Here is a 288,358-nt window from a genome sequence, read left to right as displayed (position 1 = left end):
GAAAATAAAAAACTCCAAATCTACATGGCCTTGTGTGAAAAAGTGATTGCCCCCCTTGTTAAAAAATAACTTAAAGGTGGTTTTTTACACCTGAGTTCAATTTCTGTAGTCACCCCCAGGCCTGATTACTGCCACACCTGTTTCAATCAAGAAATCACTTAAATAGGAGTTATCTGACACCGAGAAGTAGACCAAAAGCACCTCAAAAGCTAGACATCATGCCAAGATCCAAAGAAATTCAGGAACAAATGAGAACAAAAGTACTGTAATTGAGATCTATCAGTCTGGTAAAGGTTATAAAGCCATTTCTAAAGCTTTGGGACTCCAGCAAACCACAGTGAGAGCCATTATCCACAAATGGCAAACACATGGAACAGTGATGAACCTTCCCAGGAGTGGCCGGCCGACCAAAATTACCCCAAGAGCGCAGAGAAAACTCATCCGAGAGGCCACAAAAGACCCCAGAACAACATCTAAAGAACTGCAGGCCTCACTTGCCTCAATTAAGGTCAGTGTTCATGACTCCACAATAAGAAAGAGACTGGGCAAAAACGGCCTGCATGGAAGATATCCAAGGCGCAAACCACTTTTAAGCAAAAAGCACATTAACCTCCTGAGCGGTATGCACGAGCTCAGCTCGTCCATTACCGCCGGAGGCTGCCGCTCAGGCCCTGCTGGGCCGATTTTCTTCAAATAAAAAGCAGCACACGCAGCCGGCACTTTGCCAGCCGCGTGTGCTGCCTGATCGCCGCCGCTCTGCGGCGATCCGCCGCGAGCAGCGGCGAAAGAGGGTCCCCCCAGCCGCCCGAGCCCTGCGCAGCCGGACCAATCAGTTCCGGCCAGCGCTAAGGGCTGGATCGGAGGCGGCTGACGTCAGGACGTCGGCTGACGTCCATGACGTCACTCCGCTCGTCGCCATGGCGACGAGGAAAGCCAAACAAGGAAGGCTGCTCATTGCGGCCTTCCTTGTTTATTCTGGGCGCCTCTAGTGGGCATTCATGCAGCCAACTTTCAGTTGGCTGCATGAAATAGTTTTTTTTTTTTTTTTTAAAAACCCTCCCGCAGCCTCCCTGGCGATCTCAATAGAATGCCGGGGAGGTTAAGGCTTGTCTCAATTTTGCTAAGAAAACATCTCAATGATTGCCAAGACTTTTGGGAAAATACCTTGTGGACCGATGAGACAAAAGTTGAACTTTTTGGAAGGTGCGTGTCCCGTTACATCTGGCGTAGAAGTAACACAGCATTTCAGCAGAAGAACATCATAACAACAGTAAAATATGGTGGTGGTAGTGTGATGGTCTGGGGTTGTTTTGCTGCTTCAGGACCTGGAAGGCATGCTGTGATAGATGGAACTATGAATTCTACTGTCTGCCAAAAAATCCTGAAGGAGAATGTCCGGCCATCTGTTCGTGAACTCAAGCTGAAGCGATCTTGGGTGCTGCAGCAGGACAATGACCCAAAACACACCAACAAATCCACCTCTGAATGGCTGAAGAAAAACAAAATGAAGACTTTGGAGAGGCCTAGTCAAAGTCCTGACCTGAATCCTATTGAGATGTTGTGGCATGACCTTAATAAGGCGGTTCATGCTAGAAAACCCTCAAATAAAGCTGAATTACAACAATTCTGCAAAGATGAGCGGGCCAAAATTCCTCCAGAGCGCTGTAAAAGACTTGTTGCAAGTTATCGCAAACGCTCGATTGCAGTTATTGCTGCTAAGGGTGGCCCAACCAGTTATTAGGTTCAGGGGGCAATTTCTTTTTCACACAGGGCCATGTAGGTTTTGAGGTTTTTTTCTCACTAAATAATAAAAACCATCATTTAAAACTGCATTTTGTGTTCAGTTATGTTATCTCTGACTAATAGTTAACAGTTTTTGATGAGCAGAAACATTTAAGTGTGACAAACATGCAAAAGAATAAGAAAACAGGAAGGGGGCAAATAGTTTTTCACACCACTGTATATATATATATATATATATATATATATATATATATATATATATATATATATATGCATTTTAAAAAATACATAAATAGTTAACTTAGGGACTCCACTTTTTAATATCTATGTCATGAGGGTATATTACTGTTATTTTTGCAAGTAAGGGCATGTAATTAGTGTGGAAGCAAAACTGGAAAAATGCACCTTTTATTTCCAAATAAAATACCGTGCCCATATATTGTACTAGGGACATATTTTATAATATCTGGGACAAATGGACAAATGAAATGTGTAGGTTTTAGCCACAGTTCAATGTTTTACTGTATAATGGCCTGAAACTGAGAAAAATTGAATTTTTCCCATCTTTTTCTTATTATTCCCATTAAAATGGCATTCGAATAAAATAATTCCTAGAAAAATGTACCACCCAAAGAAAGTCTAATTGGTAGCGAGAAAAACAAGCTATAGATCATTTTGTTGTGATAAGTTGTGATAAAGTTATTGGCGAATGAAAGGGAGGAATTCGGACAGGTGAAAATTGCTCGGGTCCATGAGTGGAAAACTCTTCAGTGGTTCACTAGTTAACTCTGCTGCGATCTGTGGAACTGATGAAAAGTTTTCAGTGAAAGTTACTTCTTATTAAGCTCAGCTTATATTGGCAAAGTTGAGTTCAAGGTCACTTTAAGTAGTATTAACTAAAATATATATACCACCATTTCTCCTATAAAACAGTAATGAAGTATGAGGTAGAGCGCTAGACATCTTAGTCATTCACACGCAGTCATACAGTGATGGGAATAGCTTATCTAATTCACAAATGAAAGCAAGCAGCTGCTCCTAGCAGTTCCAGTTAGGAAGTCATTAAATGCTACATGGATAGTTAACCAATTGAACACTTCCTGGCCGTAATGAATTGCTTCCTTATTTTGCTACATTATCCATTTAGATTAAATTTAATTAGAAATCTCTTATACTCCCAGAATGTGTACTGTTTATCACTCCCATCTAATGGCCTGCTAGCTGTATGTTATTAAGTTTCTTACACTACTGAAAGCAAGGATTTTGCAGTGCTTTTTACAACATTCTTCAGTTACACTAGATTATCATATTCCTGATACAATTTAGCATGACCAACATTGTGTAGATTACAGTAGAACTTTAATCTAGGCAAAAAAATATAGTAAATAAATCCAGATACTTGTACTTTGTTTGGTTGCACTAGACCTGAAGATGTGAAACTGTAAAAAAAAGGGGGATTGATGCGGCATTGAAAGACGGGCGTTGTCATGAAAAGGGGGGTGGGGTGGGGCAGTGTTATGGGTTAGGCACTACCAGGAAGGGAGTTGAGGGTTAAGAACCACCGGTCGAAGGGGGTTGAGGGTTAGGCACCGACAGAGGATGAGTTGAGGGTTATGCACCACCAGTGTGAGGATCCGCGTGGCTGCCTGCGCAGGCAGGCAGCCTTTTGACCACTGTTCAGGTCTGCATTCTGCAGGTCTCTGGAAGAGAGATCTTTTGTCAGTTGTGCAGCTTGCTGCTGAGGAATTTGCATACGTCTGTCATGCAGATTGCCTAGCCACATCCCTTGTGGGCTTGCTCTATAAAGAGCTATGTTTCCCACAGTAAGTTGCTGGTCATAAGAGTTAGTTCCTGTGTAACACTCGTCTGGAGTGTCAGCCTTGCTCTTTGTTTAAAGATTAGCCTAGAGTAATTCCTGGAACTGCACTAGGCAGTTTCCCTAGTGCAGTTAGGATTGCATTATTTGTATTGCCTGTTCTGTCTGTCTGTGGGGTGCTAACCAGAGCAGCGGTTGTTACTGTTAGGCCCCTCTGTTCTGTTGTTGCCTTACTTGGATCGCACTCGCTCCGACGGAAAGAGCAGTGGATTGTATCTCTTACGTATTCCTGTTTTCGTGTGTCTGTCTTGTCTGCTACGAACGCTTGCTGGAGGATCGGTGAGGTAACCGTTAAGCAAGCGCTCGCGTCCTCTGTTTTATGTTTGTCTGTCAGTGGTTAGTTAGGCGTGCTTGTCCCTGTTGTGCTTATCATGCGGGGTCCGCGCATAAACGCGTGCACTGTTGCGAATGAGTGCGGTGTTCGCGTTTAGTTAGCGTTTGTTATTTTCCTTATCTCCTCATTGTATGATTTGCTGTGCCTTTGCTACTCTCGTGCTCTGCCTTGCTGTAGCCTTGTGTCACCTCTGGCAATCGCCTCTCCCGCGATTGCGTTCCTACTTCATATCTGCTGTTGTGTGTGCACCGTTGCGGGTTGGCGACTAGTTTGGTGCACATACATACAATCTGTCCCTTTGCTCAATCTCTTTCAGGGCTATCTTGCCCTGCGTTTCTTCCCTTCATGCAATTCCTGTCTGGCGTGTGTGGCAGGGCAGAGGAGCTGTTCCTCTGCACTCCACAGCTTCCCCTGTCGACAGGAATTTCCCTCTACAGGTGCATTGCACCTTTTGCTGGGTTCCCGCAAATTATACGCTTGTGGAGGATTTCCGCAGTGTCAGCGCACGTCTTGTGCGCTGATCACGGAGAGAATTCCACAATCGTTACAACCAGAGGGAGAGTTGAGGGTCAGGCAGCACCAGAGTGAGAGTTGAGGGTCAGGCAGCACCAGAGGGAGAGTTAAGGGTCAGGCAGCACCAGGGGGCAGTTGAGGGTTAGACACTATCAAGGGGGTTAAGGGTTAGCCATCAGTAGAGTGAGGGTTAAAATGGTTAAGGGTTAGGCATCAGTAGAGGGAGGTTTAATTCTTTCCACTTGGAACCCTTTTTGTAAAGGCAACATTTTTTGCTTTTTTGTTATAGAAATGCGCTCTCCTTCTTGCTCTCTCTTCCATTGTAACATGCAACTTAATATAGTAATAAATTATGTTGTTTTTTTTTCTTAAAGAACACATAATGTATAATTATATACCTTTTCCGGACAGTTTGGTGTATTCTATTGCTCTGGAGCAGAGAAGTTGGTCATGGTTATTGAGCTGGCTAACAAGCTCAAGAATTAGGTCCTTGCAGTAGCTGATATGATCTTTTGGTTCATCTGAATGCAACTGGTTGAAAATGATGAAGCTATTCAGTACTGCCATCTCCAGCAACCAAAAAGAGGTCATCCTCCACCACTTCAGTGACTTTCTGGTGAAAGGGTAACTACTGGCATAATGATCAAAATCGGTCAACCGCTCCCATGTGTTTAGTTTATTTTGCCACTGCTGACTGCTTTCAACATTTTCACGCTCTCTACCTTTCCTTCTCCTCTGCTGTGTCACTGCAGTAGCAGGGTAGAATATTATGCGTTTATCTTTCCATGCCAGTCCTGACATTCCTGTTTCCCCTGGTGGAGTTCTGCAATAGAATACAGGTAGTCCCCAACTTACGAATGCCCGACATATGAATGACCCGCCGATACGAACGGCATGGATTCTGTGTTTCCATGAGAACAAGTCAGTTTTTTATTTTTTTTTATTTTATTGGACTTGCAGTTTTTGAGAATTTAAAAAAAATGTAAGAAGAAATGGCTTTTAAACTTGTATAAGCAGGTACAGAGGGCAGAGGTCACAGGGGGAAGCACAGGGGGACACAGAGGAGGTACAAGGGACAGAGATGGCACAAGGTTCTGATTTAAGAACAGATTCAGGTTAAGAACGAACCGACAGTCCATATCTCGTTCGTTAACCGGGGAGTACCTGTACCTCTTTGGTTGCCTTCAGAAATGTACTCGTGTCCCCGAATGCTTCCAGAGATGGGTGCAGCCGTACTGCGCATAAACGACCCTGGACTCAAGCGTGAATCCATCTCTGGAAGTATTCAGGGACACAAGTACTTCTAAAGGCTGCCAGAGGAGGGCCAAAGAGGTATTAGAGGTTGAGGAAGGTTGTATAACTTTACCAAGAGATGACGCTAGAACAATGGGACGGTCCAAGTAATGGGAAGGCTCTATGGTATCCGCAGCATTCTCTCTACATAGGTAAGTGTCTAACTTTTTTTGGGGCCCCACTTTAAAGTAAACCTGTAAGAAAAAAAGTGCCCCAAGTGTTCCTTACCTCCCAAGGGGGAAGCCTTTAGATCCTAATGAGGCTTCCCCTGTCCCCTCCAGCCTTGGGGATACAGCTCTGGCAGCCCCAGAAAATACGCAGGTGCAGTAGTGGCTTCAGCGTTCAACAACATTTACCAATCCTCACTACTGCGCGGTAGAGTGGTCCCGATCGGGCTCAGCTATTTCTGCAAGAGCCCGAGGGAAGCTTGTACTGCGCCGCGTAATTGGTAAATATTGACACTCTGTTCGGGGGCTGCCAGCGCTGGATCCCCGAGGCAGAAGAGGACAGGGGGATGCCTCATTAGCATCTAGAGGCTTACTCCTCGGGTTCCCAAGGGCACTTTTTTTCCCTTACAGGATTACTTTAAGCAATGTACCATAAGAATAATGGCCAACGAAAAGTCATAAAATCCAAAAAAATGTCAGTGTCTCAGTATGGACCAAATAAGGTAAAATGAGTTTTCTGTTGGCACTTGGCAGCAAGGAATAAGGCTATCTTTCATAATCGCAGTCTACTAGATATTCTAATCAATCCCCACTAGTGATGAGCACAAATTTCACACAATTACAATTTTACATCGCAATCCGCAATTACGATGCAAAACTGTCATGCGAAAATTTGGGAAAATTCGTCATTAATTTCTCATGTAAATGTTATCCATCTGTAATTTCACGTAATTACGTGAAATTTTTGCGTAATTAAGTGCAGACTTTGGCAGTTAATAGCAAAGCCCCCATACATGCATACATACATCATCACCAGAATTGTTACGTAGAAAATCATTTTTCAAAAAGACCTTGTAGTGTTTTTTTTTAAATTGTCATTTTTCTTTGCATATTTAAAATCAATTTTGTGGTGTCAATAGCATGTATGGGGTCTCTGCTATTCACTGCTATAGTCGGCACAAAAATGAATGTTTATACCAAATTAATTTAATTTACAAATTGTAATTAAAGAGACTCTGAAGTCTTCAAAAAATGAGGCGTTTTAAGCGATGTGGCGATTTAAGAGGGGCAATAATGTTAATGAGGTTTTTAAAGTAAAAACCTCATTTTTTGGAGACTTCAGATTCTCTTTAAAGTGTAACTGTCGGGCATAAAACCAAAAATCAATACTTTATTTTTATCTGGTAAACAAGTAATGAGGATGCTAACCAGGCAATCCAAAAGTTAAAATCACTGTTACTGTTCTTGTTGATAAATGATCATTCCCCAGTTTATCTGACTCTTACTTGGTACACACAACATTTGGTACACAAAAAGGAAGTTGCAGGGCATGCTGGGTTGTCATTTTTTGCTTCTGTACATTAGTTAATTATGATGGGAAATAAAGAAGTAAAAAAAGACAACCCAGCAGGGCCTGCAACTTCCTTTGTGCGGCAACGTACCAAATAAGAGTCAGGTAAACTGGGGAATGATCATTTATAAACAAGAAAAGTAATAGTGATTTTAACTTTTGGATTGCCTGGTTAGCATCCTTATTACTTGTTTACCAGATAAAAATAAAGAATTGATTTTTGATTTTATGCCCGACAGTTACACTTTAAGTATTAGCATAATTGCGAAAATTTACGTGAAAATTCGAATAACTGTAATGAGCTGATTATGATCATCACTAATCCCCACTCCATTCAGAGAGTTTTGCTAGAGTTCCCCTTTAATACAGGATTTCCTTGGGACTTGATCTGATCTTGGCTAAGAGCTTGATGCCGGCATAGTGGTCTCATAATATTCTAAAGAAGCATTATAGTAAGTGGGAGAAAGCTGATAAGCTATGAAATACATTCTTACTGCAGAGGCTTCCGTGACCCACAGCAGCTCACAGATCAAGTGTCAAATCCATTGAAACGATAGCTGTGAGAAGCACAAAAACACCACTTATTGCCGTGCTGAAATAAAGGCCTTGTGGATTTCAATTTATATCCACATTACATCGATCTTTGACAAAGGTGGCTGCCACATGCGCTAACATCTCCTGCTCTTCATGGCTAGAAAATGAAGCTTGACCTGTTACAAGAACAGAATAAAGCACAATCTCTGTCCTTGAGTCAGAAATAATCATATGTAAAATGGATATGTTCTTTTGCATTAACCGCAAGCTGGTCAGGCAATTTTCTGTTGGCGCATCAGAAGAGGAATGTGCTAACTGCTAAATCACTGAGTTCACCACTGGGGACGTCTCCATACATCAGCATACATACATCTATACAGTATAATGAGCTAGTTATCTTTAATTGCACCTCCAAGTTCTGAAACAGCCCACGTTTCAATCTGACGGGACTGAAATACAGTCAACACTCATTACAACTGTTTTACCAGAGGCCAGAAACCACCCGCCACAATTCTGTGTAATACTACCTCATACCTCTCAACTTTTTGAGGTGAGAAAGAGGGACACTTAAGCCATGCCCCTGCCACACCCCTGGTCATGCCCCCACCACACCCCTAGTCACGCATACTATAAAGATTTCATAAGAAAAATATGTTGTTTTATAATTCAAACCACACTGGTCTTTCGTATCCTGGTTCATTTTTCTTCATATTAACATTTGAAAATAAGAGTTATATCAATTTAAAAGATGAGAATAAAGTTTAGAGGCAATCAAACACCTTTTTCACTAGAGAATTTACATAGAAAGAGGGACAAAGTCCTGAAAGAGGGACAAATGAGGAGGACAGAGGGACAGGGCTCCTAAAGAGTGACTGTCCCTCCGAAAGAGGGACAGTTGGGAGCTATGCTACCTGAACATGCTGGTATACAGGGCCAGATTTCTGGGAAGGTCACAAATGCTCGGGCCTTGGGCGGCTACAGGCCAAGGGGCGTAACTGGACATGAAAGAGGGGTTGCTACATATGAAAGAGGAGGCTGCACATGAAAACGGAAGCTGATACCCAAGGAAGCAGAACAGGGGCTGCTGTACATGGATGTTACATGTAAAAGGGGGCTGCACATGGAGTGGGAGGGGCACTGGTGTACATGTAAGGGGAGCCACAACATACTTGGCCTGGGGGAGGAAAATGTATAAATCTGGCTTTGCTGGTAAAGCTTTATAATAATAGGTGAGTGGAACTCCCCTCTAGCTTTACATCTTGTAAATATGTTTGCTTATCTTGTAGAGAAAGAAGGTTAAGTTTAAGTCTATTATTTAATTTAGGGGGATAGCCAACTGACGTATCTGTATGTTTTTGGGATGTGGGAGAGAAAGAAAGTGCCCAACGGAAACCCATACAGAGAGAACATACAAACTCTGTGCAGATAGTGCCCTGGCTGGGATTCAAACCAGGTACCCAGCGCTGCAAGGCGAGAGTACTATCCACTAGGCCACCATGCTGCCCAACATGGCATAACGCCATAGTACTAGGACCTTTTGAAATTAAGCTAGTGGGTAGGGATGAGCGCAAGGATTTCATGGGCTTCCAAGTTTGACTTTGGAATTCCGCAATTTTGTCAGCCATACTATCTCAGAAAACAAAACACATATATTAGTAGATAAATACTTGCTCTACTTACATAGCATACAGTATGTATTGCACTGTCCACATTTAAATTTTAGTGATTTAAAAAAAAAGAGAAAATCCTTCTTAAGATTTTCCATTTACTCTGTCTGTGTATTCTTGCCCGCCCTCCTCCCAGTCCTCAGACACTCCCGCCCAGCTCTGCATTAGAAAGGGCATTTTCACTGTGTGACTGCAGAGCTGGTTTCAGCTTCTTAGCATGAGAAATATCAACCAATCAGAGAGGAACAGATGTGTGGGAGGGGAAAACAGCCTCTTTCCTTCCTGAAAGAGACTTCAGCCAATCAAGCTGCATTAGTTATGTCTGAGGGGAAAGTAAAGAAGAAAAAAAGAAAACCCAGCATGCCCTGCAACTTCCTTTGTGCGGCAGATGTACCAAATATGAGCCAGGGAAACTGGGGAATGATCTTTTATGGAGAAGTAAAGTAAGAGTGATTTTTTAATTTTTGGATAGCCTGGTTAGCACCCTTATTACTTGTTTACCAGATAAAAATAAAGACTTGATTTTAAATTCTATGCCTGACAGTTACGTTTTAAGTTGAAAGTCAAAATTCAGATTGATCTGAATTCCTTGTTTAAATTCCAAAAGTTACACGTAATTACATTTGTGTACTGTGTAAACAGTTTTCGTATAAACAGAAAAAAATGTCTATAGATCATACTCAAAGTACATTAATGAAAAAAAAATTATAAATGAAAATTCTAAAAAAGAATCAAAAATTCAAAGCAAAATAATAACCTGTTGTGAATATATTTCTGCAAATTTGCACTAACTATTTTTAACCTTATGGTTACTTTAGTGCGAAAATATATTCACAATAAATTAACGTTTCATGATTTTGCAATGCAGATTCATAATTAGTGAATTTTGGAATTTGTTCGAAAGGCCCTGCAAAATTGTAAGTTGATTCATAATTCGACAATTCCAACCATCCGTTCTGATGTGGTCGGGCAGAAGCATTCATTTAGCTATCCAAGGGCATGTTTAGATTAGACACAACTTTAGATACAGCTTTAAAGAGAATCTGTAACATCAAAGATTCCCCTGGGGGGTACTCACCTCGGGAGGGGGAAGCCTCAGGGTCCTAATGAGGCTTCCCACACCGTCCTCCATCCCTCGGGGGTCTCGCTGCAGCCCTCCGTACAGTGGCGATGTAAATATTTACCTTCCCGGCTCCTGCGCAGGCGCTCTGGCTGCTGTCGGCTCCGAAGTAGGCAGAAATACATGATCGCCGTCGGGTCTGCTCTACTGCACAGGCGCAAGTCTCCGGTGCCTGCGCAGTAGAGTGGACCCGACTGAGATCGGGTATTTCCGTCTACTTCGGAGCCGAATGCCGGCACAGCGCCCCCGCTGGAGCCTGGAAAGGTAAATATTGAACAAGCTGTCGGATCTGTAAGGCCGCTGTTCGGAGGGCTGCAGCAAGACCCTCGTGGGACAGAGGACGGCGTGGGAAGCCTCATTGGCATCTTGAGGCTTCCCCCTCCCGAGGTGAGTACCCCCCAAGGGAATTTTTTGAGGTTACAGTGTCTCTTTAAACTGTACCTGAAGAGACATGAGATAAACATATACACATATAGCCCTACTAAGAAATTATCATAAACCCCTTTTCTGTTTTCCAGTACAAGAGAAAAAAAAACGTGTGTTTTTATCTATGCAAAAGAGCTTCTTGTCAGCTTTTTAAATTCAGTCCATTTCTGAAAAGTAAATAGACGCTAAAAGTTTGATTTCTGTCAGGGAGAGAGGAGATACCAATGCTTTACTGCAGGAAGTTCAAAGGGACATTACTTCTGTACCTTTTTTTATGTATAGCTTGAAAGGCAGAATATGGATTATAAACTGCAACTGTGACAGTCTGATGTAATCTTAAAAATAAATCTATAAAAATAAAAATACAAGACTCTTTTGTATACTGTACTACTAATGTTCTTTTTATCATACATACTCCTCATAGAATTCATTATCTCATGCATTTATTTTCACTTCAGGTTCACTTTAAAGGACCTCTGTCGTGAAAATCTTAAAATTTAAATTATATGTAAACCAATACAAATAAGAAGTACGTTTCTTCCGAGTAAAATGAGCCATAAATTACTTTTCTCCTATGTTGCGGTCACTTACAGTAGGTAGTAGAAAACTGACAGAACTTACAGGTTTTGGACTTGCTCATCTCTTCATGGGGGTTCACAGGGATTTCTTTATTTTCAAAATGCACTTAGTGAATGGCAGTTGTTCTGCTCAACTGCCCACAAAGTGTACGGTGAGCACGGAGGCTGGCCAGCATCTTTGTATGAATCTTTATCAGGAAATGTCTTTATAGAAGATAAAGACCATGCTGAGAATCCCCTATGAGAAGATGGGCTAGTCCAAAATCTGTCGGTAATGTCAGATTTCTACTACTTACTGTAAGTGACAGCAACGTAGGAGAGAAGTAATTTATGGCTCATTTTACTTAGGAAGAAATGTACTTTGTATGTGATTTACATTTTAAAGATAATCTGTACTCTAAAATTCTTACAATAAAAAGCATACCATTCTATTCATTGTGTTCTCCTGGGCCCCTCTGTGCTGTTTCTGCCACTCCCTGCTGCAATCCTAGCTTGTAATTGCGAGTTTTAAGCAGTGTTTACAAACAAAAGACATGGCTTCTAACCAGAGTGTGATAGGCTGAGAGCAGCTAAGTCTGTGACTCACAGAGAGCCTGCAGGGGGCGTGGAGAGGGTGTGTATAACTTCTATCCTATCACAAGCAGAGCAGCACATTCCAGCTTCAGTGCCTGAGCCCGACAAAGCCGTCAGAGGAAAGAAGATTAGAGTATATAACAAAGATAATACAGCCACTGTGCAACTAGGAAAAGCAACTGCAGTAACACAGACCACATTAGAACAGGTATAGGAACTTATAGGATAGGAGAAATAAGAAGAAATAAGGCTGAAAATTTTGTTACAGAGTCTCTTTAAGATTTTCGCGTCAGTTCCTTTTTAAGTAATAGTTTCCTCCCTTTAGTTGAGTTTCTTGTCCTTGGATAACCAGTACTCAAGAATATATTATCTGTTTTTAACCACACCCTAATCCTGTATTATAAACATGTGGGCAAAGAATCTATGAAATATAATCCAGGGCTATTTATCAGCCGCAGGAGCTGTGATACTCAAGTAAAATGTCTATCTGAATTAGCGGTGAGGTACTGAACAGATTCTACCTTATGTCAAGAGTTATCATTTTCGGCAGAAATATTTTAGATGATGTACTTTCTTCCACATTCAGCAGCACGCAGATACACACGTAATACCCAGCATGCTCCCTGTATAAGGTAGATGCTGCATGAGAATGTACCTGACATTGTGTGGCTCTTGGTCTCCTCTGCTGTCTCCCCTGAGCGTTGTCACATGCAGCCACCAATTGGTGGCATGTATAACACATCACACATAGCTGAAGCAGGTTGATTTACAATGCATGGGCACCGGGGGAAGGAGGGGAGGGGCTTATTTCCACTTGAGGGGACAGTGGCCAGGGGTGTGTCACCTTTCGCTGGTCTTCGCTATATCACAAGCTGTTACTTCCATGCACCCAATCGACCATGTCAGCCCAAGATTTTCCAGCATGTTTGATCAAATACAATCAACCGATTTTGGCACAATGCTTGTTGTGGTACCGATTTTCATTCAATAAAATGATTTGTTGCATTATTAGTATGAAATTTTTTGCATGCAAACTGTTTTGGAAGCTAACATACTCCATTAGTGTAAATTGCAGCACCTGTTTTGGATGCATTTATACCTTTAAAGCAGGATTGTCACCATAAAAATCACCCACAAATATTAAGTGATAAAGATGCTAATCCTGAATTCAGAACTTTCAAGATTTTTTTTTTGCTGTTATGGTTTGGAGTTATCACATACCTTAGGAGCACTGGCCCTTTAATTGCCATTGCCAAACAGTTGCATGCTGGGGGGGAGGGGGTCTTTTTATATATAATATATTCCTCCTCTTCCCTTTATTTCCCCCTCCTTCTAATGACATAAGGCAGTGCACCTCCTAGTCGAGACCTCAGTGGGAGTGTCAGAAGACTCTGGAAAGAGGGCGGGTAACGAATACACAGTTAGCAAGAGGAGAAAAAAAGAGTGAGGGAGGAAATGATGTCAGGAGGTCAAAGGTAACCAAGTTGGAAACTGTCTAGAATAGGATTCTCTGCTTTTCCTTTATAAAATTCACAGGAATCATACCGTAAACAGTGTATTACATCTGTTATGAAAGTAGAACTAGTATGTATCTACTTATATATGTGTTTTTTATTTCTAGGTTAGCATGGGTGTCACTTGTTCTTTAAGAGGCTCTGCACGCCTTCTTGCTGGTAAGCCATTCAGAGGCAGCCTGGTTTTGGACGCGCTGTCATTTCTCCCTACTGTGTACAATAACATTATCGAATCAAATGATTGATCGAGCCGCAACATTGCTAGATGTATGGCCAGCTTAAAGAGGAACTCCAGTGAAAATAATGTAATAAAAAAGTGCTTCATTTTTACAATAATTACGTATAAATGATTTAGTCAGTGTTTGTCCATTGTAAAATATTTTAAATTCCTGATTTATATTCTGACATTTATCACATGGTGACATTTTTACTGCTGACAAGTGATGTGGCTGCTGTATGCTGTTTTGGCAGTTGGAAACAGCTGTAAACAGCTATTTCCCACAATGCAACAGGGTTCCCAGACAGGAAACTGCCAAGAGTACGTACTCAGAATTTCTTTGTGGGAGGGGTTTCACCCCAATATCAGCCATACAGGGCTGTTTGTGAAAAGGAATAGATTTCTCATGTAAAAGGGGGTCTCAGCTACTGATTGGGATAAAGTTCAATTCTTGATCAGAGTTTCTCTTTAACAGCACACAGATCTTGACACCAAACACTCCTGTCTTTGTTCATTCAGAGTCCTCCGTACAGTTCCGCTGCTGGCTTCTGAGTCACAGAATGGAACATTATTCGGAATGTGACAGAAGATTCTGAGCTGTCAGAGTAGCTGAAAAATGTGAATCTTATTTTTGCAAAGAAATCCTGAAAATAAATCAGCTGGAATGAAGTCAAAACGCACAAGTGAGTTGTGCATACAATTTAACACAACACGGCCATAAAAATCCAAACATAGGTATAGAAAGACATCAGATGTTATGGCTGTTTTTATAGTTATGACACAGGTGTGAATGCGTAACATGTATGCAATCAATTAAACTTACTACATTTCCAAGTGACATTCCATTAAATGGGTAGGCTGAATACGCCGCAGTTGTGAATATCGCTAAGGCGAGTGCTTCTTACGATATTCCAGTATTATAAAGGAATGCTTCGTTATTTCAAACTGATGGAACTATTATGCAGCATCAATATAGTCACCTTGATTGTAATATATTTTTGGAGAACTAACTGTTACTGATGAAGACTTCTGACCCAGCAGTCTATCAGAATTGGAGACAATTCTCTCCTTTGCTTCTTAAGGTGCGTACACACACCCTACAGCTGCCAACGACGGGTCCGTCAGACCCTCCCGCTGGGCGGAGTTTCAGGCGACAGTAGCGCGTGTGTACGCACTGTCGGCGTACTGATAAGGCTGTTTCTGAGCGATCCGCCCGGCGGATCGTTCAGAAACAGCCTTATCAGTCCGTCGACAGTGCGTACACACGCGCTACTGTCGCCTGAAAGTCCGCCCAGCGGGAGGGTCTGACGGACCCGTCTTTGGCGGCCGTAGTGCGTGGGTACGCACCTTCATTTAGCTGACTGCTTATTTTAGGCCTCTTTCACAGTGGGACGTTGCGTTTGATGCGACGTTAAAGTTGCACAACGTGCCCCTAACGCAGCGCATGTAGGTTATAAAATTGGACGTTATTTTGCACTGCGTAATGTGTCTCTTGGTGCGCCGTTTTCGTTGCATACTGATGGAACGAAAACGGTGCATGCGTTACATTTAAAAAAAACCCCAAAAAACATTACTGAGCATGTGCAACACACATAACGCAGCAAATGTATTGCTAAACGCACAGCATGCAGCACTTTGTAAATATTGCTACACGTTACACACAACGCAACATGTGCACTGCGAATGTTGCACAGACTTTGTATCACTGTGCGTTAGTCTGCGTTATAATTTTTTATAACGTGCGACTTTAACCTCCCACTGTGAAAGAGGCCTTAAATCCTTTTCAGTGATGGCTCTTCCTCTCCATCTCCTCTCCCTGTCGTTGTTTCCCAAGGCTCAGTTGTTGGACCTGTGCTCTTCTCCCTTTACTACAACTACTCCTTTGGCAAACTTCGGTGCTCTTTTGGCACACGATAACATTTACTTATCCCCCCCAATCTGTCTTAAAGAGACTCCGTAACAAAAATTGCATCCTGTTTTTTATCATCCTACAAGTTCCAAAAGCTATTCTAATGTGTTCTGGCTAACTGCAGCACGTTCTACTATCACCATCTCTGTAATAAATCAACTTATCTCTCTCTTGTCAGACTTGTCAGGCCTGTGTCTGGAAGGCTGCCAAGTTCTTCAGTGTTGTGGTTCTGCTATGAACTCCCCCATCCAGGCCCCTCTCTGCACACTGCCTGTGTGTTATTTAGATTAGTGCAGCTTCTCTCTGTTCTATTGTCTTTTACAAGCTGGATAAATCCTCCTCTGAGCTGGCTGGGCTTTCACATACTGAGGAATTACATACAGGCACAGCTGTCTGCACTCTGCAGGAAGAAATAGCCTGACACTTCAGTGGAAGATAGCTGCATGGGGAAATAAACACACAAATGATCTCTTGAGATTCAAAAGGATGGCTGTATACAGCCTGCTTGTGGATGGATGTATTTTCTATGTGTGGACATACTGTAAATCAATCTACTTCCTGTTTTGGTGGCCATTTTGTTTGTTTATAAACAAACTTTTTAAAACTGTTTTTAACCACTTTGAATGCGGCGAGGAGCGGCGAAATTGTGACAGAGGGTAATAGGAGATGTCCCCTAACGCACTGGTATGTTTACTTTTGTGCGATTTTAACAATACAGATTCTCTTTAAGGAGCCCATAGATTAGACAAAGACAAGACAAATAACATTTATATTGCGCTTTTCTCCTTGCGGACTCAAAGCGCCAGAGCAGAACAGCAGCCACTAGGGCGCGCTCTATTGGCAGTAGCAGTGTAAGGGAGACTTGCCAAAGGTCTCCTAGTGAATTAGTGCTGGCTTACTGAACAGGCAGAGCCGAGATTCGAACCCAGGTCTCCTGTGTCAGAGGCAGAGCCCTTAACCATTACACCATCAGCCAACTGATTAGCCGACTTGGTGGCTGATTGACCATCCGATTTGATAATTATAATAGAATCGATAGAATCGGATGAAAATCAGTGCTGCCAAGAGCATGCCTGATCCACGATGCGACCAATAGCATGCTGAAGTTGGTCACATATATTGATCGGACATGCTGGAAAAACTTGGGCTGACATGCTCGATTGGGTGAGCGGTAGTAACGGAGAACGATGAACAATAGTGAACGACAAAAACGTGACGGAAAACCCTGGCTGCTGTTTCCCCGTGCAGTTATACTTTATGGGTCACGCCCTAGTGTAAATATACCCCTGCCATGGGCGTAGCAATCACCCCTGCGACCCCTGCCATTGCAGGCCCCTCCACCTCTGTCCTCCCAACCACAAGTGCAGCCAATCAGCAAAGGAACTTCCCTATTCATTTACGAAAACTGTGTGCAGGAGCGTGTCTAATTATTTCCTGCTTCCAGAGGCTGCTTTCAAGCAGGACACTCTTTGCTGCCATTCGCCGGCTACCGATCCCATGGGGCTCGGGACAAAGGGGGCCCCATGCTATCATTTTTGCAGAGGGGCCCTATGAAGTCTAGTTACAACCCTGATCCCTGCATTAATATATGACCTCTCCACCATCCACTGAATTTCTCTTTCAGGTTCGCACCCCACATGGTTGCCACTTGCCAACCATGTGGAGCAAGAACCTAGAAGAGGAATCATGTGGGTGGTGGAGAGGTATTGGTGCAGGGGCACTGGGGGGAACATGCACACTAGGGGGGGCAGTGGACGGGTCGTTGGCGATGATCACACGTCCTTACCGCCGTACACCTGATCGAGCATGTTGGCCCGACATCTTGCAGCATGTCCGATCGATACATTCAACCAATTTATGCGCAAAATTAGTTGAATCATTGATTGAGCATGCTTTTGGTGGCAACGATTTTCATCTGATTTGACTTCTGTCTCTTTTCGTTTATGCTGACATTTATTTATTTATTTAAAGTGTACCAGAGACGAAGCACCCTCATGTATTTTACCATATAGATCAGTGGGAACATTAGAGAAAACACTTACCCTGCTTTCTGTTTCATTCTGCACTGCACAGCTTGTTTCTTATCAGACCTGATAAAATCCCCGACTGAGCATTCAGTCTGGCTTTGTCATAATGACTCAGCTATAATGATTCCTGAGCAGAGCCAGCAGGGGGCAGGCTTGGACTTGAAAATATATGAGAGAACACAGACTGAGCTATAAATATTACTGAGCAAAGCCAGACAGAATGCTCAGTCGGGGATTTTATCAGGGCTGATTAGAAGCAAGATGTGCAGTGCAGAATGAAACAGAGATCAGGGTAGGTGTTTTCTCTAATGTTCCCACTGTTATATATAGTAAAATACATGAGGGTGCTTCGTCTCTGGTTCCCTTTAAGTATTTATATAGTGCTGACATATTACACAGCGCTGTCCAGAGTATTATGTCTTGTCACTAACTGCCCCCTAGAGGGGCTCATAATCTAATCCCTACCATAGTCATATGTCTATGTATATATTGTGTAATGTATGTATCATAGTCTAGGGCCAATTTAGGGGGAAGCCAATAAACTTATCTGTATGTTTTTTGAGATGTGGGAGTAAACCATAGTGCCTGGAGGAAACCCACACAGACACAGGGAGAACATACAAACTCCTTGATGTTGACCTGGCTGGGATTGGAACCGGGGACCCAGCGCTGCAAGGCGAGAGCGCTAACCACTACGCCACCGTGCTGCCCATTGAACCCTCTATGTCAGAGCAGGTAAGGCATGGTGGATAGGTAAGCTAGCCGGCCCTAGATGGTACAGTTGCAACCCTCCAGTATACACTGCAGTGCCAATGCTTTCTTTTACTCACTCATCTTGATAATAATCTAATCGGATGGTCGATCGGCCACCAAGTTGCCTGATGTACGGCCACCATGAGTCTTTATAAATGAGCCTATAGAAGATTTGCCATACATTTACAACTAACTATTTCTTAAACTGTTTGTTCATCCATGTCACCCAAAACATAACAATAAAACTACAAAGTACAGGGCTCAATGCCTTATGAGGTATTCGGAGACCTGAATCCTGAACAAATGGTCCTTATGATCAGGGTCAATGACAAGCCCTATGGCTTTTCCTGGCCTAGGAGTCAAAAGGACAGAGGCCCACGCCTGCCAAGCAGACATTGACAAACGATAGGCGATATCATCATACTAACTATTTAGATAGAGGCTGCTGGAGCAGATTGGGAAGCAGAGATAAGAGTGGGCAGATACAGAACGTAACATAAGCTATGCTGCACCGCAGGTCAGATACAATTACAAAATAGAGCTCCTCGGCATGTGGCACTTCCCTGGGAGGTCCAGCCTTCTGGAGGCCGACTGTTCCCAAAGCATTGTTACACATGCAGCATACACTCAAGGCAATGCATCATTACATGCAGGGCCGGTTTAAGCAACAATGGGGCCCCAGGGCAAAATAAACCTGGGGGGCCCCCCCAACATATACCCCGGAACAAAAATCGGCATTAGGGGACCTTTTTTGCAGCTGTTATAACAGGGTGTGAAGTCCCAATCGGTCGGAGCTCCACATTCTGGCTATCCCAGCCTGCATGGGGGACAAGGGGTTAAAAAGTTTCAGGAGGGGGGACCCCACATAATTAAAAAAAAAAAAAAAAATCCCACACTCTAAATATAAAAAAAAAATTGGTAAAATAGAAAAAAATGCCAGGGCTCTTCATACAGCCATATTGCGGCTGTATAGCGATCCCTGGCCAAAGCGCTGCAGCTGCGTATAGACCCCCTGGAAACCCCGTCAGGAAATTTATTGTGCTTTTGTTTGATGCATGTAAATTTACACTACCGTTAGGTTTGCTACTAAAAGTGACATTTACCGCATTTAAAAGTATACTTTTTTCCTTCGAAACTTTAAAATCGATTTTCTCAAAAACTATAAGGTCTTTTTGAAAAATTGTTTTTCCCTCTTATTCCTAATGATCTCCTTAACGTATCCTGCAAATTTAGGGTTTCTAGCATTTAAGGTGGATTTGCTATTAACCTTTAAAGTCGGCAGGTTTTTAAATGTGTATTTTTTTTTTCCTTTGAAACTTTAAAATCGATTTTCTCAAAAACTATAAGGCCGATTGGAAATTTTTTTTTTCCTCTTGTAGCCACTGGGGGCCCCTACAAGCTCTGGGGCCCTGGGGCAGCTGCCTCCTTTGCCTTAATGGTAGCGCCGGCCCTGATTACATGTATGCACTACAATGCTTACATGTAAGGCAAATCATTTAAACTACACATTATGGTAGTGAGAGGCTCTTCAAAACACAGGTTTTCCTTTTATCAGTGTAAAGGTGGCCACTAATGTTCCAATTCCTAGCGAAAAATCGTTTGAGCGATCAGATAATTCTGATCGGACGAAAAATCGTTCACTACACCATCAACAAACCAATCTTTGCTTCCTCTCTATCACAACCAACAAGAAAATCCAAATTTTGGTTTGACAAAAATCGAATCGGATGACTATTTTTATAATCGTTTGTAATCGATTGTCCCCATCATTGGAGATTATTTACAACCAATACGGTCAAAATTTCTGATTGCTCAAATGATTTTTCACTAGAAATTGGATCGTTAGTGGCCACCTTAACAGTTTTATCTTCTGTTGCATTAAAGCTGAAAACTACAGCAGGGCATAAGAGATTTTAGCGCTATCGTGAGATACTGGTTGAAGTAAACCTCTAATATTAACCGCTTTTGGACCAGCAGTCTCCGGCCCCTTAAGAGACTTCTTGGACAGAAAATGGGGGCATGCCGACGTCATACCGCACAGATCCGTCTCTCTTGCCGCCGCGCCACTCTCTGCCACTGCAGCTCACTCGCTCTGCTGTCACTATGACAGCAGAGTTCTGTGATCCGGTCAGGAGACGATTTAATTGGCTCCTGACCCTGTGATCACTGTGAGCCAATTGCAGTGATCCCAGTCTCAGGAGCCAATGAAATCAGCTCCTGACCACCTCACGGAGCTCTGCTGTCACACTGACAGCAGAGCGAGTGAGCTGCAGTGGTGGAGAGTGGCGCAATTGGTGGTAGTGACAGGAGCGTGCAGTGCGGAAATTGAAATCTACGGGGCGTAGATTTAAATTCCAAGGCGGCAGGGATAACAGGTCCCAAACAGGGCAAAGATTTCAATTAGCAAAAAGCAAAATTTAGATACGTACCTCGGTAGAGGTAGTGATCCTCCACAGACTTTCTACGTCCTCCTCGAGACCAATGACCCAGCGAATGTGCCCAGCGTTGGCACCCTCTAAAAGTTTGAGGCCGTGCGCCCCTCTGTGAAGCATGGCAGCACTGTGCAGCACGCCTAACATCAGTGCAGCCGCACCAAGTCGCTCGGGCCCCACAGGAAAAGCCTAGCCCAATCAGCGCCATACTACTGCGTAGGTGTGAGGCATCCTGCGCAGAGCGGCCATGCTCATTCACGGACAGGAGCGCAGCTTTGTACGCTCTTCGACAGCCCCGGCGCATAATCAGTGGAGATGAAAGTAACAGAGGAAGCCTCTGGATAAGTACCCATTTGATAAATCTGATTCTTTGTTGGTTGATCTGGTGGCAGATCGACCAACAAAGTACTCAGTAATAACTTATTGAACAGTACTCTATATAATGCTGGGCATACACGGCTAGTTTTTGAGCCATTAAGATGGCTCGATAGGTAATTTACGACATGTCCGATCTCCCTCCAGATCGTTTCGCCGCTCGAATCTGGATAGCAGTAAATGGAAAAAGCTAAGAAAAACGAGCGGAAGATAAGAGAATTGACTGCGGAATCGAGCGGCGAAACGATCGTGCGGGAGAATCGAGCGGCAAGATGAAGCCGTGTATGCCCAGCATTACTCATTAACACAGAAATAACCAGATTCAAAGTGTTCTTTCCTGATTATTCATACTTGTTTTACTAGAGTTTCGTTTTTTTTTCTTTTGAGTTAATATTTTTCTTTTTCATTTTACTCTGTGAAAACTTAGAGGAAATCTCCCTGGGGACACTGAACTAAATCTGTCAGTGCCTGCTGTTTACCCACTTGATAATTGCTGTGCAAATAGTGTCAAAACAGCTGTCCACCTCTAATTTCAAGGACAAGCAAGGAAACTGATAGTGAATTTGAGATAAGATTATGCCAAATCAGCAGTCTTTGTTCCCATGTAAAAACTCCAACAAAAGTATAAATAATGCACCATGGATCCTTTGTAAGTCATTTTCTTTATATTTGGTATTTGTTAAACCTTTCTTCTTAAAAATGTCGCGCGCGTGTTGCGGCGACAGGTCGCCCGTGAGTATGCGGCGTTGCGCGCGCGCGCACCCCGAACTGTCGCCCGTCGCTGATGTCGCCAGGCGATTGAAACTTTCAATCGCCTGGCAACAGTCGCCGCCGCAACTCCGCCGCAACTGTCGCTAGTCCGCGTGAGTACGCGGACTAGCGACAGCAACATAATAACAAATAGACGGCGCTTCCGGCGGGGGGAGGGACAACAGCGACAGCTTCCGCCGCATCAGTTGCCAGGTCCCTCCGCCGTGTGTATGCGGAAGGACCTGGCGACGAGCTGTCGCTGGCCTGTCGCGCACACGCTCCCGTGTGCAAGCGACAGGCAGTTTAGTTGCCCGTGAGTATGGGCCATAAGAGAATATTGGGAGCAACAACACCGTGAAGTCCAAAGAACACACAAGACAGGTCAGGGATCAAGTTATTAAGAAATATAAAGCAGGCTTAGGCTACAAAAAGATTTCCAAAGCCTTGAACATCCCACAGAGCACTGTTCAAGCGATCATTCAGAAATGGAAGGAGTATGGCACAACTGTAAACCTACCAAGACAAGGCCATCCATCTAAACTCACAGGCCGAACAAGGAGAGCGCTGATCAGAAATGCAGTCAAGAGGCCCATGGTGACTCTGGACGAGCTGCAGAGATCTACAGCTCAGGTGGGAGACTCTGTCCATAGGACAACTATTAGTCATGCACTGTACAAAGTTGGCCTTTATGGAAGAGTGGCAAGAAGAAAGGCATTGTTAACAGAAAGCATAAGAAGTCCTGTTTGCAGTTTGCCACAAGCCATGTGGGGGACACAGCAACCATGTGGAAGAAGGTGCTCTGGTCAGATGAGACCAAAATGGAACTTTTTGGCCAAAATGCAAAACGCTATGTGTGGCAGAAAACTAACACTGCACATCACTCTGAACACACCATCCCCACTGTCAAATATGGTGGTGGCAGCATCATGCTCGGGGGGTGCATCTCTTCAGCAGGGACAGGGAAGCTGGTCAGAGTTAATGGGAGGATGGATGGAGCCAAATACAGGGCAATCTTGGAAGAAAACCTCTTGGAGACTGCAAAAGACTTCCAGCAGGACAATGACCCTAAACATAAAGCCAGGGCAACAATGGAATGGTTTAAAACAAAACATATCTATGTGTTTGAATGGCCCAGTCAAAGTCCATATCTAAATCCAATCGAGAATCTGTGGCAAGATCTGAAAACTGCTGTTCGCAAACACTGTCCATCTAATCTGACTGAGCTGGAGCTGTTTTGCAAAGAAGAATGGGCAAGGATTTCAGTCTCTAGATGTGCAAAGCTGGTAGAGATATACCCTAAAAGACTGGCAGCTGTAATTGCAGCAAAAGGTCGTTCTACAAAGTATTGACTCAGGGGGCCGAATAATTACGCACACCCCACTTTGCAGTTATTGATTTGTAAAAAATGTTTGGAATGATGTATGATTTTCGATCCACTTCTCACATGTACACCACTTTGTATTGGTCTTTCATGTGGAATTCCAATAAAATTGATGCATGTTTGTGGCAGTAATGTGACAAAATGTGGAAAACTTCAAGGGGGCCGAATACTTTTGCAACCCACTGTATATCTTCCAACCCATGTTAACATCTGTAGTTGATTTGTTCACTGCATCAGCTGCAATCTACTATTGCCTTGTATGGTTAACTGTTCTATTGTTTGTAATAAAAAGGTATACCTTCTATTCTGCTGTACAGCCCCATGGAAGATGCAAGCGCTATATAAATCAATAATAATATTAATAAAATAATACCACTCTGGGGGTGACGCTGGCTCAAGAAAGTATAATTCAGCATGTCTACAAAATCATAGCTGGCTGTTAGCTGACCAGGAAAGGTCATTTCAATAACACTGTGTATACAAAAATATTTGTTGTCCATGCCATATGCAATATCATCTTTAATGAAGGGTTGAGTTAGCTTTTCAAATCTTACAATCACAAACTGTAGAATACAATTTTTTTTAGACTCAGATTTTCTCTTAACCACTCTGCGACGGCCTACCGTCAATTGCTGGACGCAGAGTGGCTCCTCCAGGACCCCCTAACGCCCATCGGAGTCAAGTCCTGGGGGCGGAGATTAGCAGGGAACGCGCGCGCATTGGCGATCGTTCCCTGCCAAGACACGGATCAACCTGCCAGCCCGCGATCACAAACGTGAGGGGGGGTAGGTCTTAGGGTTAGGCACCACTAGGGGGGACTTAGGATAAGGCACCACCAGGGGAGGGTTCTGTGTGAGAGTAGGGAGAAGTTAGGTCATAGTAATCACCGGGGGGTCTTAGGGTTAGGCACCCCCAGGGGGGTCTTAGTGTTAGGCACCACCAGGCGGGTTCTTAGGGTTAGGCACCACCAAGGGGGGTCTTAGGGTTAGGCACCGCCAGGCGGGTTCTTAGGGTTAGGCACCACCAAGGGCAGCAGCAATCAGATGCCACCAACAGAAAGCTCTGTTGGTGGCAAGAAAAGGAGGCAAGATTCATTTTTGTGCTAAATGTATGGCCCTGCAGTGAACTGTTAAAGCTGCAATGTGCTGAATTGTAAAAAAATGACCTGGTCACTAGGGGGTGTAAGCCTGTGGTCCTCAAGCAGTTAAAGATGTACCGCAGTGACATAGCAGCATGGCCGGCCTTTGACCTGAGCGACTGGAGCGGTCGCTCAGGGCGCGGGCTTCCAGGGGGGCGCATTCAACTGGCCCTGGCCGCATTTCTACCGCCTGGCTGCAGCTGCAGGCTCCAGGTCTGTCTGTGGCTGCTGCAAGTGGTAGCTCCGCCCCCTGGTGCTGCTGGGGGTGATGGGAGCTAAGACTCCAGGAACCTGCTGCTGTCTCTTGCCAAGTCTGTGTGAGCCGTGTGTGCCAGTAGCGCCGCCCCTTGCTCACAGGCGATGTCTGCGCTGCACACTAATCAGAGAGAGACCTGCTTGTCACTCCTGACTCCTGGCCATCTACTGTACCCAGCTACAAGCAGAAAAGTAAGGATCCCCAACTGCCTCTTGGTTGGGGAAGTGGGGGGGGGGCTATATACGCTGAAAGGTGATCTGCTCGTATACTATACACTATTTATCTGCCTAGCTATACACACTAAAAGGGGGATCTGTTTATATATACTAAAGGGGGAGATCTGCCTGTATGCACTAAAGGGATGGGAGGATCTGCCTATATACACCAAAAGGGATCTGCCTATATACACTAAAGGTGTGTGTGTGTGTGTGTGTGTGTGTGTGTGTGGGGGGGGGGGGGGGGGGGGGGGGTCTGCTTATACACACTAAAGGGGAGGAACCGCCTATATACACTAAAGGGGGATCTGCCTCTATATATATTAAAGGGGGGATCTGCCTCTATACACTAAAAGGGGATCTGTCTATATATACTAAAGGGGGGATCTGCCTATATACACTAAAATGGGGAATCTGCCTATATACACTAAAGGGGATCTTGCACATGGGCGCGAAGAGGATTAATTGGGGCAACAAATTCTGGTTACACTCAGGGCGCTGTGTAACTTAAGACCCTGCATAGTAGAATGTAATACACCACTCAGGAAACCCACTTCCACTGTAATGTTCCTGGTTTCAGTACCAGAAACACTTCCTATAGCTATACATTGCTTTATATTGAATGTAGCCCTGCCCTCCCAGCAATGTTTAGCCTAGGCAGTTTAGCGATGCAAAGGCCCCCCCCCCCCCTCCCTTCCCCAAGCATTCTTGGGAGACCAGGTATATTTTGTACTGGCTTTAGAACTCTCAGTAGCCAAATATTCCACTGAGATTGCCTGACAGGACTAAATATGGCGCCACCAGTGATACATTTCAGAATGTAAATCAGGGGGAGGAAAGATTTTACAATGGGCAAACACTGACTAAATAATCTATAAGGCCTCATTCACACCTAAAATCGCTAAAGTTTGGGGTTTTTGTGCGCTTTTTTAATCCCTCCCGGTGCTACACTGCGTGCTGTGGTTTCTGGTAAAACCGCTTTTCTAAGCGCTTTTCCAGAGCGGTTTTGTAATTTACTCCCTCATGCAAATCAGGAATAGAGATGGCCCTGCTTAGGAGAACTCATGGAGAAGCATGTGATCAGTTTGATCAGCTGATAGATTTGTAAGGTTCTGATTTGCTGGTCCTGATCATGTGTTAAACCAGGAAGTCATCACAGCAAATCAGGACCTTAAAAATCATCAAACTGATCACATGCTTCTCCATGAGTTCTCCTAATCAGGGCCATCCCTAGTCAGGAAGTAAACTCTTTGACCCAGAAAAGAATAATTACAATGGGCTTGATTAAGTGAACCGTGCTAAGTGTTAGTACGCCTGTGAAAAGCCCTATATCACGCCTAAAGTTAGTTTAGGCGTGATAAATTCACATCGCGCGCAAAGTCCTGCACGCAAAACCTTGCGCACATAGCGCAGTGCGCGCGAAATGGCACATCACGGTGCGACGAAAACAGAGCACCCGATGCGCCTATAAGGTCGAATTGGGTGCGACCTTAACGTCCGTTTCACGCACACTGCGCACACTGCGCTATGCGCACAAGGTTTTGCGTGCGAGACTTTGCGCGCGATGTGAATTTACTAAAAGGTGCTAACCCAGTTAGCACCCTAGTTATCAAGCCCAAAGTCTTTAGGCGTGCTAACTGGGTTAGCGCCGTGTACTGAATCAAGCCCAAAGTATTTATTCTCAAAAACGCGAACGTAATCGCTGCATAAAGTGATTTTGTGAGCGTTTAGCGCTCCTCCTATGCCTTCCATTATAGCAAAAACGCCTCAAAAATGGTACAGGCACCGCTTTGCTGAACGTGCAGCGCACAAACCGCGTTTATATGAACCTTTTCTCATAGAGATTTATTGCACCAGCGTTTTGTGGGCGATTTTAAAAATCGGCTGTGCTTGAAATAAGGCTTAAGTGTGAACGAGCCCTAAATGAATATTGTAGGAAAAAAAAAAAAGCAATCTTATTCATTACATTATTATCACTAAGGTTCCTCTTTAACCTCAAAGAAAGTAAACTCTTAAGTTCAACAGTTCTTCGCGACTGTAGACATAAAATAAATAGCGTTCTTTTTCATTGCCATACTGGGTCCTTGTGCCTTGATGGCACCTCTGAGACGTAGGCACAGTAATAATTAGGTGTGTAATTGGGTGTTTTATTTCATTTGTACTGCTCGCAAATTAGTGTTTACATAGATGCTACAAATAAATGGTTTTCAGTTTTTTTTTTCTTTTGTTTTTTTTAATTTTCTTTCTCAGTAACAACCTTGTTAATTGTTCTCTTTCCAAAGAGCCTCTGGAAAAAAAAGCTCAGGTATTTCCTAGAAGAAAAAGTTCCTGTTTAGCTTACTGCGACTGTCAACATCTGGACTACTGTACAGAGCCTGGGGGCAAACACTAGCAGAAGCCTGAGATGTGAACAGGATACATTTAATCTTTTTAATGGACTGATGCTCTGCCAAGATAAACGTCTTGGTATGTGTTTTCTCTGTAGGTGAAATCTCACAGTCAGGTGTCGGGAAATTCTCGCCCGTCAGGAAAAGCCCCACCGCCAGCATGCTGAGGACCCCATGAAATGTTCTCACCTGGTACAACACGCGTGTAATGGTGGCGGTGCATGCCTTCTTCTGAATAGCATATCTGCAAACAAAGAAACAGGCCATGAATCAAAGCTGTCAAGTAGGCCTCGTCTTGGTGGGACGTTAGCAATCATGCGTGGTTGCACCACAGAAGAGCCACCTCGGGTTTCTTTTCTTCTGGGACTCAGAGAACATTGGTGTTGAGAGAAAATCATGCCGACTCACTCCTGATTGATTGATCCTACCCTGTGCGGTAAATTGGAACGTCACAAAATGGCCTCCTAATGACTTGTAATGATGTATTGGAATGCGCTGGCATGGTAATCACCAGTTAGGCCTAATAATCCCTAAATGGCTTCTATAAGCCTAGAGTGCAATTATATCAAATGATCTGTGCACATTAGAATAGGTGAAAATAACCGCAAGCAATTGTTCATTTAAGAGAGCACAAAATTATGCATTTGGCTAATTAGCATAAAATAACAGAAAGCTGAAGATTAAGGCGGAAATTGAGTCTATTTAGAAGCCTGGTTTTTTTTTTTATTTTTTTTTTTTTGTGTGAATAGTTTCATTGGCAAAATAATTCTCTCTGTCAGTTTGGTGTGTGAGGTAAGCCATTATGATTTTTTAAGGGACAATAAAAATATCATTTAGACCTGTTTCAGAGTCAGAATCAGGTATGCATTTATCTATATCATTGTATATCCAAAGAAGAACTGTACATTTTTATATTGTGTTCTGGAGATTTTTTTTTATCACACTTGCTGAGCAATATCTTCCATTGTAATAAGGTGAAAGAAATGCCCAGACGCTTATATGTACCTGCAAGCTGCTTATTTCAGCTAATAGTCTATGAAATAAAAGTTTGCTTTTTACAACAGAAAGAATTTGCGATAATTCAGGTTGGAGTGAGCTTGAGATGTCTCCCAGGGCATCACTGCTGAATATATGCAAATTAACCATTGTTACCCTTAGAAGCTAAACACACCTCCAGAACCACTGGAATGCAATGATGTGTCAGCTTGTTAATTTGTACAGAGCCAGAATAATCCAACATGCATACAGACTGTTTCGGATTGTTTGATCCTCATCAGTGCATGGCATGGATTAATTTGGCTCTATGGAGTTGGGCTTGTAACACAGAGAGATACAGACTAACCAGCAAGCTCATGGTGAACCAGAACTCATTGGAGTGTGTAAGGGGCTACAATGGTCCTAAAAGCCCCCTTACTAAAATGCTAAGAAAAAACAAAGTTTGATTTCTTAAAACAGAAAGTATTTGCGATAATTCAGGTTGGAGTGAATTCTGAGATGTCTCCCATTGCATTACTGCTGAATATATGAAATAGACACTCATTATACAGTTGTTAAAGAGGAACTCCAGTGCAAACAATGTAATAAAAAAGTGCTTCATTTTTACAATAATTATGTATAAATGATTTAGTCAGTGTTTGCCCATTGGAAAAGCTTTCCTCTCCCTGATTTACAGTCTGACATTTACCACATGGTGACATTTTTACTGCTGGCAGGTGATGTCACTGGAAGTAGCCGCTGCTTGCTTTTTTGGCAGTTGGAAACAGCTGTAAACAGCTATTTCCCACAATGCACACAGGTTTACAGACAGGAAACTGCCAGGACCATGGTCCTCACCGTTTCCTGTGGGAGGGGTTTCACCACAATATCAGCCATACAGCACCCCCTGATGATGCGATTGAGAAAAGGAAAAGATTTCTCATGGGAAAGGGGGTATCAGCTACTGATTGGGATGAAGTTCAATTCTTGGCCACAGTTTCTCTTTAAGGTGGCCATAAATCAAGCGCTATACAGTGTTAAAGGTCACCTTCACTGTTTAAGGATGGGTTTTCCAGTCTGAAATATGAGCCTCTATCACCCTTCTTGAGAACCAACTGTCTTCTCTGTGAAAAGAAATAAATGTGTATCTCATTGTCATAAAATGCTTGTACACAGTGTAAGGCTTGGTTCCCACTTGGACCGGATGCCAAACGGCATGGTAAGAGCGTCCGCTCTGTTGCATGTCCCATACTCAAGTATCCCCTAATCTGCCGCTGCTCTATCTGTACTTCCACCACCTACTTTCTGCACAAGTCTATCTGAACTACTGTTGCTCACTCTCAGAATCAGAATCATCTTTATTGTCGCCAAGCACACCAATTGGTGAGCCCCGAATTGCTTGTGGTTCACATGGCAAATGGCAGTTCAGGAACATATAACATATAACACCCGGCAAACATATAACACTCTCTGCACTACCATCAGTCACAGTGGCATAATTATGAGGAAGCAGCCCCCCCCCCCAATCATGGAGGAGCCTGGTGGAGGAGCCAGTAGTCTTCCGTCCATCCTCCACCAAGGTCCCCGTGTCCTCCCTTTAACAGTCCCACGTGTTCTTCTGTACGTCACATGAAATCACGCGATGTGGTGAAAAACCTGTGACTGTGAGGAAGACTGAAGAGAATTAGTGACTGCAGTAGGAGCGCAAGTCTGTATAGGTGCATTTACTATTCAGAGGCTTTTCTTATAGACTCTTCTTGCAGACACCTTTCAGAGCTATTATGAGAGCAATGAATGACTTAGTTGTTATAAGATGGGATGTTTAGGCATTTGCTGTGGAAGACCTCGCTCACTAATCAGAACTCGGGCATCCCCTGGTCTGCCTAAACGGCACACCACTCTAGCATCACATAACATCAACATCTGAGAGAAGATGGATTGGAGAAGAACCTTTGCTCATTGTGGCGGCTACATCTCTATAACAACACATGTCAGCATCATTGCTTGTGAATGTGCTACTAGCAGACATTAGCCTTGTGATGAGTCATTATCACTGACAGATGCATAGGAACATATTCCGTCTATTATTCTCTGACATTCCTCAGCTACTTTCTAGAAGTGACAGAACCGATTGGTGTGCAATTCTGGGTAATGGTGGCAATTTATGATCTTTATGGAAAATCACCATTTTTTTTTAAATATTCAAAATATGGTGGAAAGAGATAAGAGTCTGCATCATGAGAGGCATCTAACTATCATGGACATCTAACGAAGACCACTTCTTAAATTAGAAGCAGATGATTGTCCAGACATGATGAGCACAAGATTGTTTAACATCATCATTTCTAAGCTTTCTAAGCTTAAAGAGGGTTGTAACATCCACCAATAAAAAATTGCCCAAAAATAGTGCTTCAAAAACATGTATGTTTTTCTAATGCTGGGTACACACAATGCATTTTTTCGGTTGATTTCTCGCTTGATTCTCTTATTTTTTCTTATCAATTTCCACAATTAAAAGTAATATTGGACATGACGGAAATTCTCAATCGAACGCATGTATCGAACGGAAAAACGTAACGTGTGTATCTACCATTAAACAGGTCCCTATACGTCCCCCAATTGTCTTTTTATCTAGTCAGTTTGCCTTTGCCTAACTGCAGGAACTGTGCAGTGCCGGAGGGATTGTGGGAAGTGTTTTCTTTTTTTTTTTTGCTACAGTAACAAGCTTATCTTAGCATGCAAATAACAGAAATCTTCCTATTTTGGATAAGATAAAGTCACTATGGCCAAAAGGTAATTAATGCCCCCTCACTTTGAAGAATTTGCCCAGTGATGTAAGCCTGTTGTCTAGGTGATGTTTGCTACAGTAGAGACAGTAAGCTGTGGCTGTAACGGTTCCACCAAAAGACAGAGCTCTCTTTGATCAAATCTGATCTGTTGGCTGCCTGATTCCCGATCGATTTCAGCATGAAAGCTCTTAGGTATTGGCCTCATGACGCCGCATCCACCCCACTTGCTATATGCTGATAATGCGGAAGCAGAAGATGGATGGGCCGCAGAGGTGGGCAACAGGGGACCGATAAAATGTATTTTGCTGCACAGAGTACACATTTACATTTGGAGGGAAACGCAGTCGGTGGGAGATATCACATGCCGCGTGGTGAAACCTAAGGCCAGGACCATCTAATGTGTGTACAAGAGGGAATATTTAGAGGGAAGGCTCTCCCATAGAGCCTTATTGGTCCTCCCTATGTTAACTTGTTCCACCGCTGTCCCTCCATTCAAATGACTGCTTGGAAAGGCTTTGGAAGCACTCGCGTATCTGTATTGTGAGTACTTCTGAAACCTGCCAGAGGAGGGCTGAATAATACATATTCAAACCTGCTGGTCCCCCTTCGGGGGGGGGGGGGGGGGTAGCGGTGGAATGTGGACACATAAGGAGGATTGGGAAGGCTCTGTGGGATCCAGAGTCTTTCCTCCAAATAGGTGAGTATCTAACTTTTCCTACAGCTCGCTTCAGGGTTGTTTAACTCATGCAAGTATGGGGATAAATAGGGGACCTTAGTACCAGATTTACTTTATAGGTGCCATTTCAGAATCACTTTAACTACTGCTTCAAACAAGTTTCACGATAAGATAGGATCTTAAAGGACCACTGTCGGGAAAATCTTAAAATTTAAAATATATGAAAACACATATAAATAAGAAGTACGTTTCTTCCAGAGTAAAATAAGCCCTAAATTACTTTTCTCCTATGTTGCTGTCACTCACAGTAGGTAGTAGACATCTGACAGAACAGACAGGTTTTGGGCTAGTTCATCTCTCCATAGGGGATTCTCAGCATGGCCTTCTTTATAAAGAGACTACCTGAAAACAATTTATATAAAGATGCTGGCCAGCTTCCCTGCTCTCCGGTACACTTTTTTGGTGGTTGGACAGAGCAACTGCCATTTACTAAGTGTTTATGAAAATAAAAACCTGAACCCCCCATGAGGATATGTGCTAGTCCAAAACCTGTCGGTTCTGTCAGATTTCTACCTACTGTAAGTGACAGCAACATAGGAGAAAAGTAATTTATGGCTCATTTTACTCTGAAAGAAAGGTACTTCTTATCCCTAAATGTTTACATATATTTTACATTTTAAGATTTTCACGATAGTGGTCCTTTAAAGAGAATCTGTAAGAAAAGAGTGCCCCTATGGGGTACTTACCTCGGAGGGGGAAGCCTCTGGATCCAAATGAGGCTTACACTGCCCTCCGCAGGAGCCTGCACCCAGCGCTGGCTCCCCAAAAACCCTCAGGCGTCAAGCTTGTTGGCGGAGGCATGCAGGCACAGTAGCACCTGCAGCACACGGGGATATTTACCTTTGTGATCAGGCGCAGTACCAGCTTCCCCCTCGGGTTCTGACGGAAATAGCTAAGCCCAAGATCATGTCCGCTCTACTGCGCAGGCGCAAGGAAGCTACTACTGCGCCTGCGCTGGTTTGTAAAGGTAAATATCATCTGCTACTTTCTGGGGGTCCCATTGCCGAATCCATGACGGCACAGGAGGAAGAGGGAAACCTCACTAGGATCCACAAGCATCCATCCCTCCACAAACTCCCCCTGAGGTACGTACCCTCCAGGGGAATTTTTTTTACATATTCTCTTTAACCTCCCTGGCATTATGATTATTTTCAGTCTAAAAGCCGTGACATTTTTTCACAAGCTTTTTACACCCTAAAAACAAGAAGAAAAACATACCTCAGAGAGATCTGCAGCAGCTCCTGCATATAACTCATTCACATAGCTCCCAACTGTCCCTCTTTTGGAGGGACAGTCCCTCTTTGGGAGCCTTGTCCCTCTTTCCTCCTCATTTGTCCCTCTTTCAGGACTTTGTCCTTCTTTCTATGTAAATATATTTATTTCTCTACTAAAAATGTGTTTGATTGACTCTAAACTTCATTACCATTCTTTAAATTGATATATTACTCATTTTAAAATGTTAATATGAAGTAAAATGCACGAGGATAGAAAGGACCAGTGTGGTTTGAATTATAAGGCTTCTTACACACTAAGACGTTGCGTTTTAGATGACGTTATGGTCGCAAAATGTGCCCCTAACACAACGCATGGTGGTGTTGAAGTTGGACGTCAGATTGAGCTGCGTTATGCAGCTCTCAAAGCAGCCGCTCCAGGTTAGTGATAGGAAGTCCGGATCTTTTTAAGGATTCAGATCATTTGAATCGGATCATTGAAAAGATCCGGATCTTTGAACTGATTTATTTGAATCATTTTACTAGGGAAGCAGCCTGGGTGAAATGACTAGCAGGACAGGACTTTCCCTGCACTGTACATTCTGTATGTTTCTGTTTCTTCCAGACAGGCATCCACTGTGAACCGAATCTTTAATTGTGATGAGCCAGATGATTCGACTCACAAAAAAGATCCGGATCAAATGAACGATTTGTTCATGATCCGGACAACACTAGAGTCCTACCACCAGTCTCTGCAGTGCAGTGAATATTAATTAGCCATGTGGCAGGCTGCGGAGGAGGAGGGGAGACCTCCTCCTCCAACATTACTGAGCATGTGCAAGCAGTCTAACGCTGCTTAGCCCAGTATAACGTAAAGCATACAGCACTTTGTTTAAACGTGCTGCGTTACTATGTAAGGCAACGTGGGCACTGTGAACAGCACAATTGATTTTACAGTGCTGTAAGTTAGGCTGCGTTACTGGCTGCTGTAACGTGGGACTTTAACGTCCCACTGTGAAACCAGCCTAAAACAACATATTTTCTTATGAAATCTTTATGGTATGCGTGACTAGGGGTGTGGCAGGGGCGTGGCTTAAGTGTCCCTCTTTCCCATCTCCAAAAGTTGGGACGTATGCATTCAGGCAAGGGATTACCACTCTGAGCTGCGGATTTTCATCCCGAGCCTGACTCGGGATTACTGCTAAGGAGGTTAAATTAAAGCATAATCTTATGCAGCTCTGCCATAGTGTATCTCTTCATAAAGTGTAACGTGTGAACAGCTTTAGGGTTCAATTCAAAAAGTATTTAAAAAAAGCCAAGAAAAAGTCTCCTTTCCCTGTATTTCTGCATAATACGATAAGGTATCAACTGAAAGCACAGAAACAGAAATGTTACGTGTGGTTGGCCTCACACTCCCCGGTAGGTGGGAAGGCCTGGCTGACAGCCCTTGTCACTCTTCTTTATTACAATGCTTCCTTGTCTAATCATCATCATTAGGGCAGCACCAAGCATTTCCACCTAAGGTTATTTGTAAAACACTACCCTATAATTACACGAAAGGCTAAAAAAAATACTATCAATCCACTGCGACCTGGAGGAAATAATGATTGATAGCGATAAGGGCATTTCCTCTGAGATAATAAGTGGTTGTAGAAGCTACAAGTCCTCTGGGATGCAGCTAACTTTTCCACTGATGGTCACTAATGATGTAAAAGTACAGACTACTGGAACACACAGGGAACAATACAAACAAAAGCACATAAAACAGCTTCCATTTCAAATGGAAATAAAAGGGCTGCAGAAACGTTTGAAGTCAGTTTAAATGGCTGGCAGGTCAAAACGGGGAGGTTAATTTTGGTCTACACAAGTACTGAATAATACAATGAAAATTGATATCAGTGTGTGTAATGTGAATGTCAATCCATCCTGATAGGTGGTAGGAAATATATATATATATATATATATATATATATATATATATATATATATATACTTATTCCACTAGAGGAGGGAGGAGGTTGATGGAGGAAGGTGATCTGCTCTACGCTGGGGAAGGAATTTCCTCTCTGCCTGCAAGAAGGAACTGCAGGAGCCAGCCACCAGGTAGATTTTGTGCAATGCAAAAAAACCTTTGCATTGCTAATTGATGCAAAATTACTATTACACACGCTCAAAATATGGTAGTGAAGCATACAGTTCACACAAAATACACTTCCCTGCACCTGGTCATTGGACCGCACAGCTAACGCGCCTATGTGAATGTATTACCTAGCCGACCACTAGGCTCAACGCGTTTCGTGAAGATAGAAACCTCACTTCCTCAGGAGATGTTCAGCTCTAGAGTATAAAGTATTGTATTGTTAGCAATAGGATTATATTGTCAGACGCAATAAAAATAAATCAATACATTCTGACTATATCAGCCTGCATGGGGATAAGATGTATTGAGAAATAGTCTAAAAACAAACAAAACTCACTTTGGTCCAAAATGGCACCACCCTTAGATGAGCAGTGTCTAATCAAAATGGTATAGCAGTGGATTCTTTTTTTAACTCATTCTGGACTCATTTCTGAAGGTGCTAACTGAACCAGGAGGTAAAACTGCTGGGTCTATACAAGGCAAGCAGGAAATGTAGGCAGCCGCTAGCAGCAGCAGTTTGGGTGATGCCACAGTGGGCCACTAAATTATCAGTAAGGAGGTTAAGGACGGTAAAGGTTAACCATGGGTGGGGGGAGGGGGTTAAGATTAGCTGTGGGTGGGGGGCAAATCATCCACAAGGCAACCCCACCAAATCTTACTAAAAAAAGGCCAGGTGATCATCAGTGGTGGGCCAAAACTGCTAACTGCCTAGAGCCCCATTTATTCTTAAAGGACCACTATCGCGAAAATTGTAAAATTTAAAATAAATGTGTACATGTACAAATAAGAAGTATGTTTCTTTCAGAGTAAAATAAGCCATCAATTACTTTTCTCCTATGTTGCTGTCACTTACAGTAAGTAGTAGAAATCTGACAGAACCGACAGGTTTTGGACTAGCCCATTTCTCCGTAGGGGATTCTCAGCATGCCCTGTATTCTTTATAAAGACATTTCCTGAAAAGGATTCATACAAAGATGTTGGCCATCCTCCCTGCTCACTGCTCATTGATTTGGCAGTTGGACAGAGCAACTGCCATTCATAAAATGCTGTTCAAAATAAATAAAACCCTGAGAATCCCCCATGAGGAGATGGACTAGTTCAAAACCTGTCAGTTCTGTCAGATTTCTACTACTTACTGTAAGTGACTGCAGCATAAGAGAAAAGTAATGTATGGCTCATTTTACTGTGGAAGAAATGTACTACATCTTATTTGTACATGTACACAATGGGCCTGATTCACAAAGCGGTGATAACTCAGTTATCACGCCTAAAAGACTTTAGGCGTGATAAGTTATCACCGCTTTGTGCTCTAACTCGCGCGAAGCAACCACGCGTATGTGCGCGCGCAAAGTCCCATAGGGCTTAATGGGAGCTTCGCGCTAAGTGCCGGGTGCTGCGCGCGCGCCTGCGCGCTTGCGCACGCAAAACTTTGCGCGCGGAAAATTCGCGCGAGTTTCTTCTTATCATGCCTAAACTGAGTTTAGGCGTGATAAAGGGGTTTTCACTCGCGTGCAAACACTTTGCACCGCTTTGTGAATCAGGCCCAATGTATTTTAAATTTTACAATTTTCAAGATAGTGGTCTTTTAATCCCTTTATGGTGGGAGATGGGTGGTTAAAGTTAGTTGTAGGTGGTAGGAGGGTTAAGGTTAGCTGTGGGGGTGGTGGTAAAGTTTAGGCATCGGTAGTGGGAGGGTTCAGTGTGAGAAGGACTTAGATTTAACTACTGTCGTTTTTTCTACTTTAATAGAATACTGGAAAATGTACATAGGTACATTTTTCTGGGCACCAAAATTCCCGGGCGCCCTCTTTTGATGTACACATTTACAACTGCCACTAACACTAGATGCCTATTCTAACATTAACCTTCCTATACCTACATCTAACACTAACCCTTCCTGCTCCTACATCCTCACTTACCGATGAAACATATCCGCTTGCCAATCATCTTACCGTCACGCCGCCATTTCCTGATCATAATATCATTGCACTGACATTCGCTGAGTTGCAACAAATCTATTGCCGAGTGCACAGAATCTACACACCCTGGTGCCATAGCTGCCATTAACATTGCAGGCTACGATCAGAGATGGATTAAGGTAATTAGGTAATGGACAAAGACAAACACTTATATCGCGCTTTTCTCCTGGCGGACTCAAAGCGCCAGAGCTGCAGCCATTAGGACGCGCTCTATAGGCAGTAGCAGTGTTAGGGAGACTTGCCTAAGGTCTCCTACTGAATAGGTGCTGGCTTACTGAACAGGCAGAGCCAAGATTCGAACCCCAGTCTCCTGTGTTAGAGGCAGAGCCCTTAGGCCACGTTCACATTACAAACGCGGATGGCCATGCGTGCGGAATGCAACGCATGTGAACGCACGCCATCCGCGTTTGTGTGTGTTGCGTGGCTGATCCCATCACTGAAAAGTGAATGGGACAGCCACACGGTTTTGCAAAAAATGCGTGCAGCATGCGTTCCCGGACGGCACAGGTCCGGATCACATGCAGTGTGAACATCAGACACTGCACTCTATGCACTGTCTGTTGTGCGTGTCAGTCTCCCGCACGCGTTTCCAAAACGCGGCTGGAAACACGTGCAGTGTGAACCATTACACTATCCAGCCGCCACTAGGCAAGGTTTGGGGCCCCTTTGTGGTCCTCTTGGTAAGCTGAAGTGGAGAGAGGTCAGAGGTGGGCCCCTTATCACCCCATTAGGCCCCAAGCACCTGCCTAGGTTGCCTGGTGGATCCTGCTTTGGCTATGATAGTGCTGAGGACGCAACCTGCGCCAGAAGTGAGCTCTCTGCACTGCTCTATAGGTCCTGACTGCATAAAACCCGCAAGCTCTTGCCTGATCATCAGCTTCAGCAGCTGTCGTTCACATGTAACGCTAGCGATAGCTGCAACTCCATCAGTCGCCTTGATTTTTACTGCAATTTCTCTAAAAGAAAGAGCTCTACTTCGAAAGGATATAATAGCGTGTCTTCTTTAGTTAATTGCCTTTTCTTTGCCATTATGATAGTAATATACCACTTCCTGCAGTGTAAACGTGCTTCGGAGGGTGTAATAACACAGTTTGCTTCCTCGCTGTTTTTACGCAGACGGAAGGTTTGTAAGCAATCAAGAAAAGTTGGGATACCTGTAGGAATTGTTTGCTTCAACTTTAAAGGCATAATTAACTTCTATTGCTGCTAAAAAAAAACACAAATAAATAAATGTAGTAAATGTAAGTTGTTAACTGATCGCTTTTTTTTCTGAATGAAAGGAGCAGTTACAGCTGCCCTAGCATTTTATGCACGCGATTTTCCACATGCATGATTCTGCGTTTGGGATTTTTTAAATTATTTTTTTTATTGTTTAAGGCTTCTTGCACACAGGGACGTTACAGGCGCACGTTAGTGCAGCGGCAGCCTGTAACTCTCCCCCAACGCACAGCAATGTAACACAAGTGGGCTGTTCACACTGCCCACGTTGCGTTACATTGTAACGCAGCAAAGTGCTGCATGCTGTGCGTTCTAAGCGGCTAAGCCGCGTTAGACTGTTTGCACATGCTCAGTCATGTTGGGGAGGAGGGGAGAGCGGCCGGGCACATGGCTAATTAATATTCACTGCACTCAGTGACGTGCAGTGTTTAGTTCCTGGAGCGGCCGCTCTGTGCGGCGATTGGCCGGGCGGGACCACGTGATGCCACATGCGTCCAAGAGTACGCATTACGGCATCACGGACGCCAGAGTGAGCTGCACAACGTGGCTCACTCCGACGTCCACACCAGAGAGCACCAGGCGTTGCGTTAGGGGCACGTTATGTGCCCTATAACGTCCCCTAAACGCAACGTCCTGGTGTGTAACTAGCCTTAGGCCTCGTTCACATTGCGTTCCGTTCGCGTGTCCATCCGCTTTGGGCGGTTTTGTGGCTTTTTTTTGCGATTTCTGGTGATTACCTGCACGCTGTTTTCTTTTTAACGTTTTTCTAATCGGTTTTGCCGAGCAATTGCGGTATTTCACTTCCTGACGTCAGAACTCTTTGAAACGGAAAATAATAAATACAATGTATTTATTCATAAAAACGATTTTTTTTGTGAGCGTTTTGCGTTTCTCCTATACCTTCCATTCCCCTCAAAAATGATCCACGCACCGCTTTACTGAACGGACAGCGCACGACCTGCACTAATATGAACCTTCTCATAGACATTAATTGCACAAGCGTTTGGGGGGCGATTTTAAAAATCACCTGCGGGTGAAAAAAAGGACGAAAACGCCTCCAGTGTGAATGAGCCCTTAGTACATGGTTTAGTATTTGTATGGGAAATTTAGCATTATGATATTTCCATAAACATGAATGGCGTTAATTTAGGGTTAAGTCCCACTAGAAGTGCTTGACGTTCGGTGAAAATCATCAAAGTACTGCATTAGTGGGACTCTATGGCGATGATTCCATAGCAGTGTTAGGATCGAGGAGTGATTGCAAAAGCGTTGCCTGCAGCAATTGTGCAGTTGTCCCGAAGCGATCACTATACAAGGCAATGGCGTCTTTTTTCTGAACTCTCTGGGAATCACGGAGAAGATTGTGGTGCTTCCGCGAATAGCTTTAATGAGCGCCTGGCCTAACATGAAAATCCATCTAATTTAAAAATTGCATGTGAATTTTCATGCAAAATGCAAATTTTTATGCAACTTTTCTGCATTTCTATTGACTTGCATTAAAAAAAACAAAACGCACATTCCGCATCAAACAAAGCAGTCTTAGGGGTTTTTCATTTTAAACGTAGAAAAACTCAAAATCACACAAGACTGTAAATACAATACAACGTCATTGCGATAGACTGGGACCACACTGCGATGTTATTTTTCAGCTAAAATGCGTGATTTAACCTGTGCATCGTCTATGGGAATCACACGTGGTGTGCAGTCTTAGGCTGCTTACACACCAAGACGTTACAGGCGCACGTTAGTGCGCCTGTAACGCTCCCCCAACGCACAGCAATGTAACACAAGTGGGCTGTTCACACAGCCCACGTTGCGTTACATGTAACGCTGCACGTTCTGTGCAAAGTGCAGCATGCTACGGCGTTGGAGCGGCTATAGCCGCGTTAGACTGTTTGCACATGCGCAGTGGGGGGCGGAGAGGAGGCGGGGAGAGCCAGCTACAGTAGCCGCGCACATGGCTACTTAATATTCACTGCACTGGCGGGCGCTGATTGGCCGGAGGGACCACGTGATGCGGAGTGTCTCGCTCCGCATCACGTGGTCCCGCTGGCCAATCAGCGCCACTCTGGGAAACATTATAGGACTCGAGCCGCCTAACGCGGCTCACTCTACCGTCGGCTCTTGCAGCACCATACGTTGTGTTAGGTGCACGTTATGCGACCTTAACGTGGCACCTAATGCAACGTCTTGGTGTGCAAGAAGCCTTATGCTGTAAGTGCTCCTTTTTTTAAACATACGAGAACAGCCAGAACATGCGAGAACAAACGCACGTCCTCTGGAGGATCCCTGGTCTGCCACGAACATGTTTTTGCAATTTTGCAAATTGTCTGCTATTTTAATCTGAACTCCCCGAAACTTAAGGTGCGTACACACATGTGACTAATAGTCGTTTGAAACGATCGTTCCCCGATACTTTCAAACGACGATCGTTTGAAAAAAAGTAGCCAACGACCATTAAGTCTAACGACGGACGAGCTAGATCGTTCAAAACGAATGATCTAGCTTGGTGGATTTTTCCCAACGACGATCGTTTGCAAAAGTAGTACATCGTTGGAAACGATCGTTCGTACTAGGCTTGACATGCGCATTTCACTATTTCTCCATGAAACTTTTCATTTTTATGCGCAGGCGCAATAGTTACTTTTACTTGATGTAACGTTCCTTCTAACGATCAGATCGTTACACACCTTTTAAAACTAACTTTACTTAGGTCGTTCTTTCATCAATTTAAAGTTCGTTCGTCGTTGACAACGAACGATCGTTGTCGCATGTGTGTACGTAGCATAAGGCTAATATTCTGTTTTTGGAAATGTAGAATTCTGTTGAGGCCAGGAGCACAGTAGGCAGTGTGGAAAACCATGCGGTTTTTAATTTTGGATGCATGTTTATAGGCATTTGAGATTGTGTTTCGCGTTCGCGTTTTTTCAATATCCACCCTTTATCTAAGTAAATTATATATTGCACCTCAAAAAATCTGGAGACAGAGCCTTCTGTCATGCTGCCCCAACTCTTGGGAACTCCCTGCCACACCCAGTAAAGACAGCTCCATCCCTGGAGCTATTCAAATCCAGACTGAAAAGCCACCTGTTTAGCCTGGCATTTCCTGACTTATAAAATTCTTCCTCTGTACCACGATGGTCTGAGCCATGCTTATGCGCTTTGAGTCCTTTGGGTGAAAAGCGCTCTACAAATGTTATTTGTTGTTGTTGATATATATATATATATATATATATATATATATATATATATATATATATATATATATATATATAAAGCACGTAAAAAGCGTCCTCTGCATCTCTATTTAGATACATTATGTGTGTTTGGAAAAATGCACATTGCAAAACACACACATACCGGTATATATGTTTTTTTTTCATGCGGCACATAAACTTTTATTATCGGCCAAAACGCTAGCAATTCTGCCTAGTTTGCCACTAGCCTCAAACTCTGGAGCTTTGCTACCTATTCTGATACTATATCAGGTCATTCACCAGAACTGCTTGAAGGTCAAAAAGAAAAAAAAAAAAAAAAAAGCTATAGAATGTTTTAAGGCACTGTTAGCCACTGTATATACTTGGAGGGAAACAGGTACTTTAGAGCCATAGTACACCAGCTGCAGCGTAACCAAACCTGGAGGACAGAATACGCTCCATAACTTTTGCCCTTTATTAAATGTACTGGCACAGAACAACTCACACACCTGGGGTATCGCTGCGCACAGCAGAAGCAGCTGAACATATTTTGAAATGTTTTGTTTATGTGTCATTATGTTTACTTAACCACTTGAGTACCAGCAGTCTCTGGCCCCAATCTCAGGACCAGAGACTGCTGGAACAAAAGTGGGGCTCACCGACGTCACCCCGCACAGACCCGTCGCTCTCACCATAGCGACAGCAGAGCGAGTGGGCTGCAGTGACTGAAGAGCTGCCCGATCGGCGGTATTGGTGGGTCTGAGCAGCATGGCAATTGAAATTTACACTCTGGCAGAGGTAACAGGTCTCCAAACGGGTGTAGATTTCCAATAGCCTGGTCCAGGAACACTTAAAGAGGAACTGTCGCAAAAATCTTAAAATTTAAAACACATACAAATAAGAAGTACGTTTCGTACTGAGTAAAATGAGCCATAAATTACTTTTCTCCTATGTTGTTGTCAGTTACTGTAGGTAGTAGAAATCTGACATTACCGACAGGTTTTGGTCTAGTCCAACTCTCAAATTCTTAGCATGGCCTTTTTTCTTTATAAAGACACTCTCTGAAAAAGATTTAAACAAAGATGCTGGCCAGCCTCCCTGCTCACTGCACACTTTTTTGGCAATTGGACGGAGTAGCTGCCATTCACTAATTACTTTTGAAAATAAAGAAAACCCTGAGAACCCCCCCACAAGAAGATGGGCTAGTTCAAAATCTGTCGGTTCTGTCAAATTTCTACTACGTACTGTAAGTGACAGCAACATAGGAGAAAAGTGATTTATGGCTCATTTTATTCTGGAAGAAACGTACTTCTTATTTGTATGTTTACATGCAGGGCCGGATTTGTACTCTTTACTGCCCTAGGCCACTGTCACTAGCCGCCCCCCTTCAGTATAGGTAGCCAAATTACCCCTCCCCTCTTCCCTTTAGTATAGGTAGCCTGATGACCCCCCAAGTATAGGTAGCCAGATGACTCCTCCCCCCTTTCCTCCAGTATAGGTAGCCAGATTAGCCCTCCCCCTTCCCTCTAGTATATGTAGCCAGATGACTCATCCCCACTTTCCCTACAGTATAGGTAGCCAGATAACTCCCTTAATCCCTCCTTTTCCCACCCCCACCTTTCAGTATAGGTAGCCAGCTCGCCTTCACACCGCAGCAGCCACCTGTGTCACTCATTTCCCCACTTCTCTCTAGTGCAGAAGCTTCCTCTTCCTCTCCGTCTCCAATGCTGCCCAAGTCCGTAGCTGCCCACCACAACGCCAACGTGCACAGAGAGCAAGATGGCCACTGCACAGGCAGCTAGCAGCAGAGTACCATGGTCAGGCGCTCGCCTGATCTCCCTGCATTGCAGCATTTGTAAGCTTGCAAATGCTGCACCACTTTAGCCTGCTGCTTTGGTGCCCTTCCTCCTGTGGTGCTCTAGGTAATGGCCTATGCGGCCTAGGCCTAAATCTGTCCGTTTACATGTATTTTAAAGTTTAAGATTTTCGCAACAGAGGTCCTTTAAACATAACGGGACAACGCCTGGGAGTGGAGCTGTGACGAGGGACAGGGGCTGGAGGAAGTCCCAGGTAAGTAGATCGTTTTTTTATTGAAATGTTTGATGTATCCTTTAACAAGAATTGCAAATATGGTTAGTGTACTTGATTTCTGTTCGAATTCTTTTAATGAGAGTAGCTTCCCTCTGGGTCAGCAGTGTTTGGAGAAAGGATTCCCCCAGCAGCAGCTGCATAGTGTGAAGTGACATCCTAGTGGGGAGGGCACGTCGCACAAACTTCCCCAAAAAACCTTTAAGTTCTGATTCAGAATGAGTCACGGGAGGGCTAGCAGTACCGGCTTCCCTTGATGGCTCTGGTAGGATTAGGCTCTTATTTCCAGGAAGTCCATATCCTTGCAGACAAATTGCCTCTCCTATAAGCACTAACAAATGACTCATCTGCAAAAGATTAAGTAGGGGGAGGGGTGCTTTACAGGAATAAGATTAATTTCAATTTATAGACGGGGTCTGGGGTGCAATAAATTCATTCACGTTCCTCTAACCAAAGCACATCAGCATCAAGCTGCCGGTGAACAAACAGATCCACAACTCAGCCTTGGCCATTGGAGACAATAGCATAGCAATAGGGGGTGCAGAGGTTGCAACCACACCAGGGCCCTTGGGCCAGAGGGGCCGCGAGGGACCCTCCTTCAACTGCAGTATTAGATCTTTATTGGTCCTGTGCTGGTAATAATCACTTGTACAGATGCTTTGATTATAAGTAATCATTAAAAAATGTTCCCCATCCCCTTTGTGCACCTCTGGCACTGTGGTTGTCAGATTTGGGGGCGACGTATCAATTGTCATGTATAGAAAGCTTGGGGGGGGGGGGGGGGCAATGTAAAACTTGTACTGGGGCCCACAGCTCCTTAGCTATGCACATGATTAGGAAATGAGCTGGCTGGTGTTTTTGTGACTACACTTGTTATGGGTGGGAGGATTATGATGGCCACACTTGTTTTAGGACTCTTGCAGAATGGGTTCCCAGGCTTTGGGGGTCACAAGGTTGACAAGGAAAAGGGTGAGAACATTTGGGGGGCTCCCATCAAAGTTTTGCTGGGAAATCCCATGATTTATAGTTATGCCACTGCCTACAGAATTTTTAGGCTCCGTCCGCACTGTTCACACTGCCGCATGTGAACACAATGCCTATAAAATTGTATGGGTAGATTCACATCTCAGCATTGTAACGGACGAAGTTATCCTATCTACATTGCGTTTCTGGAAGTCATGTGAAAATAGGTGCACAATTCAAAGCAATTGCTCATGGTGTGATAAAAAATGTGCGCATTTTAACGTGAAGGGAGTTATGCATACACACATTGTAATGCATGCATATCTCAAAGCATATAGTGTGGAATACGGATGTGGTCCTTTAACATAAATGGGCATGAATTGGACCACCTGTTTGCTGAGAGATTGGGCCTCTGGCCATTCTGGTGTTTGTTGCTATGGTTACCCCTCTGCAGCCCCCTCCTCCCTACCAAGAGCCAATGAGAGAGGCGAACTGTGTAGGGGGGATTCAGTTGGCTACAGGTGTGAAACTAATTAGAATGGAAAACAAAGAGGGGCACTAAACAGAAGGGGGGATCTGCAGGAGGAACACTAAGTTGGAGAAGGCAATTGGGGGGCAGATATTGTGCTAATTACAGGGAGAAGGCATTAATAACCAGAGGGGCACAGACACTCTTTCTGTGCCGCTGGGCGTGGCCGTGGCGGCAGCCCCAGGAACGCCTAACGCCAATTGGCGTAGAGTCCTGGGGCAGTGGTTTATGGGAGATTGTGCCCGTCGATATGCACGCATCCCCACTTGGATAACGGAGCTCTGCTCCGCCTTCAGTCTCCCTGCGCCGATTGCTGCTCGGAGACTGTTAGACAGCGAAACCAACGTCTTTTAACAGGATACAGCGCTGTGAACTACGGCAGCGCTGTACAGGGGACAGCCGTGTGACACAGCTGTCCCCCTGGGTGGCACAAAAGTGATCTGCTGTCATAGGCTGAAGCCTATGACAGCCGATCACACTGATTGGCTGGCTGTGGGAGGGAGGGAGGAGGGATTACAAAATAAATAAAAAAATAGGCAAAAATATTATCAAATAAATCAAACAAATATTTATAAAACAAACAAACAAACAGCCATCTAGGGAGCGATCAGACCCCACCAACAGAAAGCTCTGTTGGTGGGGAGAAAAAGGGGAGGGGGGATCACTTGTGTGCTGAGTTGTGCGGCCTTGCAGCGAGGCCTTGAAGCTACAGTGGCCCTTTTTGTGAAAAATGGCCTGGTCTTTAGGGGGGGGTTAAGTCCGTGGTCCTTAAGAGGTTAAAGTGGACCTGAACTCAGAACTCCTCCCTGATCTAAAAGATACATAACAGCATAATAACCTTTAAACAAAAAAACATGTATTTGTTACAGGTGATACAAATCCTAAAATAAATCTGCACAGTTTCTACTTCCTGATTCATGGAGGCGGTGAAGAGGCGCCCAATGAATATAAAAAGTTTTTAAAAACAATAAAGTGAATATAAAGTGAGGTGGCTCACCTCAAAGAAGACAACTTCGTATAAAGGTGGCCACACACAATAAAATAAAATGATCCGATTTTACGGCAATTCGATAAAAACGATCGGATCTCCCGAAAAAATCGAAAGCTTTTTTTTCATTCAACTGAAAAATCCGATTGGATTTCCCGTTTTCTTCGATTTTTATCGATCCGGAATGCCAGATATTTTTCTTCAATATTTCTAAAGATTGTATGGTGTGTGTTAGATTGTCAGTTTATTAATATACACATCCTAGCAATTTTGTCATAGTTTCCAATCATTTTTATCATAATTGGGGAAATATTTAACATACGTGTGTGGTACATTGGTCAGATTTTTTTAAATGTTACAATCAGTCAGAAAAATTGATTGCAATTCTTAAATTGAACAGATATTTAAAAAATTGTATGGTGTGTGGCCACCTTAAGAAGAACATTTATTAGTCTAAAGCACAGGTGTGTGTAAAGCCTGTGCTTTAGGCCTGGAACCCACTACAAAACGCTATCGCTAATCGCAATCGCTAGCGTTTTGTATGAGCGGTTTGCAAGCGATTTCATGAGCGGTTTCAGGAGCGATTTTAAAAAGTGTATTCTATTTGCCAGCGGTTGTGTAGCGATTAGCGTTTTAATTCTGATTGGTCCTTTCAATTAATTTTAATTTAGTTACAGTGTGCAGTAACTTCAAAACGCTAACAAAATCGCTCTGTGCTGGTTTTGATGAGCGATTATGCCAGCGTTTATATATTTTACATTGCAGAAACGCTAACGCTAAACGCCAAAAATTCTGCATGTCCTGTATTTTGCGATTTGGTAATCGCAATCGCTTCAGTGGAACTTGGCCCATTCATTAACATTAGCTGAGCGTTTAGGGAAATCGCTAGCGGTTTGAATCGCTCCCTAAACGCTCATAAAATCGCTCTAGTGGGTTCCAGCCCTAAGACTAATAAATGCTCTTCTTATACGAAGTTGCCGTCTTTGAGGTAAGCCACCTCAGTTTATATTCATTTTATTGTTTTTAAAAACATTTTATATTCATTGGGTGCCTCTTCACCTCCCCCTTGTCCTATACTCCCCCCTCCCCCTTGTCCTATACTCCCCCCTCCCCCTTGTCCTATACTCCCCCCTCCCCCTTGTCCTATACTCCCCCCTCCCCCTTGTCCTATACTCCCCCCTCCCCCTTGTCCTATACTCCCCCCTCCCCCTTGTCCTATACTCCCCCCTCCCCCTTGTCCTATACTCCCCCTCCCCCTTGTCCTATACTCCCCCCTCCCCCTTGTCCTATACTCCCCCCTCCCCCTTGTCCTATACTCCCCCCTCCCCCTTGTCCTATACTCCCCCCTCCCCCTTGTCCTATACTCCCCCTCCCCCTTGTCCTATACTCCCCACTCCCCCTTGTGGAGGGAGTTTCTCTACTCTCAACCCTGAGTGGTGTTTCACCACCCCACGGGTGAGTCTAATTGTAGTTTTTTCAAGATAGCGACCATTCCCAAGACCTTTGGTGTTCCCGTGTGGAGTCAGGGTTGTTCACTCCACCTGCCTGAAGTGGTCGGTTGCCCCTTGTGCAACCCTCCTTTGTGGAGGGTTGCACAAGGGTCTTTACGGTAAATTTTTTGCAACAGACTGCACTATTTGGGCTCCTGTTGTCTCTGTGCTTTTTCCTTTTAGTGTGTTATGGCCCATACTCACGGGCTACAATTGTGGCCACAACACACGGCGCGCGCGTTGCGGCGACAGGTCGCCCGTGAGTATGCGCCGTTGCACGGGCGCGCACCCTGAACTGTCGCTCGTCGCTCAATCGCCTGGCGACAGTTGCCGCCGCAACTCCGCCGCAACTGTCGCTAGTCCGCGTGAGTACGCGGACTAGCGACAGCAACCTCCATTGAGGAATACGGAGCTTCCGGCGGGGGGAGGAGGAACGTAGGTGACAGCTTCCGTCGCGCCGCTGGTCCCTCTTCCGCGTGTGTACGCGGAGGGACCTGGCGAGGAGCTGTCGCCGGCCTGTCGCCCACACGCTCACGTGTGCTGGCGACAGGCCCAAAAAGTTGCCCGTGAGTATGGGCCATTACACTTCATCTCCTGCCATCCTGATTCATGGAAGCAAACATATTGTTTACAGTCTGTGCTTTCAAATGGGCTTATCTGCCATAGACAGTCATGTGACACTGGGGGGGGGGGGGGGGATCAAATTACAACTGGTGATTAGATACAAATGAGGGGGAATTGGACATGCTAAACTCTTTAAATACATACAGTGTGCATTTCTTTTATGTTTTCCTTGTGTCCTGTGCAAGAAAGAGTTCAGGTCCACTTAAAGGCAGATGGGGAGAGCTCTCGGTCAGCAGTTAGCCAAACCGATCCATTGGGCTGAACACTGGCCAAGACTTTGAGGCGGGGGGGAGGGGAAATCAGGGGCTGCTGTACACACACTAGATTTTTGCCAGAAGCAGTTATTATCAGCTGCCTCAGCCGAGTTTCGTGTAGTGTGTGTACGAGGGTTAAAGAGACTCTGTAACAAAATTTTCAACCTTATTTCTTCTATCCTAAAAGTTCCTATACGTGTTCTAATGTGGTCTGTCTTACTGCAGCCTTTCCTAGTTGCACAGTGGCTGTATTATCTAATCTAATCTTCTTTCCTTTGCCGGCTTTGTCGGCTCAGGCAGGAATGTGCTGCTCTGCTGTGATAGGTAGAAGTTATACACACCCCCTCCACGCCCCCTCCAGGCTCTGTATGAGACACAGTCAGACTGAGCTTCTCTCAGCCTATCACATGCTGATTAGCAGCCATGTCTTTTGTTTGTAAACACTGCCTAAAACTGGCAATTACAAGCCAGGATTGCAGCAGGGAGTGGCAGAAACAGCAAAGAGGGCCCAGGAGACCATAATGAACAGAATGGTATGCTTTTAATTGTAAGAATTTTAGAGTACAGATTCTCTTTAAGATACCGGTTGCTAAGCAATCGGCCTGTTACTGGAGTATCTGCCCATTAGTGGAATCCATTTTTTTGTGTATATGAGCATGCAGAGGCGGATCATCCAATTCTATACAGTTACCTAGGGCCTGGAGAGAGTCTAGAGGCCCAGTAGATGCCCCATCATCCTATCCTATCCCACACTAAATCTTACTTCAAAAAAAGTCAGCTGATCATCAGTGGTGAGCAAAAACTGCTATCTTAGTGGACACAAATGATCATTTCTGAACTATCAAACAAAAAATGTACCTATCTGTATGTTTTTGGGATGTGAGAGGAAAACAACACAATCACAAATAGTGTCCTGGACCAAATTTGAACCAGAGACCCGGCACTGCAAGGCTAGAGTACTATCCACTACACCACCCTGCTGCCTATTGCAACATATGTGCCATAACCTTAAAGGGTGACCCCGCTTTCAGTAAGAAAAACAATCCTCTCCGCTAATTACATTACGAGTTTGTGAACAAAGTGTGTGACAAAGGACATAATTGCTGTGCTGTGGAGCTGACCACGCAGTGCACTGGAATGACTTCCTGGGAGGGTAACGAGAGAGGAGGGTGTGCAGAAAATGAGGATATCCTGCCAGACGCTCCTTCCTTGTGTAACAAATGGATCAGCGCACTAATCCCAGAGACACAGACATGGTGAAGACTTTGCTTCCTGACATGTGCAGACTTCTGCTTGATTTCTGAGTCAATGGCACAAACGGAGATGAGAAATCTGGAAAGAGCAGAGTACATCGCCGTTCACTGTTAGAGCCAGTGCACACCGAAAACTGCTTTAGTTTATAAAGCGGTTTTTCAGAGAGATTCTAGACATGTTTGGAGCGATTTTCTAAACATGCCTAGCGTTTTTTTGGAGCATTTTTGTGCAGCATTTTTTATTTTTTGTTACAGTAGGGCTGTAACTGAACAGCTACTGTAACAAAAACGCCTGGAAAACCGCTCTGAACTAGCGTTTTTCAGAGCGATTTTCCACTTTCCTATACTTAACATTGAGGCTGGCTGAATCGCCTCAGAAATCAGCAAAAATGCTGCAGGACCCGAGTTTGCGTTTGGGGAAAAAACGAACCGTTCTGGTGTGCACCATCCCATTGCAATACATTAGCCAAGCGGTTTTCAGCCCGCAATATTTTTTAAACACATTCAGAACCGCCCTTGGTGTGCACCAGCCCTTACGACGGTTTTCGGCAAAGCTTGTATGAATTTTTTTTCCCCTGTATTACAAAAAAATTTGAATATCTTACAAAAGTCCATTTATTTCAGTCATTCAATTAACCACCCTGGCGTTCTGATTAAATCGCCAGGGTGGCTGCGGGAGGGTTTTTTTTAAATAAAAAAAAAACTATTTCATGCAGCCAACTGTAAGTTGGCTGCATGAAAGCCCACTTTCATGCAGCCAGAAGTAACACGGCGGCCAGAAGTAACACGGAAGGCCGCAATAAGCGGCCTTCCGTGTTTCGCTTACCTCGTCGCCATGGCGACGAGCGGAGTGACGTCATGGACGTCAGCCAACGTCCTGACGTCAGCCGCCTCCGATCCAGCCCTTAGCGCTGGCCGGAACTGCTTGTTCCGGCTACGCTGGGCTCGGGCGGCTGGGGGGACCCTCTTTCGCCGCTGCACGCGGCGGATCGCCGCGCTGCAGCGGCGATCAGGCAGCACACGCGGCTGGCAAAGTGCCGGCTGCGTGTGCTGCTTTTTATTTCATTAAAATCGGCCCAGCAGGGCCTGAGCGGCAGCCTCTGGCGGTGTTGGACGAGCTGAGCTCGTCCAGACCGCTCAGCAGGTTAATAATTCAGTTTGTAATTTCAGGTGAAACTAATATATGAAATAGAAACCCTTTGCAGGTGTTTTGGATTAATTAGCCGATTAGAGTTGGACACTTAGAGCCGAGAATATTGGACATTTTCACAATCTTCTAATGGTCTGAGATTTGGGAGTTTTTATAAGCTGTAAGCCATAATCATCAACATTATAACAAATAAAGGGTTGAAATATCTCACTTTGCATGCAATGAGTCTATTTCATATATTAGTTTCACCTTTTCAGTTGAATTACTAAAATAAATGGATTTTTGCACGATATTGTAATTTTTTGAATTTCTCATGTATAGCTGCTGCTGACTTTAACAGGAACAGTAGCTTTGTTTAATTATAAATTTATTAGTGAAGCATTGGTATAGGTATTTCTGTCTTTTCAGTGAAACAGAAGTTTAGTCTTTAAGTCTGTACACACACTAGACAAAACTTGGCCGAGGCAGCCGCTAAAGACCGCCTCCGCTGAGAGCCTAGCGGTTGTACAGCAATCCTGACCATGGGCGTCCGCAGAAAATTTTCCAGGGGGGGGCAAAAAGTGGGGAGTTAAAAATTTGGGCTGGTGTTGTGTGGCGCGCGTAGCGCGCCAAAAAATGGAGCTACGTCATGCGCCGAAAAATGGGTGTGGTCATGAACCAGAATGTGGGTGTGGTCGTGGGTGGAGACAAGTTTACATGAACTAAGCAATGGTGGGACATTAGATTAGGACAGTGGTGGCGAACCTTTTGGAGGTCGAGTGTCCAAACTGCAAAGTCACTTTACTATCACAAAGTGCCAACAGCAATTTAAACTAAATACAAACGTTTTAACTCATACATGAACATTATGGAAAATTAAGTTGAAAATAAACTGTGAAGATAAACAATTTCATCCATCGTACTCCTGAAAAAAATTATTCATTTTTTTTAGAACCTCCCAGTTTCATTTTCTGTTTTAAAAAGCAGAAAAAGTAGGTTTATTGCTATTGTCTCATATGATGATGATTCAGCTTTTTCCATAGTCTCGCAGTTAGCAATCATGTGACCCCCAACAAGACAAATTCAGCAATCATGAGGCCCCCCCCATCAAGACAAATTCAGCAATCATGAGGCCCCCAACATGACCAACTCAGCAATCATGAGGCCCCCAACAAGACAAATTCAGCAATCATGAGGCCCCCAACAAGACAAATTCAGCAATCATGAGGCCCCCAACAAGACAAATTCAGCAATCTTGAGGCCCCCAACAAATCATGAGGCCCCCAACAAGACAAAGTCAATAACCATGAGGCCCGCAACAAGACAAATTCAGCAGTCATGAGGCACATAAATAGACAGCTTTTCACATAAATAGGCAGAATGCCCCCTTAATATGTAGACACCTCTCACCTGGCAGCAGTTCCCCAAAATACACTCAATCTGACAGCAGTGGTTCCCCAAAAATAGGTAGCCCCAGGTCTATAGGTGTCCCCAGAATAGGTGGCCAGCGGTATAGATGTCCCCAGAACTGGTAGCCAGGGGTAGAGATGTCCCCAGAACAGGTAGCCAGGGGTATATGTGCCCAGTATATGTAGGCAAGGGTATATGTCCCAGTATATGTAGGCAGGGGGTATATGTCCCAGTATATGTAGCCAGGGGGATATGTCCCAGTATATGTAGGCAGGGGTATATGTCCCAGTATATGTAGCCAGTGGTATATGTCCCAGTATATGTAGGCGGGGGTATATGTCCCAGTATATGTAGGCAGGGGTATATGTCCCAGTATATGTAGGCAAGGGGTATATGTCCCAGTATATGTAGGCAGGTGTATATGTCCCAGTATATGTAGGCAGGGGTATATGTCCCAGTATATGTAGGCAGGGGTATATGTCCCAGTATATGTAGGCAGGGGTATATGTCCCAGACAGTATATGTAGGCAGGGGTATATGTAGGCAGGGGTATATGTCCCAGACAGTATATGTAGGCAGGGGTATATGTCCCAGACAGTATATGTAGGCAGGGGTATATGTCCCAGACAGTATATGTAGGCAGGGGTATATGTCCCAGACAGTATATGTAGGCAGGGGTATATGTCCCAGTATATGTAGGCAGGGGTATATGTCCCAGTATATGTAGGCAGGGGTATATGTCCCAGACAGTATATGTAGGCAGGGGTATATGTCCCAGACAGTATATGTAGGCAGGGGTATATGTAGGCAGGGGTATATGTCCCAGTATATGTAGGCAGGGGTATATGTCCCAGACAGTATATGTAGGCAGGGGTATATGTCCCAGACAGTATATGTAGGCAGGGGTATATGTCCCAGACAGTATATGTAGGCAGGGGTATATGTCCTAGTATATGTAGGCAGGGGTATATGTCCCAGTATATGTAGGCAGGGGTATATGTCCCGGTATATGTAGCCAGGGGGATATGTCCCCAGAAAAAGTGGCCATGTGTGCAGGAGGAGGGGAGCAGCGGAGAGAAGAGGGAGAGCTATGGGCACTCACCTTAGGGGGCTCTCCCTCCCTCTCTCGCTCTCCCCTCCGGAGTCCGGAATGAAGTGTGCAGCGGCTGGCAGCGGTGGGCGGAACTTACCTCCTCTCGTTGCACGCGCCGGATGGATTAGCCGCTACTCTGGCCTGATCCAGACCAGAGTGCGGCACCAGAACTTCCGGCGCAGGAGCGAGAGGAGGTAAGTTCCGCCCACCGCTGCCAGCCGCTGCACACTTCATTCCGGAGGGGACAGCGAGGGAGAGAGAGACCCCTAAGGTGAGGGAAGGGGGGGGGGAGACGTCCGCCCTTCCCCACTGTGCCCATAGCGCTCTCTCTCTTCTCTGCGTGTTCCCCTCCTGCTGGCTGCACGGGCACGCGGCCAGGGGGGGGCAGCGGGCGGCCAGGCTCGGGCAGATGCCCGGTTTTGCCATATGTGCGGACGCCCATGATCCTGACCTTCCCTGATGCATTGGCAAGAAAGCCAGCTTGCTGCATCATCTGGGAAGAACACCCAGATGATGCACTAAGAATTTAAGACTAGTCTACAGATGATTTTTAGGTTTGGTGTAATGTTTTAGACCTCTTTTAAGACCTGGTCTAACATTCAGTAATCACGCAATTCACAAAGGCAAACAAGGAGTAACCACGCCCACTTTTTCTGACAGCGATTAGACAAGCTGATTTTTTGTCGGTAAAGTAATTGTGTGAAGTATTTTAGATGTGGAGATGGAACCTTTGAATTAATTATGCAGGAGTTTAATTGTATGCAGAGGAGAGCTCATCAGAGGAAAAGGATGTCAGTCATAGCTACTTGTTTGTGAATTGCATCTTATAATTTCCTCTGCTTTACCCACCTAATTACCAGATGTTTAGACCAGGTCTAAAAACAGGTCAAGTCAGGAAGGGAACTCTTTGACTCGGAAAAGAATAAATACAATGCATTTATTCTTAACAACGCGATCGCAATCGCCTTAATGCGCATTTTTGTACGCGTTCGCTGATTTTCCTATACCCTCCAATGAGGCGCCCCGAAAATGGATCACGCACCGCTTTCCTAGCCGCACCGCGCACGACCCGCGCTGATATGAACCTTCTCATAGACATTCATTGGCCACGTGGTCGGGGGCGTTTTGAAAAAGCGCAGGCGGGCGAAAAAAGCCAAAAACGCCTGCAGTGTGAACAAGGCCTTACTCAGGCTCTGCCAAATAAACCTCAGTGAGTTTGTGCAAGGTAGGGGATGTACCAAGCTTCCTCATAGGGAGAAAAAAATCCCAGGCAAAACAGCAGCTGCTGCTCTAGTTGTCCCCCCGCAGGTGAGTAAGCTGCTCTGCAGCACCGTCAGTAAGGGCTGGTTCACACTATGAGCGGATGCCGAATGGACATGGTAAATGCATCTGCTAGATGGATGCATTCCATCCGTTTTACATCCACTTGCAGCATTTTCACCGTCCGCTCCGCATCTGCTTCAATCACGTCCTGCATCGATCACATCCACATCGCTGCTCACCTGTCCCGCCACACTCGGTCTGTCTATATTCAGCCCAGAGATCGTCAGGAGCACGGGGCTCTCCATACACTGCATTAGGCCAATTCAACCTAGCAACAGGGAGAATTCATTGGTCCACCATGAGCCAATGAGAATCCTCCCTGTTGCTGAGGATTCCCATTGGTCTTTTGCAGCCCAGTGGAGCCTCTGACGGCCACTGGGCTGTGCACGGTACCCATCTGAACAGCGGCAATTGGCGATTTGGCACATGAGTATTACTTCACAGGTGAAGCTGATGTGGCAACTACCCTAGTGAGAATGGACACCGTCCATTCTCATAGGTTTTCATTACATACATTTTCCCATCCACTATGGAAAAAATGTGCAGAGTTCAGACTCTGCATTCCCCTTAGCGCAACGGGGCAAGCGGATCCTTTTTTTTAACAAGTGGAGAAGGATCCTATTTTTAACATTAGGATCTGCTTCCTGCGCTAAGCGGAGCTTAAAATAACGTCCCTAACGAGTACGTTTTTTAAGCAAGTGTGAACTGGCGCTAACTTGCCCTCTGCAGCTGTGGGTAATGTGACTCTCCTTTTTACTTATCATTTGCCACACCCTTGGACCTCTTACATATGTGAGGCTTCCGGCTCTTGAGGCGAGTACCCCATAGGGACACTGTTTTTTCCTAAATGTACACTTTAATCTGGGCTTATACTTTCAAAATTAAAATTTCAGTAACTACTCTTAGTTAAGTGTAAAGTGTACCTGTAAGGAATAAAAGTGCCCCTACAGGGTACTCCTCTCAGGAGGGGGAAGCCTCGGGATCCTAGAGAGACTTCCCTCATCCTTCTCCACCAGGAGGTTCCAGCGCTGGGACTCCCTCATTGCTAGGGAGGGTCGGGAAATGCTGATTTCCGATTCCGCTGATTTCTGTTTTCCGAGGAGCCTTTTTTTTTGGGGGGGGGGTCAATTTTTTGCATTTTCTGATTGGCCAAATAGTTCCGAGTTGACTCTGCATTCTCTCATTGGTTCAATGCTTCCGAGTTCTGTGATTGAGCTAAAATTACCAAGTTGCGGTAATGCGGTATTTCCACAGAAATCCCGGCTCCATTTTCCGCTTGGAAATGTGGAAGTTTCATTTCTGTGAATTCTGAAAAAGCATCCATACTCATCCCTGCCCATTGCAACACAGTTAAAGCATTGCTATCCAAGCATTAGCGCCCCCCCCCCCCCCTTGCCACAGTCCTTTTCATTGATACGTATAACCTGGAAATTATGACATCAGCTAACAGGACTCAGAAATGTAGTGACATCTAGGACCCCAGGACATCGTAGGTGACATTACACTCTCGATCTAGTCACAGGTGGGTTTTGGACATATTGCTTGTCCTGATCTACCCATAGTGGTTTATGTATCACCAACACATTATTTTCTTTACGCAACTTGAATAATTCTGCTTCCGTGTTTCCCTGAAAATAAGACAAATGGCCTCAATTCACTAAGATCATGCTGGAGATAATAAATCAAGAGAAAACTTACCTCCACACATCCATCTTGCCTTATTAAGGTGTAGAGATAAGTTTTCACTGTGAGAGAGGTTATCTTATCTCTTTAGTCCTTAAAGGGAACCTGAAGTCAGGAAAATTATTTAAAATAAACATATGACAAAGCTGCAAATGAATATTACACACTAACCTCACCGTCAGTTCCTCTCAGATGCTCACCAGTTTCTTCTGACAGTAATCCCTTCCAGTTCTGACAAGATTTTGTCAGAACTGAAATATACCAGTTGCTGTCAGTTATATATCAGCAGCTGTCAGGCCTAGTGCACACCGAGCGGTTTTTGGAGCGATCCGCCGGCCGCATCCGCCTGGAAAAACGCTTGGCTAATGTATTGCAATGGGATGGTGCACACCGGCGGTTTGAGGTTTTTGCCAAGCCGCAAACGTGCCTCCTGCTGCACGTCTGCGGTCTGCAGAAGCGTTTCGTCCTCAATGTAAAATATAGGAAAAACGCAAACCGCTCTGAAAAACGCTACTTCAGAGCGGTTTGCCAGGCGTTTTTGTTACAGAAGCTGTTCAGTAACAGATTTTACTGTAACAATATGTGTAATCTGCTACACAAAAATGCACCCAAACCGCTAGGTATGTTTAGAAAACCTCTCTAAACATACCTAGAATCGCTCTAAAATCAGCTCCCAAAACCGCTAGCATATTGCGGATCTGCTAGCGGTTTTGGTGTGCACTGGGCCTCAGTTACAACTGAAAGTGCAAGGTAATGTCCATGTTTCCCTATGGCTCAGTGGGCGATATTACAGTTTAATAGTGTGCTGACCAGGAAGCTGTTATGGGGTAATGGCCATTTTTAAAATGGAGGACAGAGAAATCCAATGGTCAAATGAAACGCAGGAGAGGAGAAAGAGATTGAGTAGTAGATGACACAGGAGTTAAGTATGACCTGTGTATGGTTATTTTGACTTTTTACTTTCAGTTCAGGTTCTCTTTAAGTAACCTCCTCTGTAGTTATTTTCACATGCAGTCAATTAACAGTCTGTCTTTAACTTTAGAATTCTGGAGTTATTTTAAGGATTGAAGAGTTAACTTTAGAGATCTCACCTTAACTTAAAGACAGAAGAGTTAACTTCAGGTTTGCCTGAGGTAAAATGTTTCCTGAATACTACATGCCTCGTCACCATGGTGATCACTCTAGAAACGTTATTAAAGACAGGCAATAAGCTTAGTGAATTGAGGCCATTGGCCTCGATTCACTAAGATCATCTTGAGATAATAAGGCAAGAGAAAACTTGCCACCACACAGTGAGAGAGTTATCGTATCTCTTCATTCCTTAAGTTACCTCCTCTGTAGCTAAGTTATCTCCTCTGTAGTTAAGTTACCTCCTCTGTAGTTATTTTCACACGCAGTTAAAACAGCCTGTCTTTAACTCTGGAGTTATTTTAAGGATTGAAGAGTTAACTTAAAGACAGAAGAGTTAACTTTAGGTTTGCCTGAGGTAAAATGTATTCTGAATACTACATGCCTTATTACCATGGTGATAATTCTAGAAACGTTATTAAAGACAGGAGATAAGCTTAGTAAATTGAGGCCATTGTCTTATATAATTTTTTGCACCAAGAGATGTCATGGGGCTTATTTTCAGGGAATGTCTTATATTTCTGTGAACACACAAGTTCCTGTGTGGTGTGTCCTCCTGCCTTCCTCACTGTGCTGCCTCTTCCTCTACTAGATCCACTTCTTGTGTGCCCCAGTGCCCCCCTTGTACTTTTAGAGACCTCCTGGTGTCCCCCTCTGTACCAGTGTCCTCCTCTATTCCATGTCTTCCTATGTCCTCTGCTGCATCTTCCGCTGTCCCCCATGTTCTCCTAGTGGCCCCCGTTATCCTCCTGCATCCTCTTCTTTTCCCCAGCTCCATGCTGCTGTGTCCCCTATGAGGTTTTAGCCTATGGGGAAGAAGTATGGCAGTCTGTGTTTCTGGGCTCCAGTAATAACACAAGTTGCCATACTTTTTCCCCTTACTGCCGCTAGGGCTTACTATCAGGGTAGGGCTTCTATTTTGAGCATGCTCAAAATTCTTGCTAGGGCTTACTTTGGGGGATGTCTTCATTTCGGGGAAAGAGGGTAGGTACTATAGTTTACAAATTGGACTCGATTACCAGTTTGTTTATATTATCTTTCCTTTTATTTTGTTCTTTTCTCTTGGTTTCATCTTGTTTTTTTTTTGTTTTAGGCAAAAAAAAAAAAATTATATATATATATATATATATATATATATATATATATATATATATATATATAGCTGAGATAAAAAGTTGAAAAAACTAAAACAAAACTTATTTCTGATATGACCTGATCACTGAGGTAATTACTGTGACAGCTGTGGAGTCTCACCTTCCCATTATGTAATCCATTGCCGCCAGCGTCCACTAGGTGGCCCCCTCTCACAGCGGCCTTACTACATTCAACAGCTACAGAAGTGTCAAGCTTGGCAGCAGACTGTGAGCCTCTCTAGGAACACGGCCTGTAGCTGCTCTCTGTGGCCCACACACACCCTCCGAAAAGAGGGGGGAAATGCAGAGGCCAAATTACATTTTGGATCTAAAGGGATAGGCTAGATCAGTTTTTCAGCATTTTTACAGCATGCATCTCATGAAATACGAAGTGTACCATATATAATGAATAACATCACCTCAGAAACCTCTTGAAACATGCATATTAGGAGAATTTTATAATTGTGCAAGAATGCCACCTTGTGATGTTCAATAAAGGAACCCTGAGATAAGTAAGGGCCAGTGCACAGCAAAAAGCGCCAGCGTAAAAGCAAACGCTCAGCGCTTTTTGAAGTGATTTTTACGGCAATTCTAAGCATGTGTCTAGCAATTTTCTAAGCATGCCTAGCGATTTTTGGATCGTTTTGTTGTAGCGTTTTTTACTTTTTGCTACAGTAGAGCTGGAACTAAACAGCTTCTGGAACAAAAATGCTCGGAAAATCGCTCTGATCTAGCGCTTTTCAGAGCGATTTTCCACTTTCCTATACTTAACATTGAGGCTGAATCGCCTGAGAAATCAGCAGAAATGCTGCAGGACCATCGTTTGCGTTTGGGGAAAAAAATCATCGCTCTGGTGTGATACATCCCATTCAAATACATTAGCCAAGCCATTAGCCAAGTGCTTTTTGAAGAGCAAGCGTTTTAAAAAGCACTCAGAAGCGCTCTTGGTGTGCACTAGTGTTGGGCGAACACCTGGATGTTCGGGTTCGGGAACGTTCGCCGAACATGGCCGCGATGTTCGGCATGTTCGGGCCGAACCCCGAACTCCCCGCTTTTGGGGGCCCTATGGGGTTGCAGGCATAAGGGGGGAGCATGCCCCGATCGTGGGGGGGGGGTCGGAAATTCCCCCCACCCCCTCCGCTAGCGCTCCCCCCTCTGCCCGCTTCCCCATACAAAAGTTTAAGGAAAGTAAAATAATACCGGTGGTAGTGGCTGGCAGTGGCACTGTGAAGTGAGTCAGGAGGAGGAGTCCGGAGAGTGACGCGTTGAGGGAGGCCGGGCAGCGGGCGGTTTAGCGGTAGTACCCTTGTGGTACTTCCGCCCTTTCTCTGACCTCACGTCCTCTGCATACGAGGGTACGCGTCACGCGTACCCTCGTATGCATCATCACGCAGAGGACGTGAGGTCAGAGAAAGGGCGGAAGTACCACAAGGGTACTACCGCTGAATCGCCCGCTGCCCGGCCTCCCTCAACGCGTCACTCTCCGGACTCCTCCTCCTGACTCACTTCACAGTGCCACTGCCAGCCACTACCACCGGTATTATTTTACTTTCCTTAAACTTTTGTATGGGGAAGCGGGCAGAGGGGGGAGCGCTAGCGGAGGGGGTGGGGGAATTTCCGCCCCCCCCCCCACGATCGGGGCATGCTCCCCCCTTATGCCTGTGACCCCATAGGGGGGCCCTGTTCGGCCAGGCATTGAGCCGTTCGGGCGAACCCGAACAGTTTGGCCGAACACCACCAGGTGTTCGGCCGAACTCGAACATCACCCGAACAGGGTGACGTTCTGCAGAACCCGAACAGTGGCGAACACTGTTCGCCCAACACTAGTGTGCACCAGCCCTAAGGCCTTGTTAATATGTAAAATCGTAATCGCAAGCGTTTTGCGATTTTGTGCTGCATTTTTTTCTTTTTCACTTGATTCGGTAGAACCTGTCTAGCGTAAAGCAAATACAATAAAATGACAGTGTACTGAAAATAATACAATTTCTTATTTTTACATTACTTTATAGATTATTTAGCTATCGTTTGCCCATTGCAAAATCTTTCCTTACCTTTTTGACATTCTGACAATTATTTTAGCTGGTGACATCTTTAGAGCTGTCAGGTGCAGCTCTGCGGAATGTTTGTATACTCAGTGTTCCAAAGCCAGTAAAAAAAAAACCAAAAGTGGTCTGCCAGAATGCTCTGGGATAATTTCAGCAAAAGAGGGTTTCTGGAAAATTTACCATAGCCTACTTTACAGTATGTCACTACAGTGGACCTGAACCCTTGACCAGGACAAAAGGAAAACAGAGAAAAGCACATTGTATGTATTTAGAGAGTTTAGCGTGTCTAATCCCTCTCATCTGTGACTAATCACAACTGTAATTTGATCTCTCAGCTGTGCCAGATGACTGCCTCAGCAGAGCAGCTAATTTGTAAACATGGGATGTTAACCCTATGTCTGCTCCCATTAAGAAGCAAGAAGCAGACACATTGTAGATTTATCGCAGGATTTGTATCAGCTGTAGCAAAGAAATGTTTTTTTCTGCAAAGGTTATTATGCTGCTGCTTATCTTTTAGAGCAGCCTTTTTTAACCTTGTTACCCTGGAGGAACCCTGGAAATAACTTTTGGATCCCAAGGTATCCCTGCATTTATTTTGCAGGAGGAATTGTTTTTAAAAGTAGGTAAGGCTGTTTATGTCACTACCCCCTATTACAGTGACCCTCATAATACTACAGAGTAACCAAGCAGCTCAGGGTGACCCAAACTACTAGGAATGTATAAGGGGATAAAAGGAACCATAAAGCCCTCCTACTAAAAAAAAAAGCAAAGCTTGGTGTTATTGCCTTCTTAAAACAGAAGGAAATCTGCAACAATTCAGCTATAGGTGAACTTTTGTGGTTACCCACAATGCACTACTACTGAATATGCAAATTATCTCTTTTCGCCCTTGGTAAGCCAGGCAAGCATCCAGAACCGCTGGTGTATAGCAAGCCTATAGCTTTAAATTTTACACAGCCATATCAAACCCCACATGTAGACAGCCTGTTTCGGACTTTTGGTCCTCATCAGTACATGACAGGGATTGATACTCTGTTGTACTGGTCCAAGCCCTATCTCATACAGCCTTATCAATCCCTGTCATGTACTGATGAGGACCAAAAGTCCAAAACAGGCTGTCTACATGTGGGGTCCCTGCCATGTACTGATGAGGACCAGAACCAAAAGTCTGAAACAGTCTGTCTACATGTGGGGTTGATGTGGCTATGAAAAATGTAAAGCTATAGGCTTGCTATACACCAGCGGTTCTGGATGCTTGCCTGGCTTGCCAAGGGCAAAAAGGGATAATTTGCATATTCAGTAGTAGTGCATTGTGGGTAACCACAAATGTTCACTAATAGCTGAATTATTGCAGATTTCCTCATAATACTGTCTCTTTATCCTAATGCTTTTTATTAATGTTCTCAGTACTCTGACCCCCAATTTAGTGCTTTTTCACAGTACCTCCTATAACAATGTGCCCTATTATACTTCCCCCACTATGGCGGAAAATACCTAGGAACCCCTGCAGAGTACTCAAGGAACCCTGGTTGAGAAAGCCTGTTTTAGAGCAGAGGAAGTTCTGAGTTCAGATTCGCTTTAAAGGGGTTCTCCGGTACCTAAAAAAAAAGCTAAAACTGACACTTACCTGAGGCTTCTATCGGCCCCTTGCAGCTGTCACGTCCCGCGCCGTCCTCCTCCGATGCGCCGTTCCCCGCCGCCGACACCGGGCTAATTATTCATCTAACTAGACAAATAGAACTGTGGCTACGCGGCCGTGCTCGCACCCACGCGCGTCAGCGGGCGCTTACTGTGCCGTACAAGAAAACTTTGTACTGCGCCTGCGCTGATGCGCGCATGGCCACAGCTGCACAGTCGCAGTTCTATTTGTCTAGTTAGATGAATAATTAGCCCGGTGTCGGCGGCGGGGAACGGCGCATCGGAGTAGGGCGGCTCGGGACATGACAGCTGCAGGGGGTCGATAGAAGCCCCAGGTGTCAGTTTTTGCTTTTTTTAGGTACAGGAGAACCCCTTTAACTTCATGGAGCTGCTTCAGTACACTGCTGTGCCTCCTCATACAGAGTATTATGTCAGGTCAGCCAGAAGCAGAGCCTGGCTTGTGCAGTAGAGAGTCCTATAGTATAACAGCACAGGGGCAGGGATGTATGGAGCAGCAGACAATGCAGAGGAGTCCCTGTGTGGCCAGCCCAGCACACACACAGGCAGCACTGGCCGGTGTAAGGAGAGAATAGCGCAGCCTCCCTCCCATCTGCCCCCCGCCTCCTCCTCCTCCTCCTCTCTCAGCCCTTTGAAGCGCTGCACGGCCGGCTGCCCCCGTGAGCCGGAAACCTATTGGGCGATAAGCAGCAGCAGGCTGACATTTCTCACTGAAGAGGGGAGAGAAGAGCGGAGGGGGGAAGGAGGAGGCAGCAGGCATTTTGGCGCGAAACAGCTCGTACCTCCCCAATAGGAGGGGTTAGTGAAGCGAGGGGGAGGGGGTGGGGTGAAGTTGGGTCTTCTCTCTGTCTTTCTTTCTGTGTGTGTTTTTTTTTTCAATCCACCTCCCTTTCTCCCGGGTGTGTCAGGTTTTTTTTTTTTAGTTAATAATATCCAACAGCTTCAAAGTGCATGCAGTGACAGTGTGCTGAGTGCAGGGAGTGACAGGCTGCTGGGAGAACTGCATGCATCAGCCAGAGGTAAGGCTGTGCACTGGGATCAGCATTATTATTACCATTGCATGCTATATATTACAACTCTGATCATCACAGCACTGCATGCCATATATGATCACAGCACTATATGCTATATATTACAGCTCTGATTATCACAGCACTGCATGCTATATATGATCACAGCACTGCATGCCATATATGATCACAGCACTATATGCTATATATTACAGCTCTGATTATCACAGCACTGCATGCCATATATGATCACAGCACTGCATGCCATATATGATCACAGCACTATATGCTATATATTACAGCTCTGATTATCACAGCACTGCATGCCATATATCATCACAGCACTGCATGCCATATATCATCACAGCACTGCATGCTATATATTACAGCAAATATTACCCTGCTCTAATCATCCCCATTGCAATGCTATATATTACTTGCTGCTCTGATCATCACAACACTGCATGCAATATACTACTTGTTATATATTACAGCTCTGATCATCCCAATTGCATGCTGTATCATCACAGCACTGCATGCAATATATTACTTGCTTCTCTGATCATCACATCACATCACTGCATGTTATACATTACAGCTCTGATCACACCACTGCAGGCAATATATTACTTGCTATATAATACTGCTCTGATCATCCCCATTGTATGTTATATATTACTTCTCCAATCATCCCCAGTGCATGCTATACTTGCTATATATTACTGCTGCTCATCCCCATTCCATGCTATATATTACTTGCTATATATTACTGCTGTTCATCTCCAGTCCATGCTATATATTACTGCTGGTGATCCCCAGGGCATGCTCTATATTACTGCTCTGACCATTACACCACTGCACGCTATATATCACTGCCCTGATCATGCACATTGCATGCTGTATTATATCACTGATAGCATCACATAAGTGCATGCTGTACACTACTGTTGTGGTCCTCCCCTTGGCATGCTATAGAACAGATCACTGCTGTGATTATCCGTAGTATCTGCTCTATATTGTTATGATTATCACACCCACTGGTTCTGTGTATTGCTTTGACCACCCATAGTGCATGCTGTAGTTTATGCATGTAGTTTGTTATCCTTCCCCAATGACATGCTTTGTATTGCTCTGATCATCACACCAGTGCATGCTCTATATTGCTGTCATCTTCATCCATGCATGATATATATATATATATTTTGCTATCGCCATCTCTGTTGTTGCATGCTGCTTCATTTGCAGTGTGTCTTCTGTCAGGGGCTCTCCTGCAAATTGCAGTTGTCTTACATCATGCACTGTCTGCACTGATTCCCCCTCTATAGGCTGAGTGCTTGTCTTGTCTCCGTGGAGATAAGTGATTTATGGGTTGCAGTAACCCACGGCAACCATTACTCACTGCTGTTAGTGCTCCAGACTGCTGGAGAGGTGAGATCTGTTTGCCGTAGGTGATTGCACTGTGCACATCATCATCAACGTTGTGTACACTAGCTGATAAAATCAGCCCCTATAGGAAGCAGTCAGAGCAGCTTATAGTTTATATACCTGCACAGCGATGGCATAAGAATGCTAATTTTATTTTCGTTAACCCTTTGAGTGGTTGGAGAGTGTTGCACCACCCCTTGTGGGTGAGAGACATTAGCTGTCAAATCAAGATGCCAGGTCCAGCAGCTGGTATGTGGTTGCCAGGGCTATGATGCTGTGTGTTGCACATTTCTATACAGTACAGTATAGGAAAATGCAGACATTTTGTGAGTGCATGCAAGGACAATACTCGGGGATGGCAAAAGTGATTAAAATAAGAAAGAAAAAAAAAATCAGGACTAAATAATGTGTTAGGGCTAAAATAATCAGATTGACTATATCTGGTACACAGACCTTTAGATACCACCCAGGAGCAGACTATGCTTTTTTTTTTTTTTTTTGCATCTATATTCATTGAGCAGGCATGGTACAGTGAGATCAGTCTATGTGGGTGTTGCTAGTGTTAGTGGTGCAGAGCCCAGTTCTAGCAAAAGAGACCCCTGTGTATCCTTCGCCTGCATCTCCTGCTAGAAGCTACCCTCTCAGAACTGCATGGACCGTTGGCACTCTCATCCTCTCTTATTGCTATTCATCTGTAATATCCTAGACAGGCAGGATCAGTGTCTTCTGTCTCGTAGTCCTGAACAGAGCATCTCTTTCTCTTCCAGATAGTAGGTGGCTGGATCTCCGGATAACCTGTCTCTGGTCGTTCATCAGCGTTTGGTAGCCAGGAGTATATCGGGAAGATGCCTGGGGTAGTGAGTAAAAACCCCGACCTGGAGTTTGACTCCCTGCAGCCGTGTTTTTACCCTGATGAGGACGACTTTTATCTGTGCGGGCCAGACTGTGCTCCACCAGGAGAAGACATCTGGAAGAAGTTTGAGCTGCTCCCCACTCCTCCTCTCTCCCCTAGTCGAGCTGGGCTACAGAGTGACCCACTGTCCCCTGGGCAAGGACCCCTGCTCGAGTATGGCTTACCTGGGGATGGGGATGCCTTGGACTGGGCATCGGAGTTCCTTTTGCTGCCCCCTGAAGCTGACTTGCTGGGGAGTTCTGGCTGGGGTTTGCCCCAGAGCAACGAGCTGGGATTGTCCCCTTGCAACCTCAAGTCCATCATCATCCAGGACTGCATGTGGAGTGGCTTTTCTGCCAGGGAGAAGCTGGAGAGGGCTGTCAACGAGAAGCTGGGCAAGACAGCTGAGATTGTAGAACCTGCAGCCCCCAGCCAGACTGGCACCACAGCTGCCAGCAACCTACTTGGGCAAGGAGAGGATTTAAACAACCCTGCCTCTCACTGTGTGGACCCCGCGGTGGTTTTCCCCTTCCCGGTCAACAAGGGAGAGAGCGTCCGAAACGTTCCAACTGCTACACCCATCAGTGCCATACCAACAGCCGTCGTACCATCTTCTGTGCCAGCCAGGAGCTGTGCCCAGCCGTGCTTAAACAGCGCCAGCTCTGGAGATGAGAGCCACAGCGAGTCTGGTAAGCAGGTCAACCTGGCAAAAATGTTTTGGGGCTTCTATACATATGAATTTTGGTACCACTTTGTAAGAACTGCCAGCCAAGACTAGATGGGGTATTTACAGTATATTAATTTCACACTTGTAAAGGTATTTCCAAAGATGTATTGGGATAAAAATATATATGTGTATGTTCTATTTTATTAAGCCAGTGGTTTTGGACCCAAGACACTGTGTGCAATGCACTGACATTACAGAGTATGTTAACACTATAAACTGAAAGATGCATATACAATAGTAGCATGCAGTAGCCCATGGCAACTACCGGTAAGCAGAAGTTTGCTTTCTGCCTCTGCACACTGTTGTTTATGAGAGGTTTGGAGTAAGACCTTGTCTGGTAAGAAGGTCACTGACAGCATTGGCCCCTTTCACCCTGGATACATGCACTTGGGTTTGTGGGTGTGTTGAGTATAAACAAAATGACTCACTTAATAACTTTCATTTACAATAGAAAAAAAAATCTCTTGATATCAAGTCATTACTTGTAGGCATTGCCTGACGCTGTGTTTTCTTTTCATCCTTCAAAAGAATAGTTGGGGGAATTGACAATCGAAGGTTTAGCGCGTTGCATTGTTTACGTCAATCACTTGTTGTTTCATCCTAATCTCCCTTTGTGTTGTTGGGTGATTAGTTGATGTAGTTTGCAGAAGAAGACTCAGTGCTAATCTCACAGCATCCATCTAATGTCTGGACTCTCCAGTCTTGGTGCTCTGTTTTTCTTTTTCTTTTTGTCTACCTTTTCCCCACCTAGGATGAGACTGGAATGGTAGAAAGGTAGATCTTGTTTGTTAAGAAGCCTGATGCACTCACCAGTGTATTGAAGGTTAGACAAAATATTTACTTGGGTCAAGGGCAGGCGGCACTCTTTGCAATATTCATTAGTTGTAACCGTAAGCCCCGGTCAGGGTAAAAAAAAAAAAGTTCTTTTTATGAGAATAGGAGCCATTGAAAGAGCTAACATGCTAACTCCAGCTCGAAAAAAGTCCTCTCTTTTGACCTCTCTGGTACAACAGGCAGAGTGCAGTGTTGGAGGCCACTCAATCAGCCACCTATTGAGGCGGGAGGCCAGCAGATGGCGGTGTTTTTTTGCTTTTTATTCTGAAAGGGCTCATTGAATTAAGAGAGACCTTTTTAGACAGCTGAAGCAGCAGACGTTTTTTTTTTTCTGTATATCTAAAAGGTAATCCTATCATGTTAGTTACTAGTAACAGATGCTTGGCAACTTAAAGAGCAGCGTCTCAGGCAGAATTACAGCACCGCGGTGCCAGCCGGCCCCTCCATCAGGGCGCGTTGCCCTTTATCCTACTGCCCTACTAATTAAGATACTGGCACTCCAGGCTTCCTGCTAGTTTTTTACTTTTTTTAAAAAAACTTTCCCCAGAGTTTTTTGAAACTTTTTATAAAACGATTGCCCTTCATTTTACCTTGTAATGGACTCACACTGGTTAGCCATTTTTACAAAGTAAATTTTAATAAAATTTCAAAATCTACTTTTTCGGCTATTCCTATATGTTTATGCTACACTTCTTCTGCCCCTTAGGACCACAACTGAGCCACTATCTCTATTATGGGTCTAAATAATTGACGGAAACCAGCATTACTTTTAGTTTACTCCTACTTAAAGTGAACCTGAACTCAGTACCTCCTTTCTGCTCTAAAAGATAAGCAACAGCTTAATAACCTTTAAAGAAAACATTTCTTTGTTACAGTTAATATCTAGTTAATATGCAGCAGGTCTACCTACTTCCTGCTTTTATGGAAGCAGACATATAGTTAACATCCTGTGTTTACAAATTAACTGCTCTGCCCAGGCTGCCAGCTGACACTGCTGAGAGATCAAATTACAGTTGCGATTAGTCACAGATGAGGGGGAAGTAAACAGGCTAAACTCTAAATGCATACAGGGTGCATTCCTCTGTTTTCCTTCTGTCTCGTGTATGAATTCAGGTCCACTTTTAAGTGCTTTTAATTTTATAATTATGCCTTGATCCATCATGCAATATACTTGCATTATTTATTTTACACCATTTGTAAGAGACAGACGCGCCACCCCCAGTGTGTACAGCATAAGCTGTCACACTGTACTTATACTGACTGTAAACAAGTCTGGGGTGATCCCTGCTTGAATCATGTGCTTTGAAGCTATTCCCATTTCCTTTACAGGGTTAAATTGACTCCCCAAACTCATTAGCATAGCTCTGTTGAAGTCCTGATAACATCTACAAGCATGGAGGAGGATGGGAGTACAATAAACTGCTCCTGGCTCATTTTTGGTATGTAAACATTGGAACTTTGGCAAATATGAGCATGTATTCTAGAACAAAAGCAAAAAAATAAAATAAAAAAATCAGTAATACAAGTTATTGATTAGTGCCTTGTTTTAATCCAGATTAAGGATCCATACATATAAGTTTATAAGTACATTGTTTGTATTGGGGCAAAATGAAAACATTTGCATCTCTATAAATATTAGAATCTGCTGACAAAGCGCTAAAAAAGTGTGACGATCAGAAGTATACATTCACCATCTTCCTTTTTGTATTGACATCACGGACACTGTTTTAGTGAGCAGTGACAATGACATTAGTAGCATTATATGTAACATTTTAGAATGCGTTCTCAGAAGGGCTGTTTGCACCAAATTGCAAACCCCTCCCACTTTGGGGAGTGGCCTTGACATCCTCCTATCCTAGCCATTTTGTATAGTAATACTGCTCCACCCACTCTGGTCAAGCCTGTCATGTAAACAAACAGAGATTATATCTAGATCTCTCTTTTTGTGTAGTTCGGATCACTGTTGGTGCAAGTAAATATAGTTGTACACACAGTACTGGCGTATCTCCTGCATTCTTATGGGTTAATTTTATTTAATAGATTTTTGTGTTCACTTTAAAGTCCAAAGGATCCTTAATAATGTGCATGTATAGTACATAGTATAGACTTTTTATTTAAAGACCCATAGTATTTTAATAGTATTCTGCCATTGGTCATCTGTCACCTCCAGTGCAGGTGACATTTGATGGCTACCAATCAGATTGCCAGGCATTGGCTATGGTGGGTGGCTGAATGCGTGGAAGATACCAGGCCCCCTCAGCATGGCACCCACAGCTGCCGTTTGTACGTAGTATATGTGGCACAGATTCATCAGAACCAGCATGAGGAAACCTGGAGCGATTGTACACAGTGACCCAACCTAATCCTTTATCTGAGCATCTGTCCCAGTTTTGCTCCACTTTTCCTAATTGCTGGTTTTGATAAATCTGTCCCTCTGCTGCTAAAAGTTTCCCTGAATTTCTATGGTTACACATGGGAAAATGTGTTTAATAAACGTAAAATGACAGCTTGCGAAACAGAGTGTGGAAGATGTTCTTGTCATCATTTTACCTTGCTTACCTCCACCAACGATGTAAGGTCCATGGCGCGGGGGCAGAGAGATTGATCAGAGCCAGTGCAAGGATTGGTCGCTCTCAGCAACTGTTCCACTTTTGCACCAGTTTTACCTGCATGGCGTCACTGTACCAGTCACCCTCTACTAAAGAAGGGACATTTTTGGTGCTGATTGTGGCTGTGGAAGCATTAAGGGTAGACTTGTTAGTTGCAGGGTCACTGTGAGTGGAACGTAGTTAGAAAAGGTGCCCCAATCTACAAATTTTCATGGAAATTGTGCTACTTCATCTCAACACACACACACACACACACACACACACACACACACACACACACACACACACACACACACACACACACACACACACACACACACACACACACACACACACACACGCTATAACATGATATTGACCTGTTATCACTTCAAGTGCCTCAACCTGTGTGTGGGAGGGGTTGCTTGTAGCTGTTCCATACATGTTTGGTCTTTGAAGTGGTCACAGACACGGTCCTTCCATTTTTACATGTAGAGTTGGCATTAGCGGGCCTTATTATGTTTGCGAGTTCCCTACTCATGCTAAGGATAGGTTTATGGGGAGGGGCTTCGATAACTCAACTGTTCCACTTCGAAGACAGGGAGGAACATCCACAGTACAACAAAAGAAAAGGAAAGCACCGATCAAGCATAACCATTTATTATCTAAAAGACACAAACAAGTTGCTTTTACATATGAAAACGGAAGAGACTGACAACCTAGAGTAGGCTCCAACCACGCATGTGACATCACGTTTGTAGGTTTTAGGATCCACCCCTTCTTCAGAGGCTCGTAGGAAGTGCTCAGAAAGTCCAATTATGTGAGACAAATCAAAAAAACTAGTTGGACCGTTCTTATAAAGTGGAATAGGACATGCACAGTGAAAATACAGTGGGACAATGGTAATCGGGGAACAATATTTATTTATTTTAAAGTAAATGCTTTCTTACCTTCCACCAATCATATTTCCTTATTTGCAGTGCACAGTCTTCATCACACAGCTGCTGTTGTGGAACTGCCAGGTGTTCTTCCGTTGTTTGGCCCCTCCCCTTTATGACGCACACCTGCCCCCCAACACACACAAACACAGCCACTCCCCAGCCTCACACTAGACCATCAGGCAATATTTACAACAAGAAAAATGTCTAAACTTCCATAACTTAGATTTAGTAAACTGAAAAGCAAAAGTATGAGGATAGGACAAAGGTGATTTTGGCTTCCTATATTATGTGGCCATTGATGCTTAGAGCAGCCTTTCAGTCCTTTCCACATATTTCCCTTGGAGCTCAGTGCACCTTTTTTCATTTTTGCAGCAAAGTCTATATTGCCAGAGGAACCCAATCCTTGAGGGGGGGGGGCTGCTTGTAGTACATTATTGTCTGAAAATCAGGGCCTCCAACGCAAAGGTGATGTGGCGACTTATTTGTTTTGCCACAAGCTGATTAATTGGTGGGGATGTGACATTGCTGGCCAAACGGCAATTTTCCCTCCTTACCAACCGCAAAAGTCAGCTTAAAACATGATGGGTTATCATTACCAGGTACAACCACTAAATGCCTGTGGCTATCTGTGGCCTTATCTCCCTTGTTTTACAAAACGGCCGGCTCACACAGGCACTTTCTGGTAAACAGACCGATTTCTGTTTGAACGGATTAATTTCTGTTCAGTTTCCACATATCCCTCCCAGACCCCCACCACCAAAGTAGATTTTTTTGTGGGCTAGAACGCTCCTTTTTTTCTTTTTTTTTTTTTTCTTTGTAGCTCGTATGTTTTAACGATCCATTTCTCATTGCCTCCTATGCAGTGCTTCAGCCTCCGTTTCCATTACGCTGGGCTCCGCTGTCCAGAAAAATCGCTGCCACACCAAACTTGCGGTCTGTTCAGTGGAGTGTGTGGACTTGATCAGTTTGAACGGACCAAAGTGAACAGATCTGTAGGTTAACATTGGAACCAATAGGATCTGTTCCGTTATGATCTGCGACCGGACAGTTTTTTTTTTAAGTGCCAGTGTGAACCGGGCCTTAATCGCATGCTCCACTGCTGTCTGTGGTAATCTTCTTCCAGTTTTGTCAATCATTGAACTTGGGTAAATCGCTCTGCTGTTGGTCCAATCCTCTCTGCTTTGCCATCTCTTCATAGATAAATAACCTTCAATATCCATCCTTTACTAACACTGACTATCATTTCAGCTCTAAATCATTTCTGTGTGAACCCTGTACTTTATTATGCCATAAGAAGTAGACTGTGTCTGTGCTTGTTTAGCAGCATGTACTATTAAGTATTTATAAAAGCAAAGGATGAATGGGTTTCATCTGGAATGGTGTAATTCTCAGTCACCCCAGCAGGTAACATTTTCAGGATTTCCTTTGGCAGGATGACTGGATATCCCCCAGTTTAGTGCCAAGCTCTAGGCTGTAAAGATAACTGTTTGCATGGAGTTTGTATGTTTTTCCTGTGTTGGCAGGTCTTCCCATATTCTGAAATCTTACTAGTAGGTTGACTGCCCTCTACTCAGACTTCAGTTTTTGTGTCTGCCTGTGGGTGTGTTACTAGTAGGGATATTAGGTGGGGAAAGGTGATAAGCTCATTGTTGTCTTTGGCTACAAATCTAAAAATGATCTCTAACAGTTTATGCCTGGTACACGCATGCAATTTTGATTGACCAATGACTGACCAATTTTACCACTTCCATGTAGTATAAGAACTTACCTACACAATGGGCTCGATTCACAAAGCGGTGATAACCCAGTTAACCCCCTTGGCGGTATGAAAAATACCGCCAGGGGGCAGCGCAGCAGTTTTTTTTTTTTTGGATTTTTTTTTTTTTTTTTTTAAATCATGTAGCGAGCCCAGGGCTCGCTACATGATAGCCGCTGCTCAGCGGCATCCCCCCAGCCCCGCCGATCGCCTCCGGCGATAGGCGATCAGGAAATCCCGTTCAAAGAACGGGATTTCCTGGAGGGCTTCCCCCGTCGCCATGGCGACGGGGCGGGATGACGTCACCGACGTCAGCGACGTCGGGACGTCATTGGGAGACCCGATCCACCCCTTGTCGCTGCCTGGCACTGATTGGCCAGGCAGCGCAGGGGTCTGGGGGGGGGGGTGCCGCGCGCCGCACCGGATAGCGGCGATCGGGCGCGCGGCGGCAGCGATCGGGGTGCTGGCGCAGCTAGCAAAGTGCTAGCTGCGTCCAGCAAAAAAAAAATTATGAAAATCGGCCCAGCAGGGCCTGAGCGGCACCCTCCGGCGGCTTACCCCGTGGAGGTTAAAGACTTTAGGCGTGATAACCATTTTTATCATGCCTAAACTCAGTTTAGGCATGATAAGTTTAGGCATGCTAAGTTTAGATAAGTTTAGATCGCACGCAAATTCCCGCACGCAAAGCAGCGCCATTAAACTCTATGCAAAGTGCACCAGACTTTGCTAGCGCAAAACTTTTGATCAGCTGTGCACTGCGGTGCTAGCCCAGTTGGTACTTAAACTTATCACACCTAAACTTATCACACCTAAACTTATCATGCCTAAACAGAGTTTAGGCGTGATAAAGGGCTTTTCACCACGGTGCTAACTGTTAGCACCGCTTTGTGAATCAGGCCCAATATGTTCATTGTATTAAAGATCTTCTATTATTATTATTTAGTATTTATATAGCGCCAACATCTTCCGCAGCGCTGTACAGAGAATATTTTCCTGTCATTTAACTGTCCCTCTCAGGGGCTCACAATCTAATCCAATCTATTATCCCTGATACTACATATAGGTGGTAAAAATTGGTTAGTCATTGGCCAGTCAAAATGGGATGTGTGTATTAGTGGGAAAATTGCCGTTTGGCCAGCAATGTCACATCCCCACCAATTAATTTCAGTGTTTTTGAGGGCCCAGATGTTACCTTTTTGTGTAAACGTTGACTTCTGCAGATGAAAGTCCTGTCTTGAAATAGGGATCACATGACCAGAAGCAAGTTTTAGATCTGGCGTGTGGGGCTGCTGATGCTTGCATGGCGTCACCCTGCAGTTTAGACTGCAGGGAGGAGTTACAGACTAAATGTCTCAGAGAAAATTGCAGTCTATATCACTGACAGTCTGTGGAACAGGAAGTGCCAGTTCCTGAGTTTCAAGGACTGTTTACACTGACAGAAACCAGTCTCTACACGTATCTAGGAAAATGCCTGGAGAGGGGCTTTAAAGAGAAACTCCGACCAAGAATTGAACTTTATCCCAATCAGTAGCTGATACCCACTTTTACATGAAAAATATAATGATTTTCACAAACAGACCATCAGGGGGCGCTGTATGACTGATTTTGTGCTGAAACCCCTCCCACAAGAGGCTCTGGTACCGTACGGTACTCTGGGCAAACTGCCACAATGTAACAATGACACACACAGGAAATGGCTGTTTACAGCTCTCTGTTAAAGCCAGAACAGCTACATAATCTGCCCACAGTAACAATGTCACCATGTAATACATGTCAGAATGTGAATCTGGGAGAGGAAAGATTTTACAATGAGCAAACTCTGACTAAATCATGTATACATAATTATTGTAAAAATTAAGCACCTTTTTATATTAAATTATTTTCACTGGAGTTCCTCTTTAAAGGCTACTTCCAGTGTAGAAGACAGAGCCTTACATTAAAGCCCCCTTCGGAGATGGGTGGGTTAATAGCTTACTTGTTCAGCTGTAATTTATTAAACATGTTATGCACTGCCCCCCCCCCCCCCCCCCTCAAAAAAGCCGGCATGGTATTTTTTTTTTCAAAAGCCTGATGAAGCTGTGGCCACCCCCACTTGCATTGCTGTGGCCTGTTTGTGACCGCTGAGCTGGGGGCAGAGCTTCAGAAGACGTTTGTCTTGCCAAGGGAGTGGATGGAGCTTCAACTGTCTAATGAATTACAGACGAGCATATAAGTAATTAAATACAAATAACATTTCTAAAGCTCTTTCCTTCCATAGGACTAAAAGCACGTAAACATGTCTCAGACCACCAATTGGTGGACTGCTAAATTGTGTGCAAAAGCCAGGCTAAACAGGTAGCTTTTCAATCTGGATTTGAATAACTCCAGGGTTGGGGCTGTCTTGACTGGGTGTGGTAGGGAGTTCCAAAGCGTAGGGGAAGCATGACAGAAAGCTCTGGCCCCAAAGATTTTGAGGTGCACTCTGAGACCTACAGATCCTACAGCATTAAGGCTGAGCCTAACATGACTGGCTCTGTCTTCTACGTTGGAAGCACTCTTTAATACTAGTCTGGAACTAAGGAATAGTTTATAAATTCCAGGAAAGTGTTTGGAATGCAGAAAATCTGAACACTTCAAACTGACACTTGATGCTCTGAAAGCCCTAGTCGGTTGGAACTCCATTAGCACCACTAAAAAGTCTGCACATGGATTTGGGCTTTTTTTTAACTGTGCTTTCAGTAATATTATAAAAAAAAAAAGTTACAGTTCTACTAAAGTAAATTCATAGATCTACATCCCCTCTTCAAAGGAAACCTGAGATCGGCAAATTAAAAGATTTTATACCAGGGCTGTGGAGGTAGAGCTGAGGAATCAGAGTCAAAGCAATTTTGGGTACCTGGAGTCGTTGGTTTCATAAACTGAGGAGTCGGAGTCGGATGATTTTTGTACCAAATCCACAGTCCTGGTAAGAATTAGACTTTGGAGTGGAGGAGTCTGAGCCATTTTGGGTACCTGGAGTGGGAGGTTTCATAAACTTAGGAGTCGGATGATTTTTGTGCTTACTCCACATTCCTGTTTTAAACTTAAACTTACCCAGGGCTTCCTCCAGCACCATGGGCACCAATGTGTCCCTCGCTGTCCTCCCGAGTGCCTCCGTTCGCCTGGTATCGGTCCTGGTAATTGGCTCAGCTGCACCAGTCGGGCTCCTCTGCACATGTGCGGAGGGTCCGCACATGCGCAGAAGAGCCAACAGGCATGACTGAGCCAGATTACGGGGACCGATACCACGTGAACTTAGGCACTCAGGAGCAAAGCAGGGGGGAAACTAAGCGACCCATAGCAGCAATGTAATGCTGCACGGGGCGTGTAACTGTAACACGGGACTCCGTCGGTTGACGGACCCCAAATTACTTCTCCCTCCAAGTTGTGACAACTCGCATTTGTGGCAACAGGGAGAGCCATCATTCGTCTTTCCCGGCGCCCAACTCGCCAGCGGCCGTACAATACATACGTCTCGGGAGGATGGCGAGGGACGCATGGGTGCTCATGGGGCTGGAGGAAGCCTGGGTAGGTATAAAATCTTGATGGGCTATTAGTAGGTGGGCATGTTTTCTGCTGACAGATTTAGGGAGTGTTTGACATTGACTTTGAGAAACTAGGCAGCTGGAAGGTTTTTTTTTTTTTTGTTTTTGTTTTTTTATTATTATTATTATTAGACTTTTTTTTTTCTCTTTTACAAACCATTTTATGCATAATAACTATATCAATTAATGCACATAAAACTATACCTAAAATTGGGCTGTAAAATCCAGATTAGACTGAAATCCTATCTCTGTCAGGGTTTTACTGTTGTCTGTGACCACTCACTTCCTGTGCCTGTGGTAGCTGGTAGATGACCGCTGTCACAGGTGAGATTTCCTCTTAAAGTGGATCCGAGACAAACTTTTACTCATTGCTTAATTGTGTTCCTTTCATATGGTTTATAGGGCATTCCTCAAGCCAAATACTTTTTTGTTTTGTTTTAATACTCTAATTCCCTATAAACTAAACAAGCCTCGCCCACAGCTCCTTTTGTGCCTTGGCACTGTAGCAAGGGCTTATGGGAGCTCAGTCTGGGCAGGAGGAGGAGAAGGTTATTAGCTAGTGATTTCGGAGGCAGAGGGGAGGAGGGAGGAGGAGAGGGGATTGAATTTACACACAGGCAAGCTAATAGCATCTCCAGCCCTCAGCCTGTGATAATGTGACAAACAGAACATGGCTGCCCTCATTGTATCACAGGAATAAATAATCATAAACTTTTGAAGCTGTTTGCAGCTAGATATGCTGTGTAACCTATCTAACCTTTAGATAAGATATATAGACAAGTTACTTGTTATAGTTAGTTTTAAAGAGTATTTCCAGTGTAAAAGACAGACCTGTCATGTTAGGCTCTGTCTTAATGCTGGTTATGGTGACTCAGGGTTATTTACTTACCTGAATTCATTAGAAAGGTGAAGCTCCGCCTCCCCTTCCCCCTCCTCTGCAAAGCTGTCACGAACAGTTTTATGAAGCTCTTTGGCCTCCTCCTCCGTTGCAGCAACCTGCCCCCAGCTCAGCAGCCACCAATTAGGCTGTGGCTATCAATCTGGAGGTCGGCCACGGCGACGCAGGTGGTCATGGACAGACCTTTTGTGGGGGGAAAAAAAGTACCATGGGCAACTTTTCTAAAAGGGGGAGGAGCCCTCACCTGTTAAGTGAATTACAGCAGATCAGATAAGTTAGTAACCCCCCGATCCTGCAGCATTATGACTTGACATGACAGGCTCTCTCTTTTTACACTGGAAATAGTCTTTAACATCTTATTGTGTCTGTGGAACAGAAAGTGAGCAGCCATCTTTCCTCCTGGACATAGATGGCACTAAAGTCCAGAGATTCGAACTTTAATAAGTTAAAAGATAGCTCCTTGCTATCCAAAACTATAAAACAAAAAATTAGTGTCCAAAAAGGTATAACGAGCTAGTACTTGCAAAAGAACCTTTTGCTGCAATTTACTATAAGTTTTGTGGCAAGCTTTATTAGCTCCTCCCACAACCTGGTGTTGCTAATTTTAATGTTGTAGCCCCTTTAAATAATTAGTAATCTAGATGCTTTTAGGGTCCAGTCTCCTTACAGTGTCCCCTGGTGGCTGAATCAATCCTCAAAGTCAACATTATACATGAAATGGATTCACTGCCGGTTTAAAACTGAACCTGACTGCCACTTTAGCCCATTCATACGCTGCGCTCCATAACCTGACCGCATGATAATTTTAGAAAAACTGCCATTCTTTCTGTGACAACAAGCTCACTTTGATGATGTTCCCAAGCCTCCAACTGCCATCCACCCGCACAGGGATTTAATCTTAGCTCCTGTGCGTCTCTTTCATGTTAGTGCCTTGACAGCTCCGAGGACGCACTTCCTCACAACAGCTGTCTTATTGGCTGAAGACCAAATGCCCAGCTTAGAGAGGGGCCTACAGATCTGACCAGCAGCACACTGTGCCTAGGAACAAACCCAGCAATTGTCTCTCAGAAGCAGATGATTTGTACAATTTTCGACATCTATAACCCCCCCCCCCCCCCCACACACACCCACCCCTCCTAAGTACAGCAAATCTCCAATTTAGGCTATTCACAAAGCCCCCTAAGAAACTACAATTTGTGCTACTGTGCTAAATCTAATCCACTTAGGGGAGGGCGTGATACATCCATGATACACATGGTTTTATTGTAGATATGCAAGTCTTCTTTTTGTCATCACAGAGCTAATATTTTACTAAAGTGGTTTTTGCTGACTTTTCTTACACCGAGCTACTCTTTAAGAAGGTTTCATTTACTTTTAGTCCAGAGCTTACTCTTGCCCAGTTCAGTTTTGGATGGATGCTGGAGGGATGAATTATTTGCTGGCTTTTTTAGAACTCAAAGACCCCCTCTCAACCTCCCCTGCAGTGGCCATTATGGAGTCAACCAATGGAGTCTGCAGCCTCCTGGTGCACTTTCCATACAGCAGGGCCAGACAGGCAGATGTAGAATTCAGAAGCCAGACAGGCTAAACTACGAACCAACAGCTACGTCTGAAGAGGAAGGGAAAATGGACCTTAGCATCCAGCAGAAAAATGGGGTTTAGGAAAAATTCTAGTTGAAAGGTTTTAGGTGTATGTACTGGCTAGTAAAATAACCAGTGAATTTGTTAATAATAATAATAATAATAATAATAATAATAATAAAATACTAAACGGGTATGATCTTTAGCAGTGGTCAACAAATAAAATTGACTAATGTGCAAATTCTGTTGTGCAAGGAACCAAATTTTGTAGGGGCAAAATTTTCTGGTAACAGCACCAGTTCCCAAATTCCATTAGCTCCTGCCACATTCTGGTTCTTGTCGCACCATCATTTGCATGTTAGTTGAATTTGTTTGATCATCACAAGTCCTTAAAAGCCTAGCAGTCTCTAGTTCCACAATGCAATACAGTTGTGTTGCATAAAAGCTAAGAAAAAAAAATTAAAAAATAGAAGGGTTGATCTTTAAATATTTTTCCTTTTTTGACTTCCCTTTGGGGGTTGTAAACTGCATAAGGAACAGCATTGCTTCTGTAGTTAGACCTTACATTGGAACAAAAGAGCGCAAAAATGTAAATGAAATAAATAAAAAATCAAGCTACAATGGGTCTGATGTAGTAAAGTCTTTACTGCATCAGGGCCAAAGTGTCTCTAGGGGAACTGATTTCCATGTTTTTCCTTTGATAGCAGCTTTGTTAACCTGTGATGACTGGAAAATGTGCTGTTGGATGTGGCCATTCAAGACAATAGTCAGAGATGAATGACTCAATTTTAATCAAGGAGATGTGTGTCTGAGGGAGCAGTCATTGCTCCACCCCCATAAACTATTACTACAAGCAGCCTTTTTTATATCACATAATTCCTCCCCGTCTTTTTCAGAACTGGCAAGCATGATAGTATTACTTTACAATAAATGTTTGACTTTTTTTTTGTTTTTTTCAATTTAAAATATCAGTGTTGACTGGTTTTTGAAAATGAGTGGGGATTTGTTTTATGTTCATTAGGTTTAGTACTAAAAAATAGATAAAACTTTTTTTTTTTTCCATCACAGCCCCACCTGTTATTTGATTGGAGGTTTGTTAAGCACATGACATTCTTGTTCTTCTACTGTGTAGTAGAGAGAGGAAAAATGTATAGTTAATTTATTTATTAGTTAACAAGTCAGGAGACCACAGCCCTGATTCAATACACTTTTGCCTAAGTTTTTGTTTTTTTTGCTCAAGGAATGTTGTCAATAAATCCTATGCAGCATCCAAAAACACCATTGCAAGAAACATAAAAAAATATTGAATCAGGGCCTATGTATGTATAGTGTTAGAGACCTGTTTACTACAACAGAAAAGCAAGACTTTTTTTTCGTGCTTACAAAATTTGCAAGTCGAACAAGCAGGTGGAGGTTTTTTTTTATATAGATATGTAATGTAAAAATATTTCTGATACAAAAATACATTGATATTGGTATATTAAACTCGTAGAAAATTGATACAAACATAAAAATCCATGAATATTACCTGTAAAAGCATGTTGTAAGTCTATGATAGTAGTAGCTGTTATAATTTACACATTATACTTTTTTTGTCTAGATGATGATGAAGAAGAAGAAGAGGAAGAGGAGGAAGAAGAAGAAGATGATGATGATGAAGACGAAGAAGAGGAAGAGATTGATGTTGTGACAGTGGAGAAAAGGCGAACCTCTTCTAACAGGGCAGTAACCTCCCCAACAATGTTGCGCTCCAAATCCATTAACCCTGCCTCTACTAAGAGCCCCTCTACTGAACTCATCCTTAAGCGATGTGCTCCAGTCCATCAACAACACAACTATGCCGCACCCTCGCCATATGTGGAGACAGAAGAGGTAGCTCCACCTCAGAAAAAGCAGAAAAGTGAAGCCCCTCGGCCTGTGAAGAATGTGGTACAACCAAAGTCTAAAAGCTCCAGCCCTCGTAACTACGACTCGGAAGACAGCGAGCGGAGGCGCAACCACAACATCCTAGAACGTCAGCGCCGCAACGACTTGAGGTCGAGCTTTCTTACTTTAAGAGACCATGTTCCCGAGCTTGTAAAAAATGATAAAGCCGCTAAAGTTGTTATCCTGAAAAAAGCCACTGAATACGTTCATTCCCTTCAGGATGAAGAAGAAAAATTATTAGAAGAAAAAGAAAAATTGCAGCTTAGACACGAAGAATTGATTAAAAAAATTGAAAACTCCCGGACTTGCTAAACCTTTTTTTATTTTGTTTTTTGTTTTCCCTCCAATTCTGAACTGTCACTGCCACTTTGCACAATTTTTGATTCTTTAAAGAGTATAAAAGAAAGATTAAGCATTTTTGACGTTACGAATGTTGGTTTAATTTCAAATCCAGTTCACTCTACAGTTGAAATGCTTTTGTATTAGATGTTTTTGTTGTTTTGAAACAACTGGATGGAATCTTTTGAGGAGTTGAGTAGACTGCCAAATGATTAACTGTGTCGTCTCTGTTTTTGGATCTATATTGTTTTGTTACTCTATACTTTGTAGATGTTTTCATGTTGTGAGTTTTTTTCTTTCTTTTGAGCTGCTGATTATCTTTTTTTTTTTTTTTTTTTTCTTTTTGTAATAACCTCAGTTATTTTTTTTTTATTTTAATTTTTTATGGTGCTCATTTTGTAACTGATGTTACTGTTCTGGGGTTAGCACTTGTACCTCTGGAGGAATTTCTGTATATACCATTAATACTCCTTTTTTTTTGCCTTTTTGTACAATTTACTTGGGCTATGCTTGATAGCTCTCACTACCAATATGCGACTGGAAGTTCGGACCTAAGTACTGTAACACCTCAATGTTTGAGGAGCATGTTTTTTGTATACAAATATATTGTTTAATCTCTTGTTATGTACTGGACTAATTCTTACACTGCCTGTATACTTTAGTATAACGCTTATACATAACTAAATTTGATACTTATATTTTCGTATGAAAATGAGTTGTGAAAGTTTTGAGTAGATATTACTTTATCACCTTTTGAACAAAGAACTTTTTTGTAAAGAAAGTTATTATATATGCCTTGTTTATTTCTTAGCCTGTTTTGTCTCTTTTTTCCTGTTTTATTGTATGTGTTCATGTTTGGCACATAGAACCAGAAGATTTTTTGGAGTTCTCTGTTGTGTTTATTTCGTTTTTTTTTTAATTTCTTTTTTTTATCATTCTTTTTCAACCATTGTACATTTTTAGTGCTTCATCTTCTAGCACTTTGAAATACCTCATGTTTATGAAAATAAATAGTGAAAAACTTTATAAAGTCTTTGTGTTCTAGATTTTGTTTTTATCTTTGGAAATGGAAATGATGAATTGTGTACTACAGAGAACGACGGGTTAGTCAGACCCTCCCGCTGGGCGGTCGTTCTCCCGACAGTAGTCTGTCTGCAGACTGATAAGGCTGTTTCTCCATGGCGTAGGGCCCGCGGTCGCAACGGTCGCCATGGCGACCAGGCCCAGCTCCTGAGGAGGCGGGGGAGGGGCCCGGGGGGCCCATGTCCGTTTGGAGGCACATGCGGCCCGTGCACGCTATTGGGAGGGGGAGCGCTGTAGGCAGAACTCACCTCCCTGCGTTCCAATCGCCGCTGATCTCCTCTCTGCATAGAAGCTGATACACACACTGCTTCCGGCAGTGTGTGTATCAGCATCTATACAGAGCGGGAGGAGATCAGCAGCGATTGGAACGCAGGGAGGTGAGTTCTGCCTACAGCGCTTCCGTGCACGCTCACTCTGCATCTGAGGGGGGGGGGGGGGCGGGGAGAGGAAGGGAGGGAGAGGTCGGGCTGCCCTCCCCGCGGCTGCGGCTCCCCCCTCCATTATGGGGGGGCACCTGCCTAATCTATCCTGGGGGGCAGCTACCTAACCTATCCTGGGGGGGGGCAGCTACCTACCTATCCTGGGGGGGGCAGCTACCTAACCTATCCTGGGGGGCAGCTACCTACTCTAACCTATCCTGGGGGGCAGCTACCTAATCTATCCTGGGTGGGAAGCTACCTAATCTATCCTGGGAGGCAGCTACCTAATCTATCCTGGGGGGCAGCTACCTAATCTATCCTGGGGGGCAGCTACCTAATCTATCCTGGGGGGCAGCTACCTAATCTATCCTGGGGGGCAGCTACCTAATCTATCCAGGGGGGAAGCTACCTAATCTATCCTGGGGGGAAGCTACCTAATCTAACCTATACTGGGGGCACCTACCTAATCTAACCTATACTGGGGGGCACCTACCTATCTAACCTATACTGGGGGGCAGCTACCTAATCTAACCTATACTGGGGGGCACCTACCTATCTAACCTATACTGGGGGCACTTACTTATCTAACCTGTATTGGGGGCACCTAGCTAGCCTATACAGATGGCAACTATACTGGCTACCTATATTAGAGGCACCTACCTCACTAACCTATACTGGGTGCACCTACCTATCTAACCTATGCTGGGGGCAACTATTCTGGCTACCTATATTAGAGGCACCCACCTAGCTAACCTGTACTGGGGGCACCTATCTATCTAACTTATACCGGCGGCGCCTGCCTATCTCACCTATACTGGGCGCAACTATACTGGCTACCTATGCTGGAGGCACCTACGTGGCTAACCTATACCGGAGGCAACTATACTGGCTTACCTATGCCTGGCTACCTATACTAGCTGGCTATAGGGATTCGGATATGGGTGTGCGTCGGGTGTTGCCTGGGGAGGGGGGGCTGTTGTTGCCGGGGGGCCCACATCCAGATTCCGCATCGGGGCCCAGAGGTTTGTAGCTACGCCACTGCTGTTTCTGAATGATCCGCTGAGCAGCAGAAGAGTCTGGAGGCCATGTGGAACTTCCAGGAAACCTGGAATACCATTTTTGTGTGACTACCTGGAATCTGTCATCTGTACCTCTTTAAGCTAGCCAGTGGAGCTCCACTTTATGGCTGCTGTAAATTTTGATCATGTGACCATGCAGAATCCCCATGGGCTCAATTCACTAAGCATTACCGACTTCACTGAACAGTTTGTTAGATGTCAATTCACTCTTAACGCAAGAAAAAGTAAAATTACTGACTAGTGCGGTAAATTACAGCCTTCTGCAGTAAATACCTTAATAAATGTAAATTCACAAAGATTAGAGCAAACAAGATGTTTGGTACTTCACCTCCAGCTTGGATGCTTAAAGGAATATTGTAGGAGGGTTGGGGGAAAATGAGTTGAACTTACCCAGGGCTTCTAATGGTCCCCCGCAGACATCCTGTCCCTACGCAGCCACTCACCGAAGCTCCGGCCCCGCCTCCAGTTCACTTCTGGAATTTCAGACTTTAAAGTCTGAAAACCTCTGCGCCTGCGTTGCCGTGTCCTAGCTGCCGCTGATGTCACCAGGAGCGTACTGCGCAGGCCCAGTATGGTCTGTGCCTGTGCAGTATGCTCCTGGTGACATCAGCAGGAGCGAGGACACGGCAATGCAGGCACAGTGGTTTTCAGACTTTAAAGTCTGAAATTCCAGAAGTGACCCGGAGGCGGGGCCGGAGCATCGGTGAGTGGCTGTGTGGGCACAGGATGTCTGCGGGGGACCATGAGAAGCCACGGGTAAGTTCAACTCATTTTCCCCCGACCCTCCCCCCCCCCCCTACAGTATCCCTTTAAAGTGTAGCTGAGATGCCAACAAAGAAACATTTTATACTTACCCGGAGCTTCCTCCAGCTCTATAAGCACCGAGTGCCTTTGTTCTTCAGCTATCAGTCTGGTAATCTTGCTCAGTCGCGGTCTTTAGCACATGCGTGGCCCTCTGCGCATGTGCAGAAGAGCCTAACTGGTGCGGTTTAGCCAGTTACTGGGACCGATAGCCAGAGAATGGAGGCACTCGGGGGGACGGCGAGGGACTCAGCGTTTAGGGCACTGGAGGTAGCCCCAGGTAAGTATGAAATCTTTCTTTATTCCCGTCTCCGGTTTACTTTAATATTCATGTATCAGGGAGTCAATCAGTCCACACCCTGATCCACCAAAGGTGTAAAGTGCACTGCAAAGGGCAAAGCTGACCCAGTCTCCACCTGGATTTCATTAATTATAACTTTCTTTATTTAAAGTACTATTGGATAAAATGCACAATGTTTCGGCCTAGGGTCTTTTTTTAAGGTGCACTTGAATTATGGGAATGGACAATCTGTCATACGGTAAACTGGACAGGCAAAGGAGACGGGCAATAGGAGGAGCCACCGCATCCTATTCCTCAGTCCATTGATGCCAATATACTGCCAGACGAGAAGGTAGAAAATGAAAAAAAAAAACAAGCAGGAGCAGAGCACATTCATTCCCCTGAATCCTATTAGGTGTGCACATCTATAGACTGATACAGAGGGCCCTCTTGCATTAGGCGCTGTGGATGCATTTTACGGTTGTAAGCTGTCACAAGCAGCTCTTGCAAATGAAGGCTCCTGTTTTATGCCCAGTTCACACTGGCAATCAAGTGCCAAATGCATCAGTGAAAACGGATCTGATTACCGGTCGATCAGATCCATTTTCACTCCGTTGCCGTTCAGCTGCTTCCATTTCCCCATATTCCCCAAGACCACCATCACCAAAGTGGATTTTGCTTTCTAGAACGGTCCGTTCTTCACTAGAGATGGCCCGAACCTCCGATTTTCGGTTTGTGAACTGTCGCAAAAGTTCGGTTCTTGCGAACTTTCGCGAACCGCAATAGACTTCAATGGGGAGGCAAACTTTGAAAACTAGAAACACTTATGCTGGCCAGAAAAATGATGGAAAAAAATGTTTCAAGGGGTCTAACACCTGGAGGGGGGCATGGCGGAGTGGCATAGACACCAAAAATCCAGTCGAAAAATTTGGATTTGACGCAAAGCAGCATTTTAAAGGCAGAAATCGCATTAAATGCTAAATTGCAGGCTTAAAGTGCTTTAAAACATCTTGCATGTGTATATGTTACGGCCAGAACCCGAAGTTTGGCCACTTCTAGTTCTGGCCGGCCACTTCGGGTTCTGGCCGGCCAATGTGCGAAGTGGCCGCTGCGCCGCGGCCAATGTTAGAAACGGATTGATTCCTGCGACATGAATGTATCTTCTGGCCGCAGCGCAGCGGGCAAACGTATAACCACTTAGTTAATTTGTTGCAATTAAGCCGGCGGCAATGTAACAATTCAAGCCGCCGGCTTTTTATCTGCCTCTCTCTCCTTCCCCCGCCTCTCTCTCTCCTCCCCCGCCTCTCTCGCTCTCCTATGGGCAGCCGGCGCCCCCCCCCCCGAGTCGTTCGCCGCGGCAGGGAGGCCTGCCGTTCTTGCAGAGCGGGTGCAGGCAGAAGCAATGTCTGCAGCCTCCCCGCTCTGCTGCCCCTGCTGCGACGAACGACTCTCGGGGACACGCGTGTCCCCCGCCGGCTGGCCATAAGAGGAGAGAGAGAGAGGCAGATAAAAAGCCGGCGGCTTGAATTGTTACATTGCCGCCGGCTTAATTGCAACAAATTAAGTGGTTATACGTTTGGCCGCTGCGCTGCGGCCAGAAGATACATTCATGTCGCAGGAATCAATCCGTTTCTAACATTGGCCGCGGCGCAGCGGCCACTTCGCACATTGGCCGGCCAGAACCCGAAGTGGCCGGCCAGAACTAGAAGTGGCCAAACTTCGGGTTCTGGCCGTAACATATACATCAATCGGAGTGTAATTTGAGTACTGCTTCACACTGACACACCAAACTCACTGTGTAACACACCGCAAACAACTGTTTGTGTAGTGACGGCTGTGCTGGACTGGTGCGCACCAAGGCGAGAGTGCAGGCTGTGGCGGTTTTCAAGCCCATATGGTCACCGGGCTGTGGTAGCTCAATGATAGAACAACAGTGACTGTCAGGTAGGTATATGCAGTGATGGGTATTACAATGTGCACCTGTCAGACAGGTACCGGATAGGCACAGTGACACTGCGTGCACTCACGTAGGTAGGTGGGTGCACTGTGAACAACAGGCAGTAGGTATATGCAGCACTGGGTATTACAATGTGCACCTGGCACACACAGGTAGTCACTGAATGTGCTGGGCCTGGCAGTGGCACACAGTAGGAATTCCCAAGCCTGTCTATGCAACACAAGTGTCAGTGGGACACACACACACACACAAAATAGATCACAAGAACAAGATTAGCTCTCAAAAGAGCTGTTGAGGGAGTGCTTTTTTAGCAATAAGAATCAACAAGGAGCAAGCTCAGAAGCCTACAAGAGCCTAACTAATCTTTCCCTATGAGAGTCTGCAGCAGCTTTCCCTTCTCTAATTAATGCAGGCACAGGAGTGAGCCCAATGCCTGACGCTGCCTGCCTTTTATAAGGGGGGGTGGAGCTCCAGGAGGGTGTGTAGCCTGATTGGCCACAATGTGCCTGCTGACTGTGATGTAGAGGGTCAAAGTTGACCCTCACGCACTATGGGGGCGAACCAAACTTCCGGAAAAGTTTGTGTTCGCAGGAACCGTTCGCCGGCGAACCGTTCGGGCCATCTCTAGTCTTCATTATTGTGAAGAAATGTTCCGTTTTCTCATGGCGCTTCAGCTTCCATTTCCGTTCTGCTGGGCTCATCGGTCCAGAAAAATTAGTCCAGAAGCTTACTTGCGGTCTGTTCAGCGGATCATGCAGAACGGATCTGTTCGAACGGACGAATGGTTAACATTGGATCTGTTAACTCCGTTACAATCTGCTCCCTTCCAATCTAGGAACAGACCATTTCTTAACACTAATGTGAGCCGGGCCTAAGACAGACCATCTGAAGCATTAGCACAACTCTAGCTAGAAGAGGGAGAACATTACTGTAGGAGACCACAGCATGCTGCCCTGACCTGCTCCACAGCTGGTTACACTTCTCCTTTTACAGAACAGGTCTCAGTGAATTGAAGCCATGTTTCTCAGTAATTACCGCATGTGTGAAAATCTTAGTGCATTCAGAAAAAAAATCTAAAATACTATATAGGGCTTGATTCACTAAGACAGATAGCATGTCTTATCAGAGTTAACACATCTTGTCAGAGTCAACACGCCTTATCAGAGTTAACATGCCTTAGCAGAGCAGCATAGCGAGCGCTATAAACTTATTCCTGCTAATTGGCAATGACGAGTGCTCCACTCATCCTGCCCTGAGCCCCTGCAGGTCCAATCACTTTAGTTTTCAAACATCTCTTTATTAAAAGAAGAGTCAAGTTAAACAAGCATGGAGTTGACCAACAATATTACAAGAGATAAATGTACTGAAACATAGGCGTCAATTCACCAGAGAGGATTTACTAAGAGAAAAAAGGTAGGTAGTTTATCTCATGAGGTATTTTAACACTCTGGAGTCAATTCACCAGTGTGAGAGGACAGAGAGAAAAGTGTTCGATAGCAGGGGATAATGGAGAGATATGCATGAGGAAAGTGTGAGAAAGCAGAGAGTTAGGTAATCGGTATTAATGATTTACATGTATATATAGGAAGAGGAAAGAAAGCCCTCATGATAAGCACCACTTGAAAAAATACAAAAAATACTTTATTTCACAATTTAGATGAAAATGGTAGATAACATTTATGAGATTCAACATGATTAAAATCAATTAAAAGACACGGCAAAAAACTATTCCCTGAACAGACCAATCATCAATGCATATAATGATAATGTATACGTCCAACATCTGAGCAATAATTCAAATGACACCTAATAACAATTGATTATCAACTTGCCAGTATGATGGGCATCTGTCACAGAGCCCACCAATACTTGAACCCGGGTTCAGTATAGTAGTGAAATAAGGGGGATATACCCCAAAGTGCAAATAACTAGTGCAAACAATATATAAATATATGTAGTGAAAAAACATTCCAAACAATACCTGTGGATACTGGAGCAGCCTAATTGCTAAGTGTAAACAAAGAGGAATGAAAAGTAGCAGTGCAAAAGGAGAGTATACTTATCCCCAGGTGAGTAGTAGTAATAAGGTCAGATGCTGGAGGCAGGGAAGAGTCGGTACCCCTCAAGACTGTCCCACATGTTCCGCGGGCGTCACCCCGCTTTGAAGGAGAGAGGACACCGCAGATTGTGCACGCCAGAACGGCGTTTAAATGCTGAAAGGAGGGTGTGCGTGCGCATAGACGCCCACTACGCGTCACCCGGAAGTGACGTCATTGTGGGCAGCGTGTATTAGAGGCAAACCAGGAGGAAGAGGAAGAGACCACGCTGGAGCGCAGCGGCGAATGAGAAAGCCGCAGATATTGGAGGCAGGCCAGAAGGAAGAGGAAGAGACCACGCTGGAGCGCAGCGGCGAATAGGAAGCCGCAGGTGAGTGGTACACAGCCCCAGAGAACAATAAGAAAGAGAAACTCCCACAGAAGACACCACCAAAGGACCAATAGACCAGAGTCCCAGGAGGAAATAGCGAAGAAAAGCCTGCAAAGATCCATGCATATCACTGGATAAGAGGAAATACAATAACATAAAAATTGAATGTACAACAATAATACAGTATAAGAAAAATTAAATAAACACTAAACAATATTGTAACAGCACTTATATGCATGGAAAAGCACTTTCCTTGTGTGTGAAAATATTCCCTAAAGGGACAGAGTCCATAATGTCCATATAATATATATAACCCAATAATAGAGTCACATATGATGTTCCATGTTAAAGGGGCATGCACGACGCTCAGCGACCGCAAACCGACTCACAACGGCCGCAGAATATGATCCAAATCCATGGTTTTCCGGAGTGCCAAATTTCAGTCCACCAAGAGTCCAAACCAAGTCCATCAACTGAAGGAAGTCCATTTTAAAAGGAGAATCCACATCATATAACATATTGGACATAACATTGGGTACACTCTGCATAAAAAGAAACATAATCACTATTAACAGAAATTATAAATGTACATGTGGTCATAGGCACCGCACAGGTACAGAAAAAACATATATACCAGAACTCATTAGCCCAAGAAGCCCGACCAGTCGATCTCCTCATTAATACCCAAAGGGGCCATACTACCCAGTTGATGGATCCATCTAGCCTCATGCTGCAGCAGATTTTTAACTAAATCCCCACCTCTCAAACCTAATTTGATCTGTTCAATGCCAATGATGCATAAACCCATGGGTGACCCCCCATGGGAGTGCAAAAAGTGGGACGCCACAGATGTAAGGGCCTGGCCATTCAATATATCACGTGCGGCCAACCTAATTTTGGACAGATGTTGTTGTATCCTGGTCTTCAGCATATTTTTAGTTTGTCCGACATATATCTTGTTACAAGGACATAATAATGCATAAACAATTCCCCTACTTTTGCAATTAACATAGCCACTTAATCTATATTCTTTGGTTCCTGTGACATTATGAATAAACTGCTGAGGTCGCATATACTGACAAATGTTACACTCTCCACATGGGTAGCTACCTCTAAGGGGGCCTCTACATCTTTTCTTCCCTTCAACAAAATGGCTCGAACACAGTTTGTCTTTCAGGCTTGGACACCTTTTCGCTGTGATGGAGGCCTGAGGTGTGATGAATCTAGCAATCGTGGTGTCTGAAAGCAAAGCTGGCCAAGATTTATTAAGAATTCGATATATGTCCCTCCATTGATTGTTATAAGTACTACTCAATCTTACCATTTGATCATTTGGTTTATATACTTGATGGAGGAGTTTAGATCTCTCAGTATTCTTGGCCCTCTGGTAGGCATGTGAAATGACTCTCCTAGGATAGCCCCTATTCTTAAAACGTTCGGTTAGTCCACGTGCCTGTGTAGAGAAATCATCCACATCAGAACAAATGCGGCGTAGGCGAAGAAACTGCCCAACTGGTATATTGTCGCGTAATGACTTAGTATGTGAACTCTGATAGTGCAATAAGGAGTTAACCGATGTCGGTTTACGGAAGAGATCCGTGCTGAGGTGACCATCTGTATCAATCTTAATTTTGATGTCCAAAAATTCAATGTCTGTAGATGAAACATGCCCGGTTAAGTGGATATTCATTTCATTGTGATTCAATGCATCAAGAAACTGGTGATATTGTTCTTGTGAGCCCCCCCATAACATAAATACATCGTCAATAAAACGATGCCAACCTATGATGTATGATTGGAATTCATCCATAGCCGGGCCAAAAACTATCTCCCGCTCCCAAAAACCTAAAAAAAGGTTAGCAATAGAGGGAGCGCACTTAGCGCCCATTGCTACCCCGCATACCTGTTTGTAGAAAGAGCCATTAAACAAAAAGTAATTATGGCCCAGTATAAATTCAGCAAGACCATCAAGAGACTTCAAAAGGTCCCCAGATTAAATTCTTTTTTGAATCAGTTTGCAAGGAAGTGGAAAAACTACCTATAATTCGCCACCAGGGACAGAATTTGAGTAAGGAGGAACAGCGAGCCATCAGAGATTTGTCCAACAATGATTCCTTTGTGATCAAGGAGGCGGACAAGGGAGGTAATGTCGTCTTATGGTCCAAGGAGATGTATCTGGAAGAAGCGTACAGGCTATTGAGGAATATTCACAACTATGTGACTTTACCTGGCAACCCCACAGACTACTATAAAGCTCTATTGGATGACATTCTGACAAGAGCTTGCAATGCAGGTACTATCTCTAAAAAAGAATTGGAATTTCTCACAGTTAAGCACCCAGTGATTCCAACTTTTTACCTATTGCCCAAAGTACACAAAAATGCCACCTGTCCGCCGGGCAGGCCCATAGTGGCAGGAATTGGGGGATTAACTGCCCCCATTTGTGAATTTATTGACTTCTTTCTGCAAAGACATGTTATCAGTCTTGATTCATACCTAAGGGATAGCTCCGACCTTTTGAAGTCTCTTGATGGTCTGACTGTTATGCCGGGCACCCTGTTGGTTTCCTTTGATGTTGAATCTTTATACACCAATATTTCACACAAATGGGCCTTACAGTCTATGGCCTATTTTCTTGGCATGGAAGGAAACCAGCAGGGTGAGCTAAAACGACTGCTCCTCTGCCTTGCTGAATTTATACTGGGCCATAATTACTTTTTGTTTAATGGCTCTTTCTACAAACAGGTATGCGGGGTAGCAATGGGCGCTAAGTGCGCTCCCTCTATTGCTAACCTTTTTTTAGGTTTTTGGGAGCGGGAGATAGTTTTTGGCCCGGCTATGGATGAATTCCAATCATACATCATAGGTTGGCATCGTTTTATTGACGATGTATTTATGTTATGGGGGGGCTCACAAGAACAATATCACCAGTTTCTTGATGCATTGAATCACAATGAAATGAATATCCACTTAACCGGGCATGTTTCATCTACAGACATTGAATTTTTGGACATCAAAATTAAGATTGATACAGATGGTCACCTCAGCACGGATCTCTTCCGTAAACCGACATCGGTTAACTCCTTATTGCACTATCAGAGTTCACATACTAAGTCATGACGCGACAATATACCAGTTGGGCAGTTTCTTCGCCTACGCCGCATTTGTTCTGATGTGGATGATTTCTCTACACAGGCACGTGGACTAACCGAACGTTTTAAGAATAGGGGCTATCCTAGGAGAGTCATTTCACATGCCTACCAGAGGGCCAAGAATACTGAGAGATCTAAACTCCTCCATCAAGTATATAAACCAAATGATCAAATGGTAAGATTGAGTAGTACTTATAACAATCAATGGAGGGACATATATCGAATTCTTAATAAATCTTGGCCAGCTTTGCTTTCAGACACCACGATTGCTAGATTCATCACACCTCAGGCCTCCATCACAGCGAAAAGGTGTCCAAGCCTGAAAGACAAACTGTGTTCGAGCCATTTTGTTGAAGGGAAGAAAAGATGTAGAGGCCCCCTTAGAGGTAGCTACCCATGTGGAGAGTGTAACATTTGTCAGTATATGCGACCTCAGCAGTTTATTCATAATGTCACAGGAACCAAAGAATATAGATTAAGTGGCTATGTTAATTGCAAAAGTAGGGGAATTGTTTATGCATTATTATGTCCTTGTAACAAGATATATGTCGGACAAACTAAAAATATGCTGAAGACCAGGATACAACAACATCTGTCCAAAATTAGGTTGGCCGCACGTGATATATTGAATGGCCAGGCCCTTACATCTGTGGCGTCCCACTTTTTGCACTCCCATGGGGGGTCACCCATGGGTTTATGCATCATTGGCATTGAACAGATCAAATTAGGTTTGAGAGGTGGGGATTTAGTTAAAAATCTGCTGCAGCATGAGGCTAGATGGATCCATCAACTGGGTAGTATGGCCCCTTTGGGTATTAATGAGGAGATCGACTGGTCGGGCTTCTTGGGCTAATGAGTTCTGGTATATATGTTTTTTCTGTACCTGTGCGGTGCCTATGACCACATGTACATTTATAATTTCTGTTAATAGTGATTATGTTTCTTTTTATGCAGAGTGTACCCAATGTTATGTCCAATATGTTATATGATGTGGATTCTCCTTTTAAAATGGACTTCCTTCAGTTGATGGACTTGGTTTGGACTCTTGGTGGACTGAAATTTGGCACTCCGGAAAACCATGGATTTGGATCATATTCTGCGGCCGTTGTGAGTCGGTTTGCGGTCGCTGAGCGTCGTGCATGCCCCTTTAACATGGAACATCATATGTGACTCTATTATTGGGTTATATATATTATATGGACATTATGGACTCTGTCCCTTTAGGGAATATTTTCACACACAAGGAAAGTGCTTTTCCATGCATATAAGTGCTGTTACAATATTGTTTAGTGTTTATTTAATTTTTCTTATACTGTATTATTGTTGTACATTCAATTTTTATGTTATTGTATTTCCTCTTATCCAGTGATATGCATGGATCTTTGCAGGCTTTTCTTCGCTATTTCCTCCTGGGACTCTGGTCTATTGGTCCTTTGGTGGTGTCTTCTGTGGGAGTTTCTCTTTCTTATTGTTCTCTGGGGCTGTGTACCACTCACCTGCGGCTTCCTATTCGCCGCTGCGCTCCAGCGTGGTCTCTTCCTCTTCCTTCTGGCCTGCCTCCAATATCTGCGGCTTTCTCATTCGCCGCTGCGCTCCAGCGTGGTCTCTTCCTCTTCCTCCTGGTTTGCCTCTAATACACGCTGCCCACAATGACGTCACTTCCGGGTGACGCGTAGTGGGCGTCTATGCGCACGCACACCCTCCTTTCAGCATTTAAACGCCGTTCTGGCGTGCACAATCTGCGGTGTCCTCTCTCCTTCAAAGCGGGGTGACGCCCGCGGAACATGTGGGACAGTCTTGAGGGGTACCGACTCTTCCCTGCCTCCAGCATCTGACCTTATTACTACTACTCACCTGGGGATAAGTATACTCTCCTTTTGCACTGCTACTTTTCATTCCTCTTTGTTTACACTTAGCAATTAGGCTGCTCCAGTATCCACAGGTATTGTTTGGAATGTTTTTTCACTACATATATTTATATATTGTTTGCACTAGTTATTTGCACTTTGGGGTATATCCCCCTTATTTCACTACTATACTGAACCCGGGTTCAAGTATTGGTGGGCTCTGTGACAGATGCCCATCATACTGGCAAGTTGATAATCAATTGTTATTAGGTGTCATTTGAATTATTGCTCAGATGTTGGACGTATACATTATCATTATATGCATTGATGATTGGTCTGTTCAGGGAATAGTTTTTTGCCGTGTCTTTTAATTGATTTTAATCATGTTGAATCTCATAAATGTTATCTACCATTTTCATCTAAATTGTGAAATAAAGTATTTTTTGTATTTTTTCAAGTGGTGCTTATCATGAGGGCTTTCTTTCCTCTTCCTATATATACATTTATATTTTGAGCCCTAGCACGCTTATTTCCATCATTTGCTGGTGTTGCGGATATTTCTCTTTCTATATTAATGATTTACATGGGATACTTTTCCTCTCTGTAAGCTTGAAAGTGAAGCATTGTGGGTAGGAGGCGGAGTTTTACCACTACCTGACCAGAGTATTCCCGCCTTTTACTGCCGGATCATATCATAAATCATATCACGAGTGAGTCTGAACTTCTTCACCACCTCTGTCTCAGTAAAATTATCAAGAACTGTTCTCTCACGAAAAATACGAGGGGCGATTAAACAGACCCTCCTCCTGCGCCTTCGTCTCCTCATAATAGAAGCAAGCTCTAAGGCCTAGTGCACACCAGATCGGTTCGGCTGTGTTTTGCGATCCGCTTGCGGCTGCGGATACGCTTGGGTAATGTATTTTAATGGGCTGGTGCACACCAGAGCGGGAGGCGTTTTGCAGAGACGCATACTCCTGGGCTGCTGCAGATTTTGGATTGCGGAGGCGTTTCTGCCTCAATGTTAAGTATTGGAAAAACGCAAACCGCTCTGAAAAACGGCACTTCAGAGCGGTTTGCCAGGCGGTTTTTGTTACAGTAGCTGTTCAGTAACAGCTTTGCTGTAACAATACATGAAATCTACTACACTAAAAACGCTTCACAAAACCGCAAAATGCTAGCTGAAACGCTACAGAAAAATAAGAAAAAGCGTTTCAAAATCTGCTAGCATTTTGCGGATCTGCTAGCGGTTTTTGGTGTGCACCAGGCCTAACAGAGTAGCTCAAAAGGCTCCATCTTCCACAGCAGCAGCTGCTGTGTGAAAACCACGATATCTCCAGGTTCATTCAGGGGATAAAGAGATGAAAAAATAACGAATGGCCACACCCACTTTCTTCCCTGGTGAATTGTGATTTGGAGAAAAACTAACTACTAACTATCACTTATTTATCTCATACTTATCTCACATTTATCTCTTGCATTTCTCTCTGTCGATATTTTCCCCTATACTTCTGGAGAATTGCTATTTGGAGATATCACAGGAGGTAAATTACCTCCCAAGAGATAAATAGGTTGGTAACCTCTGGGGAATTGACGCCATAGTGTGGTTGTCACAAAAGTGGCCAATCACTTCAGAGGACATTTTCTCCACTCTTTGGCCCAATAAGCTGCCTGTCACTTGACAGGAAACTTGACAGGCAGCCTATTGGGCCAATGAAAGTGCGGGGATAATGCCCTTTAACCACTTGCCGACCAGGGGATGTTTCACTGATCGGTGCTGCGTGGGCTCTACAGCCCGCAGCACCGATCAGCAGGGCGATCAGACTAACCCCCTTTTTTCCCCACTAGGGGGATGTCCTGCTGGGGGGGTCTGATCGCCGCCGGCCATTAGTGGGTAGCGGGGGGGGGGCTCCTCAAAGCCCCCCTCCGCAGCGTTTTGTGCCCTCCCTCCCGCCCCTTACCTCCCTCTCCCTTCCTGGGCTGCGCAGGACGGATATCCGTCCTGCGCATTGTGGGATAGGCTTCAGCCTATCATATGCCTGCGATCCCCGGCCAATCAGAGGCCGGGGATCGCCGATCTGACTTACGGCACTGCTGCGCAACAGCGCCGTATCATGTAAACAGCGGGGATTTCTTCCCCGCCTGTTTACATTTTGCCGGCGAGCCGCTATCGGCGGCTCTCCGGCTGTTCACGGTGACACCCTCCGTGAACTGACCGTTTCCATGGTAACCCGCAGACGACCAGTTTACGCCAATCGGCGTTAGCTGGTCGTCAAGAGGTTAAAGTGATTGGACCTGCAGGGGCTCAGGGCAGGACGAGTGGAGCTCTCATCATTGCCAATTAGCAGACATAAGTTCGTAGCGCTTGCTATGCTACTCTTATAAGGCACGCTAACTCGGATAAGGTGTGTTAACTCTGATAAGGCATGCAATTTGTCTTAGTGAATCAACCCCAGAATGTGATATTTTACCAATCTATTATTTTTTACCAAAGAGGTCTTAGTGAATTACCGTAAGCCCATTGTAAGACCTCTTTCACATGAGAAGCTGAACTGTGTGCTTGCCAGACCATTTGGCATCCCATCTGTTGGCCACTGAGACCCTTTCGGCTGCTGTGTAATATGGCATGTACCATATATGAAAAAAGCATGCAGCTAATCTTGTCACATCTGACAATCATGTCAGAAAGGCCTGATCTGCTACATGCTTGTTCAGGGTCTATGGCTAAAAGTACTAGAGACAGAGGATCAGCAGGATAGCCAGGCAACTGGGATTGAATAAAAGGAAATAAATATGGCAGCCTCCATATCCCTCTTACTTTTGGTGTCCTTTAACCTCTTTAGGACTGTAGGGTTACACCCCCCTAGTGACCAGGCTATTTTTTGCAATTTAGGCCACTGCAGCTTTAAGGCCTTGCTGCAGGGACGTACATCTCAGCACACAAGTGATTTCCCCCCCCCCCTTTTTTTTTTCTACCCACCAACAGAGCTTTCTGTTGGTGGGCTCTGATCCCTGCCACCCTGTTTGTTTGTTTGTTTTTTTCTATTTATTTGTCTCTTGTTTTTAAATAAATTTGATCTTTTTTTTTATTATTTTATTTCAGCCCCTCCTATCCCCCACCAGCCAATCACAGCGATCGGCTGTGATAGGCATCAGCCTATCACAGCCGATCTCTTCTGTGCCTACCAGGGAGACAGCTGTGTACGATGATGACACGTACCCTCGTACGCGTCATCGCGGTACTTCTGCGCACTCTTGACGCGACTTCAAATGTAAACAGGAAGTGCGTCAAGAGAGGGCGGAAGTACCAGATGGTACTAGCGCCCAAGAACTCCGGCTTCCCTCTTCCTGCCCTCCTCCTCCTCAGGTACTTTTGGGCACTTAAATTTAATTATAGGGTACCGGCAGAAGGGAGAGCTTAGCGGGGAGGGGTGGGGGGCATTTCCGACCAACCCCCCTAACCCCCCCCCCGCGCTCGGGGCATGCTCTCCCTTTATGCTGGGACTCTATAGGGGGCTTTGTTCGGCTGGACACGGCTGTGTTCGGCCGAACAAAGAAGGCCTGTTCGGGTTCGGGCAGCGTGCCCGAGCACCCTCCCGAACACCATGAGGTGTTCGGGGGGTGCCGAACCGAACCCGAACAGGCCAAAATCCGGGCGAACCCGAATAGTGGCGAACACTGTTCGCCCATCACTAGTGTTTGCCCATTGTAAAATCTTTCATCTCCCTGATTTACATTCTGAAATTTATCACTGGTGGTGGTGGCATCTTTAGTTCTACCCGGTGATCTGTACGGAATGTTCGTCACTGAGAGTTCTATGCACAGAGGGAGATACTGCAGTTGGAAAAAGATGTTATTTCCCACAATGCAACAAGGTTCACAGACAGCACTGTCTCGACCATGGTTATGACATCATACTGTGGGAGGGGTTTCACCTTAATATCACTCATAGAGACACCCCTGATGATTTATTTTATTAAGGGATATCACTTAGGGCTGGTTCACACGTGAGTCTGCCCCGCGTTTACCACCGACGTTTGGGACTCGGCGTTAAACGCTCCCATTCAAGTGAATGGGAGCGTTTGTACCAGGCTTTTACCGGCGTTTGTGCGAAGGCGGCGTTCCGATCCTGACTTTCCCTGGCATTCGAGGCTACCCTGTATGCTACATGTAGCGTCCTGGGGTGGGTAACTGACGTGGCTAATGTCCCCCTATGGGGAAGAAAAAAAACGCAGACCGCAACTGAACGCCGCTGGAAGATCGATCGCGCCGCCGCAATGCCGAGAAACATGACGCAGTAAAAAGCCGGGCAGACGCCCGTGTGAACCGGCCTTTACTGATTGGGATGAAGTTCAATGGTTGGTTGGGGCAGTATGGCAAAAAACTTTAAATTTTAAAATATGTGCAAACATATACAAATAAGAAATACATTTTTTTCCAGAGTAAAATGAGCCATAAATTACTTTTCACCTATGTTGCTGTCACTTACAGTAGGTAGTAGAAATCTGACAGAAGTGACAGGTTTTGGACTAGTCCATCTCTTCATGGGGGGATTCTCAGGGATTCATTTATTTTCAAAAGCACTTAGGGCCTGTTTCCACTACACGCAGATTCTGCATGCAGAAAACTGACTAAGGCCTGAAACACACCAGAGGAGTTTTTCTGAGCGTTTTGAGTTTTTAAATCTGCTGCTAATGTTATCCTATGTGTCTGTGCACACTGGAGTGAAGAGGTTTTGTAAAAAACCCCATAGCATTACATTGGGAAGAGGTTTTGAAACCTCTAAAAGCTCTTCCCAATGTAATGCTATGGGTTTTTTTTACAAAACCTCATTGCTCCAGTGTGCACAGACACATAGAATAACATTAGCAGCAGATTTAAAAACTCAAAACGCTCAGAAAAACTCCTCTGGTGTGTTTCAGGCCTAAGGCCTGAAACACACCAGAGGAGTTTTTCTGAGCGTTTTGAGTTTTTAAATCTGCTGCTAATGTTATCCTATGTGTCTGTGCACACTGGAGCAATGAGGTTTTGTAAAAAAAAAACCATAGCATTACATTGGGAAGAGGTTTTGAAACCTCTAAAAGCTCTTCCCAATGTAATGCTATGGGGTTTTTTACAAAACCTCATTGCTCCAGTGTGCACAGACACATAGGATAACCTTAGCAGCAGATTTAAAAACTCAAAACGCTCAGAAAAACTCCTCTGGTGTGTTTCAGGCCTTAAAAAGGATTTAAACAATGATGCTGGCCAGCTTCCCTGCTCCCTACACAGTTTTTTGGCAGTTGGACAGAGCAACTGCCATTCACTTAGGGCTCTTTCACATTAGAGCTTGCGTTGGAGAACGCTCAAAGCATGCGTTTTAATGCGTTTTGATATGCGTTGCACTGCAATGAGTGTGCGTTTTTAATCCGTTTTCAATGCGTTACAGCACATAGAAAAACGCAGGTAATTTTTTTTTCTTTTAGTTTTCAACTTTCTACATTGTTCCTCTGTTGCATTCTGGGACTGATTGCCTGCGTTACCGGATTAAAAACGCGCATAGTGTGCGTTTTACATTGACTAACATTGTAACGCATAAAGCTAGCGTCGGCCAAAAAACTGCGCCTGGGTGCAGTGTAACGCAACGCACAAAAAGGCTGCGTTATATGTGAAAGCTAAAATGAAAGTCTATGGACTTTCATTTCACCTTGGGTAACGCAAACTTTACCCTTCGCGTTGAAACGCAGAAAATCTGCCCTAATGTGATAGAGCCCTTAGGGAATATCTTTATAAAGAATAAAAGCCTTGCTGAGAATCCCCTATGAAGATATGGACTAGTCCAAAACCTGTCGCTTCTGTCAGATTTCTACTACCTACTGTAAGTGACAGCAACATAGGAGAAAAGTCATTTATGGCTCCATTTTACTCTGGAAAAACGTACTTTTTATTTGTTTATGTTTGCACATATTTAAAATTTTTCGCCATAGGCCCCTTTAAAGTTCCTCTTTGAATTCAGTACCTTGTCCTCCCTAGTGCCTTTTTCTGATTACACTGGTGTTATACCACTGTCTCAGGACTGCACTATCAGTAGAAATGGTCCTCAGAACACCAACTTATGTTCAGGAGGCGGAGTTCTCATGAGAAATGCTAAAGACAGACCGCTAGTGAAAAACACATTTCTCCAGCCATATCGCTGCTCCTGGGCCCTGCTCTGCATAGCAGTTCCCACCCTCTGCAAGTAATGGGATTGCTTCAGACAAACTGAACTAGACTGAACCACTGTGCAAGAAGATAATGCAATTTGATCGTGATTTACTGAGGCATTTCCAGAGATCTCCAAGGACCTCCTGTGGGAATATCATAAATGAGCCAGGAAGCTTGCTCTGAATGTAAACAGTCTGCTGTTGTGTGGTAAAATATTGCAGTCATTGCTTAGCAGATGCAAATAATAATGGCTTACATGCAAATTGTACTACGTATTATGTGAGGCATAGGCCTCAATTCACTAAGCATTACCGCATTCAGTAATGCAGAAAACAGCTGATTTTACCAATTGCCTTGCCAAATGCCAATTGTGAAAAGTAAAACTACCAACCTCAAGAAATTGCAATTCACAAAGATTAAAGCATTCGGTAAATCAAATAAAGGTATTTGGTATTTATCTCCAGCTCTGAACAGCCGATAACTCACACTGTCCATGCGGTAACATTTACAAATGTAGCAGACAGCCAATAAGGGAGAGCCAGGCAGTCAATAGGGAGAACCACATAGCCCAGCTTCTCACCCCATTTATTCCGATACTCTGGAGGGCGGGACTTCAGAACAGAAGAGCAGGTGAAATTGGAAAAGGCTTTTCTGCATCCTTTTAGATGTGCATATCTTTATACTGGTATACAGAAGAGCTCCCTCTAGTGGCTGCAGCACATCTAAAGGGATACCTGGGATACGCTTGACAGAAAATACCCAATTCATGCACACCACTTGTGGGAAGACTCAGAGCTTCATGCCTGACCTGCTCCACAGCTGGTGAGACCGAGCAGGGCTTAGTGAATTGAAGATGTTTTTTCAGTATATTACCTAATTTCTACCGTTTGCAGGATATCTTGGTGAATTTGGTTAAAAAAAAAAGTGTAAAATACCGAATGCAGTATTTTACCGATCTAATTTTTTTTTTTTTTTTATATAAAGACGAAGTTTATTGAAGTGCATGACAGAATGGATCATAAACATAGAAATGTCGTAAAACAAGCAAGTACATAATGATCACAGTAGTACAAGCAGCAGGCATAGAGGACTCGCCATAAAATAGAGTAAAGAGCAGTCAGCACATCATAAGGAGAAACTTTCAGAATATATTAAATAAAGGTCTAAAAGTAACACAAAACAAAACTTGAACTTCGTGTGTGGTCAAGCAAACCTGCAAGGCACCCCCCTGCCTCCGAGAATTTACCCAGGCAAAAACATGAAACCATTTACTAATGACCTCCATATGATAACCAATCTTCCCAAATTACATTGAAACGATCCAAATTTTCTGTACTCAAAAAGTAAACCCGGTCCAAACGATACGTAAGCAGGTCAATATCAGGAGTAGGTGTTTTCCATTTAAAAGCAATGGACCATTGATTGACCTGCCAATAGCAAATATCTATAGAAAACCCGGTATGGACCCTGGACAGAGTCATTAGATACATATAGGAGAGCCAGGGAGGGAAAAAGGTATATTTGAATGTTGCAGACCTCAAAAACCAGAAAAAGTAGAATAGCGGCCGCTGCTAGCAGCGGCCTTAAAAATTCAGGAATCCACCTGGAGTCCTGGACCCTGTTGGTGGTGGCGAAGAAGGCAGTCAAGTGGCCTGCAGGCAGAGGTGCTGTGTTGGGAGCGACTTAGTCTTGGGGCAGGCAGTCACACGGCGTGCAGGCAGAGATGCTGTGTGTGGGGACTGACTTAGTCTTTGGGCGGGCAGTAGCCCTCTGGGATCCATGCCTCATTCATTTTGATAAAGGTGAGGTACTGAACACTTTTGTGACTTAGGCGACTTCTCTTCTCAGTGACAATGCCTCCAGCTGCGCTGAAGGTCCTTTCTGACAGGACGCTTGAGGCAGGGCAAGACAGAAGTTGGATGGCAAATTGTGACAGCTCTGGCCACCGGTCAAGCCTGCGCACCCAGTAGTCCATTGCTGCTCATACTGTTGATGGTTCTTTCTCTACCATTGTTAAAGAAAGCGTATGGCCGGGGAGTCAGGGTTCAATTCCGGTTCGGAGTTGGAGTCTGAGAAACGGCTACCACCACACATCCAAGGAAGGCAGCAGGCATGGCATGCAAGTCCCGAGGCAGTAACAAAAAATAACAATACAGGAGGACTTTCGAGGCCCTGCTGTATATGATACTGATCGACTTTACTACCTTTAACAAGAATCTGTTATGGAGGGCAAGTCTGCCATCCATTCAAGTGAAAGGTATGCACTGACTGCCAGGTATAATACAATGTGCAGTCACAGATGCAGTGAAAGGTATGCAGTGGCTGGTAATACAATACAATGTGCAGCTGTCACACAGGTGAAGTTAACAGGTATGCTCAGAGTGGTATATTACACCGCGTGCGGTCACACAGGTACTGTGAACAATTATGCAATGACTGGTATTACAAATGTGCACCTGTCACACACACACAGGTGCCGAACAGGCACAGTGACACTGCGTGCGCTCACATAGGTGGGTGCACAGTGAACAACAGATAGGTATATGCAGGGATGGGTATTACAATGTGCACCTGTCACACACAGACAGGTACCGGACAGGCACAGTGACACTGCGTGCGCTCACGTAGGTAGGTGGGTGCACAGTGAACAACAGGTAGATATATGCAGTGATGGGTATTACAATGTGCACCTGTCAGACACAGACAGGTACCGGACAGGCACAGTGACACTGCGTGCGCTCACGTGGGTAGGTGGGTGCACTGACGTGAACAACAGGTAGTAGGTATATACAGTGATGGGTATTGCAATGTGCACCTGTCACACACAGACAGGTACCGGACAGGCACAGTGACACTGCGTGCGCTCACGTAGGTAGGTGGGTACACTGACTGAAGTGAACAACAGGTAGGTATATGCAGTGATGGGTATTATAATGTGCACCTGTCACACAGACAGGTACCGGACAGGCACAGTGACACTGCATGCGCTCATGTAGGTAGGTGGGTGCACAGTGAACAACAGGTAGGTATATGCAGTGATGGGTATTACAATGTGCACCTGTCACACACACAGGTAGTCACTGAATGTGCTGGGCCTGGCAGTGGCACACACAGTAGGAATTACCAAGGCTGTCTACTATGCAACACAAGTGTCATTGGGACACACACAAAAAAAAAAATAGATCACAAGAACAAGATTAGCTCTCAAAAGAGCTGTTGAGGGGTGCTTTTTTAGCAGTAAGAATCAGCAAGGAGCAAGCTAACAAGCCTACAAGAGCCTAACTAATATTTCCCTATGAGAGAGTCTGATGCAGCTGTCGCTTCTCTAATTAATGCAGGAACAGGAGTCAGTCCAATGCCTGCCGCTGCCTGCCTTTTATAAGGGGGGCTCCAGGAGGGTGTGTAGCCTGATTGGCTACAATGTGCCTGCTGACTGTGATGTAGAGGGTCAAAGTTGACCCTCATGATGCACTATGGGGGCGAACCGAACTTCTGGAAAAGTTTGCGTTCGCAATCGCAAACCACGGAAGGTCGCCGGGAACCGTTCGCCGGCGAACCGTTCGGGCCATCTCTACTAGTCACCACCGTAATAAGATCTAAATTATTTTACCGAACTGCCCTTAATGAATTGAGGCCATTGAGTCAGGATTCCTGCAGGCAATAGCAATGCACATGTGTGTACCTAGCTTTAGGGCTGGGACCGCCAGAAATCGCAATTTGCTCTCAATACCACTTTTTTATGAGAGCAATTTTGCCACTAAAAACTGTGAATTTTGGAGCAATATCAGGAAATACGATTTTAAGGTCCTGCATTCCCTGCATCAAATTGCTCTGAAAATGCTGCACACACTGCGGTTGCAATTTTGACAAGTCACAGTAGTGGAATCACGACCATAGGCGCTTAATTCCTCAAAAGTGCAAATCGTGTCCAAAAGTGCTCCAGTGGGCCTCAGGCCTTGGAGTTTGATGCTCTGTTATTTTTGTGCTCTACATGAGCAATAATAATTTTTGGATGAACCAGAACACTGCACAGAGCTATTAAGATTTGGAAAACGAATAATTTACTTGACAGCTGGTTCAGTATCCGGTCAGCTGATTCAGATAATCGGTCAATATCCTTCCAAATCCAATTATCCCTATGCAAAGTTCTGGTTCTACCCATGGTATTTTCAGTTGAAGGGTTAGAAAAAAAAATCTTAGAAGTTGAATTTCTCAGAGGTTGCGTTCCCACTGGGTTGCAGCGTCCGTTTCAGAAACGGATGCGGCACCTGTGCTGATGCAAATTTGCACCTGATCCACTGTAGCCATGCTATGCAAGGAAGAGAAGAAATTATACAAGTATGCCAGGCATTACAGATATTTAAACAATTTGTACATAGTGTTAATTATTAATTATTTCATAGAGGATTCAGAGTTCATCAAGTTTATGGCGGATGGGAAAAAGCTGTCTTTCAGTCATTTTGTGTGTGTGCGGATTGATCTAAAACGTTTACCTGATGGAAGGAGCTCAAACAAGGCATTTCCAGGGTGAGTGTTGTCCTTGATAATGTTTTTGGCCCTTCTCACGCTGCGAGTATTATACAAGAGTTCCAGTGATGGTAGTTCAGTGCCAATAATGGCTTCTGCTGTTTTAACAACTCGCTGCAGGGCTTCTCTAGTAGCCTTCGTGCAGCTGTTGTACCAGGCCGTCATGCAATTGGTCAGAACGCTTTCTATAGTGCATCTGTAGAAATTAACCAGCAGCTTCTGTGGGAGGTTAGCGCTCCTTAGTTTTCTCAAAAAGTAGAGGCATTGTTGTGATTTGCCAGTTAGAGCTAAAGCATTGTCAGCCCAGGACAGGTTCTCAGCAATGGTGACTCCCAAAAATTTTAAGCTGGAAACTCTCTCCACAGCCTCTGCATTGATCATTAGCGGTAGTTGAGTGGCCTTTTTGGTGGTCCTAAAGTCCAGAATAATTTCTTTGGTCTTCTTTGTATTTAACAACTAACTAACAATGTTCGTTTCGGGACAAGCCTTTCTTCATATTGCATAAGCCATATAGAAGAAGGGCTTGTCCCGAAACAGCAGTCTGTCCTGCTGCCATTATGCACTTTGAATAAAGAGCGTAATACTATTTGAGCTGTGCTGGTCCCATCCATCATCTTGATCTGCTGCTCCCCACGAGACACTGGGGTTTGGACCGTGGCATGTTCAGAACCATTGGCATTCCGGTGCTGCCTTCCATTTGTGTTCAGAAAACTGCATCAGGCAGCATTTTTGTTCCCACGCGTGCGATTCGATAGTAGCATATTGACTTCAATAGGATCTGAATTCCCATGCAGGGAAGCCCTGTGATTCCACTGTAGTGGAAACGGGCTCTTTTAGGTTGGGAACACACTTGTTTGTGCAGAAAGCCATGTGTTTTACGACTGCTCTCTGTTGTAGTTTTGGGTGGCTTTACAAGGTAACAGAGGCGGAGAGAGACAAACAGGGAGAGCAGTGGGCGTGAGGAATGCCTGATCCCCCCCCCCCCCCCCCCCATTTAAAACATTTAGGAGCACTAAGGTATCCTTTAACGCTACAACACTCCGATTTCTCAAATGCAGAAGTCTGTACAGTTTGAAGATAATAATAATAATAAGATCTGGATTTATGTTTCGTATAGAAGAGAGATGGTGGCTATAGCATCTGTGAGGCAGTGGTAACTTGGCCCCATTTTATTCCACCCCCCCCCCCCCTTCTTAACCTCAGTGGGCCACCCTGCATGAAAAGGTGCACTACTTGACAGGAATTAGAAGCAAACCTGTACCAAAAATAAACTTATGAGTTAAAGGAGTTATCAGGCAAAAAAAAATAAAAAATGAGTTCACTTACCTGGGGCTTCTACCAGCTCCATGCTGCCATCCTGTGCCCTCGTACTCACTCACTGCTGCTCTGGTCCTTCTCCGTCAGCTCGTTTAGTTTTTGCCGACCTCGGGGTCGGCAGGCCACATTGTGTACATTTTTACGCATTCCCGCTGGTGCAGGAACATTAACACATACATTTTTACACGTTAGTGGTTCAACGTACCAAAATGTACGCAATGCGGCCCCAAAACTAAACGAGCTGACGGAGGGGGACCAGAGAAGCAGTGAGTGATTACGAGGGCACAGGATGGCTGCATGGGGCTGGTAGAAGCCCCAGGTAAGTGAAACTCATTTATTTTTTGCCTGATAACTCCTTTAAGGAACTGTATATGTAGCACAGCTAAGAAACAGAACATTAGTAGCAAACATATTGTATTGTTTTCCAGTACAGGAAGAGTTTAAAAAAAAAAAAAACATCAGTTGTTATCTATGCAAAAGAGCTTCTCTGAGTTCTTCCACCCACTGGGTTGAATACAGTCCTGTTTTCTGAAGCATTTAAACAGCCAAGAAACAGTAAAAGACAACTTGAGTTCAGGTTTTACTGCAGGGAAGTTGAAAGGGTCATTATTCCTCCTTTTTTATAGCTTCAAAGACAGAGTGTGGTTTAAAACTGCAACCGTGACAGAATGATGCTATGTTATCAAAAAGCTATATAACTTAAAATAAAAATATGAGACTCTTTTCTTTGCTACTAATGTTCAATTCATTATACGTTTTATACATAACATTTGTTATGTTATAAGTTTTTTTTTCACTTCAGGTTTGCTTTAAGTGACTTATAATAAGCCTTTAGACCTTTTTCACTGTTCCTACAATAGAGTCTACAGTATATTAGGGGTGGCCTTCACTATCTTTTGTCACAATATTGTATGTATTGTCTGATGTGCTAGACAATCACTGAGCATGTAAGCAGTGATTTTCTAGATTGAGTCATCACTTAACCCATCTACCTACTAGAGAACAAGCATATGGAATGAGTCCTTGTGAAGTTGTGAGTCAGTGTTGTCGAAGGGGAATAATTCATCATTGGTAAATATAGCAAATATACAGTAGTATAGCTAGTGCAGGTGAGTTCAGTCTGCACAGGTCAGAGAGGGCAATCACATGATCACTGGTTGCTGCGTTACAAAATAGCTCACCTCTATTGGAAAGCAAATGAACCATGAACAGTAGTGCATCCCCTTATCCCCTTGAGTAGCTCAGAACTATAAAGAAGAAATTGTCTAGGAAACTAGCAAAACATAGGTGGTGTTCTCCAGGAGGGTAGCTGGGCAAACCAGGAAAAAAGGGCACAGGAGCCCTTACTAACAGAAAAATTGGTGCCGCCGAAGGCACCAATAATAAAACCCACATTCTGCGGCATGCGAGGGCAGTTTGGGCACACGGTAGCAGACACAGGGTCAGGGTGCAGAATTTTACCTTCTTTGCCGCAATTTGCAGCTTTTAGAAAAGCTGCAATATGCGACTATGATAACTTTTGGCACCCGGAGGCGCCTGATTAGTGGCTAGAGGGGGCAATTTTCGGCAGACAGGCTTGCAGAAAAAAAAAAATTGGCTCGTGGATAACAAAATTGTGGCATACAATGGGTTGGTTTTAGCAGGGGGATTTAGGGTTAGGCACCACCAGGGGGGGGCGAGGTCTTAGGGTTAGGCATCACGGAGGGGTCTTGGTTAGGTATCATCAGGGGGGGTCTTAGGGTTAGGTACCACCAGGGGGGTCTTAGGGTTAGGCATCACGGCGGGGGGGGTCTTAGGGTTAGGTACCCCCAGGGGGGTCTTAGGGTTAGGTACCACCAGGGGGGTCTTAGGGTTAGGCATCACGGCGGGGGGTCTTAGGGTTAGGTACCCCCAGGGGGGTCTTAGGGTTAGGCATCGGGGGGGGGGGGGCTTAGGGTTAGGTACCACCAGGGGGGGTCTTAGGTACCACCAGGGGGGTCTTAGGGTTAGGTTACACCAGGGGGATCTTAGGGTCAGGCATCACTGGAGGGGGGTCTTAGGGTTAGGCACCACCAGGAGGAGTCTTAGATTAGGCATCAGTAGAGGGTGGGTTCTGTGTGAGAGTAGGTTTAGGTTTAGCCATAGTAAAATATCAATAAATATTACCGATATTTTACTATAAAAATCCAATAGTAAAATATTGCTACCGCTAGCGATATTTGTATAGTTGCATTCCCCTGTGCCCTTTTTTCAGGCACCTTTATTTCATGTATGTGTAGCTGGGCCCCCGTTTCAAAATGTTGATGGGACCCTCAACCCAAGGCATACTTGCACAATGGCACCCTCCTCAATAAATATGAGTGAGCTGCAACACTCAGTACAGCTGCCCTGCAGAGTCTGCATTCATGATATTATTATTATTAATACCCATATTTCGCCAGTCCTCACACAACATGCACCCGCCTAACTTATCTCTGATCCTCAGTCTATGGGGACACAAAAAAGGCAAGTAAGGGACAAACGTCTGATCTGCATGCTCATTCTGAGTCAGTGATTCAAAAAGTATAGACACAGAGGACCTTGAGGCCTGGAAGTAGTGCTTGCAAATGCGCTTGCACTTTGTGTAGCGTTGGCACTTTTTGCACTTGCACTTTGTGTAGCTTTTTTTTTTACTATGGGATGCTCTAGGCTGCTAAAGCATCCCTATAGTAAATTCAGGTAAAAGAGGCAGAACTCACGAAAAAAAACACAATTATTATTATTGATTTATAAAGCGCCAACATACTCTGTGGCGCTGTACAAAGTAAGAAACAAACATGGGGAACATAATAATACAGACCATGGTATACACCAGTATACGAAATACAGAATTGGTACAAAATACCGAATTGGTAATTACAGTGCCAAAAGTAACATGTTGAATAAAATGTATAACAAATTCCAAGACACAAAAGAATGAGAGAGCCCTGCCCTTGCAGGCTTACAATTTAAAGGAATGGAGGGACGACAAGAGGTGGGGTAGTATACAACATGTATAGCTAGAGGTGTGCAACTTGGCCAGAGGTTAATTAGGGAATGGCCTAAGGTAGAGCGAATGCTTGTCGGAAGAAGTGAGTTTTGAGGGAGGGTTTAAAGGTATCAAAGGTTGGAGAGTGACAGATGTGTTGTGGAAGGGTAATCCAGAGGAGGGGTGAAGCTCATGAGAAATCTTGTATATGTGAATGCGAGGAGGTGATTCTAGAGGAGGACAAAAGAAGGTCATGTGCAGACCTGAGGTTGCGATTGGGTTGGTATCTGGAAACTATTGAAGAGATGTACAGGGAAAAACAAAAATTTGCTTTCTTAAAACAGAAAAAATGTGCGATAATTCAGGTTGGAGTGAGTTTGAGATGTCTCCCAGTGCATCACTGCTGAATGTATGCAAATTACCTGTACAGGGAAGAGAGATTGTGGGAGGCTTTGTAAGTTAGGGTTAAGAGTTTGAACTGGATCCTCTGGTTAATTGGTAGCCAATGAAGAGGGGCAGCAGAGGAAGAACGAGAAGAAAGTTGAAAGAGACAAGTAGCTGGGTTCAGTACAGATTAAAGCGGTTTGATGATGATTTGCTCAGCTGGCTGCACAGGCAGACAGCTGTTTGTCCATTCCTCTAGTCTGTGGGCTGCAGGTCTCTGGAACAGAGACCTGTCTTTTCATTGCAAGTTTCTGTTCTGTTCTCTTGCTGGGGAATTTGCATACATTCGTTATGCAAATCCCCTACCTGCCTTCTTTGATGACTGGCACTATAAGAGCTTTATGTTTCCCAGAATGCTTTGCTGGTCATTTTCCTTCCTTGCTCAGTTCCTGATGGACACTGCTGGAGTGTCAGCCATTGCTATCTAGTATAGTTAATTCCCGGGGGTTGCTTTAGGCTCCCCTTCTAGCCCAGTCAGGTTGTATTATCTGTATTGCCTGTTCTGTCTTGTCTTGCCTGTTTGCCATTGTCCTGTCCCTATGGTGGTTGACAGGAAATGGTTCTGATCTATGTTCTTGGAGTATAGCTGGTGCAGCGGTTGCTACCAGCTATCTCTTCTGTTCTGTTTCCTGGGATCGCGCTAGCTACTTTGTGCGAGTGCTGGGGATCCTTCTGTTCTGTCTTGTCGGTCGCGATTGCGCTGTCACCAACGGCGGTTGATAGCGAATCGTTCTGTCTTGCTGAGATCGCACTAGCCGCTAGCGTTAGCGGCTGTGGATCTTTCTGATCTATGTTCCTGCTTGGATCACACTTGCTCTGGCGGAAGAGCGGTGGATCCTTCCTGCCTAGTTCTTGTTTTTCGTGTGTCTGTCTTGTCCGCTGCGCTTGCTACAGGCTCGGTGTGGTAACCGTTAAGCAAGCGCTCGCGTCCCCTGTTTCATGTTTATCTGTTTATGGTTAGTTAGGCGTGCTTGTCTCTATTGTGCTTATCACGTGGAGATCGCGCATAACCGCGTGCACTGTTGCGAATGAGTGCGGTGTTCGCGGTTAGCTAGCGGTTGTTATTTTCCGTATCTCCTTATTGTATTTGCTGTGCCTTTGCTACCCTCGTGTTCTATTCTGTTCTGCCTTGTGTCACGTCTCGCGATCGCACCTCTCGCGATCGCGTTCCTATTTCGTATCTGCTGTTGTGTGTGCGCGGTCGCGGAGTGGCGACTGGATTGGCGCACACACATACAACCTATCCCTTTTGCTCAATCTCATTCGCAATCGCCTCTCTTGCGATTGCGTTCTGCGCTTCGTACAATTCCTGTCTGGCACTTGTGGAGGTGCAGAGGATTGGTTCCTCTGCACTCCCCAGCGCCATCTGCCGACAGGAATTTCCCTCTACAGGTGCGTAGCACCTTTTGCTGGGTTCCTGCAAATTATACGCTTGTGGAGGATCTCCGCCGTGTCAGCGCACGCGTTGTGCGCTGATCACGGGGAAAGTTCCACAATCGTGACAGAATGACCAGCCCAACCCAAAATCCCAGTGTAGACGGAATTTCCGATTTGTACGATTTTGTTGAATATGGCTCTTGTACCTTTAAGAGATTTAAAAAACTTGAACCTGAATCAGCAGACGAATTTTTGTCTGAGTGTACGAAACTGTTAGCGAACCCTGAATTCCAATGCACCCCAGTGTCTACCTGGGCCCCCTAAATGGTTTACATTCTGTTGGGGGGCGAAATGTCAATGTGGGGTTATGATGTGTTAAATCATACCACCCTGAGTCAAAGACCCCTGGAATTCTTGGCCTTTTTAATTCACAATTGGCTGAGATTACCTCAATTACCATACCCCCTTAATGAGTTGTTGTCAGCAGCTCAATCAGCTGTTCCATCTACTCTTTCATCCACAAAGCAGCCATCCAAAGCCTCTAACGCTGGGAATACACGTTTCGTTTTTGCCTTCGTTTTAGCCTTCGTTTCGTTCGGTAAACGAATCGAGTGTTGAAAACGTATGTGAAAATAGTCATAATCTCATTATAGTTTCGATTAATAGACCCCAAAAACGAACGACTAGTGATCGAACATGTTTGATATTATCTCTCTTTATCCATCTAATCGAGCCATTGGTAGGCTTGATGGCTGTTCAGATCGATTATATATTCGTTTATGTTAGTCCGTCCCTGTAAAAAGGGATTTTCGTTTCGTTTCTTTGCAGCCTTCGATCATTGGAAAAACGAAACCATCAGAATCGGAAAAAAAAACGAAACCGTGGGTGGTGATATTAACCGTATGTTCGATTATTTCGGGATCGAGAAGGACAAAAGGCACAATCGAAACGAAGGTTTAAACGAAGGCAAAAACGAATGGTGTATTCCCAGCATAAGTCTAAACGTAAAAGATCTAGGAAGGCTTCCCAGCGGAAAGATCCGTTGCCCCTAGCAACCACAAATAAAGAGGTTATTTCTGTCAAGTCTGAAATGGGCAAAACCATGCAGTATGATAATGATGTTTATAATGCATCTGCTGATCAGTTTCCAGGGTTTTTGCCCCAATCCAAAGCTTATGTGGATCCTGCTATAGGTAGGATCGCACACTACATTAAAGCAGTTAAAAAATCTGTTCTTGTTCCTGAACTCCACCCCTATGGAGATTATTTGGACACTGGCCTGTTTGAACCCCCATTTGCTTCCTGGGATATTGGGGCCTTGCTGGAAGAATTCGATTTTGATTGGAAAGCCTTTTGCGATTTTTACATCGCAAAAAGCGAAGATGTCTTGAATGCTTGTCTCGATTCTATGTACCTTCTGATTGATTCCGATGAATGTGACAAGGATGATGTGGATCTGGTGATCTATGTATGGCAAACGATTTTGGATGAGTTGCACACACACCAACCAATTGATTCCAATAAAGAGACATCGTTGTCGGATGATTGTTCCTGCCTTTCTGGGGTAAAGCATGAGAGTCTTGACTTTGTGCAATCTGAAATGAATGAGTGTGCCGCTGTGGTTGGTTCCTGTGCGAATCCCGAAGGATTCTCTCCTGACAGTGTGCAGTTTGAATCTGTGCGATCTGATGCCTGTTTCTCAGATGTTCCTGCAGATTGTGATCGGCATGAGTCTGCCGGTTTCCTCAAGGATGTGTGGGATCCTTTGTCAGTTAGAAACAGATCTTTGAGATCTTCCGTCTGTGACCCTGCTATGGGGAAAATTTCTCGACTATGCAGCGTCAAAAGTAAAATTTTTATGCCTAATAAAGTTTATCCTGTTGATGTCGCCATTTCTTCTGCAAATGAGTCTCTGTCTCACCCTGTTCACACCTGTGCAGGCCTGTTGCCTGATGACAGTTGCTCCAGTGTTTCTGTCCTAGATGCCTTGCAGTCTGCTCCGCAGATCGCGGAGGTTTGCGATATGGAAGCGTCAGTTTCGCAACCTAAAGCGATCTTGGATCCGCAAATTTTGCGTTCTGACTCCTCGGATTCGACATTGTTAGCCGAATCTAAGAGTGAGACAGCGCTTCGGTTTTGTGAATCTGATGCTGAAGCTTCTTTGCCTTGTCCAGAGAAGCTTTCTCTGAACCTGCCCTGTACCATGAATGAAGGCATGATGTCCACTTGCATTGACATTTGCGAGTCTGTTTCTGAAGAAAGTATTGACTCTCCACCCAGTACTCTGGATGAGTCAATATTGCCTTGTACAATATCTCGTGCCCTGCCCCTAGAGGCTCGTCTACAGTGCAGTTTCTAGGCTAAAATGCACCCAGGGCGAGGGTGTAAAAATTGCGCCCCCCCCCCCCCTAGGTTAGATAGGTAGGTGCCTCTCAGTATAGGTTAGATTAGGTAGGTGCCCCCTAGTATAGGCTAGATTAGACAGGTGCCCCCCAGAATAGGTTAGATTAGGTAGCTGCCCCCCAGTATAGGTTAGGTAGGTGCCCCCCAGTATAGGTTAGGTAGGTGCCCCCCAGTATAGGTTAGATAGGTAGCTGCCCCCCAGTATAGGTTAGATTAGGTAGCTGCCCCCCAGTGTAGGTTAGATAGGTAGCTGCCCCCCCAGTGTTGGTTATATTAGGTAGCTGCCCCCCAGTGTAGGTTAGATAGGTAGCTGCCCCCCAGTGTAGGTTAGATAGGTAGCTGCCCCCCAGCGTAGGTTAGATTAGGTAGGTGCCCCCCAGTGTAGGTTAGATAGGTAACTGCCCCCCAGCGTAGGTTAGATTAGGTAGCTGCCCCCAGTATAGGTTAGATAGGTAGCTGCCCCCCAGCGTAGGTTAGATTAGGTAGCTGCCCCCAGTATAGGTTAGATAGGTAGCTGCCCCCCAGTGTAGGTTAGATTAGGTAGGTGCCCCCCAGTGTAGGTTAGATAGGTAGGTGCCCCCCAGCGTAGGTTAGATTAGCAGCTGCCCCCCAGCGTAGGTTAGATTAGGTAGGTGCCCCCAGAATAGGTTAGATAGGTAGATGCCCCCAATAATGGAGGGGGGAGCCGCAGGGAGGGCAGCCCGACCTCTCTCTCCCTCTCCTCTCCCGGGCGCCCTCCGTGCTCCCCCCTTTAGATGCAGAGTTCGTGAGCAGCAGGGAAGCGCTGTTTACAACTCACCGGCTGCCTGGCTCCAAGCGCTGCTCTCTCGCCGCTGGTCTCCTCTCTCTGTATACATACTGATACACGCTGCTTCCGGCTACAGGAAGCAGCGTGTATCAGTACGTATACAGAGAGAGAGAGGAGACCAGCAGCGAGAGAGCAGCGCTTGGAGCCAGGCAGCCGGTGCGTTGTAAACAGCGCTTCCCTGCTGCTCACGAACTCTGCATCTGAGGGGGGAGCACGGAGGGCGCCCGGGAGAGGAGAGGGAGGGAGAGGTCGGGCTGCCCTCCCCGCGGCTCCGGCTCCCCCCTCCATTATAGCGCCCCCCTCCCAACAGCGCCCCGGGCGGCGGCACGCTCCGCACGGGGCAAGAAACGGGGCTGCTCGTCTAGGTATTGCTGCTATTTGTACCTGTCTTTCTGCAGTTTTGGAATTGCAAGCTAGTTTGACTACTACGCAGAGTTCTGGGTGCAGCGAGATTAAAGTTAGGGAGTCAGTGTGTGGTCCAGTGAATATTCCTGTACGTTCTACTCATGATGATGAAATTCAGTCTCAGTTTATGGTGGAACCTTCCCTGGGACATCTGCCCTGTTCTCAAAATAAAGTTCCAGTTTTGCCCTGTAACATGGATAGTACAGAATCCTTCTTAGACAACTTGAAAAATGATGTTCCTGAGGTCTTGTTTGATGATCTAAAGGTCTCCGAGTTCCTCCCAAAGGGTGCAGAACTTGTAGGAGATGTCTCCTGCCCCCCAGGTCCTTCTGAGGTGTTGCCCACTTCAGTAGGCATTGCTGCCTTGCTGACTACTTTTGCAGCTCTTGTGGAGCTTCATTCATGTGTAGTCAATGATGATATTACAGTTACAGAAAATTCTGAATTTGAGTCCGAGTCCTCTTTTGAAAGACCAGTACCTGTGATCTTTACTCGTGATGATTTTCTGCCCGGTACTGGTTTTGGTCTTGTCGTGTCGGACTCTGAGGTTGGCAGTTCCCCGACATGTCCTGAGGTTTCTCCTGTACTAGTGTACCCCGATGTGCTCTGTGACCCAGAAAGCCCAAGTGTGCCTCGGTTACCAGCGTACTCAGATGCTTCCTCAGTGCAGACATGTTCTGATATAGCCTGTCTGCTTGCATGCCCAGAAGTGGTCCCTGAAAGTCCTGATCTTGATGGGTGTCCTGCTAATTTTGAGTCTGGAATGATCATAGGTTCCATAGGGGTTCTTGGTGGTTCTCCATGTCAGCCTGGTGAGCGTTCTGGCTTCTTGGGATCTCTGCGGAGCTTCAAGGCGTTCTGGGAGATTCCGGGAAAGATTTTGCTTGGTGCCCTGAATACGATCAGCAATGGCTTTGGTGTTGTAAGGGACACTTCGAACAGGTATTGCGGCAGGTTTGGTATTCTTGGACGCTCCTTGGAAGGTGGTGGGTATTGTCTGGAGGGTGTCGATGGCTCCTTCTCTGGTGTCCACAGTCCTGATGGGTGTTATGCTGAGACTTGCAGTGCTGGTGGGCATGTTTCGGTGGCTTCTGCTTCTGATGAGGTCGGTTTCGGATGGACTGACTCTGGAATTGGGCCTTGTCGGGCTGTCCTGACCTTCATGAGTCTTCAGTTAGAGTTTTGTGATGTTACCAGTTTTGAGGGATGTCTGGAATCCATCCCTAGAAGGGGGGGTACTGTGATGATCCCCTCAGCTGGCTGCACAGGCAGACAGCTGTTTGTCCATTCCTCTAGTCTGTGGGCTGCAGGTCTCTGGAACAGAGACCTGTCTTTTCATTGCAAGTTTCTGTTCTGTTCTCTTGCTGGGGAATTTGCATACATTCGTTATGCAAATCCCCTACCTGCCTTCTTTGATGACTGGCACTATAAGAGCTTTATGTTTCCCAGAATGCTTTGCTGGTCATTTTCCTTCCTTGCTCAGTTCCTGATGGACACTGCTGGAGTGTCAGCCATTGCTATCTAGTATAGTTAATTCCCGGGGGTTGCTTTAGGCTCCCCTTCTAGCCCAGTCAGGTTGTATTATCTGTATTGCCTGTTCTGTCTTGTCTTGCCTGTTTGCCATTGTCCTGTCCCTATGGTGGTTGACACAGGAAATGGTTCTGATCTATGTTCTTGGAGTATAGCTGGTGCAGCGGTTGCTACCAGCTATCTCTTCTGTTCTGTTTCCTGGGATCGCGCTAGCTACTTTGTGCGAGCGCTGGGGATCCTTCTGTTCTGTCTTGTCGGTCGCGATTGCGCTGTCACCAACGGCGGTTGATAGCGAATCGTTCTGTCTTGCTGAGATCGCACTAGCCGCTAGCGTTAGCGGCTGTGGATCTTTCTGATCTATGTTCCTGCTTGGATCACACTTGCTCTGGCGGAAGAGCGGTGGATCCTTCCTGCCTAGTTCTTGTTTTTCGTGTGTCTGTCTTGTCCGCTGCGCTTGCTACAGGCTCGGTGTGGTAACCGTTAAGCAAGCGCTCGCGTCCCCTGTTTCATGTTTGTCTGTTTATGGTTAGTTAGGCGTGCTTGTCTCTATTGTGCTTATCACGTGGAGATCGCGCATAACCGCGTGCACTGTTGCGAATGAGTGCGGTGTTCGCGGTTAGCTAGCGGTTGTTATTTTCCGTATCTCCTTATTGTATTTGCTGTGCCTTTGCTACCCTCGTGTTCTATTCTGTTCTGCCTTGTGTCACGTCTCGCGATCGCACCTCTCGCGATCGCGTTCCTATTTCGTATCTGCTGTTGTGTGTGCGCGGTCGCGGAGTGGCGACTGGATTGGCGCACACACATACAACCTATCCCTTTTGCTCAATCTCATTCGCAATCGCCTCTCTTGCGATTGCGTTCTGCGCTTCGTACAATTCCTGTCTGGCACTTGTGGAGGTGCAGAGGATTGGTTCCTCTGCACTCCCCAGCGCCATCTGCCGACAGGAATTTCCCTCTACAGGTGCGTAGCACCTTTTGCTGGGTTCCTGCAAATTATACGCTTGTGGAGGATCTCCGCCGTGTCAGCGCACGCGTTGTGCGCTGATCATGGGGAAAGTTCCACAATCGTGACACGGTGCCAGTCGGTTAGTTTGTAGTCCACAAAGTATTATTATTATCATTATTATAATTATTATTTATATAGTGCCAACATCTTCCGTAGCGCTGTACATAGTACAAACAAATAATGGGGAACAAATATACACAAGAAATACAAGACACTGTATAGTAATGACATTGAATAGAATACATACAAATACATACATAGTTGATGTGTAGTTGGTACATGTGCATATGTTAAAATTACAGCAGTATGAGAAACACTAGGAGGAGGTCCCTGCCCTTGAGAGCTTACAATCTAGAGGGTAGTGGTGAGGAAACAAAAGGGAAGGAAACATAGGGGTTAGTGGGTGAGCCAGTGTGCCTTCAGTGCTGCCTATAGCAAATTATAGGCTTGTCTGAACAGGTGTGTTTTCAGCGTACGTTTGAAGGTTTCTAGACTCGTGGCATGACGAATCAGCTGAGGGAGAGCGTTTCAAAGAAAAGGGACAGCCCGTGAGAAGTCTTGGATGCGAGAGTGAGAGGAGGTGACTAAGCTGGAGGACAAAAGGCTCTCCTGTGAGGAACGGAGGGTCCGGGCGGGGAGGTATCTGGAGATTAAAGAGGAAATGTATGGAGGCGATAGCTTGTGTAGAGTAGAGCTTTGCATGCAAGCGTAAGAAGTTGCAGTTGTAGAAGTTGTAGTATGTTGCAGTAGTCCAGACAATATATAACAAGAGCATGTATAACATTTTAGTTGTGTCCTGAGTGATCAGACATTGGCTACAGTGAAACGGCAGGTATGAACATTAACTCTTTCCAGTCCATTGATACAACAGAGTAACCAAGCAAGTCAAGGTGACCCAAAACCACAAGTACCTTGTGGTTTTATCGCAAGTACCTTCTGTTTTAAGAAGGCAAATCACACTAAGCAGTCCATTGGTGAGATCACCAACATCCCCCACCAGTACTTACAAACACTGTCATCCGGCTGCCTGAGGCTGAACTGCCCTACAAGCTCATAGTTCCGCTGCCCATGGAAAAAGAGGCCCACAGGAAGTCTACAAGCATTTCTTTTCATTTAGATGTAATTACAACTTAGAGCCTGAAGGTGTCAGTGCTGCCAATTTTGCTTCCTCCACCCTGCTCCCCCCCCCCCCCCCCATCGAAATAATTATCAGAAATAAGGTAGTGAGCCAGCTGTACGCGGGATCTGGACTGGGGTGCAATGACAAAACATGCACTTTGTAAAGGCTGCAATTTATATAACGACATGAATTGCAAAGTTCAGCCATGTAAAACTTTATGCAACATAATGTTCCTCTTTAAACCGGGGTCCCCATACAAAGCTGCCATTATGTAACAAGAGATGTCAACTTGGCAACACTTGCAACATTTATAAAAGCCATAAAATTTTTCTAATATGTGGGGGGAACATGTGTCGGAGTATTGCTTTCATATGTTCCTGCTTGTATCCGTCATATGTTCTCAGTACAGTTAATTTATATAGCGTCTGCCTTTTCAGACTTCGCCATAGATCTCACTGTATATTGTATTTTTAATTGCCTTTTGCCACTTTTGAAAATACTAAACCTATTTACAAAGTCTACGTTTCGACCTGCTCATTATGAGTCATTTGCAGTGGGGGGCTTAGTGTCTAAGTCCAAGTTTGAGAAACATGTTCCAGAATAAAAGTAGCGTAAGTGAAATATAAAAGTTTTACCTCTAGAACAGGATTGCCTGTATATTGCACTGTCAACATAATTAAACCACAGAGCACTCTAAGCCTTCACATGCAAGCAAAGTAAAAAAAATCAGACTAAGTCCCGGGGCAGGTATAGGTCATAAGCTAGAGTCATATGATTAGGGTTGATCGGAACAGCCGTATTCTGATTATGTCGAAATGCGGTCAATGCGGTCAATAGTTCTGCCAATGCTAAAATTGGCTTCAAAGACACAAGAATTTTCAGCAAGCACGGCGTTAACACAGTGAAAATTGGCTTCAGGAACAAGAATTTTCAGCACACACGGCTTTAACACAATGGCTAGTAAAGTGAAAATTGGCTTCTGAAACAAGAATTGTTGGCCAACAATGACACCAACAAGATGGCCGCCAGTGAACCCCTGGTACCTGGATGCAATGTTTGAGTAGCAGAATGAGCAGTTTTCCATATGCATTGGCGGGTTCGGGGGACCAGGGCAGGGCATGCCCTGGACCCCTATTCATGTTAAAAAATGCTCGTTCTCCCACTTCAGTTTCTCCTCCAGGACTAGGGGATCCCTGGTGGCCATTTTGTTGACATCACTGTGGGCCAAAAAATCTTGCTTTAAATGCCAATTTTCACTTTCCTAGCCATTGTGTTAATGCTGTGTTTGCTGAAAATTCTTGTTTCCGAAGCCAATTTTCACATCGGCAGAACAGAACGCAGTACTCAAAACAGTCTAAATTCTGATTTTCATGATTTTACTCGGAACATCTGAATTCCAATGCAAATATCTGAACTTGGAACTGTTCCAATTCCGAGAGCTCATCCCTACGTATGATAGGAGTTCCCCTACCAGGATAACCCTTCCCCATGTTATGCAAGATTTGAAGGGGTTGACTCAAAAACTCTTGAACTATCCCCACCTTAACTCATTTGTTAACTCACAATTTATCTCTCCTTGGCCCTAATTCACTAAACTGCGATAAGATTGCCAAACACTGCCTGCCAGTACACGTGTTAACCAGAGTACCACAGCATTGTGCGTATTATCCTGGTAATGCACAACGCTAATAGGTTACCGGGTGGTGCTCAGCCGATATTAGTGCTGGTGAAATTGCTGTGTGCTGCCTGCACACGGTAAACTTACTGCAGTTTGGTGAATCAGGACCCTTATCTGTCTGTGTTCTTCTTTTTGCAAAGGTTGTAATATTTTTCAAAACATTTTTTACATAATTAATTTCAAATGAATGCTATTAAATGCATTAACAAAAACTGCATATATGGCTCGTCTGTTACAATGGAAACACTTTGAACAAGTAATTTGTGTCGGGAACAGTGACAAAGAATTTGGTATAGTATGGAAGGAGCCTGAAGGCCGGTACCCACTACGCAATTTTTCAGACAATTCCTTTGAGCGTCGAACGATTGTTTCGTTGATCTCATTACGTGGGTACTCCCGGGCTACCAAAAGGAAGGGAGGGGGTCTCTCTGGTCACCCCAACAGGGGGAGCTCTCTGGCTACTTAAAATGGCCACACACCTCACAATTGTTTTTTTACATTTCTTCTCAATTCAAGGAAAACTATAAATTTTTCTGATTGATTGTAACATTTTAAAAAGCTGACAATGTATTTCTTCACTTGTTAAATGTAAATATTTATTGATAACACGACATAAAAATGCATATAAAATGCAGGAACGCACATGGTTATTCTCAGGGAAGTTTCTAGGTCTTACAGCTCCCATGGTGAGGATGTATCAGTTGCACCCCCTCCATAGACTCGGGCACACTCTTGCACCCCAGTAGCCAGAAAGCCTCTGTTTAAGTAGCCAGAGAGGAAAAATTGGTCAATGATTGGCCAATAAAAATTGGATGTCTGTACACATCTTAAAGGAAACCAGAGATAAAGTAAATTAAAAGATTTATACATACCTGGGGCTTCCTCCAGCCCCATCCGCACGGCTCGCTCCCTAGCCGCTGTCCTCAGTCTTCTCCAGCTCCGGTACCGGGTCCCGTAACTTCAGCCAGTTGTGGCCAGTCTGTGCAAGTGCAGTACTATTCTCCGCTGGAGAGAGCATGCGCAGCGCTCAGACTGGCCGGGACTGGCGGCGTGTGAGCGATCCTTGTGGATGGGGCTGGAGGAAGCCCCAGGTATGTATAAATCTTTTAATTTAATTCATCTCTGGTACACTTTGAGGGCTTATTCACAACTAGGGCGTTTTTTGCGTTTTTTTGAGCACCAGCGATTTTTAAAAATGCCCTGAAATCGCTAGTGCAATGAATCCTTATGAGACAGTTCGTATCAGCGCATTTCATCCACTTTCCGCTCAGCAAAGCGCTGCGTGCAACATTTTCGGGGTGATTTTGCAACAATGGAAGGTATAGGAAAAGCGCAAAACGCTAACAAATCACTTTATCCGGCGCTTGCGTTCGCGCTTTTAAGAATAAATACATTGTATTTATTCTTTTCCCGGTCTAAGAGTTCACTTCAAGTGAAAAAAAAAATCGCTCTGCAAAAGCGCTTTGAAAATCACTTTACACAAAATGGCAACGTGCAAGTAAGCGCCGGGAGGGGGGAAAAATGCGCAAACATTTTAGATGTGAACAAAGCCTAAGTGATGGAATATCTATTAAGGGCCCGTTCAGATCACAATTGCGGATGGCCATGCGTGCGGAACGCAACGCGTACGAACGCACGCCATCCGCGTTTGTGTGCGTTGCGTGGCTGATCCCATCACTGAAAAGTGAATGGGACAGCAGCGCGTTTTTATAAAATCTGCGTGCAGCATACAATCCCGGACCACACTGGTCCGGAACGCATGCAGTGTGAACATCAGATAGTGCACTCTATGCACTGTCTGATGTCGTGCGTGTCGGCCTCCCGCACGCGTTTCCAAAACGCGACTGGAAACGCGTGCAGTGTGAACGGGCCCTTACTGTGCTTAGTTTGTATTCCTTTAACCCCTGATTTGTAATTACACCTAGGCTGTCACAGGCATGCTAAATCTCGGAACCAGGTAAATTAATGTTGTAGAGGTTAACTGTTTATTCTCTTGTAGGGATTTTTCAGCAGCAAAGTCCTTATGCAAAGCAGTTCATTTTTTCCCCCCTCTACGTTCCTATATGACAGATTCCTATATTCCCGTTTATGACAGATGCATATTAATATCCCCCCTACTGTGACTTCCTTTGTGTGTTCCCACTCTCCCAAACAGCGTGTCATAATCTCACGACTGAGCTCCTGAACGCCGCGCCGCCAAGGTCTGTTAACATTTAAACAGGAGCTAAATGTCAGAGATGTCGAGCGTAATTATCGGAGGGCTTTTTATGTGCCTGAAATACGATGTACATGAGCAGATTTGTTAGCGAAAACAATAAAAGGGGGTCTCTATTATATTTGAAAACGATTAAGCGCAACTTATTGCCTGGTAGTTTGATATGTCAATATCCGCACGTATCGGGTGTCCGGGTCTGGTGAGGCGTGAACGCATTTCCTTCACAAGTGAGGAAAACTAATAAAGCGTTTGAAGTTCTGCTTCACTCAGATGACGGAGATCGCTCTCACCCTATCTGCAGAAATTTGTTTTATATCTTTCCTAACCGCACTCTGTTCTCCCAGCTTTGTTCTGTGGATTGAATAACACGGGTCCTGCCCCGCCGTAATGCTATCGCTTTCATTGTCACCATAATGCAGGTTTTTTTTTTCTGCATCTCCCTCTTAAAGCTAATGGGAAGCTCCCTAAAAAAACAAATACTTACCTAAGGAGAGGAAAGGCTCTGTTCCCGTTCCTCTCACGGTTCCAGTGCTGGCTCCTCTATTTAAATCCCCCACCGCAGGAGTTCTACCGAAGATGGGTGGTTCTCTGCTGAGCATGTACGAGCATGCAAGAGAGTGCACTAGTGCAGGCGCAGTATGGAGCCACCCGTTTTCAGGAGCACTCGGGTTCCCAAAGTCTTCTGACACCTCTTGCGGAGGCAGAGAGCAGTATTCTACTGAATTCTGCTGTGGGGGGAGCCAGGGCTGGAACAGGGGGAGCATGAGGGGAATGGGAAGGCTTTATATGACCCAGAGCCTACCCTCTCCTTATGTATCTGTTTGTTTGGGGGGGAGGGGTTGGCTTCCCATTGAAAAAATAACAACAATGATCTTGTAGGCTTTATTAGACGGGACATGAAATTTAGGAAATCTGGTAATGGATGATTTGTGCGGCTTTTAGGCACTCAAAGCAGAAAATTGAGCGGGCAATAATTATAGCTGAAAATTAAACTTTACAGTTTATGAGCTATGACACTTTTTATCTTTTTAAAATTACATTATAGTTTTTGAGTTTTTTTAATTATTCATTATTAAAAGTTATCGCTTTGAAATGTATCATTTCGAATACTATACAGTTAGGAAGGGGGTTTTAGGGTTAGGCGTCAAGAAGGGGGGAGTTTTGGGGTTAGGCATCAGGAAGAGGGTTTTCACGGTTAGGCATCATGAAGTGTGGTTTTAGGGTAAGGCGTCAGGAAGTTGGTTTTAGGGTTAGGTGTCAGGAAGGGGGTTTTGGGGTTAGGCGTAAAGAAGGGGGGTTTTAGGGTTAGGCGTCAGGAAGGGAAATTTTAGGGTTAGGTGTCAGGAAGGGGGGTTTCAGGGTCAGGCATCAGGAAGGGGGGTTTTAGGGTTAGGTGTCAGGAAGGGGGTTTTGGGGTTAGGCATAAAGAAGGGGGGTTTTAGGGTTAGGCGTCAGGATGGGAGATTTTAGGGTTAGGTGTCAGGAAGGGAGGTTTCAGGGTCAGGCATCAGGAAGGGGGGTTTTAGGATTAGGCATCAGAAAGGAGGATTTTAGGGTTCTGTGTGAGAGTAGGGTTAGGTTAAGTGGTAGCAAAATATTGTTAATATATACCGATATTTTATTACGATAATTTACACTATTTACACTTTAAAAACGAAAACTATCGGTAGATATTAATGATAATTTTATTATCATAAAATGGGCGCCAATTTTTCCTCGCTTCCCTATCTTATGCACACTTATTAGAGCGTAAATGTATCTTTCCATACCTGCTTTGGGAGACAATTTGTTTACATCCAGCATCACCAATTCCTCCTCCTGCTAGGTGGCACTGTTGAGTAGAAAGCAGATGTACTCTCAATTAATTTCAAGGTACAGTAGATCTTTTTTAAAGAGACTCAGAGACGATTTAAAGTAATAGATTTATACATACCATGGGGCTTCCTCCAGCCCCATCCGCATGGATTGGTCCAACGCCGCAGTCCTCAGCCGTCTGTATTGCTGGTACCGGGTCTCGTAACTTCTGCCAGACGCGGACAGTTTTCCTCATGCGCAGTGACTCCCTCCGTCTCTCCAGCGCCTGCCTTACGCATGCGCCTGCGCAGTACAGAGGGACTTACAGCGAGGTAAGTATGTAATAACAATTTGCAGGTACATAATGTGTTTATTTTAAATTATTTTACTTGGTTCAGGTTCACTTTAAAAGTGGGACATAAATAAATAAATAATATTAATGGGGAACTTCAGCCTAAACAAACATACTGTCATCAAGTTACATTAGTTATTCTAATTAGAATAGATAGGTAATATAATCTCTTACCCACCCTGTTTTAAAAGAACAGGCAAATGTTTGTGATTTTATGGGGGCAGCCATCTCTTTGGTTGAAAGGAGGTGACAAGGAGCAGGAGACACAGTTCCAACTGTCCTGTGTCCTGATTACCCCTCCCAGCTGCACACGCTAGGCTTCAAATGTCAAATTCAAAATGTAAAAAAAAAAAAATTGCACAAAACAGCAGAACGAGAACAACATCAGAAATCCCATCATGCTTTGCACAGCATCAGGGGAAAAAAAGCCCGGGCAGTTTTCTTCTGTGCAGCTAAAAATGAGGCTTGTATAAGAGAAACAAAGTTTTGATGCTGTGAAACTGTTAAAGAAACACCAGGCCTTTTCAGTGCTGCTGAGTCGATTTTTAGTCCGGAGGTTCACTTTAACGTAGTTAAAGCCTTTTAGTTTTAGATCAGGCACCACCGGCTTGGATTTTGTTTAGCAGCAATGATTTCCACTGGTGCACACTCAGCATGAATAGGTGAGGGTAAGGTGTAATGTTTCGCCACGGCGCTAACAATAAGGTCTTGAATGTCACTAACACACAAGCTGTGAAGACTAGCTGCCAAGTTAACATTTCTTGTTGAAGTCTGGTAGGGAGCTCCCTCCCTCCACTGCTGGCAAGGAACAATGCCAGCCTGCAAGCACCATTGTCTCCGCTAAATACATGCCACATGTTGTTGACATGTTATATTGCGATCTCTTTCTGGAGGAGGTTACGAAAACGATATCACACAAACGTGCCAGTAGAGCGCGGCCCGAGATCTGATCTGCTGTTCTTCTGATAGGAAAGACATCAGTGGTGTGGCCCCTGCCAAGCTGTCCTCATTTATCACCACAGTCTGCCCACTATAGGTGCCCGTTAAAGCGGACCTGAACTCAGAACTTCTCCTCTGCTCTAAAAGATAAGCAACAGCATAATACACTTTAAAGAAAAACTTTTATTTGTTACAGCTGATACAAATCCTGCAATAATTCTGCAGTGTGTCTACATCCTGCTTTCATGGAAGCAGACATAGGGTTAGCATCCTGTGCTTTCAAATGAGCTTATCTGTCGTGGCAGTCAGCTGACACAGGGCACAGATCAAATTACAACTTGTGCTTAATCACAGATGAATGGGAATTGGACAGGCTAAACTCTCTAAATTTGTACAGGGTGCATTTCTCTCTGTTTTCCCCCTGCCCTGTGCAAGCGTTCTGGTCCACTTTAATGTTTTTATCGAACAATCGTATTTTCGAAAAGATCATTCGGATCAAAAATCGAAAGGAAAAATCGTATTCCATCGGTTTACAGCTTTAAAGAATCCAAGGTATTCCCATTAGCAAAACCAGTTACAGCTGTATCTATGAATAAATCTGCAGATGGAGCCGTTCTTTAGGAAACAATCAATACTGTGAACGTTCAGGAATATTTGGGCCCAGTAGCTTCTCTGTTTTCATACAATACAATCTGGATAATCAAAAACTGATCAAAAATATAATCATTCAGAAAAATAATTGTACTGTTAATAGGCACCTTTAAAATGCGATTATACTCCCAAAACTAAAATTTTCAGTAAGTACTCTTAACTTACATTAAACAACAATTGAAAGCATTTCCAAGTATTCCCTGTGTGTAAAATTGTTTAGTTTCAATGCAGAGACCAGTAAAATCTTGCCTATCTCTGGTCTTCGCCAAAGGCAATGTGCCTGTGTCTTCACTCTGCCCCCCTCCTTTCATGCTGAAGGGACTCAGCTGTTGCCAGGGCAATGTGTCTGTTCAGCAAAGAGAGGGGGAGAATGTTAAAAGCCACAATTGGCACCCGCTATTTGCATAGCGGGTGGTCCCGGCACCCAAATTACTGTGTATTGCCGCTAATCGTGAGTTTTAACATTGCCACCTAAGCTGACGAAAGGATGGCAGCAGACTGGTCTTTAGTGTTACGTGTGTGTGTGGGGGGAATCCATAGGGATTAAGGTTAGGCACCACGTGATGGGGGGCCGCTTAAGGTCAGGCACCACCTGGGTGGGAGGTTAGGCACCACCATTGTCTTAGGGTTAGTCATCGGTAGAGGAAGGGTTCCGTGTGGGAGTTGGGTTAGGTCATAATAAAATATCGGAATGAAGTAGCAATAATCTATTAGCATCTATATCCAGTGCCCTTTTTACCGGGTGCCTTTTTTACATAAACGCAAGATTCTTGCCTTTTCCGACGATTAGATATAAGCAAACTTCTACTGCTCTATGCAGTGAAAATAAAAAAAAGTACACACTGGGAATGCTTTCATATGTTCTTTTATATAACTAATAGTAGTTACTGAAATTTTAGTTTTGTGAGTTTAAGGATCACATAGACATTGGAAGGTATATACAATAGAAGGTAGACACGTAGGGTGGCACCAGATGTCCTGGCAGGCAGACCCGAGGGGGTAGCAGGGGTAGGAGCTGTGCCTCCGGATTGAGTAGCATGAAATGTGGCAAACAAGAGCAACAAGAAATCCGGGCACCAGCCAGCAGGAGTTGCTGTTCAAAAAACACCTTTAATTCATCCCCAAGATCCCCGACAGATTAGTGCAAAAGCCTGACAGCCGTTTCACAGATAAGACTGCTTCTTCAGAGGCAACAATAACGGTTATTGTTGCCTCTGAAGAAGCAGTCTGGTGCCCGGATTTCTTGTTGCTCTTGTTTGCCACAGACATTGGAAGGTGGTGGGACATGCACACATGCTTTGACTGCTTTCTGAGCATATCACACTGCTACATACACATGCAGTGCCACAGCTAAGGAGCCATGGGCCATGAGCATATACAGAGAGAGTTCCTTGGTTGCAGCCCATAAAATGAAAATGATAATACAAGACTCCAGAAAGGTTCTATGTACCCTCAGGCCACTTTCACACTGTGGCGTTGCATTGACCTGTTTTGCGGCAGGCCAACGCTACGACACAGATATTTTCAAGTGGCCGCCACACGTATTCACGTTGCGCATGTGTGGAAGTATTTTGTCAATACACTTCTGTGCAATTTATCTTTTCAGCCACAGGAAGTGAGAGCCTCTCTTCCTGCTTGGCCTGATGCTAGAACGGAGTTTACCGAGCTTTAATGCGGAAATCCAAGAGGCTGTTTTTGGCATTACACAGACAATTTATTACACAGACAATTATTTCAGGAGATTATTTTCTGCTTAGGTTTGCTTTAAAGAGTAAACGTCACCAAAAATGTTTGATCCCAATCAGTAGCTGATACCCCTTTCCCATGAGAAATCTTTACCTTTTCTCAAACGGATCATCAGGGAGATCTGTATGGCTTGTGGTGAAACCCCTCCCACGGTGTGGTGTCAGGACCATGGTGCTGACAGTTTCCTGTCTGTGAACCTCATTGCATTGTGGGAAATAGCTGTTTACAGCTGTTTCCGTTCCAAGGTTGTTTATTGAAAATAAATCACATGACAAACATTACTATAGCATACGTTCCCCACATGTGGGGAATTTCACATGATAGCTTATCATATGAATAAACAAAAACAGATGATCAGCAAATATTAGTATGTTTAAAATACAATACGATATAACGATCATCTATAGCTATATTTTTAAAGGGAGGTGGAGATTAGGGAATAGTGGGGGAAGAAGAGGGGAAGACAAGGAAAGATAAGGGAAGGGTATTCAGGGATAAAAGGATGCACCATGGGTGGATTTCCCACATCATGCCAATGGTGGCATCCAGTGGCAAAGATAGGGAAAAAATGGGGGGGGGGGGGAGAAAGGGCAGGGAATTAGGAAAAGGGGAGGGAATTGCAGCTGTTTCCAACTGCCAAAAAAAAGCAAGCAGCGTCTCCTTCCAGTGACATCACCTGCCAGCAGTAAAAAAATGTCACCATGTGATAAATGTCAGAATGTAAATCAGGGAGAGGAAAGCTTTTACAATGGGCAAACACTGACTAAATCATTTATTCATAATTACTGTAAAAATGGAATTATTTTCACTGGAGTTCCTCTTTAAGTTTTAAGCTTTAAATGCTGATTGCATTCATTACAGGGGGCTTACCTGTACAACATATACCTTTTGACCAGAAATGGGGGGGGGGGGGGGGGGAGGGAAGAAAAACCCAGCCGTCCTACTTAGACTTGCTCAGTGAGGGATCATGAGCTGCACTGCATCTAATCATACTGACTTTAATTAACATAAGAAGTGACGTGATGATAATCTCCCTTTCAAATGACTCAGCTGTGTGAGTCGGTGTCACAGCTCCGAGAATCCTGTGTGATGCTCCCACCTTCACACTTTCCTGCTCAGTCATGCATCAAAAAATAATCATTCTGTGAGGTTTGCTTTAATCTGTCACCCTGTGTTGGATGAACATGTTGTAATTAATACCAAGATGTGTCAGTTTGTAGATCATCAGGCTCTTGCGGCAATAAATATTTATAGGATGACAACTCTTTCTTTCTATGAACAGTCCTGACATTGCATAGAAAGGGGAGATGACATAGATCCTAAACTACAAAGTTTTATGTCAAGTGTATCTGAGGTCGTGGCATAATAATATTTAGGGCTTTAAAGAGGAACTGTAGCGAAAAGAGGGGAAAAAATAAATCAATACATTGCAAAGTGAGCTTCCACGTCATCATCTTTACTACTGGCAGACAAAAAAGAAAACAGACAACATCAACTGCCTTAATCTATAACCACACCCCCTAACAATGCGATAGGCTAAAAGGTTGATGTTTTGTTGTTGTTTCAAATATTTTTATTAAAGGCACCTCTGAGCACCAATGCTTAGGGGTACTACCTAATTATTTGGAGGACATTGCACTTTAGTGTTGCTCAGGAACACTCTTCATTAACATTCTTTGATGTACCCCCTGCTTTAATATTGCTTTGGGGCAGTGGCGTAACTATAAATTATGCCCCCCCCCCCAGCAAAACTTTTATGGGCCCTTCCATGTTCACACCCCTTCCCTTGTCTCACCTTGATGCCTTTCACAGCCTGGAGGCCCATCTTATAAGGGTCCTAAAACAATTGTGGCCATCATGATCTTCACACCCATACCAAGTGTGGCCACAAAAATCACCTGAAGTATAGCCCCCTGTATCGGAGGAAGGGAAAGTTAGTAGTTGGGACTCCAAAACAGCTCTGGGCCCCCAGGGATCATAGAGACCTCGTCCCTCTAGTTACACCCCTGTTTCGGGGGCACTCTGCATTGTTGTACTTTGGTGTTAGGGGGGTGTTCTGCATCAATGTTGGTTGGGGGCACTGCGCTTCGATGTTATTTAGTTGCATACGGCCTTTTTGTGGGGCTTTCTGATAAATTAAGTTATATTTGGGTCATCTTGCCTAATTATGTTATTTGGGAGGACTTTTACACTAATTATTTTTGAAGGAATAAACTGCTTAACTATGTTGTTTGGGGGGAATTCATTATGTTATTTGGGATGAACTTGGAGAAATCCCCCGGTCCCTGTGACCTCCATGGTGCTTTGGGGCTTTATATGAAACCTGGTAGTTCTAGGGACAGGGAATGAAGGGCAGCGACCAAAACTAGTTAAATTCAGTGTTTCCCCATCACCAGGTAACCAACAAGGGAATATTGACAAAAATGCAAACAAGGGGTTTGACGGTTAGAAACATAAAGCAAATTGTGCTGCCCCATGATATAATTACCTGGGGCTTCCTCCAGCCCCTTGCAGCCGACATGTTCCTCGCAGCATCTATTCTCCGCTCCCAGCCGCCAGCCCGGGGTCCTCAACAGTGCAGAGGCCAACCTCCTCTACTACGCCTGTACGAGTGCCGCTGTCAATCAAGTCCATGTTGTTCGCAGTGTACTGCACAGACACAGAACTACTGCGCAGTACAATGCGGACAACATGGACTTGGTTGACAGAGGCGCTTCACACAGGCGCAGTAAGGACGACCTCGAGGTTGGCCTCTGCACCAGCGGGGACCCCGGGCTGGCGGCTGCAAGGAACATGTCGGCTGCAAGGGGCTGGAGGAAGCCCCGGGTAAGTATATCATGTGGCGGCACATTTTACTTGTTTCCTTTAATGTTAGATCAGCATCACATTTGGTGGGAACTACTTTTAGCATCTTTTGCATGGTCAGATCCGAAGCTCTTCTAATTCCCTCCCCAACTCCTCCCTTCTGCTGAGTCTGCTCTCATGTATATGGAGACAGGGTAATTTCCAAGTAAGCACTGAAAATAGCGAGCAGCTGTCCTGTCTTTGCACTTAGAGAGCAGACAGCATGACTCATCAGAAGGTAGTGGAAGTGTAATAGGGCCTAGTGACGCTAGTCTACTTTAGGGGACCCAACTGGCTCACGGTGATCACAAGGTCAGGAGCCAATGAAATCGGCTCCTGACTGGATCACGGAGCTCTGCTGTCATCAGTGCGAGTGGGCTTCAGTGACGGGCGAGCGGCGCAAACAGTGGTGAGCCCCGTTTTGTACCATTCGTTTTCTGCCCCAGAAACTGCTGGTACTGAACTGGTTAAGGACTGGCTGGAAATCCAGTGACGGCACCCTTTGAGATGAACACATGACCTTAAACTCTCCGAGCATAAAGGGCCACTAGGAAGAAAGAGACCTGGGAAATATCTCATGAACCCCAGTCGTGTTGAAGCTTCATTAGCCCTGCAAAGAAGCGTTAACAATTAATTGCTACGGAGGTTACTTATCTAGCGAGTCCATCACCCTCTGAACACGCTGTGTGGTAGCGCCATCATTCTATACAGAGACAAGACATGGCTTGTCACTCTCATTTATGAATGAGTCTAAGCCATAGGACAATACTATCACAATCATTTCATGGTCTCTGGGGCCATTCTTCGCACACTACCAGCGATACTGTCAGTGTGTGACACCACAAGCCGCCACCCCCTTCTCCTCAGCGCTTTCAGACATTCCACCACAGCAGGGAAGGCTTTGAATAAGCAGGTAGGCATTGGGAGTTTTCTGGCAGACCCCTGGCAAATAAAAAGGAAGAAAAAAAAAGCATCTCATTCAATTTCCATAGCAGGGGTGCCTTAGAATTGCATTCAAATGACATTGCAAGAAAGCATTGAGCGTTCCTGGTGAGTGTGGCATTGCTGCATGTTAAATAGGAAGGTTAACACTCTTTTCATAGAGCTCGGCTACCCGGGGCGTCAGTATCACTGTTTTCATTTATAATGTAGCCAAAAGGGAAGTGGTTAGGCTGCCGTTAGTTTTTAGAGCTGAATTTATTAGCTTTTTTTCAAGGTGTAATTGATTTTTTTTTTTTTTGAAATGGCAAATTGCAGCAACAATAAGGCTAATGAGTGAATATAAACAATGAAAAGAAGACAAATGTGCTTGGAAGTTCAGCACAGCTTACTTTCTCCCCTCTTGGGATTTAGCTGCTGGGTGGGTCAGTTGGGTGTGACCATGTGACACATAAAGTAGGAAGAACAATAGATGCCAGACTAAATTTTCCAGCGTCCCTGCATTGCATGATATGACTACATGTGTGTCTAGGGGGGAGGGTTGAAGTTCACAGGAAGAAAGTGTGAAACTCTGGTAATAGGAAATTACACCGTATATCACACACCTGAAACAAGCATGCAGCTTATTTTGTACGATTTGTCATAGACATCTACATGCTTGTTCAGGGTCTATATGGCTTAAAGTATTGAAGGCATCGAACTAGCAGGCAGACAGCCTGGCAATGTGCATTATTTAAAAGGAAATAATTTCCAGCCTCCATATATCCCTCTCACCTGAGGTTCCCTTTAAGCCTGGGTCCCACTACAGGTGCTATGTGGCATATCACAAAGCACCTGCGATTCGCCAAATCGCAGAAGTGCCCCAATTTCAAAGTGATTTCTGGGGCGATCGCAATTTAGCTACTGAAGCTATTCATCCTTTCGCTCCAGGATCGCTGGAATCTCATGAGGATTTATTGGTGTAGTGCTTTGCCAGTCATCAGCGATCAGCATGCACTGCAAAAGCACTCTGAGAGAATCCTAGGCCTTAGAAATATCCAGCGCCTACTTTTCTTAAAGGACCACTATCACGAAAATCGTGAAATATAAAATACATGTAAACTAAAGATTAGTCACAGATGAGGGGGAATTAGACAGGTTAAACTCTCTAAATACATACAGGCTGCATTTCTCTACGTTTTCCTTCTGTCCTGTGCAAGAGTTCAGGTCCACTTTAAGCTCCAGACCAGCAAAATGTAGGACTCAACATCGTCTTCAAAGTTGAATCAATATTCTTTTATTAAAGCATCTTCAATGATACAATTGTACGAAAAATGAGCTGGTGTCCACAACGTTTCAAGAGGAGCCTCCTCTCTTTATCAAGCTAACCAGCTATTTTTAAGCTCCCTATATGCGCTAGATGAAACTTGGCCAGTAATTCACCTGATGGATTGCTTCAGCGGAGAGCATTGTTCTACACACTTACCCCGCCTGCTATGTGTCATCAACCAGCATAGCAGCAGAACACGTCACTAGCCTGCAGCCTAGCGATGCATCTGCACAGCCTCGGACCTCGGATCCCCTCCTGGCAACAGGCCTCCTATGCTGGGTAAACATGATTCAATTTCTCATCCAATCGACGGGTAATCTGAGGGGAAGCTGTATATGTCCAAACTGCTCCCGATCGATAAAAAGATTGATTTTCCGATGAAAACATTGCAAAATCTATCCCTTTATCGATCAGAAGCAGTATGGACATGTCAGAAATAATCATCCAATTCCAGTCAATCGGACAGGAAATTGAATGGTGTGCACCTAGCATTATGTGTGTGCAAAGCTTAATTGAAAGACAGAAAACTAGAGCAGAAATGGATAAAATCTTAAAACAATACAGTTAAGAAACAAAACGGAGACAAAACTACATCTGGGGAAATAACAGCAGCAAATACTTAGCAAGTTCATTAAAGAACAAAAGTGTGTCTAATTGCATTACTGCAGTAAGTAAGGACAATAGGGAGTTTAAAACTCTCCCTAAAGACTTTGTTATGCAGTTTACTAAATGATGTGGAATTTAGAAACCTGTAAACTCACAAAGTGAAAAGTTCTTGTCTATCCCTCACTGCACAGCCTTTAGGGCTGGCTCACACTGGGCGCTTTTTCAGCGCTTTGCTGATCGCGGTGATCAGCAAAGCGCTGCCACTAATATATACCTATGGATACATTCAAACTGCGGTGTTTGCGATTTCGATCAATCGCAAACTGCATGCAACATCTTTGGGGTGATTGAGCTGTGATTCTCGTTCTATTGACTGGAATCACAAGCGCAAATCGCGCTGAAATCACGATGAAAGATTTTACCACCGAATCGCGATTGCAGACCCGAATGCCCAGTGTGAACCCGGCCCTTAATTCTGAAGTGAACGGAACATTAGGAATGGCCATTATGCTCTTCAAATGTAAACCTGTAGCCCTAATGCTATCTCCGCTAGCGATGAGCGACCAAGAATGGCAAGTTCGATCTCCTTTCTCACTAATGTTGATGATGGACTCGTCCAAAAGCTCTCGGTTCTGTCAGATTTTAGCTATTTACTTTTACGCAATAGTGCTCCTTTAAAAGAAGAAATTCTTGGGACTGGATGATTTTCCTGCGGATTTCTACAACAATTTTATAGACATTCTAGCCTCTTATATTGTCCTTGTCCAACTGTTTACCATTGTTTACAATCATAATAACAATAATAACTAGCTGATGGCCCGGCGTTGCCTGGGTATGTATTTGGCTGGTGTTGGCACCGCCCACTTTTTCTAACCCTAACACACAATAAGGCCCAGTGCACACCAAAACCGCTAGCAGATCGTCAAAACGCTAGCGGTTTTGGGAGCAGAGAGCAGATATTTGGCCGGGTGCACACCAAGCGGATTTTGTATGCGATCCACCAGCCGCATCAGCCAGTGAAAACGCTTGGCTAGTGTATTTCAATGTGTGGTGCACACCGGCGGTTTGAGGTTTTTTAGCAAACCGCAAACGCGCAGCAGGAGGCGCGTTTGCGGCTTGGCAAAAACCTCAAACCGCCGGTGTGCACCATCCCATTGCAATACATTAGCCAAGCATTTTTCCAGGCGGATGCGGCCGGCGGATCGCTCCAAAAACCGCTCGGTGTGCACTGGGCCTTACTCAATGACCTAGTTTGTGAGCTTTGCAGTCTTTGGCATCAATAATTTCCATTGAAATGAAACAAATCGGATTGGCTGTGGCTCCACCCCCTTTTATGAATTTAAACCCGTCACCCAATGACCAACTGTACCAGGTTTGAGGCTGATGCCATTAACAGTGCAAGAATGGCAGCAATTAAATACTCCCCTTGAAAATCAATAGGTGAATTTTGATTGGCTTTTTTAGGCTCCACCCACTTTTCTGAATATGAATCCCAGTCACCCAGTGACCAACTGTGCAAAGTTTGAGAACCCTGCCATTAACAGTGTAAGAATGGCTGTAGATTACATTTTCCCAGTGAAATTTGTATTTGTCTCCGCCCACTTTTTGGTTATGGGAATCAAAAGTATCCTTTATTCCAGGTAATGTACTATGTGTGTGCCAAATTTCATTCAAATCCGTTCAGCCATTATTGTGTGATTGAGTAACAAACATCCAGACATCCGAACTTTCGCATTTATAGTATTAGTAAGATAATAATAGTTATCCATCCTCCATTTTGATAATGGCGATGACCCCGTAACAGCTTCCAGGTCAGCACACTGTTAAACTGTAACATCACCCACTTGAGCCATAGGGAAACATGTCATTACCTTGCACATCAGTTGTCCTTTCAGTTATAACGGACAGAAACTGATATATAACTGAAAGCAACTGATATATTTCAGTTCTCACAAAAACTTGTCAGAACTGGAAGGAATCGTGGTTAGAAGGAAATGGTGAGCTTCTAAGAGGAACTGACGGTGAGGTAAGTATGTACTTTTCATATACAGGTTCATCATGGGTTTATTTTTAATAAATTTCAGTTCACTTTAAAATACAGGTTAAGAGAGCTAGATGAGAAAAAACACCTGCTGTCTTTACTAAGACATCATTAGGCCGTCAGACGGGTTCAATGACCATTTATGGCAGCCTCCTTGTTGACATTTGACCTCTAGAAAGGTTATATGAAAATAATGATATTTCCGTATGTTATCCCCACTGGAATATTTAAAATAAATGGACTAACTGAACCCTAATCAGAATATCTAAAAGGGCCAGACAGTTTTCTCTTTTCTTTCTCTGACGCTATAACCTTTCAGTTACAGACCCTTGCATGAGCAAATTAGCACAACAATTAATACAAGGGAGTAAAATATGGATGTAAAGAGACCAAGATTGTGACAGTATGATGATATACTGTTAATGTTACACTCTCCAGATCTCTCCCTGTAGCCCATCAGTGACTGCGCAGAGGTGTCAATCTTCAAAATTAATTTCAGCAAATGTGAATCCTTTTATACATCAGACCGTAAACTATATAAAGCTGATTCAAAGCTGATGGTGATTTCCACCTGAAAATTCAAACAAATCATATTAAATACCCGGGCACTGAAAACTCAATGCAGTGGAAACCACATCTATGCCCTTAAAGAGATGAGATATATTGCTGTATTTATACTGACCCGGGGCTTCCTCCAGCCCCATAAGCATGGATGTGTCACTTGCCGTCCTCCTCAGCTCCTCCGTTCAGCCATAATCTCCCCCGGTAAGCGGCTCAGTGATGTCAGCGGTGGACCACCCCGGCTGACGTTACTCAGTCATACTGAGTCCAACTGAGCTACTTAGCGGGAGGAGGACGGCGAGGGACACATCCATGTTAATAGGGCTGGAGGAAGCCCCGGGTAAGTAAGAATACAGCAATTATCTCATCTCTGGGTGTACCTGAGATGAAAATAAAATAAAAAAAATCATATATACCCTCCTCCAGCCCCCTTCGGCCTGACTGCTCCCTCGGCGCCGTGCTCCGCCTCCTGTATCCTCCGTAAGGGCTCCTGTAACTTCAGCCAGCCTGCACATGTGCAATGGGGTCACACAGGCGCAGAACTCTCCTGGCCGCGGGAACGCAACAGGTTCAGGTATGAATTATTTTTTGTTTTTGTTTCATCTCAGGTACACTTTAAAGGGAACCTGAAGTGAGAGGTGTATGGTGACTGCTATATTTATGTCCTTTTAAACAATACCAGTAGCCTGGCAGATCTGCTGAAGTCTTTGGCTGCAGTAGTGTCTGAATTGCACACCTGAAACAAGCATACAGCTAGTCGGGTCAGCTCTAAACTGCATGCTTTGTTTGGAGTCTTTGGCTTAAAGGTATACTGTAGGGGGGTCGGGGGAAAATGAGTTGAAGTTACCCGGGGGTTCTAATGGTCCCCCGCAGGCATCCTGTGCCCGTGCAGCCACTCACCGATGCTCCGGCCCCGCCTCCGGTTCACTTCTGGAATTTCAGACTTTAAAGTCAGAAAACCACTGCGCCTGCGTTGCCGTGTCCTCACTTCCCCTGATGTCACCAGGAGCGCACGGCACAGGCACAGACCATACTGGGCTTGTGCTATACACTCTTGGTGCCATCAGCGGGAGTAAGGACATGGCAACGCAGGCGCAGTGGTTTTCTGACTTTAAAGTCTGAAATTCCAGAAGTAAACCAGAGGCGGGGCCGGAGCATTGGGGAGTGGCTGCGTGGCCACAGGATGTCTGTGGGGGACCATTAGAAGCCCAGGGTAACTTCAACTAATTTTCCTCCGACGCCCCTACAGTATCCCTTTAAAGTATTATAAATGGAGGACTGCCTGCCAGGCAACTGGTATTTTCTCTGATTACCGGAAACAAATATGTCAGTCTCTCTCACTTCAGGTTCCCTATAAAGTGGACCTGAAGTGAAAATAAACGAATGAGACAAACAATTGTTTTTATAGCCTAAAATAAAGGTACCCATACATCTAGCGATTTTGATCGGCCATGAGACAGATCGAATCTGAGATGTTGGCAGCCATAAACCAGGCCGATTCCCGATCAATTTTATCATGAAATCTTGCGGGTATCGACGCCGCCTCGCTGCACCCGGCTGCTGTCCCCCCTAATGTTTTATGTCCCCGCCTCCCCAGTGCCTGTTCAATTATACTTTACCTGTCGCAATGTCTGTGTCCTTATACTTCCACATTTTGAGCCCCCACGTGGTTTCTGGCGTTATAACAGGTGGGCTGCAATACACACGTGCCCCATGTGCTATATGGAAACACTAGTAGCCCCGAAGACAATGAGCAACGTTAGGAGGTTAAAGAGGAACTCCAGTGAAAATAATGCAGTAAAAAAAGTGCTTCCTTTTTTACCATAATTATGTATAAATGATTTAGTCAGTGTTTGCTCATTGTAAAATCTTTCCTCTCCCCGATTTACATTCTGACATGTATTACATGGTGACATTGTTACTGTGGGCAGGTTATGTAGCTGCTCCTAGCTGTTTTGGCTGTTAGAGACAGCTGTAAACAGCTAATTCCTGTCTGTGAACATTGTTACATTGTGGCAGTTTGCCCAGAGTACCACGGTCCCAGAGCTTCTTGTGGGAGGGGTTTCAGCACAAAATCAGTCATACAGCGCCCCCTGATGGTCGTTTTGTGAAAAGCATTATATTTCCCATGTAAAAGGGGGTATCAGCTACTGATTGGGATAAAGTTCAATTCTTGGTTGGAGTTTCTCTTTAAGGATTAGATAATCTACCCCACCGTGGGCTCAAGTCAATTGTTTTTTCCCCACTTCAGGAATGCTTTAAGTCCCGGGACTTCAATATGGGTCAAAACCAGGGCCGGATTTACCAAAAGGCACTTTAGGCACGTGCCTACAGGCGTCTGATGATGGAAAAGCGGCTCACTCCCCTCCCTGAGTGCCTCCCTCTCTGCTTCCCTATGCAGATTCCGAGCAGGGCATAAATGAGAGGTTACTTACCCTGCTCTCGGCATTCCACTGATGAGATCTCCCTTCAGTTGGGGGCACCTCTAGCTACTACAGCAAAAAACTGTAGAATTGTAAAATTTTAAATATGTGCAAACATATACAAATAAGAAGTACATTTTTTTCCAGAGTAAAATGAGCCCTAAATTACTTTTCTCCTATGTTGCTGTCACTTACAGTAGGCAGTAGAAATCTAACAGAAGTGACAGGTTTTGGACTAGTCCATCTCTTCATAGGGGATTCTCAGCAAGGCTTTTATTCTTTATAAAGATATTCCCTAAAAAGGATTTAAACATTGATGCTGGCCGGCTTCCCTGCTCGCTACACAGTTTTTTGGCAGTCGGACAGAGCAACTGCCATTCACTAAGTGCTTTTGAAAATAAATATATCCCTGAGAATCTCCTATAAACAGATGGACTAGTCCAAAACCTGTCGCTCCTGTCAGATTTCCACTACCTACTGTAAGTGACAGCAACATAGGAAAAAAGTAATTTATGGCTCATTTTACTCTGGAAAAAAGTACTTCTTATTTGTTTATGTTTGCACATATTTTACATTTTACAGTTTTTTGCTGCAGTGCCCCTTTAACCTATTTTGGTTCCTGGACGTAGAAACTACGTCCAGGAACCATGTGCGCCACCGCACGCCCCCGCGGCCGATCGTGCGCGTGCACGCGCGCTCCCGCCCCGCGGTTCGTTAGCCAGGCAATCAGTGAATCGGGCTGTGGAGCCCGATCACTGATTTCTCTCCCCCGCTGAAAAAGCGACAGCTTCTCTCGGAAGCTGCGCCTTTTCTGGCTGTTACCTCCCCCATGCGTCGCTCTAAGCGTGTGTTACGCTTAGAGTGACGTCATGTAAACAAACTCATGGCCGCCATCTTGTGGCCAAAAAGTAATACTACAACTAAAAGTAAAAAAAAATGAAAATCAACACACATTTACATTATAAACATATTGTTTACCTCCCACCCTCCCAAAACTACCCAAATAAAATGTTTAATATAAAAAAAAAAATAAAACATTACAATACAAAAAAAACATGTAAATATATTTACCTAAGGGTCTAAACTTTTTAAATATCAATGTAAAGATGAAATATTTCTATATTTTTATTATTTTAAACTTGTAAATTGTGATAGATGCAAAACGGAAAAAATGCACCTTTATTTCCAAATAAAATATTGTCGCCATACATTGTGATAGGGACATAATTTTAATGGTGTAATAACCGGGACATATGGGCAAATACAATACGTGAGTTTTAATTATGGAGGCATGTATTATTTTAAAACTATAATGGCTGAAAACTGAGAAATAACCAATTTTTTCCATTTTTTCCTTATTCTTCCTGTTAAAATGCATTTACAGTAAAGTGGCTCTTAGCAAAATGTACCCCCCCCAAAGAAAGCCTAATTGGAGGCGGAAAAAACAAGATATAGATCAGTTCATTGTGATAAGTAGTGATAAAGTTATAGGCTAATGAATGGGAGGTGAACATTGCTCAAGTGAAACCGACGGAACGCGAATGGGTTAATACTGAAGGTACCTCTTGCTACCTAATGTAGGGGCACCTGTAGCTGCCTATGATGGGCAAGGGAAATACAGTAAGGCAGAAATGAGTCTAGGTGCTTGATTCACAAAAGGGTGGTAACATAGTTACCACGCCTAAAAGCCCCTTAGCACGCGCAAAGTTTAGCAATGCCCGTAGCGGGCAAAACGTTGCACCGGGTGCGATGAAAATGTTGCATCGGGTGCGCCTAAAACGTCGCACCGGGTGCACCTGAAAACGTTGCACGGTGCGACGTTTCGGGCGCACCCGGTGCGAGGTTTTCTATGCACCCGGTGTGACGTTTCGCGCGCTACGGGCAGCGCTAAACTTTGCACGCTATCAATAAAAGCTTTAGGCCTCGTTTCCATCTATGCGCTTCTGTCCGCTTTTCAGCAACAATCTGTAACATTGATGTGCTGATAAAAAGCGGACAGAAGCGGATAGAAGCGCACTAAGGCCTCGTTCACATCAGGGCCGTTTCTGTGCGCTTTCCACAGCGCACTGCCCTGTGCGATCAGCAAGGTATTCATTTTTCCATGTAATTAAATGTAGCTGGTTCACATCTATGCGCTGCGCTGAGCAGCGTTACAGAAACGTAGTGTTGCATGCATTTCTGTGCGCTGAGCTGTAAAGCGCACAGCAATGCAAGTGAATGGGTCCGCTTTTTTAGCGCATAGAAGCGCGTACAAGCGCATAGAAGCGCATGCGTTTTTTACCCCTAATTGGAGAAAAAAATACATTTACATACAAAAACAAAGTTTTATTGACAACTGCTGCTGCTACAGTAAGCAAAACGTGCTTTAAAGAAGCGCAGCGCAACGCATAGAAACGCGGACTAAAGCGCGCACAAGCGCATGCGTTTTTTACCATGCGCTTTAACACGTTTTTCAGCGCAGCAGATGTGAACGAGGCCTAAGTGGAAACAAGGCCTTAGGCATGCTAACTGCTTAGCACCCTAGTTAGCTCCTGTGAGGTAAATCCGGGCCTGGTCAAGACAGAAGCTTCTAATTTCTAATCCACATTTGTACACTATTGTTAGTTCAAAAGTTGCCTGTCCAGCAAGGATAGCTGACTTTGTGACAGTGTTGTATTGAATGTATCCCCCCCAGTTTCCTCTATCCATCTTCTTTATCTGTGTGTATGTCTCTTGTGCTGTGTACATTGTTTCCTTATTGATTTCACAATATGCTGAACTCCAGCACTCGCTTGTCATTAAGTGGTTTTATGGCTCCCCTCTCTCTTATTATATCTGCTCTTAATCAACTACATTCAATTAACTAATTTGGTCTCCAATCAGTGATTAACATTCTGTGTCATGATGCAAGTGCAGCCTAAATGGAGTCATTCTGCTTATGCATAAAGCTATCAGGAGGGCTGGTGTCCAATACTTGGCTATTAGGGAATTAACAGTTTAAAAAGGGGATATGCATCTTGCCAAAATTGCGGTTTTGCTTCAGATTAGATGAAGTGATATTATTTTGTACTTCACTGTTTGTTCTCTGTGTGGCCTTGTTGCGTAAGAATGAGAATGTCCAGTTGGAAAAGAAAATGAAATCCTTTCTATGCGGTATCATGTATCCGATGATTGCATTGTGTACATTTCTTATCCAGCAACACTTGCTGCCCATTCAGCACCCTTTCAACAGATATCACTGGGAGGGAGGCGGTTCCCCAAGATGTAATGTGTGGAAGTGGAAATGTCAACTGGATAACATATAGAAAAAAAAATGTCTTACCTCTAATAAGAAAGGAGAAGCCCAAATAAAATGATACATTTTTAATAGAATCCAGACACTTAAATGATAACGCGTTTCACGGACTACAGTCCACTTCCTCAGATCAAATAATAAAAAGTGTCTTAATACCTGTTTGTAAAACTCTAGTGCCTCTAGATAGAGGCGATCCCTGCTTGCAAAATGCTAGTATTAAGACACTTTTTATTATTTGACCTGAGGAAGCGGACTGCGATCTGTGAAACGCGTTATCATTCACATGTCCTTTCCCTTTGACCTAATATTTGTTGTATATTACCCCTCCACATTTTATTTATCATGTTACTTTTATCACGGTCATTACCAATTCTGTATAATTTTTGTATTTTGTCACTAATTATGCATCTTGTATATTGGTGTACACTATTGTCTGTATTATTATGTACCCCATGCTTGTTTCTTACTTTGTACAGCGACACAGAATATGTTGGCGCTTTATAAATCAATAATAATAAAGTGTGTGGATTCTGTTAACATTTTTATTAGGGCTACCCCCTTATTAGAGGTAAGCTAATTTTGTATCCAGTCGACACTCCTACTTCCACACATCACATCTTGGGGTGCCTCCTCCCTCCCAGTAATATCCCACACCAGCCCCCTCAGCTCGGGGTGTTGGCCATGTATGTTGGTTCTTCAGAAAATTAATTAGCACTTGTGTAATTAGCACTGGGGTATGCCTTGTATCATTCCCCTCCTCCTCACAAAGCACTATAACCAGTGCCAGTGGGAACAGGAGCTATTTTGGAATGCTCTCCTAGCAAAAGAACCTGCGCACCTTAAACAGGTGCACAAAGGCCCCCCTCCTTGTTAGGTGGGGGGAATGGGGTACAGCAAAAGGTAAAGAGGCGCCCAGAATATATAAAACACTTTAAAATCAATAAAATGAAAAAAAATTGAGGTGGCTTACCTCATGGACGACAAAATCACTTTGGATAAGGAAGTTTTAATAATGCGTAATAATTGCTTAATAATGCTTAATAATTGCGTAATAATTTATTAAAACTTCCTTATCCAAAGTTATTGTGTCGTCTATGAGATAAGCCACCTCAAACTTTTTTCATTTTATTGATTTTAAAGTGTTTTATATATTCTGGGCGCCTCTTTACCTTTTGCTGATCGGCCATCTGATTCAATAATAATTATCAAATCAGATGAAAAGAAATGCCGCAAAGTGCACGCCCAATCGACGATGTGACCAGTTTCAGGCCGAAGGTGGTCGCATGTATCGATTGGATGTGCTGCAAGATGTCGGGCCGTCGTGGCCAATCAGGTGTGCGGCAGTAACGGCGCGTGATAGCGGAATGAACGATGAACACGTTGAAACCCCCGGCACTGCCCCCTAGTGTATAAATCCCCCCCCCCCCCCAAACTCCCCCCCATGTGTGCATTTATGTAGTACCTGTCCTGATGTTGCCCATCGTGCCAGTTTTATTTTTGGAATCCTTCTTTCTTCCGTTAGCGGTATACTTGCAGCCGGCGTAGTGCGTCTCTGACGTCACACGGGGGAAGAGCGGAGGATTCAGAAGACGGACAGACACAGCGCGGTGGGTGGCACAGGACAGGTAATTATAAATGCACACATGGGGGGGTATTTATAGGGGAGGCGGTGGGCGTGGCAGACTTGGACAATTCCCAAGAGGTTTCATGCTGAAATCGATCTGGAATTGGCCTGTGGTGGAATGGCAGCCGACAGATCTCTCTGTAATCAGAGTCTTTTACATGAACCATTACACACAGTGGCTGCAAATGTAATAATAAATGCACCCAACTGGAAATTTCTGCATGATTAATTTAATAAAACACTCACATAGGCTTTATTTAAATTTGACAATCTCCATTATATTCATATTAAGTTTAAAGGATACATGAGTAAAAAAATAATAAATGCTGATCTACTTTCCTGGGGCTTCCTCCAGCCCCTTGAAGTCTCTGTGTCCCTTGTTACAGCTCCACTGGCAGCCACTCTTCTGGGGTTCCCTCCGCAGCGGCCGCCAAAATCCGGCAAAGTAAGTAGATCAGCATTTACTATTTTATTATTTTTTGCGCATGTATCCTTTAAAGAGAATCTGTACTCTAATATTCTTACAATAAAAAGCATACCATTCTATTCATTATTTTCTCCTGTGCCCCTCTGTACTGTTTCTGCCACTCCCTGCTGCAATCCTGGCTTGTAATTAACAGTTTTAGGCAGTGTTTACAAACAAACTAACCAGCTTGTTATAGGCTCACATAAACAGAATGTGTGAGTCATACAGAGTGTGCAGGGGGCCTGCAGAGGGTGTGTATCGCTTCTATCCAATCACAAGCAGCCCTGCACATTCCACACATTCAAGCCTTAGCCCGACAGACACGACAGAGGAAAGGAGATAAGATTTATTACAGAGACAGTGCAATTAGGAAAGGCTGCAGTAAGCCAGAGCACATTAGAACAGGCATAGGAACTTATAGGATAGAAGAATTAATACTGAAAAAATTGTTACAGAGTCTCTTTAAGGAAATTATATAATATTAATGGAAAGACAGAAGACGGACAGTGAGGGACTCAACTTACTAGTGTAGATAGGTCAGGAGCTGAGAAATAGATTTGGGTGTCATCAGCAAAATTAATTGTCCCAGGCCATGAGTGTAAATGGAGAAGACGTCCAAGGATGGAACCTTGTGGTACACCAACAGATAGTGGGCATGGAGAGGATTGGAGTAGGAGACAGTAAAAGAAGGTCCAGACAGGTATGAGCAGATTCAGGAATGCTCAAGGCCCTTAATCCTCAGCAGAGAATGATCAACATTGTCAAAAATAGAGGAAAGATTGAGTACTAGTATAGAGACTTTGCCTTAGGATTTTGCAACCAGAATGTAATTTGTAACTTTAGTGAGGAATTCTATGGAATTCTGAAAGCAGAAGCCAGATTGTGTTTAGAGATCTCAAACATTGGCGAGTGTTGAACCTATTTTGGGAAGGAGTTCCAGACAAGGAAAGAGGTTCATGAGAAATCTTGCATATTAGCATGTTTGGGAAGAGAAGTACATTGGACACCTGGTTGTATTAGTTTTTGACCAGGTTTACACTGGGGCGTGGCATCACATACCCTGTAAAAAAAATCATATCGGCCTTTACACATGTGATGCAACACATGCAGTGAAGCACACAGTACATGAAAAGTATGCTTCACTGCAACTGTAAATGCGCACGTTGTTGTAATGCAGAGCATGCCGTGCGTTATTCCGACGGTTCGTGCCACACTGCACTGTTAATGCACCAATGTGAATGTACTTATACAATATAATTGCATCGTGTTAGTAATGCAATTATATTGTCCAACACAAGATGTCAGTGTGGATGTAGCCTTTGTGTCATCAGGGCTGGATATTTGAAAAGGCCACAAAGGTCCTGGCCTTGGTTGCTGGACATGGAAATGGGGTTATTGAATATGAAAGAGAAGCCTGCAAATGAAAACAAGAGTAGACAAATGGGGAGCAACATATGGAAGACAAGAGATGCCGCTCAAGCGAACTGTACTTGAAAGAGAGGGAGTTATAAGTGGCTTAGCCACAGGGGGTGCAGAGGTTGTGACCGCACCAGGGCCTTGAGCCAGAGGGTCCCTCCCTCAATGGCAGTATTAGCTCTTTACTGGTAATAATCACTTCTATAGATGCTTTAAATACTGGTAAATCCACCCTCTAACAATATGTAACTAAACAGTTAATACTAGAATTCCCTTCCACAGAATAGGCTGGTCCCAAGGGCAGTCATGGAGATCCTAAACTAATGATAACCCCTCCCCCCCCCCTCCCATCTCCTTTCCGCTTGACTTAGCAGGTCCTACTATCAGGCCAGACTAGATCTACTTGAACCTCTTCAAGTCTGAGATCTAGCTCTAGACCTCTGTAAACTCATTGACTATTTGGCACGGGCTGTAATCCTCGGCCCTACGCATCTATTAAGGCACTATGCACTCTCTACTAGTTGTGTTGATGTTATTAGTTTGGCATATTCCCACTTTACGTGGGTGATTGTTGTTTCTTTATAAATATATTATAATTAGAGCTTCAAGTACTAACTCAGTTGAAGGTGCTTATTCCACCTGATTTAGAACTGTTCTATAATACATTATTTCTGAGTTGCTCTACAGTAAATAGCTGTTTTGTTCTCCAATTCATTGTTTAACTAAAGAATTATTGAAAATGAATGATACTCATTACCTTTATTTTGGATTTGTAAACTGTGAAAAATTTCAATAAAAATCAATTGAAAAAAAAAAAATACTGGTAAATCATTACCAAACTGTTCCTCATCCCCTTGCAACTCTGACACTGTGGTTGTTCTTGGCAGGTTTTGGTGCACCGTATCAATTGTTATGTATAGAGTACTTGGGGGGAGGGAGGCAATGTAAGACTTGCACTGGGGCCCATTGTGCCTTAGCTACGCCACTGAAGGGTCTGCTGTACATAAAAGAGCTGGCTGCACATAGACTGTGAGGGGGCTGCTGTACATGGATGTTACACGTGAAGAGGGGGCTGCACATGGAATGGGAGGGACGGTTCAGTTACACATGGAGATAGAGCAACAAAAAAAGGTTGTCCTGGGGGCATAAAAAGTATAAATCTAGACTTGATCATCATGTACTACTCGATTGGCACCTTAAAGTGTAACTGTCGGGTATAAAATCAAAAGTCAATTATTTATTTTTATCTGGTAAACAAGTAATAAGGATGCTAATCAGGCAATCCAAAAGTTAACATCTCTATTACTTGTCTTGTTTATAAATGATCATTCCCCAGTTTACCTGACTCTTATTTGGTACGTTGCCGCAAAAATAGAGTTGCAGAGCATGCTGGGTTGTCCTTTTTTGCTTCTGTACATTAGTTAAGTCTGAGGGGAAATAAAGAAGCAAAAAAAGACAACCCAGCATGCCCTGCAACTTCCTTTGTGTGGCAACGTACCAAATAAGAGTCAGGTAAACTGGGGAATGATCATTTATAAACAAGAAAAGTAATAGAGATTTTATCTTTTGGATTGCCTGGTTAGCATCCTTATTACTTGTTTACCAGATAAAAATAAAGAGTTGATTTTTTATTTTATGCCCGACAGTTACACTTTAACATTAGGCCACTACAGTAAAGCGTATAAATAGGTACTGTAAACAATTTAGCATGCATATGAATATGAAACAGCAAACCATGAAAACAGATTATATTTTATTTAGAAGCTAATCAGAGCAACTGAAAACATTATGACTGAATGATGCAACCACTGCATAAAGAAATGTATTTTTCTGCTGTGCAGAAGATAATTACATTGACATATTCAGGTCAAGTACATATAAAAAGATATTTATATTGTTCAGGGATTTTGTGTCTATTTGTCCATTGGGTATCATACTGAGTTCATGCTTACCACTTCCTGCTAATAAACACGATAGTACCACTTAGAACAATACACCAGTCTTTGGTAAGTTTTCTAAAGGTTCCCATTAATGGTGCAATTTAATAAAGCAGCAGGGAAAGCCATACTATCGCAAGAAAATTAAAACACACATATATAAGTAGATAAATACTTGTTCTACTTACATAACATATGTTTATGTCCACATACGTTATACACGTTTTGATTTCAGTGAATTTTATATAGTAAAAAAGAGAAAATTGTTCCAGGAATTTCCATCTCTACTGCCTCTGATTGAAACCATCTTGATTTCATTTCTTCCCTTATTCTTTTTCTCTTCTGCTTGAAATAGTGTATTCATTGCCAGCCCTCCTCCCCACTGACTTCCGTAGAAAGTGCACTGTCATATCTAGCTTGCTTTGTAAACACATGTGAGCAAAACATAGATCGTATTTTAGCAGCTTCTGCAGAGGGGTGAGGTGTATTTCTCTTCTCAGCCTCATGTCACACTGAACTGCCCTCAGCCAATCAGTGAGGAGCAGGAATCTGGGAGTGGAGATAACAAGCTTCCCTCTCCACGGCAATGTACCAGAATAGAGCCAGGCTGACTCAGATAAGATACATTACAGCAGAAACATTAAAGATTGTATTGGAATGCTTGCAATGCAGGGTCAGGTTGTAGACTGCATAATAAACACAGAGCAGTGGGTAAATGAAATTTGATTTTATGGCTGACGATCCCGCTTTAATCATGCTATTGTATTTTTGATAAGATCATTCAGATCAACATTAAAGATTGTATTTAATGGATCCACAGCACAGCAAGAATCCAAACCATTCCTGATATCAAAGCGAGTTGCAATCATAATTAATATAAAAATCCCCCAGACCAATCGATTGACCGAGCGATAATGTGATCATCATTCAGGGTCCATTGGACTGACCAGCTTCTCAGTTTTTATACAATATGATCTGAATAATTTATCAGCATTTAACAGTGGTCATTTAAACTATAAAACAAAGCAGACATAATGACCCTTTGAACTTTCCTGCAGTAAAATTATCTCAAGCTGCCTTTCACTGTTTCTTTGCTGTTCAACCACTTAAGGCCCATACACATGTCGGATTTCCGCGAACGACAGGTCGTTTGAACGTCCCGTCGTTCGCCCGCTAAATCCGGCGTGTGTACAGGCTGTCGTTCGCTTGATAAGGGTGAGTTCAAACTCACCCTTATCAAGTGAACGACAGCCTGTACACACGCTGGATTTAGCGGGCGAACGACGGAACGACGGGACGTTCAAACGACCCGTCGTTCGCGGAAATCCGACGTGTGTATGGGCCTTTAATGGCAAGCTGACTTATAAAAACGTCCTGCTAGAGCTTCTTAATGGCTCCAGGGCATTTTTATTTAGACAGTGCTGCTGCCGCTGTGTACATGCAGGCATGCAAGCCCCCACGCATGCACATGCATTCCTGTGCACGTGCACATGAAAATAGTGGGGGAAAAAACACCCCCCAAAAATACACCTTTATTTCCAAATACTATATTGTCACCATACTTTGTACCAGGGACATAATTAAAATGTCGTGATAACCAGGACAAATAGGCAGATAAAATGTGTGGGTTTTATGCACAGTAGCAGTGCTTATATTAAAACTATAGGGGATGAAATTGGAGAAATAGTGTATTTTTTCATTTTTTTCCCTTGTTTTCCCCTTTAAAATGCATAGAAAATAAAGTAATTACTGAAAACAAATATCATCCCCAAAAAGCCCAATTGGTGGTGAAACAAACAAGATATAGATCATTTCATTGTGATTAGTAGTGATTAAGCTATTAGGAAAGGGATGAGCACTGAAAGGTGAAAACAGGACTGAATAGCTCAGAGAAGCTCTTTTGCATAGATAACAACTAAAGTTTTTTTTTAACTCCTCCTGTACTGGAAAACAATATGAGACTCTATTCTTTGCTACTAATGTTCTATTTCTAGCTGTCCTACACATACAATTCACTATCTCATAAGTTTATTTTCGCTTCAGGTTTGCTTTAAAGGGAACCTTAACTCTAAAAAGAAAAAAATGAGTTTTACTTACCTGGGGCATCTACCAGCCCCCTGCAGCCATCCTGTGCCCTCACAGTCACTCATTTTTTTACGCATTACACCCATAACGCTTAAAAATGTACTTCTTGATGTCTGCAATAGCTTGCTGCACCAGCAGGAATGCGTAAAAACGTACGCATGGCGGCCGTCCGACTCCCAGTCGGCAAAAACGAAACTAGCTGGCAGCGGGGGACCAGAGGAGCCATGAGTGACTGCGAGGGCACAGGATGGCTGCAGGGGCTGGTAGATGCACCAGGTAAGTAAAACTCATTATTTTTAGAGTTAAGGTTCCCTTTAACATATCCATCATATTAAATTAAATTACTCAGTCAATGATTTATATTTAATCAGCCTGTTATTATCTATTTTTAGAGCTATGTCTATCTAGCTGTCTATCTATCTATCTATCTATCTATCTATCTATCATCTATCTATTATCTATCTATCTGCCTGCCTTTCTGTCTATTTCGCTGTCTGCCTGTATTGGGCAGGGCCGTCCCTGTCACCAGGCAACTATAAAATTTGGCCTAGAGCGCCGTGGGTGGGCGTGGGCGCTCTCTCGCTGCGGTGTGTGTGTGTTTATTTTTTTTTTTCAATGTCAGGTCGGCGCTGGGCCGCTGTGACAGGCAGCTCAGTGCGTGCCGCCTACTGGTCCGTCCGCCCCTCTCCCTTCAAAGACGAGCAGGCGCACGCTAGTCAGCTTATGCGTGCGCTGCCGCCGCCTACTGGTCCGCCCCCTCTCCCTCTCCATGCAGAGCGAGCGGCCGCACGCTAGTTTGTTTATACATGCGGCGCCGCCCCAAACTCCGCCCCCCGCCTGTTAGTCGTGTGACTGAGATTGTGTGACGCACCAGGGACCAGTGCCACCGCCGGCTGCGCTACACACAGTATCTGCAGAGGCGACACCTCACAGTGAGTGCCCTCTGCTCTTTCATAATGTTTTATATGCCCCCCTGGCTGGCCCTGAGCCCCCCCAACCCCCCCCCCCCCCCGCCTATAACACTTGGCAGGCAGTGGCTCCTCTAGGCTGGATATAGAATAATACAGGCATAAAGCATCATGCCTGCTGTGTGGGTCTGGGCAGGACTCAGAGGGAGGGAGACTGTGACATACATGCTGCACACAGTCTGCAGAGGCAAGACCCTCATAGTGAGTGACGTGGCGTGCCCTCTTGATATTATCTGCCCCCTCCCCTGGCTGGCCCTGAGATTTCAGTAGGGGGGGGTGGGGTTGTGAGTTGGGCAGACTGTCACTAGGTGTAGGTGGGCAAGGCTGGGCAAGCTGTGCTGGGCAGGCACTGTGAGCAGATTTGTTAGGGACACTGGCCACATTACGATTATTTTATGGTGATAAAATCATTGCTGCGTTATGGTTATTTTATGGTGAAACATTGCTGCGTTATGATCATTCTATAGTGAAACATTGCTGCGTTATGATCATTCTATGGTGAAACATTGCTGCGTTATGGTTATTTTATGGTGAATCATTGCTGCGTTATGGTTATTTTAAAGGGAAGGTTCGCGCAGGATATAAAAAACAAACAGCACTTACCTGGGGCTTCTTCCAGCTCCTGGCAGTCGATCGGTGCCCTCACCGCAGCTCCTCTCCCTCCCGACGTCCAGCGGGTCGGCTTCTGTGCGCTCCACGGCGGGGGGTCACGTGGTGTACGTGACGTCATTGGGTCTCTACTGCCCAAGCACAGAACTACTACAACTACTGCACAGTAGAGACCAGATGACGTCACTTACACCACGTGACCCACGCCGTGGAGCGCACATGAAGCCGACCCGGAAGCCGACCTGGCGAGGTCGGGTTCTTCACCGCTGGACGCTGGGAGGGAGAGGAGCTGCGGTGAGGGCACCGATCGACTGGCAGGAGCTGGAAGAAGCTCCAGGTAAGTGCAGTTTGTTTTTTAATTCCTGCGCGGATCTTCCCTTTAAGTGAATCATTGCTGCGTTATGATTATTTTCTGGTGAAAGATTGCTGCATTATTTTTATCTTATGGTGAAACATTGTTGCGTTATGATTATTTTCATCAGGGGGCACCACACGGGTAGGGGGGGGGGGGGGCGCCACAGGTTTTCTCGCCTGGAGTGACAAAATGGCTAGAGACACCCCTGGTATTGGGTGTTCCTCTATGTCAGTCACGGGTTAATGTAGAGAATGGGTTGACACCAGGCGAGATCTTTGTTTTGCCAGGGATCACAGTGCAAGTGTGAGGTGCACAGTACAGTGTGAGGACTCTGAAGAGAGGCTGCTGGGCTGGAGGCATTTTAGCATAAAGATCACATGCTGCAGCCCGCGCTCTTATTGTTCACTTCCCTAGTCGCCATGGAAACAGGAGCAGCTGCTAGATTATAGGCCTTAGCTGGGTGTTTCACAGGCAGCGCGCTCTTCTTGTGTGTCCTGTTCATGGGATCTGCCAGCTAATCACCCTCCTGCTGCCACCGGTGTCACACCAGACTGTGCCCGATAATGTTTACTAACATTGCCCACATGGTTCTCTTTTTATCAAGCTTTGCCCAAAATATGTCAGGACAAGTGGATTGCCAGGCAGCGCGCCAACCTGTCGAAAAAATCTGGCACAAGGGAACACCACCATCCCTGTAGACTGTTTTTTTTTTTTCTTCTGTGGCATTTAGCTGCAGGGGTTATCATTATGCCCAGAGTAATCCTATTCAGAATATAAATGGCCATTGCCAGGTATTACATTTTACCCGACGAAGAGTGGCTGGTAATATGAATAGATAAATACATTAAAAAGAAAAACTTTCAAGTGATTCTAATTGCTTAAGCGCATTTGGAATATTATTTCTGCTATTACCCAATAACGTTGCTTAAATCTGCCTCAGTTCAATCAATTCTATGTCTAATTGGATAGCTGAACTGGCCCACAAAATAATAATTATTATCGTTTAATATTTACCAGTACACCCCAGATTCTCAAAATAATCACATACCACAACCGCCACCCAACACCACAATTACTACAGAGTTCTCACCACTCAAAGCCTGAACATGCCGCCGCCGCCGCCCAAAGCATGCGCGCACACACCCCAACAAGCACACTAAGCTGCCACCCACACTAAGCCACCGCCCACAACTGCACCGTCCACGCTAAGCTGCTGCCCACACTAAGCCACCGCCCACAACTGCACTGCCCACACTAAGCTGCTGCCCACACTCATGGTGGCCACTAACGATCTAATCTTTCCATTTCTATGTAATATAAGGGAACTGCCTGAATAATCCATTCAATATATTCATTCAGTTTACCCTTCTACTACATAGATTTGGTAAAATTGGATGAAAAACATTGAATCATTAGTGGCCACCATAACCCACTGCCCACACTAAGCTGCTGCCCACACTAAGCCACCACCCACAACTGCACCATCCACACTAAGTTGCCGCCCACACTAAGCCGCCACCAACACTAAGGGCTCGTTCACACCTAGCCAACGCAGATGGCTGTGCGATCGGAACGCAGCTCATCCGATCGCTCGCCATCTGCGCCGCTTTCCGCTGCGCCGCTGATCCCATCCATTGACAGTGATGGGATCAGCTCTGTGGTGCGGGCAAAATGCAGGCAGCAGTACGCAAGTGCTTCCTAGCGCATGGTACTGCTGCACAGCGCAGAAGATGTGAACGGTAGAAGGGCAGTCTATGCCCTTCTGCCGTTCCTGCGTTTCAGCACATCATACGCGCTTCCATATCCGCACGGAAGCGCGTATGATGTGAACAAGGCCTAAGCCACCGGCCACACTAAGCCACCATCCAAACTAAGCTGCTGCCCACACTAAACTGCTGCCCACACTAAGCCATCGCCCACAACTGCACCGCCCACACTAAGCTGCTGCCCACAGTAAGTTGCTGCCCACACTAAGCCGCAACCAACACTAAGCCACCGGCCACACTAAGCCACCATCCACACTAAGCTACCATCCACACTAAGCTGCTGTCCACACTAAGCCACCACCCACAACTGCACCGCCCACACTAAGCTGCTGCCCACACTAAGTTGCTGCCCACACTAAGCCGCAACCAACACTAAGCCACAGGCCACACGAAGCCACAATCCACACTAAGCTGCTGCCCACACTAAGCCACCGCCTACAACTTCACCGCCCACACTAAGCTGCTGCCCACACTAAGCCACCGCCTACAACTTCACCGCCCACACTAAGCTGCTGCCCACACTAAGTTGCTGCCCACACTAAGCCGCAACCAACACTAAGCCACCGTCCACACTAAGCCACCATCCACACTAAGCCACCGTCCACACTAAGCTGCTGTCCACACTAAGCCACCGTCCACACTAAACTGCTGCCCACACTAAACCGCTGCTCAGGGTCCATGCATACTTACAACCTTCAGTTAGTAGACATGATTACTGGCAGATTGGCTGTTGAATAAGCAGTTGCTTACTGTGCAGTTTCAAGAGGAACTATAGTGAAAATAACATAATGAATAAAATTGCTTATTTTGTTACAATATTAATTTATAGATTATTTAGTCCCTGTTTGACCACTGTAAAATATTTCCTCTCCCTGATTTACCTTCTTCACTGGTGGTGACATCTTTAGTTCTGCCAAATGGTCTGTACAGAATGTTTGTTACTGAGAGTTCTAAGCAGAGGGATTGACTACTTGCTTGGCAACGAGGTTCATAGACAGCAAACTGCCAGGACCAAGGTCATGACATCACACTGTGGGAGGGGTTTCACCACAATATCAACTATACATACCCTTCCCCCCACTCCCCCGATGATCTATGAGGGCCTGAGTCCACTAACGCAGTTTCAGCATCTGTAACATTGATGTGTTGCTGAAAAGCGGACACAACTGCGCACAACTGCTTTAGTGGGCTCAGGCCCTAAGAGAAAAGATAAAACAAATGTGGGAAATGGGTTATCAGCTACTGATTGGGATGAAGTTCAATCCTTGGTTAAAGTTCCTCTTTAAAGGGATACTGTAAGGGGGTCGGGGGAAAATGAGTTGAACTTACCTGGGGCTTCTAATGGTTCCCCGCAGACATCCTGTGCCCGCGCAGCCGCTCACCGATGCTCCGACCCCGCCTCCGGTTCACTTCTGGAATTTCAGACTTTAAAGTCTGAAAACCACTGCGCCTGCGTTGCCGTGTCCTCGCTCCCGCTAATGTCACCAGGAGCGTACTGCGCAGGCCCAGTATGGTCTGTGCCTGTGCAGTACGCTTGTGGTGACATCAGCGGGAAAGAGGACACGGCAACGCAGGCGTAGTGGTTTTCAGACTTTAAAGTCTGAAATTCCAGAAGTGAACCGGAGGCGGGGCCGGAGCATCGGTGAGTGGCTGCGCGGGCACAGGATGTCTGTGGGTGACCATTAGAAGCCCCGGATAAGTTCAACTCATTTTCCCCCGACCCCCCTACAGTATTCCTTTAACTGTCAACTGGCCTCAGTGTCTCCACGCTGTGCAAAATTACATCTGTCTTTTAATTATATAGATATAGCACTGACATCTCTCACCACATGTCTATTATTCGTTAGCTCCCAAATCCAATCGTCACTGAAATCAACATGGGAAATTCTGGTGCTTTGTTCTGATCTCTGGAGAGAAACTGCGGCAACTGAAAGCAGGCAGGTGACATTAGAAGGATTTTGCTGTATACAAATAAAAGAGGGGAGATGTGTTTTGCACTGGGGAGGGGACAGGCAAACTGGCTTCACAGGCAACATGGGATAGGCGCAAATCCTTCAATTTACAGGTTGACGGGGTCCTCCGATCCTTCTCACACTGTTCTGTGATTGCTGAATGGCATATCTGGGACTCCCAGCGGTGACGTTATTTGTCAGAAGTGGATACTCTGCTCTATATGTTAGCATTTTAAAAAAAAACCTTTCTGTATACACAGCATCAGCAGCCTATAGAAAAATATATTTTTTAAAATAGATGTCAACCAACAAGGTTTTTTTCTTTCTGGTGTCTGTTTAGCGGGTATTAGCCATGCTTCAGTTTGATTAAGTGGGATTGTCAGCTATATAATCAAATTCCATTAACCCACTGCCCTGTGTTTATTATGCGGCCTGCAACCTGACCCTGCATTGCAAGCCCTCAAATCTAAGCAGAAATATCTCTGCTGTAGTACATCTTATCTCAGTCAGCCTGGCTCTATTTGGTACATTGCTCACAAGAAGAAAGCTTGTCATCACCCCTCCCATATTCCTGCTCCTCACTGATTGGCTGAGGGCAGCTGCTGAAATACTATCTATGGTGTTCTCACATGTTTTCACAAGGCAAGCTAGCTATGGCAGGGCAGTTTCTAAGAGGAAAAAAAAAAGATTAAGGGGGGAAATGACTGGCTTCAGTCAGAGGGAATCAAAATGGAAAATGCCAGGAACAGTTTTATTTTTATTTTCTATATAAAGTTCACTAAAATCAAAATGTGAACAGTACAATGCATATGTTATATAAGTAGAACAAGTATTTATCTGCTTATATATGTGTTTTTTCCTGGGATAGTATGGCTGTCTTTGCTGCTTTAAACAGAATTGCAACATTGTTAGCTGGCAAAAGAAGCTTTTTTTTGTAGTTGGAGTAAGGACCATTATCCAGGGAACTCCCCGGGTATGCCAGAATTGTATTTGTTGATTTCAGCTCTGCATTGAATGCCATGATACCATCGCTGCTGCACAGCAATTAAGCAATCCAACTAAGGCTATGAAAACACACATCAGCCCTTGACAGTCAGCACAGGAGCACCCCAGAGCTTTGTGCTCTCCTCACTGCTTTACTCACTGTACACCAATGACTGCATCTCCACAGATTCATCTGTAAAGGGTCTGAAGTTTGCAGATGACATAACAGTACTTGGTCTCATACAAAATGAGCCTGATTACAGGCAGTAAGGGGGATAGCTTTCCTCCTGGTACAGCAGCAACAACTTGGATCTTTAAAAGGAACCTAAACTGAGAGGGATATGGATGTTTCCTTTTAAACAATGCCAGTCGCCTGGCAGTCCTGCTGATCTATTTGGCTGCAGTAGTGGCTGAATCACACACCTGAAACAAGCATGCAGCTAATCCAGTCTGTCTTCAGTCAGAGCACCTGACCTGCATGCTTGTTGAGGGGCTGTGGCTGAAAGTATTAGAGACACAGGATCAGCAGGAGAGTCAGGCAACTGGTATTATTTTAAAAGGAAAAATCCATATCCGTCTCAGTTTAGGTTCCCTTTAAGGCTGGGTTCACAAATGAAATAGCGTGAAAGGCTGCATTTTATGTCATGTTTTATGTTAATGTTGTGTGCTTTTATTTAGCGTTTTTACTGCATTTTTGATGTGTTTGCGATGAGATTTCCATGCGTTTTGAGTGCGTTTTAATGCATTTGCGGTTCGCATATACAAAACGCATATGTGTTTTGTATGGGTTTTCCATGGGTTTTTATATTTCCATTTATGCAAATCTTTTTGAAGACAACAGGATGTGAAAATACAGCAAAAAAGATTTTTTGGGGGGGGAAAAAACACATATAAAAACTCGTGAAAAATGCATACCATTGCATTCCCATTGACTTTCATTATGTGCGTTTTGGCAGAGTTCCTACATAATATGGAACAAAACCAGCGTTTTCGGAACACATACTGTAAATCGCAGATCTCTGCGTTTTTTTCTTGCGTCCCATAGACTAACATTGCTGCATAAAACGCAGCATTTTAGAAGAGAAAACTTAACCAAAAAATTTTACTTTATCCCAATCAGTAGCTGATACCCTCTTTCCCATGAGAAATCTATTCCTTTTCTCAATCGCATCATCAGAGGGGTCTCTATGGCTGATATTGTGGTGAAAGCCCTCCCACGGTGTGATGTCAGGATCATGGTACTGACATCACACTGTGGGAGCCTTGTTGCATTGTGGGAAATAGCACCTGTTTCAAACTGCCAAAAAAAGCAAGCAGCATCTCCTTCCACTGACAATACCTGCCAGCAGTAAAGACGTCGCCATGTGATAAATGTCAGAATGTAATTCAGGGAGAGGAAAGACTTTACAACGGCCAAACACTGACTAAATCATTTATACATGCTTATTGTAAAAAATTCAGCACTTTATTTCATTACGTTATTTTCACTGGAGTTCCTCTTTAACCACTTCACCACTGAGGGGTTTTACCCCCTGACCACCAGAGCAATTTTCACCTTTCAGCGCTCCTTCAATTCATTCGTCTATAACTTTATTATTACTTATCGCAATGAAATGAACTATATCTTGTTTTTTCCGCCACCAATTAGGCTTTCTTTAGGTGGGCCATATGCCAAGAATTATTTTATTCTAAATGTGTTTTAATGGGGAAAATAGGAAAAAATGTGGGAAAAAATTATTATTTTCAGTTTTCGGCCATTATAGTTTTTAAATAATGCATGCTACTGTAATTAAAACCCATGAAATTTATTTGCCCATTATTCCCGATTATAAAACCGTTTAAATTATGTCCCTATCACAATGTTTGGCCCCAATATTTTATTTGGAAATAAAGGTGCATTTTTTTCAGTTTTGCGTCCAACCCTAATTACAAGCCCGTAGTTTATAAAGTAACAGTGTTATACCCTCTTGACATAAATATTTAAAAAGTTCAGTCCCTAAGGTAACTATTTATGTTTTTTTTTTTTATTGTATATATTTTTTTTTTTTAAATTACAAAAAAAAAAAAAATGGGGAGTGTGGGTGGTAATTAGTTAATTTATTATGTAAAACAATTTATTTGTATGTGTAAAATGCATTAGGGTGTAGTTTACTATTTGGACACAAGATGGCCACAGTGAGTATGTTTACATGCGACCTGTAAGCGACCGGAAGGACGCTTACAGGAAGCAGTAGGAGGCTGGGAGACTAACAATGATCGCGCTGTTTCTGAAAGAAGCAGCAGATCATTGCGGGGGCTTAGATCAACGAACGGGAATGGATTTTCCCGTTCATTGATCTCCGGGCAAGCGGGCGGCGGCGTGCACGAGCGGCGGGTGCGCGCGCACGAGCGGCGGTAGCGCGGACAGCGGCGGGAGCGCGGAAGGTACGGATTTCTCCGTCCCTGGTTTTTTAGGAGGGAAAAAAGGGGCAGAGAAATTCGTACCGCCGGGGGTAAAGTGGTTAATGCTCTGAAGCAGGGATGGTCGGAAATGTCGATTTCAAATTCTGCAGAAATACTGATTTCCGCAGATGCCGATTACCGATTTCACGGATTTCCGATCGGTTTCCGATTTCCAAGTTCGGATTTACGATTTACGAGTAGTGGGTTTTTTTTGGTCATTTTTTGCATTCTCTGAATAGTCCAATGCTTCCGAGTTCTGTGATTGGGCTAAAATTACCGAGTTGTGGTAATGCAGTAATTGTACAGAAATCCGAGTTCCGTTTTCCGATTTCTGAGATCCGATCGAAAATTCAGATTTCCAATCTCTTAAGACCATAGAGATGACAATAGAATTTAGGAGACTAGAGTCATTCAAGTTTCTTGGGTCCACAACCTCCAACAACCTAAAATGGGACGACAATACTATCCCATCAAAAAAGCACATCAGAGGATGTACCACCTACGGCAGCTGAAAAAGTTTGGCTTATCACAAAAATGAATGGTGCAACTCTACACTGCGACCATCCAATCCATATATATGTGGTGGATGGAGAAAAACTCCTTCTTGAGTGGGTGAACCTCCCACCACATATCATAAATCAGTAACTGCTTTGCAAAAGTGATAATTTGGCTATGGGAGCCTTGTTGACACCATCATAGGCATTATCATCTTTAACATTAAAGTAAACCAGAGATCAATAGATCTAAAGAATCAATACTTACCCGGGGCTTCCTCCAGCCCCATAAACACGTGAGTCCCTCGCCGTCCTCCCACGGTCTGCCGTTCAGCCGCGATTAGCCCCGGTAAAAGGCTCAGTCATGTCAGTCATGGCAGACCACGGGAGGATGGCAAGGGACTCACTTGTTTATGGGGCTGGAGGAAGCCCCCGGTAAGTATTGATTCTTTAGATTTAATGATCTCTGGTACTCTTTAACCTTCCCAGCGTTCAATTTCCCCAGGATTTCTGTGCAAACAGTGATAAAATTTATTTTTAAAACTTTTTTTTCCCTGTAACTTGCCAAAATGTGTCAAGCAAGGGTCTAGTATACAGTGCAGGAGAGTATTGATGTGTATGCATGTTTATACTGTTCACAGCATGTTTTTTTGAACGGACATTTCTGTCCATACCGCTAGGGAGGTTAATAGAGATGGCCCAACACAGGAGAACTCATGGAGAAGCATGTGATCAGTTTGGTCAGCTGATAGATTTGTAAGGTTATGATTTGCTGTGGTAACTTCCTGGTTTAACACATGATCATGAGTAGCAAATCAGAGCCTTACAAATCTATCAGCTGATCAAACTGATCACATGCTTCTCCATGAGTTCTCCTAGACAGGGCCATCCCTAATCTTTAATAGCTATGTTAAAAACTCCCCCAAGAACCAGAATGCTTTTCATTTGTTTGATAATGTTCACTCTGATGATGTCATGGAATTCACCCATGTCAGTGGAGAAACCGTACATATTTAAATATATTTACAATTGTGTACATTACACCTTGAATCCTTAGGACTTGCAATAAAAAACGACCTTCCCTGTCAGAGATAGAGCTTTTCATATTAAGCTGAAGGTCTTCATGCCATAGGAGTAAAATCCCATTCATCTTTTTGTCACGATTAAAGGTATGATAAAAAGTGAAATTGCATGCATGGAGGAATATCGAGGCTGTACATGGGAGGAAATGAGTTTCTTGATATGAAATCAACGCTAGGGTTTTTATCTTTGTGGGTGAGAAAGGTTTAAGTCCAGTTCTGAGGACTGTCAAAGCCTCTGGCAATATAAGAAATTAAGAACATCGTATCAACTACAGCACCACATAATATGTTGGCGCTTTATAAATCAATAATAAGAGAGATGACAGAAGATGTCAAAGATGACAGAAATAATACAAATGACAAGATGTCAAAGATGACAGAACAAATAAGACAGAAATCACACACAGGGCCATATGCAATTCACTTTTTCTCCAAAGTTTTCTAGGAGACAATTTTTCATCTTCTGTTTAAAACAACTTTTTAGCACTCTACAGTTGAAAAAGTCAGGCCTGGATTTACATCACAGGAGCCTATAGGCACAGATGTCCTGGCACCTTAGACTTCACCCTCCGTGAACCTACAAACACCTGCCGAACCGCACTGCAATTGTGCTGATTGTTTCAGGTGTCACTTTTCCCTTACTTCCCTTGCCTGGCGTAGGTAGCTACAGGTGCCCTTAAAGGAAACAGCTGAGCAAAAAATAAAATAAAAATCCACTTACGTCGGCGGGACTACGTGACCAGTGCCGTGGAGTGCACAAGAAGCTGACCCGGAACCCGACCTAGCGAGATCGGCTTCTGCAGCGAAAGCCGCCGGAGCTACTGCGAGGGCACAGGACGGCTGCCAGGGGCTGGAGGAAACCCCAGATAAGTGGATTTTCATTTTATTTTATTTTTAGCATGGACCATTCCTTTAAGTTTTAGGCAGCCAGAGAAACCCACAGTATTAAGTAGCAAGAGGTAACCCAAAGTATTAGGTAGCTAGAGGTGTCTCCAGTTGAAGGGAGATCTCATCAGTGAAATGCAGAGAGTCGGTTGAGTAACCTTTCATTTACACTCCCCTCTGGATTCTGTATAGGGATGAGAGAGGGAGGTACTTTGGGAAGGGATAGAGCCCATTTCCATCATCAGGTGCCTGTAGGCAAGTGCCTACAGTGCCTTATGGTAAATTCGGCCCTTGAAAAAGTACTAAAATCTAAAAAAAACTTAAAAAAACGTAAGTGAAAAGGTACTGTCAAATTTATTCTTTCTTTCTGGTGGCTTAAAAGGCATTTTATCGCTAAGCTGTGAAAATATCACCTAGGAGAAAAATCAGGAGAAAAAGTAAATTGCATATGGCCCCTGGTCTCCCAAAGTGCTCTGGGGCAGAAGGCGGCGTGACACGACAGCCTAGGCTGGGAGGGTTGGCATACATACCAATATGTAACTGTAACGATTCGGTGTAGCAACACAGATGTCTGATTATTAGGTGATCTGCAGTATCACCAATAATACAGATGCTATACCTGATTATGTGGTGATCTGCAGAATCACCAATAATGCAAGTATAGCTAGCAGAGATACTGTGTAAATAGTGCTTGGTGCAACAGTACGTAATGGTTCGATAGGCCTTGCCAGAGGGGCTGGAAGGTATATCTGAAACAGTAATAGACTAGTATGGCAAAATCTCACCAGAGGAGCTGGTGGGTTCTAAATATAACAGTAACTGTATAGTTTGGCTGGACCTTACCAGAGGAGCTGGTAAGGTACTATCAGCAATAGGAGCTCACCAGTGGCAAGGGCCCACTGGTGAGTAGAAAGGTCAGACAAGCTAGGTTTGTTAACTGAGAGACAGAGGCAGTACAGAATCAGAAGGCAAAGGCATAGTAGGTATTCAGGCAGAGGTTCAGCAACGAAGATCAGATGGGCAGAGGTACAGAAACGTTAAGCAGAAGCAGGGTCAGAGATTAGCCAGAGTCATACACAGAATATCAATAATACAATAATACAATAGTCCTAGTCTTGTGTGATATCCCTGGTTTCCTCCCAGATCAAAGCACACCGGATACTAGTCTAAGGTCTGAGCGCTCACACGAAAGTATTCGCAACAGCAGACAGTTTGCAAATGGAAGCGAGAGGCTTAAGAAGCAGAGGAGACCTCACAGCCGCGCCCACAGTAATCAACCAATCCTGAGCGGCGTGAGTCTCCTCTGACGTCAGCCGACCAGCGGGTCAGTTGACGCGCCTCCTCCCAGCATAAAGGTCCTGTCTACGCGCGATACCGCATCCCTCTGTGTAAATGACAATTCCGTCCTCGGCGTGCCAGATGCCGGCAGAACGGAAAAGCCTTCCGAGCAGGGAACCGAGGCGGCTGCGGATGCTCCCCGCAGCCGCCAGCTCGGCAGACGTTACAGTAACAATATATAGACACAGGAAATGTTTCTGATGCTGAAACCAAGATAAAATTGTGTGTCCTGAATAATGTATTTCATTTTATTATGTGTCATTACAGTTCCTCTTTAATTGTAGATAGAATAATCTAACTGGTTGCTTATCTCCTAGGACACCGATAGTGGGTAATCCAAGTTTTGTCCCGGGGGTCAGGTAACATGCATGCTGTTTTCTCACAATGGGCAGGGTGTGGCATTGCTGAATTGTCTCCTTTGTGAGATGCAAATGGGTTCCTTTAAACTTTCTCAGAGGCTAGTACATTGTACCCCTTACTGTCAGACCATTCCTTCTACTATGCCAAATTTCAGAACTTCTTTGCCTCACTAGTGGGAAGGGGCAGTAAGCTGTCTGTAGTCCAGGGATTTGAAGATCTGTTGGCAGATCTAAGCGGTAAACAATCTATATCGTAGATTTTTAAATTTATTAGTGACAGACAAGCATGGAGGAGGAAGGGTCTTAGTTCCCATATCTCTAAATGAGCTACTGTTCCAAAGTATAGAAGGTTACCTGCAAGAGTATTGTGAGAGCCAACAGGAGGGAGATGTAGTGCAACACTATCCATAGTGCTTATATACCAATACGAGGTCCCTATTGGCATTCTGTGGCTGCAAGTGGTTTAACAGGCTGCCCTAATTGCTCCTCTACAGCTCCTGTCACCGAAACAGGAAGTGGCTGCCGGCGAGGCCAGGAGGATCGGAGGGAGACAGCGAGGGCACCGGACAGCTGCAGGGGGCTATTGGAAGCCCTAGGTGAGTAAAACTCATTTTTTTTGTTTGACTTAAGTGTCCCTTTAATTATATGCTGTGGACACGCCCTGCCATACCGCAGGTATAGAGCTTGGCCCTCACTTTTACATGCACAATTCGGGGCAATACAAGGACCACCCCTCATCCTGTCTTTTGTCTCTTGCATAGACCTGACTTTCTGGAGGGTGAACAAACTAAGTCTTTAATCGTTTTTAACCTTTAGTGCTCCTGGCCACTAAGAAGGATATAACAAGGCAATGGCTTTTTCCTGTTTTACCTATGTTGGATATGCTTAAAGAACCATTGGGTTGCCTTTTGCACCTTGAGAGTTTTAACATAGAGAAAAGAAAACATTAATCAACAAAGTTCTTCAAAACGTGGAAAATCTTAATCAAAAATTGTGGCGTTGCATTGCGGGTGCTTGTTTGCCGATAATCGCCACCCAAATGTAACTTCTCTGCTGCATTATAAAAGCCGCGATTTTCAGCAAAAACTGTAAATTTTAGTTCGTGCAGGTGCCCTATAGCAACTGCCGCCATGCGTCCAAATTTCCGTTGTTTGCTGCTAATCACAGCTTTTATAATAGGCGCCTATGGCGGCACCATTTTTTCCATCGGGGCTCCTGCGTCCTTTTTATGTGATTCATGTTGCATCTCCCTTATGTGCTTCTTTTCCCGATTTTACAGACTTGAGATATTCCTGTGTGCTTATATACATTGGTCATATTGTTTTTTCCTTCATAGAAAATCTAGCATGGGCACTATAATAAACTATCCAGACATAATAGACCACATAGGAAGTACGACATGTACTGAAATCCGTTACTCTGAATACCTTTTTACCGACATTAATTACAGTTTTGTTTACCATTTGAGAGCAGAGGCTGCAATGGTCACATTTATAATTGCCTGTCAGTTTCAATTTATTTAGCCATGTTTCTGCTTGTGGGGAGCAATACTCACTTTTCGTCAAGTAATTAGAGTTGGGGCTCTTCTAAAAGGAACTCTGGATGGGGAAAGGGGGCACCAACTAAGGGGGCTAGCTCAGGATCTCTACTAATTAAGGGCCAGTCCTTCTAATTTTATCTGCCATAGGAGAATAGTTAAATTAAGACATTCTTTTTGGACATTTTTTTTCTAACATTTTGCTTTGGTGTCAGTAGCGATCTACAGTACAGAGATTCTGTCTTATCCTTAATAGAGAAGGATCAACCCTCTTTTCAGAAATCTTTCAATCACATTTCCTGACCATCTTTGAAAGTCAGAGGAGTTTTTCTACCTCAGCCGCAGGAACTGCCCATAAGGGATAGATTTAATAACACGAGTTGGGTCAGTTTGGAGATTTGGCCTTCCTGTGGTCTTAGCTCAACAACTCCCCTGACCTATCTCTAACTTTAAAGTCAACTGAGCACTAGGAATAAAAAATGTGGGATCCACCATCTTCCAGGCAGAAACCGCAGCTGTGGTGCATGTTCAAGGTTGACAGCATTCGGGGGGAGGAGGAGTTGTTCAAATCGTTGCAGGACAGACACACCCAGCTGGTTCAGGTGTTGCGCAAGCATCATGCTCGCTTCCTCAGAACCAATAGGGGAATTGAACCACACCAGAAGCTGTCAACCTGTAGATTCAGGAAACGCCACGAGAGAGGAGCCCCTCTATGGACAGTGTGTGATACGGTGGGAGGTAATCTCCTTGGCATCTGCATCTCCACACTGAATGGTACTGAAAGCACCCATTCCTGGTCTGCTAAATCCTGAGTATCCCTGGTTATATCAGCAAAGTTATGAAGATTCACTGAATGACTGATCATTTTTGTGTTAACAGACTTCAGTAGTAGACTTCTGCGTACATACTGTAGTTGCCTACGATCCACATGGACAGTTAAGTGTCAATTGTGTGTGAAGAGTGGATGTCATTGTGTGGCGGCAACAGGGAGAAGGAGAGAACTCTCTGGAAGCAGGAGACACTTGCATGTTTTCAATGTTTTTATGATGAACGAGTTCTTGGTACAATGAAGCTAACAACTGGTTCTGGTGAGCGACCAATCTTTATTAGATCATAGTTCATTGTATGTGAATGGTCACACGCCTGCCTGAGTCTGTTCAGCAGTTAGAATCACACTTATGATGTCACCCACAGGTTTGGTATAAATAATGAACAGATCTGACTGGAACTGCTTTGCAGCAGAAACAATTGATGCACAAACAAAAACAATTGAGCAAAATAGGCCCATTAGGTGTAACCAGGCCTAATAAAGCCTCATGTTACAGGGACTGTGGCTGCCCAGTTTAAGATTGGTGACCCAATCTTAAAGGGAAACTAAAGTGAACATAACAAAAAAAAAGAGTTTCACTTACCTGGGGCTTCTACCAGCCCCCTGCAGCCACCCTGTGGCAGCCGCTAGCCACTGAAAATCTCATGCTGCGTACTTTTTTTAGGTTCACTTTAAGATTTTACAACACCAGAGAGAAAAAGATCCTTTGTTGTTAGAAACAATTGATGCATCAGTTAATCCTTGTAGTCAGTAGAGATGGCCCGAGCGGGTTGCACGCGAACTTATTCGCGCAAACAATGCGGATTCGCGTTTGCGTCGAACCGCAAACCTTTAGCGTGTTTGACTCGCCCCCTATACTACATCATTGGGCTAAATATTGACCCTCTACATCACAGTCAGCAGACACATGGCAGCCAATCAGGCTGCACTCCCTCCTGGAGCCCCCCCTCCTTTATAAAAGGCAGCAGCGTCGGCCATTTTCTCACTCTGCCTGCTGCTGCTATTAGTGAGAGAAGGGAGAGAGGTTGCTGCAGAGATAGAGAAAGCTTAGTTAGGCTCTTGTTAGCTTGCTCCTTGCTGATACTTGTTGCTGAAACGCACCACCAAAACAGCTATCTTGGGAGCTAATGTTCTTATGATGTTTTTTTTTTTTTGTGCCCCGCTGACACTGCATATACAGCCCTGTCTGTCGCAGCTGGCCCTTGCTAATTCTATACTGTGCCAGGCCCAGCACATTCAGCACACCTTTTCACTGCACCTGTTTGACTGCACATTGTATCTTACCACCAGCAGTCAATGCACACCTTTTCACTGCATCTGTGTGACTGCACATTGTATCATACCACCAGCATTCACTGCATACATTTGCACTGCACCTGTGTGACTGCGGTACTGCACATTGTATTATACCAGCAGTCACTGCATACCTTTTCACTGCACCTGTGTCACTGCACATTGTATCATACCACCAGAAGTCACTGCATACCTTTTTATTGCACCTGTGTGACTGCACATTGTATCATACCACCAGCATTAACTGCATAGCTTTTTACTGCACCTGTGTGACTGCACATTGTATCATACCACCAGCAGTCACTGCGTACCTTTTCACTGCAACTGTGTGACTGCACGTTGTATTATAGCAGCAGTCAGTGCATACCTTTCACTGCACCTGTGTGCCTGCACATTGTATTATAGCAGCAGTCACTGCATACCTTTCACTGCACCTGTGTGACTGCACATTGTATTTTACCAGCAGTCAGTGCATACCTTTCACTGCACCTGTGTGACTGCACATTGTATTATAGCAGCAGTCACTGTATACCTTTCACTGCACCTGTGTGACTGCACATTGTATTATAGCAGCAGTCACTGCATACATTTTACTGCATCTGTGTGACTGCACACACCAGCAGTCAGTGCATACCTTTCACTGCACCTGTGTGACTTCACATTGTATTATACCATCAGTCACTGCATACCTTTTGGACATCAAACAAATGATAGCGCTCATAGGCTGCAACTGAATTGTAGACCCACAGAGGCATGCAAAGCCCCACAGGGCTAAATACATGCCTTGAATGCAAATCAGATGCAAATCATGTACTAGTCCTAATCTATAATTTGAATGCAAATTGATGCACATGGATGCAGCTAGCCATAAGTATACTTACATGAGTTTTGTACAGCAGGAGACATTGGCAGCGCTTCCAAACAGAGGCTGCACCCGAATTGACTACCTGCAATAGATGTGCAGAGCTCCACAATTGTGGACTAAAATACACTACATGCATCCAAAACAGGTACAGCAAAGGAGGACGTTAGCTTCAGTATAAATAATATGTGCACAAATTATTCCCTACTAGACTTCCCCACGGCGGTGATGGGTCTCTGCACATCTATTGCAGGTAGTCAATTCGGGTGCAGCGTCTGTTTGGAAGCGCTGCCAATGTCTCCTGCTGTATAAAACTCATGTAAGTATACGTATGGCTAGCTGCATCCATGTGCATCAATTTGCATTCAAATTATAGATTAGGACTAGTACATGATTTGCATCTTATTTGCATTCAAGGCATGTATTTAGCCCTGTGGAGCTCTGCATGCCTCTGTGGGTCTACAATTCAGTTGCAGCCTATGAGCGCTGTCATTTGTTTGATGTCTGTTTGAGAGAAATGTGTATACCATTTTATGACTAGCAGCACTAGGAAAAAAATCTTGTTTTTATTGTTAGACTAGCGGTAGGTCTTCCCCGAGAGGACCCGTCACTGTCGTGGGGAAGTCTAGTATGGAATAATTTGTGCACATATTATTTATACTGAAGCTAACATCCTCCTTTGCTGTACCTGTTTTGAATGCATGTTGTGTATTTTAGTCCACAATTGTGGAGCTCTGCACATCTATTGCAGGTAGTCAATTCGGGTGCAGCCTCTGTTTGGAAGCGCTGCCAATGTCTCCTGCTGTACAAAACTCATGTAAGTATACTTATGGCTAGCTGCATCCATGAGCATCAATTTGCATCCAAATGATAGATTAGTACTAGTACATGATTTGCATTCAAGGCATGTATTTGGCCCTGTGGGGCTCTGCATGCCTCTGTGGGTCTACAATTCAGTTGCAGCCTATGAGCGCTGTTATTTGTTTGATGTCTGTTTGAGAGAAATGTGTATACCATTTTATGACTAGCAGCACTGGGAAAAATCGTGTTTTTATCGTTAGACTAGCGGTAGGTCTTCCCCGAGAGGACCCGTCACCGCCGTGGGGAAGTCTAGTAGGGAATAATTTGTGCACATATTATTTATACTGAAGCTAACGTCCTCCTTTGCTGTACCTGTTTTGAATGCATGTTGTGTATTTTAGTCCACAATTGTGGAGATCTGCACATCGATTGCAGGTAGTCAATTCGGGTGCAGCCTCTGTTTGGAAGCGCTGCCAATGTCTCCTGCTGTACAAAACTGCATACCTTTCACTGCACCTGTGTGACTGCACATTGTTTCATACAACCAGCAGTCAGTGCATACCTTTTCACTGCACCTGTGTGACTGCACATTGTATCATACCACCAGCAGTCACTGCATACCTTTTCACTGCACCTGTGTGACTGCACTTTCTCCTCCCATGTCCACGCAGGCAAGGACAGGACACTTTAGCAATCTCATGGTGATGTCGGACATGCAGACATTCTTTAGTCCATGCCTCACCTTAGTCCTTCCGGATCCACCCTCCACCAACGACTCGACCGGCAGGTAACCGGCTACCTGGCCTTAAGTGCGGATATAGACACTCTTAGCAGCGATTAACCCCTGGACCACTGGGTGCGCAGGCTTGACCTGTGGCCAGAGCTGTCACAGTTTGCCATCTAACTTCTGGCTTGCCCTGCCTCAAGCGTCCTGTCAGAAAGGACATTCAACACAGCTGGAGGCATTGTCAGTGAGAAGAGAAGTCGCCTAGGTCAAAAAAGTGTTCAGTACCTCACCTTCATCAAAATGAATGAGGCATGGATCCCGGAGGGCTACTGCCCGCCCAAAGACTAAGTCAGTCCCCACACACAGCATCTCTGCCTGCACGCCATGTGACTGCCTGCCCCAAGACTAAGTCAGACCCCACCCAGTATCTCTGCCTGCAGGCCGCTTGACTGCCTTCTCCGCCACCACCAACAGGGTCCAGGACTCCAGGTGGATTCCTGAATTTTAAAGGCCGCTATAATAATTTTTCTGGTGCGTGTACATGCCTGCCTAATTTTTCTGGCTGCACTGCGGCTGCAACAACAAAACAAAAGGCATGTACATGTGTCAATTCCCCTTTGTGATCGTTACCTTTGCTGCAGTGAAGGGGCTTGCGTATCACAATGAAGCAATGACCTATATGAGTGTGTTGGGGGGCACACCCAAGAAAATAAGGTTGTTGCTTCATTGTGGACAGACCAAATTCGATCAGTTAGACAGTCACTGTTGTTCTGTCATTGAGCTACCTCAGCCCGACCATATGGACTAGAAAGCCACTATCACCTGCACTCTCGCCAACGTGCACACCAGCACGGCCATCTGTTTGTGGTGCGTTACACAGTGAGTTTGGTCTGTCAGTGTAAAAAAGTACACTACCTACACTACCTGATCCATGTATACGCACGATGTTTTCATGCACTTTAGGCCTCCAATTTAGGAATGCAATGTGATTTCTGCCTTTTAGGGATTATAACCCTGCTGTGCGTCAAATCCAGAATTTTCCCCGGGACTTTTGGCATGTATCCCACCCCGCCATGCCCCCTTCCAGGTGTTAGACCCCTTGAAACATCTTTTCCATCACTTTTGTGGCCAGAAACAGTGTTTGTAGTTTTTCAAGTTCGCCTGCCCATTGAAGTCTATTGTGTTTCGCGATGTTCCCCGGTTCGTGAACTTTTTCGCAAGTTCGTGGTCCATCTCTAGTGGTCAGGCACTGAGCATCTGACTATGGTACAAGGCCGAGGCTCCAAATGTGTAGTACACAAGTGGCCACTCTCTGGGTTGAAGTCTACAGATGTGAGATCAGGATTGGGGAGGGTGAATATCTGATGCAGGTGGCACATTATAGTGTTGAGACTCACAGTGCTGCTTTTATTTTTTAGTGTTTATATGAATATATATATATACAGTGCTGTGAAAAACTATTTGCCCCCTTCCTGATTTCTTATTCTTTTGCATGTTTGTCACACCTAAATGTTTCTGCTCATCAAAAACCGTTAACTATTAGTCAAAGATAACATATTTGAACACAAAATGCAGTTTTAAATGATGGTTTTTATTATTTAGTGAGAAAAAAAACTACAAATCTACATGGCCCTGTGTGAAAAAGTAATTGTTCCCCCTGTTAAAAAATAACTTAACTGTGGTTTATCACACCTGAGTTCACAGCGCAGAGAAAACTCATCCGAGAGGTCACAAAAGACCCCAGGACAACATCTAAAGAACTGCAGGCCTCACTTGCCTCAATTAAGGTCAGTGTTCACGACTCCACCATAAGAAAGAGACTGGGCAAAAACGGTCTGCACGGAAGATATCCAAGGCGCAAACCACTTTTAAGCAAAAAGAACATTAAGGCTCGTCTCAATTTTGCTAAAAAAACATCTCAATGATTGCCAAGACTTTTGGGAAAATACCTTGTGGACCGACGAGACAAAAGTTGAACTTTTTGGAAGGTGCGTGTTTCGTTACATCTGGCGTAGAAGTAACACAGCATTTCAGCAAAAGAACATCATACCAACAGTAAAATATGGTGGTGGTAGTGTGATGGTCTGGGGTTGTTTTGCTGCTTCAGGACCTGGAAGGCTTGCTGTGATAGATGGAACCATGAATTCTACTGTCTACCAAAAAATCCTGAAGGAGAATGTCCGGCCATCTGTTCGTCAACTCAAGCTGAAGCGATCTTGGGTGCTGCAGCAGGACAATGGCCCAAAACACACCAGCAAATCCACCTCTGAATGGCTGAAGAAAAACAAAAAGAAGACTTTGGAGTGGCCTAGTCAAAGTCCTGACCTGAATCCTATTGAGATGTTGTGGCTAGTGTTGGGCGAACACCTGGATGTTCGGGTTCGGGAAAGTTCGCCGAACATGGCCGCAATGTTCGGCATGTTCGGGCCGAACCCCGAACTCCCCGAACATCCCGCTTTTGGGGGCCCTATGGGGTCGCAGGCATAAGGGGGGAGCATGCCCCGATCGCGGGGGGGGTCGGAAATTCCCCCCACCCCCTCCGCTAGCGCTCCCCCCTCTGCCCGCTTCCCCATTCAAAAGTTAGGAAGTGAAACTGTACCTGTGCGGCCGGTAGTGGGTGACTGGCAGTGGGCGGCACTATGGAGAGACTGAGGAGGAGGAGGAGTCCGGAGAGTGACGCGTTGAGGGAGGCCGGGCAGTGGGCGGATCAGCAGTAGTACGGGCTCAGCAACAAGCTAATGCAGCCCAGAGAGAGACCAACTCAGACTGTCACAGCTCAACAAGAGGCTAACCGACTGTTGACCGCACAACTGGCGGACGTTGCCGCAGCTGTGGAGAGTGATCGGAAATCCCTTACAGAAGTGGTGCAGCAGTTGATAAATCGCACCATGGAGGGGGCCCCGGAGTCACGGGGTAATACTGGAACAATCCGAGCTAGCCACTTTCTGCAAAAAATGACACCACATGATGATGTGGAGGCTTTCCTTCATACCTTTGAACGGACTGCAGAAAGGGAGGCCTGGCCTACGGATCAATGGGCAGGACTGGTTGCACCTTTCCTAATTGGGGACTCTCAGAAAGCATATTTTGATTTAACCCCAGAGGATGCCAAAAGTTATGAGAAACTGAAAGCAGAGATACTTTGCCGACTAGGCGTCACTCCAGCAGTGCGGGCCCAGCGTGTGCATAAATGGACTTACCATCCAGAAAAGTCACCACGATCGCAGATGCATGATCTGGTTTATCTGGTAAAGAAATGGTTACAGCCTGAGGCCCTTACACCCGCCGAGATCGTGGAGAGAGTTACTATGGATCATTTCCTCCGATGTTTGCCTCCTAAACTGCGCAAGTGGGTGAGCCATGCCGATCCGCAGTCAGCTGACGAGCTGGTCGAGATGATTGAGCGCTTCATCGCTGCTGAGGATTTCCTAGCCTGGTCTCCAGCAAAGGATACTACCCTGCAAAGGCGAGCTCCTCCCCTAGCAGGTGGAAGGAGGGTTGCTCCCCGAGAACCTGGAAGTGAAAGAAAGGCTGGGGAAAAGCCCAAAGATGAGGCAAAAGTCCGTACAAACCTTCCCACAGGAGGACGCGGCCCCATACAGTGTTGGAGGTGTAATGATTGGAGACATATTGCGGCCCGGTGTCCCTTACCTGAGGAGTCAATGGAGTGTGACTATGCTCGAAGGATGTCCCTATTCGCTCGGCCGGTATGTACTGTAGATACTGAGTTACACATGTCAGTTGTAAAGATAAATGGAAGGTTTGTTCATGCATTGCTGGATTCCGGCAGTTTAGTGACTTTAGTTCATGCTAAGCTGGTGAGCTCTGATCAGCTCAATGAACCTCGCATTGGGGTCATCTGCATACATGGGGACTCTAAAAGTTATCCCACTGCATTTGTGACATTTGAAACTGACTGTGGAACTGTTTGTCATGAAGTGGGTGTGTCATCAGTGCTATTACATAGTGTAATTTTGGGACGAGACTTTCCCCACTTCTGGGAATTATGGAGGGGCAAGGAACCCCTAGGTACCCCTCCTGATAAGTTCTCAGAGGACTGTATGCCAAAATATGATGTGTCCATGGGGAATTTGAGTAATCCAGGGGCCAATGGCAATGAAGTCAACATTTCTCCCTTGACTGTATTTGCGGGTGAACCTTTGTTGCCTATGGAGACCTCCATAGAGCCTGCAGTGCGGGACTTGGAGGTCTCTAGAGATAACTTGAGGGACCCCACCCTGACTAGGGCCTGGGAAAATGTTGTCATGATTGATGGTATGCCACAAGGGTCTGGTACAGAGAATGTATTTCCTCATTTTGCGGTGGTAAATGATTTATTATACCAAATGAGCCAGGAGAGAGAAGGACTGATAGAACAATTGGTGGTGCCCCAACCCTTTCGAAAGACCGTGTTAGACCTGGCTCATAAACATGTCATGGGAGGTCACCTCGGGGCTGAGAAAACTCAACAACGGGTCTTACAGAGGTTTTATTGGCCAGGTGTCTTTGCAGAAATTAAGAGATATTGTCAATCTTGCCCAGAATGCCAATTGTCAGCCCCTCTGGCTCACTTCCGAGGCCCACTAGTTCCCTTGCCTATCATTGACATACCTTTTGAGCGGATGGCAATGGATCTGGTTGGACCCTTAGTTAAGTCAGCCAGGGGTCATCAATACATTCTTGTGATCCTCGATTATGCTACACGCTACCCTGAGGCTATGCCGTTAAGAAACATGGCCTCCAAGACCATTGCAAAAGAGTTGATGCATGTGTTCTCTCGCACTGGGATACCAAAGGAGATCCTAACCGATCAGGGCACACCCTTTATGTCAAAAATCATGAAGGAGTTGTGTCGACTTCTGGGAATAAAGCAGCTTCGCACATCGGTCTACCATCCACAGACCGATGGGCTGGTGGAGCGATTTAACAAGACCCTTAAAGGGATGTTAAAGAAAGTGGTGGATAAGGATGGGAGAGACTGGGACTGTCTTTTGCCATATCTCATGTTTGCAGTCAGAGAAGTTCCCCAGTCCTCTACCGGGTTTTCCCCGTTCGAACTAGTATACGGGAGACGTCCACGGGGACTTCTTGACATCGCCCTTTCCTGACCCCTGCCACCACCAAAATCCTCATCCATGCCCTCATAATTTCCCGCCTCGACTACTGCAATGCCCTTCTGTCTGGACTCCCTAAGACCCGAATAGCCCCACTGCAGTCCATCATGAATGCGGCTGCCAGAATTATCCACTCCTCCCATCGCTCCACCAGGGCGGCTCCCCTCCGTGAATCCCTCCACTGGCTTCCTATCCAGTCCAGAATCAGATTCAAGATATTGTGTCTGACCTACAAATCCATCCACAAAACCTGTCCAACCTACATTTCTGATCTTACTCAGAGATACACACCAAGCCGCTCACTCCGCTCCTCCAATGAACTTCGCCTGACCGTCCCCCGCATCACCCAGTCCCATGCACGCCTCCAAGACTTCTCAAGAGCCGCTCCGACACTATGGAACTCCCTACCTCCACCCATTAGGGCAGCCCCCTCCTTCAACACCTTCAAGAAGGCCCTCAAAACTCACCTTTTCACTCTTGCCTACCACCCCTCACAATTGCTCTAAACCCACAGCCGAACTCTGGTCCCCTACCTCTCGTGTCCCTACCTCTCCCTCTAGATTGTAAGCCTTTGGGCAGGGTCCTCACTCCTTTTGTGTCCTACCTGATCATGCACCTCTATTACTGTGCACCCATGCTATGCATCTGAGTGAACCTAACTTGCCTAATCTCCATGCTCCCATCCAGTGACTAAGCATTACCTTGTACTCATACTGTGCTGTGTGATCTGGTTTTCTTGTATTCCTGTATTGTCATATTGCTGTTTGTCACCCCTAAATATTGTCTGTAACCTAAATTAATGTCCAGCGCTGCGTAATATGTTGGCGCTTTATAAATACAACAAATAAATAAATAAATAAATTGCCAAAGAGTCATGGGAACAAGAATCCACTCCCCATAGGAGCATAATTGAACGTGTCAACTATGCAAGACAGGATCTCTGCTGTTATGCCATTGGTCCGGGAACACATGCAGCGGGTGCAAGAAGCCCAAAGTCGGGTTTACAACCGCTCAGCTAAAGTTAGGTCTTTCAACCCTGGGGATCGGGTGTTGGTGTTGATCCCCACGGTAGAAAGCAAGTTCTTAGCAAAATGGCAGGGGCCCTATGAAATTTGCGAGAAAGTGAGTGAGGTAACTTACAAGGTTTATCAGCCAGATAAAAGAAAGAAGGAACAAATTTACCACGTTAACCTGCTAAAGCCTTGGAAAGATAGGGAGGTTATGTTAGCCACTCTGCAGTTGCCTTCCACAAGCCAGGAGGGGATCCGAGAGGTAAAAGTTGCGGACTCCCTGTCCACCGTCCAAAGGCAGGAGGTCAGGGAATTTCTGCAAAGGAATGCGGATGTGTTTTCAGAATTACCAGGTTGTACCTCCATCATTAAACATGACGTTATTACTGATGCCAAGGTTCGGGTTCGCCTAAAGCCCTACAGAATTCCAGAAGCTCGCAGACAGGCTGTCGAAAAAGAAATTGAAAAAATGCTAGAAATAGGGGTCATTGAGAGGTCTACAAGTGAGTGGAGTAGCCCCATTGTCTTAGTCACCGGCGTACCTACCGGGGATGCGACCCCATCAGTCGCAGGGGGGCCCGGGGCTGCTCGGGGGCCCGCTCACTGTGCGCGGGGGGAGCGCTGCCACCTGCCCGATTCGGCCCCGCTCCATCAGCCTGCATATTACTCCGGCAGGCAGAGCAGGGCTACGGCAAGATGGCTGCCGAAGCCCTGCCCTAGTGCCCTGGAGACAATTTGTGTCTCCAGTACAGGGCTTCGGCAGCCATCTTGCCGTAGCCCTGCACTCTGCCTGTCAGACTCAGCGCGGGAGATGTGCTGCAGTCACAGTGCACAGGAGGATCGTCGCTGGAGGAGCTGCGCACCAGAGGCCGGGAGAGTCTCCTGACAGGTAAGTGAATTGTTTTTACAGGGGTATTTTTCTTTCTGGTGACTGCTGTACACATTACGATTTTTTGGGTGACTGCTGCCCACATTACCATATTCTGCTAACTGCTGGCCACATTGCGATTTTCTGGTAACTGCTGCCCACATTACGATTTTCTGGTGACTGCTGCCCACATTGCGATTTTCTGGTAACTGCTGCCCACATTACGATTTTCTGGTAACTGCTGCCCACATTGCGATTTTCTGGTGTCTGCTGCCTACATTGCGATTTTCTGGTAACTGCTGCCCACATTACGATTTTCTGGTAACTGCTGCCCACATTGCGATTTTCTGGTGTCTGCTGCCCACATTGCGATTTTCTGGTAACTGCTGCCCACATTACGATTTTCTGGTAACTGCTGCCCACATTGTGATTTTCTGGTGTCTGCTGCCCACATTGCGATTTTCTGGTAACTGCTGCCCACATTACGATTTTCTGGTATCTGCTGCCCACATTGCGATTTTCTGGTGACTGCTGCCCACATTACCATATTCTGCTAACTGCTGGCCACATTGCGATTTTCTGGTAACTGCTGCCCACATTACGATTTTCTGGTAACTGCTGCCCACATTGCGATTTTCTGGTGTCTGCTGCCTACATTGCGATTTTCTGGTAACTGCTGCCCACATTACGATTTTCTGGTACCTGCTGCCCACATTGCGATTTTCTGGTGTCTGCTGCCCACATTGCGATTTTCTGGTAACTGCTGCCCACATTGCGATTTTCTGGTGACTGCTGCCCACATTACCATATTCTGCTAACTGCTGGCCACATTGCAATTTTCTGGTGTCTGCTGCCCACATTGCGATTTTCTGGTAACTGCTGCCCACATTGCGATTTTCAGGTGACTGCTGCCCACGTTGCGATTTTCTGGTGACTGCTGCCCACATTGCGATTTTCTGGTGACTGCTGCCCACATTGCGATTTTCAGGTGTCTGCTGCCCACATTGCGATTTTCTGGTAGCTGCTGCCCACATTGCTATTTTCTGGTGTCTGCTGCCCACATTGCGATTTTCTGGTGTCTGCTGCCCACATTGCGATTTTCTGGTGTCTGCTGCCCACATTGCGATTTTCTGGTGTCTGCTGCCCACATTACGATTTTCTGGTGTCTGCTGCCCACATTGCGATTTTCTGGTAACTGCTGCCCACATTGCGATTTTCTGGTGACTGCTGCCCACATTGCGATTTTCTGGTGACTGCTGCCCACATTGCGATTTTCTGGTGACTGCTGCCCACATTGCGATTTTCTGGTGTCTGCTGCCCACATTACGATTTTCGGTACTTATCCGTTAGCCGGGCGCATCCGGCAGGTGGCGCTGTTGTAGCGAATTTCATTCATGCTTAGTTAACGTTAGTGCTGTGTGAATGGAAGCGCCGCAGGTGGCGCTAATTACATTGATACGGCACATAACAATAACAGCGTTAATGGGAACTAATATGTATTTCAAGTGGCCGGAACTGTTACTTAATGCAATTAAAATGAAGGCGGCGGCAATTTAACAGATGAAGCCGCCGCCTTCGTCTGTTCTTCGTCTTCTTCTCCCACAGGGAATCCTGTTTGTTTTCTTGCGACGAACGACTCTGGGGGGAGACGCATGTCCCCCCCAGCTGCCAGCATTGTATAAAAGCCAGAGGAGGGCAAAGGGGGAGAAGAAGACGAAGAACAGACGAAGGCGGCGGCTTCATCTGTTACATTGCCGCCGCCTTCATTTTAATTGCATTAAGTAACAGTTCCGGCCACTTGAAATACATATTAGTTCCCATTAACACTGTTATTGTTATGTGCCGTATCAATGTAATTAGCGCCACCTGCGGCGCTTCCATTCACACAGCACTAACGTTAACTAAGCATGAATGAAATTCGCTACAACAGCGCCACCTGCCGGATGCGCCCGGCTAACGGATAAGTACCCGATTTTCTTGTAACTGCTGCCCAGTATTGCGATTTTCTGGTGACTGCTGCCCACGTTACGATTTTCTGGTGACTGCTGCCCACATTACGATTTTCTGGCCCACATTACGATTGTCTGGTGAACTCTGCCCACATTACGATTTTCTGGCCCACGTTACGATTGTCTGGTGAACTCTGCCCACATTACGATTTTCTGGCCCACGTTACGATTGTCTGGTGAAATGCTGCCCACTTTACAATTAATTTACAGTGAAACGCTGCCCCATTACGATTATTTGGCACCTATGGGGGGGGGGGGCCCCATCCAAATATTCGCAGGGGGGCCCAGTGATTTCTAGTTACGCCCCTGGTCTTAGTTCCAAAACCAGATGGGTCCCTAAGGTTTTGTAATGATTTCCGTAAATTAAATGCAGTGTCAAAATTCGATGCTTATCCCATGCCGAGAATTGATGAGCTGACTGAGAGACTAGGCCCCGCCAGATACATTACAACGCTAGATCTCACTAGAGGTTACTGGCAGGTGCCTTTAACAGATAGAGCTAAAGAGAAAACAGCATTTTCCACCCCTTACGGTTTGTTCCAATATGTACGCATGCCTTTTGGATTGCAGGGAGCCCCTGCAACCTTTCAACGCATGATGGATGAGATATTACGTCCGCATCAGCATTTTGCGGCGGCATATCTAGATGATGTGGTGGTGTTTAGCATGGATTGGGAAAGTCATCTTCCTAAGCTCCAGGCAGTGATAAATTCCATAAGACAGGCGGGGTTAACTGCCAATCCAAAGAAATGCACAATAGGACTAGAGGAGGCCCGTTACCTTGGTCACATAATTGGGCGGGGTCTCATAAAGCCACAGCTAAACAAAATTGAAGCCATCAAAGATTGGCCTCGGCCCACAACAAAGAAGCAGGTGAGGACTTTTCTCGGCATGATAGGGTACTATCGGAAGTTCATCCCGAATTTTGCCACTGCAGCAGCTCCTTTGACGGATCTAACGAAAGGAAAAGAGTCAGTAATGGTGCGGTGGAATCCTGAAGCGGACAGAGCATTTCAAGAGCTGAAATTAGCTCTGTGTCATCAACCAGTATTAATTGCCCCAAATTTTGAAAGGCAGTTCATAGTGCAAACTGATGCTTCAAGTGTGGGGTTGGGGGCGGTCCTGTCACAGTTGGTCAGGGGTGAGGAGCACCCAGTGGTCTATTTGAGCCGAAAGCTGTCTCCTGCTGAAAAAAATTATAGTATAGTAGAGCGAGAATGTTTAGCGATTAAATGGGCACTGGAGTCTCTACGATACTATCTACTCGGACGCCAATTCAGGCTCATCACTGATCACTCACCCCTGACCTGGATGTCCCAGGCAAAAGAGAGAAATGCTAGGGTTACCAGATGGTTTCTGTCCCTTCAGAATTTCAGTTTCACCATTGAACATCGTGCAGGAAAATTGCAGGGCAATGCAGATGCCCTGTCTAGGACACACTGTATGGTGGCAACCAGTGTCCGACCCCATGGGTTCGAACAGAGGGGGGAGATATGTGACAGAGTGTCACAGGCTCTTATAGGAAAGGTTATGGATGGTGTGTATGTAGCACCTCGTTTAAGGTGCTTGGTCAAATAAAGCTCCAGGAAAAAAAAAAAAAAAAAAAACTGTGTGTGCTAATTTGGCTTTTTCAAAAGCCGGTTAAGGGTCCTGGAGCTGGCCAGGGAAGTGTGGGTGGGTTCCCTGGCCACCTGGCCCAGTCCAGGTATTACACCTGTGCAGGGTGGAGCACAGGTGCTGAATAAAGGTTAGCCAGTCTGACCAGGAAGGAGCTCACTTGGTTCCTGTACTCTGGAGGGAACAGAGCTCTCACATGGGAGAAAAGGCTAAAACTCTGCATGTGCAATGTAAGTTGCCATGTTGCTTGGTTGTTTTGCTACATTACGGTTTATGTATAGTCAGTCAGGGACTGAAGTGAGACAGGTAGTGGCTCAGCCGAGCTAAGTTTTGTTTTGTTTGATGGACTGTTTGTATTCACTGGCAACTGTTTAATTTTCATAAATAAACCAGGCAGGAGCCTGATTTTTACACTATTGGAAGCCTGCTGTCTCTTCTATGAACTGTCTTAACCCTGTTGCTAGGGGGAACCGCTACAATATATATATATATATATATATATATATATATATATATGTATGTATGTATGTATGTATGTATGTATGTATATATATATATATATATATATATATATATATATATATATATATATATATATATATATATATTTATATATATATATATATATATATATATATATATATATATATATATATATACACTTATGGCCTCCTACGAGAGCGTCCTCATCGTAAATACATGGGAAGACTACAGAAGATGTCCCTCCTCTTCTCCACCTCTCCACTGTCTTGTCCTTTGAGGTAGGAAAATGTCCTCCTCCACCTGCAGGGTCATTCTCTTTATGTGATTAGTGTCAGTGTCCAAATCTGGGTTTCTGAATGAGGGAATGTTGTACACTGCAGGTTAGCACCAAAGCTAGAGGAGAAGGTCATGGGGTTGCAGTCCATGTCACACTTTACATGACCCCGATGCTTCCTTCTTCTGCTTTAAAAAGAGGAAGCATAGGAGTGGACTGCAACCCCGTGACCCCTTCTACTACTGTATCTTTGAAGCTGAACAGCGGTGCACGGCATAATTATCCAGATTTTCAAATGAGAAAACCCGGATTTGAACGCCAGCATTAATCTTAAGTGGGTTAGAAGAAGAAGAAGACGAAAAACCAAGGTAAGCCCTCTTCACAGTGGGATTATGTACACTCAGTCAGATTAAGCTCGAGGGCAGATTTGTTCGTTTAAACCTTTTGGAATCAGAAGTAATGGTAGACAGCCAAACAGAGGAATTTTGTACTGGAGTTTTTGGACAACAGTTGCCGAATCTAAAGAAAACGATTACGGTAAACAACGCAAATTTAAGACAGGTGATGTTAAACGTTATACAGTTAAAAATCCTGCAACTGGAGTCACGCTTTAACCAATTTTTGTAAATTGGCCAGTAATGCCTTTATGACCTTACTTTATCCACCAAGTATCCGTACTGTCTCTTAAGGTACCCATACATCTGGCGATTTTGGTGGTCGATCGACCAATACACCGATCTCTCTCTGAGATTCGAAGAAAGTTCTGTTGGCTGCATGCCAATTCCCTATTAATTTCAGCATGAAATTGGGAATCGGCCTGATAACACCGCCTCATGATTGTTGGTGTACTGTACATGGGGCACGATGTGTGTCGTCACATACACACCCATCACACAAGCGCCCTGTGTGCAATGCGCCAGGCAACCACGTGGGTCATGAATCCAGAAGAGGAGTGTGAACACAGCAGCGTACAGGTAAAGTACTAACATAGGGGCACCGGGGCACAAAATACATTTGGTGGGACGTGGTCAGGGGTTTCTATTACATTCGTCTTTCGCAATTATCACACACTGTAACTGCCACTCACCCACTCGAGCATGTCGACCCGAGATTTTTCAGCATGTCCCACCGATACATCTGACCAATCTCAGCCCGAAACCGGTTGCATCATCAATCGGCCATGCTTTTGGCAGCACCGACTTTCATCCGATTCCATAATAATTATTGAACCGGACGGTCGATCGGCCGCCAAATCTACAGATGTGTGGCCACCTTTACGGCAGTATAACCATAGATGTATTATAATTTGCTATTCTTGATAGCTTTTAGGATTATGTGCTGAAATGCATGCATTGCTTACTTACACTCTTACTATATAAACGATGACTCCTCTGTAGCTTTTATACAAATTAGCACGTTTGTGTTGCTCACCCTGGAGATCGCTGTGGCATTTGGGGCACAGGGCTACATAACCAACAAAGCGCTGTTAGTAAAGGCCTTGTATTAGTATGCTAATCAGACACATGCCACGTTCCGCGCCCCTCGCGGCTCATTAACATGACTGTGGTGCAGATGCTGCAACGGAATCTTTCTGATACAAAGTCCAATGACACAGCCCCGGAAGACAAAAAGAGTTTGAACTATAGTTACAAAGTGATACTAGAAAGAAAAAGACAGATTTCCCTCGAGGTCAACTGTTTATATATTCAAGCGACGTTGATCCAGAGGAAGGCAAAAACCTGACCCTCAGCATGGCAGCTGTCCACCAAGACTCACAATGGAGGAAAATACATTCCTGAACACATACATGGCAATCAGATTAATCACGCCAGCTGTGTAATGTATTGGTTAAAACTACCAAAAGCATTCTTTGTAAGAAAAGCGCCCGGTCCATTTGTTAGTGTATTTAGCCACTCTTCCATCCATGCATCCTTTAGATTGAAATTCTATAGACCAAAGCGGTGGTGGTCAGCATCATCTAAGGTGGGCCCCAAGCAGCTGTGTGTCGTTTGTTAGGGATACAAAACATCAGCCCACCGTTATTCCAAGACCCCAAAGATGGGATTTCCAAGTGAATTTGTAGGGCGGCTGAAACTTGAGGGTCCATAAAGCAGATTGAAGCATGGGGGGTCCTGCACATAGTTTGCTCACCTTTGGCCTAAGTTTGGTTACTCGGCCCACAATCCTCAAGTACTCTTGATGAACACTTTGCAATGAAGCTTAGGCAACAAAATCTTTTAGAGACACTTTACTTTTGCGATTTTCTGTGGGATCTTGAGGGCCAGACACATCTCTGAAGGAACAGGAACAGAAAGATGAAGACGATACCTAATCTTACTCAGCACCTACATAAAACTGAATTATCAGTTTTAGGGTTTGCTTATCCTTTAAGTAAGGCGTCTTGAATCAGGATGATACCATTTATTGGCTAACTTAGAGATGAATAAACAGTGAGCTTTCGACTTATAAAAAGCCTTTGTTGGACTTGGTTCCTGACAAAATCTGAAAACCACAGCTTATATACAGTATACTGACATACAGAGGAGAAACGTTCTTTAGCAAACATAAATAGATGTAATTAGATGCCTTAACTGTTACTTCAGGAGACTTTCCCAGGCATCCTGGCTAAATTGATAAGATCAACAGTTTCCTCAACATAAAATAAAGCAGACTCTGGTGATGGGGAGACATTGTAAATTCCGAGTTCAAATTGTAACTGGGCTGATTACATGCACCATTAATTCTAAGCTAAAGAGAATATTGGCATTTAAAACCATCTTCCCAGCACATGAATGCAAATAAAATGTATAGTGACAGTAAACACCCTCTTATCAGCATATTAAACAAAAAAAATAAAAAAAATAGAAAAAATAAAAAGAATTGTGGCCTTTAAAACCCAACCTACCAGCACAAGACGTTAGAGTCCTTGTTTAAACCTTCTTCTACAGTTTTGAACCAATGTATAAACTTTGTTTCTTGTGTTAGTCTCATGTTTTCCGATATGAAGTCACCCATTAATACAGTGACGAGAAAATTGCTAAAAATGTGTTCAGGTACACAAAAGTGAAACCTTAACTCGGAATACTATAGAAGGTGCCATTAAAGGCTTTTGAAAATGCTACTAGTCTGACTGTACTGCTGATCTTCTACCTCTAAAACCTTCTGAGTTACTGACTCAAAACAAGCCTGCAGACTAGATGTTCTGACTTTTGGCTGTCTCCACTGTCATGCTTATTGCAGGCAAGTGACACACTTGGGAGGCCAAAACACTAGCATAGTAGCCTAAATATTCCTCTCACTATAGGTCTGTTTTAAAAGAAACCTGACTCTAGAGGAAAATGGGGGCTGCCATATTATTTTCTTTTAAACAGTGCTAATGCCCCGGATGTCCTACTCATCCTATGACTCTAATACTGGACTGGACTGGACACTAGTGAAGCATATAAAATCAGCAGGATGCCAGGCAAATGGTATTATTTAAAAGAAAATAAACATGGCAGCCTCCATATCCCTCTCACTTCAGGAGTCCTTTAAAGCAAATCTCAAATGAGGAAACTCACTTCATGTTTGATACATTCCTAAGTAGAGGGAAGGATTTGTACTCCATAGAGCATGGGTGCCCATTAGGTAGATCACGATCTACCGGTAGATCGCGAAGGCCTTCATGGTAGATCACCACCCCACTACATTTTCCATTCTGTATATATAAATGTGCTCCTAAAATTGTGCATAGGTAGATCACTTTGACTTGCTAATTTTTAAAAGTACGGTAGCTCATGAGCCGAAAAAGTGTGGGCACCTCTGCCATAGAGCCTTCCTGGTCCTTCCTTATGGCCCGTACTCACGGGCTGCAGAAGTGGCCTGTCGCCAGCACACGTGAGCGTGCTAGCGACAGGCCGGCGACAGCTTCTCTCCAGGTCCCTCCGCGTACACACGCGGAAGAGGGACCAGCGGCGAGACGGAAGCTGTCGCCGACGTTCCTCCTCCCCCCGCCGGAAGCTCCATTTACCTCTATGGAGGTTGCTGTCGCTAGTCCGCGTACTCACGCGGACTAGCGACAGTTGCGGCGGAGGTGCGGCGGCGACTGTTGCCATGCGATTGAAACTTTCAATCGCATGGCGACAAGAGCGACGGGCGACAGTTCGGCGTGCGACGGCCCATACTCACGGGCGACCTGTCGCCGCAACACGCGCGCGCCGCGTGTTGAGGCGACAAAAGTCCCTCGTGAGTATGGGCCATCAGTCTGTGCCTTCATTCTTGTGCTGTCCTCGGACGTAGCTATTTGTCCTGCTAACTCTTTGCCACTTCTTGGGCATCCTTTGGAACCACTTGTGAGTAGTTCAGAAGACTAGTGCATCTGTACTGCAAAAGCCCATAATCTGGTGTGCGCATTACAGATGTAGCTCGTCTTTGAAACTTCTTGGGCAAGGCAGTAATTCAGTTGACTTCCCAAGGCATTCCAAAGAGTTATTTGACCTAGCAGGTTGAATAACTTCAAGTGGTGATGGCTCAGGAATGACGGGACAGACTGAGGATCGGAAAGCCTCTTTTTTGCTATCCAGAGACTTGTTTCTTTGTGTATCCCTTTAAGTACAAGTAAACTCCTTGTTTAAAGAGTACCTCCAGTGAAATAGACAGAGCCTGTAATGACAGGGAAGGGGGGCCGTGGGCTGAAGCACGTATCCTTCCTGAAGTCTTCTGGCAAAGAGAGTCGTGCCCCCCCCCAGTGCAGTGGTCATGTTTTCAAAGACTGCCGAGGGTCTTTGAAAACCTCCGCCTGCATGGCCGCGGCCCCGAATCAGGATGTGGCTGCAAGCTGGGGGTGGGCCGTGGCCCGCAGGTGGGCGTGCACAGAGCCCTGGCAGTGATTTGAAAAAGATCATCAGGGCCCCTTCTAATAGGGAGGCGGAGCAGTCACCTGCCTGGATGGTTGCCATCAGGACAAGTGAGTATTCCTTACCGCAACCACCCACCTTTTAAAAAAATAAAGAAAACTGTGAGAATCCCCCATGAGGAGATGGACTAGTGCAAAACCTGTGGGATTTTTACTACCTACTGCGACATAGTAAAAAAATAATCTATAGTGCATTTTACTCAGGGAGAAATGTACATTTAATGCATATGCATACACATGTATTTTACATTTGACATTTTTTTTCGCAATAGTGGTACTTTAACCATTCATTACTGTCAAAATGGTTGAAAATAAACACTCTATTGCTCAAATTCCCTTAATTAACAAAAAATAATACTTACACTGGCATTTAAAGTTTATTTTATGTATTTTTCGGACCATAGGAAGTACTTTTTCTCACCCATAAGTGGAGAGAAAAAGTTAGTGTATTGCATGGTCCACATGTGCAAGTGGAAGTGGAAAGCGACACCCTCCAGCCGACACCCTCCAAGTCCTCCCATCAACGCCTCCATCTCCAACCGATGTAATGACAGAAGATTCTGTCACTCTACATACTCCTAGTCCTCCGTCCTTCTTTGATTTACAGGCCCCCTACTCACTGCAGGTGCTCTGCACGTCACATATGTGACACTGATGCACATACAGAGTCAGGTCACACCGTGAGACGGCGCCAGTAAACCAGGAAGGACGGAGGCCTTGTCATTACAGCGGCTGGAGGAAGAGGACTTGGAGAGTGCCTGCTGGCATGAGTTTAAACAGTGGAGTAGCTAGAGATCATGGGCCCCATAGCAAAACTTTCATGGGGCCCTCAGTTGTAGGCACTTTTGAGCAATTCCGCCTGTCCCTACCCTATGGATATGAGTTAATTGGGCAATTTACATTCTCATGCAATCTACACTGCATATAGTCCATGGGCACTTATACAAAATCATAGCGTGGAGGAACACAAGAAAGTTAATAGTGAATACATCAAGTGCCACCTGGTACCCCCTATGCTTCAGGGCCCCATAGCGGCTGCTATGGCTGCTATAGCTATTGCTATGCCCAGGGCCGTATTTGTACTTTTTACCGCCCAAGGCCCACTATCACCAGCTGCCCCCGGACCAACGGCATCCTAAACTCCCCCCCCCCCCCCCCAACATGGAAGGGATAAGATTATAGGCTACTCTGAGGAAAGTTAGTGACATGATGGCAGGGATTACATTATAAACTCCTCTGAGGACAATTAGTGACATGATGGCAGGGATTAGATTGTAAGCTCCTTGGTGAGTGGCACATTTGGCAAGTGACAGGCAGCTTAGAGATCACTATAAGAGCGCGTTCACTGCTCCTTCATCCCCCGAGTGCAAGATCCGGCTGCTGATAGCTGCCCACCACTATGTGCAAACTCTATGCAGCAGGATGAATGTTCGGCTGGCTAAATGCGACTGCCACCCTGCTGCACACAGCCCGCCCCTTGCTTTCCTGGTGCCCTAGGCCATGGCCTTTAAGGCCTTGCCTGAAATCCGGCCATGGCTACGCCCTTGAGTTTAAATGAGCTTTAAGCGAGTTATCCAATACTAAAGTTCCAATGTAATATTTTTCGTTCAGTCATACATCCATTTCTGAGAGTCAAATAATCTTAAGGAATCAGTACAGGAGTCAGAAAGCTAGGGACAGAGAGAGAGGATGTAGTTGAATGAGAGAATGAAGCTGAGGAGTGTACAGACTGCTGAGGTGGTAGCAAACAGGGTGAATACACAGTGATACTACTGTTGTGATACATAACAGGAAGGCAGTAAATAAATGTTGAAAATGACATAAAAATCCCTCAGGCAAACGCAGTAACATAAAGAACAGTCCCTAGAGATCTGCAGACATCACAGTGGTGTGGATGAGAAGTCTTGCATGCCTCCCAGGAAAAAGAACTGATCATAAATAAGAAATACATGGCAAGCTGCTCAGTTCAAACAGCACTTGACTTATGAACAGCTGTATGTAATGCCTGATCAACTATGTAACCACTTTGCATACTGGGGTTTCACCCCTTAATATTCCTGACAATTATGGCATGCAGTATCATCTGCGTCATTATTGATACAGTCAGCAATAACGTTTTTATTATTAATGCCATCAAAGTGAAACATATATTGTTTTTTTTTTTCAAGACAATCTAGGCTTTATTTGAGCAATATTTTTTTCAAAAATGTATTTAGTTTCACAAGCAAAAATGTAGGCGTAAATGCAGAAATGTTTCATGTTTCATCCTTCCTAATGTTTATAAGACAAGTGCCAGAGTTTTAAAACACCTTAAAATACATTATTTGACTCGCAACAGTTAAAACGATACCATACATGCCATATTTCATCACTAGTTGGGCATGTAGTGTACCATTATTGCCAGCTTGTGCGGCTGCAGCGATTGCATGCAATCACTAGGGCACACAGTTTGGGGATCCAAGTGCTTAACCTCCCTGGCGGTAATCCCGAGCTGAGCTCCGGCTGGCCACCGGAGGCTCAATGCAAGTGAATGGAGGGCAGCAAAAGCTTTTACTCACCTCCCGGGGGATCCAGGCATCGGTAGCCATTCTTCTTCCTGTCCTCTGAGGCTCTGAATCACTCTGGTGAGATCGCCATCAGTGATCTCACCAAAGTGTTGCAGTGCCACCCGGAGGATGGAGGTAAAATTTCAGAGCTGGAGCCCAGGAAGGGGGGTGAGTGCAGGGGCTACTGCTGGCTTTCTGGCCAGGGGCATAGGAATAGGCCCTGCAGCCCCTGCGCCCGCGGGGGGGCCCGGCCCCCCCCTGGGGCCCGCTTGGGGCCATTTTGTGGGTGCTGGAGGGGTGGCAGCATGAGGGGAAAGCCTTGCCCACAGTCGGCGGGGAGAGGGGTAGTTCCCCCCTCTCCCTCACCTCGGGGCTCTCCCCTCTGCGCTCCCCTCCAGCTCGTAAGTGTGTGGGGCTGTGGTGGGCAGCGGGCAGCGGCGGGCAGATACATACCTGCTTCCGTGCGTTCCATCGGAGACTTCTCCCTCTAGCGGCTGACGTCACTTCCGGAAGTGACGTCAGCCGCTAGAGGGAGAAGTCTCCGATGGAACGCACGGAAGCAGGTATGTATCTGCCCGCCGCTGCCCGCTGCCCACCACAGCCTCACACACTTACGAGCTGGAGGGGAGCGCAGAGGGGAGAGCCCCGAGGTGAGGGAGAGGGGGGAACTACCCCTCTCCCCGCCGACTGTGGGCAAGGCTTTCCCCTCATGCTGCCACCCCTCCAGCACCCACAAAACTCCGAGCGGGCCCCAGGGGGGGGGAGGGGAGGGGGGGAGGGGGGGCCCGCTCTGAAAATCTGCAGGGGGGGGCCCGGTGGGGCCTAGTTACGCCCCTGTTTCTGGCAGTATGATTGTTAACTGATTTTAGGGTCTGAAATGTTCAGAAAAGACCCTAAAATCTGGAAATAATCATACCGCTAGGGAGGTTAATAGATGCATTGCTATACAAAAACATGGCGATGCTTCATCATCATCATACAGCGTTGGGTCCCTGAGCTGTCGCCCTAGTGATCACAGCAGCAGCCATTACAGGTGTCCATGAGTATAAACGCCAAATATAGTTGACACAAAGGGTTCATAAGTCTACAGGGGGTTAACACTTCACACAAAAAAAAAAACACTTTATTTTTTAGCGTGACTTTGTCATATTAACTTTAAAAAAAACCTTTTAAACTCTTTTTTTTTCGCACTGTAACTTTTTTGTGAATGCTTGCCACTATAGCAGCAATCATTCACTAGTGAATTGAAGCAAAAGGTTTTTAGAGCTGAAAGCTCATGTCCAGGAGTCTTTGAAGTAGCTAACTTGGCCATGAGACTCACATCACAGAACAGGAAGTGGATAAAGGGAACCTGAGGTGAAAATGTGATATGGAGGCTGCCATATTTATTTCAAATGAAAAACAAAAGTTTGCTTTCCTAAAACAGAAAGAATTTGTGATAATTCAGGTTGGAGTGAGCTTGAGATGTCTTATGTGTTATGGTTAATTTGCATATATTCAGCAGTGTTGCTCTGGGAGACATCTCAAGCTCATTCCAACCTGAATTATCGCAAATTCTTTCTGTTTTAGGAAAGCAAACTTTTGTTTTTCTTAACATCTTAGTAAGGGGGCTTTTAGGACCATTGTAGTCCCTTACACACTCCAATGAGTTCTGGGTCACCATGAGCTTGCTGGTTAGTCTGTACCTCTCGGTGTTACAAGCCCTACTGCATAGAGCCAAATTAATCCATGCCATGCACTGATGAGGATCAAACAATCTGAAACAGTCTGTATGCATGTTGGATTGTTATGGCTCTGTACAAATTAACAAGCTGACACATCATTGCATTCCAGCGGTTCTGGAGGTGTGTTTAGTTTCTAAGGGCAACAATGATTAATTTGCATATATTCAGCAGTGTTGCTCTGGGAGACATCTCGGAGCTCACCCCAACCTGAATTATCCCAAATTCTTTCTGTTTTAGGAAAGCAAACTTTTGTTTTTCTTAACATCTTAGTAAGGGGGCTTTTAGGACCATTGTAGTCCCTTACACACTCCAATAAGTTCTGGGTCACCATGAGCTTGCTGGTTAGTCTGTTATTTCAAATGCAAACTGCCTGGCTATCCCCTGATCCTGTGTCTCTAATCATTTTAGCCATAGACCCTGAACAAGCCTGCATATCAGGTATTTCTGACTCAAGTCTGAACGGATTAGCCCCTTGCCTGGGGGTGATTCAGATACTACTGATGCCAAAAGATCAGGAGGCCACTGGTATTGTTTAAAGGGACCCTGAGCTGTACCAAAAAAAAAGAATAAAATAATTATATTATAAATAATCACCCCAAAACTGGTTTAAGATCAACAGGGTAGACAGTAAGACGCGGATATTAGATCTAAGAGGAGATCACCGGCTAGGTATTGTGGGTATTTTGGAGAAAGAAAACAATATCCACCCTTGGGGTAGAGCGCAAATTGAAAGCTTTCTCAGATTCCTGGAAAGGAGGAAACGGTATTACCGGTAGATCCCAAATAAATATGGTAGAGAATTTTATTCTCTCCGGGGAAAGGCCTTCAAAATTGCTATCCTTCATTTATAAGTTTATGTGTGGTAATAGAAAAGAGAAACCAGCTACGTGGGGAAAAAGGTGGGAAAGAGATTGGGGTGAGTCTTGGGGGAAAGATTAGTCAAAAAGATTTTGCAACTAGTATGGAAATACCCCTGCCGAAAATTGCAACTTACCCAATATAAAATTGTAGCCAGGTGGTATCTTACACCAGCTAAGGTCGCCAAATTCGCTGGGGATAGAAACAGAGATGGCAGATGCTGGAGATGTGGCCAGGGGGGAGGTGACGATATTCATATGTGGTGGAGTTGCCCTCAAGTAAACAGATTATGGAAGGAGATAGAAAAGGAGCAATTGCCTGCAAAAAGAAACTTCTATTGCTCCCTTTGAAGCTATATTTGGCATTGTGGTAGAACAAAACAAACAGCTAAAAGAGTTGAGAGAAATTGGAAGTCTGGTTGTTCGCGGCATCTTGGCACAGTGATGGAAAGATACAGATCCAACAGATCTATCTGCCTGGCTCATGAGGATGGCCCTTTTCTGGGAGGAGACTATCTGGGCAGAGATAGAGGGTTTAGAAGAAGGGACTAAGATGGTAGGACTAAAGGTGGCCATACACTGGTCGATGTGCCATTAGATCGACCAGCTGACAGATCCCTATCTGATCGAATCTGATCAGAGAGGGATCGTATGGCTGCCTTTACTGCAAACAGATTGTGAATCGATTTCAGCCTGAAACCGATTCACCATCTGCTGAGTTGCTCCTGCCGCCTGTCCCCCCCCCCCCGTATACATTACCTGACGCTGGCTCCGGGTCCTCTTCTCCGCATTGCACGGCTCTGTTCCGGCTCCATTACGGCGCTTCCTGTGTTACTCCGTGACCAGGAAGTTCAAATAGAGCACCCTCTATTTGAACTTCCTGGTCACTTCAGTGACACAGGAAGCGCCGGGATGGATGGAGCCGGAACAGAGCCGTGCAATGCGGAGAAGACGCCCGGGAGCCAGCCTCAGGTAATGTATACTTGATCGGATCGGCCGCCGCTAGCGACGCGCACTTTACCCGCGGGCGATCGAGGGTAATTTCCCGCACGGCGCGATCGACGGACCGATCCGATTTCGGGAGGAAATCGGATCGGCGGCTGCGTTTACCGCAAACGATTGGCAGCAGATTCGATCCCAGGATCGAATCTGCTGTCGAAACGGCCGGGAATCGAGCCAGTGTATGGCCTGCTTAAGAGATCTATGGAAAGACCTATTATCAAGGGTTGATGGAACAATAGAAAACTCAGGACAGAGTGGGCTGGTGAATGAATGACTGGTAGTGTTTGTTTGGGATTATATGAGGATGAATGGGGAAAGTGGAGGGGGCAACAATGTTTAGATGTGAGTGGTGTGAGAGTGGCGAAGGTTACTTGAGAAGGGCTACCAGTCTGAGCCTCACCTATGTTTTAGGTTTGGCCTTCTTTGATTTATTTGTTGTGTTGTTTTGTTTTGCTAAATAAAGATACAATTGGCTAATTAAAAATTGAGTGTCTCAATGAAGCCCGATCTACAGTCTGGCAAGGGCGATATGGAGCTGAGTTCGAAAAAAATAAAATAAAAATTAATTAAATAAACAAATAAATAAATAATCACCCCAAAAAGTTATTTAGGTGTGGTAAGTAATGACAAAGTTGTTGGCAAATTAACGGGAAGAGTGCTAAAATGTGAAAATTGCTTGCGTTCATAAGGTGACAACATCACTGAAAGCTAAAGTGCTTAAAGGGACCCTGAGTGGTACCAAAAAAAATAAGGAAACTGGACTTACCTGGGGGCTTCCTCCAGCCCACCGTAGGCCGCGATGTACGCCACATCCTCCTTGCCCCTTCGACGGTCCCGCTGGTGGCTCCGGTAATGCGGCGTATTCAGATGAAGTTGCACGTACATGCACATGTTTCTCTCATCATGTCACATGTCGCCACGTTACACTTTAAAGATCCGCTTCATTTTGGCGGTTGTTATGGTCACGCATCGCCAAACATAGTTTGAGTAATCATGCACCTGTACCCATGTCGCGGGATTGCAGAAACAATCTCTTGCCACTCAAAGAATTCACTGGTCATATAAAAACCGCCTTTAGAAAAAAAAAGATCTCAAGGCTGAGGAAGCTAAACCAGGGGTACCGGTACATACATTTTTATGAAAAAGAGCACACAGTAATAATAAAGATAACATTAATAATTTGAATAACATGAATACTTGAAGTTTTACAGAAGTCCATTTATTACTGGCTCACCGTAACACCAGGAAACAGCCATTAACACGGTAATATTAGGAATGTCTTTTATTCTATAGTTTTTTTTTCTTTTTTACTAACGCCTATTGAAAGAAAGCAGAAAGTATTTTCTCTGTAATGGGAGAAATTCCCATCATTGGCTTTCTTTCACATTTTTTCCTCTAAGTACACTAATGTAGCTTTCCCTGTAACAGCTTCACAAGGAATTTCAAACAGCCTGAGGGGAGTCACACCATCCAATCAGGCATGCATGAGTTCCAACATATAGGGAGCCCACCGCTAGTTAAAATGCTCCTTTTGATAACCAGGCAATTTTCAGAAATGTCCTGGATTTGAAAATGAGCTGTAATTTTGTGGGTACATAAAAGGGGAGATTACCGGCACTGATTGACAGGTGCTGGAATAAAGTCACCTCACCGCTAAACTCTACGCGGTAATGTATACAACGGATACAAGTTGTTCTTTCACTGCCATGGAGGGGACGTAATTTTCTATTAATGGCATGGAACACTTACCTAATTTTTGTGCTATGAATTCCATATTATAGCCCAGGCGAGCAACCTGTGGGTCAGATTCTACAAAGACTCCTACAATGAGTGTGTGAAAGGATAGGTTGAGAAGAAAAGACCAATACAGTCATTTACCGCATGCATGAAAAAAGGGCGCCGTGAAAAAAGGGCCCAACTTATTAACGAATTTGGCGCCAGGTATTGACAAAATTTTCTTATCAGAATCATCATTGTCAAGCTTTATTAACGATAATTACTGTTGCAAAAACAAACATGAAATAATAACAAATATTAACGTTAAATGTCGTTATGTTTTTCGTCAATACTGTTTAACCCAACCCTGCTCTCACACAGAACCCTCCCCTGGTGGTGCCTAAAACTAACCACTCCCCTAGTGATGCCTAACCACCCCCCGGGGGTGCATAACCCTACCCCCCGGTGGTGCCTAACCCTAACCACCCCCCTGGTGGTGCCTAACCCTAACCACCACCCCTGGAGTTGCCTAAAACTAACCGCCACCTAGGTTGTGCCTAACCCTAACCACTCCCTCTGCAAAAACACCCTTTAACATATATTAACGATAATAACTTTGAAAATATAAAATCTGTACTTATGAACGAAATAATATGACAAAAACTATAACGTTGTAAACTTCTAAAATGATAACTACCTCAAAAACTATAATTTTGTAATGTTTTATAATGAAATTTTTCGTGGCGCCCTTTTTTCTGCTTTTTTCACCATATTAACGATAATGGCATTCAAGTCTATGGTGGCGCCCTTTTTGTCCACCCTCAGCCAGCGTCCTTTTTTCCTGCTACCCATTTACCTTTGCACTTTCCTCAGCTGTGCAGATGATAGGGGCAGCACTGTGGTATAGTGTATAGCTCTCTCGCCTTGCAGCGCTGGGTCCCTGGGTTGAATCCCAGCCAGGACACTATCTGCAAAGAGTTTGTATGTTCTCCCTGTATCTGTGTGGGTTTCATCCAAGCACTCCGGTTTCCCTCCACATCCCAAAAACATACAGATAAGTTAATTGGCTCCTCCCTAAATTGGCCCTCGACTATGATACATACATAGACATATGACTATGGTAGGGATTGATTGTGAGCTCCTCTGAGGGACAGTTAAGTGACAAGGCAATGTACTCTGTACAGCTCTGCAAAAAATGTCAGGGCTACATAAATCCTAAATATATTCATAATTAATGCATTAAATTCATTTTTTTTCTCTCAGAATTCTACACATACCACCCCATAATGACAACATGAAAAAATTTTACATTGAAGTTTTGGCAAATGTATTCAAAATAAGAAACTCGAGAAAGAGCATGTACATTACATAAGTATTCACAGCCTTTGCCATGGAGCTCAAAATTGAGCTCAGTTGCATCATGTTTCCCCCTGATCACCCTTGAGATGTTTCTGCAGCTTAATTGAAGTCCACCTGAGGTAAATTCACTTGATTGGACATGATTTGGAAAGGCACACACCTGTCTATATAAGGTCGCACAGTTGACAGTTCAAGTCAGAGCACAAACAAAGCATGAAATCGAAGGATTTGTATGTAGACCACCAAGACAGGATTGTATTAAGGTACAAATCTGGGAAAGGTTACAAAAAATTTCTGCTGCTTTGACGGTGAGCACAGTGGCCTACATCATCCGTAAGTGGAAGAAGTTCAAAACCACCAGGATACTTCCTAGAGCTGGCCAGCCATTTAAACTGAGCGATTGGGGGAGAAGGGCCTTAGTCAAGAAGGTGACTAGGAGCCCGATGGTCACCCAATGATTAGAGCTCTAATCATATAGGGGTTGATTCACTAAACCGTGCTAACTCATAGCACGGCCGCATTTGCAAATTTTTGCATGCAAACTGCCGCATTTGCCCACGAAAATTCGCATTTGTGCACGGAAACTGTTGCACGCGTTATAGCATGCGTAAAACGCTGACGCGCCCATGCTATGAGTTAGCACAGTTTAGTGAATCAACCACCTAGATCCTAGGTTCTGTACCAGAGGTACAAATGCCCCCTGGGGGTACTTCTGATGGGTCCATGTGGTGCTTGGCCTTGATTTAATTAATGGAGTATAACCAATTCAGCATTTTAGAAAATGATAATCCTTTATAAACTACAACACCAAATTAGTTTTTTAGCCAATTGAAAGCAATGGTAAATACACAGAAACTGTTACAATTGCTGTGTACTTTTAAAAGAAGTACATACCAAAATAATGTTGAAAAATACTGATATAGATCATCTTTATAGTGAAGCTGACATGGTGCTCACTGGGCTCACTGGGCTTTACTGTATGCCAGCTTACCATTCTCCCTACAGTGGACATTTGGAAAAATGAGCCTATATGGCATTATGGCAGGTCACTTTTCTGACCCCCGATAGCAGCCATGGCCAAGCCTCTGACACACCGACCTGCCCATGCACCAACACAAACAGTGGCTGGTTTGCAGTCAAGTGGGTGGAAAGGGGAAGGGCGTGGCTAAGCCCTGCCCCTATCTGCCTACCTACCTCTAAAGGCTTGTTTGATAACTGGTGCACAAAGATTCATATTGGTTCCTCCCACATCACTGTAGGCATACACTATGGTCAGGTGGGTGTTAGGGGGGTGACAGGAAATTTGGGCGCATGTGGACAAAAAGGGCGCCGCCATTCACTCCCATAATAAATATCATTTAATGGGCGCCGAACAGGAAAAAAGGGCACACAGAGATTATTAACGTTTTCAAACGTGGCCCGGAGATTATTAATGTTTTCAAACTGCGCTTGTGATGATTTAATTTTACAAAATGCACCCATGACGAATAACGTTTACAAAAATACTAAACATATGTATCGCGTTTAACTAAAAGGTTATTTAAAATGTTATCCCTTACTGTTTGTAAAACATTATTATTCACATAATAAAGCGATCAGTAAGAAAATTGTAATATATTTTTTACAGTCACTATTTGTAAAACATTATTATCCACACAATAAAGCGATCACTAAGGGGGTTTTAGGGTTAGGCACCACCAGGGGGGATTTAGGGTTAGACACCACTATGGGGGGGTTTAGGGCTAGGAATCACCAGGGTAGATTTAGGTTTAGGCACCACCAGGGGAGATTTAGGGTTAGGCACCACTGGGGGGGGGGGGCTTAGGGTTAGGCACCACCAGGGAGGTCTTAGGGTTAGGCACCACCAGGGAGGTCTTAGGGTTGGGTAACACCAGGGGGTTCTTAGAGTTACGCACCACCAGGGGGATCTTGGGGTTAGGCACCACCAGAGGGGTCGTAGGGTTAGGCACCACCAGGGAGGATTTAGGGTTAGACACCACCAGGGGAGTCTTAGAGCTAAGCACCACCAGGGGGGTCTTATGGTTAGGCACCACCAGGTGGGGTCTAAGGTCCCGTTAACAATGCATGCGTTGCCGTCCAGATTTCGGAAAAGCGTACAGGAGGCAGACACGCACAACATCTGAAAATGCATAGACTGCACTGTCTGATGTTCACACTGCATACGTTCCGACCAGTGCTGTCCGGGAACGCATGCTGTACGCGAAACCCGGCGGCTGACCCATTCACTTTCAGTGAATGGGATCAGCCACACAACGCATACAAGCGCAGATGACATGCGTTCATACACGTTGCGTTCCGATCACACGGTCATCCACGTTTGATTATGTGAATGGGCCTAAGGGTTAAGGATAGGTACAGGGAGGGTTCTGTGTGAGAGTTGGGCTAGGTTTAGTTGTATTAAAATATTAGTAATATTTACTAATGTTTTACAACAGTTATTACGAACGTACTTTTTCATTGTTATAAACGATATTTTCAGATTTTATTACATGAAGAAACGATAAATGAAGGTTAGATACAAGGTTTATGAACAGATGCGCCAAAGTAGGATAAAAACGTCTAAAATCAGTTTAAAAGGGGGAAGTTGGTGGACATACCTCCCTCGAAGACAAACAGACTAGAATTCGTTATTTTAATACAAAAATAACTTTTACATTGTAGCTCCAATATGCAACGAGTTTCACGGGCAAACTCCCGCTTCATCAGGCAATCAATGGAGAAAAAAGGAACTGGTAATGGTCTGTTTCACAGCCGAGCGCCTCTGTGTGATAAATGAAGGTTATTCACAATGTTATGCAATATTAATGATTATACATATATTAACGTTTTTTAACAAACGTAATCATAAGTTTCACTTTTAAAACAGGGAAGATTATCGTTTTCACAATTTGCGATTTCATACACATTATTAAATGTTTTTTAATTTGTAAAACATTATTGTAAACGAAATACAACACAATATTTTTATAAACGCTTATACCGCTTATCACACCACGTGCCCTTTTTTCCCAACGCCCTTCTTTGCATGTACGCCGTTAGGGGGTATGGCTACAGACCTGTGCCAAGAAGTGCATGATGAGTACACACAAAGTGCTGGAAGATGGTAAAACTTAATACACCCCAAAAGATCATGCAATTAATCTTTTTCACCTGAGATTTCTCCTAGGAGATCATTTTCTATTTCAAATACCTTTTCAACATTTTGCAATTGAAAAAGTACCAGAAACTCAGGAGAAAAAGTTAATTGCATATGGGCCATGATCTACACTGTTTACCTGATTTGGATGTAAACACCCAAAAGCTGACAGTCTGCAGTTAAAGCATATCGTGTTCGTTTCATTTCAAATCCATTGTGGTTGTGTTTAAATCTATAAAGGGGCCCATACACATAACGATTTTCCTGATCGCTGGCGGGTCGGGAGTGCGTCGATAGCGGCGTTCGAATGCCCGATGACCGACGCAATACAGCTGGTATACATTACCTGTTCCGGCCGGCGCGAGTCCCCTGGTCCCCGCTAGTGTTGGGCGAACACCTGGATGTTCGGGTTCGGGAAAGTTCGCCGAACATGGCCGCAATGTTCGGCATGTTCGGGCCGAACCCCGAACTCCCCGAACATCCCGCTTTTGGGGGCCCTATGGGGTCGCAGGCATAAGGGGGGAGCATGCCCCGATCGCGGGGGGGGTCGGAAATTCCCCCCACCCCCTCCGCTAGCGCTCCCCCCTCTGCCCGCTTCCCCATTCAAAAGTTAGGAAGTGAAACTGTACCTGTGCGGCCGGTAGTGGGTGACTGGCAGTGGGCGGCACTATGGAGAGACTGAGGAGGAGGAGGAGTCCGGAGAGTGACGCGTTGAGGGAGGCCGGGCAGTGGGCGGATCAGCAGTAGTACCGTACTACTGCTGATCCGCCCACTGCCCGGCCTCCCTCAACGCGTCACTCTCCGGACTCCTCCTCAGTCTCTCCATAGTGCCGCCCACTGCCAGTCACCCACTACCGGCCGCACAGGTACAGTTTCACTTCCTAACTTTTGAATGGGGAAGCGGGCAGAGGGGGGAGCGCTAGCGGAGGGGGTGGGGGGAATTTCCGACCCCCCCCGCGATCGGGGCATGCTCCCCCCGTATGCCTGCGACCCCATAGGGGGCCAGTATTCGGGCGAACAGGGCCCTGTTCGTGCCGAACAGGGGCCCTGTTCGGCCAGGCAATGAGCCGTTCGGGCGAACCCGAACAGTTTGGCCGAACACCACCAGGTGTTCGGCCGAACGCGAACATCACCCGAACAGGGTGATGTTCTGCAGAACCCGAACAGTGGCGAACACTGTTCGCCCAACACTAGTCCCCGCTGTCTTCTTTCCGCGCTGGGTTCCGAACCGGCTTCAGCTACACAGAACTTCCTGTCCCGGCAGGAAGTTTAAACAGTAGAGTGCCCTCTACTGTTTAAACTTCCCCTGGATAGGAAGTTCAGTAGCTGCAGCAACGGTCTGGAGCCCGGAGCGGAGACAGCTGGGACCAGGGGACTCGCGCCGGCTGGCAGCAGCGGCAGCTCCACAGATTGTGATTGGTTTCAGGCTGAAATCGATTCACAATCTGTTTGCAGTAAAGGTGGCCATACGATCCCTCTCTGATCAGATTCGATCAGAGAGGGATCTATCTGTTGGTCGAATCTGATAGCAAATCAACCAGTGTATGGCCACCTTAAATGTTAGAATTGTATCAATGTCCCAATATTTATGGACCTAACCGTCATTTATAATGAATATAGCACAACATAAGCAGTTTTATTCATTAAAAGGACCCTGAGCAGTGGTAAAAAAAACAAATTTGGACTTACCTGAGGCTTCCTCCATCCCTTTGTGGCACGCAAAGTTCCTTGGTGTCTTTTGAGTCCCTTCCGTGGTCCCGGTGGCAGCTCCGGTAGGTGCGCGGCTTCAACTACCGTGCATGCGCAGGACCCTAACGGTGATGAGCGCATTGACAGTCAGGGTGCCTGGGAAGGCAGTGAATGCGCGACTTTGGCCAAAGCCACGCCTACCAGAGCCACCAGCGGGACCACTGAGGGGACCCAGAGGACACGGAAGGAACTCACAGGCTATGGTGGCTGGAGGCAGCCCCAGGTAAGTCTAGATTTGCTTTTCTTTTAACTCTGTTCAGGGTCCCTTTAAGTTATATACAATAAAGTTCCTCTTTATGTATTTTCTTTGAGTATAAGATTCTTTGTATGAAGTATTTAACAAGAAACCATGTTGTTCGTTTGCTCTGTGTCCTTCTTCAGCATAATACCTCTCTCAGCTGGCAAGCTTCTGTGCCCTGAAGGCCGTAAAGCAGCACAAAATCTTGCATGAAAACTGAATTAATTACTAGAAAAGCATTACAGTAGTTTCAAATGACAGCTCACCATCCAAGGCAAAAGCCCCAACCTTTGAAGAACTATGGGACAATGGTCCTGACACCTTTTAATCATGTCACTGTAAATCTGATCCTTGTTCAAAGAACTTTTTTTCACAGGAGGTTGTGACCAACATTACAGCTGAATTGTATTATCTTTCTTTTGGGTTATTCTATATGTAGCTTGCAACAAAGCTTTAGCTTTCATTTTATTGCCCGGTGATAGACCACTCTCCTCCCACTCAGATTCTCATTGTGTGGCTTTGCACAACCAAAGGCCTTACATGTTAAGCTGTTGTAAAGGAACAAGCTTTCTTATGCTGAATACACACAATGATTTTTTGTGTTCGTTTTTGCGGTCGATTCGCGTCGATTCGATTATTTCCAACATGCTCGATTCGGATTTCGATAGTTTTTGCCGTCGATTTGGCATCATTAACATGCAAATCGACGGCAAAAACGTTCGAAATCCGAATCGAGCATGTTGGAAATAATCGAATCGATGCAAATCGACCGCAAAAACGAATGCAAAAATGCATTGTGTGTATTCAGCATTAAAGGGAAAATCCACGCAGACTAGACTATACAAAACAAACTGCACTTACCTGGGGCTTCTTCCAGCTCCTGGCAGTCGATTGGTGCCCTCGCCGCAGCTCCTCTCCCTCCCGGCGTCCAGCGGTGAAGAAGCCGACCTCGCCAGGTTGGCTTCACGTGGTGTAAGTGACGTCATCTGGTCTCTACTGCGCAGGCCAGATGACGTCCCTACACCACGTGACCCCCCCCCCCCGCCGTGGAGCGCACAGAAGCCGACCTGGAAGCTGACCTGGCGAGATCGGCTTCTTCACCGCTGGACGCTGGGAGGGAGAGGAGCTGCGGCGAAGGTACCGATCGACTGCTAAGAGCTGGAAGAAGCCCCAGGTAAGTGCAGTTTGTTTTTTATAGTCTGCGCAAACCTTCCCTTTAAAGCCTATCGTGTAGTTTTCCTTCTTAAAACAGAAGGTATTTGCGATAATTTAGCTTTAAGTGAGCGACTGTAGTCTCCCACAATGCATTGCTACTAAATATGCAAATTATCTCTTTATGCCCCTGAAGCCAGGCTTACATCCAGAACCGCTGGTGTATAGCAAGCCTATAGCTTATAAAATTTACAGAGCCACGTCAACCCCACATGCAGACAGCCTGTTTCGGACTGTTGATCCTCCTCAGTACATGGCAGGGATAGATATGGCTCTATGGGATAGAGTTTGGACCAGTACAACAGCATTCCCAAGCCTGGCTTCAGGGGTATAAAGAGATAATTTGCATATTCAGTAGTGATGCATTGTAGGAGACCACAGTCGCTCACTTTAAGCTGAATTATCGCAAATACCTTCTGTTTTTAGAAGGCAAACTACACTAAGCATTGCCTTTTAGTAGGAGAGCTTTCAGTCTCTTTTAGTCCCCTATACTTTCCTAGTAGTATTGGTATCTGCATCTGCCTATTTTCTGCATTTTACATTACAGTAAAAATCCGCCGACTTTAGCAGTTAATAGCAAAGCCCCCGTAAGTCCTAGAAACACCAAATTTTCAGTTTATTAAACAGAATCTTCTGAACAAGATGCAAAAAAAAGTTTTCAAAAAGGCCTTATAGTTTTTGAGAAAATCGATGTTAAAGTCGGGCGGAATTTCCGCGATTTCCGGCAGAAATTCCGCATTGGAATGCGGAAATTGGTAGCGGAAGGCGGAATCGGTAATTTGGCAATGGCGGAATGCGGATTTACCGTGGAATCGGAAATTTGGCATTCCGACCATCCCTAACCGGGCAATAAAATGAAAGCTAAAGCTTTGTTGCAAGCTACATATAGAATAACCCAAAAGAAAGATAATATGGCTGGATGATGTAATGGTTAAGGGCTCTGCCTTTGATGCAGGAGACCAAGGTTCGAATTTCGGCTCTGCCTGTTCAGTAAGCTAGCACCTATTCAGTAGGAGACCTTAGGCAAGTCTCCCTAACACTGCTACTGCCTATAGAGTGGCTGCAGCTCTAGTGCTTTGAGTCTGCCAGGAGAAAAGCGCAATATAAATGTTATTTGTCTTGTCTTGATAAACACATACAGAAAACCTAGTGCTGGCTGGCTCAGCTCTCCTCTGCATTGCCTACAGTACTCCGCCTACTGTCACAGTCTTTAGGATAGGACCACGTCACGCGGTTTCAGCTCCCACAGAGTAATGCTCGGTAGCATGTGCATGCGCTACTGCCACCGGGTTCATCTCTCACACACCACTCTACCTATGCTATATCTCTATGCCTTGTATTGCACTGTACCTACTGTATGTATTTACTGTATATACCTGTATGTATGTACTGTATGTATATATTGTATGCTAAACGCACCATGCTGCTATTGTACCATCACCGACCCTGTTTGTGCCAAAACCAATTCCGGGTACGACTCCCGTTGTACTTGGCGAAATAAACTTGATTCTGATTATATACTTGAAACAAGGAAAAGCGGTGACTGGCAGAGTCGAAATTTCTAGAAAGGCGTTGGGCGGCTGCAGCCTGAGGGGGAACCTGAACATGAAAGAGGGGTTCCTACATATGAAAGAGGAGGCTAAAAATGGGGAGCAACACATGAAGAAGGAAACTGATGCTCTACTCAATGGAGCTGTTCATGAAAGACCGAGGCTGCAGCACATGGATGATTCACGTGGAAGAGGGGGCTGCACATGGAATGGGAGGGGCGCTGCTGCACAAGAAATGGAAGAAACAACACACTTGGCCTATGGGCACAAAAAGTATAAATCCGGCCTTGGTAACTCGCACTCATAGTAGATCGTCACATTACGACTGCGGTCATAAAGTCACTACTGTGCTCATAGCTGAAAACAGTCCAAATAATCCAGGTAGAGGTAAAGAGCCGGGCACCAGTAGCTGTAAACTACCAATGCTTTTATTCATCCATTAGAGAACAACCAGACAGGGCAACATGGGGGTAAAACAGATCATCCTGACAGTCGTTTGGCAGGACTTCCTGCTTCGTCAGAGGCCTTTAGGTTCCACAAAATGGTTGTCAGACCAATCTGTTTTACCCCCATGTTGCCTTGTCTGGTTGTTCTCAGATGGATCAATAAAAGCATTTTAGTTTACAGCTCTTTACCTCTACCTGTTATATTAGTATGTGGGAGCTATAACTCACTAGAACTAGGTCATGGAGATGTAGCTCTGACCCAAAGACAGTGTCAGGCACTTGGCATGTGGAGAAGCCCACACATCCCACAGCCAATGGGAGTAGTTAGCAGTACAGGTCAGAGCTGTACTATTTAGCCTTAGCCTTGCTTTTTTCTCCCTGTTTTTGATTTAGCAGAGCTTTAAAGGCGTATTTAACCTTCCTAAAATGGATCCATACCTAGACAATTTTTGCTAAAATTGAAAGCTCTGAAGCCCATCTCCACACACATTTGTAAATATATCTTCCTATTACTATAATAATTACTATTATTATGTATATAGCATTGACATCTTCTGCAGGTCTTTACATATTGCATATGGTCATGTCACTAGTTGTCCCTCAGAGGAGCTCACAATCTTATCAATTCGATTACGATTCTATTTACGATCCGATTAAATCGGACATGTCCGATCAGGATTCTATTCGATTCAATTCAATTTGCCATTGCAACGGCAGATCGAATTTGCTTTTGTTACGAGTAAAATGAAGGCCTAGCCCTTATCACTGAGCTTCTCTACCATGGTATGCATGCACAGAGAAGGTCTGTCACTCATACTAGCTCATCCCAGCTATTGGTACAACTGCTCATCATACATAAATGGTCTCCAGTGATAATACTTTGAAATGAGTCTCCCTGAAGGTAATTTTTTTGTCATTGTGCAACCTTATCTCCACTCTTGAGGATGACATCATATAGATATCTAATCCAAGCTGAAGTCAGCCAACCACTCATTCAGAAACATAGCCACAGGGTAGTTGGGGCTGATGAAAGCCTTGCTACCTATTGTTTAATGACACATAATACATTTTACTGCATTTAAAACACATTATGAGCTATAACATTGAGTCTGTACATTACACACCCCACTATCAATTCCTGTAAAACAAATAATATGGAGAATTGTTTTATGTTGCAGCTGTTGAATCGCCAGCAGACATCTAGCACTAATATACAATGTGGATACACTAAGGGAACAATAAGAGATTGGACAAGAGATAAGCAACATTTCGCCCAGGGGTAAAACTGTCTCATTTCCAAATCTGGAGGTACTAAATTACCAGCAGGCAAAAACTGAAGACGTCCTGTCCTGTTAAATTAAATGTGTGTTAAAAATAAAAACAACCAAACATACAAACAAAAAGAAGTTGTACCATAGATTATATGATGTGTCATGTTGGTATTCAAGGATACTGTGCAAAGCTCTCAGTCCCTCTCTAAATAAGAAAACAAGAACAGATAAATAAAAGAATGAAAAAATAGAAAAGCAGAGTAGAGAGCAGAAGAAGAAAGAAGCATAGAAGAACCTGATGAGTAAAGGAGCAGAAGAAGAAAGACGTGTAGAAGAACATGAAGAGAAGAGGAACAGAAGGAGAAAGAAGAATAGAAGAACCTGAAGAGTAGAGGATGAGAGGAAGAAAGAAGCAGAGAAGAACCTGAAGAGTAGAGGAGCAGAAGAAGAAAAAAGACGTATAGAAGAACGTGAAGAGTAGAGGATGAGAGGAAGAAAGAAACATAGAAGAACCTGGAGAGTAGAGGATGAGAGGAAAAAAGAAGTATAGAACAACCTGAAGAGTAGAGGAGCAGAAGAAGAAAAAAGCATAGAAGAACCTGAAGAGTAGAGGAGCAGAAGAAGAAAAAAGCATAGAAGAACCTGAAGAGTAGAGAAGCAGAAGAAAAAAGACGTATAGAAGGACCTGCAGAGTAAAGGAGCAGCAGAAGAAAGACGCATAGAAGAATGCGAAGAGTAGAGGAACAGAAGGAGAAAGAAGCATAGAAGAACCTGAATAGTAAATGAACAGAAGAAAAAAGACACATAGAGGAGCCTGAAGGATAGAGGGGCAGAAGAAGAAAGAAGCATAGAAAAAGCTGAAGAGTAGAGAAGCAGAAGAAGAAAGACACATATAACCTGGAGAGTAGAGAAGCAGAAGAAAAAAGACACATAGAAGAGCCTGAAGGATAGAGGAGCAGAAGAAGAAAGAAGCATAGAAAAAGCTGAAGAGTAGAGAAGCAGAAGAAGAAAGACACATAGAAGAGCCTGAAGGATAGAGGAGCAGAAAAAGAAAGACGCATAGAAAAAGCTGAAGAGTAGAGAAGCAGAAGAAGAAAAACGCAAAGAAGAGCCTGAAGGACAGAGGAGCAGAAGAAGAAAGACACATAGAAGAACCTGAAGAGTAGAGGAACAGAAAAAAAGAATTATAGAGATGAAAGTGACAGAAGAAGATGACATTAGAAAATAGTACACAGAAGGAGGAAAAGTACACAGAAGACGAAAGGAAATGGTACAGTTGAAAATTGAAGAGTATGGATGAAAAAAGCAGGCTTGGCAGATTTTTTATTTTAATAAAACATACTGCATCATTCATTTAGATTTAAAATATTTTTCTTTAACACTTTTTTGTATTCAGAAATAAGCCCCTTTATCTATATACCTGAGGGTGCAGGACATCTGGGATTTCCCATATAATTGATTATCAGGCAATTGCTACTCTTGCCATCCAAAAGGCAGTTTTGAAAAACAATTCAGGCCATGTTTTCAGAGTAATTTATGATCTTTGGTATGCTACAGCTCTGAAGGACCTTACATTGAGTGCATTCATTGGGCAAAAAAAGTCATTGGGCCATATGCAATTAACTTTCTCTCCTGAGTTTTCTCCTAGGAGATAGTTTTTCATCTTCAATTTAGAATAACTTTTCAGCACTGTACCAAGTAAGTAGGTGAAAAAGTATTATCAAAATTATTTTCAGTATTTTCTTGCTTGCTGGTGGTTTAAAAGGCATTTAATTGTCATTAAGTTTGAAAATGTCACCTAAGAGAAAACTCGGGAGAAAAAGTTAATTGCATATGGGTCATTGTACTATATGTGATTTGATTCACTTTTTCTTCTTAGTTTTCTCCTCGGTGATATTTTCAAAATTGTCTATAAAATGCCTTTTAAACCACCAGCAAGCAAGAAAATACTCAAAATAACTTTGATAACACTTTTTCACCTACTTACTTGGGGACTTTTTCAGTTGCAAAGCATTGAAAAGTTATTTTACCACCTTGGCGGTATGGACGAGCCAGGCTGCGACTATGGGAAGGATTGGAACTCCCCATGACCGATCATCACCATGGCGACGGGAGAAGCGACGATAGGAAATCACGCTTCTCGCAGGATCTCGGACATGTAAGTATGGCCGGCGGGGATTAGGTGGGTGGATGCGGGGCGGGGGGAAATGGCGTACTGCTGTAGCTAGTGTATTGCTAGCTACAGCAAGAACAAAAGAAAAATTATTTAACCAAAAAACGGTAATGCGTACTTATGTACGCATTACCCAGAACACCAGGGAGGTTAAATAGAAGATGATCTCCTAGCAAAAAATTTAGGAGAAAAAGTTAGTTGCATATGGGCCATAGTGCACAAAAGATTCCAAACGAATGTACCAAATCTTCAGACACCCTAGTACCCTAGTGTCAGGAACCGGCCCGCGGCACGCCTGCGTATACGGTTCCCGACTGCGGGTTTGACCAGATTAAGCGGGGAACAGCCTTATTTAAGCTACAAACAAGGCTGGAACCCCTCAAACACTTCTCACTGCCACCACTAGCTGTTCGCTAGACACTTCCACTCTGCTGTCGAGTCCTCAGCGCGCACTCCGTGTTTTCGTATCTGGGTCAGCTTTGCGCTTAGGCCAAATACGGGAACGCCACGCACCCCCACACACACACAGTTGCAATCTTACACTGTCGTGAAGCAAAGACCCACTAACAGTCGTTCCGAACGATACTGTTAGCCACTCTGCTGTCGCTACTCGCACTGGCGTTGTTCGTACGTTGGGTCAGCTGCGCGCTTAGGCCAACGTATGACAAACGCCCCCACACACAATGCAATTACCATTTCATACGGTAGTGTTGCTCAAGCGTACAATTAGGCATGAAACTTATACACGGTTACACTTCAGTCTCTTCTAGGCTATGAGTGTTAGTTTAGTACGGCAGAAGTCAAGCTTATTAAATAATAATTTAATATTCCAGAAAAACATAGAACAGTGCAGAACTTAATATATACAGAAAAATTACAAAAAACAAAGTAAAAATAGTTACAAGATAAAGTTACAAAGATAACACACAAAGCGATTTTGCTTACCAAAATAAACGGGAAATAAACGTACCAGCGTATCGATCTGGTGTTGTTGCGGGCGGTACGCACTTCTGGTTAGGAACCAGGTTAGTTCTAGCCGTGTGAGCTACCTCCAAGAACTACAAGTTGTGGCTATCCTAGCTGCGGTTTTATACTATGAAATACGCCTGGAGGCTGTAAGCCTGTGTGGACGGGGGGAAGCTAGATTTAATAACATCCTCAGACATAATTTGATTTCCCAGGTAAAAGTCTACTATACATCAAAGATTGTGAAGTTAGGCTTTCAACTCCAGGTGAAAACTTGATTAAGGCGTTTTCCTGTCTCCGTTCTCAGACATAAATGGGATTTCCAGAGATCCACATACATGAAAAGGGTACTATAGCACACACACAAAACAAAAGACTTCCTTCACTTCCAATCTCCCCAGGTTACAGGTGACAATTGATTAAGGCTTTCACATTGCAGCAGGATGTCCTGTGTGATAGGTGACTGGTCGTATTCACTGAAGACCTCTTTAGATGCAAATGTAGGTCTAGTGACCCACCCACACAAATACAGGAACAGTCAATGAATCTAGCCTGCATCTCTACACCTTTGACATACCACAGCAGATATAAAAATGGGAAAATGAAAATATATTACTGTATTATCCTTAACAGCATCAGCACCCCAATATATCTCCACACCTCCGCCGTTAACTTGGTGCAAGGCAGACGATCTTCCCAGATCATCCTGCCAGCACCTACACTGTTGGTTCTGCTTGACGGGACAGCCCGTCCGCATTCCCATGATTGCTCCCCTTCCAGATGGCGCTGGCAGGTGAATCTAACGCATCATCCTGCCAAAGCCTACATTGACGGCCTGGCCGGGTGGGGAAACCCTTTAGCATCCTCAGGAGGGTTCCCCACCTGTCAGTTAGCTCCAAGCTACACGACTGGAAAGCTAGGTCAGGTTGCTGCAAGGTGTCGTTGCCCTTGGCAACCTGACGTAACCAACCAGGGGAATGTGGGTCAGTGGCGACCGTGAATTCGCAACCATAGAGACTGTGCTGCAACTGGGGAAGGGTTCCAACCGTCGCTACACGCACTCTCTCTATAGTGGCAGGAGCTATCTCTCGGTCCCTTTGGGGAACGAGTATCTGCCGGTCTGCCTCCTCCACTTCGGACAGCTCCGAGGGAATAACTTCCCAGAACCCTCTCAGCCCGCCCCTCCCAGCTGGTGACCTGTTGGCTAGCCCCCTGAGCTCTTCCAGGCTGCTGTCAAATCGAACAGCCCCAGAGAGCTCAGTGCTGCCTGGCACACATTCTAGGAAGGCTGCAGACGGAGAGGCTCCTGGGCCATCCGGGCCAGGTTCCGAATTGGATGTGGCTGACCCAGCAACATTGGCCACTTCGGTGGACAGTCCCTCTGCTGTAGACCCGCTAGCACTGCGGGTTACCACTGCAGCTGAGGGAGTGCCCACCTTACACACATCATAAATCACGTCACATTCTGTCTTAAAACCATCTGAAGGGGAAAGATCTGGCCTGGTGCCGTCTGCCCCTTCAGTGGACAGTCCATCTGCTGCAGCCCAGCGAGCACGGCTGGTTACTCCTGCAGCTGACTGAGTGTCCACCTGACACACAGCATTATGTAGCACAACACATATGCCATCAGCATTATCATCCCTACATATATTGTCATTTGGGACATCACATAAAACCTCCACATTATCTGTATCATTACACACATTGCTACTCAGCACTTCACAATTATCATCAACAGTTCCTGCATCGATCGCCTCGATAGTCCGTGGGTCATGAATGACATCATCAGTTTCTGCATTCTCCATATCAACATGTCCCACTCCAGGCCTAGGCACTGGAGAATCACTAGGGCTGGCTCCTCGTACACAGTCCATAGCCCCTGGGGCCTCACCAGCACTCCCCACTTGCACTGCGTTATCAAATAGTACCTTGCAAGAGTCCTGAACTTCTGCTGGGGATGCAGGCTCCACGGGGGTTGGATTAGGCTCATACCGGGCTACTAACCGTCCCAGGTCAGTACCCAGCAAAACGTTGGTAGGGATTTTGTCTGTTACCCCAACTTCTCTCAATCCGCTGCCGGCCCCCCAATTCAGGTGGACCAAGGCAGTGGGTATGGCTGGGGTGACACCCCCAATTCCTCGGACAGCAATCATTTTCCCAGGTATGTACTGCTCCGGGTTCACAAGCTGGGGATGTATGAGAGTCACTTCTGCTCCAGTGTCTCTCAGCCCAGTGGCAACTGTACCCCCAACCGTGACAAGCTGCAGATTCTCTGCATAGCCAGTGGCATTCCTGGTAGCACACAGAGCAGTTGGGACTTCACTGGCGTTTGAGGCCTCATTGGATTTTGGGGCCTCCCTCTTCCTCTCTGGGCAAGTCGTGCTGATATGACCCACCCTGTCACATACAAAGCATTTCCGAGTGTCAGGTTGCTTGAATCCAGGAGACAGCGGTGCTTGCCTCCTCTGGGTTCTGGGTGAAACAGGTTTAGCAATCTGTTCTCCTCTCCAGCTGGGCGTAGTAGTCCTCCGGGACTCAGGTGCTCTATGGGCGGTGTAGGCATCGGCCATTTCCGCAGCCTCATCCACTGTCTTTGGTTCTCGATCCAGCACAAACAGCCGGACCTCCACAGGACAGGTGTGTAGGAACTGGTCTTTTATCATCAGCTCCTGCAGGGCATCCAAGGTTTTAACTGACAGTCCTTTTAGCCACTGCTGGAATGCAGTGCGCAGGTTGCATGCATGATCCAGGTAACTGTCATTAGGACCTCGCTGCACTGTCCTGAAACGTTTTCGATACACCTCTGGCGTGAGGTGGTATCGCGCAATGATGGCTTTCTTAATCGCCTCAAAGTCTGTTTCTTCCTCCTGGGGGAGACTCACAAACGCCTCCAGGGCCTTGCCTCTCAGCCCTGGTGTGAGGTATCTTGCCCACTGCTCACGGGGCACCCCATACTGCCGACAAGTCCTTTCAAACCCCTGTAGGAAAGTGTCTATGTCAGAGTCCTTGTCCATAGCGGGGAACTTATCCAGGGGGATTCTGTGGACTCGCTCACCTTCGCGTTCTGCGGGTCCAGCAGACCGGTTCTGCTGCTGAAGTTTAGCCAGCTCCAGCTGGTGTCGCTGTGCAACTTGTTCCCTCTCGGCCTGGTGTCTTTCCCTCTCGGCCTGGTGTCGCCGTTCCGCGTGTTCCTTCTCTGCCTGTCGGTGCAGTAGGATCAGCTTTAGGCGCAGTTCGGGCTCAGCCGAACCTAGTAGCTGTAGGTCGGCCTCCAGAGATGTCATCTCCAAGTTCGGTGGATCATCCAGGACATCGTCTCCACTCGCATTCTGTGGCAGGAGCGATTCCTCCTCTGTCGTGTCGTGAGCTGCATCCGCTGACGTTGAAGCACGGGCTTGCTCTGCCGCATCATGCTCCTCGAGCGCACGAACTAACTGCTCCTTAGTCTGGCCGCTCACCGTCTCGATGCCTTTGTGCTCACACAGGTTGAGTAGTATCTCCTTGTTTTGCCTTGCATAGCTGGATGCTTTCTGAGCCATCGTGTTGCAAAAAATAAAAGAAAAAAAAAGGGGGGGGGAAGGGAAAGCAAAACACCAAGTGTGTATCTTTGAACAAAAAAAAACGTATATAGATTCTGCACTGAGTAGACTTCTGTAGGCTAGTTGCTTCTAGCAAGCTTCCAGCCTTTAGTACTCAGAATAGCGAGCTAAACTGCGTACTAATGTACTAAACGATGCCACCACTGCCAGCCAATTATGTCAGGAACCGGCCCGCGGCACGCCTGCGTATACGGTTCCCGACTGCGGGTTTGACCAGATTAAGCGGGGAACAGCCTTATTTAAGCTACAAACAAGGCTGGAACCCCTCAAACACTTCTCACTGCCACCACTAGCTGTTCGCTAGACACTTCCACTCTGCTGTCGAGTCCTCAGCGCGCACTCCGCGTTTTCGTATCTGGGTCAGCTTTGCGCTTAGGCCAAATACGGGAACGCCACGCACCCCCACACACACACAGTTGCAATCTTACACTGTCGTGAAGCAAAGACCCACTAACAGTCGTTCCGAACGATACTGTTAGCCACTCTGCTGTCGCTACTCGCACTGGCGTTGTTCGTACGTTGGGTCAGCTGCGCGCTTAGGCCAACGTATGACAAACGCCCCCACACACAATGCAATTACCATTTCATACGGTAGTGTTGCTCAAGCGTACAATTAGGCATGAAACTTATACACGGTTACACTTCAGTCTCTTCTAGGCTATGAGTGTTAGTTTAGTACGGCAGAAGTCAAGCTTATTAAATAATAATTTAATATTCCAGAAAAACATAGAACAGTGCAGAACTTAATATATACAGAAAAATTACAAAAAACAAAGTAAAAATAGTTACAAGATAAAGTTACAAAGATAACACACAAAGCGATTTTGCTTACCAAAATAAACGGGAAATAAACGTACCAGCGTATCGATCTGGTGTTGTTGCGGGCGGTACGCACTTCTGGTTAGGAACCAGGTTAGTTCTAGCCGTGTGAGCTACCTCCAAGAACTACAAGTTGTGGCTATCCTAGCTGCGGTTTTATACTATGAAATACGCCTGGAGGCTGTAAGCCTGTGTGGACGGGGGGAAGCTAGATTTAATAACATCCTCAGACATAATTTGATTTCCCAGGTAAAAGTCTACTATACTTTAAAGATTGTGAAGTTAGGCTTTCAACTCCAGGTGAAAACTTGATTAAGGCGTTTTCCTGTCTCCGTTCTCAGACATAAATGGGATTTCCAGAGATCCACATACATGAAAAGGGTACTATAGCACACACACAAAACAAAAGACTTCCTTCACTTCCAATCTCCCCAGGTTACAGGTGACAATTGATTAAGGCTTTCACATTGCAGCAGGATGTCCTGTGTGATAGGTGACTGGTCGTATTCACTGAAGACCTCTTTAGATGCAAATGTAGGTCTAGTGACCCACCCACACAAATACAGGAACAGTCAATGAATCTAGCCTGCATCTCTACACCTTTGACATACCACAGCAGATATAAAAATGGGAAAATGAAAATATATTACTGTATTATCCTTAACAGCATCAGCACCCCAATATATCTCCACACCTAGTTCAGTGTTTCTCAACATTTTATTGGTATGGTATGTGCCCCTATTAAAACCCTGTACTCACCAAGTACCCCCTAGCATAGTAAACATTATCACAAATATACATTTAATCGTAGTAAAGGTAGTCCCCGGTTAACAAACGAGATAGGGACTGTAGGTTTGTTCTTAACCTAAATATGTTCTTAAATCGGAACATTGTGCCATCTGTGTCCCCTGTACCTCCTCTGTGCCCCCCTGTGCCTCCAGTGTCCCCCTGTTTCACCTCTGCCCTCTGTACCTGTTTATACAAATTTAAAAGCCATTTTTTTCTTTGCATTTTTTAAAATCAATTTTCTCAAAAACTACAATTTGGAAAAAAAAAATTTTGACTTGTTCCCATGGAAACACAGAATCCATGGCATTTGTATCGGCAGGCCGTTCGTAAGTCAGGCATTCGTAAGTTGGGGCCTATCTGTAAATGATTATTGGTTCTAAACAATTTACAAGCATTTACTATTGCTTTTAAGTAGCTAAACACTAATTTGGGGTTGTTTAAATAAGATTTATCATTTTCTAAAAACTCTAAATTTGTTATTCTTGGTTAAATATATCAAGCCCGAGTACACTCTGGGACCATCAGTAGTACCCCCTGGGGTACTCGTACCACACATTAAGAACCTAGGGGGTACTTCGGCTGTTTACAGGGGCTACTTCAACATGTTGTTTTCAGCTTATTATAATACATTTTAAGACTGAAAAATAATACATTTTAAGACTGAAAAACAATAAATCACATATAAACAAACACAAGTGCTACTTGTAATGATGTTAGCCACTAGGGGATATATACTCTATATGCATCAAGGGGTACTTGTAATGACGATAACCACAAGAGGATAATGGTATTGACTGGTGTATAGCTACTAGAAGAGCAATCAGGTGCAGAGGATTAGGAGGACTAAAGTGAATAGAAATACATCTCATCTGGTAGGCGGTCTACTCTTATGATGCAGGAGTGTTAAGGCTTAGCAGAAGGACAAATGTCTAAAAATGTTACAGTGGTATGAAACTGAAAAATACATCTCTGCTTTCAAACATTATAGTGGTCCTGAACTCATGCACAGGACACAAGGAAAACACAGATTAATCCACCCTGTTTGCGTTTAGAGTGAAGAGCCTGTGTAATTTCCCCTCAGCGGCAAGTAATCACAATTGTAATTTGATCTCTCAGCTGTGTTGGCACAGGAATCTCGGCAGCCTCAGCTAATTTGTAAACACCGGGTGTTAAACCTATGTCTGCTCCTATGAAAGCAGGAAGTAGACACACTGCAAATGTATTGCAGGGCGTGCATCAGCTGTAACAAAGAAATGTTTTTCATTAACCTCCCTGGCATTATGATTCTTTCCTGAATTTAGAGTCTAAAAGTGGTACATTTTGTTCATGTGCTTTTAGACCCTCAAAGCAGGGAAAAAGACATACTGCTAGTTTTATTCTCTGATTTTGCTTTAGACCAGGGGTGTCAAACTCGATCACATGAAGGGCCAAAATATGAAACACAGAAAACAACACAAAACACAATATAATCAATATGATAAAATGCAGCTCTGGAAGTCTGTGCTGAATGATCTGGCTGGTGAGGGGTTCCTGATTGTGTACTTTAAAAGTGAATTATTTGACCTTAGCTATGCTTCTAAACAGGGCTAGGAAGAGATGTGTGGTCAGAATTGGACTTTAACTAGATTAGTGTGGTCTTCAGTCTCTGTCACAGTCCATGTTGATTACATTCTCAGAGAGGTTATGTAATTATCTAATAGAGTAATTCATCCTGTGGACTATTCCTTCACATCCTTCCCATTCCCGGAAATCTTCCTCTTGCTTGAGAATCCCATTGTCAGTAGGTGGCTCCCATAAGGGTCTAGGGAGGTTCATTGTCTTCCATGGAAGCTTGTCACTCATAGTTTTGCTTACTTACTAACCATGAACCAAGCCAGACTGAGTGTGGGGTCTGCCCCAGTGCTTGCTGCACTTTGTCATGTAGATGGGTCATTTGTATGGAGAATGAGTTACCATTTTGAAGACCATTTGTATTGACTTAGATCAATGAATTTAGATCTATGATGTTTTTTGACTGGTCTCTCCAAGGAATGGACTGATATAGAAAACTCACATAAACTAGGTGTCAAGCTTGTAGGAAGAAGAGTGGAAGAGTTCTGGAGATAAAACATCATTTTACAAGGCACATATGTAAATGTTAGTGAGTCCAAGCAAACGTGTCCACACAAGTTCATATTTCACCAATCCTCAAGGTAGAGTTAAAAGATTACTCTAACTTTAAGTCAGATGATTTATCTACTCATTTCTATACCTCATAAAATGACCTAATCCACCAAAGTACAAAAAGATTCTCGCTGATGGGTGGACCAACCTTTTAATGTTAAGAACATTTTAGGGCCGATTTACTAAGATACAGTTTGCAAGGGTGTTCAGGGGACGTCTCTCTTGGTCAATGTTATGTGCTTTTCTGCATCAGTTCCCACTGGTGTTTTGAGTCCCTTAGAGGGGCACGGAAGTGCCAAACATAGCTGATCCTAGACACTACATGTAGCATCTGAGATGAGAGAGGATGAGATCGAGCACAGCATTTACACAAATGATGGTAAATGCCGGTACCATTGTTTAAATAGCTCTGTCCATTTATTTGAATAGACAGTGCTTGATCGATGAATGCCGCAACCACCACAAATAACGCTCATGTGTACCAGCCCTAAAGCTGAAGTAAATGTGAGAACACTGAACAACATATGTGATCCAGGAAACCTGGACTAGATTTTGAAAAAAAACCTGGATTAGATGCAGTCTTGTGAGCATGTCCGCAATGAGACCCTTTCTAATAAATCCAAGCTGTCTATTAGAAATAAGTTGTTGAGGTCGATCTTAAACCAATATCCATATCCAATCCTTGTGATTATGTGGCAGAAGAGGTTCAAGCTATGCACAAGTGCATTGAGGACAGGTCATACCTTTGTACATGCTGCAATTGGTAGCTACTTGTACGGTGAGTTTTTTTTTGGCAGGTTTACTGGCCGATTGATTTTCCGATCGATCTTCTGATTGTTTTTCCAATCGATTTCCATTCACTTCTATGAGAAAATCGATCAGAAAAACTATTGAAATCAGACCAGACCTGTTGGAAATGATATATCTAGCCAACTATCTGCCAAAAAACTCATTGTGTATTCCCAGCATTAGCTGTCTTGATTTGGCTTTCAGTGTTCACCACTGCATCAGGTTCTTCAGGACGATTTTTGATGCCTTGTTGACTTTGCATAGCACCACGCCCCACAGCTCCATTTATGTGGAATTTTTAGCCAAATGCCTTCATGTAGTCAATCCTGTGTAAATGCTGATCTCTCTTCTAAACCTTGAGTATTGGATGACTGCTCTGTCTATAAGTAACTGGTGTTTTGAACCTCTACGGGTCTTTTCCAATTTCCTTCTGAGCTCTACAAATGTTCTGGCCGGTCTGGTCCTTGAGCATGGTGGCTATAAGGCCTGATCAAACTTTTAGGGAGGTAGGTTATTGGCCAGTGGTTGGATGCTGCTGTCACCCTTGTGGGAATATTTCATGATCAATGTTGTTTTTCGTTGGGTCAGTCTGGGTGAGGGCCTGCTGCTAGCAGCTAGTTTATCTGAGCTGACTGGTTTTCGTGCATGACTGTAGGTTTCTTTAGCCAGAAAGTGAGAATTATATTTGGACCAGGTGCTGTCTAGCTCTTCATGCTCTTGACCCACTGTTAAAAGTCTGCTACTGTAATGGTGACTGGTTCCTGTTCTGGGATACTGTTGTAGTCTTTTTTCAGGTCCTGCAAACAATTTTCTCTGGTGGTATTAGGTGTCTTCTGTTTCTCCTATTTGTTCTTTTAGTACTGTTCACTTAGTGTTGCTCCTAGTTCTTGTGCTACTATGTTGCTTTTATAATAATACAAATTAGCAACAGCAGTGTTATCAATCTTATTATTATGCACCATCCTCCTCTGTGGCACCATACAGAGTAAGAAACAGGCATGGATACATAACATTGCAGATGTTGCATAGCAGGTGCTGTAAGCGTTTGCGTAGCAATCTGTAATCTGGAGAAAACCTAACCTCAGTTTCATAGGAAGTAAAATAGAGGAAGTTACATTTCTTAGTAAATGAATAATTGACTAGTGTGATAGAGAATGCCAATATAAGATGGTAATTAACAGCAAATGGTCAATGTGTTACTTTTATGTTACTGAATAATGGGATATTATTGAATAACTGGGACAGTACCTGATTCAATAAGTCATCAGAATCAGAATCAAAATCAATTTATTTGGCCAAGTAACTTTGCACTTACAAGGAATTTGACTTAGCAGTTGCTTAACAGACATAAAAAAAGCAAAACAAGGACAGATAGCATACTGTATATACCAGTATTGCAAATCAAGGACAGTATGTAAGTTACAGTGGCAATAAAGAGGGTGAGAAGTGTTCATTTCCAGTATTAGAGGTGCTCTGCTTGCTATAACTGAATTGCTGTTGTTTATCCCCTGCTTATTGCCTGAAGAAGTGGGCTGTGCCCACGAAACGCGTTGCATCTTTGGGGTATTTTCAATAAATGTGTATATCTATATATTTACAGTCCTTGGTGTCTGCTTTAACGGAGGCGAGTCCACCACTTCCTCCCAGCAATTTTTTAAAAATGTTATGTACTTTTATCCTTCTGGTGCCTCTGTTCACCTACCAATACATTTTAGTCCAGCCCAGGTGGAGGGGTGATCTACCTCCTTTCTTCCTATCTACAGAGAGCGACTTCTTAATCCTGAGTGAGGACAGGTCTAATCTCCTCACCTGCCTAATGAGTGGTTACCTAGGTGGTAACCCGTGTTTGTGAGTATTACCATCTCACTGTTTCATTTATCCAATCAATTTTGACATACTACACCATATTGGGCTCTCGAGTACTCTTCAACTTTAATTTCCAGTATTATGCTATAATGCTTTCAAGTCCTAGCAGTTCTAGTGTGTTTCTTCATTAACTGACCACAGGAAAATGAGTTTCACTTACCTGGTGGTTAGATCAGCCCCCTGCAGACATCCTGTGCCCGCGGTGTGCCAAACTGATCCTGCGTTCTCCTGCCGTGGCTTAGTTTCCTTTCTGCCAACTGATCAGTCAACAGGTCACTGTGCCTGCGTGGCCCTGGTCGCACGCATCCTCGTACGCGTTCACGTCAGCATATGCAGTAAGGGCCCGTTTCCACTGTACGCGGGGCGATGCGGCTAAAGAGCCGCTACAGAGCAGCATCGCACCGCGGCCGAACTGTATCCAATGCATGGCAATGGAACAGTTTCCATTGCATGCTGGTTATGTGGAGCGATCCGAGAATCTGCAGCATGCTACATATTCTCGCACGGCCACATCCACCCACATCCGCGTCCCGTCTCCTCCAGTCACTTCTGCATCGGGAGATGCAGAAGTGACGTAAGTGGAAGCGGAAGTAATGCAATGCGGCTAGGTAGGCGCACTCTCATCATTTCAAAGTGGAAACGGGCCCTAGGAGGCTCTATTATACAGACATGTTATTTGAACTGAAGAAGTGGCTTACACCATGAAACACGTTATCCTAAGTGCTGAATAAAAGCCTTTACCTTGTTTATAGAAAACCTACTGTGAGCCAGAACCTAAACTCATCTAAAAAAATGAATTTCACTTACCTGAGGCATCTACCAGCCCCCTGCAGCCATCCTGTGCCCTCACAGTCACTCACGGATCCTCTGGTCCCCTGCTGCCATCTACTTTCATTTTTGCCGACTCGGAGTTGGCCGGCCACTGCGCGTATCCTTTCACGCGTGTCCGCAGGTGTAGGGCGCCATTGGGGACTGCAACGCGTACCCTAGCTGGTGGCAGTGGAACAGAAGATCTGTGAGTGACTGCGAGGGAACAGGATGGCTGCAGGGGGCTGGTAGAAGTCCCAGGTAAGTGAAACTCATTTTTTTAGATGAGTTTAGGTTCCCTTTAAGGTAGGACCAGGCATTTTTATTTTATATTTTTCTGAGCTGTACAGCATTTCCACTTTTTTGACGCCTCCTGTTCTTGGATCTAGTTTACCTTTAGTTACCCTTCTTCAATTGGGGACTCACCCAGGGCCAGCCCTAGACTTTTTGCTGTCCGAGGCAAACTTAGAAAAAAAATCGCTGCCCCCCCCTCAAGCCGAGGGTGGGGGGGCCACCGAGCTGGAGGGGGTAGCGGGCAGGAAGGGGGAATTGGGCCTAGCGGCGGGGAGGGGGGTCGGACCAGCGTGCGTTCCACTGTCATCACTTCCTGCAATGCGGCCCATTGTATTGTAAGTGGACGGTATTGCAGGAAGTGACGACAGTGGAGCGCACGCTGGAACGCGGAAGAGGTAAGTGATCCCCGCCCGTTGCCTCTTACTAGCGGCTGCTACTTAACTTTTTAAAGCTGGAGGGGGAGCGCAGATCGGGGGACCCAGGCGAGGGAGGGGGGTCCGAGTCCCCTCCCTGCTGCTAGGCCCAATACCCCCTTCCTGCCCGCTACCCCCTCCAGCTCGGCGGCCCCCCCACACCCACGGACAGGCGGGTGCCGCTCCCCCAGAAGTGCCGCCTGAGACAAATGTTTCAGTTCGCCCTGGACTCACCCCACAACTTAGCTTTGGCGTGAACCTTTTTGGAGCAGTGACCGATATACCACTCCCAAAGGCCGAGTGGGGACTGTACATCCCCACATGCCCATATGAGTTGTTGCCTCTTAGAGCAACCCAAACTTGTGAGAAACTCGGCGCATGGCCAGGCTGTGCTTGCACAGAAGCACGCGACCGGCCGCACCTGGCCAGATTACCGGGGGGATTACAAGACAATGGAGCTGCTGGAGATGACGGCGAGGGAGTCCATCAAGATTTTGCTGGGGGGCCCCATGAATTGTTGTTACGCCACTGCGTGAGCCGCATTTGAGCGAACTCACCCTGACCCTGTCCACTTGTTTGGAACTGAAATGGTGGCGTTCGGTAGTATTCGGATGTTCAGAATTTAATATGCCAAATTCGAACAGCAACACTACTCTAGACAATGACTGGTTGAGATTAGTGTAGATAGTGAGTTCTTCTGAGTGACACTTTAGTGACATGACTATTCATCTGTAAAAGCGCTGTGGAAGATGTCAACACTGTACAAATGCATAATAATGAGTAAAAAAAGAATATATCAGTAATAGCATTTTTGCATAGATGTTTCCTGCTACATGCAGAGTGAGAAGCCTCATTGGATGTTACAGTCATAAATGTCACTTATAGACATATTTTTATGAAAAGTGACATTCATGACTGTGACATTCATAGAAGCGTCTCACTCTGAGTGTACCAGGAAAAATCTATGCAAAAAATATTTGAGAGAAGTCTAAGAACTAATGTCAACCAATCTCTTGTAGGAACACAGTGTTGTTTCAGACCCAGAAGGAGTACTTAAGATCGGATATTTATCTTGTGACAAGTGGCAGAAAATTGAATGATGGAATATAATAAAGAACAACTTATTTGTTTAATACCTTGAGAAAGCTTTTAATGGGAAAAAGAAGTCATGGCAGAGCTTAGAAGACAGACACGTTGAAAGACGCTAACAAAGGATTTTTACACAGGTTGGGGGTGTATAAATTATGCACCCCCAGATTAAGTTCAAAAATTCATTGATTGAGGCGGTAAATATACTTAATGGAGAAATCAACAAACTGGAACAAGGCGAAAGGGAGAACTCAGGGGAGCTGGATCTTTTGTAGCATCCTTAAAGGGAACTTAAACTGAGAAGGATATGGATTTTTCCTTTTAACCTCCTGGGCGATAATCCCAAGCTGAGCTCGGGGTATGTCGCGCAGGAGGAGTTCTCAGGCCCTGGTGGGCCGATTTGCATAATTTTTTTTTGTTACACGCAGCTAGCACTTTGCTAGCTGCGTGTAACTTCCGATCGCCGCCGCTCGCCACCAATCCGCCGCTACCCGCCGTGCCGCGCAGCCTCCCCCTCCCCGACCCCTTGCGCAACCTGGCCAATCAGTGCCAGGCAGCGCTGAGGGGTGGATCGGGACTCCCTCTGACGTCACGACGTCCATGACGTCGGTGATGTCATCCCGCCCCGTCGCCATGGCGACCGGGGAAGCCCAGCAGGAAATCCCGTTCTGAACGGGATTTCCTGCTTACTCTGATCGCCGAAGGCGATCGGAGTGGGTGGGGGGATGCCGCTGCGCTGCGGCTATCATGTAGCGAGCCCGGGGCTCGCTACATGATTTAAAAAATAAAAAATTTAAAAAAAAGTGCTGCGCCCCCTCCTGGGCGATATAATTGTATCGCCCAGAGGGTTAAAATAATACACCAGTTGCCTGACTCTCCTGCTGATCCTGTGTCTCTAATACTTTTAGCCACAGCCCCTCAACAAGCATGCAGATTAGGTGCTCTGACTGAAGTCAGACTGGATTAGCTGCATGCTTGTTTCAGGTGTGTGATTCAACCACTACTGCAGTCACATAGATCAGCAGGACTGACAGGCAACTGGTATTGTTTAAAAGGAAACATTCATATCCCTCTCAGTTTAGGTTCCCTTTAAAGGGAGGGAACCTGAGGTGAGAAGCATTTGGAAGCTGCCATATTTATTTCCTTTTAAACAATAACCAGTTGCCTAGGAGTCCTGCTGATTTATTTGGCTGCAGTGGTGTCTGAATCACACACCTTACACAAGCATGCAGAGAATCTAGTCAGACTTTAGTCAGAAACACCTGATCCGAATGCTTGTTCAGGGTCTAATGCTTAAAGTATTAGAGGCAGAGGATCAGAAGGACAGACGGGCAATGTGCATTTTTTAAAAGGTAATAAATGTCAGTCTCCATATCCTTCTCGCTTCAGATGTGTTTGATTAAATTATATACAGTATATCAAAGGTAAAATGGATACTAGCAGTAATGGGCTACCAGTATTAAGCAACCATTGTATTGGGTTGATTCACTAAACAGCACTAACTAATAGCGATATAGCGTTATATTCATGAATTGCGTTAGCTGAGCGTGTAAAAGTTATCGCGCGTTGCATAAATGTTTATGCGTGTTAACTCTTTTAATAAATGCAATTGCTCTTTAACGTGCGCAAATACTTATAACGCACGAAATGTTAGACTTACGCTCACATTTCGTTCAGGTGGTACTCCTTAACATTTTTCAGCAGTTTTTGGCCTATATATGCTATGCTCATCCGCACCTGCTTCAGAATAGTTTGAGAGTGGGCAAGTAAGTGTTCTGTGTTTGTATGTGCATTTTTCATAGTTTTTTAAATAGTAAGTAAATTGTGTTGGGCATAGCAAACAGTGCAAAGCAAGCACAACTTTAATTGATTGTATGTCAGTGTAGGTAATGCAACATGTGGATACTGTGTAGTGTGAATTGTTTGTTGTGTATTGCGTGTGCTATGAATGCATACTTGGAACTTTCATGGTATAGTTATTCAAATGTGATGGTTGACATAAATGTTTAATGTAAGACACTAGGAAGCTGCAACACACTGTTGGGGACACTGGGAAGTTGCAGCACACTGTTGTTGATGCAGTGACGCTGCAGCACACTGTTGGGGACACTGTGAAGCTGGGACACAGTGTGTGATAGAGCTGACATAGAGGTAAAGGGGACAATTGCTGCCAGGGCCCCTGAGCTCTGCAGGGTACCTGCACCCAGGCAGAGTTGTTCCTATCATAGGGCGCAGGGGGGCGTGGTGCACCAGGTGATTGACAGGCAAGGGGGTATCGCCAAGCCCCTCGAAGCGCTGGAAGGCAGTGGGGGCAGCGGCGGGGAGGGAGGCCAGAACCCCTCCTCCCTCACCTGGGTCCCCTCCTTCTGCTCTCTTCCTCTCCAGAGAGTGGGGGCAGAGAGTGGCATGGGAAGACACAGAGGCATGTCTTGAGGCAGAGAACATGTCTCTGTGTCCCATCTGCCCCCCCCTTTCCCCTGTCACAATGCCTTGGGTTCTCTTTAAATCTAATACCACAAATAAAAAAATTGTAGCGGAACAGCATTCAAACAGTTAAACACAGCACTTTGTTCTGAAAGCTCCTTGCTTCAGTGGGCAGCTTCTGGCCACATCTGAAGAGGTGATAACATTATCTTTTGTTTACATTCCTTTGTCAGATACATCTAGTAAACATTAGCAAACTGCCGAAACTGAGCTGTACTGAGATGAGAAGCAGAAAGAGCTGAGAAGTGATCACTAGATAGATTTTAATATATAAATACAGCAGCTATGCAATAAAATGAAATGGCAGCTTTCAGAGCAGACAAACTGTACTTTGGGAACTTGTAATTTGTAAACGACCATATTACTTATGCACAAAAGAAAATATGGTAACTGTATGAGTAATAAAAAGTAGGAAAACATATTTTTATTAACTGTTATGTTAGAGTTTTATCCCACAAGGCAGTCTTATCCCACAAGGCAGTGCATCGCTTTGTCGCCTCATCACGTTCATCAATAAGTGTATTCCAGTTGATAAATAAGTGCAGAGAAGGATCAGGCTCTCTGTCGCTCAGCCCTCCAGCTGCTCAGCGAAGGCTTCTGTCTATGGTGAAAGTGCCATTCACACCGCATGAGGAGTGGATTCTTTTACACCTCTTTGATTCTGAATAAGGACATAAATTTGAATAATCTTTGTACAGTCAGGCTGCCTCTCTTGTTTCAATCGCTTGCACGCTCCCTCTCACCCTCGCGCTCCCCCATATGTTTGTGTGTTTGTGTGTGCTTTTTTTTTTTTTTGGTATATTATGTTTTCCTTTCATGCTTTTGTAGCCATGTGTACAAATCACAGTGTGCCAGGGACGAAGTCTCCCAAGGCAGGAGTATTACATAACCATTATTTTCTTTCAGACCGCTCCGCTGTTCAAAGCTTAGATAACCGTATAATTTTGCCTGTGAGCTTTCTGAATGTACGTAGGTTTGGATTTCAAAGAAACCTCAAACTTTTCAAAGTGATCCATAACGCTGTTGTAGATCGCAAAGGACAAGTGCTTCAGCAGTGTCATTTATTAAATATGCTCATACAAGTTATTCTGGAAGGGAATCTGGTTGACTTAAAGGACTGAATTTGTGAAGGGGTAAAATGATGTAATTTTTAAAATGGATGAAATGCCATGTCACGTCTGTTACCATGTTATGCTGTTTTGAGCCCTCATCCACGTACATCAAAAAAAGGGCAATTTGGGAGACCAGAAAAGCCGACAGTAGAATATCGTTAAATTTGCAGATATTCTACTATTAAAATGAAAAAACCATAGCAAAATATCGGTTTAAAATACCAATATTTTACTATAGGTAAACCTAAGCCTATTCTTACACTGAACACTTCCACTACCGATGCCCAAACTTAACCACCCCCCATGGCTAAACGTAACCCCCCCACTCCACAGCTAACCTTAACCTTCCCCTCCCACGGATAACCTTAACCCTCCCCTCCCATGGATAACTTTAATCCTTCCCTCCCACAGATAACCTTAACACTCCCACTCCACAGCTAACCATAACCCTCCCACTCCACAGCTAATCTTAACCCTCCCCTCCCATGAATAACCTTAACCCTCCCATCCCACAGCTAACCATAACCCTCCCACTCCACCGTTAATCTTCACCTTCCTACCCCACCTACGGCTAACCATAACCATCCCTGACGCCGCAATAAAAAGAAAACCTCCACAAAAATGCTAATTGTGTCTACCTATATTGGGCTTGGGAGCAACTATACTGGCTATCTATACTGGGCCTGGGGCAATTATACTGGCTACCTATACTGGGCTTGGAAACAACTATACTGGCTACCTATACTGGGCCTGAGGGCAACTATACCGGCAACCTATACTGGGCTTGGGGGCAACTATACTGGCTACCTATACTGGGCCTTGGAGTAAATATACTGGCTACCTATACTGGGCCTGGGGGCAACTAAACTGGCTAACCATACTGGGCTTGGGGACAACTATACTGGCTCCCTATACTGGGCCTGGGGGCAACTATACTGGCTACCTATACTGGGGGGGGGGGGGGGGGACTACACTGAATACTTTTACTAGGGGCACCTATACCTGGCTACCTGGCTACCTGTTTACCTATACTGGCAGTGTTTTTTCTTTTCTTTGGTTGCACCACAGCTATAACGTGTGGTGCAAATTATCGGGTGCTGTGCCATCATTCCAAATCGGGTGGGGGAGAGGTGGCGCATCCTTCTTTACAAGCTTGCCTCAGGCAGCAAAAAGTCTAGAATCAGTCCTGATTTTATACAGTCTAGAACTTAGTCAGTTATTTTAATTAAGCCCTGAGTGTATTTTTACCTTATGGACCAGAGCAATTTTCACATTTCAGCGCTCCTCCCAATCATTTGTCAATAACATTACCACTACTTATCACAACAAAATGATCTGTATCTTGTTTTTTCTGCCACTAATTAGGCTTTCTTTGGGTGATACCTTTTGCTAAGAATTATTTTTTTCTAATGCATTTTAATGGGAATATTAATAATTTTTTTTTTAAAAATCATTATTTCTCAGTTTTCAGCCATTACAGTTTTAAAATAATACATGCTTCTATAATTAAAACCCACATATTTTATTTGCCCATTTGTCCTGGTTATTACACCATTTAAATGATCTTGCTATCACAATGTATGGCGCCAATATTTTATTTGGAAATAAAGGTGCAGGGTTTCATTTTTGCGTCTGTCACTATTTACAAGCCCATAATTTAAAAAAAATAACAGTAATATACCCTCCTGACATACATGTAAAAAAAAGTTCAGTCCCTGAAGTAAGTATTTATGTCGTTTTGTTTTTTTACTTTATTTCATAATTTTTTCTAAATGCAAAAGTTTTATTTGGGCATTTATGGGAGAGAGTGGGAGGTAAGGGGTTAATTTTAAATTATGTGCAGGTCTCTTTATTAAAGTAAATGATTGTAGGTGTAATTTTACTTTTTGGCCACAAGATGTCCTCAGTTATTAGCTTCCTGCGCATGCTTTTAGTACACAAACAGGAACTAATGCGTGTAAGTGTAAGTTACAGTGTTTACAAATGACCGCAGGCATCTAATTGATGTGCGATCATGGACACGGGGAACTAGAAAAATGAATGGGAACTGCATTCCCATTCATTGATCTCCGGGCTAACATGTAGCAGTAAGAACTAGTGCGTGAGCACGTGAGAGCACGCACAGCGGCGATTGTAGCAGAGTTACGAATATCTACTCCCCTGAGGCTTAGATGAAGTTTTTTAGGGAGTAGATATACTGTACTGTAAACATTAAGTGGTTAAAGTGGGATTATACGCCAATAACTAAAGTTTCAGTAATTACTTTTAAGTACATAAAAAGATTATTTGAAAACATTATCAAGCATTCCCTGGCTCATGGACAAATGTAACCATTGTCTGCTTAAAAGCTCTCTGCCTGTGTCTTCACTCTGCCCCAGTCCTCCCGCCCTCCCTCTGCTGAATAGACACGTTGCCCTGACAACAGCTTAGTCCATTCAGCAGAAAAGGAGGGGACAAAGCGAAGTCACAGGTAGAGAAATTCAGCTGGAAATTACATTTCATTAAATTTGCTGATCAGCCAGAGATAAGCTATCTTTTATTACTCTCTGCATTGAAAGTAAACATTTTACACAAAGTGATCACTCAGGAATGCTTTCAAATATTCTTTTATGTACTTAAGAGTACTAGTTACTGATATTTTGTTTGTACTGAAGTTTAAGTGAAGGCAGGCTATATTTTGACTTCTCTTCTCCTCTTCTTATGTTCTTCTCTATTTAGATCTGTTCTTTTCATCTCAGGGGGGTGCTACAAATCATGGGCCCCTACCCCCGCAGCATAACTGTGATGCCCCCCCCCCCAATGTTCACTCCGCTTCCCTTACCTCCTCTTAGTGATCCTCACAGCCTGGGGGACCATCTTGTGAGGGTCATAAAACAATTGTGGCCATCATGATCTTCACATAACAAGTGCAGCCCAGAAAACATCCGATCTGGGGGATGGATCACTGTAACAGGGGTTGAACAGATTAGTGGTTGTGGCCCCCCACAGATATGCACCCCCCTCAGGTCCCCTAAGGTCACACTACTCCTTTATCTCTTTCTCTGCTGTCCTCTTCCTGTCCTGTCCACTTTGCCTCTCCTCTTCTCATCCTCCCATCAACCTACATTCTCTCACCTATCTCCTCTGCTCTTATTTATCTCCTTACATTTGCTCACCTCGGTTTTCCACATTTTTATGTCATATTCTTGTTTTTTCCCCCCGTTGCACGTCTTTTATTCTTCTCTGCATCTTTTCTCATCCTCTCATCATTCTCTCCTCTTTCATCTATTTCTCTCTTCTCCTACCCTAATCTGTCTCCTCCTTTTACTCTTCTCTCTTTCCTTTCCATGGCTTATCCTCTTCTCTCCCCTCCTTTCATTGGCCCATATGCAATTACGGTAACTTCTTCTTCTGAGTTTTCTCCTAGGAGATCATTTTTCAATTCCTTTTTTAAATAATTTTCAGCACTTTGCAATTAAAGTACCAAAAAGTAGATGAAAAAGTACTATAAAAATTATTCTGAGTATTTTCTTGCTTGCCGGTGGTTGAAAATGTGAAAATATCACCTAGGAGAAAACTCAGGAGAAAAAATGAATTGCGTATGGGCCATTCTCTCTTTTCCTCATCTATTTTCTTCTCTCTTGTACTCATCTTCTTTCCTTCTTTATAAATAATCCACTTTTCTTCCCAACTATCTTATTTTTATCTCTTTCTGTCTTCTACACTTCTCTTTTTCTCAACCTCTTCTCTCTTCTTCTTGTTACATCATCTCATCTTCTCTGTTCTTCTTGTTACATCCTCTCCTCTTCTCTCTTCTTGTTACATCCTCTCCTCCTTTCTCTTCTTGTTACATCCTCTCCTCTTCTCTCTTCTTGTTACATCCTCTCCTCTGTTCTTGTTACATCCTCTCCTCTTCTCTGTTCTTCTTGTTACATTCTCTCCTCTTCTCTCTTCTTGTTACATCCTCTCCTCTTCTCTCTTCTTGTTACATCCTCTCCTCTTCTCTCTTCTTGTTACATCCTCTCCTCCTCTCTCTTCTTGTTACATCCTCTCCTCTTCTCTCTTCTTGTTACATCCTCTCCTCTTCTCTCTTCTTGTTACATCCTCTCCTCCTCTCTCTTCTTGTTACATCCTCTCCTCTTCTCTCTTCTTCTTGTTACATCCTCTCATCTTCTATGTTCTTCTTACATCCTCTCCTCCTCTCTCTTCTTGTTACATCCTCTCCTCTTCTCTCTTCTTGTTACATCCTCTCCTCTTCTCTCTTCTTGTTACACCCTCTCCTCTTCTCTGTTCTTCTTGTTACATTCTCTCCTCTTCTCTCTTCTTCTTGTTACATCCTCTCTTCTTCTCTGTTCTTCTTGTTACATCCTCTCCTCTTTGTTCTTGTTACATTCTCTCCTCTTCTCTCTTCTTGTTACACCCTCTCCTCTTCTCTGTTCTTCTTGTTACATTCTCTCCTCTTCTCTCTTCTTCTTGATACATCCTCTCTTCTTCTCTGTTCTTCTTGTTACATCCTCTCCTCTTTGTTCTTGTTACATTCTCTCCTCTTCTCTCTTCTTCTTGTTACATTCTCTCCTCTTCTCTGTTCTTCTTGTTACATCCTCTCCTCTTCTCTCTTCTTGTTACACCCTCTCCTCTTCTCTGTTCTTCTTGTTACATTCTCTCCTCTTCTCTCTTCTTCTTGTTACATCCTTTCTTCTTCTCTGTTCTTCTTGTTACATCCTCTTTTCTGTTCTTCTTGTTACATTCTCTCCTCTTCTCTCTTCTTCTTGTTACATCCTCTCCTCTTTTCTTTTCTTGTTACATCCTCTCCTCTTCTCTCTTCTTCTTGTTACATTCTCTCCTCTTCTCTCTTTTTATTACATTCTCTCCCCTTCTCTCTTCTTGTTACATCCTCTCCTCTTCTCGCTTCTCTTTGATACATTCTCTCCTCTTCTCTCTTCTTATTATTGAAGAGATGTACAGAGGCGCCAAAAGGATAAAAATCACTAAAATTGTTAAAAATGATTGGGAGGCGGTGGTGGCCCAGCTCACCCAACAAAGACACGATGCTGTCGATTAAAGTAAACCAATTTTATTTGCATACTCCTAGATACAATTGGCAACGCGTTTCGCAGGCAAATCCCCGCTTCATCAGGCAATAAACAATTTGCCTGCGAAACGCGTTGCCAGTTGTATCTAGGAGTATGAGAATTAAATTGGTTTACTTTAATCGACAGCATCGTGTCTGTATTGAGTGAGCTGAGCCACCACCGCCTCCCAATCATTTTTAACAATTTTAGCGAATTTTATCCTGTTGGCGCCTCTGTTCATTTCTTCAAGAATACAAGTCCACCCCTGGTGGAGAGGTGTCACACCCTCTTCTTTCTTCTATACACAGAGAGGGACTTCTTAGTCCTAAGTGGGGACAGGCCTAAACTCCCCACCTGCCTTAACAGTGGTTGCCTTTGAGGTAACCCAGGTTTGTAAGTATAAATACTTACGTTTCATATTTCTCCTACTCTTCCAATACATACTACACTATATTGGGCTCTCGGTTTTCTGTTTTATATCTCTTCTTATTACATTCTCTCTTCTTATTGTTACATTCTCTCCTCTTCTCTCTTCTTATTGTTACATTCTCTCCTCTTCTCTCTTCTTCTTGTTGCATTCTCTCCTCTTCTCTCTTCTTCTTTTTGTTACACCCTCTCCTCTTCTCTCTTCTTCTTGTTACATTCTTTCCTCTTCTTTCTTCTTCTTGTTACATTCTCTCCTCTTCTCTCTTCTTCTTATTACATCCTCTCCTCTTCTCTCTTCTTCTTATTACATCCTCTCCTCTTCTCTCTTCTTCTTGTTACACCCTCTCCTCTTCTCTCTTCTTATTGTTACATTCTCTCCTCTTCTCTCTTCTTGTTACATTCTCTCTTCTTCTTTCTTCTTCTTGTTACATCCTCTCCTCTTCTCTCTTCTTCTTGTTACACCCTCTCCTCTTCTCTCTTCTTATTGTTACACCCTCTCCTCTTCTCTCTTCTTCTTGTTACATTCTCTCCTCTTCTCTCTTCTTGTTACATCCTCTCCTCTTCTCTCTTCTTCTTGTTACACCCTCTCCTCTTCTCTCTTCTTCTTATTACATCCTCTCCTCTTCTCTCTTCTTCTTGTTACATCTTCTCCTCTTCTCTCTTCTTCTTGTTAGATCTTCTCCTCTTCTCTCTTCTTCTTGTTACATCCTCTCTTCTTCTCTCTTCTTCTTGTTACATCCTGTCTTTTCTCTTATTCTTCTTCTCATCATCCCATGCCCTACTCTATCTCCTCTTCTTCCGTTTCCTTTCTTTCCCTTTTCTCTTCTATCCTCTCCCCCTCCTCACTTTTTCTGTTCTTTTTCTTTTCCTGTGTTTTGTTTCCTCTTTTCTTTTCCTCTTTTCATCTGATTATTCTTCTTGTTTCCTTATCTCTTTATGTCTTTTCTTCCATATCTTTTCTTAAAACTCTTCAATTTCCTTTATTCTTTTCCCCTTCTTTTCTCTGGCTTTCCAGGCGATTGGCAATCTATGCTTAATGCCTTTTTCATTCGTCAGAAGAATTAATAAATGCCGGGTTTGTGGTTTTGCTTGCATTAAGAAGAGCCAGCTCAATGCTGCCAAGATATGCCATCTGCCACCTAGAAGTGCAGGTGCCACCAAGTCCCTCCCGCATACAAAGCGCAATAATATGACACAAAGGGCCAATGTGCTGCAATAATTGCTAAACACACATAAAAGGGAGAGCAGAACATTTTTATGAAAGTTTACTTAGTCTGTGGAGATTTGCATACAGATGGATAGGTCGGGGGGGACTTGTGTGCGCTGCCCCGGCCACTGTGTGGAGGGCTGGCTTCAAGCGGCCTTTATAAGCACACACGGCATTCACTATAGCGCAGTGCGCTGGAGAGGCCTCATTCTGCACACTCTGAATAGTCAGTCATTCAAGTAGCTTGCTTTGAAATAAAAAGAGGACCTTGGATGTAGAGGGGGAAAAAAAGGCAAATTCTTTTCTTTGTGAAACAGAGCAGTGTTGGGATAGGAGCCAAGGGACCTAAAGAATGCGGGTTAGCAACGAGGAATTAGAGGAAAGTTTCTGTGGAGACACAATTAGAGATGCGGTATTCAGACTCTCTTTCTGGTGACCGGCAATGTTAAGGATATTTCAAAGGGCTTGCGCAATGCTCAAACCAGGCGACCCGGGCGATTTCTGTCTTACATAAGAAAATGTAACCATCTTATGGCAAGCGGGGCCTGCTTCATGCTTCTGCCTGTAGAGGTGTCAAAAGAAACACATTTAGTGCTTATCATATTTGGTAAAAGCTAATTTTTATGCTAAAGTGACTCCACCATAAAAAAACAACAAAAAAAGAAACACAGAGTAGGGACACCAAGAGCCAAATATAGTGTAGTGTGTACTGGTAGTAGAAATGAAGTATGATAGAGTAATAAGCTATACTCACAAAGCAGGGTTACCTCAAAAGCAACCACTGTATAGACACGTGGGGAGATTAGACCTGACCCCACTCAGGATTAAGAAGTCGCTCTCCGTAGATGAGGAAAAAAGGGGTAACACCCCTACACCAGGGGTGGACTTAATATAGCATAGTATGGAGACAGAGGCGCCAAAAGGGTAAAAGAATCTAAAAAGTTTAAAACTTTTTGCCTGGCTGACCACATATGCTATTGCTCCGTTGTTATTGCCTGATGAAGCGGGATCAAACCTTTGAAATGCGTTGCATTGTCCCCGGAGTATGTAAATAAACTTGTTGTATTTGACAAACACATTGGCAATTTTTGTGTCTGCTTGGAGGAGGTAAGTCCACCACTGCTTCCTCATGTTTTAAACTTTTTAGATTCCTTTATACTTTTGGCGCTTCTGTATCCATACTACTCCGCCATAAAAAATGTTAAACTCCAGACAAAAAAATGCAATATAGTTTTTGATGATGTGTTGGTTTTATATTGCTGTCTGTGTTCCCATTGCGGGGCCAGGCCAAGGTTCTCTAGCACAAGAGGTGGAGATTCCAAATTGCAGAAGGAAACAAGGAAGTGAAGGACAGCAAGAGTAACTCGGTCAGAGTTCTTTACAGTGGACCGGAACTCTTGCACAGGACAGAAGGAAAACAGAGAAATGCACCCTGTATGTATTTAGAGAGTTTAGACTGTTTAATTCTCCCTCATCTGTTACTAACCACTACTGCAATTTTGATCTCTCAGCTTTGTCAGCTGGCTGCCTTGGCAGAGCAGATAGTTTTACACACAGGATATTAACCCTATGTCTGCTTCCATGAAAGCAGGAAGTAGACACACTGCAGATTTATTGCAGGATTTGTACCAGCTGTAACAAAGAAATGGTTTTCTTTAAAAGGTTATTATGATGTTACTTATCTTTTAGAGCAGAGAGGAAGTTCTGAGTTCAGCTCCACTTTAACTTTTCCCCATTCGAAGAAGATTGTTTTTAATTGTTACTGTCTGTGGTAGAGGATACCCACTTCCTGTGAAGACAGGAAGTTAACTTTGAATTTTGCAAATTTCAGGACAGGAACTGTGAGAAATTAAAGGAGATCTGAACATGAAAACCCAAAAGAGGTTCTAACCATATATAACCTAAGGAGGTTCTAATTTCCATATTATCCAAAAATATTTAGGGGGAAAAAAAAGCTTTTCCTGCAGGCGCATGCAGACTACTGTAAACATAAACCTGCTAAATCACAAAAACATTTTAGCAAACCTCATTGCGGTCTGGAAAGACACCTTGATGTCTGTAAAAAAAAAAAAAAAAAAACCTGCATGCTTGATCAGGGTCTATGGCGCTTTATAAATACAATAAATAAATAAATAATGGCTAAAAGTATTAGAGGCAGAGGATCAGAAGGAAAGCCAGGCAATTAGCATTGCTTAAAATGAAATATATATGGCAGCCTCCACATTCCTTTCACTTCAGGTAGTATCCTTTAAATCTTATGTCAGTTTCACTACAAACAAAAGTCTACTTTCGGACTCAAAACTTATCTAATTGCAGGTCTTGGAGGCCAACTGGATCATCACTAAGCCGTTTTCTATTGCACACCATTTAGCTGGCCATAGTAGGTAACTTAGGAAACGCAACCCAGATCCAGCTATTCCGGGCAGCATCTGGATGCAATGTTATCCCTTAAAGTTATGAAAGTGAAAAAACAAATTGGAAAAGACTATGCTGTGGAAAACAGTGCTGCTAGTCTTCGGCAATAATGTGTAAGAAAATAAAAAATGAAGTCTTATTTAATGCACAGGGCTGACGTCATGCGCGAATGTTTTACAAGCCTCGGAGTGGAGCAGAAACGTAATTAGGTCGGTGGCTGGCAAGGCAGAGATTGCTGCATACCGGGAGCCGGCAACTTCCACATAAATAATTCTTTCAGCTGTTCTCTGGGTTTTTGCCTTCAATGCCTTCATAGTTTAAATGCTCCTAAATTGATGCCAGGTATTTTCCAGGTATTTTCCATTCTCAAACTCCATTGCATGAGCTGTGAGCATGTGCACTAAGCAACACTTGGATGTGATTTATAATGGGTAGAGTTTTATTAAGTTCTGCCGGTTTAAATTTACTTAATAACATGAACAGGTTGGAGAATGGTTTATTCTTTAGACTCGTAAGGGTGCCTAAACAGAAGCTACAAATAGTAGCATGTACCCTGAGCCCTGATGCTCCTCAATGCAGGAGTATTGGAAATCTTCTACTCTGAGCCCTGATGCTCCTCAATGGCTGGAGTATAGGAAATCTTCTACTCTGAGCCCTGATGCTCCTCAATGCAGGAGTATTGGAAATCTTCTACTCTGAGCCCTGATGCTCCTCAATGCAGGAGTATTGGAAATCTTCTACTCTGAGCCCGGATGCTCCTCAATGGCTGGAGTATTGGAAATCTTCTACTCTGAGCCCTGATGCTCCTCAATGCAGGAGTATTGGAAATCTTCTACTCTGAGCCCTGATGCTCCTCAATGGCTGGAGTATAGGAAATCTTCTACTCTGAGCCCTGATGCTCCTCAATGCAGGAGTATTGGAAATCTTCTACTCTGAGCCCTGATGCTCCTCAATGCAGGAGTATTGGAAATCTTCTACTCTGAGCCCTGATGCACCTCAATGCAGGAGTATTGGAAATCTTCTACTCTGAGCCCGGATGCTCCTCAATGGCTGGAGTATTGGAAATCTTCTACTCTGAGCCCTGATGCTCCTCAATGCAGGAGTATTGGAAATCTTCTACTCTGAGCCCTGATGCTCCTCAATGGCTGGAGTATAGGAAATCTTCTACTCTGAGCCCTGATGCTCCTCAATGCAGGAGTATTGGAAATCTTCTACTCTGAGCCCTGATGCTCCTCAATGGCTGGAGTATAGGAAATCTTCTACTCTGAGCCCTGATGCTCCTCAATAGCTGGAGTATTGGAAATCTTCTACTCTGAGCCCTGATGCTCCTCAATGGCTGGAGTATAGGAAATCTTCTACTCTGAGCCCTGATGCTCTTCAATGGCTGGAGTATAGGAAATCTTCTACTCAGAGCCCTGATGCTCTTCAATGGCTGGAGTATAGGAAATCTTCTACTCTGAGCCCTGATGCTCCTCAATGGCTGGAGTATTGGAAATCTTCTACTCTGAGCCCTGATGCTCCTCAATGGCTGGAGTATAGGAAATCTTCTACTCAGAGCCCTGATGCTCTTCAATGGCTGGAGTATAGGAAATCTTCTACTCTGAGCCCTGATGCTCCTCAATGGCTGGAGTATTGGAAATCTTCTACTCTGAGCCCTGATGCTCCTCAATGGCTGGAGTATAGGGAATCTTCTACTCAGAGCCCTGATGCTCCTCAATTGCTGGAGTATAGGAAATCTTCTTCTTACGGTACTACAGCATGGGGTGGGCCATTTGGCTTGCTAACAATCGTTTTCCACCCATTATAGTCTCTGGCAGCAGTTCTCCAGGGTTACACGCTGATGGTCCTCAGATCATCCTCCAATTCCAGCAATAAACTGTTGCTCCCTTTCTAGTGGTAATTCAGAAATGATGATCCTGTGGAAATTCTAATTTCCACCAATGGTGATTACCAATGCTGCAAATTTCCATTTTCCGTTTTCTGATTCCACGGATTTCTGATGAGTTTTTTTTTTTTTCATTTTTTAAAATTCTCTGATTGGCCAAATACTTCCGAGTTGACTCTGCATTCTGTGACTAGCTCAATGCTTCCGAAGTTCCGAGTTCTGTGATTGGGCTAAAATTGCCGAGTCGCAGTAATGTAGTATTGACGCTTGAAATCTGACTTCAGTTTTCTAATTTCAGAGTTCCGATTGGAAATGTCAAAATGTAATTTCCGCAAAATCCAAATGAGCATCCTTACATCCTAGGAAGTATACTAAGCTAAACACTGAATAAACAATAGGTGTGTAAGGCTGAATCTGGTGCTGCTTAAAGTGTACCTGAGACGAGGGGTGTAAAAAAATGTATACATACCTATGGCTTCCTCCAGTGCCCTCCAGCCTGATCGCTCCCATGTCACTGTCCTCCACTGCCTGAAGCCTCCGCAACTGGCCTCGGTAAGTCGTCCAGTCGGCACAGACACATTTAGGCTGTGTGCTCCCTTGTCTCACTCCCGTGGCTGGGAGCGTTCTGCGCCTGCACAGTACTACTGCACAGGAGCAGAACCCTCCCGGCCACAGGAGCGAGACAAGGGAGCGCACACGGCCTGATTGCGCCTGTGCAGTCTGCCCCGGACCAGAGGACTTTCCGGGGCAATTTGCGATGGCTATAGGCTGCGGAGGATGGCGGTGTGGGAGCAATCAGGCTGGAGGGCGCTGGAGGAAGCCATAAGTATGAATATGTTTTTTTATATCCCCTATCTCAGGTTTTCTTTAAATAGGGTGCAAGGTTCCACTGATAAAGCATCAATTTATGACAGTTGCTGATACTTTACCTTTGCCCTTGCAATAGAGGTCCTTTCTTCTGCATTTTTGCCATTTGGCTCAGCTATCCCTAACCTATCTCCTTCTGCTTCCTTTCTTCTCCTAACCCCAAATCCCATCCACCCTGAAGGTAAACCCCTTCCTGATGCCTAAATCTAACCTCCAACCCAACCAATGTAAATCTTTTCTTGATGCCTAACCCTAACCTCTCCCCAGATTATTCCTTTTCTGAAACCTAACTCAACCCCCCCCCCCTCCCCCCCATGTAAAGCCCATACTCATGACTATCCTTAACCTCTCATCCTAATGTAAATCTCCTTTGCCTAACCCTAAAACTCGGGCGGGAATGCTTTCAAACCCTTTTGCGGAGTTCCGAATGCACAGAATTTCAACAGGGGAAAGCAGTAGACAGAGGACTGGGAAGGTTCTATGGGATCCAGAGCCTTCCCTCTCCATAGTTGAGTATAGCTGTAGTTGAGTATAGAATAGTTGATTTTTTTAGATTGCTCCTGTTTTAGTGGTCCCTTCCACCGATTAGTGGATTCCACGGATTAGTGGTCGCTTCCACCGATTGTCCTTCTCTCCCGCTGTGGCTTGGCAATGTAAGCAGCCCGCTTCCCTTGCCAGAAGGCCAGTTGAATAGGTGAGCAGTGGTCACATGACCACTATATATATGCACACACACACACACACACACACACACACACACACACACACACACACACACACACACACACACACACACACACACACACACACACACACACACACACACACACACACACACACACACACACACACACACACACACTGTGTGAACAATTAATATGTGTTACCTAATAATACGGACAATGGCATAAAATATAGACATTGGTATATAATACAGAATTGGTAGACATACATTACAGTGACAGATGTAACATGATGATCAAAATATTTAGCATTCCAAGACACAGTGGGTGAGAGAGCCCTGAGCTTACAATCTAAAGGAATGGGAGGAAACATATATTCTATTTAAGAACTACGGTATATTTGCTGGCTGAGCATCGTGTTTTACATGCAATTTAGCAGTTAAACACATTTTCACACATTTGTCGTAGTTGAAATTTATAGGTCACTTCCTGGATCTTACACTTTATAACGTTGAGAAATAAACGCATGCTCCAAATACAACAGTGCTGAACTCCAAGCATAAATAATATTTTAACTTTGGAATTATCTTTGTTATGAAAAGAACAATCTTCAAATCACAATTGCTGTAGTTTTGCATGATCAAATGCAGAAACATGTGCCTTATTGTAAATAATGGTCCTGTCAGCCAGGAGACGTCTCCTAGTTGAAGGACAGTTAGGTCCATCAAGCTTGGTCTTTGACTAGCCCACCTAGGCTTTTTATGTCACTAAATCACCAGACCCCATACCCTCTCCCTCCCTTTCCCTTCTGGAGAGGAAGTTTAAAGTGAATGTTTACCTATTTAAAAACCAGACCCCATACCCTCTCCCTCCCTTTCCCTTCTGGAGAGGAAGTTTAAAGTGAATGTTTACCTATTTAAAAATCGAAAAGTCAGATACTCACCTAAGGAGAGGGAAGGCTCGGTCCTAATGAGCCTTCCCTCTCCTCTCCCGGTGCCCGGTCCCGCGCAGGATCCCCCGTGACAGTATTTGACCAGTTCGGTCAAATACTGTCACTTCCGCATGCTGAAGAGAGCTTTCGGAAGCCTTCGGGAGCACTCGGGCTCCCGAAGACGGGCCACTCCATACTACGCATGCGTGAGCGCCCTCTATGACACACTCGCGTGTGCATAGTATGGAGCGGCCCGTCTTCGGAAGCCTGAGTGCTCCCGAAGACCTCCGAAGTCCCTGCGGTGGCGGACACAAACGGGGGAGCCAGCGCAGCACCGAGGGCACCGGGAGAGGAGAGGGAAGGCTCATTAGGACCGAGCCTTCCCTCTCCTTAGGTGAGTATCTGACTTTTTTATTTTTAAATAGGTAACCACTGGCTTTAAAGCAGATATGCTGCATTATCAGTTTACAATATTCTTGAGGGAGTAAGAAGTTTTGAATAAGGATGATACCATTTATTGGTAGCAGTAGCCAAAAATGGTATCATCCTGATTCCAAACGTCTTGCTTTTATTGATGGCTAACACGGTACAACACTGCAGCTACAATGCTTGAGGGCAGGGATGAGCAGAAACTACGCCAGTGCGAATTTACGCATCATAGTTCGCATCTACGCATCGTAGTTTGTAGGTGACGTTTCAAAACTACATCTTACAAATTTACGCGTAGCGAAGTTCCGAACCACTATGCGTAGTTCACATGTGTATTGCGTAGTGAACTACTAAGCGTCTAATTTTCTCGCATGCGATTGTATGCTTACAAATTTACGCATTGGAAAGGGGAATGTACGCATAGAAGAGTTCCCGGTATACGCATTTAAAAAAAAAAAAAAAAAAAGATGAATTAATGCGTAAAATTTTGTGCATGCACGCATAACCATCCGCATACACTACGCTTCGCACTACGCGTAATTGCGTATTTTAACGTGTAGTCTACGAAATGCATACAAAGCAAATATTTGATTTCAAAGCCGTAGTGTGCCGAAGCGTAATTGCGTAAAACTACGCGTATTTCTAGCGAAGTTGGCTGACTACGACCATCCCTGCTTGAGGGAGTAGCGAGAGTAAGTTTTCCATTATAAATACAGATTATGCCTGCTAAAATTTGTAACCTCTCATCCTGGATCCAATTTTAATGTCCTTTACAGAGAGAGCACAGTCTAAACTTATTAAGTGTTGGAGGTAGGTGACTGGTCCACCCAGGTTTGATAGGGTTTTTACAATACACCTGAAATACGATTGTGAGGATTGCGCTCCATGTCACCTAGGTTCACACTGGACAAAAACATGTAGGTGACAGTCCTTTTCCTCCTGGAGCTCTCCCCTTGCATATCTTTGCCCACCAATGTCCCTTGACCAAGATGTTATATACAAGAGAGAAAAAAAAGACACATGTAAGTAACTCTGTTTATAAGGTACAGCCCGTGGTGTATTCCACCCACAAGACTGGACACCTCCATTTCTGGGCCACTCCCTCTGTGTCCACACTCACTCAGGCATTCCCCCATTGGTCCAGAGGTGGGATTAATCATTTTCGGTTGGGAGGGGGGGGTGGAATTTGCTTTACTGCTTCCAGTAGTAACATCCACTTTTTCCACGCTAAAACTTAAACAAGCCTGATATAGTTAAGATTAGGTGACTGCTCCTCTGATCCACAGCGCAAAGATCCCCGCGTCACTAGGCCACGGGAATCTTTGGGCTGCGGATCGGAGGAGCGATTTAGCTGTCTCTCAGAAAGGTTTACAATCTAATCCCTACCATAGTCATATGTCTATGTATGTACGTGTGTGTGTGTGTGTGTATATACAGTATATATGTGTATATATATATATATATATATATATATATATATATATATATATATATATATATATATATATATATACTCACGTATAAGCCTAATTCTTCAGCACAAAAATGTGCTGCAAAGTTACCCCCTTGGCTTATATACGAGTCATTAGAGCAGAACGGATGGTGGAGCAGGTTTTGTTACTGGCAGAGGAGTGTAAGGATCGTTCACTAGTGATCCTGCTCTTGCCAGCTGGCTCCCTGCTGTGCCCGCGCCCCCCATCCCCTACAACATGGTGTGCAGGGTGCTGCTCAAGACTACCTGTGTCCCCTGGCTTGTGGAGTGGAGCATGCAAGCAACATGTCAGTGGAGCAATGATTGGGGATTCTTCCTGTGTGGCAATCATTGTATCTCATATCTATGATTCCATCTAGTGGCGTCTTGAGACACAGCTGTATGATCCTGGGGCACATCTGGCTATGGGGAAAGGTGCTGACTTGTACTGGGGGCACATCTGGCTACTGTGGAGGGGGCTATACTGGGGATGGGGCTTAAATTCGAGTCAATCACTTTTCCTGTTTTTTTGGGGGGGAAGTGGGTACCTCGAGTTATACGTGGGTTGGCTTATATGCAAGTGTATACAGCATATAATAATACATATGTGGAGATTTATGAAATAATAGGTAGAGGGGGTTGGGGGCCCACTTGCCTTTGTTTTACATTTTTTGTGTGTGTGTGAAATTGCATCAAGTAAATCAAATACAAGGTGGTTAAATAAACAAAAACTCAATATATGTTAACAAGCAACATAAGAAGAACATTTTTCAATTTTACTGTCATGCCAATGGGCCGAGCCTGTTGAAACAAACTAGTTGCTCGAACAACTAACTGCTATATATTTACCAGTACATCTGTCATCTTCGTATTTACTATTTACCTATTTAACATGTTTTACTTCTGGCAATATGCCTGAAGAAGAGGACAAATTCCCTGAAAGTTTGCATAACTAAACTTTATCAGTTAGCCATTAATATAAGTTTTACAAAACATATTTTCTACCCACATAAATGATGTTGCTACTACAGATTAAAGTCAAATGTGACTTTTACCATTAGAAAGTATAGCATTGAATTTTTTTATGATTGTATTTACTTTTGATAATCTGTGTTGCTTTGTATTTCTGCCATTGATACTATTAATTAATTGTGTTCCTCAGCTCTGTTTACTTATGTAATCCCCTTCTGACAACCTGGAATTTCTTTTCTTAATTATCTTTGTGACCCCAGGCAGGCATGTAGTCATATCCCATGTGACATGTGACTTTGAGCGCTAAGTGGCTCTGTTTACCCAAACCTGTTTCACAGAGGATCTGATAAAGCAAGTCTCCAACCAACTGTTCTACCACCAGGCTACGGATGCACTATATAGTTTGTGGTCAATCAGGTAAGCAATCAACATCTTCCGGATACTGATTACTGTATTTTTCGGCATATAAGAGGCACCTAGGCTTTGAGGGCAAAAACCAGGGGAAAAAATATACTAAACCTGGTGCATCCATGGTCCAGGAGTGACTTGTAGATGTTCTCCCCCAATTATTGTGCCCCTTTTCTCCATGTGTCCTCCTGTGTCCCCATATGTCCTGTGTCCCCTATATGCCATCCTGTGTCCCCATGTATTATCCTGTCCCCCCATGTGTCCCCGTCTATCACTGTGTGTACCCTTATGTGTCCCCTTCTGTCCCCCATGTATCTCGGAGGTGTTTCTTCCGTCTCCCATGTGTCCCCTTCTATCCCCCATTCAGAGCTAGGACAAGGTCCTCCAGCACCCAAGGCTGAGACACCAAAGTGCGCCCCTCCACCCCTTCCACCCCAGCCGTCACACACTGATTGCTATTAGACTAAGAGGGCCACAGGGCCCACAACCTCCCCAACACCTTAATATCTAGTTATCTGGCTTGCAGTCACTGCTATGTATCCCTTTTTCTTATTTCTTTCTGCTTCAAACACAATTAGGAATAACAGCTAAATGAATTGTGCGCCCCCTCCTACACTGCGCCCTGAGGCTGGTGCCTCTCCAGCCTATGCCTCGGCCCAGCCCTGCCCCCATCTGTCTCCTTCTGTCCAACATGTGTCCCCTTCTATCCTCATGTGTTCCCTTCTGTCCCCCAGGTGTCTCCTTCTGTCCTCATGTGTTCCCTTCTGTCTCCCATGTATCCTGTTCTGTCTCCCATTTCTCCCCTTTTGTTCCCTATGTCTCCTCTGCTCCCCCCTTGTGTCCTCCTCCACTCCCCCTAAATAAATGAAAGCAGCAAAAGCATGGCTCACCTAATCCATCAGAGCCCGCCAATCAGAGACCTCTCCTCTCTCTCACTGCTCCCCTAGTGCCTGCTTCTGCTGATGACACTCTCACTATTGTCCACTCATTCAGTGGCGTAGCTAAGGAGCTGTGGGCCCTGACGCAAGTTTTACATTGGGGCCCCCCCAAGCACTCTATACATAACAATTGATACGATGCACCAAAACCTGCCAAAGGCAACTACAGTCTCAGAGGTGCAAGAAGGGGATGGGGAACAGGCTGTTAATGATTACCACTATTCAAAGTATCTATAAAAGTAATAATTATGAGCACAGGATCAATAGAGAGCTAATTCTGTAGTTGAGGCAGGGTCCTTCGGGGCCCCTCTGGCCCAAGGGCCCCAATGCGGTCGCTACCTCTGCAACCCCTATTGCTACGCCCCTGCACTCATTGTTAGCTATGCCACTAGCATTTAGCATAAGTTGTATCTGGCCAATCTGCAGCATATATATATATTTTTTGTTTTGCTTAAATTTGGCATTGTATAATGCACACATTGCTTTTTCCCTTTAGTTATGGCAGATTATTGGTTGCTTTAGTTATGTGAGATCTATTATGTGTTTGCAGGGGCATACTGTGATCCCGGTGGGCCCTCCTGAATTACCCCTCCCTGGCGTGGAAGGGGTAAGTGGTCCACTGTTGTTTGAGAGCAGAGCAGTGTTATACATTACCTTCACCCAGCAGAGCAACATGTCCTCCTCAATCCTCTCTTCTTCACTGTGGCTGCCGTACTGCTAATCTCCCTGCGGCTCCCATCTGAGCATGTCATGTGACATATATTAAGTGCCACAGGGAAACAGGCTGTATGGCAGCAACAGTGAAGAAGAGAGGAGTGAAGAAGAGAGGATTGAGGAGGACATGTTGGTCCACTGTATGAGGGTAAGGTATGATGATGCTCTGCTCTCCACCTCCTTGCCACCTCCTTGCCACCAGACTGGGCCCTCTTGGCTCCCAGACCCCTGTGCAATGGCAGGGGTCCCTGGAGCTACTGTCATACCTCCCAACTTTTTGTGATAAGAAAGAGGGACACTTTAAGACACGTCCCTGCCACACCTATAACCACGCCCCCACCACACCCCTCGGTACGCATATCACAAAGAATTCAGAATCAAAAGATGTCGGTTTTTTTTTTCATTCAAACAACACTGGTCCTTTCTATTATCATTACTTTTTCTTCATGTTAACATTTGAAAATAAGAAATATATCAATTTAATTGATGGGAATAAAGTGTTAGTTAAACCCATATTTCTGTAGAAAAATACATACAGTGGGTTGCAAAAGTATTCGGCCCCCTTAAAGTTTTCCACATCTTGTCACATTACTGACACAAACATGATTCAATTTTATTGGGATTCCGCGTGAAAGACCAACACAAAGTGGTGTACACGTGAGAAGTGGAACAAAAATCATACATCATTCCAAACATTGTTTTACAAATAAATAACTGCAAAGTATGCTGTGCGTAATTATTCGGCCCCCTGAGTCAATACTTTGTAGAACCACCTTTTGCTGCCAGTCTTTTAAGGTGACCATACACTGGTCGATTTGCCATCAGATTCGACCAACAGATAGATCCCTCTCTGATCGAATCTGATCAGAGAGGGATCGTATGGCCACCTTTACTGCAAACAGATTGTGAATCAATTTCAGCCTGAAACCGATCACAATCTGTGGAGCTGCCGAAACAGAGGGCGCTCTACTGTTTAAACTTCCTGCCGGGACAGGAAGTTCTGTGTAGCTGCAGTCGATCCGGAACCCAGCGCAGAAAGAAGACAGCGGGGAACAGGGGACTCGTGCCGGCCGGAACAGGTAATGTATACCCGCTGTATTGCGTCGGTCGTCGGGCATTTCGAACGCCGCTATCGACGCACTCCCGACCCGCCGGCGATCAAGAAAAATCTTCCGCACGGACGGATCGACGGGAACGATCAATTTTGGACGGACATCGATCGTTCTGTCAGCGGTGTGCACGGCGATTTCACAGCCGATTCGATCACTGTGATCGAATTGGCCGTATATCGGCGGGAAAATCGTTAGGTGTATGGGCCTCTTTAGGGTATGTCTCTACCAGCTTTGCACATCTAGAGACTGAAATCCTTGCCCATTCTTCTTTGCAAAACAGCTCCAGCTCAGTCAGATTAGATACCTGCCCCCGGCCCATGGATATGGGTGAATTGGTCAATTTACATTCCCTTGGCAGGCACTGAGATAAAGTCAGAGGGTGGAGAAAACCAAAAGAAAGTTAATAGAAAATCCATCAAGTACCACTTGGGCCCCCTTTTCTCCAGGACCCCATAGCAGCTGCTATGGCTGCTAGAGCTATTGCTATGCCCTTGCCTACACTTGTCCATGATTTTCTGCACAAATAAGCCAAGTTCTGTCACTGCATGCCTACACTGGACTAGAAACGCATTCATAGCTGAAATAAGGCTTTGAAAATTTCAATATTTTGTAAAAAAAATAAAAAATAATAAAGACAATTAACACCACACCGAAAAACTCTCATCATGTGGTAATGGCATCATTTTAAAAATGCGCTAGAAATATTGCTGCTGCGTTCTAAAAACACAGCTATAGCTTTCCGTGACCTTTCTCTGCTTTTTTTCCTACTGTAACAGGTCATCGTTTATTATAAGCTTCTGCACTGGCATTAATGAGGGTCTGCCAGAAACGGAGAGGGAGGGGGTAAGTTCAACTGCTAAATAACTTGACAAGTTATTGTTCCTTGACCAAACAGCTCTCTGGTATTCAGGTCGTTTCTGTTGTACTATTGAATTATAAAATGGTAATTCATGCTGACATGTCAGGCTAGGAACCAGAAGGCAAGAATCACGCTCCTATTCTGTGGAGGAGAATCGTTAGGACGAGGGAAGATGGGCAGGACAAGCCCACAGCGCTAGATCCCATGGAAATACCACGCGTCTCCCTTTCATATTACCATACGGAAAAGCAGGGATATTGTTGTCTAATTAAAGGATAACACAAAACGTCTAAAAAATATTAGACTGAGAAAACTGCATAATCAAATGTTTTATCCTGGTGGTGGAATTAAAAAATGGTATGGAGCAGTGGCATTACTACAATTCATGGGGTCCCCCAGCAAAAATTTGATGGGTCCCCCAAATGTTCCCATCCCTTCCCTCGCCTCCCCTTGGTGACTTTCATGGCCCTGCGGCCCATCTCACAAGGGCCATAAAACAGGTATGGCCATCAGGATCTTCACACATAACAAGTGTAGCCACAAAAACACCTGATCTGAAATATAGCAAAAATCTATTAACCCTTCGCACACTCGCATGCAAATGTTCAAACAAATGCATTCACAGATTCACTCATCCAGGCACAACTGCTATCCCTACAGCCAAGTCAAAAGCCAGGGTTTTAGTTCACAGAAGAATGCATTCTTATGCTTAGTCACCTATACTGCACAGAAGTACCCAGGTAAACATAGGTGTCCTAACTCTAGCCCTGTAACATGCATAGTGCAGACATGCAAACACATTCATTGCATCAAACCTATCAATGGATTAGGAGCACACATCCTGACGTCCGGTCCTGGGACAGACAGTGCATCTTACCAATCGCACAAGGGAGCTAACGCTGTGTGTCCATATGCACCATGCACATACACCAGCATAAGCTGTGTGCATGCTGACAAACACATACAGGTGAAGGAGGGAGTGCACTGAATTAGACCCTAGCCACAGGGTCAGTGACAAGAAAAAAATACATATATCCAGGCACATCGCCTCTAGTTAGGACATTAAATAAGTTATTAAGGAAACCTGGGTACTTCTGTGCAGTATAGGTGACTAAGCATAAGAATGCATTCTACTGTGAACTAAAACCCTGGCTTTTGACTTGGCTGTAGGGATAGCAGTTGTGCCTGGATGAGTGAATCTGTGAATGCATTTGTTTGAACATTTGAATGCGACTGTGCGAAGGGTTAATAGATTTTTGCTGTTTTCTAGCCACACCCCCTTCAGCACCTCCCTTTCCTTAATAACTTATTTAATGTCCTAACTAGAGGCGATGTGCCTGGATATATGTATTTTTTTTTTTATCTGAAATATAGTCCCCTGTATCAAAAGAAGGGAAGGTTAGTAGCTGATACCCCCATAGCTCTGGGCCCCCATGCGATCGCAGGGGCTGCTACCCTCTATTACACCTCTGGTACGGAACCTCTTCCACTACAAGCATGCGTTAAAATTTTCACATGTAAAGAAAGACAAATGTGTGAATTTTAAAGGATATTGGTAACCACCCCCTGGAAAAAATTTAGACACTCATCTACAAAGAGGGATCTCTTATAGCCTTCCGGATCCTCTCCTCGTGTGTCTTTTCATTCCACCACCGAGCCCACAGTTCCAGAATCCAGCATTTTTTTTAACCAATAGGGTCTTAATTGAAATTATAAAGGTGGTATAAGGATCCCTCCCGTCAGTTGCAGTGGAGCTGCAACCGAGCAATTTTGATTTCTCTGCCTGCATTTGGTTGCTTGGTTTTGATTGCATTCACATTGAGTCTTATTGCTATCTGCAATCACTCTGCAGTTCAGAGCAGCTCAGGATGTTGTCATGAATCCACCTATGGCTTGCTGCAGTTGAACTGCAGTCAGACAGCTGTGGATTTCTTACATGCATGTGGTTGCATAATCTGGCATGCATTTGTAATGAGAGTCCTTTCCATTCACAGGCAGCTTGCAGCCTTCAATCAGTCTAACACAGGATTGTGTGATTACCATTCAGCTGTGTGGAAATGTGCATGTCTGCTCTCATTGGCTGTTGTCCATAGAAAAACCTGCCTCTCTTCTCAGACCTTGCCCGACATAGCGTTCAGCTTAGCCACAGTTGATTGCTGGGTTCATGGTGTGAAAGTGTAATTATTGTATTGCATTCTTGCCTTGCCTGCCTGGACGTTTACTGCACCCGCGGGGGTACAGTGAAGTCTTACCCATCCTTATAGTTTGGAGACTGTCTTCACCACGTTGGTGACTGGTAGAATTCCTGCTTGTTCTGTTCCTGTGGACATCACTATAGCAGCGGTTGCTATTAGTTACGCTACTACCTGTTTGTCTTGTGTGGATGTTTGCTATTGCTGGGCAAACAATCCTTCTGTCTGTCTGTCCCTGTAAGTCTTGTTCCTGTGGGTGTAACTATAGGCTGCTGTTGCTATTAGTTACACTCCTACTTGTTTGTCTTGTCCTTGTCAGTGTTGATGTTTGCTATCACTGGGGCAGTGATAAGATTGGCAAGAATTCAGTCTGTCTCTCTCTGTTGTCTGTCTTTGTTACTCAGTGTGTTGGACATCAGAGACTCAGGGCTGCAGTTGCCCTGAGCAACCAGTGTGTCTAGTTTTCTAACAAGCATTCTGTCTGTCTGTCTACTGTATGTCTTGGTTACTCAGTGTGCTGGACATCAGAGACTCAGGGCTGCGGTTGCCCTGGACAACCAGTGTGTCTTGTTTGCTGGCAAGCATTCCGTCTGTCTGTCTGCTGTATGTCTTCTTGTGTGGTGGACATCAGAAACTCAGGGCTGCGGTCGCCCTGAGCAACCATTGTGTCTTGTTTATTTGTGGCGGTTATCGGAAGCTCAGAGCTGTGGTCGCTCTAAGCAACTTTGCTCCTTTGTCCATAGCTCCTGGTGTGATCTGTGTAACCTCCTCCACAAAGCATTCTGCTCTACTGGCTAATATCACCCAGTTGCATAGTCTTGTTTGCTCTGGTGGTACTCTGGCTTTCTCTGCCTCAGTTGCTATACCTTGCACGTTAAGACCTGGGGGTAACCGAAGTCAGGAGACATATTCAGTGTCCTGTTCAAGCGGGGGCTTGTCTATAGGTGAAGACATGGGCTGGCCTCAGAGCCACGGTAATAGATTGGGGCATAGTGACTGAAAGAAAGCAGGAGATCTGCCAGGCATTACAGGTGGTAACAACATTATTGAAGAATGATTAACATTGAAGAATGCATTGTTCAGCCAGCATTACATCTCAGAGTGATACTGTTAAACAGTACATTGAATTAATTCAGTCAGCAGGAATAATCTAAAAACTTCAAGCACCTGCCTAGGTTGTCTGGTGGGTGATCCTGCTCTGCATACGACTGAATGTTCGCATCTGAAGAAAATATTGTACTGTTAATGGGGACCAATGATGAGCGAAAATGCTAATATTCCTTTCACATTCATTTTTGCAAAAATAATGTTGAAATCCACTTGAGCAGGCACCATCAACGTATAAATAAGCTCTTTATTGATCACATGGATTAAAAGCAGTCAAACAACGACAGACCGCTGTTTCGGGCTTCATGCCCTTTGTCAAGTTGTCAAGAAACTGCAATACTGGTATTGCAGTTTCTTGACAACTTGACAAAGGGCATGAAGCCCGAAACAGCGGTCTGTCGTTGTTTGACTGCTTTTAATCCATGTGATCAATAAAGAGCTTATTTATACGTTGATGGTGCCTGCTCAAGTGGATTTCTACAATTTTCAGCCCCAGTGGTGTGGAGAGCTGTGAGCTAAGGCACGTTGTTGAGTCTTCCAGTGGATGAGTGCTGCTCTACAACCAGAAATAGTGTCTGCAAAAATAATGTTAAATTCTACCTTTGAGTGAAATTTCCATCGAAAATCATTTTGTAATAAGTTTGTGATTTTTCAAAATTGTTGCAAATTTTTGTGCTAAAAATAAATGATTTTCCACCATTTCCTGCTAAAATAAACGTGTGTTTGTGTTTTTGTGGTAAAAATAAAACATTTTCGTGAATTTTCATCATATAGCGAAAATACAATGTATTTTCGAAAATTTTCTCAAACGACAACGCCCTCTTCCATGTGAAAATTACTTTGGTGAGAATTTGTGAGTAACACTGGGCACCTTGAGATTTTATGCGTTTTGCCTATAAACCCCTTCCTAATTTGCCAGCAAGCAAGAACAGGTACTCCTTAAAATAAAGACGGTGACTTCTAAGAGGTAACCTATATGCTGGTCAGCTATTATCTTGTAAACATGTTTGCTCATCTCTCCTGACAAAGAACAGCCTCATTCCATAATCACTCTAGTAAAAACTATGGCCATAGTAAACATCCCTCCTGTCACCGCTAAGCTGCCTTTCAAAACTGCTGAGTGCAAAGTGTAACATTCAGACAGCCGTTTGTTAAAGGGAGGCCATTGTTGACATATCAGACCTGAGTTAATAATCCACTTTTTGCAAAATGTGTCAAATTTTAAAAGCTTTGGTTATCAAACTTCACGCATTTCCCATACATCTCCCTGACAGGCGCTCTAAAGCCAGACGACACACCTATATGCCGCGCTAGCCGTCTCGTATCGCAAAGCACTTCAGGAAACAATAAACTGACCTCAAAGCTCCAAATAAAATATTTGTTTAACATCCTAACATACTGATCTATAGATAAGATGATGAAATAATTATATATGAACATCCACTAGGAATTTCAAGGAGAAAATTGCTTTTACAAAGAAGTCTGGCGGAAATTGAAAGGGGAATATGACCGAGAATTTAAGAAACAAAATTATGCTTTAATTTCAGCTCTATCATATTATTATTGTTTTTTTATTTATATAGCAACACCATCTTCCTTCCGAGGAAAACCGACTTTGGCTAACCACAGCAGTAATTGGAACTCGGTGGCAGAAATTGGTATTGTGTGCAGGCCCGGATTTACATCACAGGAGCCTATAGGCACAGATATCCTGGCACCTTAGACTTCGCCCTCCATGGACCTACAAACCCCCACCAAACCACACTGCATGTGTGCTGGTTGACCCAACTATCACTTCTCCCTTACTTCCCCTGCCCATCATAACTACAGGTGTCCCTTAGCATTAGGTAGCCAGAGGTACCTTCAATATTAAGTAGCTAGAGGTGCCCTTGACTGAAGGGATCAGTGGAATGCCAAGAGGCAAGTGAGTAACCTCTCATTTACGCTCTAATCAGGACTCTGTTTAGGGAAGGAGGGAGGGAGCCACTTGGGGAGGGAAGTGAGCCCCCTTTCCAGCATCAGGCACCTGTAGGCATGTGCCTACAGTGCCTTATGGTAAATCCGGCCCTGATTGTGTGCAAATGCCTCATTACTGCAACTCGCATTACCGTGGTCATTTTAGACCAGTCAAAAAACACAGATACTATCGAGTTTTACAGAGTCTTGCGATTGGCTTAAAATTTCCGTGGTATTCTGATTTCCACAGTAAACAACCACATTCTCTGATTGGACCAATACTACTGAGTATTTTCGAATTCTGAGTCTTGTGGTTGGCTTAAATTTTCTGCTTTTAGGCCAATCACAGGACTTATAAATACTCGGAAGTATTGGAACAATCAGAGAATGTGGTAATTGGAATACAGCAGAAAATTCAAGCCAATCACGAGGCTTGGTAAAACTCAGTAGTATCCGAGTCTCATGATTGGTCCAAATTTACTGCAGTATTCCGATTTCCATGGTAAACTTTTGCATTCTCTGATTGATCCAATACTTTTGAAGTATTTGACCAATCCGAGAATTCTGTAGTGTTTAAAAGATGTCCTTATAATAGTGGACATCCACACAATATAACGGATTCTGCAAAACAAGCTATTTAAAAAAAAATTAGATAACTTGGAAATGTGAGCTTTGTATTATTTTTAGACGTTCTCAACTACCTGCTAATTGCAATGGGAAAATAATTATTATTTGTGCAGACCTTACTCGCCTAAGCACTGTCCAAATAGACTCATTCTTGGTCATGCTCCCGGCCTGAAGAAAACTATTTAACTGGTGCAAGTCGAATAAGTATGGAGAGGCCCTGTACTGGAATGGTGGGATTGAGGAAGGTCCAGGAAGTCTCTGGCTCTTCCAGAGGCTTCCCAGTTCCCACTGATGAGACAAGTAACTTTTTTTTCTCACGTCAGGTGTACCTTAAAGTACACCCATAACATTAAAAGGAAAAAAGTTAGATACTTACCTCAGTATGGGGAATCCTCTTGATGCTCTAACTTTTTGGGGGATGCTGCATGGGCTTCTGCAATGTCCACAATCCCCTCCGCTGCCGGCCAAGATCCACTTCCTCTTTGCGGCTATGCTCCCCTCCAAGTGCGAGCACGCATAGCTCCCAAATGTCCCTCTTTTAGAGACAGCGCCTCTTTGGGAACTAAATCCTTCTGTCCCTCTTTCTTCCTCATTATCCCTCTTTCAAGACTGATGCACACATCTATGTAAATATATGTATTTTGCAACTGAAAAATATGTTAGTCTGACTCTAAACTTTATTCCCATCAGTTAAATTGATATATTTCTTATTTTCAAATGTTAAAATGAAGAAAACCTAATAAAGGTAGAAAGGACCATTGTGGTCTGAATGATAAAACTACATCTTTTGATTCTAAATTCTTTGTGATATGCATAGCGAGGGGTGTGGCAGGGGCGTGGTTAGAGGCGTGGCAGGGGTGTATCTTAAAGTGGCCCTCTTTCTTATCTCAAAAAGTTGGGAGGTATGAGCATGAACGGGCGTGTTTGGGTGGTAGCCTAGAGCTGCTCGTGCACGTCTCCGAGAACCTCGAACTAGTCCTAAAGCAATATAGTGCATATTGTCTGAAAAGGTTTATTGTTAGACCACACAGCCAGAACACATTTTGTTAAAGATAATATACATTTTACACACAGAAAGTGGATGATCCCTCTTTCTTTGTAAACTTTAAGAAGTACTAGATTATGAAAAATCACAATAACTTCTGTACTTAGACACCAAGTGATCTGTTAGTTATGACTGTCTTGCTACACTTTTTTTTTTCTAAAATTTGCCTCAAGCCCATTGAATAAATTACTGCTGATGGTTACTTGAGACTCAATGAAAACCAAAACATGTCATCATTTTGTTAGAAGGTAGAATTTTGGACTTTATTAAAGTGTTATGAAACTCAATGTCTCTTCTTTGCTCTAAAAATATTATTTTCGGCATAAAAATCTATTAAACATAAAAAAGGTGTAGCAAAACAGCAGTCAAGCATTTACAAAATACTTTCTTCTTCCATGGAATGCTTGTTGCCACATTCAAAGAGGTGATAAAATAATATTTTGTTTACATTCCTTTGTCTGCTACAATTAGTATACATTCCTAGCTGTGCTGAAAATGAGCTCTCTCTGCTGTAGAAGTAGAGCGCTAATTAGAAGTGATCACTGGATAGATTTTAATATATAAATACAGCAGTTATGCACTAAAATGCAATGGCAGCTTTCAGAGCAGACAAACTGTACTTTGGGAACTTGTAATTTCAAAACAGACACATTTTCATTGAATATTATGTCAGAGTTTTATCCCACTTAAAGTTGAAACCACTGATACTATCTACATCAAATTGTTCTCACAATGGCTCTATATGTATGGGTATACCGATACATGTTACATTTTGTATACATTATTTATTGTCACTTTTAAAGCAAAACTGCATAGGATGACATGACAATAGACTTGCGGCATGGTTGTATACTATCAGGACCTTGGTGACTGTTAACCAGATCCTTATCTTATCATTACTACACAGCTGCAGAATACGTCCATTCTTGAACTTACAAAAAATGCCAGCAGATGGAGCTCCGGAGAAACCGGTTTTTATTTTTAAAAATGTATATTATCCTGATAAAATATTCAAGTTATTTTTATATTTTAAACTTAAAAAACAAAACAGATGAACAAAAATGAATTAAAGAAATGATAGTTTACTGGTGTAGTGATTTGATAATGTAAAAGAAAACCCAGATGCATATAGACTATGTTCCCTTTTTACCTACAGTACCTGAATACTGACACACATGGTCACATAGCTTGACAAGAACCCAGTGGCATAGTAATAAGGGATGCAGAGGCTGTGACCGCACCGGGGCCATTGAGCCAGAGGAGGCCCTTAAAGGGATTGGAATCTGAAATGAAAATAAACTTATGAGATAATGAGCTGTATGTGTAGTACAGCTAAGAAATAGAGCATTAGTAGCACAGATATGAGTCTCATATTGTTTCCAGTAAAGGAAGAGTTAAGAAACTTCAGTTGTTATCTATGCAAAAGAGCTTCTCTGAGCTCTCCAACTAATTTAGTCAGAGAGCAGTGCTATTTTCGGAAGCACTTAGGGCCCATTCACACTAGGGCGATTAGCGGGCAATTCCTGCTAATCCCCAAAGCGCTTTTTAAAAGCGCTAGTGCTATTTTACCCTATGGCAGTCTTCTCACATGCAATTTGCGATTAGTGTCAATCACAAACGCGTTACATGTAGCATTTTTGGAGTGATTCTGGAGCGATCGCGGTACAATGCTTATAAAGTGCTTATAAAGTGCTGACCACGATCGCTCTGAATCGTGGAAGTGTGAGCAGTGATTGTACCACGTTAATCACTAAGCGCTACCGTTTTGCGATTTGTAGTGTGAATGGGCCCTTATACATCAAAGAAACAGTGAAAGACAACTTAAGAAAAGATTTTACTGCAGAGAAGTTCAAAGGGTCATTAGCTCTGCTCTGTTTCATAGTTTAAAATGCAGAGTGTAGTTTGTTAAAGAGACACTGAAGCGAAAAAAAAACTATGATATTATGATTTGTATGTGTAGTACAACTAAGAAATAAAACATTAAGATCGGATATATCAGTCTAATTGTTTCCAGTACAGGAAGAGTTAAGAAACTCCAGTTGTTATCTCTATACAAAAAAGCCATTATCTCTACGACTTTCAAAGTCGTGGAGAGGGCTGTTTTCTGACTTTTATTATCTCAACTGTTAGTTAACTATTTATTTTTCCTCTGGCAGAGGAGAGGTCATTAGTTCACAGACTGCTCTGAAAGAATCATTTTGAATGCTGAGTATTGTGTAATCTGCACATATTAGAGAATGATTCAATGTTATAAAAAAAACCTATATAAATGAAAATAAACATGAGACTCTTTTCTTTGCTACTAATGTTCTATTAATTATCAACATACAATTCATCACTTCAATGTATGACCATTAGAAGCAGGGCAGTTTCTAGGCTAATTTGCCCCCAGGGCGAGGGTGTAAAAATTGCACCCCGTTCCCCCCACCCCTGTGGACTCGTGAACTCTTACTCTTTAAAGAGGAACCCCAGTGAAAATAATGTAATAAAAAAGTGCTTCATTTTTACAATAATTATGTGTAAATGATTTAGTCAGTGTTTGCCCATTGTAAAATCTTTTAAATCCCTGATTTACATTCTGACATTTATTACATGGTGACATTTTTACTCTTGGCAGGTGATGTAGCTGCTGCTTGCTGTTTTGGCAGTTGGAAACAGCTGTAAACAGCTATTTTCCACAATGCAGCAAGGTTCACAGACAGGAAACTGCCAGGAGTACCATGGTCCTCAGAGTTTCTTGTGGGAGGGGTTTCACCACAATATCAGCCATACTGCGCCCCCTGATGGTCTGTTTGTGAAAAGGAATATATTTCTCATGTAAAAGGAGGTATCAGCTACTGATTGGGATAAAGTTCATTTCTTGATCGGAGTTTCTCTTTAAGGACAGTCACACAGCCACAGGTCACAAGAAGATCTGCCTACTTACTAGTGACCAGCCGCTCATCCAGGAGGAAGCAGGGACCAGGAAAACACACAGGCGAAGAGAGCCCAGAAAGCCAACTCCTCCATGGACAGCTTGCAGTACCGCTACAGTACATCAGGTGTCATCACACGGTGGTGATGTGATGATGATGATGATTCATCTTCCATTTGGCTGCACTGCGCGTCACCAGCTCCCTAGCGGTTTTGTCCTTTTGCCTGCTCCCCCCTTCTTCTGCTTGCCGGTCTGCACCGAGGGCGGTCGCCCTGCCTGCACTGCCCAAGAAACGGCCCTGATTAAAAGCGTAGCTAGAGATCATGGAGCTCCATAGCAAAACTTTCATGGGGCTCTCAGATCTAGGCACTCGTAAGCTATGCCACCTGCCCCTACCCTATGGGTAGGGATCAATACTGCACATAGTTCATGGGCTCTGAGACAAAGACAGAGGGTGGAGGAACACAAGAAAGTTAATGGTGAATACATTAAATACCACTGGGCCCCCTATGCTCCAGGGCCCCATAGCAGCTGCTATAGCTGCTATGACTCTTGCTACACCCCTAATAAGAAGATTAATTACATCTGATATATTATAGACCCCTCTATATGCCCCTTTCTTACATCACAAAATGTTGTGCAATGCAGGAGAAAAAAAATGTTATTTCTACAACTGATGAATCCATAATATGTTCTGTAAAACACAACCTGTAGCATGAACCAATCGATCAGACTCCTAGTGTGAAATGGCTAAAACTATTGTAATAATTATATTTTCACAGTATTGGAAACTCCTCTATATTTCTGTTTTTTACATGACAATCCCCGAAGTGAACCCGAGGTGAGAGTTATGGAAGCTGCCATATTTATTTCCTTTTAAGCAATACCAGTTGCCTGGCAGTCCTGCCGATCCCCTGAATATGGCAGCCTCCATATGGAGGCTGGATAGTGTACTTGTTAAGGGCTCCGCCTCTGACACAGGAGACCAGGGTTCGAATCTTAGCTCTGCCTGTTCAGTAAGCCAGCACCTATTCAGTACGAGACCTTAGGCAAGTCTCCCTAACACTGCTACTGCCAATAGAGCGCATGCTAGTCCGCCAGGAGAAAAGCGCGATATAAATGCATTTGTCTTGTCTTGTCATATCACTCTTACCTCGGCATTACTTTAAAAGAGAAAGCTGTTAATTTACAGAGCTGCTCTGCCTCTGATCACAGTTATCAGGTAACATAATCTATATAGTGCACTTGACCTTGAGGCTGGTATGCATGTGAGAAGGATTTTATAAGCTGCAATGCATGGATACTGTGATTAGGGAATATAAAGGAATGTTCTTTAGGAAATGAGAAAAACCACTGCCAGTGTAGACAGGCAAATGGATAGTTCCCATATAGAGCAGAATAATGTTACCTAACCTCTGCAGTTACCAGATATTTGACTTGGCAAAGGCGCACTGAGCCAAAGCTAAAATTTTCTCCATATTTTAGTGTCTATACACTCATAGCCAGAAACGTGGAAGCCATCATTACCTTGGACAAGCCTTGGCCCTAGCAACTTCCGCGGGGTCAAGCTGCTTGGGAGGTATACTGATCACCCAATCAGAAGCATCCTGCATAGGGATGAGCTTCGAAGTGTCTGAGAAGACACTACTCAGAATGCAGAATTCCGCCTGGAATCGGACATCGGCATTTCCGGCCATTTTTAATCCTGCATGGGGTGACATGTAGGAAAGATGAAGGAGAAGCTGGGTGCTCTGACTTTATTCTTTCGGCTTCATGTCTTGTAAACAACATCAAACAACATTTGTAAAGCACTTTTCTCATAAGGTCCGTACACACGCCGGACTGGAGGCAACGACGGGTCCGTCGTCACCTCCTGCTGGTCACCTGATACGGCTGTTTAAACAGCCGTATCAGTCCGCCGACAGTGCGTACACACGCCGGACTGTCGTTGGAACGCCCACCCAGCGGGAGGTGACGACGGACCCGTCGTTGCCTCCAGTCCGGCGTGTGTACGGACATTTAGCGCATAAGCATGGCTCTGACAAGTAATTGGTTGATTGGTGAATTGTGGTACAAGGAAGGATTTAATAAGCCTGCAAATGCCAGGGTAAACAGGTGGCTTTTCAGTCTGGATTTGCATAGCTCCAGGGATGGGGATGTCTTTGCTGGGTGAGGTAGGGAATTCCAAAGGGTAAGCGCAGCATGGCAGAAAGCTCTGCCTCCAAAGGTTTTAAAGGATACCCGAGGTGACATGTGACTTGGGGCTTGATGCAAAAAAGCGTGCTAACTGTTAGCACGCCAGTGAAAAGCCACTTATCACGTGCAAACTGCCTCTTAGCGCTCTAATGCGCGCGTAAGAGTTTGTGTGCATAAAGTTTTGCGCGCATAAAGTTTTATGCATACTACTTTGCATGCAAAATCAACTGCTTCGTGTGATAAGTAGTGTGATTAACATACTTTGCACGCGAAGCAGCTCATTTCGCATGCGAAGTAGTGTACATAAAAAACTTTACGCGCGCAAACTTTTACACGCGCTAAAATAGCACACGAACAGTAACAGCTTTGCCGTGCAAACTACTTAGCACCCTAGTTTGCACGTGCAAAGCTTTTAGGCGTGCTAACTGTGTTAGCACCAGTTAGTGAATCGAGGCCATGATGAGATAGACATGGGTATGTACAGTGCCTAGCACACAAATAACTATGCTGTGTTCATTTTTTTCCTTTTCTGCCTGAAAGAGTTAAATATCAGGTATGTAAGTGGCTGACTCAGTCCTGACTCAGACAGGAAGTGACTAGGGTGTGACCCTCACTGATAAGAAATTCCAACTATAAAACACTTTCCTAGCAGAAAATGTCTTCTGAGAGCAGGAAAGAGATAAAAGGGGTCAATAGTTCATAGATTTTAGCTCTGGCATACTAAAATGGATGTGTAATTGAGCAAAAACAATAAAACAGTTAAAACTGAAAAAGTAAATTTAAACATAAAATAAAACTGTGGAATATCTTAAAAGTCATTTTTAGGAGAAGGAAGATAGATACAATCGTTTATTTCATTAGTTTATTTTGCCACGGATGTCATTTAAGCCTCATACTCACGAGGCACAAATGTTGCTAGTCGACGAGAAAAAAAAAAAAAAAAAGCAGCGACAGCTCGTCGCCAGATCCCTCTGTGCAACAGCCGTACACACGGCGCACAGAGGGACAGAGATTCGGCGGAAGCTGTCGCCGAAGGTCCCTGAGCCCCCCCCCGCCGGAAGCTCCGCTCACTGCGTGTGTGTTGCTGTCGCTAGTCCGCATACACACGGTGGACTAGGGACAGTTGCGGCGAAGTTGCGGCAACAGCTGTTGCCGGCGATTGACCAAGTCAATCGCTTGGCGACAGCTCTAAGTAGCGACAATTCGGGGCGCGTGCCTAATACACACGGGAGACCTGTCGCCGCAACACTCGCGCGCCACGTGGTTGCGGCGACAATTGTGGCCCGTGTGTATTAGGCTTTAAGGTGAACTCTGGGAGTGACCGAATTTATGGATCCTGCTGATCTGAGGTTATAGGAAGTGTGGTGCAGTTTCAGCAAGTCCATGTATCCAGGGCCCAAATTGTGTAGGGATTTAAATTCCAACAGTCCAATCTTGATGAGTATTCTCCATTTTGCAGGTAGCCAGTGCAGTGAGTGAAGAATCGGTATAATGTGACAGTGGCCAGACTAGTTTGTTAGAAATCTGGCAGAAATGAATTGAATAAGGGGACTAAAGCTCCATCTACACATCAGATCCGTCAGGTCCGGTTTTGCCTCCGCCGATTCCCTGTTCGTTCCCCACGACAATGCTTCTGTCCCACGCACGCGCGGGCGAGCGGGACGCGGCTGGTATGCGCGGGGATGCGGAAAAGGCGATCCGGCGGCTAATCAAGCCACCGGATCGCCTCGTGTAGACGGGGCTTTAAAATAGAGATGATCAATGAGATGCAATTGCAGTTTGAACTGAGCCAGTCAAAATCAGCAGGAAGTCAATCTAATTGGCCCAAGAGGCACATAATTTGCATGCTATCTCTAGTTATAGTTAAGGTTAGCATCAGTGTGTAGTATGGGGGGATGGGGGGGGGGGTCATTGCAGGGATTGGTAATGAGTAACTAAATGAAGGGAGAGAAACATGGGAACCAAATGTAAAGTGGCATAGTGGAACATATCACCAACACCCAAATGATCAGGTACGGAGCTCAAACATACCCTCACCTACACATTGTATTCAGCATCAGCGTTGCTTGCAAATTTTCACCAAAGTCATTTTTAAATCAAAGACGGCATTTTTGATTTTGAGAAATTTTTTTTTGTGAAAATACATTGTACTTTCGCAATATGCAAAAATGTGAAAACTCTATATTTTTTTCTGCGAACAATCATTTATTTTAGCATGAAAATGCAAAAAAAAATCACAAATTTACTACAAAAAGATTTTCGATAGCATTTTCGCTCGAAAGTCACATTTAAGATTATTTTCATGAAAATGAATGCGGAAAGAATATCGGCATTTTTGCTTATCACTGTTCAGGATCTCTAGGCTCCTTGCCTTGTTTTCTCCAGGAACAAAGTACAGCATTCCATAATTCTTAAAGGCGCACTATGGCGAAAAATTGTAAAATGTAAAATATGTGCAAACATATACAAATAGGAAGTACGTTTTTCCCCAGAGTAAAATGAGCCATAAATTACTTGTCTCCTATGCTGCCGTAACTTACAGTAGGTAGTAGAAATCTGACAGAAGCGACAGTATTTGGACTAGTCCATCTCTTCATGGGGGATTCTCAGGGATTTATTTACTTTCCAAAGCACTTGCTAAATAGCAGTTGCTCTCTCCAACTGCCAAAAAACTGTGTAGCAATCAGGGAAGCTGGCCAGCACCATTGTTTAAATGCTTTTTAATAAAATATCTTTATAAAGTATAAAGGCCATGCTGAGAATCTCCTATGATGAGATGGACTAGTCCAAAACCTGTTGCTTCTGTCAGATTTCTACTACATACTGTAAGTGACAGCAACATAGGAGAAAAGTAATTTATGGCTCATTTTACTCTGGAAAAAAACATACTTCTTATTTGTCTATGTTTGCACATATTTTAAATGTTACAATTTTTTGCCATAGTGCCCCTTTAAATATGCTGCTAACAAGATAAATACGTTCTGGGCCACTGAGAAAAAAACAAAACAAAACAAAAGGTATCTCATTTTTTGGGTTGGATAATTAAAAGAAACTGAAATTCTTCATCCCGATGCCTTTGATCCTGTTTCACCCTAAAGGTTAAACCACTCTGACCTGGTCGTTGCTCTGGCACCAAAGCCCGGGCTCTCGGGTCAGCTGTTCCATTGTTTCCTTCATCGCACATTAACTTCAAAATGAAGCTGCAGTATTCCTGTGCACCTAGGTTGTTCACCTAATCTTCTTGGAGGTGAAGAGCCATTGTTTCCCGGGAGAATCCACAGCCTATTGTGCCAGCCCAGCAGAACAGTCATTTCCTCCCTCTCCTGACAGCATCCTATTCTGGCCCCAAAGCGCTCTGTCATCTTGGACTGCCGCTGCCTTTGATCTGAACTTTTTTCTATATTGTCGGTGAAGGTATCCATTTATCCCAAGCCAAGTTGTTTGGAGATGATAAATAATAACGTCCCACAAGCTCAGGATTCCTCAGATTCTCAGATTATCTTCTATTTTATTTTTATTTTATAGGGTGTTTGTAATCTCCAAGCATGAATCTGGATGGAACATCTGCCGTGTGCCTGACTGTTACCTTTTGTGTGTCAAATGAGGTTTCTGTCACCCCAAGTTGCTTGGTTACTGTGCTATACTGGTCCAAGCCCTATCCCATACAGCCATATCAATCCCTGACATGCACTGAGGAGGACCAAAAGTCTGACACAGGCAGAACTACTGCGTCTGCGCAGTACGCCGCCGACAAAGTGGTCATGATTGACAGCGTCGCTTGACGCAGGCGCAGTAACGACAACCCCGAGTGCCTGACTGTTACCTTTTGTGTGTCAAATGAGGTTTCTGTCACCCCAAGTTGCTTGGTTACTGTGCTGTACTGATCCAAGCCCTATCCCATACAGCCATATCAATCCCTGCCATGCACTGAGGAGGACCAAAAGTCTGACACAGGCAGAACTACTGCGTCTGCGCAGTACGCCGCCGACAAAGTGGTCATGATTGACAGCGTCGCTTGACGCAGGCGCAGTAACGACAACCCCGAGTGCCTGACTGTTACCTTTTGTGTGTCAAATGAGGTTTCTGTCACCCCAAGTTGCTTGGTTACTGTGCTGTACTGATCCAAGCCCTATCCCATACAGCCATATCAATCCCTGCCATGCACTGAGGAGGACCAAAAGTCTGACACAGGCAGAACTACTGCGCCTGCGCAGTACGCCGCGGACAAAGTGGTCATGATTGACAGCATCGCTTTACGCAGGCGCAGTAAGGACGACCTCGAGGTCGGCCTCTGCACCGTGTGGGGAACCCGGGACGCCGGCAGGGAGCGGAGTGGTCAGCATGGGACAGTCGGCTGCAAGGGGCTGGAGAAAGCCCCAGGTGAGTAAAGCTGATTTTTTTATTTTTTAGCTGATGATTCCTTTAACTGCCACTCAGAGGGGCTCACAATCTAATCCCTACCATAGTCATATGTCGATATCCTGTAGTGAATGTATTGTAGTTGTTGTCTTAATTTTTAGGGGCAAGCCATTTAACTTATCTGTATGTTTTTGGGATGTGGGTGCAAACCGGAGTACCCAGAGGAAACCGACACATTTACAATATTTTATTTTGTACATGTTATAATATGCAATAAAAGTCACAAAAAATAGGACTATACAGTGACTAATCTCGATTATTTTTTTTTCCTCAGAAAACTTCACAGTTCCTCACTGCAGTTCTCGCTTAGTGACTAATGCCCATTGCTGCCTATCACGCCTCATGTTGCACATTGAGAGGAAGGGAGGAGGATATGGCTTTGCTTGGTGGTTATCAGATATGCAGTAGAGAGGATATTGGTCTGGCCTGGATCGTACCAGAGATAATGAAGGGATGGAGTTGTTATCAGTGTAGAAACCACACACTGCTCTGCTGACTGACATGACCAAGATGAATTCTCTGCTAAGAGGAGGGGATTGGGCAACTGGCTATAGACATTGCTTCCCTGATAATCAGCTGTCTTTTGTATCAGGAAGAGTTTTTCTGACGAAAGGAAAAAAAGAAGTAACATTTTTCTGTAAACGTGTCAGTGCTGCACAAATGGTTTTAAAACTAAAAATGACCTTTGCAGTCAGGCCTGGATTTACATCACAGGAGCCTATAGGCACTGATGTCCTGGCACCCTAGATTTCACCCTTCATAAACCAACAAACCCCCACCAAAATCACACTGCAAGAGTGCTGGCTGTCCTAGCTGTGACTTCTCCCTTACTTCCCTTGCCCATCATAGGTAGCTACAGGTGCCCCTTAGTATTAGGTAGCCAGAAGTACCCTCAATATTAAGAAGCTCGAAGTGCCCCAAATTATTAGGTAGATAGAGGTGCCCCCAGTAGAAGGTAGATCTTGTCAGTGGAATGCTGAGAGTCAGGAGAGTACCCTTTTATTGACACTCCACTTGGGACTCTGCATAGGGAATGAGAGAGGGAGGCGCACAGAGAGGGGAGTGAGCCACCTTTCCATAATTAGGCGCCTGTAGGCACTTGCCTACAGTGCCTTATGGTAAATCCGGCCCTGGTTACAGTTTAATTGCAGACTCTCCTCACTAGTTTCCAGATACCAACCCAATCGCAGTCTCAGATCTGCACATGGTCTTCTTTGGTCCTCCTCTAGAATTACCTCCTCGCATTCACGTATACAAGATTTCACACGTGCTTCACCCCTCCTCTGGAATGTCCTTCCATAACACATCTGTAACTCGCCAACCTTTGATATCTTTTAACGCTCCCTCAAAACTCTCTTTTTCCCACACACACACACACAACAGCACAGTTACTTTCCCTTCAAGCATGAGTAACCAAAGTCAGAGCACCGCATCTACATGCTCATTCAGGGTCTAGGGTAATGGCTAAATATTAAAGGCAAAGGATAAGCAGGACAGCCAGGCAATTTGCATTGTTTAAGAGAAAATAAATATGTCTGGCGATCATATCCCGCTTACTTCAGGTGTGCTGTAAGAGGTTGTCCAGACTCTACTGCAGGCCACATCACAACCTGCAACCTTACTGGTAGATAAGTATGCAGTGACTAACTGTGAGGCAGGGGTCACACTTGTCTCAGTTTTCTACACTTTGCAGAAAACTGAAAGACAAGTGTGACCCTTGCCTTACAGCAGCTAATGTAATTTATAGAGAAAACTGACAAATTGCGCAAGATGTCAGTTTTTTTTCTGCGTGCGAAATCTGCATTAAAGTGTGACCTTGCTTATTGATTAACATGAGTTCTCAGTTGAAGTCAGTTTTTCTGTGCAGAAAATGCGTACGAAAGCCGATAAGTGTGACCCCTGCCTGAGTGTAAGCTTTCAAAGTTCAAGGCCTCTTCATCAGGCTGTGCTACTTCTGCAGGCTACAACTACCATAAGACTATAACGCAAAGGCTCGGCAAGAGCTGAGCATGTTCAAGGGTGCCCCTCTGACAAATCTCCCCCTCTCATAAAGATTTATGCCATACACCCAGCAATCTAAAGAGCCTCCGTGAACCCCAATAAAAGAGCAAACAATTCAAATCATGAATCAGTCCACTTAGCTGAAAACTCAACCGTTTCCACTGAGGATAATACATTATTCATTACATATGATGCTTTCAGAAACTTTGGCCAAGAACATCCATCAGGTTTCTCGGTTGCAGTGACCCATTTTAAAATTCCAAAGTGTAACAGGTCCTTTTGGGGGCACAGAAAGTGGAGGCTGCTCTATAGGAGACGACTGCGGTGTAATTTGGAGTGTGAGATGGTAGCTACTTTTCTTCCTCTGTCTAAATATACCTTGCGGAACTCCTATATTTAGTCATCAACAAAAAAGTATAAGTATAGTTCATAGATGCGCAGGGTTCACTAAGAGGATAAGAAACACACAGCACCGTGATAACCAGGAACAATGGGCTGCATAGTGCAGTAGAGTCCATGACACTATGTGCTTACACTCTAATGGAATCATGTCGAGAACAATGGTAGGAGTGGAAATGTATTGCTGGAAGAGTTCAAGGAAGGAAGGTCAAGTACATCTGTATTCTGCTGTGAAGAGATGAATAATTAAAGAGGCCTTGTCGTTCAATAGCAGGATCTAAAGCTGAACTTTGCGGTTGTTTTGTCAGCTAAGCAGAAGCCGCAGAACGCCATTGTTTGTACCGCTTAGGAGGGATTTGAAAAAAACATCTCTTTGTTACAGCTGATACATATCCTGCAATAAATCTGCAGTGTGTCTACTTCCTGCTTTCATGGAAGCAGACATAGGGTTAACATCCTGTGCTTCGAATTAGCTGCTCTGCTGATGCAGCCAGCTGACTCAGCTGAGAGATCAAAATTACAGTTGTGATTAGTTGTAGTTAGTCACAGATAAAGGGGAATTAGACAGGCTAAACCAGGCATGGGCAAACTTGGCCCTCCAGCTGTTAAGGAACTACAAGTCCCACAATGCATTGCAGGAGTCTGACAGCCACAGTCATGACTCATAAAGGCATTGTGGGACTTGTAGTTCCGTAACAGCTGGAGGGCCGAGTTTGCCCATTCTTGGGCTAAACTCTCTAAATACATACATGGTGCATTTCTCTATATTTTTCTTCTGTCCTAAGCAAGAGTTCAGGTCCATTAATTTTAAACAAAGCTGACGCATCATTTCACTGCTCATGTTGATTTGTTATGTTTTACAACAGAATCTGTCATATAGGATGTATTGCAGTATGGTCATAGTCTTAGCCATATCTGGCTGTTTAAAGAGACACTGAAGCGAGAATAAATCTCGCTTCAGAGCTCATAGTTAGCAGGGGCATGTGTGCCCCTGCTAAAACGCCGCTATCCCACGGCTTAACGGGGGTCCCTTCACCCCCAAACCCACCCCCGCAAAAGTTGGTCGCAAATTTGGTTGTAAAATTCTCTTCCTGGAGGCAGGGCTAACGGCTGCAGCCCTGCCTCTCAGTGCCGTCTATCAGACGCGCATCGCCACCTCTCCCCGCCCCTCTCAGTGAAGGAAGACTGAGAGAGGCGGGGGAGAGGCGGAGATACGCGCTGACAGACGCGCGTGGGGCAGGGCTGCGGCGGTTAGCCCTGCCCCAACCAGGAAGCGCTCCCCCGCTGCACCGAGGGGATATGGGGGTGAAGGGACCCCCGTTAAGCCGCGGGATTGCAGCGTTTTAGCAGGGGCACACATGCCCCTGCTAACTATGAGGTCTGAAGCGAGATTTAATCTCACTTCAGACTCTCTTTAAGGCTGGATTCACACTGTAGTTGATCCTGTATAAACTGATCAGTTTTCCATTTAAACGGATCAGCTTCTTACAATGGCATTGGTTTTGCGTGCAGTTCTGTCTTTTTCATTGCCACCCACATTGCGCAATCGCCGCCACATTCACGTTCCTCCACTGCCACTGCCATTAAGGTCCTCTGCACGATAGAAGCGCTGGTATAAAGCTCCCAGAGCCGCATCAGACGCATCAGGCTCCCATTGGTTTGCAAAAGACCAATGGGACTCCTTCCTGAGCACCAGGGAGGTTTTTCATTGGTCCACTACTCATAGACCAATGAGAATCCTCCCTGAGAAGGGACAATTCCCATTGGTCTATTGCAAACGATTGGGAGCTTGATGCTTTTGCTGGGACTCTGGGAGCTGTATACTGGCATAATGTCTGTTTTGTTTTTTTGAAGCAGATCGCATTTTTAACAATAGGACCCGCTTCCTGCATTGAGTGGAGGTGCAGAAAACGTACCAAACCGGCACATTTTCTGCATAGATGGGAACCATATGCGTTTTTACCTTATACATTACAGTACTTTTATTTTTCTCTAAATGTTTTTGGATTTCGGAACGTATCATCTTAGTTCCCATGAAATCTAATGGGGAAATTTGCTCTCTTGATATAAAAGTGCTTTGGATTACAGACATGTATTATGCTCACTATAAAACTATATATATATACATATATATATATATATATATATATATATATATATATGCTGTATATGTATATATATATATATATACAGGGAACACTAAACTAAGGCATTCTAAGATCTGAATAAATTAAATATTTTTATTAAATACTTTGTTCTTTACATAGTTGAATGTGCTGACAACAAAATCACCCAGAATTATCAAATGTATCAACCTCATGGAGTCTGTTTCTGACCGTTTGAGCAGACACATGCACATTTGTGGCCAGCTGGAGGTCATTTTACAGGACTCTGGCAGTGCTCCTCCTGTTCCTCCTTGCACAAAGGCGGAGGTAGCGGTCCTGCTGCTGGGCTGTTGCTCTCCTACGGCTTCCTCCACATCTCCTGATGTACTGGCCTGTCTCCTGGTAGCACCTTCATGCTCTGGCCACTACGCTGACAGACACAGCAAACCTTCTTGCCACAGCTTGCATTTATGTGCTATTCTGGATGAGCTGCACTACCTGAGTCACGTGTGTGGGTTGTAGACTCCGCCTCATGCTACCACTAGAGTAAAAGCACCGCCAACATTCAAAAGTGACCAAATTATCAGCCAGAAAGCATAGGATCTGAGAAGTGGTCTGTGGTCACCGACTGCAGAACCACTCCTTTATTGGGGATTTCCTGCTAATTGCCTATAATTTTCACCTGTCCATTCCATTTCCACAACAGCATGTGAAATTGACTGTCAATCAGTGTTGCTACCTAAGTGGACAGTTTGACTTCACAGAAGCGTGATTGACTTGACTTGGAATTACATTGTGTTCTTTAAGTGTCCCCTTTACTTTTTTGATATATATATATATATATATATATATATATATATATACACATATACACACACCGTATTTTTCGGACTATAAGACGCTCCTGACCATAAGACGCACCTAGGTTTAGAGGACTAAAACCAGGGGAAAAGTATATATATTAAACCTGGTGCATCCATGGTGAAGGGGCATCTTGTGGATTATGCCCCCTTTGTACCTCATGCCCCCTTGTACTGCTTGTGTCTCTCTGTGTCCTCCTCTGTCCCCCTTGTGTCCTCCTCTATGCCCTTTTGTGTCCCCCTGTGTCCTCCTCTGCATGGGCACAGTACAGGGAGTCCCTGACATTGCAGCGGGTTGAAGGTTTGTATTGGCAAATGTGCACAAGTCAGGAACTCCCTGCATTTGGACTATAAGATGCAGTGACTTTCCCCCCCCCCACTTTTAGGTGAGAAAAAGTGAGTCTTATAGTCCAAAAAATACTCTCTCTCTCTCTCTCTCTCTCTCTCTCTCTCTCTCTCTCTCTCTCTCTCTATATATATATATATATATATATATATATATACATTTTTTTTTGTTCTGCCAATTTGGTTATCGGTATTTAAAAAAAAAAAAAGTCTATAATCATCTCTTTGTTTTCTGTAACCTTTGCTTTATTTCCAGGTCAGCGGTGAACAGTATACATATGCATTGGGCCAGCTCTAATTATTTCAGAAATGCTTAGCTGTGTTTATTAGAAGCTGCAGAGATCTGCATACTGCACACATTTCCTAACCTTGACACCTCTAATGGTGTACATTTTTTCCTTAATAAAAACTTCCTTGTCCTGCTTATTAGGACATACAGATTTTTTTTCCTTCTTCCCTTCTCTCTCAAGGGGTCATCAGACGTGCCAAGGGCACCCAGGTGGCACCATGCCATGGAGCTAATAAGTAGGGCACCAGCCGCACCAAGTGGGCAGATCAGAATTTATTTTAGCTGCCGGGGCTCCGCTCGCGTTCATTTTAAGTGAACTTGTATTTGCAATCTTACAATCTGTTCTATAAATGCCAGATGCCGTTATCTAAACTTCCAACATTCTGCCTGCTGGTTAGGAGAACTTGGCCGGATCCCGTTATTTAAATGAGCTAAGTCTTGCAAGCAATTAAGTATTTTGAACGTGGAAGCTTCTTATGGTCCACAGCAACTAGAAATAGACCGGCGAGCGCAAAGAAGGTCGAAAAAAAGGCTTATTTGCAAAAATTAAGGCCAAAGTCAAGGAATTATTTTTAATGGTAATTTGATAAATGCCATTTTCTGATTTATTTTTTTTAAACATGCTCATGTAGCATAATTGTAGCGGAGATCACCAACGCAGTTTGCAAATACTTGTATGTCTGTAATATGCAATTCAAATTCTTTCCCTGAAATAAAAATACACTACCCGGGGAATTTCATAGATATGCTGTATTTAATAAGCATACTTTGTTTTATTTATTTCCTGTATTTCCACAATGCTCGACATATCCCAGAGCAATGTACAGAACACATACATTTGTTCGCAATTCTCTTCATGCTTTGCCCCAAAGGAGCTTACAGTCTAATCTCTTTAAAGTCCGACTTCAAGGGCATTTCTCTAAATACATCATCTGATAACTTACTTAAAAGACTGCCCAAATGGTACAGTTTGTCTTTGTTTCTTATGTAGCTACAAATCCTGTTTTTAAAAGTTGTCTATGTGACCTGAAGCAGCCCACTTAGGCCTAGTGCACACCAAAAACCGCTAGCGGATCCGCAAAATGCTAGCAGATTTTGAAACTCTTTTTCTTCTTTTTCTGTAGCGTTTCAGCTAGCATTTTGCGGTTTTGTGAAGCGTTTTTGGTGTAGTAGATTTCATGTATTGTTACAGTAAAGCTGTTACTGAACAGATACTGTAACAAAAAACGCCTGGCAAACCGCTCTGAAGTGCCGTTTTTCAGAGCGGTTTGCGTTTTTCCTATACTTAACATTGAGGCAGGAACGCATCCGCAATCCAAAATCTGCAACAGCCCGGGAGTATGCGTTTCTGCAAAACGCCTCCCGCTCTGGTGTGCACCAGCCCATTGAAATACATTACCCTAGCAGATCCACACCCGCAAGCGGATCGCAAACCGCAGCAGAACCGCTCTGGTGTGCACTAGGCCTTAAAGCGGATCCGAGATGAAAAACTAACTATAATGCTGGGGATACACGGTACGTTTTCCCCCTTATCAATCGAGCCGCTGATGGCTCGATTGTTAATTTCCGACAGGTCCGATGACCCCGCTCGATCCCCGCCCACTCGATCCCCGCGTCCGAACAATAGCGGGGAGTCGAGCGGAAGATAAGGAAGCGCCCCGCGGGGACGAGCAGGAATCGATCTGGACGGCGGCGGGGACGAGCGGGGACACGGCGGGAGTCAATCTGGCGGCTAATCGAGCCGCCGGGTCGTACCGTGTATCCCCAGCATAACAAGTAACTTGTCTATATATCTTATCTAAAGTTTAGATAGTTTACACAGCAAATCTAGCTGCAAACAGCTTAAATAGAATATGATTATTACTTTCTGTGATACAATGACAGCAGCCCTGTTGTTTGTAAACATTACACAGAGGCAGGCTTATCTATTCTTGAGCAAAAAAACCTAATCCCCCCTCCTCCTCCCCTCTTCCTCTGAAATCTCTGGCTAGTAATACCTCCCCCTCCTCCTGCCCAGACTGAGCTCCCATGAGCCCTTGCTACTGTCTGAAAGTGTCTTGGCTCTCTGAAAACATGTGGGCGTGGCTTGTTTAGTTTATAGGGAATTAGAATATTAATACAAAAACAAAAAAGTATTTGGCTTGAGGAATGCCCTATAAACAATAGGAAAGGAACACAATTATGCAATGAGTAAAAGTTCATCTCGGATCCAAACACGAGGGTCTGTGGGCAGACTACTTCTGCTGCTTGGTTCACCATCATTTTGCTATTCAGACTGCGAAGGAGCAGGGCACAGATACAGGTATATGAAGAGATCACTGTCTCCATCTCTGAAGGTCTGTGCTGCAAGAAAGGGCTGTGGGGGAGCTTGTGTGATGGATTTTTAACTGCAGCATACTATACCAGTCATTAGACAGAATTGCTGCATGTCTGTGCAGTATTTTACCTGTTCATCACCATCACTGCTTTGTACTGTGAGGCCTATACTTCAAGACTTGCATTTTACACATTATAGCCACTAAGTTAACTAGTTTTACAGTTCATCATGATTACTTAAAGAGAAACTCCAACCAAGAATTGAACTTTATCCCAATCAGTAGCTGATACCCCCTTTTACATGAGAAATAGAATGATTTTCACAAACAGACCATCAGGGGGCGCTGTGTGACTAATTTTGTGCTGAAACCCCTCCCACAAGAGGCTCTGAATACCGCGGTACTCTGGGCAAACTGCCACAATGTAACAATGTTCACAGACAGGAAATGGCTGTTTAAAGCTGTCTGTAACAGCCAGAGCAGCTAGAAACAGCTACATAACTTGCCCACAGTAACAATGTCACCATGTAATACATGTCAGAATGTGAATCCGGGAGAGGAAAGATTTTACAATGAGCAAACACTGACTAAATCATTTATACATAATTATTGTAAAAATGAAGCACTTTTTTTTATTAAATTATTTTCACTGGAGTTCCTCTTTAATGTTGTAGGGCTATCCCACTAGTTATAAAGGTCATTTTTCCTTTTGGTTTCTACCCCATGTACAACAATTGCCACCAAGGGGAAAAAAATGGACTTGCCATCACAGTCATAAAGGAGGCTTGTCAGTGATTTTCTTTCTCACTTGCCACAAGTAGATAGTGGCTGGATAGTGTACTGGCTAAGGGCACTGCCTTTGACATGGGAGACCAGGGTTTGAATCCTGGCTAGGGTCAGTAACTATTTAGTAAGGAGTTCAAGGCAAGACTCCATAGCACTACAGGGTGGCCTCTTGAGCGCATTCCAGTGGCTGCAGCTCTTGAGCACTTCCGACAGGAGAACAACGCTATATAAATGATCGGATTATTATTATAGTTTTAGAAAAAAAAAAAGGAACTCAACTCAGTTTTTGAGTTCTATAACATAATTTAAAACCACAAAGCAACACAATGCAATGTTCCCAATGGGCGCATTCACGTGTGCGTAGGGATGCTCATTCGGATTCAGGGCCATTTCTTGGGCAGTGCCCTGGGCGCAGACCGGCAAGTAGAAGAAGGGGGGGGGTGCAGACAGAAGGACATAAACGTTAGGGAGCTGGTGACGCGCTGTGCAGCCAAATGGAAGAAGAAAGAAGATTACCAGCGCAATCACCTTTCTTTATTCCTCCTGGGCTGCCTGCGTCCAACGTCGTCATCATCACATCACCACCGCATGATGACACCTGATGTCCTGTAGCGGTACTGCAGGCTGTCATTGTGCGGCGCCCATGGAGGAGTCGGCTTTCCTGGCTCTCTTCGCCTGTGTGCTTTCCTGGTCCCTGCTTCCTCCTGGATGAGCGGCTGGTCACTAGTTAGTAGGCAGATCTACTTGTGACCTGTGGCTGCGTGACTGTCCCTAAAGAGTAAGGGTTCATGAGTCCACAGGGTGGGGGGAAGGGGGCGCAATTTTTCCAGCCTCGTCCTGGGAGAAATTTAGCCTAGAAACTGCCCTGTTTGGATTCCACGGTGTCTACATTTCTGAATTTCCGGAAATAAGCTTACTGTAACGGTAATCAGAAATCGGCCTTGGAAATCGTATTAGAACTCAAAGCACTGGACCAGATCAGAGAATGCAGAATTTTTCAGTCAAAATTGGATTACCATGGTAATTTTAGATCAATCACAAGACTCGGATACTGCAGAATATTTCTGAGTCTTGTGAATGGCCAAAAATGTTTTGATTATCGCTGTAAAATTCTGCATTGTCTGATTGGTCCAATATTTAGAAGTATTATAATTAACCAACTTTATTATGGTAACAAAATGACAAAAAAAGACTTTCCTCAGAAATCGGATTTAGAAAATCGGAAATTCACGGAATCCACGGAAGCCACTCATAAAAAGCCCACGATTGCATGAGCCGAAAAAAAAGATCTGGTAGACAGATAAAAATAGTCAGTCAATGATTGAACGAGGTGAAGCACAGCAAGGCCAGGAAAGACCATCCCTGGATGCAAGCAATAGGAGGCACAGCATAGGAACATCTTGTCTAGACGGATGAAGGGATGGTCCTTCCTGGCCTTGTTGTGCCCAGATGCTTCACCCAGTTCAATCATTGACTATTTTTGACCTGACTACTAGTGTTGGGCGAACAGTGTTCGCCACTGTTCGGGTTCTGCAGAACATCACCCTGTTCGGGTGATGTTCGAGTTCGGCTGAACACCTGGTGGTGTTCGGCCAAACTGTTCGGGTTCGCCCGAACTGCTCAATGCCCGGCCGAACACGGCCCCCCTATGGGGTCGCAGGCATAAGGGGGGAGCATGCCCCGATCGCGGGGGGGGGGGGGGGGGGGTCGGAAATTCCCCCCACCCCCTCCGCTAGCGCTCCCCCCTCTGCCCGCTTCCCCATACAAAAGTTTAACGAAAGTACCTGTAATAGTGGATGGCCTGGCAGTGGCACTGTGGAGTGAGGAGGAGGAGTCCGGAGAGTGACGCGTTGAGGGAGGCCGGGCAGCGGGCGGTTCAGCGGTAGTACCCTTGTGGTACTTCCGCCCTTTTTCTGACCTCACGCCCGCTGCCCGGCCTCCCTCAACGCGTCACTCTCCGGACTCCTCCTCCTCACTCCACAGTGCCACTGCCAGGCCATCCACTATTACAGGTACTTTGCTTAAACTTTTGTATGGGGAAGCGGGCAGAGGGGGGAGCGCTAGCGGAGGGGGTGGGGGGAATTTCCGACCCCCCCCCGCGATCGGGGCATGCTCCCCCCTTATGCCTGCGACCCCATAGGGCCCCCAAAAGCGGGATGTTCGGGAAGTTCGGGGTTCGGCCCGAACATGCCGAACATCTCGGCCATGTTCGGCGAACTTTCCCGAACCCGAACATCCAGGTGTTCGCCCATCACTACTGACTACCAGATCTTTTTTTCATTAATAGAAGAAGGGTTGTCATAACCTGAAACAAGCCAGGTGTGTCCCCTTAAAAAGAATACTAATTGTTGGGTGTTTCATGCTTATTGATATTATTGGATAGATGCACCCCTTCACGATAATGTTTGTCAAATCTTTAGAATTTTGTACATTAAAGAAAAAAATTAAGACTATTTTTTGGGTTCTGAAAATTCTACTTTTTATGACCATTTGGTGTAAGTGAAACACCTTATATACTTATAGTATAGGATATACTTCCTTTACTAGTCCCTCGCCTATTTTTGCCTATCTAATTACTTTTGAGCCCCTGAAATGAAGGGATTGTGTTAGAAAAAATGCTTTAGTTGCTTCACATTTTTATGCAATCATTTTGTTCACTCCAATGAATTAAAGCTAAAGGTTTGCACTTCAACTTTATCTGAGTAGTTTCATTTTAAGCGCATTGTGGTAATGTACAGAACCAAAAGTAGAAAAAAGTCTCTGTCCAAATATTTATGGACCTAACTGTACCAAGACGATGAGAAGAGTGATGCAGTGGGTGCAGGGCACTAAAGCGAGGCTGGCAGCTCTTTCACACTGATGATTGCTTCTTCCAAGGCTGTATCGCACACAGCCTCAGCCTCAGAGGAAGCGCCCACCGGCACAAGACGGCTGTCAGGCTCGCTTTAGTGCCCTGCACCCACTGCATGACTCTCATCATCTCGGTATGTCGGAGTCTTCACATTTTAAAGCAATATATTTTGCAAGTCATTGTGAATACATTTTGCATTGATCTATGGCAGCAGCTGTGCCAGGCGTTTTTTTTTCATTTTATTTTACTTCATGGTTATTCATAGGTTTAAAATAATGTTGGCATTGCTTTGGCACAGCACCAAACATTGGGTATACAATTAATCATCACATCAAATTCATTGGCAGCCTATCACATCTCATACTATGTCTGAAACTCCAGCTGAAAACCCTGCTTCCCATCATCAGCACCATTTTGGTATTAAGAAAGGCAAGTTCCATAGCAATGCGAATAATGGTATGCATGGATGTGCCTTGGCCCGTACACCATTACATTTACCAAATAGAGTCACTCTTTATAAAATAGAGCTAGTTTAATTGCTCTTATAAATAACCTGAACAGTTCATTCTCTTTTTTTATCCTCTCCCCAAATGTTGTGTGATGGTGGTCTCATGAAAAGGACCCCTGCGGACAGGCAGATGTTTAGCCTTGCTGTCTGCTCAGCTCCCATGATGCTCTGGGCCTGCATTGCGGACAAGTTCAAACACAAGCAGCTCAGTGTAGCGCTATTGTACTAAACAAGGGGGGCTGTTTGGGGAAGAGACCTTGTTAAAGAAATTCCTTTCCTATGTAAAAAAAAAGTTTCTGGAGTTAAAATTTGAGAAGTATCTAATGGCGCGTAAAAGTATTTTCACTCTTCTTGATTATTATTTTAAAAACATTTATTGATTATTGACTTTAAAACAAATTGTAACAATAGACAGAGGGTACCTGAGCTGGCACATGAAGCTGTCAGGGGTGGGCTGCAGTTTTTTGGGCATCCTGGTAGCCACACATTAACAGGGACAGATTTTTGTATGTATAGGATAGCTCTAAATTTGTATACCTTGATAAAGAGACACAGGTTGTCTTGGAATATTGGAACTCTTTCTAGCATCAGTTAATATAAAATAAATAACAGAAGTACCAACAAATATGAAAATAATATAAAAAATTTTTTTATATATATATAAAAAAGAGACATGGTACCCTTATGTCCTATTTAATAACTCAGACAATCAATTTAATTTTTATTTTTTTAAATTCATAACTCTTTACAAAAAAAAAACCCTCCAGGATGCGTCTAGCACACTGGAGTCCCACTTGAGATACTCCTGGTTGCGTTGTGCAAAACCCATCACATCCTGGAGTTGTTTTTTTTAAAAGAGTAATGAATAAAAAGTCTTTATCAAATTGCACTGAAAGAATACCTGGTGTGGCAGATGAAAGCAAAAAGGCTGTTACTTTCCGGAGGACCCTGATAGATTTGAAAAGATGTTGCCAATCACAGTGTTGCTCTTCTAAAGGTGGTCACACAAGATACAATAAAATGATACGATTTTACAGTAAATCGATAAAACGATCGTATCTCTCGAAAAAAATCTAAAGCTTTTTTTTCATTCGACTGAAAACTCCGATCGGATTTCCCATTTTTTTCGATTTAAATCGATCCGGAATGCCAGATATTTCTTTTCAATTTCTACTAAAGATTGTATGGTGTGTGTTGGATTGTTAATTTATTAATATACACACCCTAGCAATTTTCTCTGAGTTTCCAATCATTTTTATCATAATTGATGAAAAAAATGAACATAGGTGTGTGGTACATTGGTCATATGTTTGAAATGTTACAATCAGTCAGAAAAATTGATTGCAATTCTTAAATTGAACAGATATTTAAAAAATTGTATGGTGTGTGGCCACCTTAAGACTCAGCAGATCCCCAATTTAGAGTGCTAAGCAGTGAGAGGGAGGTTAGGTTTCCTGTTAGGCTGCTTTACTCTCAGTGTCTCCTTTGACACCCTGGCGTTCTATTAAGATCGCCAGGGTGGCTGCGCAGCAGTATTTTTTGAATTATTTTTTTTTTAAATCATGTAGCTAGCCTAACGCTAGCTACATGATTCCCCTCTCCCTGCTGCATCCCTCCCACCCTTCCGATTGCCCCTGGCGATCAAACCCACCAGGAAATCCCGTTCTGAATGGGATTTCCTTTAGGGCTTCCCCGTCGCCATGGCGATGATCGCGATGACGTCATCGACGTCGTGACGTCACAGGGAGTCCCAATCCACCCCTCAGCGCTGCCTGGCACTGATTGGCCAGGCTGCACAGGGGTCCCGGGGGGGGACCCTGTTACGCATCGGGTAGCGGCGGATCGGCGGCGAGCAGCGGCGATCACGTACAACACGCAGCTAGCAAAGTGCTAGCTGCATGTTTTAAAAAAAATTGTGCAAATCGGCCCACTAGGGCTCGTCCATACCGCCAAGGAAGTTAAGCGGAATCTTCAAGCTTGCTTTAATGTTAGTGCTTTAAAGAGAACCTGAGGCAATAGGACACAGAGGCATGTTCTCTGCACAATGACATGCTTCTGTGTCTTTCTGGTGCCACTGCCAGTCCCCCCGGAAAAAACACCGACAGGTTAGACAATCTGACTGTCGCTAGCGTTCTGTTTACCTGCCAGGTTAGCTTGTCAATCATGGCTCCACCATTGCCTCCCCCACCTCCTCCATTACATGGCTCCCCACGATGCTCCCCGCCTCCGCTAGCTTCCTCCAATCAGAAGCTAAGCTGCGACCTGGAAGTACTTCAGCAGACTGGACAGCAGAGAGACACAGAGGCAGCTAGAAATGACTGGTCCCCATAGCAAAACATTTTTATGGGCCCCCCCCCACGACCTTCCAACCCCACAGACCTCGGACCTCCCACCCAAACATTCCTCCAGGACCCTCCACCCCAACATTCCCACACCCCTCTAAGTACAGTATAAGTAGCCAGGTCTATAGATGTTCCCAGAATAGGTGGCTAGGGGTATAGCTGTCCCCAGAACAGGTAGCCAGGGGGAGAGATGTCCCCAGAACAGGTAGCCAGGGGTAGAGATGTCCCCCGAACAGGTAGCCAAGGGTATATGTGCCCAGTATATGTAGGCAGGGGTACAGGGCTGATTCTAGACTGGCACATATGAGGGGGCAGTCAAAAATGGGTAGGGGGCAACATGTTCGAGGAATTTTTTTTTTTTAAAAAATGGGTGTGGCCATGATGTCATGTGGGTGGGGCTAACTGTAATGTAGTTATACTAGCTAATGTAGTTACATAAAAAAAAATATGACGTAAATGCACATAATGACAGACAGCGTTTCCCCAGTAAATGCATGTAATGAGAGACAGCGTTTCCCCATTAAATGCACATAAGAGACAGCGTTTCACCAGTAAATGCACGTAATTACAAACAGCCTTTCACCAGTAATTGCACGTAATGAGAGGCAGCGTTTCCCCAGTAAATGCACATAATTAGAGACAGCTTTTAACCAGTAAATGCACATAATAAGAGACAGCTTTTCACCAGTAAATGCACATAATAAGAGACAGCTTTTCACCGGTAAATGCACATAGAGACAGATTTTCACCAGTAAATGCACACAATTAGAGACAGTATATGTAGCCAGGGATATATGTGCCCAGTATATTTAGCCAGAGGTATATGTCCCCAGTATATGTAGGCAGTGGCATATGTCCCTAGTATATGTAGTCAGCGGTATGTGTGCCCAGTATATGTAGTCAGGGGTAAATGTGCCCAGTATATGTAGCCAGAGGTATATGTCCCCAGTATATGTAGTCAGGGGTATATGTGCCCAGTATATGTAGCCAGGGATATATGTGCCCAGTATATGTAGTCAGGGGTATATGTGCCCTGTATATGTAGCCAGGGGTATATATGCCCAGTATATGTAGCCAGAGGCATATGTCCCCAGTATATGTAGTCAGGGGTATATGTGCCCAGTATATGTAGCCAGGGGTATATGTGTCCAGTATATGTAGTCAGGGGTATATGTCCCCAGTATATGTAGGCAGAGATATATGTCCCCAGTATATGTAGTCAAAGGTATATGTCCTCAGAATAGGTAGCCAGGTGTGTCCCCCCCAGCAGGAGGAGAGCAGCGGAGTGGAAGGAGAGCTGTGAGCAGCGGTGGAGAAGGGGGGCCATCTCCCCCCTCCTTCCCGCACCTTAGGGCTCTCCCTCCCTCGCTCTCCCCTCCAGAAGTAAGTGCTGTGCGGGTGGCTAGCAGCGGGCGAAACTTACCTGCGTCTATGACTTGCCGCTAGTGTGGTCTGATCCAGACCAGAGCAGCGGCACCAGATCAGAACTTCCGGCGCTGGAGCGAGACGGAGGTAAGTTCCGCCCCCCTGCCAAACGCCGCACAGCACTTAGTTCCGGAGGAGAGAGCGATGGAGGGAGAGCCCTAAGGTGAGGGAAGGGGGGGAGATGGCCCCCCTTCTCCGCCGCTGCCCACTGCTCTTCCTCCACTGCGCTGCTCTCCTCCTGCTCAGAGGGGCCCGTTGGCAACACTGCTGCGGGCCCCCTGTGACGTATGGGCTCGGGCGGGCCCCATAGCAACACTGTGGTTGCTATGGCGATTGCTATGCCCCTGCACAGAAGCATGTCATTGTGCAGAGAACATGCCTCTGTGTCCTATTAAGATTTAGAAAATCCACCTCAGGTTCTCTTTAAGGTTAGTGAGTAAGGTTAGTGTAAATTAAAGTGGACCTACGCTGTAAACGCCTAAGCGAAAAATAACCAGAATGACTCTTACTATGAATTGTTCCCCCTCTTTTTTTTTACCCAATGCAGCAATGGCTGACTACTTAATTAAGCAACAGGGAGGCATTGTGGTGGCTCCAGTTTGTTCTCCTTCTGTTGCTAGCCCTGCAGTACTTCTTCCTTCACCTCTCTGTGACACGCCCAACTCAGTGGCACCCACAAATGACACAATCCCGTTCCAATCTTTTGCAAAGGCAGAAAACTACCATTGCAGTTTTTGTGGCATGGCTAAGCAACAAAACTTTTTAATGTTTAAACTATTTAATGGCGCAAGTGGTCAGTTTTTAGAAACTGCTACTCTGTTAAAATTTTGCTGCCCTTCAGGGCCAGGCCGAGGCATAGGCTGGAGAGGCTCCGGCCTCAGGGCGCAGTGTAGGAGGGGGCGCACAATTCATTCAGCTGTCATTCCTAATTGTGTATGAAGCAGAAAGAAATAAGAAAAGGGGATACATAGCAGTGACTGCAAGCCAGATAACTAGATATTAAGGTGTTGGGGAGGTTGTGGGCCCTGTGGCCCTCTTATGGCCCATACTCACGGGCTACAATTGTCGCCGCATCATGCGGCGTGCGCGTGTTGCGGCGACAGGTCGCCCGTGAGTATGCGGCGTTGCACGGGCGTGCACCCCGAACTGTCGCCCGTCGCTGATGTCGCCAGGCGATTGGCGCGGTCAATCGCCTGGCGGCAGTCGCCGCCGCAACTCCGCCGCAACTGTCGCTAGTCCGCGTGAGTACGTGGACTAGCGACAGCAACATATTTACAAATAGACGGCGCTTCCGGCGGGGGGAGGGACAACAGCGACAGCTTCCGCCGCATCAGTTGCCAGGTCCCTCCGCCGTGTGTATGCGGAGGGACCTGGCGACGAGCTGTCGCCGGCATGTCGCGCACACGCTCCCATGTGCTAGCGACATGCCAAAAAGTTGCCCGTAAGTATGGGCCATAAGTCTAATAGCAATCCGTGTGTGACAGCTGAGGTGGGAGGGATGGAGGGGCGCACTTTGGTGTTTCAGCCTTGGGTGCTAGAGGACCTTGTCCCTGCTCTGCTGCCCTTGCTGATAGTATGGGTTTTATTTTTTACATCGGAGATCAACTTTAAGAATATAGACCAGAAAGGAAGGTTAGTGTTAGGGCTGGTTTGGAAGGTCCTTCAAATCAGTTCTCTTTTAGAGCTGTGGTTCACACTAGGCTGGACTCTCCTGCAGCAGTATCATATCCGTATTGTGTGGATTAAACGGACACAATGTAAAAGGATACATGCCAACAGGCCCATAGAAAACTGTTGCAGGCTTTGACCCATCTGTTTTGAATCCGCAGCAAAATTCAGGACAGCTGACCAAGCATGAAATGAGCTTGAAAGGGAGCCTATAAGGATGGAGCAATGAGTGAGTGAGTGAGTGAGTGAGTGAGTGAGTGAGTGAGTGAGTGAGTGAGTGAGGAGAACAATGCTCTTGGCTAGCGATTGGCAGAATCGATCCAACCAAACAACATGAAGATATAAGTGCCAAAAAACACTGTATAAGCCATAACAGTGCCAATTTACAATTAAATGAGTACTTTAGGGGCAAAGGGGAAAAAAGAGTTGAACTTACCTGGGGCTTCTAATGGTCCCCCGCAGGTGTTCTGATCGCACGCAGCCGATGCTCTGGTCCCCTCCGCCGATTCGCTTTCGAGATTTGCCACTGCAGCTTCTCCTCGCTCCCGCTGACGTCACAGGATCATACTCTGCTGGTGCAGTACCGCCTGCGCCTGTGAAGTACGCTCTCGGGGATGTCAGCAAGAGTGAGGAGAAGGCCACGCATGCGCAGCAAGGGCAGTGGATTGGCACTTTAAAGTTGCAAATTCCGGAAGTAATCGGCGGCGGGAACCAGAGCTTCGGTGAGTGGCTGCACGGGCACAGAATGTCTGCGGGGGACCATTAGAAGCTCCAGGTAAGTTCAACTCTTTTTCCCCTTTGCCCATTACAGTACTCCTTTAAGCTTATCAATAGACAGTAAATGTATTGCAGAATGGTAGAGTTTGTTAGAAAGCAAAGTAATACAAAAGTAATACATTCAAAAACTCCCTTTAGAAATAAATTAGTTCATAAGACATTTGTGAATATGTTGGGTAACACAGTGCAAATGCTAATAACTCATAATGTGTAGTAATCCATAGAACCAATCAGATTTCAGGTTGCTGTGGTAAAATCAGGAGCATGGCTATTTCTGATTGGTTGCTACGGATTATCACACTTGGCATGTCATTATATGTCTTACTGAATAAGCTGGTTAGAGTCCTTGCTGTAGTGAGAACATTACACGGCCAGACTTCTCCAAGGAGCACGCCGCGAGGTGGTAATTAGCATTACAGCACAGGATCTGGCGCTTGTAGTAATAATTAGAAGTCATATGTTAATGAGTCGGATTTTACCAATGTGAAATCCAGCCTTTATACAGCACGCCAGTCACAAGCAGCCTTTTGTGGCCACTGAGCTTGCCTTGAGGTAACTGCGGCTTTCTCAATCCCTCTTTTCTTTGATAGGGATTGTCTATTCATATTTCAGATAGAAAGATCAAATGCGTTCCAATTTGCCACCTGTTGCTGCTAAAATGAGGCTCCCATTTATTTAATTAGCCCCTTAAATCGCTGTGCCATATCTTTAACCTTGCATTATTTTAGCATTGATCAAGAGCTTTTTCTTTCCCTTACAGCAGTAACGGCGACATAAGCGAGATATACGTTTTCTGACTCACGTCTGGGGGATTTGTGTGTAAAAAAATGTAAGGAAAATACAGAGTGTTGCCCAGAGCTGCCAGTCACATTCCGGTTGTCATTATTAGACACTTTAGATCACTATGTCTATGTTCCCTGGGAACATGGCATAAAGATCCAACTTACATAATAATTTTACCTTCCAGATGATCATTGCGATCTTGTTGTTGTAAAGCAAAGCGAAGAGTGTAGTGCTAGAACTGTTTATCAACAGTGTTTTATAGCCAGGAAAAGGGTGTTTTGATGGGCTGTAAAGCTGTTAAAGGGTACCTAGGGTGACATGTGGAGTGATGAGATATGCATGTGTATGTACAATGCCAAACATATTAATAACCAGCCAGTGTTCCAGTTTACTTTGCATGGATGTAAACAGATGAGCACATGGATTTTATTATTGTCTTGGAAGGACTGCAGTCTGACACAGGAAATACACATGGGGATGCTGTGGACCTAAACAGTTCAGTGTGATAAGGTCTTGTGTTGTTTTCAGGTTGTTCTTTTTTTGTATTTCAGGTTGACGATTCTCCTAAAGGTCCATACCCATGGCGCAATTTTCCAGATGATTTTTTTGCAACAAACAATTTTTTAGTTTTTGTTTTGCAATATCACGACATTGTTTAAAAGGAAGTTGACCACGCAGGCCACCCACAGCGATCATTAATTTTCAAATGACAGCCATGTTGAATCACACCTTAAAGGATCGTTCCAGTTCTGATCTCTATTGACTTTTGTGGTAATTTGCCGTGATCATGTGAACTACCGTTTTCACAATTGTTCATTTCCACAGTCGCCAACAAAGATTGCAGATTAATTTGTTTGTTGGTGAAGAGCCCCAATCTAGCTGGCTGTGGGTAGATAGTTTCACTTTCCAGAAGATGCTATTGCTGGGAGATTCTGCAGGAGGAGGAGCTACTGTGGGAGCCGAGAAGTGGTACTTGTCTCTGATTGGGTAATCCAATTTTCTCTCCAGAAAGGCTCTTCCAATTATTATAATTAGCTTAAGTTACCTCATATCACTATTACATCCACACAGTAGCACAGCCTTCTGAAGTTTGGAGCAGCTCACATTCTCGCTCCACATTTTTATTGCTATTTTTTTATTCAATTTTTCCTTTTCATTAATTTCATAGTGCATTGCCGTGTGCTCATTTTTGATGAGGGGTGAGGTCTTATACTAAAATGGGAGGACAGTGTTGTGTAATATCTTCCACTGAAGTGTAAGGATCTTGATGGTGAATTTTATGGTGGTAACTTATGGGAGTTTCCTGAGTCATGTGACCAAGCACTTGGTGTGAAATATGGTGGTAACTTATGGTGGTTTCCTGAGTCATGTGACCAAGCACTTGGTGTGAAGTATGGTGGTAACTTATGGTGGTTTCCTGAGTCATGTGACCAAGCACTTGGTGTGAAGTATGGTGGTAACTTATGGTGGTTTCCTGAGTCATGTGACCAAGCACTTGGTGTGAAGTATGGTGGTAACTTTTGGTAGTTGCTTGAATCGTGTGACCAAGCACTTTGTACGAAGCATGGTGGTAACTTTTGGTAGTTGCTTGAATCGCATGACCAAGCACTTTGTACGAAGTATGGTGGTAACTTTTGGTGGTTGCTTGAATAGCATGACCAAGCACTTTGTATGAAGTATGGTGGTAACTTTTGGTGGTTGCTTGAATAGCATGACCAAGCACTTTGTACGAAGTATGGTGGTAACTTTTGATAGTTGCTTGAATCATGTGACCAAGCACTTGCTGTAAAATGTATGGTTAGCTAATATTAGTTTATAGTTCATATTTTGAAAACCCCAAATAAACAAGGGTCACGGCCTATAAATGGCAAGTAGGTGGGTAGATGTCTTTAATTATAGTATCATTTTACTGCCGTTATTTGTGTTATAAACATGAATTCCTATGAACCCACTTGTGTCATTTGTGTTGGATATTTTATCCTGTTATTTGAGTTCTTACAACACCAACTGCAAATAAACAGAGTCCTTCTAATACTGAATGCAGAGTCTATTCCCTGTCCAGGTACATCGGTATTATTTGATTAGACCGGTGCACTCCACAGATCTCTAACATGATAGGCCAGCCAGCCTCATTATGGATTACATGTTAAGAGAACTGAAACGACTTTTCTTCTTCGGTTTTCCTAATTCCTCTGGAGGGTGGTTTAGAAAGCCTGACCTTATTTATTCACCTAATTTAATCACCCAGCAGCCAGTGTACCTTCCTCCTCTGCCTAGTTGTGTTTACCAGTCGTGAGCACAGAAGTCTTCCTGAGTCGATATGTAGAGGAAGCACACAATACCCCACTGAGAACATTCGCTGAGTTCTCCGCAGTTTAGTCTGGGGGTAATGAAGAGCTCACAGCTGACCTGATTTCATTAAACTAGGTCACAATCAGTGGATGCTGCCAATAGAGGACTATTTTTTGAGCTAGCTGGAAAAACATTGCTCCACTTTCCGCATCTTAGATCCCCAAGGATTGCTGTGATAATACTAAGGAAAACCTATGGACAAGATGCAAATGTGGATGCTGTAACGATAACACAGCGCTGGCTGTTTGGTGAAAAGGTAAAACGTTGTTAAAGGATAAGTACCCTACCAGGAGCATAACTAGAGGGGACTCAGGGGAGCAGCCTCTGTCATTGCAAAGCTGTGGAGGGCCCCATCTATTAATCTCTGATACTTAAGACCAGTTTTTGTGGCCACACTTGTTATGGGTGTGAAGATCATGATGGCCACACTTGTTTTATGACCCTTGTGAGATGGATCCAAGGTTGTGAGGGGCACCAAGACGAGGCGAGGGAAGGGGTGTGATCAAAGTGTAGCTGGGAGGCCTCATGAATTGTAGTTACGCCACTGACTGTTCCCTACATACATACGTAAGATTCAGGGCCAGTTCTAGACCTTTTGCTGCCTGAGGCACCCCCCCCCCCCCCCCCCGACATGCTGCAGCACAACACAATAGCACGCTGCCTGGCTGAGTCTGTGACAAACAAACTGCTCACCCTCAGCCACTCCATTCCTCCTCAGTCAGGATAGCGGTGCCACCTCCTCCCTTCCGCTGTGCAAATCAAATGAAACACTGCTGCTCTCCTGCCTACCCCATCCTCACTCATTGTCAGACTCCTCACACAGCACAACAAGCTGCTTTTCCCCAATCTTGACCTCTTCGCCTCGCTTGCTCTCCTTTCACTTCTCCTACTCTGACTGCATACCATTAGTGTAAATACAGGACAAACATGCTGCCCTGTAATCTCTGCGTCTGATGCAAATGTTTCACCTTCTCACTGATTTTGCACCCATGGGGAAATGCCACTAGAGTCATCAATGTGTCTGCAGTAGATGCACCTTCCCTTTGCCTTTCATCTGTTCCTCTTCAGCCACCAGTGCAGAGCTACACTCTGGTCTCTGTGCATTAGTGTGGATGGATTCAGGCTTCCTCGTCGTATTTGCATCATTTTGCACATGCACGCCGCACAGCCACCATATTGACATTTTCTGCATCGCCCAATGACTTACAATCATTCAATCGCCGCGGAAGTAACGTGCTGTTGATTTTGTAGCTGGTCGGCGGCAAGTCAGCACTTCTGGCTCAAAGCGACGCGATAAGTGTGCTAGGCCCCACAGAATTACATTGGTGCGTTACCCTGTGTGCAGAAAGGGATAACGCAATACAAATAAAGTGGCCTAGTGTAAAAGGGGCCCTAAACGGCTTCTTCTGCTATTCCTGAGATGTTGGGAACCCTCCAGCTCCACAGACAGAGTCATTCTCTTATGCGGCCTTCTTACAATATTGAACTGTGTAAGCAATGAAAGAGAACCTGTGAGGTCATCACAACTATTTGTTGCTCTGTAAGATGTTTTTACTAATGTCTGTCAGGGAGATGTACTAGGGATCTCTGTGCTCACACACCCTGCAGGCACTTAGTTCACCTGAGGACTATGGGCCTGATTCATTACACAGACTCATTTTCCCTTTGCCTGCTTTTACTTCAAACAAGCAGATTTATGTAAATTTCTATTTTTAAAATCCCCCTGAACCTGACTTGGGCATGTGAAGTGAAAGTTGGTAAAATGAAAATGTCTCTGTTTAATGAATCAGGCCCTGTGCCTCCCTTGCCATGCATGAATGAACCAACTCATCCCTGGGAATATTGACTCAGAGGTATGTATGAATAGTGAGGTCTGAGCCAGATGACTGAGATGTATACATACAAAATAACATGCTATGAAGAAAAGGTAAAACCCATTCCTGTCCAAACAGACTGTCAGTTCCTCCTTTGCCTGCACTCCCCGAGGAGCCGGTCTGTCTGGACACACTGCACCTCCAGGCCACACCCACTTCAGTACCTCATACAGCATTGAGAGAGATTTATACAGCATACAGCATTGAGAGAGATTTATAGGCCAGCTGTCTCTCCTCACAGTAGGGCAGATATATCACCAGTGCAAAGAGAACTAGAGCAAATACAGTGCCGCGGGCAAAACAATGGCATAGGGCTGTTGGCAGTATCAACAGAATTACCTAAACTGCAGTATAGTAAAGCACCCACAAGATGTCACTGTCTGTAGAATGATGCAATGATCTCTATGGTATTGTGACTTCCTGTATTCCCTCTGTGTTCCTCTCTGTTCTAAGAGAGCTGCATTTTCTGATGGTTGTGTATGTTTTCTTCAGGAAAGTGACCCAATCATGACCGCCAGATTAAAAATGATCAGGATGTCTATCCATTAAATATGCAACGGCACCTCATAGCAAAAATGCCAGTGTCAATAAACAAGAAAATGAGGGTGGAATAACCACTGAAGGTCATTCTCTGCCTAGACTCCCTTTAAGTTGGTGATTGTGAGGCAGGGTCCACAGCCAACTCAGGGGCCCAGGCAGGGCCGGTTCAAGTAACAATTGGGCCCTAGGGCAAAATTAGCCTGGGGGCCCCCAACAGACACCCCGACCAAAAAGCGCTATTAGAGGCTCTTTGTTGCAGCCAAATTTCCCTCCTGGGCCCCTGAGCTGGCTGCTGACCCTCCCCCAATCACCTCCCAACTTAACAGACTCTGCAGAGTCCCTGGGGAGCAACAGTAAGATGGGGGAGGGACATCTTGCGGGCCCCTACAAGCTCTGGGGCCCTGGGGCAATTGCCCATTTTTTCCTATGGTAGCTCCGGCCCTGGGCCCAGGAGGAAAATTTGACTGCAACAAAGGGCCCCTATTGACGCTTTTTGGTCGGGGGTGTCTGTTGAGGGCCCCAGGTTAATTTTGCCCTAGGGCCCTATTGTTACTAGAACTGGCCCTAGGTTTAGCTTTAGTAAAATATCAGTAAATATTACCGATATTTTATTATGGAGTCCAGAAGCAGAATATCGCTAATTGTAGCGATATTCTACTTGCAGTAATCCCATGCATTTTTATTTCATTTATAATTTTTTTTTTTATTGAATGTATGCATTTATTATTTAAAATTTCCCTCCCTCTCCCCGTTATCCAATCAGTGATCACCTCTCATAGGCATCAGCCTATGAGAGGGGATCACATTGTGGGCCACTCAAAGGGACAGCTTTGTCACAAACCTGTCCCCTTAAAGCGATGCGCAACGATCGCAGAGCTGTTTACATAGAAACGTGTTTTTTTTTCTTTTGACAGCCTGCTAGCTGCGATCGTGGGCTGGCAGGCTGTTTACGAAGCCAGCAATAGTAGGGATGCGCCAGCAATCTCCGCTTCCAGGACTTGACTCCAATCAGCGTTACGCGGTTCTAGGGGAACCACCGTGCGGCGCTAATTGGTGTTACGCGGTCGTAAGGCGGTTAAAAAACATTTACATGCTCATTGCTCACCTAAGAAAAGGGAAGGCTCTGGATTCCTTTAGAGCTTTCCTGGCTCTCTCCATGTCCAATTTTAATGTTGCAGCGATCCAATTTTAATGTTGAAAAAGCCTTTGGGTCTCTTGGAAGTACTTTGAGTTCTTTTGAACATGAACTGAAGTACTTTGTCTTTGGAAGTACTCAGAGACCCGACTAGAAGCCTTCTGAGGGGACCCAAAAATGCAGCTAGTGCAGAATTTGAACAGGAGACACCCTCACCCTTTGTTATCCACCCAAGCCTTTTTTTTCTTACGCCTTTATTTCATGCTCGCAAAAATTTCACCTAGGACAAAGAGTGAATTGTAAATGGGCCCTATTCATCCAGTGTTATGGCAGAGAGGCACTCATGCTTGCTACACAGCCATAGCAGTTAAGGCACCTGTTTTTTTCACTGACCTGAAGAAGCGGGCAAGTACCCCCGAAGCGAGTTGTCAATTTTATGTGGTTGAATAAAAGACCTTTTTTTCAATAAACTGGTCCAAATTCTTTAAGAGAGGTAAGATTCCCTCTCTGTTTATAAGATTAATAGCTTATCAGCATTGGCATCCTCCACCCCTGTTTTAAGCATCCAGTGTTATGGCTGCTTCAGAGTGAAGGTAGACTTGCGTCTTGGGTGAATGTTATGGGTTTTCAAGAGTGTCATTCATATACAACCCTATAGAACGGTAGAGGCAATTAATGCTTACATTACTGGAATACATAAAATACCTAAAGAGTCCTCATAGGAAGTAACCCGCTCCCAAGTGTCAGCAGATGCTGAGAGATGCTGATCAATTTCTCCGTAATGAAAATACGTCAGTCATCGAGACAAGGGTTATTTGGGGATATTCAGGAAGATCATGCAGGCCCAGTCATTACTTAATTGTTTCAGATCTCACCAAACATGAGTGTCTAGCCTTTTGATGCTCCTGTGTCTGACAACACCACGGACACTACATGCCTCCACTCAATCATCTTTAAGATCTCACTTCCTGCGTTGAGCTTTAGAAGTCGGTAGAGTAATCACATCTTGTCTGTCATGTGCCCATTACATCTGTAACTTAGACACTCAGCTGACAAGACTCAGATAATAAGGAGAGAATCAAAGCACAATGTGGTTTACATATACTGACTCATTTGCCAGGAGATAGAACCCATTTATTTCAGTAAACTTTATTTAAAAATATAGGTCTGAAGCAGCTCAGGGTGACCCAAACCACTAGGAAAGTATAGGGGACTAAAGGAGACCGAAAAGACCTCCTACTAAAAAGTAGTGTAACAGACCTGGGGTTCTCTGTTCAAGATTCAAGATTCAAGCACTTAATTGTCATTGTGTAACACAACGAAATTACTTTTCATGACAACCCCACGGTGCATATAGGGAACACAGTGATAGTAACAAAGGTAGGAAGACAAGAAATTATACAAGTATGCCAGGTATTACAGATATTTGAACAATTTGTACACAGTGTTAATTATTTCAGAGAGGATTCAGAGTTCATCGAGTTTGTGGCGGATGGGAACAAGTTGTTTTTCAGTCTGTTTGTGTATGCGGATTGATCTAAAACGTTTACCTGATGGAAGGAGCTCAAACAAGGCGTTTCCAGGTTGAGTGTTGTCCTTGATTATGTTTTTGGCCCTTCTCGTACAGCAAGTCTTATACAAGAGTTCCAGTGATGGTAGTTCAGTGCCAATAATGGCTTCTGCTGTTTTAACAACTCGCTGCAGAGTTTCTTTAGTAGCCTTGGTGCAGCTGTTGTACCAGGCTGTCCAACAGCTGCACCATGGCAACTATATAAGCCCTGCAGCGAGTTGTTAAAACAGCAGAAGCCATTATCGGCACTGAACTACCATCACTGGAACTCTTGTATAAGACTTGCTGTATGGGAAGGGCCAAAAACATTATCAAGGGCAACGCTCACTTCAAACTGGGCACCAATGAGTCTCACCTCTGCTATCACTTAGCCAGGTAGCAACAGCCGATGCTCCTCTCCTGCAGGTACACCACTCCTGCAAAGCAACAATTTAATCCAATATGTAGAAGAAGGCACTCCACAGGCTCCAAAAGGGTCAGAGTACCCGTAACATGTAGTGTGTGATGTTGCTCGAATAAAGAAGTCGAATGCAAGGGCAACGCTCACCCTGGAAATGCCTTGTTTGAGCTCCTTTCGTCAGGTAAATGTTTTAGATCAATCCGCACACACACATATAGGTCTGAAGCAGCTCAGGGTGACCCAAACCACTAGGAAAGCATAGGGGACTAAAGGAGACCGAAAATACCTCCTACTAAAAAGTAGTGTAACAGACCTGGGGTTCTCTGTTTCTTGAAACTGAGTCCCTGTTTGTCTGTTGAAAAAAGGAAGACCAGGAGCCCAATAGTGCAGTATCGTTAAAGTCCTGGGGTTTCAATTTGTAAACAATTGGATACTCACAAGGATGGGTTGCAGTCCTGCAACCACCGTATGTGCGTGTGGGAAATTTAGACCGTTCCCGCTCGGTCACCGGGCCTACTTAGGAACCAGGCGGTCGCTCTCCTCCTGTGGTCTTCTCCACTAATGGAGCAGGTCCCAATGTGGTGGAGATTGGCACTTCTGAGAGAGCTGTTGGGGGCGTACATTCAAAAAGGGCGTTGGGAAAAAAGGGTGGCAATAACGTTTATAAAAAATATTGTGTTGTATTTTGTTTACAATAATGTTTTACAAATTAAAAAACATCAAATAATGTGTATAAGATCACAAATTGTGAAAACAATAATATTCCCTGTTTTGAAAGTAAAACGTAAAATTGCGTTTGTTAAAAAACGATAATATATGTATAATTATTATAATTGTATAATATTGTGTATAACATTCATTTATTGTTTCTTCATGTAATTAAATCTGTAAATATTGTTTGTAACAATGAAAAATAACTGTAGTAAAACATTAGTAAATATTACTAAAATTTTACTACAACTAAACCTAACCCTACTCTCACACAGAACTCTCCCTCTACCTACCCCTAACCCTTAGACCCCCTGGTGGTGCCTAACCCTAAGATGCCCCCTGGTGGTGACTAACCCTAAGACCCCCCTGGTGGTGCCTAACCCTAAATTTCCCCTGGTGATGCCTAACCCTAACCACCCCCCTGGTGGTGCCTAACGCTAACCACCCCCCTGGTGGGGCCTAACGCTAACCACCCCCCTGGTGGTACCGAACCCTAACCAACCCCCTGGTGGTGCCTAATCCTAAGACCCCCCTGGTGGTGCCTAACCCTAACCACTCCCTCGTGGCGCCTAACCCTAAGACCCTCCTGGTGGTGCCTAACCTTAAGACCCCCCTGGTGGTGCCTAAACCTAAGACAGGTGGTGGTGCCTAACCCTAAGACCCCC

At 44.5% G+C, this 288,358-nt stretch overlaps 1 protein-coding gene across 1 annotated transcript; it reads left to right on the top strand.

Annotated features, from left to right (window-relative positions):
* Positions 1–63,394: 63,394 nt before the first annotated feature.
* Positions 63,395–81,952, top strand: MYCN (MYCN proto-oncogene, bHLH transcription factor). Its single transcript, XM_068279082.1, has 3 exons — positions 63,395–63,582; positions 65,766–66,579; positions 80,379–81,952. The coding sequence occupies exons 2-3, from the start codon at positions 65,844–65,846 to the stop codon at positions 81,014–81,016; spliced, it is 1,374 nt and encodes a 457-aa protein (XP_068135183.1). The 5' UTR covers positions 63,395–63,582; positions 65,766–65,843; the 3' UTR covers positions 81,017–81,952.
* The last annotated feature ends 206,406 nt before the right edge of the window (positions 81,953–288,358 follow it).

This window comes from Hyperolius riggenbachi, chromosome 4 (genome assembly GCF_040937935.1).
Source record: "Hyperolius riggenbachi isolate aHypRig1 chromosome 4, aHypRig1.pri, whole genome shotgun sequence".
In the NCBI taxonomy this organism is placed as follows: Eukaryota; Metazoa; Chordata; class Amphibia; order Anura; family Hyperoliidae; genus Hyperolius; species Hyperolius riggenbachi.
This window is presented reverse-complemented; position numbering and strand designations above follow the sequence as displayed.

Bases quoted from the DNA above. Each gene is read 5' to 3' on its own strand.
- MYCN (XM_068279082.1), top strand. From the start codon at position 65,844: ATGCCTGGGGTAGTGAGTAAAAACCCCGACCTGGAGTTTGACTCCCTG. The intron at 66,580-80,378 runs GTAAGCAGGTCA...TTTTTTGTCTAG, and splicing joins TGAGAGCCACAGCGAGTCTG to ATGATGATGAAGAAGAAGAA.